Source organism: Phodopus roborovskii, unplaced genomic scaffold (genome assembly GCF_943737965.1).
Source record: "Phodopus roborovskii unplaced genomic scaffold, PHOROB, whole genome shotgun sequence".
NCBI classification, from domain to species: Eukaryota; Metazoa; Chordata; class Mammalia; order Rodentia; family Cricetidae; genus Phodopus; species Phodopus roborovskii.
This window is the reverse complement of record NW_026126516.1, coordinates 1,103,242-1,333,260: the sequence shown is the minus strand read 5'-3', so window position 1 is coordinate 1,333,260 and position 230,019 is coordinate 1,103,242. Positions and strand designations below refer to the sequence as shown.

The following is a 230,019-nucleotide window of genomic DNA, read 5'->3' as shown; positions in this document are numbered from 1 at the left end:
ATGCCATGTATTGAGACAGAAAGCAAAATGCATTTACTTCAGGAATTTTTATTTTGCTCACTATTTATCCAGTTGTTATGCCAATAAAAAAGCATTTAAAGTGATTTATAGGTCTTGAAGTCAAGAAATAAAAGGTTTACAAGTTAGCTTTTTCATAATTTCCTTGCATATAGTAAGTTGTTTCCATTTTAAAAAATCAAAGAACTGTTGTTTTTAAGGCAGACATTTTAAAAAATAGACACAGAAAAGGTCTGTTTTCTTGATTCAGACTGTGACAACCAGTTTTGAGAAGAGGCAGCATTTTGATGATTCATGAATGAGGTCTATCTCTGCACACACACACACACACACACACACACACACACACACAGTTGCTATAGTACAAAGATCTTGCATGTACTTTATGAATTTATCCTAAAGAATTATTTTTGTTCTCTCAATTGTACTGAACATAGAAATCTAACTGATGCATCTTTCATGTTTGCTGTTGTATCCTATAAACTTGCTGTGCTCATTCATTACTTGTAATGGTCCTTTAGGAGTTTCTATGTAAATAACTGTCATTTGAAGCAGAGATTTGCTTTCTTAACTTAAATTTTTTTTGTCTTATTGCAAAATGTCTAAGAAATAATAAGACACAGAAGATCTGGAAGCTGGTTATTCTTCTTGCTAAGATGTAAGAGGGAATCCTTCAGTTTATTACAGATGCTGCAAGCTGTGGGGTTGCCAAAGATTCCTCCCCACTCCCCAAGACAAGGTTTCTTTGTATAGCCATGGCTGCCCTGGAAGACCAGGCTGGACTTGAACTCAGAGACCCTACTGTCTTTGCCTCCTGAGTACTGGGATCAAAGGCCTGCACCACCACTGCCTGGCTGTAGTTGCTTTTCGAGGATGAAGACATTTCCCTTTATTTTTAGTTTTCTGTTTTGTTTTGTTTTTTTTCTTTAATTGTTGCTGAATTTTGTCACAGCTTTTCCTGTGTCTATTATAATAATCTTATAATTTTTCTTTATTCTGCTAACATGCTGTATTTCATCAATTTATTTTTAGTTAAGGATAAAAGGATGAAAATGTAAAAGTATGGCATTTTTTAGATGAATTACTTGGTTTTGCACTGCATTTTTATTTTTCTACTTCTCCTTGAGTTTGCCCAGACCCCAGCAACTTATGGTATTTGCAAGATCAATGATTTTTTTTTTAGGTCCTTACTTTTAAAAAGTATTTTAATATTTATGGGTATATGATGGGAGATGCCATTCTGTAAATGTTTCTCATATTGGTTAATGAATAAATCACTGCTGGCCAATAGGAAAGGAAGATAGGAGGGACTAGGAGATGAGGAGGAAAGAGGAAGGCGTAAGGAGGGGTCAAGATGGAGAGTCTGGAGAAGGCAGAACTGCCAGCCACCTCTTGCTGGTAAGACCACGTAAAAAATACATAGATCAGCAAAAATGGGTTAATAGTTAAGACAGAACTAGCCGATAAGAAACTAGTAACTGGCCAACAGATTATATCAAATACAGAGTCTCAGTGTGTTATTTGGGGCTGGTGCGGCGGGACAAGACCAGGCGGAGGGTGGAAAAACCATACTCCTTACAGATGTATATAATCTGTTTGAGACAAATTGATCCCCCATTCCCTTCCTTCCCTCCAATTTCTCCCCTATCCCTCCACCGTTTCCCCCTCCCAGTGTCATGTGCTCTTACACACACACACACACACACACACACACACACACACACACACACACAGTCCATTCAGTGGTGTCTGTGTGTGCATGGTGTGGGACCATGCAGTAGAGGATGGGTATCTTCAGGGACTCCATCCCTGAAGAAAAGTGGCTTTCCTTCCCTTACAGTACCAACTGTCAACAGCTGCCTGGACGGGGTGGAAGTCTATGAACCCCTTCTTCATCCATGCTGGCTTGGTCTGTGCATGTGGTTCCATGTGCTGTGAGTTCATGTATGCCATGCAGCCACCATGTTTGACAAACGCTTTTCCTAGAGACATCTTTCCCCTCTGGCTCTTATGGTCCTCCTGCCCCCCTCCTGTGATGGACTTTTCACTAACATTTCTTCTACTTTAAAGCTGAATTTTCCCATTAGTTCAATGCTACCCGAACTTATAAACACTTTGGGGGGGTGTTATATTTTCATAATCGTTTGCTAAGATATTTTTCTTCTTTGGCTTTTGAACCATATACAAATATTTTTGCTTAATTTTCATTTTGTAAAAAAAATGACTTATTTATAACCCATTTCACGTGCTGTCAGAGACTTTTTTAATGGTCTAGTCAGATGGCGTGAACACACCAAATGCTCTGGGAGGTCTGAGTCTTCTACAGCTTTAAGAGTGTAGGGCTCTGACTAGGTCAGTCTGGCAAAGGCATCTGCAAATGCTTTTTAGCTCACTTTCTTTGGTTTTATTCTAGTTAATTTTATGGACTGGTGAAATAGGGGTATTTAAAACTACCAGCTACTCTTGTGTTGTTTCAAGCATTTTGAAGTTGTAAGGAAACACAGTTTTCACTATATCCTCTCACATAGTGGTGTTTTTGTTTGTGTGAAATGTCTGCTACATTACCATCTGCTTTGCAGAGGCCTCTATGTGATACCAATCCACTCACAACAGCCGCTTTCTGCCTGACATCCACATGGTATCATTTCCAATCCACTCGCTTTTAACCTGTCTCTCTCTTTACATATTTAGATCCTCACCTCTGTCTTCTCCTTCTCCACTAACCACCTACTCACACTGTCTCTTGTCCCGTGCTGACCTCAGCAGCTTCTGAGGCTGAACCTGGGGGGCAAGACTTCCCATTAACAAAGCTGCCACTTAGGGGATCCAATGCACCTGGGTCCGCTGCCGCAGCTAAAGCTCTTGTCTACCCATTCTCCAGAAGCAAGCAGAGGTCAGTAGTCTAGAAGCAGTGCTATAGAAGAGTGCAGGTTGTGAAGCTCTAAGGGCTCTGGTGTTACAAGCAGTTTTCCCGCCAACTTGGTCCCACAGCCGCATCAGCTCCAAATAACACACAGAGACGCTGTATTAGATATAAAGCTGTTGGTCTGTTACTAGCATTTCTTATTGGCTAGTTCTGTCTTAAATATTAACCCATTTCTATCAATCTAAAGGTTTCCACGTGGTCTTATCTTACCTGAGAGAGTGTCCAGACTTCTCTCAAGTCCCTACATCTTGACTCTTCTACTACATCTCCCAGAATCCTCCTTGTCTCCTAGTCCCACCTATCTTGCTTTCTTATTGGCCAACAGGGCTTTATTCATTAACCAATAAGAGAAAAATATTTACGGAATGACATCTCCCATCACTCCAGAGGCTGCCTGGTCCAGGCTTGGTTATTGTTGTCATGGGCAGAATCCTTACAGCTTTAATGGAGTTCGTGTATCGCTCAATCCACTCATTCTTAAGATCCTCCAGGTCTTATCCGTACTTTAGAGATGCAGGCATTAGGGGACTTGTTTAAGCTCTCACAGCTTGGAGGGACAGAGCTAGACACTGCTAACCAGTCTCCAGTGCCTTGAGGCTGTCACCCCCAGGTGTCATTTCTCAAGCCTTGACCGGGATGACTGTCTATTCAGGGTGGGTGAACCAGCACACCTAGAAAGAAATGCATTTCACATGGGAATCCCCAAAAACATTCAGGTCTATAAACAAAAAACCAACCAAACCAACTACTCAGTCCATGCTATATACAAGTTTTTTGTTTTTTGTTTTTAAATCCATTTCATCCAAAAGTACTACCTCTGGGATTTCATGATTCAGCATGGGTTGTAACCCTCAGTTTGAAAAATTAGTTCTAGAATATCCAGATTATACAGGGCTCATTTATTTATGCAGCTTATTTTCCAGAAATTTGGACTTCTGAATACACTGGTGAGCTCCGGTATACTCGGGAGCAGACATAGAAAGTTTCCTTCAGCACAGTGCTAACCCTCTTCCCGGATGTTCTTGCTTGGAGTCGACACCATTTCCCACTCATCTCTGACAACCTCTCAGGCCCTTTCTCTCCCTACCACAGGTTACATGCACCTGCAGTTTACAGAAAGTACTTGTGGCTCAAGTTGGTCCAGTGGGGCACCCGGGCCTCTGGCTAGATTGGTCTGGGAAGCAATTTTTCTCTGGAGTGGCTAGCTGAAGGACCATGGGAATCTGGGGTAGTTTCAGCTCCCAGGTGGATGGAGAGAGCGCTTGTGAAAATGATGGTCAGAGTCCAGAGGGCAGGCCTGGACAGTCTTCATTGCATTGTGGATCCCCTGTCTCCAGCTCCCTTAGAGTCTTCCCTAATGCTTGCAACTAATTAACCGCCTTTCGGTAACTAAGGGAGGCTCCTGACTAAGGCAGCCTTTCATTAAAATATTGAACAAAGGTTACAGGATGGCAGATGATTATGCAGGCTTCTAAATTATAGCAAAGTCAATTATCTGAACACAATCAGCATTCAGTTGTCACGATAATTTCTAAACCCAAGAACAGGCAGCCATGCAAGACACATACCATGACATCATCCGTGTCCTTGGGCACAGAAAGGGACATGTGCTGGATTGGCCAGGGTAGACCCAGGAGCGGAGATGAAGCACAGCTCTTGTTCACTAGCTAGCAGGGTGACCTTGAGCCTTACGTGTTCCTCTCAAGCACTGAAGAGAATCTCACCTGTGCCGCAGGGTGGAGACCTGTACATACTCACCTATGATTTAACCGACCCACAACAAATGCCTTTAGGGCCACCATTCTCCTCTGCCGTTTTTCACCCTGAGCATGTCCCTACTTGTGAGTCCTGGAAAAGCAGTTTGGCCCAAATGTCTCCCACTTAATAAATAGCAAGAGCTCCTCGAAAACCTTGCTTGAACAGTAGACCTTGCCCCTAGCAACTTGTGTTAGGCTCCAATGGAATCTCTCTCTGTCTAAAGAGAAGAGCTGCTTTCACACCTTAGTTGGGTTCTGTTCTGAGGCAGACTGCTTCGAACTCTGTAAAAGGTAGGAGTGGGATTGTGCTGAGACTTAGAAAGCTTTCACTTCCATTTGCAAGTCACTGAGTTTGCTGGTACCCCGTATCTAATTTCCTGGGCTGCCTCTTGCTCTCTCCAGCATCTGACATCTGGTCTAAATTTTCCTACCTTGTACTTCGGTCTAGAAAGTCAGTAGAAACAGCAGGTGTCAGTCAGGATATAACAGAACAAACTCAACAGTGCAGCTTTCAGCCCTTCATGTACTCTAACCTGAGCTGAGCCTGCTCGCTCGGCAGGAAGCTGGGCTGGCTTAAATTATTCAACCACTCAGGCCTGCATACTAATGTGGCATTTAGTGTTTGGGTTTATGTGCTGTGAGCTGATTCTGCCATGCTAACCATAATTTGTTATTACAGTGGATGAAAGCACACGGTTTTGTATCTATAGTTACATCTCATGTAAACAAAGCCTGTCCCCGGCTGGAGCATGGAACACCACCACAATTGCTGCCTGGCCACAGAACAGGACATGGGGACGATACTGCCAGGGTTCGAATCCAGCTATGTGATTTTGGATGGATAATCTTAGTTTTTATGCCTACAAATGAGAATCAGCAAGCCTCTTGGATAGGGTCATTAGGAAGACTGGATGAGACACAGGCAACAGTTCCTAGAAGTCAGCTCAGTGCACGGCAATGCTCAGCCAGTGGGTACACCTGTGCTCATGGATGACCACTCGCTCCATGCTGGGTCACTACAGCATTTCCCAGGAGCAAATGGCTTGTGTGTGAATCTTATATGAGCAACGCATGTTAGGTGACAGAAATTGTGAGTCACAATAAAGCCTTAAAAGACAAAAAAGGCAGTATGTAATACTCTCTCACCCAAGACTATTACTTGAAACAAGCAAGCTACTACAATTTCCAAACACTTTTTTATAATTGGATCTGACCTATGCATACCACGCTTTTAGCATATAATAATCAATAGAACTCTGGATTCATCCCTGTCCTACAGTTATTATTCCTGTCAGAGAGTTCTTATGTAGACTTGTATCATTCTACAATCCTTATCAATCCATCAATTTAACTGCCGCCCTATAAATATAAAGAGTGCCCATGGACACCTTCATTTTGAGGTGTTCCTCAGTCAAAGGCAAGTGTTCACAAGTTCTTTCTTGAATTCTTAAGGAAGGAAGTATAGCTCTAATTCTTTGATAATGAGATAAAAGTCAAATGTCCTCTCCAAATCTGAACCAGGAAACATCCAGAGAGATGCTTCTGGGATTAGAAACATAACTTCTTGTAGAAGACTGGAGTTCAGTTCCCAGCAGCCACCGGGACCCCACCTCCAAGGGTTCCAGTGTTTCTTCTGACCTCCATACTCACCTGAACATGTGACTTAGATTTCCACAGACACATAAAAATAATAAATACAACACCTAGATCATTGATAAATGGTTTCATAAGAGGACTGTTAACCTAGAAAACCAACTTTTTGTGATTAAAAAAAGACATAACAAATTTACCCAAGATTCTTCTTATAAGCATATCAAGTCATATGCATAAACCATAATCACTTGAAAGTTATAAAACATTAAAATTTCTGTTCAGGGAAACTATCTAACATCTGAAGGAGAACAGGAAACCGGAGCTTGTCCTGTGCGACATGGTGCCGTGAGAAAGCATGGACATCCACGTGACAGGACTGAGTCTCAGGTCCACTGCATCATGGGGGACATCCTGCTTCAACTCCCATGAAGCTTTGCTTCCTCATCTGTAGGAAGGGGGTTGACAAAGGTTACAGTGAGTAATCACAGGGCACAGAGGGAACCTCAGGAAACACGACCTGTTTCTGTCATGTGGAAAAACAGTTCCTTGCTCGTTCCCATGTGGGAGACTCCTCTGATCAGTCTGTGTTGGCAGTTACAGAGACACAGAAGTTGGCCGTTTCACACTGTGCCGGGTCCTCAGCATGTAGAAAAAAAAGTCACCGTAGAGTACTTCTGAGAGACCTCAGATAATGAGAAGGGAGGGGGGAACAAAAGACAGACGGGGTCACTAAGCTCCATACAGGAAGAAGGGCTGCTGTGGCTGGGGAAGCCGAGCCAGAACCTGTGTTTAATGAGGCACAATTTCCCTAGAATTTCCAGTAGCATGGTGTATGGTGCATCTTAGGAGAACTTTGGGTAAATTAGCCACTTCTGTGAAAAAGAAAAAAAGGCCCATATAGGTAAAGGCGCTAAGTTTTGGTAACCCATGTGTTCTCACTTATTCTTGGGGCATTACTTCCTATGTGAGCTAGCAACTGTGTCTAGAAAGCATGTTGGGGCGATTCTACCTGGCTGGGCTGGCTCAGACCTGCTCCTTGCAGAGCCCATGTTTGTGAGAGTGGCACAGGTTTGCAGACATTTGGAGAGCAAACCTCTTGTGTGCAGATGGCCTCTGAGGTTACCACTGTAGTTTCTCCTGGGCCACTCTATAGAATCTCGATTAGGTGGGTCTTCAGGGATCCAGTGGTCTACGTGTGTGACCAGGGGACCAACCTAAGGCAAGTAGGCAAAGTGAGTCAGGAACTTGAGGGTCACCATGATGACTGGCTGCGGGTGTGGCCCCGCATCTTTCTCAGCCTGTGCATGCTGTGCATGTGTGACCACGTGCACTTTCCAGGTGCTGGTGTGGACTCCCTGCAGTAGTGCAATCGTCACTTTAGTCTTGCAGCTGGGAGACCAATGCACAGGATGTTAGGTATCTTGGATTAGGCCTGGCACCACTATGTTGGCTTCTCCTGCCAGCATAGAGGTTTCCCTAACTTCCTTCCATAGCAGGGCTCCAGGAAGATTGAAAATTGTCAGGGCGGAGGAACAAATGATCCTGCTCTTTCCCTGAGCAGGTGAAGGAGGAGCATCTCTGGACACGGCTATAGAGTGCTATTTTAAGGTGTGTGGCTTCTGTTTATGCTGCATTTGTTTAACTCTGTGAAGCCGTGATTCTTTGCCTGCCCGAAACGCCTGATGGTCCTAATGAAGAACTGCACGGCCAATAGTGAGGCAGGAGCAAGAGTAGGCGGGGCAGGCAGAGAGAATAAACAGAAGGAGAAATGGGGACAAGAAGGAGCAAGGACAAATGGAGGAGGATGCTAGGGGCCCGGCACCCAGCTACCCAGCCAGCCAAGGAGAGTGAAAGTAAGACACAGAAGCAAGGAAAGGAAGAGGCAGAGGCAAAAGGTGGACGGGCTAACAAGAAACAAGCTTGGCAACAAAGAGCCAAGCTAAGGCTGGGTGTTCCCACGTAAGACTAAGCCTCCGTGAGTGATTTATTTGTGACCGGGGTGGTGGGTGACCCCCAAAGACTAAAGAGCAAAAACAGTAAAACATCCCACTACAGGACATGGACAGTGGGAACATCCAACACAAAGTCAAGCTGGCAGCATCGCTGAACCTCGGGTTCACCGTCTGGGCTAAGCTGTGTAGCAAGTGAAACACAGGGTTCCCATCACCCACACGGGTTACAATGCACTGCCACCGTGCCTGGTTTTTGCACGCTTGCTGGGGGTTGGTAATTTCATTCCAGTCACATACACATTTTAAACACGATGGAGTTTAATGGAGTTCTTGCTTTCAAGAACTTATAAAAGTGAGTTGAGGAAGTAACACTTCTTAGTGAGAATGTTGACGGTGACCACCAGATACAAAACCAAAGCTGACTTCTGCAAAGAGTTTGGTACGGGGCAAATAGGAAGATTTCAAGGGAGGTGAACATTCACTACAAACAGGAGCATTCAGTGTCTGACACTCAAACTTCACAGCTTTTTGTCTCAGGAAGGCACCCACATGTTCCCATGTGTATCAGGTGCTTTGACATAAGGAATGTTCCAAATCCACGGCCGATCTGGGGAGAAAGCACATCACATCACGTTTATTTGGGTATCTACTGGCATCACAGCATTTGGTGCTCAGACCTCCAACTTGGGAAGAACATTTTTCTCAGTCAGCCCCTGATGACATCGCCTGCAGGCAATGGCTTCTGTAAAGGCTCACATGAGAACTGAAGGGGAGATGGGCATGGGGGACAGGCCAGGAGAAAGCTAGAGGAAGCCATGCAGCAAGTAAGGCATAGCACTCAGCAGATAACAGCAGCTACCTACCCTCCCCTGCCTTCGTGTGCATGTGCACACCCTTCCCTGTGCATGTGGAGTGCAGGGTCAGGGGTCAACTCTGGGCATCTTCACTGTTAGTTTTCACCTCATTTTTCAAGACAAGGTCTCATTGATTTTAGCTCACTACTGGGTGAGGCAGACTAGCCAGCAAACCCAGGAATCCCACTACTCACACCGGAGTTACAGCATTGTGCCATTATGGTCATTTTGTGTGTGTGTGTGTGATCTGAACTTAGGTCCTCAAGTTTGCATAGCAAACACTTCACCCCCTGAACAACTCTCCAGCTCTTTTCTTCTTTTAGGAGGGTGAAGAAAAGGACAGTGATGGCTGGCACAATTCTGCTCTTAGCTGTTCACATTTTACCGAGAGGCCTTGGGTCACATGCGTAGAATGTCTTCGTTATATTGTTATAATAAAGGTAATGATGGGCAAGACAAGAGCTTCTATTATAAATGACTCAAGGCCAATGTCACAGAAGCAACAGGCTGGGGTTTGTACCCTGGCAAGAATGCCTGTAAAGGCTCCAACCATAATGAGGTTATGTTCAGTAAATGGAGCTCCTCCGTTTTAACAAACACACACACACACACACACACCCTGAGGTTGACATTGCCAACACACTAGAATTATGGGTGGGCCACCATGTCACCTGATACTTATGTGGGCTCTGAGGACTCAAACCCCACGCCTCATACTTGAGTGCCCAGTGTGTTAACCATTAATACCCATGCATACTGATGTTTTAGACTAAAACTGACAATTTCAACAAACCACTCAGAGCACAATGCTATGGCGAGAGTCACACCATTGCAAAAGAAACAGGAGACAGGTAGGGTGCAGATGCGCCCCAGGTTCAAAGCAAGTCCCCATCACTGCCATGGTAAGCACTGCAGACTGTGGACTTCTAGGGCCACGGTGCTGATTGTAAACAGATTCATACCATTGTAAGGACTGCCAGGCAGTGACCCGGAGCTGCAAACTTGACTTTGGGAGTCTCTCCCTTCTCAGTAGATGTGATGGCAGCTCAGGGGACAGCCTGTGTGTGCTGAGCAAGCACTCCAGCAGCCACACACTGGAGGATCTGAAGGAGTTCTGAAGACAGCAACAAATTATCATTATATCCTTGTAGCTCTGGCCTTGAGAGCCCGGAACCAAACCCCTTTTTGTTAAGTCACCAGCTTGTTGGAACATGGCAACCCCCGTGCCTGGGGGCCAATGGCCTTGGGCCTGATTTCTCACTCTATCTGTGCCCTTGTTCTCTTCCACTGGAAACATCACCTTCTGTGCCTGTATCCCTTACGTACACATCTTTTCCATATCTTGCTCTGTGGGGTGACAACCGGCCCTGCCTCATTTCCAGGGCGGAGGGCACCTTGGTTCACTCCATGAGTAAGTTGCCGTGATGCTTGGTACGATACAGACTTGCTAACCCGCCAGTAACTTCAAGACCAGCACTGCATTTAGCTCTCTTCCCTCAGAACCAGGCAACCGCGGCCAGGCAGGGGTCTGGGAAGCTCCCTGTCGGTGGATCCCTTGCAGCTCAGCTTTATAAACAAACAGAACGCCAGCATCCTTGGGTGGATCATTTCCTAAGCTGGCTGACAGGTCTGCCACCACCTGGAGAGGCAGTTAGAAAAACAGCCACAGGGAGAAGAGGATAGCCATGCCACTACCGTATGTTTGTATCTATGACTTCCGGAAATCCGCACTGATACTCACTGGCTTGGAGGAAACCTGGTTTAAACAATCCCCCTAAATCCCCTAAAAACCTCTCAAAAGAGATTGCCCTGTAATCTTCTCACACGTGCATGCAGCATAGTTGTTTATTGCTGGCTAAGTGCCAGGGACTTTGCTAGGTGAACCTGATGTGCAAGCCTCATCAAGAGACCTTACAGCCCAAAGTGGGAGACAGTAAAGCAGGTGGCCATATGCAGTTGGCACTGTGTCTGCTGCTGGTTCCTAGCCTGGTTGGTAGAGTAAGATCTTTCTAGGCCCAGCCCAGAAAGTTCATCTTGGAGGGTCTGTGCTGGGGACCAGCAATGTGTATTTGGGTTGAATTCCAAAGCTGACCTCAAGGCAGTCTGCATTTAGGATCAAAGGCTGAAGGAATCATGTTTTTTTTTTTTTTGTTTTGTTTTTTTCTCTCTTCTCTTTCTCAAAATTCTAGAATATAATGCAGGGATACATGGCTGCTTATAGTTAGAGGAGAGAGACCAGGAAGATGAATAAGAAGGCAGGTCTGGGGGTGAGGAATGAGGATGCCTATGCCAAGATTTAACCCAGCTGGAAGGCTGGAGATGACAGCCCGCAGCTTCAGTGCCTTCGTTTTTCTACTTACTCTTCCTCTGGGTGGTTAGGTACCTCTCTGGTAACTCCAAACTTATCTGGAAAGGGAGTCTATGCTCATGTTAAAGGGGGTATGGAAGGGGAGCCCGTCTGCCTGTGTAACCTTGACCAAGCTAACCCAAGTGGATGGATTCCTTATTTAGAAAATGTGGGATGCACTAGAGTAGTCCCTAGGGGGTAATGAAAATATAATTAATTAATTTGTGTCACAAGCTTGCATCAACTCCTGGTATATCAGCGGTAAGTGCTGGCTGCTGTTGGAATCACATGATTTCCAACTCTCAGGGAGGAGAATTATCAGCGTCCTGTGTGCTGGGTAAGCTCTGACAGCATTTACAACAACCAGACAAGTCCACATAAGCCACACGGTGCCTCTGTCTGCCAGATGATTCCCTCTTAAGCCCTTTGTAGAATGGCCCTGGGTTAAGGGCCTAAAGCTGTTACTCACATGTATGCTTCCCACTCTCCACCATGCAGGGAGACTTAAGAACTCACTTGTAACTCTATCCTAGGTCTGAGTTCCCCAGCAGAAGCAGCCTGGGTTGTATGTGTGCGTGTGTGTGGGGGTGGGGGGTGGGTAAAGGATGAGCTAATGAGCTCCAGATTTCCAGTGACAGTCTATTTGAGCCAACCCAGAAAGTAAGGGGTAAATAAGGACAATCCAAGTTGACATACAAGGAAAGTCCTAAAATGAGGTCCTCTGCCTTAGCAAACTTAGCAGAAATGTAATTGTTTATATGGGCAGCATCACTGTTAACTGAACCCCCTCACCCCCCCCTCGTTCTGAGGGACCACTGATCTGGGAGTGTCTACAGCAGAGTAGAACAATGTCTGGTGGGATGAAGAACAACTCTACCTGCTGTTTATTTCAAGGGACTTGGGCCGATTTCATGGTTATTTCAATTCCCTGAGATCTCTCACCACAAACTCTTGGAAGTGGAGCTGGTAGTTAACATCCTGCCTTTTGCTTATGCTATCAAACAAATGAAGAATTCATTAAATGAGGAGACCAAAATTCTAAAGAGCTGGGCATCGTGACACATGCCTTTAATCCCAGAGGCAGGTGGATGCTGGTGAGTTTTAAGCCAGTCTGGTCTAAATAGCCAGTTCCAGGCTACATAGTGATTTAAACAAGCAAACAAACAAACGAACAAAGGGCCACTCTACAACTATGTTTCTAAATGCTCATTAAAACAAATCTTATTTCTCAAGATTTTTTTTTTTTGAAAAATAGGTCTTTAAAAATAAAACATACCAACTTTAAGTAACTATGCACACCCCCCCCTTTTAAAATGTATTTAGAAAGCACAACTGAAACAACCTTCCATCTCCCTCAGATAAGGACTTTATCAGTCTAGACTCCAGAATTTAGCAATAGTTATGACAGGTCTAGACTGAACCTATCCTGCTATTATCTGAACTCAAGGAACTATTTTGTGTTAATCGACAATGGCTCTACCGTCCAGGATAATCAACCATGGCTCTACCATCTAGTATCCATGGTTCTGACACTGCTTAGAGGATTATATGTACTCTGCATGTGTTGCATCTGAACTTGGCAGCTCAGGCCCCAAGGCCTTTTCTACTGAGTTTTTACACCTGTAGCTTATTAGCCTTGTCCCAGCCATGCACATTAATATATACACACATTCCATGCCTACGAGAGATTACATACAACTTAGCAGGCACCAATTTGACCACCTGATGTTAACAACAGCTGTAAAAGGACCAGTCAGCATCATGTACCTCCTGATGTGAGGCATCAAGGCGAACGCAGGATTCTTTGGCGAGTCTCCTTCTTGGCAAGAGTGCTACAGCCTGCATCTATGAGGAAGACATCCAGCCTAGGATGCTTCTCGTGGTTTACAAAGTCACTAGCCTATGCTCTGCAAAGTGTAAATGTCACAAAACACACACAGATGTGGGCCTGTCCCCCACTACTGGGGACTAAAATCAGGATGAATGATCGCAGCATATGACCTGGCCTTTCTGTTGCGCTCGAAGAAGTGTGAATGCATTCTGCACGGGGAAAGCATAGGCTCCATATGAAGTGCTAACCCTCATAATAACACCGTGCTTACGGAAGAAGATGCTTTCATCCTTAGGATCCTTACACTGAAATACTTAGGGGGACAAGGTATTATGTCCTCAGATTTCAAACAGATTAGAAATCCTGTGAGAAAGGATGCAAAGGGAACAAAGTACTGGCTCGCTGAACTCTGGGAGGGGAAGAGAGGGACGCCCGGACTCTCTTCTCCTCCCACTTTTCCGTGCATCTGCAATGATGTCAAAACTTGAAAGAAATACTACATATGGAGAGCCTTGTGCCCTTTTCTAAAACAGAGAGGGGATAGTGGAGCACAGGCGTGATGAAGGGGAGGGGGAGAAGGAAGGGCAAAGCGGAGGGGCGGGAGGGTCAGAGGGTAGTAACACTAAGGGTGCTTGGCAGGCCATAGGGAGAGACATTGGCGTACAAGCTTACTTAAAGTTACATACCTGTATAAATAATACAGTTTATATATAGTACATCACACACATACCTCTACAGTCACACACTCACACATGCGCGTGCACACACACACACTCACTCACACACACACACTCACACAATACACTCACACACACTCTCTCACACACACTCACACACTTTCACATACACACACATACACTCACACACACGCATGCACACACTCTCACATACACACACACTCACACACACTCTCTCACACACACACACTCTCACATACATACACACACACTCTCACATACACACACACGCATGCACACACACACTCTCACACACACACACTCTCACACACACACTCACACAATACACTCACACACACTCTCTCACACACACTCACACACTTTCACATACACACACATACACTCACACACATGCATGCACACACTCTCACATACACACACACTCACACACACTCTCACACACACACTCTCACATACACACACATACACTCACACACACACACACACTCTCACACACACACTCACACAATACACTCACACACACTCTCTCACACACACTCACACACTCTCACACACACACACATACACTCACACACACGCATGCACACACTCTCACATACACACACACTCACACACACTCTCTCACACACACACACTCTCACATACATACACACACACTCTCACATACACACACACGCATGCACACACACACTCTCACACACACACACTCTCACATACACACACATACACTCACACACACTCTCTCACACACACACTCTCTCACACACACACTCTCACACACACACACTCTCACATACACACACATACACTCACACACACACACACGCACACATGCACACACAGTTTAATTGGAGTTACCCGACACAGGGTGATAAAGTTCCCTCCAGGACTCACAGGCTAGCTAACAAAAACCCCAGTGCCAGGCAAGAGGCACCATCCACTGAGCTGCTGTCAGGAGGTCCGGAGGCCTCCAAAACAATACAGGCGATGGCTGTGAGAGAGGGGAGGGAAGGAGGGAGGGAGGGTCAGTTTTCTTTAGGGATGAGTTCCTGACAGGTTTCTTAATCCTAAGTGGTTATCCTTAAACATTAGATACATCAAGACTAACACTAACTAGACTGAGTAGTGTGTGTGTACGTGTGTGTGTGTGTGTGTGTGTGTGTGTGTGTGTGTAAAACTAGTAACTACAGAAGAGATCATGGATTTAGAGGGGCTGGGGCATGGGAAGAGTCGGAGGGATGGGAATGGTGTGAATACAGTGCGTTCATATATGAAATTCTCACAGAAAGCTACTATCACAATACACTGAGTGGTTTTGAAGCCCCTCATGCTTGTCTACTTCTTGAATGCACTATGTGTTTCCTCTTCCCACCAAGTTTGCTTCTCTTTCTTCTTTTCTTTGTTCTTTCCAGTGCTGAGGATCCAGCCCCAGGGTCTTGTATATATACTCTAACTTCGAGCCACATCTCTCGCTTTCGACATTTGTTAGGTCCAAGTGAGACAGGCTTTTCTCTAACCCTCCCACACTGTGCTTTTTAACATTGGATACAAAGAATGTCTGCTTTTTCAAATAAGGGAGTGCATAGCAGAGACGGTGTGGCGAGCTGTTCTGCATTCTCTTCAAACCCAAAGTCATCAACTGCACAAATGGAATTACCGTGTCTCAAGGGGCTGATGATTTTGTTCCCTAAGAGACTGTGGATTCCCTTTTACACACATCCTTGCCAGCCCTTGTTATTCTACACTGCTGGTGGGAATGTAAACTAGCTCAGGTATTATGGACTATACGGAAGTGTCTCAAAAAACTGAAAAACAGATCTACCATGTGACCCAGCTACACGACTCCTGGGTGATTTTCCCAAAGGATTCCAAAACACATCACAGAGACACTTGTACACCATGACACGGCGGCACTATTCACAGCAGCTCAGTTACGGGACCAACCTGGTGTGTAACCTCAGAGGAATGGGTACAGAGAATGTTACATTTCTATAAAACAGTCCAGCCTCAAACAAGAATGAGGTTATGCTGACTGCAGGAAAAGGGAATTATGTCAAGAGAATCAAGTCAGTCTCAGAAAGACAAATATGCTCTTTCATTTGGCTCCTAGGTTTTTACGTACTCACACAAAACCACTTATGTACACATGCAGGGAGAGACGAAGCAGTCTAGGGACTCAAAAGGGACTTAATGGGAGTTGGGAGGGGTGGGAAGGGGGAAGGAACAGGAGAATAAGTTCAACATAAAATACACACTTGGATGAAGACTTAAAAACCTCAATGGCTCAGTAGAAGGGTGCCTGCCCCACACATCCTGGCCCTGGGTTCTAACCCACGCTAGCATGGGAAGGAGGGAATAATTTTACAAACACCATTCCTATTAGTCAAATGGATTTGTCTAAACACACTTTTTAAGAGAATGACCTACACTCGATGAGGGTGAGGACTCACACTCGTCCGTCTCACCCAGAGTTCAAGCACTGTGCTTGTACACACTGGGCCCTCAATATTACGTAATTGTAGAGAACCGCAGACTACCACCGAAAGCAAGGCACCCTAGGACCTGAGTGTTAATTTTCATCACTCTCTCTGATCATTTTCTTTGTTCCAAGATAACATCTGGCTGAGCTTTCACAGTGGGATACTCCTGCATTAAGCTTTTTATGTGAACCTCTGATTAAAAAAAAAAAATGGAGTAAGACATTGTACGTGTTACTATGGTTCAAAAATCACTTTTAAGCACGAAGTGCTTTTGAAATGGTCTTAACAACTCATTTTCCTTTGCCTTAGTAAAACACCTCTGTATGGGCCACAGAGCTTTACAGAACATTGGTTGTATTTGGAAGGTAATATATGAATTACCGGCATTATTCTACACCCTGCTGAAGGAATGGAGAAGATAAAATAATACTGATAAAACACACTGTTCCAATTTCTTTTATATGTATCTTTCAGAGAAAAAGCCTAAGACACAAAAAGTTCAATAAAGCACTGTATAAAGCATTCTGCTTGCTGGTCAAATAAAAGAGACCTAGCTTTCTGTAGTCTAGGACATCGCCTACCACCGGTAAACTTCTGAGTTGTTAGGAGTTGTTTCTACTACAAGAAGGAAAGGGACTTGAGGACATTTTCTGGCTCTGTAATCTCTCCCATTCTTGTATGCCTACTCCTCTGGAGACAAGGACTACTCAATAGGGCATGGCTAGGGAAGGTAAGGAGCAGAGTCAGATCCCAGGAGGCAAGACCCAAAGCAACCATGCCAAGTCATTCTTCTCTAGAACCTGACTTAAAAGAGAATGAATCTGAAGAACAGAGAAAGACAGGAAAGACAGAAATATAGCACAAAGCCAGAGGCAAAAGGGACTTACCCATGAAAGCTATAGACTCAAAGGTCACTGTTCAGTAAGGACAGTGGGTGGGATCACACTAATTCACTGTCCAGTGTGCATGGGACTGCACTAAACCTTGTAATAAGGACAGCTATGATAAACCCAGCCAGCGTTACTGGACTGCTAAGCACTTGATGAACTTCATCTCAGTTAGTCTTCTCAGGAGCCCCGTAGGAGGCGCTGGCATTCCCCATTTTTCCTTCAGACACACAGGCCTAAATATCAACTGCCCAAGGTCATGCAGTAAGCTGGACAGATGGCACACAAGAAGTTATTTTGAATGGTGGAGGCTAAGGTGGCTATGTTCTGTGGAGTCCTGGTAAGATCCATGCAACCTTGCTGCTAGAATGGATGTGTAAGGCATACGGACTCTGAAAGCGCATACGGAAAGCGTGTTCCTAGACAGCTAGAGAGAGGTGATGTCACCTGCAGGCTGCAGGACGGCATGATGACAGCAGCACACAAGTCTTTGTCCCTACATATCAACACAATCTTGAGAAATGGGTCCACCAGATGGGGTGTTTTGGTTCACCAAAAGAGTCCCAAAGGGAGGTTGAGGGCAGGAAGTTTGCCAGATTCAGTTAGCTCCACTGTGGGAAGTCAGGCAGCACCGACTCCATTGAGGAATCGAACACTGTGGACTATTAATGGAGTGATGTCATTAAAAAAGTACTCTCTGTTCAGACTTAGCACGTTTGCACATTCTAACTTGGCCACTCACAGAGATACCTATTTTCTAGAGAATGTCTGTTATGACTTGTAGTAAGCGCTTGACATTTGAAATCAGAAGTGTTTCCTGATTGTACATTTCTACCACCCTGAACCCACAACAGAGATGGACATTCTTGGGGCAATAAAAGCTGCCCAGCAGCCTATGACGACGGTCACCCGGGGATGATGCCTGGCCTGGAGGAGGCTGGCCCACCGTGTAGACCAGTGGTTCTCAACCTTCCTAATACTGCGGCCCTTTTAGTCCCTCATGTTGTGGTGATTCCAACCATAGTTCGTTGCTACTTCACAACTGTAATTCTGCTACTGTTATGAATCGTAGTGCAAACATCTGATATGCAGGATATCTGATATGGGTCAGGACCCACAGGATGAGAGCCACTGCTGTGGACAGTCCCATGGCTTTCCTGTTGGGAAGTATACTTGGTCACGGCCTCTAGGAAAGTCAGAGTCCGGTGCAGCAGGTTTCAGAGTGTGGCCTGGTGACCTCTCTTGGGGTGTGTCTGTGAATCAACTTCATTTCCTAGTGACATAATGCCATCATGTTACCCTCACTTTTACACGAGTGTGTAGAGGTGACATCCCACCAGACTGAGTGACAGCAGCTGAGAGGGTTCAATAATCAGCTTCTAAGCTGCACAATAGAGACGCTTTTGAAAACATGAAGTGACAGCACCTCCCTCACTAATTTTGTCCTTTAGTTTTGGGACTGGCCACAAGACATAATACAGTGGTTTATTATTTCAACAGATTAACACATATTTAAACGTTTTCCAGGTTTGCTTCTGTTATAGCACTGAGTGGGAATGGGTTCTAAGAATGAGCGGCTTGAGAACAACGTGGCCCCAGAGAGGAGACTAAGAGCCCTCTGCAAGTCTGAACGTCTGATGGCTCCCAGGAGCCAGGCTCACATGGACACCAGGGGCACATCCCAGGTGGCTTACAACCAGTATGGTCCCTGTCCCTTCATCTGTGTCTCACCTTTATTCCCGTAGAGCTCTGGGGGAAGGTCATAGGGCACAGGAAAGGAGGCTGTTGGCCCGCAGCTGCTGGAGAAGAATTTCTGCTTCACTCGGAAGGAGTCCAGGCCCTGCAGATACACAGAGGAGGCCATGACTGAATCTAGAAGATCCCAAGAAGTACTTATCTTTACGATACCCACAAGAACATTAAGTGATTTCAGAGCTATTTTCAACACTGGCAAGGCAAGGATGCTCCATAACCCCTTCCCCCAAATTATTTTCTCCTATAAAATTAAGAGAGGCTGCGTGTAAGAATGCCGTTAAAGGCTGTGAGTTTAACGAGGCACACGGAGGAAACAAGATGAACAGTAATGAATGTGAGCCCGTCTCTACCAAGTGCCGCTCACACACAGTTGTCAGGGTTCTCTGGATGAAAACATCCCAGAATACTTTCAATATTGCTATAGTAACAGGCTGCCTGCTCTGGAGTAAGAAGCAGAAGCATATACATATGCTTTTGCATATAATCAAAGTGTGTCAACATAATAAGATAGGAATACAAAAGGGAAAACTCTTCAAGCCCTACCAAAATGGAAGGTTCATTCTGAGAACACTAGAAGAGTTTGTCTCCACCTGATGAAGGGGGCTTCTCCTTCCCAGCTTCTGTGCACACAGCTTCGTCTTTCTCACAGGCCTGTGCAGTGTGGGTGCCTGACACATTAGAGCCGCCTCTCAGGAGACCCCTGGGTCATCCTGCTTTTTTCTTCCACTGTCCCTTACTCCTACTGTCTACCAACCCAAACACATCCATATATGCACGGCAAACAGTGTTAATGTTCTAGAAGGTGCCTAAAGAACAATGGCAGGCTCTCAGGACCCAGCTGCAGGGAGGGGTAGTCACAGACACTGTGTGGGAAGGCGTGGCAGTCACACAGTGGCTTCAGACATTCTTGAGTTCTGGCCTTTGCTCTGGGCATCCACTAAGCCACGTGAATGGCTGATATAAACATTCATCGGGCCAGCCTCTTTAAACATAAAGCTAGAGCTGTATCCACCAGAACATGGGACACATGTCCCAGAACACATGTTAACATACATTAAGCTCTGCTCCAAAGCCTGTCCCTTGACCCTTGCCCTTTTCTTGGAAGTTCCCTTCCTCTATGGGGTCCCAAGATCCTGGATAAGCTAATAATCCTTTGTCCTCAAGGAACTTGGGAACTTTTGGTTATGAGACTGTCTAGGTCCTTTCTTTCTGATGTGAGCCTCACTTGGCGTCCCTGTTGGCAAACATTAGTGGCTCTTCCCTTCTGGGTTAGGCATGGTACCAGGCTCTGGGTATACGTCAATCAACAGACATCATCATTCCTGTCCTTTCGGAATGCACAGTGTGGAGGAGAGGTGCTTAACATATACACTTGTGTAGAAGTCTACAGGACTGCAGAGCTGTAGAGAAGGGTCTTGGAGTACTCTAGGAGGAAGTGACCTGCTCTACATTTAGTGGCGATGGACAGCGGATGCCTCCCTCTAAAGGTGGTACTGTGATCTAACTGGAAGATGAGTAAGGTTTGCAGTAAGGAAAGAATAAGGAAGAGTAAGGAAAGAATAACATTGTGGGCATGGGGACAGCAGCCAGAGGCCCAGAGTGGCTAAGGCCTGCCATGTCCTTGGAACTAAGAAAGATGATCAGTGTTGACATTATCTCAATTTCTTCATTTGTCAAAGGAGGTGGCCATTCTTCATGTTCATGTTTGTGCTAGTTTGGTTTCTATTTCCTATAAAGACCAGGTAACTTTGGTAAGAAAGGGTTTATTTCACCCAATAGCTTACAGCTCATCATGAGGTGAGTCAGGACAGGAATTCAAGGCAGGAACTGAAGTAGAGACCATGAGTGAACACTGCTCACTGACTTGTTTCCGGTGGCTTCTTACCCTGTTTTCTTATACACCCCAGGACCACTTGCCTAAGGGTTGCATCACCCACAGTGGGCTGGGCCCTACCTCATCAATCATTAACTAAGATGATGCCAACTCAGGCTACACTGTGGAGGCTTTTTCTCAATTGAGGTTCCTCTTCCCAGATGACTCTAGCTTGTGTCAGGGAGACAAGCAGCCATCCTGTGCAATGTTTCAACCTTCAGCCTCCAGGACAAGTCCCGCTGCACGGTCGGTCGGTATGCAAGAAATACTGAGCTGCAGGCATGAGATTAAAGTGTCTGTCCTGTCTGCTTTACTGGCTTCTGCATGAACAGCAGCTGTGGTAACACATGGTTAAGTGTGGCTGGATGCAGCCTGGTGGTAGAGAACTTTCCTAACATTCACAGTGCCCTGGGTTCAATCGCCAGCGCCACAAGAAGACAAAACCGTAAGGGTCAGTAGGCAGGTATGAGTATAGTGGTGGCAGAGATGCTGACTGACAGTGAGAGGCAGTGTGTGACACAGGCCTGGCAGAAACGTGTGACACAGGCCTGGCAGAAACGCTCCACAACAAAGGGGAACGACTCACTTCTGAGGTAGGCTAAGGAGAGGCTTTGTAGAAAATAGTGTCTTAGCTGGATTTTGCAGACTTGGTGTAATTCTGACAAACAGCAATGGCAGAAAAGCATACCAGGGGAGAGAGTAATACAGACTAGGGTAGGTTGGAAAAGCTTGGGAGGAGGCACATTTCAGGGTGCTGAGTGTAGGAATGTACGTGTGTGTGTGTGTACGTGTGTGTGTGTGTGTGTGTGTGTGTGTGTGTGTGTGTGTGTACTCCTCTACATGAGCAGAGATGTGGCCATCTATGCTTTGTACCAAGCCAGGTAATGTTATCTTGTTATTAGTGACTCAGGCATGAGTCAACCTGGAGGTGTTGGGGGAGATGGAGATGTCTTGTTGCTGGGAGCCCTCATGTCCATCAACTGGAGATGTTGGAACACTGAAGATGTTTGCTTTGAAGCAAAGAGCTTACCATATATACTTATCTTGTTACTTATACTTGTTTGAGCTGACTGCCCATGACTCACACCTCACAGTAGCTCAGAGGTCCAGTTAGAGTCTGACTTTTTCATCAACCGATACTAAGGAGCTGCCTAGGGTCTGAAGGAGACACCTCATTGGCGAGGCAACTGGAAGAGCTTGGGTAGTAGGCTGGACTGGAGATTGCTCAGCCAGGTGATCAGGAGTTCTCCCAAAAGAAGCAGGAAGTGGACATCGTGAGGGGAGGCAGTATCAGAACTGCATTAGAATAACACAGGGCCCTGGAAGGAGTGCGTCTAACTGTGATACTAAGGGTGTGCTCTGTGACAGTGATGGCTTGCACAGTTGTCCACAGTCCCCCTGTCTTTGGGATTTGTGGTCCTATGCTCTTTCTACCAAGCAAGTACTTGATGATCTCCTATTTGCCACCGAGAACCAGAACAATGGAAGACCTTGTAACTGTAAGAGTCTTTAGCTCCTAGACTCATCATCTTCGACAGCCATGAAGCCATGGGAGAGTCTTTATGGCCTTAACACAGTCTTGATGCCCTACATATTCCCAGCCTGGCTTCCCTCTTATGATGTCTGACCTCAGGCACAAGGGTGTTTGAACCATCCATGTCTGACAAGAACCAATACGCTTTTTTCTTGAATGCCATTTCTGATCCAAATTCTAGGGTATTAAAGAAAAGAAAAAGTACCACTTTTCCCTTCAATCTACATGTCAAATTATTTGAGGCTGTCTTCTAATTATCATTATTTATATATCACAGTGGTATTGCTTGGCATTTTACAAAACAGAGGAAGGCACCCTCCCAGGCACAGATACTTAAGACAGTTACGACAATGCATTTATAAAACACCAGGTGAGAGGGTGGACATGAATCACACGACAAATTGCTGCCTCCCCCCCCCAACTAGGAGAGTGAATGCACTAGTTATTGCCAGGATCATTTAGGCTCAGCCGCTTGATTCAATCAGAAAGAAGTCTGCTTAGCTTGCAGTCGAAGATGTGGTTTATTTTGTTACCAACTTTGGTGTAAAGCTATATGATGTAATGTTTTGTTTTTTGTTTGTTTTTTAGACAGGGTCTCACTGTGTAGTCCTGGCTGACCTGGGATTTTTACGTAGACCCGGTTGGCCTTGAATGCACAGAGACCTAAGGTACTGGGTTTTCCTGGGTGTACCTGGGACAGCAGTTGAGTTTGCCAGAAGGAGCCAGAAGGAGTAAGCCTACTTTAACAGATGGGCCAGTTGGTAAGGAAGGACAGAAAGGTGGTGGCCTGTCTTCCTCGGATGCTTGCAGCTAGGGCTTGGGGAAAGCTCACAGAGTGGGCATACCAACAGGGCTTTGGAGAATGGGGGCTGTCTGTGAGGAGTAGCTTCGGGATGAAGTGAGGTGTTGGTGCAACATTATGGGGGGGGGCATCAAGACTGATCTGGCTGGAAGCCTAGAGGACTAGCCTCTGCTCTCAACTCTGTAGTTTGTGCTGTTCCCATCTCCAGCAGCAGCCTGGGGAACAACCAGGATTGTTTCAAACCCTTCGCAGGTTCAGGCTTTTAATTCTCATGTGACTCTATAAATTTGCTACTAGTTAGTCCCCATAATAGGACAGGCTTATCTGAGTAAATGACTGGATTAGTGTAGTCCAGGTGACAAACTGGGCCTCATTCTGATATTATTGTCAGTCCTCTCTCCATGTGTCATTTTGGCTCCCTAGATCTAGGTCCCTCAGTCTTCCACCTTGGTGCACTGGAGAGTTCTTTTCTTGGTTCTTGGGCATTTCTCCAATGCATTTCCCTAGTGTGTCTCCTCCACATGATTTCAGTGGGAGTAATTGGTGTGGTAGAACTTAAAAGGTTATGAGAAATGCTACATGGAGCCCTTGCCCAGCTGGCCTCCTGGGAAACTGTGGGAGCCCAAGCAATGGCTGGGCAGAAGCAGGTGGGCAGGGCTAGTGTGCGGAGAGGCAATGTATAGGGCGCAGGCACAGCACTTGTAAATTTCATTAGATCTTCCAGCCAACCAGTCTTAGCAGAGTCTATCAGTAAGATCATCATTGGCAATTGGTATGTGCCATCTTTGAGAACAGCAGCAGCAGCAGCAGCAGCAGCAACAACAATAATTTAACCACCACTACCAACAACAATAATTTAACCACCACCAACAGCAGCAATAACAATAATTTAACCAAAACAGAGAAGGGAGAAAGTAGACTTGATGATGGAGGTCAAGGCTTTCTGGTTTTATTCGTTTTGTTTGTTTGTTTTTAATCCTGACTGTGGAAAAAGGGGGAACCCATTGGCTCAGAAGAGGCTGGGATGGTTGGTTTTCTGTTCTGTCAAGGGAAGAAACACGTTATCTTCATCTAGACCAGCGGTTCCCAACTTTTCTAATGCTAGGACCCTTTAATATGGTTCCTCAACCACACAATTATTTTATTGCTACTCCATATCTGTAATTTTGCTACTGTTAGGAATTGTCGTGTAAATATCTGACATTTGACACCTATGAAAGGATCATTTGACCCCCCCCCAACAAGGGGTTATGACCCACAGGTTAAGAACAGCTGTTCTAGATCAATTTTAAAGTTTCTAATGAGGTTGGAAAGATGGTTCAGTAGATAAGAGCATTGACTCCTCTTTCAGAGGACCCGGGTTCAATTCCCTGCACCCAGATGGCAGCTCACAACTCTGTAACTCCAGTTCCAGGGGACCTGACACCCTCACACACATGTACAAGCAAGCAAAACACCAATGCACATGGAATAAAATAAATAAGTTTAAAGTTACCAATGGCATTTTTACTGCACATAAAGCATGCTGGCTCTCCACCCACTGCATTTTTGGGGTCCTAGGAGTGCTGATTCACATGGCCAGTTATTGACTGCTGAATGACAGACCTTGTCAAGCTGTGGGAAAGTGGAGAACCTCTAGATATAGTCTCTGCCTGTTGGATGCTACATGTTCCTGTAGGTAATGCTGGTCTCAAGTCAGCATGCAGGATGCAACGACAGCTCACTGGTGAAGGACAAAAGTAGAACCTTTGGTGCTGATGACTCAGAAACCTGGGCCATGTCTCTGGAGCTCTGCCCAGGAGGTACACAGGAGACTGATGGGGAAGGTGGATCTGGCTGGTGTCCAGCCAGCAGGCAGACTGTCGGACTCTGGATGAGATGAGTGAGGTGTGTGTGTCTCACTAGCACCATGGGGGACACTAAGATGTAACTTCTGACCTCATTTCACAACAGCTGTGGTCTTGTCAGTGAACTCTGTAAAGTTAGTATCAACACAGAAATCCTTAAGGCATTCATGAGATGAGTACACAGGGATTGATACCATATTGCAGTTTGCATTGATAATTGTTATTGCTGAAGTTGTGGACATACATACTTTGGTGTGTGTGTGTGTGTGTGTGTGTGTGTGTGTGTGTGACTTCAATAGGACTGCTCGCTTCAGGTGAGCTCTCCCACAGTTCAAACTGCTGACAACACACTTGGTGGTGACTGAAGTACACACTAGGCTTAGTGCCACTACACTAAGCCTAGTCTCCACAGACACTGCTGCCCATGCTGCTCAGGGAAGAGTGCCAACTCCAGGGACTTGAAAGGTATCAACATCAACTAGTGGCCGTTTTCTCAGAGCCCCCACAAGCTCACAGCCTAGCATGGGAGTGATGGCATCGACGATCCCAAGCATGGGATACGCAAGGGGCCCAGAGTCCCAGGAGCTGTGGGATGCAGAGAGAAGAGCGTCTACAGGGCACTACAGCACTAGAGCTAGTGCTGGAGGCATAACGCTGCCTTCTGATATGGATTAGGCCTGGCTAGAGGGGAAAGCCTACAAAGAGCCATGGGTTCTGCATGGTGGGAACTAGTGCCAGGAGGGCCTGGAGACATGGATCAGAAGTGAAGAGCACTGCTGTTCTTCCAGGGGACCTGTTTGATTTCCAGCAACCACATGAAGACTTACAACCATCTGCAATTCCAGTTCCAGGGTAACTGACACCCTCTCCTGGCCTCCATGAGCACCATGCAAACACGCGGTGCACAGACATGCATTCAGGCAAACACGCATACACGTAAAATAACAAAGTAACTAAATGAATAAAAGTGCCAGCAATGAGAGGGAAGGGGTGTGGCTTGGGCAGTCAGGAGTCATGGCCTGGAGGAAGAAAGGAGGTCTGCTAAGGAGACAGCACCAGCAGGCTTGTGGCCAATGAAACCATCTGGTGGCAGGGTGAAGCGAAGCTCGCAGATGGCCTCTGGGACCCTTAGGGAAGGAAGCAGAGGCTGTACACAGCTGGCATTCCCTGGCCACGGTGGCCACAGGGGTGACCAGAGGTGACATTAACGAGCAGCCCTGGGTAGTTAGGAATGACAAGAACCAGTGATTAAAAGATATGGAGAGGGAGTTGCCATGGGTATCTCTCATTCTTCAAAGCAGGGAAGTGGGGTGACCAGTAACAGTAGTTCATTAGCAATCAGACCGTCTGGCTAGTGTCCTTTAAATGATTAAGCTGATTTTGATGACATTTGCAAATGCCACATATCCTCAAGTACCTTCTGAATAATGTACGTGGTAATCTATAATTTAAAAATTATGTTTTATAAGATTCAGAGGCTCAGACAACTGGCTTGTGACGCAGATTTGTCTTTCCACTGTCCAGGTGGGACACAGTCCACCCCAGCAAGTCCTGCCCGGCAACCCTACATCAGGAGTCCAGTCTGCTAGACCATGCCACATCCTCACCCTGCAGTCCCAGCACACAGAAAACAGCATTTTTCCTTGACTATAATGTCTTATTTCTCTACAAGCGTGTGCCCCAAACTGGGTTGAGCACTTGCTTCTCAAGGACTAAACTGAAGAACCTCCTCACAAAGCCTTTCCCAGGCCCCTAGCAGAGCCCACGCTCCCCAGCGGCCAGGACTCCTATCTGGAAATGTCCCTGAGCACCCACCTTATCATGTGCTGTGTGTACCGTGTGTATCTATGTATCTCAATGCACCCTGGAGATTCCTGAGAACGAGGGCCATAGCCTATTCTCACTCTTCCCCAGGGGCCCCCACAGGGGAAGCCTCAGGAGTTTGTGGACCTGAGCAGCTCCGGGCCACTGACTGTTCAGCTCTGAGCTTGCAATGTGCTTAGAGGAGGGACCTGAGCAGTTCGGCAGCAACCCTCTCTTTTAAAGATGGTGGATAATTCCTGAGCTTGTGTGATAGCTGGCTTCCCTCAAAGTCAACGCCATGGCCAGCATTTCTGCTGTCTTTTCAGAAGCTTCCCATAACAGCGGGTTACACAGGAGCTCTGATTCAGTCCCTTCCTCTATTAAGAAACCAAACACCCATATCCCATAAGCCTACAAGGCCCATGGCAGCTGTTTGGTGAGGCACTCTGGGAATCCATCTCTGGAGATAGGCCCACTACTGGGGGCTGCGCCAGGAGAGCCTGGATGTAGAAGGTACTCCAGAAGTCCAAGAGCAGAAAGTCAAGCAGAGTGGCCTCCACCGAGTAGGAGCCCACTATGGCAGCAACCAGAGAGAGCTACACAGAGTTGGGCTGGCTCCTTCTTACCCCCAAGTCTGAATTACCAGTAATACCTTTGATCCCACGGCTTGCTTCGGCATCTTTTTGCCTGCCTCCTTTTGTGAGATTAACCTTATTTTATAGAATGTAAGGAAAGAACACTAAAGCCCCTGGATTTCAGCTTACTCAGGCTGCATGCCCCCCTCATGGTTTGACCCTCAGCTCATACCTGGGACATGTATCTTACTGACTACACACAGAGTGTCTGACTATGACCATGAACTCCCTGAGAATGCAAGGTCAAAACACTTCTGTGTAGTCCTCGCAATGTCTCCCTGTGACTTTGTGCCCCGCCATTTATGGCTCACTGAAGGATACAGATAACTAATTGGATGAGAGGGTGCTGGGACAGGGCTGTGGCTGGCTAGTCCTTACCCACTCCATAAAGGAAGCCACTGCTAAGTACTGTCCTAGGCTCTAGAGATACGCCAATAAACTGCCAGAGATCTGCGACCTTCTTAGTATTATTTTTCCCCTCAAAAATACCTTTTATTTGATGCGTGTAAGAACAGCAAAAACAGTGAATTAGATTAGTCCACACATGGAAAGGCCATGGGAACAGCACCTTGTTCACATGATTAGAGTAGTCTCAAAGTTCAAGTAACTACGTTTCCTTTCTTTCCCTGTTATTCTCTTCCTCCTGCTTATCCCCCATTCTTCTGCTTTCCAGACATACACAAACAATAAGAACAACAAAAACAGAACATGTATAAACAGCTATAGACCTTCTGTTAATCTTTCCCCGGCCAGGGCTGTAATGCTTCAATAACTGTGCTCATGGTTTGGAAAGCTAAGGTCAATGTCAAGCTCACCTGTAGTCAGTATGTGAGATATACCGTCATCGTGCCTGGGACCTAGCTCCACAAGGGGCGGCATCCATCTTTTATGTTTGCTAGACAGTCGTCATAAATAATGCAGTATGTATTCTTACCTCAAATGTGCTATATGTGCCTTGCCTTGTTCTTAATAAGGTCAATTTGGGGCTTTTAAATGGTTATTCCCATTTTTTCCTCTATGGCCTTCATCTAAAATACAGGAAAAGAGTGTCTGCATTGAGGGGGGCCTGGAGGGCATGGGTGACATTTCCCATGGTCTGGGGTCATCTCAGAGCAGACTTTACAAATGCCAACATTTGATAAAAGTAAAAGATAGAGGTAACAGACAGAAGACAGTGGCCTCAGGGCTGGACCCCACTCTAGCTGTGGGACCTCAGGAGTATCACATTCTTGTCCTTCAACAAGGTCACCATCTACCTTTCCAGGCTGTGACACTGTAATCTAGCTGTACACAGCAAGCAGATGCTTGCTCTGTAAGAAACAGAAGGAGCTGAAACCTCAGGAGAGCAGCTTAGGGTGGGCCAGTTAGTCACACCCTGAAAGCCCCTGGGGTGGAGAAGGACGGGTAAGGGGGGCGGGGAGAGGGGAGAGCTGCTCCCCAGAGCATGGGAGACGGAGGAGAGAGAGTCCTGCTGGGCATGCTACGAGAGTGCTATGCAGTGCCCTGTAAGAGTGAGTCCATCGCTGCCCATGCGCTGCCTGAAGTCTGCGGCCCAGCTAATGGTACCCTTTAGCTAGACCTAGTCCAGCCAGAGCATCTCACGATGGAACTATCCTAAAACTTCAGCAAGCGGTAAAAAAGAGGAGATGGTGGGTGGCATTAGCCATCTCCCTGTGTAGGCAACCCTGACCCCTGACTGTCTCCCATGATCAGGAGTGTACTCTGTGTGTGTGTGTGTGTGTGTGTGTGTGTGTGTGTGTGTGTGTGTGTGTGGTGTCCTGGGGCCTCTGGAACTTAGAGGAATGAATCTCTGGAAGTATGCTTCTATTGTAGTGAAACATGGCATAGGCCACCTGGTCCCCACAGGCACAGCAGACACTTCATCTGGCGTTTGGCTATGGAGTCTGTTAGCTATTTCAAAGCTGCCGAGGGGCTGATGTACTGGACATCTTGAGAGACCGCTTCCAACATGGTGCATTTCTGGGTGCTCACTGTCAAATGTGTCCTCAGCCAAACCCAGAACTCTTTACTGCCCAGCTTTGCTACTGCCGATTCCTTTCCAGGTGTGATGTCTCCCTGTACTAAACCCTCGCCACCTCTCACCTCCCTACCACCCGCCTCCAAAGTCCTGTACTTGGCTGGGCTACTCCTTTGATAACTTGTCATTTCCCACTGTAGAAGCCTTTGCGTCATACATTACAGTAGTTTTTTAAATATGGTTATTAACCTCACCTTTGAATCTCTAGCCTGGTACATCCCAAGTTAAAAGCATGGGTTTTGGATTAAAATCCGGGTCCCACTACCAGGTGACGTTGGGCCTGCACTGTGACTAGTGGGAGAGAACACAGAAGTCCCATTCATAGCACGTGTGACCAAGTGGGTATGTGAGACTTACGAATGCAGACGGGAGGAAAAGGACTCCAAGCTCGTAGGAGCGTATCATCAGCTGGGTGCCATTCTTCTCCAACGCCCCCCAGGCAGCCTTGGACAGATTCGCACTGTGGACACAAAGACACAGAAGAGGCTGTCTCAGTGTGGGTCAGATGTACACAGCTGTGAGAGCACTGGTCAAAAAATACATAGCCGCAATCACACAGACACATACACGCAACACACAAATCCACACAGACACACAATTACAAATAATGAAAATAAATTCTAAAAAGCAAAAACCTTTCAAAGAAAAACTGTTAATAGTACCATATACATTTAGCTACTTTCCGTCTTTCTGGGGGGAGGGACAACTAAAGCTAATTGCTACTTTCGCTGAAGGTAATGCTGAAGAAGAAATGACACTAAATGCTAAATGTATTTGAAAACGCTATAGGGAAACCTTTTCTTTTGTAAGATATATATAATCTCCCCATACAAAAATGAGGTTCCATAAGAACCATAGACTATATAACAAAAACTTCAGTGGCCAGGAAGGGGAAATTTTATGTTGTTGGTCAGAAGGGTCCACAATACCTCCCAAAATATAGGCTATTGCTACTGCCCTTGGTCACCTCCCAGAAATTAAGATTCTGTTGCTGAAGACACTACACACTTAAGTCGCAGGACTCAGAGGGATCCTGTTGGCTCTGACCTGGAAGCCCCCTCTTGAAGGCCAGCACCTACCAGCACTTAAGAGTGTCTGAGGGTGCTCTGCAAGTTGCCAAGCGAAAAGCAGTCAACAGCCCTACCCAGCTCTAAATCCTGAGAACTTCTTACACATTTTCAAAAGGAATAAATGACAGGAGTTGAAGAGACATGAAGAGATGAACGCTTACAGAGATAGAAATGGTTTTTATTTTGACTTGGTCACTGTACATTGTATACAGTATTCTCCATAAATGTGTGCATGTCTAGGAAAATGGCTCTGCTAATTAGTAAGAGTAGACCTACTGCATTGCCTTAAAAAAAAAAATCACCTAGGTTTGCCCAAATTCTATTTCTCTGTAAAGATGAATATTAGGAGCTGGGTGTGATGGTACAAGTGTGCAATCACAGAGCTCTAGGTGGAGGTGGGCAGATTAGGAGTCCAAGGCCAGCCTGGGCTACGTAAGACCCTGCCTCAAAGAACATTACAGACCTACCTGCCTTCTCAAGCAGCTGGACCACATTGGATATAGGGAACCTTTCTACGATGCCAAGGTCACAGAGACGCATGACACAGATAGAAAGCCAGGTATCACTTTAGGAGAACATGTTCTTAGAAAGACAGCTGGCCTTTAGGTTCCTCACCTGTCAGTGACCAATGGCATGGTCCCTGTGCTAAGGCAAATGTCTAATGGTAAAATCAACCAGCAGGCTCAGGGAGAGGCTGTCTTCTCAAAGTTTTTCTCACTTCCTGGTTCTCCACCTTCTGGGTAACTCCCTTGAATGTCAACAACATGATACCCAAGCCAAACATGCCCCCGGGAGGGTTCTCAGTCTTCCCCGTTAACTGTGTTCCCTCAGATCTCCTTGGGTGGAGGGCTTATCCACACGAGGATAAATGGAGATCATGGGGACACTCTCGCAGATGGCTTCCTCCTACCCTGCTTTTGTATTTGCCTTCTAGCAGAATTCCAAGAATCTGCAGCCTTCAAAATTCTACCCTGAACACCGGGAGTCTTGAAAGACACCCGTAGGTTGTCTGGGTGACAAATCAACATTTCTTGAAATGTCATCTTTAATAATTTCTTCTGTTATGAGTAATGCTTTGAATCCCTGGCACCCAGGCAGCCATGGAAGACTGGGATATATTTCCAAACTCTCAGGCTGTCTGCTCTGGGTGTGGGCGGTAGAGAAGCCAACAGTGTCTTCTACAGGGCAAAATGACACCCTGAGGCTCATGCAAAGTTCTTGTGTTCCTGGACCTTCAAAGGCATTCCAGCTGCTCTTTTGCACACAGACCCACTCACTGTCCACCACCTCCATCTGTCAGCTTCCTCCCGCCTCCCTCTGCACCCAGCAGCCTTCTTCAGTGCAAGGTGCATGCATTTCCTTGCTTTCGCTTGAGCATTAAAAAGGGAAGGGTCACTTCGTTCTCTGAGGGACATGATTCTTTCCACCATGGGAGGGTATGCAGAGAAGCAAGCTATCTGAAACCTTGGAGAAGACTCGATCTCATCGCTACCTGTTACCTGACGCTCCAGCCTCCGGGACTGGAATGGGAGAAATACATTCTGCTGATAAAAGCCACACATAGTACTTACACAGCAGCCAGAACTGATCAACACACCAAGTCAACATTGCTAATGTGACCAAGGGTAGTATCTACAAGGAGCATGGATAGTGACAATTGCTGTCACAGCTCCTCAGGTGTGCCTGCTCACCACAGGCTTGGTCTCCTGCACATAATATGATAAATTTGTATCAACTCTTGAAGAATAAATATAAACCATCTACTATAAGAATTTCTAAATGAGTTCCCAGGAGACTGTATGTAAGGTACATATGGAATACACAAGACACATATGGGATAGCATGTTAGGTACCTAGAGAGGAAAGCAAAGCAAACATTGAGAAAAGGACCCCGTAGCCAGAGCAGACGGTTTTACCCCTTTTTCCCTAACAGTGAGTCCCTAAGCACTTCCTATTCTTTGTTTTAGGCTCTTGTCTTGAGAGGGGGTGGGGGTAGGCCAGACTCTGCATATCTACCTGGAGGGCTCCCCTGTCACCCCAAAGAGAAACTCCTAGTTTCCAATGGGAGCCTTTACCAAGAGCACTTATTTGAAAGCTCTTGGTAATTAATCTTTTGGAAATAGCTAATTGAGAGAAGGGACCCAATGAGGATGGCCTCAAGGTCACACCTTGCTCTGTGCATCTTTCAGAGTCCAAACACTGCTGATGGAGGTGGCTATCATGGCCAGAGCTGGCTTGAGCATCATTAGAGCTGCTGAGTGCGTTCATCATTAAGTTGTTGTTAAAGGTGTACGTGTCCTCCAGGGTGGCTGCTGTTACAGGACACATGTTGGCTGATGAATCATTTCCTTGCCTCCTAATTACTCAACAGTCTAGGCAGCAGCTGCACAAAGAGAAGATATGGTCTACAGAATGAAGCCTGGGCCACCACAGCTCTGGAGTGTCTGAGGTAGAGGACCCACACAGGAACTGACAAATGTCCCTTAGTGATAGCAGTAGCAGTGACTGCTGAAGAAGACCGTACTGAGCAGCTGCAGTGAGGGGAGAATGACAGGCTACTGTCCCTGCTGCTGTCACCCCCTGAATGCCCCCAGGAGCATGCCTTCTGCAAACACACACAGGCAGGACATGGTGCCTTTCTTCTGCACTGGCTCTAGGCTTCTCTGTATCTCCCCATTCCCTTGGGCTCTTTTTCTCTCTAGAGACTCCAATAACGTGTCACAAAAGAGGAAAAAATAGTCTCACTGTAAAGGAAAAGAAAGTCTCACACTCTAAATGATTCATGTATTTCAGTACACACAAGAAGCTAGAATTCTGAGATTGTCAAATCCCTCTAAAACATCTTTCCCTGCATAGATTACCACTCAAAGAATACAATAGCACTCTTTTCTTGGGCCACTGAGAACACTGGATAGATATCTAGGACAATTCTGCATTCTAGTAGTTACAATACATCTTTAACTATGATTGCTCTGATTAGAAGTGGTATTCAGCATTTCTAATCACATCTACATTTAATTCTGTGAAATTGTGTTTTAAAATTATGCCTTTCTTCTTTTGGCTATTTTAAATTTAAAGTGTCTTTTACAATGAGGCCTATCTCCTGGGCTGGTGGTATTATTTTGGAGGCAATAGAAACTTGAGGAGGTGAGGCTTGGCTGGAAGAAATTGGCCTTTAGGAGCAGGTCCTCAGGGACACCCTGTCCCTTTCTTCTGTCTCTTTCTATGCTGGGCCCTCCCTGTGCTAAGAAGCCTCTGCCATGCATTCCCACCACGATGTTCTGCCTCACCGTGGCCCTGGAGCCAGCAGAGCCTAGGACCATGGAGAGGACACCTCTGATACTGTGAACCAAAACACAATCCCTCCCATGAGTTGCCTTTCTCAGGTATCTGTTAGAGCGACTGAAGGCCTGGCTAATGCATGTCGCGTGCTTTGGTTTAATCCTGCTCTAACGGATGGTATAAGGTCCATCCCTTTAAATAACAGTTTTACTATCGTGTGTTCCTGGTGATGAGGAGTTCAAAATGGGTCATGCTAGACTACAATCTGGGTATTTTAGGGCTTTAAAATTTCCCCTGCAGGTTCCAGGGAATTATAGACATTTCCCTCAGTGCTTAGTGTTGGGGGATGTTCTTCTGTATACAAATTTCTCTTATTGGTTGATGAATAAAACACTGGTTGGCCAGTAGCCAGGCAGGAAGTATAGGCAGGGCTACAGGACGAGGAGAATTCTGGGAAGAAGGAGGAAGGCAGAGAGAAGTAGCCAGGGTGATGCCATGTAGCTGCTGAGGCAGCAAGAGGTCTGTGTATTACCAGGTAAGCCAAGAGCTCGTGGAGATGCACAGATTACTAGAAATGGGTTAATAATTAAGAGAGAGATAGCCAATAAGAACCCTGAGCCATCGGCCAAACAGCTTATAATTAATAGAAGACTTTGTGTATTTATTTGGGACTAAAGGGCTGTAGGACCTGGTGGGACAGGAACCCCCACCCACAGCTTAGGAGATTATTTTATAAAGACAGGGTTTCACTATGTATTACTGACTGGCCTGGAACTCACAGAGATCCTCCTGCCTCTGCTCTCTGAGCATTGGGATTAAAGGCCTATACCAGCATGCCTGGCTTCCCCCAGTATTTAATGGCTAGTTGCCTCTCTGTTCCTTCATCTTTAAGGCCAATTCCTTTCTGTCCAGTCTCATTTAGTCAGGCCCAAATATCTCATGCATTACGGACTTGTTGGCTTTACTGATTGATACTTTCAGTCAGTTTTCTAATGTAGACAGTTAACACGTTTTCAGTAAGGGCCCCAGTTCAGATCCCTTTACCCTAGAACAGAGCTCCAAATAGCTTGTCCCTGACTCAGGTTTTCATTCCATATTGATCTCCTATGGCTCTCAGAAAGTCTCTTTTCAACTAAAGCCTCAAATAAATGCCACAGCCTGGCATCTAAGACATGCAGACAGGACTCAGTCCATGCTTTTCAATCTTAGTTCCTGCCACTGCCTTCCATGACTCTCCTGTGTCTGACTGTATGCTACCCTCACCCCCACAGATCTGCAAGCATCCTTCTTTAGTCCAGGATATCTCCCACTCTGCCCATTCTTCGGAAGCCCAAGCCCTCTCCTCCCTCGCAAGCCTGTCTCTTTCAGAAGCTGTAGGCTGCTACTCCAGCCCCCAGATCTTTTCCTAACACTGAATCCTGGAGATGTTAGGAAGGCGAGAAGCATCTCCTTTATTCAGGAAAGGCGGCTGGCTGATTCACTCAGCTTAGAAGATGTGTGGTCAGAGAACAAACACTTTTGTTAGAGGACTAAAACACTTTAAGTCATAATTTGGAGAAAAAGTCTGCTGAGAGTAATGTGCAAAATGCAAAGAAAGACGGGATTTGTACACACAGGACCCGAATCACATGTGTTCTGACCACAATTCCTGCTATCCTGTCAATCGTCAGCTTCCCTAACAGTAAATATGGTGCCATCTGTCTCATAACACCAAATGAGGGTCTACCACATAAGGTGTGTAAAGTCTCTAGCACATGGATGGTGCTTGATAAACATTTGCTCTTGCCAACATCAGTGCTGTGCTAAGTTTATGGAGGGTGACTCTGACCCTGTGATTCATTAAGTGACAGAATGCTCTGGAAGGCAGATGTTCCCAGCTTCCTAGTCATACAGTTTTGGTATAGGCAGGTCTAAACATCATTCAACAGAATGCATCACTGATGGTACGACCATAACATGAGTCCCTAGGGTGGAAACAGAACCAAGTTCCAAGGCATACACACATGTAAGTCCTCCGTTGTTACTACAGAAGGTGAGAAAGTGCCAGACACAACAGCACGGTGAAGACTCAATCAAATTTGTACTTGCTGAACAGTCTTATGAGATTAACTACTGAAGAGGATCTGCAGTGGCAACTGTGCTTTGAAGGGACCATCTGATGTAGTAACAAAGGAACTCCAGCAGGAAAGGAAGAATGAAGACCAGCCTTATCTGTTTCCAGATAGACATATGAGCAGACTGCTGCAGGAACACCACACTCAGTGTGGGCTTTTGCAAGTCTATATTCTCACAAATTGCCAAGTGGATTTTCATCAATCTACTTGATCCCCAGGCACAGGCAAACCACGAACTGGCACCTCCCCCCCCCCCCAAGCAAAGCCTCTCATATACATAGTGAACTCCAACTGGAGGCTCTGGTATCCCACAGCACAGTCCATCCTTGTCTACTTAAATGCAATCATCTGTCCTTGATCCCACAGATGCAATTATAAGGACTTCAGAAGCCATCCTATCAGCATCAAGAACTCAAAATTCATAGAATTATGGTCGAAATTCCTCCTGAGGATATAGTTCAGTGAGGGAGTGCTTGCCTAGCAAGTACAGACCCTAAATTTTATACAACTAGATTTAATCCAACAAACCAACCAACCAACCAACCAACCTACCTACCTACCTATCTACCTAAAAACAAAAGGCTAAATTAATAAAACAAAAACAAAAGCCACAATTGGGGCTAGTGAGATGGCTCAGTGGGTCAAGGCACTTGCCAAGGAAGCCTGAGTTTGATCCCCAGGAGCAACATGGTAGAAGGAGAGAACCAACTTCCCTAAATTATCCTTTGGCCGCACACGTGTGTACGTAAGTAAGTAAGAAGTGTAATAAAAAAGACAACTGACCTCCCCAGACAAATGTCATGGCTTCCTTTAAAAAACTGTTTTCAAATTCTAGTCAAAACTGGTATTAAGGCACCAACCGATTCAAAGAATTTTAATAGGCATGGATTCATGACCAATGTGATAACCAAATATTTCTTAGTGTTTTGTCAGTCAGCTGCTGAAATGGCCTGTTGCTTTGGTGGACATCTTGCAGCAGGGTAAGCTATAAATATGAGAAGTTATAAAGAGCATACCATCTGCTCGTTGGTTAAGATGTTGGACGGATGAAACTGCCTAGGCAAAGGTGACTGGGAAACTGTAAAGTAAAGCAGGACACAGAGCGAAGACTGTAAGGTTTCGTTCCTCTACAGAACTATGGGGTTTTGTTAGGACGGGTCCTGGGAAGTGAATTGTTTTAGTCATACTTCCAAAGTTTCTTTCCTTCTAGGAGAATTCTTTGTTCAAAAGAAACATTTCAACAGACAAAAGACTAGTATCTCCAGGAGAAGCAGGACGCGCTTGGGCTCATCTCCCTCTGTCTGTGTGTGACCTTGGGGAGGAGTTTCCAGAACTTACAGGGCTCCAAGGACAGTAGAACAGCACAGATTGAGCCCAACCCTTGGTATAGACAGATGTAAACAGGCAGAGAGCAGCAGGGGCTATCTCTCTGCCGTTGATGGCAGGCTGTTTATTTAGCCAGGGAAGACCAAAAGGACCAATGTGTGGCCAGCGTAGGGTTAATTTACCTCACAGGCCTTTACCTTGGATGACCCTGAGTTTACAAAGCCTGGTTCCTTGACTACATTTCCTTGGGTTCCATTGTGGCACAGTCCGCTGGGAGCCTTCCTTAGACCTTTGGAGTCTTACAAGCACTAAGAATTTCTGCTCCAGAGAGAATACTCGATTGCCACTGATACCTACTGAGACAGCATGAGGACAGTCTTCTTGGTGCTTGTAACTGCTCACAGAGCCCGGCATCTGTAACTGCTCACAGAGCCCGGCATCTGTAACTGCTCACAGAGCCCGGCATCTGTAACTGCTCACAGAGCCCGGCATCTGTAACTGCTCACAGAGCCCGGCATCTGTAACTGCTCACAGAACTGTGGCCACCTCAAGGGCAGTGACTTCTTCCTTCCTGCTCTCTGTCTGTTACCACTCTGACCCTTCTGCCCTAGCCTGGTTGAATGACTTCCTCTTTTCCCACCTTCCATTGTCACACATGGTTCGAGGCTTAGCAGTCTTCCTGCCTCTGGGTGCTATTTTCCTTACTCCATCCACAGGTGGACTCCAGGAAAAAAAAAAAAAAAAAAAAAAAAAGATGTATGATGTGGAGGAAACATAGACAGATAAGAGATCCAGTTCAACCATTTTTTAAGATGAGCAGCCTAAACCCGGCACCTGTTTCTACACCCACAGATGGAGTCACATCACCTAGGCCATTTAGATCTCAGAAAGCTGACAGTGCTACTTACCATGAATGCTGTGACACTTACAGTAGAGCTGAACACTCTCAGTGATACTAACAGCACTGTGGATCATCTGACCATTGGCCTCACAGCCTTCTGTGATGCCTAACCAGAAAGTCTAAAATCTCTTGCCTGTCCCCAAAACTGGCCTCACAACTTTCTATCTGCTTTCCTATTCCTCCCTATAATACACTCCATGCCTACTCATGGTTCTTTCCCTCTTAACATGACCCAGGGCCTTCATGATTTCCTGTACCTAAAGCATCCTGAAGCCTATTGTTAGCCACATTCAGGTTAACAAAAGACTTGGGACAATTAATTTACAAAGAGAAACAATCTATTTTGGCTCCAAGTTTTGGGGTCTTACTCACCGGCTGCTGCCCTTCAGGTTTCCTGTGTCCTATCTCTGTACATTCATTCAACAAATTGTCTTCTGGGTATATTCTGTGCCAGGCTTTGCTGGGGAATGATGCCAAGAACTTCAGAGTTCTCTGAAAACACTTTAGCATGCTCACTCAATGTCCATTTTCTAGCCACATCCTGGCAGCTGACAAAATTTCTTAGGTATCAAAGTTCCTTGGCTTCTAACCATCCAGTCTGTTCATACCAAACTCAGCCACACCGTGCAAAAGCAAATGCCACCTACAGCCTGAGTCATCTGGCTGGTTCTCTTGCCCAACCCTGTTTGTTAAATGTCCTATGATTGTTCAGTCCTTTTCATTTCTTCTGCCATTTGCAAGCACACTTTCCAAACCTACTAGGGACATCATGCTGGGCGTGTGGGCCTTGGGATGACATATTGATAGCTGATCTGTGACTACTGATAGTTTGATCAGACTGTGGGGGGGGGGTTTCAGGGTGTGTGCTTATGCTGTGGCAGCTAGGGGCATCTACAGGGATGCTGATAGCAGCAGGGAGGACGGTTAGTGGAGAAGACGATCACTCCCACAGGGAAAAACTGCATGAAGCTTCAGGAAGCAGTATCTTTTGTTTAGCAGAAAAGATCTGTTAAATGTGCTCCTAATGTCTATGTGTTGTGTGCAAAGATTTGGGAGGTGGGCATTACATGGGGCCTTTAGGTCACTGGATGCAGGCCCTGGAGGGAGATTCTGGGGCTCTGGTTTCTCTTCTTCCCCGCTCTGCTTCCTGCATATGAAGGAATTGGTCTGGCTGCTCTAAGCACTCACTATCCAGCTATTTCACAGCTGGCCCAAAGACTACATTGCGCTGCCACCTGATGCTAACAAAGGCCATGAGCTACAGCCATGGCGGAAACATTTGGGGGTGGTACTGGAGACTGACCCTAGGGCTGCACATACATAAGGCGCTGAACTGTATCCCCAGTCCTCTCTTCGGTTTTCATTTTGATACAGGGTTTCGCTAAGGTTGTCCAGATTGTCCTTGAGCCTGTAAACCTTCCCACTTCAGCCTCTTAAGTAGCTGGGATGACAGGCCTGTCTGGGTGGGCCAGAAATGAAAATCAAGCTAGGCGGGAAGCCAGGGCACACTGGGCAGTGGGCTGGAGAGGGGTCAGTGAGGAATGTGTACCTATCAGCCGGGAGGAGGGAAACAGGGCACTGTGGCTCAGAGAGCAAGGGGCCGCGAAGGGTCTAGGAGCCATGCTTGTCCCAGTGCTTCAGGCAGCAGGTGCCACTCTCAAGGCAGAGGTCAACAGGATGCTACCCACTAGATCTCAAGTTCCCGGGTGCACACCTGCCCTACTTTTCATCCATAACCGAAGCTTAGGCTCAAATGTTTACGATGGATTATCAGGACCTGAGTTTCAGGTCTCCCCACCTTACACACTGGGTTATTTGACACCACACTACTTAAGTTCTCTATGCCTTTTTTTTTTTTTAATCCCAAAGCCCTAGAATGAGGATAAGACTAGTACCCAGCTCCTGAGAGGTTTAGAGTTAGTAAAAGAAGAAGAAAAAGAAGAAAGAGAAGGAGGAGAAGAAGAAGGGGCTTAACAAGCATATAGTAAACTCTATAGCAGGCAGAGCTAATAAATACAGGGGCTTTCTCTGGAGGCCAGTCCTGAGAGGGGGAGTACATACAGCATCTCATCTCAAGCCACAGGTACGCCTCATGACTACGAATGCCAGCACACAAAGGGCTCTCAGGCCCTAGCGGGAGGGCCTCAAACATTTTCCCACCAGGGACCATGTTTCTGGAGGCTGGCTTTCATGGACATGAACAAAGACATCCTGTCTTTGTTCTGCTTGTAGCAGAATATAAGAAAGCGAAGGTGGTCAGTGGCCTCAGATCATCTCTAAGGTACAAAAGAAATGGTTTGCAGACTGCAGGGTGGGGCTGATAACACATTTGTAACAAAGTACACAAGACACACCAAAGAACCCTGGTTATCTTGGGGGGGGGGCACCAGGCAACCAAGTCTACTCAATAACGTCTGTAAGTATTCTTTTGTGTGATCCGATTTGATTTCCTCCGAAAATCACAGACAAAGGAAGGAGGAAAAAAAAAAACCACCACTTCACACTCTGAGGAACAGACAGCAGGGAAGGAGAATTACAGAGTGATACAGCAATGCAGAGGAGGAAAATGTCTTTTATGTTCCTCCAAAAAGCCAACAGCGATTTTGTAGTCAAGCACTTGTCTCGCTGTCTCTGAGTGGCAGCACCAACATTTCTGCTCATCTCTATCAAACGGTGCCTGCCAGTTGCTAGGCAACCATAACAGTGCTCCAGCTAGTGTTAGTAACCACCTCATTTCTTGCCTCCCACAATACATAGCTTCCATAATTGTTCTCATCGGGTTTGCTAGCTACACCTAGGCCCAATCTTCTTAGCCAAGGGTTCTTCCTAAAGCTCGGCTTCTGCTTACTTGATGCTGCAGTAAAAATTTGATGACCGTATTTGTTGTCATGCACTGGTAATTTCTGTAACAACAGAACAGTTATTCAACAAGGGATGATTTCATGGTAGGATCACAACAGATGGAAAGAAAAGTTCTTATTAAAACCATAAAGAAACAAACAGCCAGACAAAGGAGAAAACAGCCAACCTAATGTCAGATTAGCTAATTCCAGCCCTAAGTTTCTGACATACAGGTGTCTGTTTGGTTAGAAGTACTTTGTTTTTTGAGACAGGGTTTCTCTGTGTAGCCCTGGCTGTCCTGGAACTCACTCTGTAGACCAGGCTGGCCTCCATCTCAGAGAGATCAACCTGCCTCTGTCTCCCAAGTGCTGGGATTAAAGGAGTTTGGTAGGAAAGTGCTCATCTTCAAGCTGGATAATTCTCATCAATTATCAAATTAGCCTCAAATTGAGTTGTTTAAAAAAAAAAAAAAGCCTAAAATCTACAGACAAGTCTTTTTTAAAAAAAAAACAAGGATTTGTGTGTGCATGTGTATGTGTGCATGCGTGTGTACTCATGTGTATTCAATGCTTATGCAAAAACCCATGGGACACCAGAAGAGGGTGTTAGATCCCCTGGAACTGGATTCCTGATACTTGTGAACCACCTGAGTAGGCACTGGGAATTGAACTCTGGTCCTCTGCAACAGCAGCAAGCTCTCTTTACCACTGAGCTCTCTCTTCTGCCCCCACAGATGAGTCTTTTAGCCACGTGCTGTATGTTAATGTCTTATATATGCAAATCAGATAAAGGTTTTAGACAATGATTTCATGAATCAACAGAGGCCTAACTGACTAATGTGAAATATGTTACATGGCTTAATGGGCAACATCCTCATATATTTTCTATCATTAGCCTCAGAACATTCCATTAAATCAGATAAAAACCCCACATTATAAACGGGGTTTTCCAACATTTAAATGGCAAGGCTAGTAAATGATAATCCAGGTTGGGACTTGGATCCTTGGATCTTGTTTCTGGTTATTTCTTCAAATAATATGGTCAGCTAACATCACATTCAGAGGGTACTAGGCTTGGCCAGAATCTTGGGGTCGCTGAAGCTACTAAACACCTTGGCCAACTAATGGTAATGGTTTCAAGTTGAAGAATATAGTGGCTAGTGTGTAGGAATAGGAATGCAGGGCAGTCTACTACACCAGCTTTTACTGTGTGCATAATTACCAGTGTGAAAAAGGAAAGTTTGTAAAAAGTTCCTATTCAAATTGTGACACACTGAACAATGACATTTGAGTAAACATAGACATCATGTATGAGAGTGGACCATAATAAAGCCATATAAAGTTTCCAGTACATATAATCATATATTGTAGACAATACCTGACAACAGTAACAAGTGACTGTGTTATTGGTCTATGCATTTACAGCACTATACATTTTACCCATGGAGGAACAGCAGCCTACATCAAGAGGCCAACCAGGTTGAACCTGGGCATGGTGGTACATGCCTTTACTCCTAGCTATTTAAGAGGCCGAGAAGAGAGCACTGCAAATTCAAGTCCAGAAACTTAGTGAGACCCTATCTCAGAAGCATCAGCAGCAGCAGCAGCATCAGCATCAGCATCAGCAGCAGCAGCAGCAGCATCAGCAGCAGGAGAGATGGCTTAGCAGTAAAGCACATTGGCTGCTTCCAGAAAACCCAGGGTGAACCTAGCACCCATGGGGTAGCTCAGAACCCTCTAATATCAGTTCTGGGAAATCTGATGCCCTCACCTGGCCTGCAAAGGTACTACATGCAAGTGGTACACAAACATACATTCAGGCAAATTTCTGTACATATAAAATAATACTTTTTAAAGGGAGGAAGGGAATATGTAGCTTGATTCTAAAACCCTTTGTTTTATAGAAAACAAAATCCTCAAGGCCAGGAAGCCAATGTCCTCACTTATAGTTGGTTGGGAAACAACATGCAGTAAGATGTGGGTTAGTAAGTACCATGTGCAAAGCACACCTCTAAGGTGATAGACTTTTGTAGATTAGAAATTCAGACTTTTGAATTCCTGCTCATATTTTATAAGACTATCATTTTTATCAACTCTACACACCTTAACGAATACTTTGAGTAACTGCCAATAGTGCTCTGTTGAGAAACACCATTTTTACATATGCTCAAACCTTACTCCAGAAAGTTCTGGATAAAGTGTTTTCCAAAAATTAAAGTTGTAGTTTGAATTGTGTGTGTGGTGGGGGTGGGTGGGAGAGAATTATGTGCACATAAGTGCAGGTGCCCACAGAGTCCAGAAGAGGGCGTGTGATTCCCTGGAGCTGGAGTTGCGAGCCACCCAACATGGGTGCTAAGAACCTAACTTGGGTCTTCTGCCAAGAGCAGTACATGCTGTTAGCCACTGACTCATCTCTGCTGCCCGAATAAACCTTCTAAAAGCATGTATGGATCCCAGCCAATTCAAATGATACAATTTACTGATGTATATATAACTCCTTCCCATGGTCCTGTGCTGTGAAACAATGTGTGTACATTATAAATATGTATTACTCTCATTGGTTAATAAAGAGCTGACTGGTCTATAGCTGGGCAGGAAGAGACTGGGTGGGAGAACCAGACTAGGAGGATGCTGGGAGGATAAAGGGCAGAGTCTAAGGAGTCGACACCCAGACTTGGAAGAAGCAACATGTAAGTACATGGATGAGGTAAACAAGCCTTGGGGCAGCACACAGATGAATAGAAATGGGTTAATTTCTCCTTAAGTTATAAGAGCTAGTTAAAAACAAGCCTAAGCTACTGGACGGACATTTATAATTAATATTAAGTCTCTGTGTGGTTACCCGGGAACTGGCTGGCGGGACAGAAAGGTTCATCTACAGGTCTGTGACTAATAAAAGCCTCAGGAACTCTAGATTTCCCTGGCAATCCCATCCCTAACACAGAAAAAGGCTGGCCTCAAGCTATTCTCTGACCCTTTCCTTTTCCCTGACCCTCCCTCCCATTTAAGAAGCAGCACCTACCTGGTCCACACCATCCTATATGCAGTGGTTCAGAATGTGGCTGATGGAGTCACACTGTTTGGCCTTCCAAAGTCCCTCATTTAACCCCTCTGTGCTTACTGACTGCCTGTAAGGACTACAACCTAGCTTAAATTTACAAGCAATTTAAGCCAACTAGCAAGAAAAGCCTTTTCCTCATTCATTTAATCTGGCAGCAAATGCTGAAGGGACTCTAGCCAGCTTGAGCATGGCGAGCATGGCTCTGGCAGACCTTATCCTTCTCCCCCATTCCTCTGCCTTGCCAAAAACCAATTACATTCCCAACGTTAGCCACCAAGGTCTATTTCCTTATTTACCACTCCCACCCCATAAGGCCGACTACCAAAGTCCAGCAATCAAAAGCCCCCTTTGGTTCATCTAATTAACATGTCCAGTTAACATTAAACACCTCATCCTAACACAGGGTTTCCTCCTTTACCTTTATAAACCATCATTTGCCTGTCTGTCTTCCCTCTATCCTTTGTCCCCCTAGGACTAATACCCCTTCCCCTTCTCCATTGTTCCCTTCCCTTCTCCCTTGTCCCCTATCTCCTTTACCACCCTATCCTAGCCCACTCAAACACAGATCTCCCTTTTTCCTCCTCTTAAAATCACACCTGCAAGGTCATTTGCTGCTATTTCTCTGCCTGAGTCAGAAAGCAGCCGCTTTAACTTTTCTTCCCTGCTTAATAAAAGATCTCTCTGTGAAAGCAGGTGTTTGAGTGTGGTTTGTGCCTAATCTGGATTCTGGGAGGAAGCCCCCACTGTTTGGAGGTGGTCTCCTTCAATAGCTGCCACCCCCAAAACAATCACCACAGGATCCTGGGCCAGATGCCATCAGGGAAGTTAATGGACTGCACGTGGATTATGTGATCTTCCTGAACTTCAAATGAAGGTCAGTGCATATAAATTACCATTCTACTTTGTTTTTCTCTGTCCTACTCACCCCCGCTTGACTATGAATACACTTGTTTGCTTTTTTATGTGATTCCCATCACCAGAACCAGGCCAATGGTTGTCCATTACCATATCCCCAGCATTTAGCAAAGGGCTTGGTCAGTAAGTGCTCAATACAGCAACAGATACACTGAATGACTAAGAACAATGTAATGTCCAGAATGAATGGATGATTAGTCCTCTTAATGTAGAAGGAAGACTATTATACATTGCTTCATTGGCGATAGAACATATTAAAAACCTCACCTCCGATTTGAGACAGGGTCTTGCCTTCATGTCCAGGCTGGCCCTGAACTCACAGTGATCCTCCTGCTTCAGGCCCCAGAGGATTGGAATTACAAGTATGTGCCACTGTACCAGAATGTTCCTCAGCACCAGGCAGCAGCCTGCTCTGCTCGCTCCCAGAAAAGTCACAAAACCTTATGCTATCAGTGATGAGCATGAGAGAAACCACACCAAAACCTCATCAAAAATAACAACAACCACAACAACAGAACTTCAAACCTCTGTGGTCTCACTACGCTAAGTATGCAATTAGGTTTATTTCTGTATGTGCTTGGGATGGAACTGCAGTCAAATTTGCCACCCTCCGGCAGCCATCTCCTCACTTCTACAGTGAAGTCAACAATGAACTCCATCAACCTTCCAGCCATACTCCCCGCTCAGGGGTCATCCCTACAGCTTTTCTCCTAATGTACCATGCACCAAGTCTAGGCAGATTCTCCACCATTACCACCTCAATTCTGCCTTCATTAGTTAACCGTGGTAAGGAATCTGTACTGGGCATCTCCTGCATGCCAGGCTCCCTGCCAGCTGCTGGCCTATGCTAAACAAGAGAGACACAGGCTGGTGTCAGGGCCTACAGGGGAAGCCAGTAATCACAATTGTTAATGATGATGTTGATGATGTCCAAGTCCAGGAGACCGAATCCAACCAGGTGAGGAAGCCACGTGTCAGTCAAGCCCTGGATAGCTGCAAGTTCAGGCTCTACTAGGGAAGAACAACATACCTGTGCAGAACAGTCAGAAAAGCATCAGGGGATCAAATAAAATACACGTGGCATGACCGGCTTTGGCCATCTCCTTCATTTAACTGTAAATTCCACAGGGGCAAGAAGCTCGGCCTAGCTTTCCTCTGTCCCCATGGCACTGTGTGGGTATGCGTATTTGCAGAGTGGTTGGTGGAGCTGCCTCAACTCTACAGCTTTCCTTTCTGCCTGGGAGGGGCCCATGCCGTCTCACAAAACTCTGAGATGACCAAAAGAGCAAGCACAGCTGCTTAGAGGATGCCAGTTCTCTCTAGTTCCTTTCCTTCATACACCTGTTTCTTCCATCCTGGTTAGGGCCTGCCATGCTGATAGTGATCACCTGGGTGACCAAGGGGCTGGATCGAGGATCTGGCGATGGATTCTGAGGCTCCACGGTTCTTGCCATCATTGTGAATTTACAGGCTGAGTGGCTAATGCACAGGGTGATTATTATAGTCTGACTAATAGCAGCTGCTCTTTTCCATGCTTACAATGGGATATTTATCCTAAGCACTGTTAGCTAAGTCATGGCTGCTACTCAGACTCCAGCTTCCCTAGGGAGGTGTCATTTGTTCAGCCACTGGTGGCACGTGCTTGTGGGACTTGTCTCTCCACCAAACCGCCAGCACACTTTTGTACCTTGCCTTTGTGTTTCAGGAGAGGCTCAGCCACTCGCGGATTCAAAGAGGTTGAATTGAAGTCTGGGCTTGGTTCTGCTTAGCTCCTTGACTGTGTGTATCCCACCGCTTCAAACTGTCCCATTGACGGAGGTTTAAAGTATAAACTACGCCATCTTCCCCACCCTGGGGGAAGCTTGTTTCTACCAGCTCTTGCCCATAAACAGCACGAGCTCTGTGACTGGCAGACAACCTCTGCTGCCCACGTCCACTCCCTCCTAACCACCCACTCTCCATTCAGCAGCCTGACCTAGCTTTCAACACACTTAGCGATGATGTCACTGCACTTCAGGGCCCCCTGGAGTTATCTGGCTCAGTTCTGCATATCAGCACAGGAAGAGCTCAACCTTCTACACTTTCTCCTGCATGAGAGAGTGGCTTTGAGCTGGCCCCTCTGACCAGTGTGTTCTGCCCTCAATCAGCTTAAACCCTGCCTCCTAGGGCCACCTTCTCTGATCCCTCAAACGTGCTCCAAACATTTCTGCATTTGCTACAGGCCTGATCTGAACCCCCTCACAATAGATCCTGGCCTTGCCTACCATCTTATACCCTAACTGAAAACTCATACTGGAGTAGGTGCTTTGTTTCTTGCCTTCTATGACACACAATAGTGCCTGAGACGGAGAAAACAATTCAGCATCCAATGATCATGAGATCTTGATGCACACTTCATTCACCCTCTCAACAAGCAGGAAGTAAAAGTATAGAAAGAACAGGGCATCACTTAGTGCCTTTTATGAACAGCAGGGACCACGCTTTCTTTGATTATCCATCATAGCCACTCACATAGATCCTACAAGCAGAGCTCACGAGACTTCCTGAATGATGTGGTCTGTATCTTATCTGGAATACGTGTTGGACTGGATGTGGTAGCCCATGTCTTTAATCTCAGCAGTCAGGAGACAGGGGTAAGTGGATCTGTGAGTCTGAGGTCAATCTGGTTCACACAGCTAGATCCAGACCAGCCAGAGGTACACAGCCAGACCTTGTCTAATATATATGTGTGCACAACATGCACACATGCACAAACGCACATGAGCACTGAGCCAGGCCTGATGGCTCATGCCTGTAATCCCAGAACTGAGGAAGATGAAGCAGGATTACCATGGGTTTAAGGTCAGCCTGAGCTGCTCTATGAGGTCTTTTTCAACAAAATAACTACATAAAAGAAAAGAAACACATGTATACTATGTGGCTTGGCCTCGGCATAAACTCAGAGTTATTGAAGGTGAGGATACCTCACAAAGGTAGAAAGCTGCTCAATGATGGCCAATTATTAGGAGGGAGATAGGATGATCTTTAATGAAAATGTTAATGTCTGTGCGCATCCTGCCTGCATGTGTGTCTGCTCACTGTACACAACCACTTCCATCATGCACAACGTCTGACACCACAGGCTGCGGACCTGTTCCATTCCAGGTACCCAGTTCTGACAACTCATGTAACGCTCACAGTAACCCCGAATGTAGCCATCACCTCTTCCTTTTCCCAGGCTAGGAAAGAAACACAGATGAAATAAACGCCCCAAGTTTATACAGCTCCTACATGACAGAAAAGCATCCTGGATGTTTATTTTTAGTCTGTCTTTCTGTTACGCTCTGAGGCTGCAAAAAGCCTTTAGGATGCACCTCTGTCATCATGTTTATCAACTGTCTCTTTGGGTCAGTATTTCTTACCTGGACCAGGCGCAAATGTTAGCCACAAAAAGTTAAAGGTTTTTAGGTTTAGAAGTAGGTTCTTGCGCACCATTTCAGTCTTAAAGCAGTAATTCCGCCCGGTGATAGTGTAATTAGCTGTGACTGACATCAATTAGGCTACTGAATCACAAAGAGATGCCCAGTGCTTGAGTTCTGACTAGGCGCGAGGTACTAATGTTTTAGTCACAGCTATTTTCCAAAGGGCAAAGCAATTTATCTTAAAAAAAAAAAAAAAAAAAAAAAGAAAGAAAGAAAGAAAAAAGAAACAAAAATGTCAGTGGGTAGAGAGTTCCTTTTAGGGGTGATTAAAATATTCTAAAATTAGATTATGGGGATGGTTGTACAATTCTGAAAACATGTTAGACTGTTAAATTGCAGACCTTAATGCACAGATTTTATGGTATGTGAATTATATCATGATAAAGACGTTTTTAAAGTGGCATGTGAGAGATTTGATTGCTCAAGTTTTAATTATCTAAAGAGATGCTAGTAGAAAAAAAAAGGAATCATTTTAATATTTTCTGCTTCTTCTGTATTTATCCTAAATGTCAGTTTGCTTAACCATCATTATTACAGCATACAAGAAGAAATAAATCCAAAGTTTATGCAAATTTTATAAACATGATCTTATAGCCATGAACAATCAGGCAATGATCACACATTCAATAAGACATTAGTCACAGGCCTCCTTTGAGTTATAATAACTTATGATGCTTCACCTTTTAGGCCTCCACTCATCTGCAGAGCAGAAGCTACAAAACTGCCCCCCCCAAGACATATAAGGCCCCTTTACCTTGTAACAAGAAACCAAGCCAGTTTACTGAAGTCTGATGAGGGCCTCATGTATGTCTTAATATGTGGCATGGCGTTGCTTCGGCCAGATGTCTCTGCTGACCACTTGCTAGTGACAGGAGAGACGTAAGCCACCAATTAGAAAAGAATCCAAGACAGACAAAACTCTTATACTAACTGACTACACAAAAAGCAACGTCCTATCTAAACAGACAGCAGGAACGTGGTCTGTGACCTGGTGACTGATGACGCTGTTCAGAGAACAGAAGAACACGCAATCATTCTGCAAAATAAGGATGTCAAACAAGGAAACTCAGTGTGGGCCACAAGGGCATCAAAGCCCCTGGACATGGGGCATCTTATCCTTTCCTTTATCACATATGCACACGTGTACACACGCATGCAAGCACACGTGCACTACACGGTTCCATTGTGCTTTCTGCACGTGTGTACACTTGTCTCTGGCTGGACTGTGAGATCTGGGAAGCAGGAAGCTTACAGTGCCCTTTAGTGCACACTACTGAGTAGTGGCTCCCATGGAAGCTTCCCCAAAGAAGCAAAGGGAGTGGAATGCTAAAACAGCAGGGGATAACTCAGAAATGCTTTAGTTTGGGCTTTGAGTATTACGCCCACATTTCCAATATTTCAAGGTTAGGGTTCCGAGGAGGCATGAGGCCATGATTCTATCTTAGAAGAGGGTTACTCCCCAAGCTAACTGGCAGTTTGCCAGCATAGGGTCGGGGTTAAGAAGGCCACTGTTGTCTTTCCTAGAGTGAACCCAGGAATCTGAAACTGACAGGGACACAGCACGTAAGTTCTCAGTAAGGAACTCTCCGTTTAGAGCGGATATGACGGAAATGCCTCTGGCCAACAGGAATTTCAGCACAAAGCTATGGAGATGGACTCCTTCTCTCGTTTCTGGCTGCCCAGCTGCAAAGCCACTACTGAAGTGAGTTCTAGACCCTGGGGCTTGGTCTAGAACATCTGGGATGGGCAAGTGCTGTAGCTTGAAAAGGACAAGCCTTCCTTTCCCTTCTCATCCATCACCTGTTTCCTGAGCTCTGCCGGCACAACAAACACAGTCTTTATCCTGGAGACAGCGGCACGGACTCTACCCTTGGAGAGTGTGGCATGTGGCCTACATACTACAGTCTGGGTGGTTATTCTTCACGCTTCAGCTAAGTGAACTGAATGCTGCTTATGTAAACCACAGACTACCCGGCAGAATCTCTTACTTATCTGTTTCCTTGCCTGCTAATATTTAAATAGAAACTTCACAGAGTTATAAATTTTACTCTGGTATTAAAAACCTATTCCAAAAATTTTTCAAAACCTTGCTTTAAATTATTTCTATCACTAGCATATGTAGATGAAAGAATATAGCTGCATTATATAAGGTACTTTTTTAAAGAGCAGACTGACACAACATTCTTGGTCCTAACGAAGTAAGAGCAGCATTGAGAAGCAGTTACTTACTGAAAGTAGGAATGTAGCCACTTCTGCCTTTCAGCTGTCTGGATGCTATAGGGTAAAGAACCCCCAGCTTTTAAAAGAAGGAAAAGAAAACAAATAAACATAATGAAATATGAGGCATCTTCACTAAGAAGAAAATCTCTGTAAACAGTGAGGAGGGAAATGATAGACAAGTGCCTCCGCTGCATCATCCCAAGTCAAAGCTCACAGAAAGAAAATGCCCATGCTTACATCAGGCACGCCACCTTCTCTCTCTTTCTGTGTCTGTGCTTGTTTTGGTGCTCACACAGGCCAGGCCACTGAGCTATATTTTTACTCTTTACTTATGGTCTCACGAGATTGCCCAGGCTAGCCTGGGTTTCACTCTGTAGACCAGACTGGCCTTGAATTTGTGACCCTCCTGCCTCAGCCTCCAGAGAAGCTGGAATCAACGATCTACACTACCAGAACTCAAATTAGGTACATCTTTTTTATGAACTTCCTTTCTCTGGGAGAAGAGGCATATAAACAGTTTACTATCTGAAAAGAAAAGGGATCACTTAATCACTCAGTGGGGAGAATATTCATATAGATTTGAAGTACTAGAAAAGACCCCAGAGAGAATCTGGGCCTGTTTTACAACCATAGTGGGTATGAAACACATCACTAGGTTTTGGTCCTGGGCAGGGAATCTGGGAAGGCAGTAACCAAACCCAATCCTGCTGACTTTGCCCTTATACTCTGCCATTTCCAAACAGGCAGGCAGAGGAGATTCTCACAGAACCGGAAGATACGAAAACATGCAACAAACACTTCTGCCTTCTTCTTCTTCTTCTTTTTTTTTTTTTTTTTTTTTTTTGGTAAGAAAAATCCATTTGTAGATTCATCAGGAACTTCCCCACAGTAATCTATGTGCAGAGAGCTTTAGACAACTCCAGGACCCAGTAAGATATGTCCCGTCTCCTACTGCAAATAGCTAAAAACATATTCTGTTGTAGAACCACTTGTAAAACTACTTCATTGAGAATGTCATGCTCTCCCTCATTAAAACTGCACTTGGAATAGATCTAGGCTATTAGAAGTACAGAAAGAAAAACTACCCATATCCTAGAGCCAAGGTGAAGTAATTTTATTTTGTTCTTAAAGAGCAACAAATGGCAAATATACTCTGAACTTTATTGAGATTCTTTTGGCAAGGTCACATCTAATTTCATAAGCAACAAATGGGCAAAATTAGGTTTAATTTAGTGCATTCTGCTACCAGCAAGTCATGAATGCCAATCAGACTTAGATTCTCCCAAAGGCGTACTCTCTGGGGCTTTTGTTAATAACCGGATGGCATTAGAAAGGATGCTTCTGTTTAAAAGTTCAATGCTCAGTAGTGAATAAAGAGAAGAATGAAGGGTTTTTTTTTTTTTTTTTTTTTTTTTAATGAAAATAAGACCAGGAGGAAAAGTTTGTTGGTATGTAAAATAAATGGAAAAAAAAATGTTATTTAAAAGAAAGAAACAAAAGAAGGCTAGGCATTTGGTTAAGTGCCTCAAGTGCATCTGTATGTGGATGTAAATCTGGAAGGGCTATGTAGAACCATGGACATGGGCAGAGGGAAGGATGCTAGCCAAACCGTCAGGGTAGTGAGTGCAGGGGAACTTACTTTAGTTGGACATCTTGTCTTGACAATCAACACGTTGGATTATTAGTAAATAAGTTTTAGTAAAACTGAGGTAAACTGCCCTGCATGGAGTCACTATGATGGCGAAGGAAGTGTGTCTAAACTGCCCTTCTCTGAACCCTGCACAGCCCAACAATACCCGATCCATTAGCTTTATCTGGGCAAGGGGAAACTGTTTCTACATTTCTAACCAACTCTGATGAAAAATAAATAAAACAAAATATGCCCCAAGGCATTTCGGGAATATACAGAGAAACCACAACCGAGTTACCAGGATATCCTTCTAAGCTGGTCCGAACATTTTCCACAGAAGGATAGATCTAAAAATAAGCAAGAAAGAAGAAAACCAATAAAGCTGGCATGAATCATGTTGAAAGAAAGGAATGTTGACTTGTTTTTAAGAAAATAGAAATGTTAATAAAAAATGTTTAACAAAAACTTAGAAATTATATCTTAAATTAAAAGAAAACCCCACCTTACTGTATAGCTAGACTTCCAATAACTAATCTACAGGAAGCATGCATATAACTAATGAAAAATTATACTTTAAATGTTTTCCCCTCTGACATGCCAAATTAATATTAACTTGGATATTAATTAATGATGAACTAGTTAATTTACCATGGACTCACAAATCACTACATAATGAGCACAGCACATACTTCTTCAGCAGCGGCATACTTGGCATTTCCCCCCTTGGACTGACAACTTGAAAGAAGAATGGAGAGAGCAGGCAGGTTCGTGGCTACACCGTAGCTCCTGACCACACCGGAAGCCCTTGGCTGGGTGGCACCAGGACCACAAAACAGTGTTCTCTCCACACCCCACAGGGTGAAGCGCTATTGTAAGGAAGGCTGTGTCTTAATTCTTCTGGACTACAGCGTAGTGAGTCAGGCGGCAAGAGGGCTCACCAGATGAAGAGGAACTGCACTTTTTGCTGGCGTTCTGCCACCCTCTCTCAGTGCCAGCAAGCTCTCTTTAAACTCTGAGCACAGCCACTTCGACTCATCAGGCCCCAGGGAACCAATGCTTGAAAACTGACCCACGATGGGCCAGCACTCGTCTTCAGGTACAGATGGGGCATGTGCCCGCAGAAGCTGCTCCGAAATAAAGGTGAGTGCATTAGTCACAGTAGTAACAATAGTAACTGAAATGCCCTAATGCCTAAAAACATGGACTGTGTCTTTGAAATACCCTTTATTTACTTACAAGGAAAAACATCAGCCATCAACATAATGCTCATGGATACTTTCTTCTTTGGAAATTATAATACTAAAAGCATGTGCTCCCTCCCAACCCATTATGCTGTGGTACTTTGAATGTAATTGGCCTCCATAATCTCATAGGGAGTGATACTATTAGGAGGTGTGGCTTTGTTGGGAGTGGATATGGCCCTGTTGGAGGAACAGTGTGTCCCTGTAGGGGGCAGGCTTTGAGGTTTCCTGTGCTCAGGATACTGTCCAGTGTGTCAGTCAATTTCATGTTGCCTGTAAGATGTAGGACTCTCTGCATACCCCTTATGCTCCCCACCTCTGAAACTGTAAGCAATCCATCCCAATTAAATGTTTTACTTTATAAGAGTTGGCATGTCAAGGTGTCTCCTCACAGCAACAGAAACCCTAAGACATATGTGGACAGAAAGTCTCTTTCCAAATTTCTTTGATTTGCATTAGAAACAAAAGCAGAATAAAACATTTTCAAAGACCCATCTTAGCAGAACTACCAAGATGAACCACCCTGAAATCACAATTGTCTAATATACCTAAACTAAACTGACAGGATTAAACCATTGGACATTCGGGTCCATTCCCTTTGAAAAGAGCTTCCAGCTCTCACCTTAGATCTGTGCTCCAGGGCGGGGACACAGCTGTGCGTGCAGTGGTAGGCATTAGCCTAGCATAAGCAAGGGCCTTGGGTGGGGGATGGTGGGGAAGCACAGACAAAATCCTTGGCCTCCAGTGTGGCTGCCTAATATGAAAGGGATATTTGCAAAGCCCCGTTAGGACTCCTATCTCAATGCATATGTTCTAATCTGCTTGCTTGTCCTGGAACTAAGCTACGACGCAGCATGAGGTAGGAGGAGAAGTGGCTTGAAAACTCCAGATGCTACTCAACCTGCAGGATTTGTGACCACACTAATGCATTCTATTTCTAGGCCGGACACCTAGTTCCAGTCCACAAGTTCCCCTGCTGACAGAACAATCTATTTTACATTCATTGCTTGGCATAATCCTGTCCATTTCATAGCCGGCAAGAGGCAGGCTGAGGAATAAGTCAAGACCAGGCTTGTATACCACAGGTTTGGGATTTGAACCTGGGACTAGATGTCCATCATAAACGAAAAAGAAGAAAGGATTCACATTATGTTATTTTAAATGTTAAAACAGTAAAAGTTTCATTACCTTCCTGAGCCTAAAATGTCCCCAGTTGTCTTTGTGACTTCCTTGAAAGCGTCCAGGGGTTGAACCAACAAGGTAAACACTAAATAAAGTAAAATACAATAAAGTTAACATGCAATTGTGTTGTGACACCCTAAACCCACAAAATACACATAAAAACCTATGTAATGGAAGAGTTCAAGGAGCCAATTAATCCAAGGCCATGCCTCCTTAAGGGTAACTGCTACTCCGAGTTCATTTTTAGTTACTGCAGGACAAAGAACTCAGGCAAAGAACTCAGGAACTCTACGATCACCCCAGTGGGAGGCTTAAGAGCCACCACCACCCCAATGCCCATGAACCATTGAGATGTGGAGTGATCAAATCTGCTCTCACCGCCCCCCACCCTCTCATGCAGCACAGTCAAATAGCACTCACTCCTTCCTGAGGTCCCTGCCTTCCAGACTTGTGTGGCTTGCAGCTCAGGAGTTCCTTTTCAGCACCCACCGCCCCATATTGGTGAGGGGACACGTACTTGGTTTCAGAGAGATCATGCTCTTGGATGGTGTCTATCCACTCCTGGAGAGAGGGAGCGTTGTATGCCATCAAGTAACTGATAAGGTCAGCTTTAAAATGGGTGCTTGACTCTCCAGATGTGTGCTTTCCCTGGTTAAGTCGTGGGTATAAAGGGCTCAACCATATTCTAGAATGGAAAAGAAAAAAAGAAATAACCTTTAACACCTGGGAGCTCTCGTTTTAACAATACCAAATAATGGTTATGTATTCGCCTGAAGCAAGAGGTGAATTCTTGCCACCATCTTTACATGGTGACTGAGTGATTTCTGGCAGGAGGAAACAGATCTGATCACATTGATCCAATGACTCCCCATCACAGGATTATTTCTGAATGCTATCTCTTTATGTAAAACCATGTTCTTACCAGTATAGCTCTTTACCCAAATTAAGAATCAAGAGCTATCTATACCAATAAAAAATATATATGCAAGCTTATATTCAGTAAGAAAACTGTTTTTAATAATATACACATTCTGTAGTGGTTTGAGATATTTTCATGTCCTGTATTTTCTGGTGCCTGGAATGAGTATGTAACACATTTAACATTAGCTTCAAACTGCTAAGCACTCAACAGTGATAAAAAATTAGACAACTTTCATCTCAATTCCTTTCCCCCCAAACTTCGTCTTTGCCCTAACTTCTACAACATTCTACAATATACCTAACCACGGGAAATAACTGTATCTAAACCAACAGACACAATACGATATGATACAGGTAGATCGCAAAAACAGTCCAGCTCTGAGCCTCTAGGACTAGATGATCTTCTAGGAGTTCTGCTGTTGCAAGGAGCCGTAAGAGGCAATGAATGGTTTGGTCAGACCCCAGACTGTATTTGCTGTCACTTTCTTTTCCGTTTGTGGCCATTTCCCCTGTATTTCTACTCGCCAAACCCAAACAGAAATGGCCCAATTCCTGTTTTACACAGCTGTTCCCCAAGGAAGCAGGTGGGCTACCAGCTAACAGGATGGGAAGTAGGGCTGGATGAGAACTCTGGGCTGCATGTCTTAAGTCTGTGCCATCCCAGAAGAGTGACATGTCACTTACTCCCTGCTTACCTCGGGGGGAAACTTAGCATAGAAGGGGCAGGGCTGACTAAGGCTGTAGCCCACATCTGGACCACATCTGCTTCCTGATGTCTTTGCCATTATAGGCAGGTCCTATGACTTCTCTGGGGCTTTCTTTGCCTCTGGGTGTCAAGGGACCAGCTAGGCTAGATAGATGTGTGAGGTAGCCTCCCACCGATGCCTGTGAGCATAAGCACAAGAGGTTCACAGACAGGCATATTCTGGATGAGGACCATGACAGGAAATAGCTTTCTAATCTAGGGTACTGAGAAAGGAGGTGTTCTTAAAACTTTGTGAAACAATATAAGAGCATCACGGGTGGGGGGCAAAGAATTTGGAATTTTCATGCATTTGTTTCAAATGTGCATGCACAGGTGTAGGTGTATGCACCACATGCTTGCAGGGGCTCACAGAAGCCAGAAGAGGATACCGGATCCTTTGGAACTGGAGTTTTGAGAGAGAGCGAGCTATGAGCTGCATGATGGGCGGCTAGGAATCTACTCGGATCTTCAGCAAGGGCAAAAAGTGCTCTCAACTGCTGAGCCAACTCTCGACCCAACGAATGATCTGAACTGTGCGGCCTGAGCAGGTGCAAGCAGCAGCTGAGAAGGGCGGCTGGGACATCTGCACGGCAGGGAAGAAGCCAGGCCAGGGAAGGCGACCCACCAGGGGAGACAGCACGTCAAGAGTGCCTTTAAAGGTTTCGGTGTTCTAAAAGATTCTTAAAATTACACTTGTATGAGCACGTCTGTGCTGGTGCCTGGGAAGGTCAGAGGAGGCGTTGCATCCCCTGGAACTGGAGAATGAATCCAGATGCTTGTGAGACGTCATGTGTGAGCCGGGAACTGAACCGACGGCAAGTGCTCTTAGCCGCTCAGCCATCTCTCTGGTCCCCTTTGGAGGGTATGTTCTTGTGTTGTTGTTGGTTTTCTAATCACAACATGGAACTGCAAAGTATCAGAGAGAACCAAGAGCAGACTAAGCAGAGGGCAACAGGCCCTGTAGCAGCGTGGCTGGCTGGTAGAGAGGCAAGTCGGAGAAACAGTTCATACCTGCTTGCTCTGAGTCTGACCTAAATACACTATACAACCTACTTAATATGCTTTTTAGATTTTCATTTTAAAAGAAAAGAATAAAAGGCCTGGTGGTGGTGGTTCACAGCTTAATTCTAGGACTTGGGAGACAGAGGCAGGTGGCTCTCTGTGAGTTACAGGCCATCCATCATCTATAGAGCGAGTTCCAGGACAGCCAGGGCTATACAGAGAAACCCTGTCTCAGAAAAGAGAGAGAGAGAGAAAAAAAAAAAGAAAGAGAGAGAGAGAGAGAGAGAGAGAAGAAAGGAATCAAAGCACCAGCCACACCCCTACTTCTCATGGCAGTCACTTGAGAAGCCTCAGGAAGCAGTGCTGCCCGTAAGTTCAAGTTCACAACTCCAGACGGAACTGAACTAGAGGCACTGGTGGGACTCCGAGAGCCACCAGGACTGGGGGTCGCTGTCGTGACTCTGTCTAGTCTCAAAATCCCTGTTTCCCTAGGAAGGAGCCTATCTAAATCTCTCTCCCTTTCCTGATGGGACTGTGTGTGTGTCCCCAGCTCCCCAGTGGACAAAGTACTCAGCACATCCAGACAGCCCTGTTAGCCAGCGCTTGGAAGGCGAAACAGGAAGATGGAGAGTTCAAGGCCAGCTGGGCTACATAGCTACACAGAGATTTCACCGACAACGTAAAAGAGGTGTGTGTATGTATGTGTGTATGTGCGTGTGATTGCGCATGTGTGCGTGCGTGCGTGTGTGTTGAGAAGGATGGGATGACAGAGAAGAGCGAGTCTTACGACTAACACTTTTCAGAGCCTGGCAGAGACCCCTTGATCCTGCAGTAGCTACAATAACACTACTCTGAGACCACACTAAGGTCAAAGCAGGCCCAGAGGTTGAGCTGGAAGACTCCTTATTTCAGTTCAACCCATGGGTCACCGGGGCTGAGGTAAGGTTGTCGGAGGTTAGCCCAGGCTAGGCAACATACTGGAGATGTGAGCAGGGGAGGGCAGTAGCAGAGCGGACCGGGATCCTGAAACGAAGCTATACAAATGCCTGCACTGTCTTCCCACAGAGAAGGCTATTTGCCAGCTCTCTCCCGAGAAGGCAGGGAGGTACAGAAATAACTTCAGAGGAATAAAAGGAATTAAAGCCATTCTCTGAGGAGGAAAGAAGTAGTCGAACTTCAGTTGAACATACCTATAAAAATCCCTCTTAAAAACAAACCCTCTGGCTGGACGGTGGTGGCACACACCTTTAGTCCCAGCACTCGGAGGCAGAGGCAGGCAGATCTCTGTGAGTTCCAGACCAGCCTGGTCTACAGAGTGAGTTCCAGGACAGCCTCCGAAGCCACAGAGAGACTCTGTCTTGAAAAACCAAAACCAAACACCAATGGCACAGTGTTTAAAGAACTTGCTTAGATCTTCCGAATCCACGCAACACCAGGCGTGGTAACTCACACCCACAATCCCAGTGTGCCTATAGCAAGATGGGAGTTGGGGACAGCAGCATCCCCGGAAGCTGCAGCCAGCTAGCCCGGTGTACATAGCAGCAAGAGATCCCACCTCAACCAAGGCTGAGGCTGGGGAATGTCATCTGACCTCCACATGTGTGTGCTGGCTGGCACACATGTGCCGTCCTCACACTCACACACAAACCTGCACACAATGATTAAACAGAGCAAAACAAAACAAACCCCGCTTCTCTTCGCTGCCTTCCCATTCCAGTAGATGGCCCTACTCTCGTGTGGCACTAAGTGGAACCCGCAGGCTCAATAAGCAAATAAACAAACAGAGCACATGACGTTGAGAGGAGATGGTCAGAGTACACAGGGGAGGAATAAAGGGGTAGATTTGATTTAAAAAAATGATGTGCATGTGAGAAACTCTCAAACAATAAGAAGATTATAATAAATGTTACAAATCATGGGCATGTGAATATTCCTATACACCAGTGACGGTCATAGATGAGTCTACGCCAAGCTGTTAACACTAGCTACCTCAAGAGGGGGGATGGAGAGCAAGGAGGAGTAGAGTGTTGTGGGGATGGAGGTGTGGCTTTTACAATGCAAAAGAAAATCCCGCGACCACTTCTGGTATGCCCCTTTCCTATGCACATGTGCATTACTTACACAAGTAGAAAAGCGGAAAGAAAAAGAGGAATGCAAATAACATTTGTCTTTGTCCTTTGCCAGGAAAAATAACTGCCATGCACTGCATGGTCCTACCAACCCTTGGGTTTTCTGGTGCCAGTCTTCCCGGATGAGGTTGGAGGTGTGGATGACGACTCGGAGGCCTTCTTCATAGAGCAAGAGCATCATTTTCCTTCAAAGAGAAGGAGGTGGACAAAAGCATGAACAGAATTTTCCAAATACACAGGTTTCTAATGAGAATGCAAGAAACAGCTGGAGGAACTCTTAACCTCTTATATTACCCAAACTCTAAATATTATAAACTCTCCAACAAGGATCAGAATATCTGGGGGTCATGAACTCACATCCCTTCACTGGTACCTTAGTATCCATGGCTATCATTTCCCTATGAGGGACCACAGGGCATCCTACCAGCAAGGTAGGAGCAGAGCCTCCTGCTGTGTAACAGGCTAGCACACTAGCAACAACTGAAGCATATACAGCGCATGTTTAAAGCCCATTTCAGGCCGTGGTTGCATGCACACATGCAGTGTATTGAAAACGTAAAATGTATTTTCTACTAATGGTTGCAGTTTGAAGATTGTGAGATGCCCTGTCCTGATCAGACATGTCCATGCGCTATACATGTCACCACTGTGTACCTGGGCTTGAAGTAAGTCTTCTCTTTCCTCCTCCATGAATGAGCCCTCTTTCCACTGCGGCCTCTTGCACCACTAAGCATATTTCCTTAACTTTATTTGCAGCAAGAGAGGAGGGAATGTATATGTAAGAGCTCTCAAGGTGAAGTCTAAAGACAGTAGTCTGCCCTTGAGAAGCCACATGAGCTTTAGTAAACCATTCAGTATGCCTGGACCTCCTCTTTTCATGCGAATCACCAAGGATAAACCCCAACTTGGGCCTGATGACGACGGAATTAAAGTCCACAGTGTAAAGGTTAAACAGACACGTGGGATTCATTCCCATGAGGTGCCCTGCTTTATTTTCTAACTTAGTGCTGGGTGACTTGTATCTACAGATTGTTTCCAGTCATGAAAGCACTTAAGTCTTCTCTCCAGAACCACATAGTCATTTCTCAAGGCCGTAAGGCTTGTCTTGTCTTATTTTATCACTTCTGCTGAGGCCAGAATGCTACTTATTACTTGCTGGACACATGACAACAACGAGCCTCTGTCTCTCCCTAGATGAACAACCCCATGAGCTGAAGCTGGGCTGGAGGAGGTATGTAAAGGAGAAGGGAAAGGCCAGGCACGGTGACATGTGCCTGTAACCCTAGCAACTTGGGAGGCTGAGGCAGGATTGTGCATGAGATCGGGGCTAGGCAGGTAGGTTTCGGGTTACTGTGCTCTGGTGTGACTAAGGTCCTGCCTCTTGGAAAATAAATGAATAAATAAATAAGGGAAAAGACAGGACCAGAAAAGAGGATGAGATGTCTGATTCTTGCCAGAAAGAGAAAGAAATTCAAGCTGGCAGACAATAAATTAATGCCACGTTCAAGAAGTGACAGCTGCTGAGCTATCTTCTCTGTAGTTATGAAATGCAGTCCCTGAAACCTGGGCAAATTGACACACACAGTTGTCACATTAGCAGCTGATTACAATTAAGGATAAGCTAGCCAGGGATTCAAGATAGAAGCTTTACAAATATTTCCATTAATCAAGGCATCAATTACGAGGAAATCATGTATCAATGTCAGTGAATCCTATCAAACAGAATTAAGAATTGATTTAAGGGGAGACACATTAATCTTTTCATAGACAACATTCTGTGTGTTAATAAGGTCACAATTGAAATATAGGAAGATAAGGAATGAAGAAGTCTCCCTGCAAAAACGGTAGACCCACAGTACTGTCCCTAAAGTGGGGCTGACAAAAGGGCTACTTCCTAAATGTAAGGGTGGCCTATGAAGAAACAAGGAAATGCATGGCAGGCACCTCCACACCAGGCACCGTTTTTGGATGCTCTAGGATGTGGCAAGACACTCCCAAGAAGAAGTAATCCCCACTTTACAACTGCAGACTCTGTGGTTGGAGGAAAGGGGATTATTATCTAGGTCACCAAACAAGCCTGTAGAAGATGGCTGAACTCACACATGCCCATACGCCAGGGCACCGTGTGTAGGGCTCATGGTTAGAGGTGGGGCAGTGAACATTTTATGCTACTAGAAAATGAGTGGGGGCTGAGGGCTTGGTGAGCAAAGGGCCAGCTGGGGAAGATGGTGGGAAGAAATGTGTCCCAGCAGGCGGCGGCTGGCTCCTGCTTAGATGAGGACATTGTCCGTTCAGCTGCTTGGACTATGTTTCTCCACATTAATGCTTAGAGCCATCAGGGGCGACCATGCCCAATTCTGGGGAAAAGCAAAGAGCTTTCCATTCTGAAGAACCAAGGGACACTCTGTGCCTGGACTGCTGTGTACCATGTCCCCTGCACAAGGTACCTGGGCCAATTGCCTGCTCAGTGTACCCTTCTTCAGGCTGCATCATAATCACTGTTGTTAGCTCCAGGCTGGGGAGACAGTGTTTACTTCATCACCACAAAGCTGGGACTTTCTCCTTTTCCACCTTACATCTAATCTAAACTCTCACCAAAAGATGAAAAGCTATGGTAACAAAAATGACTTCCTCCAGACTTGAGACTCAATAGCATTATAGTATTAGATGAATAACTTTTGTTGTTTTTTTAGGTGGTACGGGGATCTCATGTAGACTGGCCTTGAACTCCTGATTTCCCTTCTCAGCCTCCCAAGAACTAGGATTACAGGCATGTGTGTGTTGTCATCCCTGGATTAACAAACAATTCTTAAAATAATAAACAACCCACCCAAATTTTCAGACATGAGTTCAATCCTTTACAAGACACTGCCATTTCAGCAAAATGTAAGCCATGGATGCTCTCTAGCTGGGACCAGTTCTACTCCAGTATTGTCTCTGAATTGAGAACTATTGGACTTAATCTACAGAATGTGCATGTGTAAGCTACTATGAAGAGCAAGGGAGGAAAGAGGCAAAGGAACCAGTAAAGTCAATTGTAGCAGTGAGCAAACAAGAACAAATTAACAACTAAAGTCAAAGGTGAGTTCTCTCCCTATTTACACCCCCAAGGAAAATCCATTTATTCTAGGTCTTAGTTTTCTGGTCTGTGAGGTTAGTAATCTGACATTTTCAAATGAAGGATAGCTTCCGTGTGTTCCCTCTCTGCCCCATTCACAGCGAAGCATCATCACGCCAGCTTTGGAGCAGGCTCTCTGAGCGCTCGAGTCCCTCCCAGGAGTGACAGCATAACTAACCCATGGCAGCACAAGCTCTCACATTGCTTGCTAGTCACCTGTAAGGCTCACTGCAGAGCGCAGACCTCATGGTCAGCACAGGAAGCCAGCACTGGTGGCCTAACAAATCATGCCAGAGCCCTCACGGTGACAGGGCTGGCGGAAGGCATTCTAGAATCAAGGGTGTATTTCTCCCGGGTTTCAGCTAAGGGTGGGAGACAAGGACTTCCTGCCTGCCTTACGGCTAAGCCGCCCCCACTGATGACACTGTGAGCTGAAACTGGCATCCTGTGAGCTCAGTGCTGGAAAATGAGTATTTTATGCATGAGTCAGGTGCTTGAGATCACTCTCAGTCCTCAAACCCTGCCCCCTAGTGGACAGAAGCTACCAATTAGGGGCGGTCTGTAGATGTGACCATATGTACTCAGTGAATTAAAGTCAGAGGATGGGCCTACAGCTTCACGGAGAGGCTTAAGTGCTTCTGCTCTGGCCCCCTTTCACAATGGATTGGCAAAAATACTGTTTTACATACACAGAGAAAAGCAGCCACGATACTGTCATTTCAGGGCATTGCTTCAGCAGGAAGAATGTCACAGCCAGACAGATGACCCACACTCCCGCTAGCAGGTGGCTTCCGACCTGGGGACAGCCAGCCCCACACTCCCACCCTTGGCTCCGTCACAGTCTTTTGACAAACCCTTTCCAGAGAAATGGTTTCGAATATTAAAATAAGGACAGCCACGTTTTGCTTTTTCGCACCTGTAAAGCCGCACTGCTCTGCAAAAGAATTCAGTGACACTCCTGTAAAACTAAGAAGGTGGAGCACACTGTCATTTGGCACAGTGTGTCAGACAGGCAGGAGTGGGCCAGGGTTGCCTGTCTGCCACTTATATCTCAGGAGCTCACTTGAGCTGGGGCAGAACTTGCAAATTGGCAACGTTTGGTAAAATTCGTGATGGGGCTGACTAAAAATAGACTAGTCAATATAACTCGTTCTTGCCAACCTCTGTGTGTCAGGGACCCCGCACGCACTGGTTGTGTACATAGAATCGTCTATGACCCACAAGGACCACGCTTGGAGTTCTGTGCTTCCGAGCAGCCATGCCTGCCTGATGTCCGGAGCAATGGGCAGGGACCCCTGAGTCACAGACTCATGCTTTCCTGCTGACGGGCTGAGTCTTGGGGTCAGGTCTTAAAGCTCCTTGCTCGTATCCTTTGGCCAATTAAAGTCACACCCCCCCCCATTTAGTAAACATTGCTTACGTGTGATGTGTTCCAAATGCAATTTCCAGCTTTGCCTAGGACAGAAAAGAAATAATTTATTTTAAAAGTCTCAATATTTACTCTTCCTAGCTACTGAAAATTAAGAGGAAAGAGACCAAGTCAACTTTTAAAAAACTGTCTTACTGCCCTCTATTGGACAAATACAAAATGGCTTTTTTTAGATAAAGTTTCTCTGTGTAGCCCTGGCTGTACTGGAACTCGCTCTGTAGACCAAGCTGATCTTGAACTCAGAGATCCACCTGCCTGTGCCTCCCCAGTCCTGGGATTGAAGGTGTGCACCTCCGCCACCACCACCCAGCAGAAAACAGCTTTTATTATAGCACCCACTAAGGCTCATTTAAAACTTTTTGTTTATTTTGTTATCCAACATGATTTAATACATACTGTAATTTTAATTACAGTAATTATAAGTGAGAAGCCTAATTTCTTCAGTTTCCAAAAGCCTAATAAAATGAGTGTGAGTCTAAACAGAGTTTTAAATGAGATATTTGGCTTCCACTGAAGAATTAAGATGAACAAAGTTTCAAGAACATATTTAAAATAGCATCGGGTGCGGTGGCATCATCAAACCATCATGATGCTAAACTAAAAGAGAGTGTTTCATACAAAGACAGCAAAAACTGGAAGTAAACGCTGTCAAAGCCACCCTGTACTCCATCCAGACCGGCATCTTCACAAGCAAGTGCATGCATGCTGAGGGCAAAACATTTTACCTAACTCTAGCACTGCAAGACCCTGGTCAGGCAGGGTGTGCCAGAAAGAACAGGTTATGGGGCAAACAAGCAGCAGAGGGACCAGGTTAGGAAGACACTGCCTGGGCTCGAATCCCTCCTCACAATTTGCCTGACTTTGGGAAAGACCTACACTCTCTGCTTCTTGTGCCTTTTTAACATAGGTGATTGTTGTGAGCCTCAGAGTTGCTTGGAGAGGATGAGAAAGTATGTGTAAACCCTTAGGAAAGAGGCCGGTTTGCTGTGAGCCACACAGACGTATGAACATCACAGCGCCCTCTCCCCATCACACGAGGAAGGACAGGACTGGCTGGTAGGGGCAGAATGGACAACCGGAATACGCATGTAGGTATCACACAGTTTGCAGGTCCTCCTGAAGGTCCGTGCAGCTTGGGGGAAACGGGCAGACCAGCATGCATTTGTGTTTTTTGGCCAGAGAAGAAAGCTATGAACTGTACTTCATGTCTTTAAAATTACAAAATCACTTATCGGCTGATTTTTAACTGAGAAAGAACAGTGGTTAAGAGAACCGGCTTCTAAACTTAGCTTGGCTACACGTTACACGCTTTCAGGTACAAACAACGAAGCTGAAGGGAACTTCAATAGGCCCTCTTTAATGCATGCCTTTTTGGGGGCTAATGCATCGCCTCTTTGAAACCCTGTAATGAATGCCATTAGCAGTCCATTTGATACATGGACAAATTAGACTTAAACAAATGGGAAGTGGCGAGGCCAGCATGAGCATCGTGGAATGAACCTTCATGCCATGCCTATCCTCCAACTCACGTGTCAAAGCCGAAGCCCAAGCGTGTCCGTATGTGGTGAGGGGGACTTGGTGGTGGCAAATAAAATCAAACAAAGTCATGGGAAAGTGGGGGATGGCACCCGATGTAGTCAGTGTCCTCACAGGTGCCACAGTGCTACCACACCCCTCACCTGTCTCTGCCATGTGAAGACAGCGTGAGAACTCAGCCACCTACAAGGCAGCAGCAACCTCCGTCAGGAACCGGAGACCTGCGCTAGGATAGGAATTCTTAGCTTCCTAGATGGCTGTCATTAAGCTGACCAGTCTCAAAATAAAAATACTCTCCATCCAGAAATGTCACTACAGTAGCCCAGGCATATTCATATCCACAGGCACAGAGCTGAGGCAGAACTCAGGCAAAAGCGACCCTTCGGCACCACCGTCGCCTCAGTTTCCAGCCCCATGCACTAAATACACACACAACTCATTTCTTGATGAATGTTATTACCAGAAAAAGTCAAGATGAGATGGGGCCATGATTCTCCTGCATCTCCCACTAGAAAGAGACTCTCCAGTAAGGTTCCTTGCAAAGGTTTGCCAGAAGTGTGTCTTTGCGCCCTCTAGCGGCCTTCCTGCCCTCGGGCATCAGGCTCTCCTAAACCTGGTATTTAGGTGGCTGCTGTCTGAAGACTATAATCGTGGGCTTTCAGGGTCCCTGTGTCGGTTTACTTTTAGTTTTCTTCCCACCTCTTCTGTTGGTGGAAATCAAAACAAACAGCAGAATGTTAGGGAACTGCTAAACAAAGGCATAAAGATATCTCTGTGCATAAGATGAACCGCAAACCTTTTTCCTGGGAGAGGATTTTCTTAGTGAGACTGAGGACAGAACCCAGGGCCTTGTGGATACCAGGCAAGCACGCTAGCACAGAGCTACATCCACAGTCCAGAAGAGGATGTGGTTGGAAGCCACAGTGACACAATGTGCAATGGGTCACACCAGAAAAACTGCTGTGAGTGTTTAAAAGTGACCTAATGTTTTCTGCTTAAAACAGAAACACAGATACCAATTTAGAGCTGGAAGGAGCATAATCAAATGTGAGTTGAAATTCTCACATCACGAGTGAGAGAGACCCTAGAAGGAAAACTACAAAGAAAGGGACCCAGATGTCATGTCTCTGAGAACAGAAACCTTGGTGTGTACATGTGTGTGTATGGTACATGGCAGTATGCTGCACACCCATGTGTGTGCTTGACGGCCAGAGGAGGACTTTTGGTGCTGCCTTTTCGGATTCTCTTGAGAAAGTCTCCCATTGAGCCTGAAGCCAGGCAGGCAGCCAACAAGCCCAGAGGTCCTCCTTTCTCCACTACCCAGTGGCCTGGGGTTACAGACACGCATGCAGCCTCCTGACTGCACCCCACACAGTACCGGGGTTACAGGCATGCATGCATACCCCCTGGCTCTTTCCACCTCACACAGTTCTGGGGTTACAGACACGCATGCAGCCTCCTGACTGCACCCCACACAGTACCGGGGTTACAGGCGTGCATGCAGCCTCCTGGCTCTCTCCACCCCACACAGTACTTATAAGAGTTATCCTTCTGTGTGTCTGTTTCTCTTATTAGTTGATGAATAAAACACTGCTTGGCCAGTAGCCAGGCAGGAAGTATAGGCAGAGCTACCAGACCAGGAGAAGCTGGGGAGAGGAGGCAGAGAAAAGCCATGAGAGGGAACAGGGAAACAGGACACGCTAGGTGTTCTCTGGTAAAGCCATGTAGAAATACATAGATTAATAGTCACGAGTTAATAATTCAGAGAGAGCTGGCCAGTAAGAAGCCTGAGTGATTGGCCAAACAGTTTAATAATTAAATATGTCTCTGTGTGTTTATTTGGGGCTACATGACTGTGAGACCAGAAAGAAACTCCAGCTAGACAGTAGCAGGGTTACAGGGTGCATGCAGCCCCCTGGCTTGTAAAGTGGGTGCAGGGATTCCACTTGGGACCTCATGCTTATACAGGAAGTTACTTTTTACCCAGTGAGCCATCTCCACAGTCCAAGAACAGAAACCTTGAGCCCGCTATACTACAGTGAGGACAAGGAGAGAAAGCTGTAGCCGTGGCTCACTACAGTTCCCCAGGGACAGAGGTAACCATGCTGACAGAGGCAGGAAATGGTGATGTTTCCACCGGCTACTTCAGTTACCATTTCCACAGGAAGGAATGCTTTTTGGGAAAAAAATCCCCTACACTCTTTTTCTTCCCATTTTTGCCTGCTTGTTGCTCAAAATAACACACGGAATAAAGAGATCTTTTTAGAGATGGTGTATAGAGTAACTGCTGTAACAAAAGCCCAAGATTTATCAGTCACACCACAGGATGACTACCGAGCATAGGGCAAAATCTGGAACATGGAGAGCAAGTGGACAATGGCTTTTTGTTGTCCCATCTTCCTGTCTGCTCTGGCTCCAGCATATGATCACTGGGTGTCCCTTCACTGGGCTGGGGCCTCGTGCCATGTAGGACACCCTTCAGTTCCTAACACGCTTTTAATCTATGGGTCTCTCTACTTCTGTGGCTCATGTGAAAAAAGGACTTAGGACAGTTAAAGTCCCAGTGGTAGCTAACAGAGGTCAGACATATCACAGCTGCATCCAAAGAGATCCAAAGCCACTGGGCTGCATCCGGGAGACTGATGCTGAAATCCAAGTTACAAGAAGCACAGGACAAACTAAGCACAGGCAAGTGTTAGCTGGCCAGAGCAGAGATGCACACTACACTGAACACAAACACAGAGAAAGAAAGCTCAGCCCGAGCCAGACTCTGGGAAGAGGGAGCCGACCTCAAATACAGGAATCTCTGCACGAGCCAGGCGGACATAAGTTGAACTGTGTGGTTCCAGAGAGCAGGCAATCTGGACCAACGTATAGTAGACACTAGGAGGGAGACTTCAAGTAAAGAAAAAAGTCTTCCTGACTACAGAGTCCGGGCTAGCAGAGTGCGTTACTTCGGGAGTGAGACAAGTTAAGTATCTGCTGGTAAAGCTAAAGCAGGGGTTGCTGCCCAAATGGGGCGGGTGGACTCAGCCAACTGGCAGACTTGAGCATGAGGTCAAGGTAAGGGCAGCTTACCTGGCAGAGGGAAATGTTTGCATAGGGCTTTGCCTGGGTTTGCAAGTGTGCCTTGTCCTCTCTCTTATCGCCGTGCACAAGCAGGATTGGTTTATTCCTGAAAAGAGATCGGAAATGTTTCAAATGCATTGTTCACAAAGCTTCTGCCCTTTGTGGCTAACACCGTGTGACTGTCAGTACCCATTCATTAGTTCCCAAGTCTGGTCAACTGTGACTGAGTTACAGCTCTATGGAATTCCTGAGTATTGCTTTTCCTTGGTTCAAAAGAACGCACAGAGGTTGTGTGCTCTCGTTTCAGATGGAGTCGACTAAAGATATGGACTGGTGAGATGGATAAAGACACGGGCTTGGAGGGCAAAGGTGCGTGCCGACAGGGCTGATGACCTCAGTTTGATGCCGGGAACCCATACGATAGGAGAGAACCGACTTCGACAACTTCCTCTAACCACAAGTGTATCTTGGCATGTACAGACGTACACTTACATGTCCACACACACAAAATAAATGAGAATTAGTATAAAAAAATTGGTTTAAAAAAGGGCAATTTGGCTTCCTTTCCTCCTTGTCTTAAACCATTAATAGTTTTATATTTCACCCTGCACCTGTTTACCAGGCATTTATTACATGCTTTATGTACTGTGCAGGATCCAGGATATAACAGTAGACAGTCCCAAGCCCCTAACAAAGTACAGACTTGCTAACTGCTAGTTAGCACACTGCACATTTTTCAAATTTAAAGACTATACAAATGTCCTTTAGGAACACATTAAAGGCCTTTTCTGATTACCTATTTTGAGACAGGGTCTTGATACACAGCGCAGGCTGGCCTTAACTCGACGTGCTGGCCAGACTAGCCCCAAACTCTGCAATCCTCTGCCACAGCTCCCCCAGTGCTGGGACACAAGCACAAACCACCATGCCTGGCTTTAAAAAGACTTTTAAGAAACACTTCATCTTCTTCAGCTAATCCTTAGAAATCAATGTATCTTTACCAACTCTCCCCAAACAAGAAAAAAATGGAGCTTTCTCCAATAAGCACCCAAGCAAGGTTAACGGATGCAGCTGTGCTTGTTATGCCGCAGAAGGCACGACAGGCAACAATGGGCCGGGACGCAGCACAGGGCACACCCATTCAGAGGGACCGTCTGACGGCCTCGTGTGCACGCTAGCTTTGCTCTGGCAGGACTTGCATATAGACTGGTAACACAGGTAAAGACACAGGCATTTCTAACGCTCCCCTACGTAGGGAGAGATAGCACAGCCAGCAAACCACATGGGGAGAAATGTAAGAAACGCTGGCGTTCTCCGGTCACATGTGATTCAGATATCAGAATGCTAAGCATTAAGGACGGATGCTGGAGCGCTCCTTCACGCCTTCAGATTGGCGCAGTGAGATGCAGACCTTCACCACCTGCAGTGCTCCATGACCCAATTCTGCGTGGGTTTTTGAAGACGCCATTCAGGTCATTCTTGAGCCTTGTAGTATGTTCACGACTCTCCCAAGATGCACCTGCTAACAAGGGGGTAGAGAGAAGGAGGACTGTATCCTTTGACTTTGCTGGGGTGCTGTAACAAAGTGTCACAAAAGTCTGGAGTGCCACAGTTCTGGAAGCAGTAAGCCTGAGAGCTGGTGCTAGCAGCCTGGTGCCAGCAGACTGGCACCGCAGGGGATGGAGGTAGAACCCGGGCCAGGCTCTCTGGCTTCCGGGGGCCTCAAGCATTGCTTGGCTCACAGATGGCATTCTCCTTGTGTCTTCTGTCTTCTTTGTCGCCATGTCCAACTTCTTCCTTTTTAGAAGGGTGTCAGCATGTTGGGTTAGTGCTCCCAGTGAGCACTCCCAGTGAGTGCTCCCAGTGTAACACACGCAGAGGTGCTGAGGTGTAGAAATCCAAACAATCAATTCATCCCAGAAGAGCCACTGAAGGAATTATAGCCCACACCAGGACAATACTGTGGAAAGGTGACATCTGTTTTCAAGGTCCTTGAGAAGTAATGGGGAGAGACCAAACAGCAACAGTGTAACACTCAGGGACACACTGTTAAGAAGAGCTGGAGGCAAGTGCCAAATCATTCCCCACACAGCCAGCCTCGCATTTCTTAGCAAAAACCTGATTTCATGTAGGACGGACGAGGTGGCCTCAGTTAGAAGACCACATATCTAGCCTTGAGGAGGTGGCCTCAGTTAGAAGACCACATATCTAGCCTTGGAGATGGCTAGTGTCATGAGACTGAGCTCTGTTCCACAAAACACAAGAGACTCGGGACCAGTCAGAACTGCTCAGAGTGGCATCGATGGAATGAGTTCTCTCTCCTCCTCCTCCTTTCTGCTAGCTGGAAAACAGACAGGTGGTCTGGACCTTAGGTTGTGCCATCCTGGACCATGAGGTAACTCTGAAGACTGAAGTCAAACCCCAGGATGGTAGGACAGAATGAATGACTGAAATAGTGGGTAGCTAAGTCACAGAAGAAAACTCTGGCACTCTATCTAAACCACAGACAGCTACCATTAGGAGTTCAGGCTGCTAAGTTGTACTTAATTTCATTTTTTTTTTTTCATTTAAGCTGTTATTTTGAGTTTTCTGTTAATATGCAACTACAGCAAATGTTCTTTTAATCAACCAAATACAAGCCCTCGCATGGTAAAGCTGCTGAAGAAATCTCCACATTTTACACTAATGCCATGAGTTTCCAGAATGATGCCTTAAAATGCGCCGAGGCCTTGATGACGTCAGCATTCTTCTTGTTGCACCCTACTTACTGTAGGGGTTTCTGCACAACTCTGTGTTATGAACACAAATGGTCCTGTGTCACATGCATGGCTGCACTGACTTGGTCTGTATGGCCTCACAGGAGGCTGAAGCATTGGCAGAGGCAGCACCTCAGCTTGGGTGAAGGACAGTCATGATCCCCTTTCTTAACTTCAGATACAGTTTTGGAAGAATCATTTGGGTTGGCGCATAAAGGGCATTAGAAAAAAACAGCTCTGATGTGCTGAACCGAGCATGGCGCGGTGGCTGTGTCTGGACACACACACACACATCCAGACACCACACAGAGATGGCTGTTTCCTTCACACTAACACTGCCCATGAAATCCTGTTACTTGACTTGGAGTCTGTCCTCTACTTCTGGAAAGGACAGAGTGGAAAATACTAAGTCTGTGAAAAGAATGTGTGTGACTAAATAGGTAAAAAGTGTTCTCAAGTGTTCTCATTTGTAAGTGTTTGCAATTGTAAACATGAAGATTTGAGTTGGATTTCCAGAATCCGTGTAAAAGATGCTAGGCATGGTGGCGAGGTGGATATAGGTAGATCCCTGGGGCTGGGCCAGCAAAAGAACCTGTCTCAAAAAACAGAATAAAATAAAATATAAAAGAAGAGAGGAGATGGCTGCTAAAGATAAATACTCAAGCCTATACACACACACACACACCAAAAACTAAATGAATAAAATGCTGTCCTCCCAAAACAAATGTTATCTGTTTACAATGATGTCAAGTGAAATATGGAGAGATGGGTGTCTATTCTGAGAAGTGCAAGGCTCGCATTCTACCATGCTATTTGCACTCTGGCATCAGGGACTCACCTGAATTCTGGGGGATACTGCTTTATGAGCCAGTCCACGTCAAAGCAGTAGTTAAACTAGACAGGGGGAGAAAGCAAAGTAAGTAAGCCACAGTTACGCCCGTAAGAACTGTTACTAAACTGACACGATTCCCAAAGCGACCACATGCTACAGTGTTCACAAACCTAGTGAGTTATGCTGCAGTATATAAAAGTGACCCCAGATTTCCTCCTGAAGGACACTCAGTTAAAGGAATCTGCATAAATGGAGCCAAATGCCCAAGATAGGTTCTGAGGATAGCATCTACACATACTTTAGCAACATTTCTATTGTTGATGGTGTGTTACTACATTACTTCCAGTAGTCCCGGCTCACAAAGTTCCCTGAGGTGTCAGAGACAAAGATCCCAGGACATTTAGGAGAGGCCATTTCCTGTCAGCACAACTGATCAGTTAGCCTGGTACACTCTAACTTGTTTGTAATTACTTCCTGCTGACCACAAGTTCCATAGCGCTTTATCTATGGCCAACCCTGGGCACAGGAGCTCAAGTCTAGCTGAGAGAGGATGCACAGACACACCCCATTTGCTTTCTATCTAGACATCAGGACCACATCACACAGGAGGGTGGCGCCTCTGCTTGATTCAGGAACAAGACCCCCCTGCCCTTTTCTTCTGACTAGTCTTGAGCTTCTGGACCGTCCATTATGATGACTTGTCAGCATGGAGGGAACAGCCCAGGGCAGTCAGAGCCTGGCACATGCAGTAGTCACAAATTCCACTCCCTTCTGCTCACTGCAGAGCATCCATTTTTTCTGAAGCAACTCAAACTTGACTTGGTCTTCACCATGCCACCACCCATCCCCAGGGGGCTGCACCAGCATCCCATGAGGCTGGCGGTATCTACCAAACTCTTCCATGTAGGAATATGAAGTGACTTCTCAGCTAGGCCTTGTGGCCTGAGCAAGAATCAGGTGTTTTTCTGTTAGTGGCCCCCATGCTCTATGCTGATGGGGGCCAAGCGGGGGACTGCTGTTCATGGATCCCACAATATGGCCAGGCTCTAGGCAGATGCCAGCTGAGGGGACACTGCATAGGGCCCGTCTCATACCTCTCCTCACCCAAGGAAAGGACAACTTCCCATAAACTCACCTGAGCTGAAGAGACAAGTGTCCCAAACAGAGGGGATAAAATATCTACAAAGACAAAAACAAATGGATTCTCAGATTAAAATCCCTCTATAACAACTACCCTTTTCAGTGGCAGTGACAATCAGGAAAAGCTACCAGGCTAGACTGTAATATTCTGCAAAAGCAATAAAACCATTTCCTTATATAACTTAATATTTATCTCATTCTTGACAAAGTAGAATGTAAAATAAAATCTAAAACTGAAGTCCCGGATGACTGTTTAATTTGCATCATTCATGAGGTCCGTTCTTAGACCTCTTTACCTCCTGCACCATCCAAGTCTGCAATGGTTCTCCTCTGTAGCCACAGACCATCTGCTTCCTCAACAGTACACTCACATCCTTGGGACTCTAGGTCACCTCTGAGGACATCCCACTTGGTTCCCCTCAAGGCTGACTTTGGATAGTTAGAAAGGGCACTGTTCATTAACTACACCATGATCACCACCATCTTGCATCTGTGTAGGACTTCTTAGGAGATAGACAACGTTCTTAGCACTTTGGACGAATGAACTCAATACTCCTGGGGGTTTTTTGAGGTAAGGTGTTACTCTTCCTTTTGGGTAAGTGGCATCTCTGAAGGAGGCTGTGTGTGACCATACAGCTGGAAGGGTCAGAGAGTTAAGGTTTGACCCAGGATGTCTGGTACTGACTGAGTTGCCTCTGAGAAAGAAGTGGGCTAGTTCACTTATTTTACTGGGCGCCTCCTGTCCTCTAGACAGTGGGTGAGATGTGGGTACAAACAGTTGTAAAGAACAAAACGACTAGTAGGAAAGCTCCTCCTCATTCTGAGACCAGCAGAGTTGGGAGATAAGCTGCAATACAGTCTTCCAGCTAGCCCCCATCTACACCTCTTGCTTTTTAAACTTTGTCCATCTTCCAGGGCCCACTGGAAAGCCACTGTCTTCCACGAGATCTAGAGAACCTACAATTAAAGCTAGTGTTGGCAGGATACATCAAACAGCATGGACTTAGATACAAGAAGAACTGGATTTAAGTGAGGGTCTACCACTTAACAGCTCTGTGACCTTGGGTAAGTGATTTAACTTTTCTTAACTTCAGATCAGTCACATGTCTAAGGACACTGGATCATCTTATTAGGCTGCTCTGAGACAATTAAAATGTATGTGGAACCCTCATGATGTCATCTCCCCCTCTTTAAATCTTGGTGCTCACAGCAAGTTGTTACTGTTTTATCACATAGAGCAGTCTTTCCATACTCCACTGTTCCCTACATCAGTCTCTCCCAGAGAAAGCAGAATCACCAGCAACTATCTTACACATCTTCAGGGTACCTACATAAAAGATGCTCAACAATTTGTAGAGCTGGCCTTACTACTACAGAATTAAACCCACCAACATTTGCACATTATACAGGAAAATATAGGGTACAATCATATATTTGATAGGGAAAAACTACATTGAGAATAAACATAATTTATACTGTGAATATGAACCAGGAAAACAAAGCCATCAAAGTGAGAGAATGCGTATTGTGTCTGCTATCCAAATATGTGTGCTGCTCACTTCACATATCTGCTGTTCTGAATCCTCATCCCATGCTGTGTGGTCTCAACCACAGAGGGAATGAGTGGCAAAAAGGAAATCTGGGTCCACTGAGCCCACATGATTCTGTTTCTCCACGGAACACAGAGGACCGTAGGGACCATTCTCTGCCTCATACCCGGAGCATCCACATGCTCACAACAATACTCATTCTTCTTTCTTTGTCCTGGGAACCAAAGCAGGCTTTCAAGGCTCTCAGAGGCCACTAGGCATTGTTTTCCCTGGAGGCTTAGAAAAAGCACAGGTGACAGTTCCTAACCTTCCCCCCCTCCCCCCAATAGTTTGATTGGATGAATCTAAGATAGAGCTGAACAGTGGCATTTCCAAGGTCCGGGTGATTCTGATGCTGCCGGCCCAGGGACCATACAGAGCCACTATGAAGCGTATGACACTTAATAGTGCTACCAGCCAGGTTTAGCCTTCACTTGAACAGTTAAACAATTCTAAGTACTTTGCCAATCGTTACCAGGGGCTGAGCCACAGGGGCCTTGAGAAGGACCCTTGGAATGCCCCCCCCCCCCCCGTCTGCCACACGCACTCAGGGTAAACAACCCTCCCACCAGTAGTTAAGACGGGGCTCTTAAAGGCCATTCTAAGCTGCGCCCTTCTTTACCAAGCTCACCAGTTCCTAAGAGCCCTTGTCCTTACCCCTGATGTGGAGGGCTTTGGAGTTGTACTTTGCCTTAATCCCTGAGACTCTAGTGAGGTAAAATTGGAAGGGGTTCCCTTTATCCAGCATGTCCCAGATGTCCTGGCCTTCCCCTGAGGTCTCGTAGTCCTCATCATCTGCCTTTTGGGGCCTTTGGCTGGCAGGAGGGCTGAGATCTACAACTTTCTGAGCACTAGTCACACTGGGTGAGGAGACATGTTTTTTCTCTTGAGCCACCATGTACTTAGGCTGTTCCTGCTTTGTCTCTGGCTGCTGTTCATCATCACTGCTGGACAGACACCAGCCAAGAGCTTCTGTGGAATCACTTTTCTGCCTTTTGGGGGGTAACAATGAGTCTGTGGTGCCGAACTTCACAGGTGAGAGCTGCCTCTTGTGCGCAGCCTTGCGGGCCTCTGAGCAGGTGTACACCGGCTCCTTCGCTGCTCCCTGCCCAGCCTGGGGGAGAGAGGATGTTGACGGCTTGTCAGGCCTGGGCTTTTCATCCTCACTGTCATCACTACTGGATATTGTCCACCTCCCATAGCTGCTTTCCTGGGACATTATACTCCTGAAAAGGAACGGTAGAGACATTATTTTCTACTCAATAGGCAACTGGCAGCGTAACTTTACTGCTCTCAAATTCCAGGTCAGATGAGAGACTGCAATACACGAAGGATGTCTGTGCTCAGGGTCTGAATCACTTACCTAGCACCAGAATCTCTTGTGTGGGGCTGACAGGCTAAAGGAAGCATCCTAGCCACCTTCTTCCTGCTGTCTTTCTAGCTAGACCTTGGTCTTAGAAGCCCTAGGAAGGGAGTTAAGGTTAAGACCATCTTAGGAAACTTTTAAGAATAATTCTGACCATGCTCATTTTTCATTTTCTTTGGGGGGGGGGGGACTTGACTTGGGGCCTTGTGCTGCTAGGCAAGCTCACCATTAATTAAAAACATTACTACACTTGCTATTGTATGCTGGGGGAGTGGTGTACATGTGACATGATGTGGAGATCAGAGGACAACTTGCAGGAGTCCGTTCTCTCCTACCACATGGGACCCAGGGATTGGACTTAGGCTTGGGGACAAGCACCTTGACCCGCTGAGCCACTTCATGGGCTCAAATATTTGCTTATCAGGGGAGGGGTACAAACGGAGGTCAGCAAACAACTTGAGGGAATTGCTTCTCTCCCTCCCTCTCTCTCTCTCCCTCTCTCTCTCTCTTCCCCACCCCCACGGGTCCCAGAGATTGAGAGATTGAATGCAGTAAGTCAAGCTTGGCAGCAAGCACCTTTACAACAGCTAAGTCTACATTTCCGAAGCCAGGGGCCCACACTGGCTTAGGCAGGCCTCTTCAAGGGACACCGAATGACCGCTTCTGTGTGTACAATTTATAAGCACAGCGTGAGGACCTAGCTCGTTTCAGATAGTTACCTCACTGTTCACGCCACGACTCAAGGGGCTGAAACCTGCAGGCCAGGGCTTGAACCGAAGCCAACCATTTTCAGGTTCTAAGTCACACAGTCCATCTAATTCATACTCTCTTGCTCTCAGAGGAGCAAAATATAGAATATAGGTACTTGTGGTGTTAGCTACAAAAAGCATTCACGCTAAACAGTAAAGGGCCAAGAGGGTTTTCTAGCAGTTCCATCATGCAATGCCAGGTTAGTACAGAATTCTAAAGAAAACTAAAATAAATATTCAGAAAAACGTGCTCCTATAGTCTGAGTATCTGCAAGGTTTGTTTCACACCTGAAGAGGATGTATTATGAGTGGGGGAAACAAAGTCAAAAAGCAGTACTCCAAAGAACCTGCAACCCGCATCAACTAAAAGAACCCAAAAATCAAAACCAAACTCCCCAAATCTCAGAAGAACTGATCTTACATCAGTTTTTCAAATGAATTACACAGAGAGAGGGGGGGAGGGGGAGAGGGAGGGAGGGAGGGAGAGAGAGAGAGAGAGAGAGAGAGAGAGAGAGAGAGAGAGAGAGTTTTAAGGTATTGGTCACTTTTCACAATTCCTCCCTTACCCAACTTCAATTAATTCTAGTTGGTTCACACTTTTCAAGGAGCCCTTACATAGAGAGCATGAGACATCTTCACAGTTACAGTTAACTTCAACTGGCCTGGACAAGTAGAACAGCCAATGTGTGGGGCCTCAGAGTGGGTGGGGTCACTGGCTTCTGCAATAACAGATGACCCCAGGCTCTGTATGTATTTTGAACTTGAATCTGCTTCCTAAAAGATTTGTGTTAATTTCTATGGTGTCCAACTCGCTGTGAGAACTCAGTTTAGGCTATTTTCCTAAACAGCTTCTGATCTATGTGGGTTAAGAAACCAGCTTGTAACAGCTAACCAAGCTGTAACAGGTGTACCCTGCACAGGAGGGCAGTTTAAAACAGACTTTACTTAAGAGCTCAGATGCAGGTTTTTTTTTTTTTTTTTTTTATCTTGCTTATATCTTTTTATTTTAACTCACACCCTTATTCTAGACTTCAGAGCAGAACTACTTAAGTGGACTGACTAAGGAACTGCTTAATCTTATGAGTTAAGATTTCTCAGGCTGGGTGTGGTGGCTCACACTTACAATCTCAAGGCTGAGGCCAAAGGATCTCGAGTTTGTGGCTAGCTTGGAAAATATAGTAAGTTTGAGACAAGCCTGAGCTACATAGCAAGACTGTTTCAAAACTAAGTCAATAAAATTTTTAAAAACTTATGTGAATGCCTGTGTCTATAATGAGTATAGGTAACCCAGGTAGATAGAAGAAACCCTAGCTGGTTGTAAGCTACCTTCACATGGATGATGGGACCGAGTTCAGATGTCTAAGGAGCAGTACATACTCAACTGCTGAGCAATCTCTCTAGATCCCCCCCCCACTTTAATCTGGGTGGGTTGTCAGATACATCTATTTTAGTTGCAGAGACTAGAGATTGCAAGGGATAGGTGGTCACTCGGGGTCATCGCTAGCCAGTTTAGCTAGCTTCCCTGGTGAGTTCCAAGGTAGCAAAACCAACCAGTCAAAAAAAAAAAAAAAAAAAAAAAAAAAACAAGAACCATAAACCAAAACCACCTGTATCCACTGTTCTACAGATGACAGACAGGGAACGGAACCAGCTTAGACACCCATTGGTAGGTGACTGGAGAATGAAGGTGTGACACACATACTCACTGAAATTTTACTCAGCTGTGAAGAAAAATGAAATTACAAAAATTTGAGGAAAATGGACAGATCTGGTCAACATTATATTAAACGAGGTGCCTCAAACTCAGAAAGTCAAAAGCCACGTGTTCTCTCTCATATGAGGTAGGGTTTCTTTGTGTGTATGAGCATAAATGGATGCTGTGAACACCCACCCTTCCTACTCAGGGCTGCGATTATAGGTGTGCCATGAACCCTCAGTCTTCTTTCCCTTTCCAATGCGTGGATAAATTCACAAATGTGTGCCATCCCTGCAGACACCATGCTCATCAATGTCTTCCCCAGGGGGATACAAACACCACGGCCTGTTTCAATAAATCCAAATCCTAGACCTTGAGAACTCTGAGTAAAGCAACTCTAGTGACTTTAAACTCTTTGGACAATTTCTCAGGTTTTTAGTGTTAACTACATCTTCTAGAACCACACTGGGGGGTGGGGGTGGGGTTGACATCCCTGCCAATTACATAGAACAAGTTGGTAAAAATAAAACAAACAAGTGTTTGAAAAAAGACATTTCTCAGAAAACAAAACCCTTCGAGTGGTCCAGGCTTTACATACAGTTGAAGTTTGGAGATTGCTGACATTCAGTTCTTTGCTGGAGGGCTGTTTACCACTGACAGCAATACTAATGAAATTGTACTTTGTCATTCTGTCCATCAGGTTACCAACCTCATTATGAAAACAAGGTCCTTGGCCTGCTGAACAGGGACTGCTGTGATGTAAATGTCACCATCACCCAGGAAATGACTTCTAATTTGGAGGACTGTATCTGGTCAGCCTCACACTTTACTGTTCCCCCACACAGAACCTTTAGAAACCTTTCAAAAGCTCCCAAGGCCCAGCGTGGCAAGGACAGACTCCCAGTGACTTTCAGTGATTTGCCAGGCGGTGCCCAGGATAGCGGAAGTGTAAAGTCACAGCTGCAATAAGTGATGATAAAAAAAAAAGACTGGCAAGACAGGTACTCCCCCCTCTACCCACCCAAGTCCCAGCCCTGATTCCTACAGTGGAGGCAGCTGGGACCTGCCCATCACTGACCACATGGGATAGCCCCTCCCTTCCCATCCCAAGTCAGTCTCTGCTTAAATCAGGGAGAAAGCTGTCCTGTTGAAAAGATGCTTTGCATTTTTGCTTTTGAATGACAGTGGTGGACCCTGGACTTTTCTACAAACACCTGTAACCCTTGTTTCCCCGTCAGCAGAATGCAGCTTGGGGCTCCATGATAGCTACAAGGGCAAAATAAAGTCTGCTTTGTAAAAGACAGTATCTACATAGGAGTGGAGCCAATTAAATATAGAGAGAATAAATAAAAGCTAGGGAGGCAGGTGAGGCAATGCAACTTGGCACACACTGAACCAAGATGAAAAAAAAACTTAGGAAATTCACTCACTACACAGCAACTCAGACTGTTTTCAGAGGTTTTTATTAAGTACTTAAAAAAAAAAAAAATTCCATGAGATTTTAGCTCAGTGGATAAGAGGGGCTGCAATTCCCATCAAGCCCAGAATGACTCCTATACCTGTTAACCCAATATTGTGACAGAGACAAGCACTTCTCAAGAATTCAATGGCCAGCTACCCTGGAAGAAACTGTCATCTTCGGGTTCAGTAAGAGACCCTGATTCACCAGAATAGGTCAGAGAGCAAGAGGGAGGCACAACTGCATACTCATTCATTCATACACACACATACACACACACACACACACACACACACACACACACACACACACACACACACGAGAGAGAGCGAGCGAGCGAGCGAGAGACAGCGAGAGACAGAGAGAGACAGAGCTGATGCACTGTATTTAGAACTTTGCTTCCTCTACCCCCAGCTGAGCAGACCTATAAGGTATTTCCGCTACCCTTACACTGCTCCTCAGACCTTTGAGACCTAGCCAGACACCAAGCTCCTCCATAGAGGTCCTTCCTCTGAGCCAGTAGCAAGCAAAATTAAGTACCGAGAATGAAGAGTTAAGAGCATACAGCTTCTATCCTAGGCAAGTTTAATTTCAGGGAGAAGGGAACAAATTAACACATTAAAAAAAAATCTAAAAGTCAAGATGATTAGATGCTCATTACATTTTACATGGATAACCTTTCTTTGGAATCTCTGGAGCAGCAAGTGAGACCCGAGGAGGAGAAGGAATCAACGGGCTAAAAGACAGGTGAACAGCATGCCAGACAGATGGAACCCAACTTGCAAAGGGCCAGGAGGTGGTAATAGGGTTATAACTGTAATATAGGGTTGGCCCAGAAAGAAAGGGGCGGAGAAGTAAGGTAAAGCCGACAAAAGCCGAATTTTAGTCTAAAAACACTCCGTGTTTTAGAAGGAGGAGTGCCTTGGCCCAATTAACCTTTTAAAATGCATATATCCGGCACAACTCTGGACACGTGGCAATAAAGACGCGTCCGAAGAGCAGGGGTACGGGGTGCTTAAGAAGACTGCGGTGGAGAAATAGGTAAAAATCGTGAAGCTGTCAACTTTCCCGGACGCTCAGCTCTGCCCAGACACAGAGGCAAGGGCGCAGACTCCTTTCACCCTCAAGACCGCCCGCCTTTCACAGTCGTCCCCAGAAGTGGAAACTGAGCGGAGACGCTCAGAGCCGGCCGCGTGGGGAGCCCCTCGCCCTTGCAGAGCGCCCCGCGGGGCGAAGGCTACAGGATCCCTGGCTCCGGGAGGCGGAGGGGGCCGTGCCCAGGGTCCCCGGCCTCGACGCTCTCCTCGCAGTCCACACCGAGCCCTGCAGGCCTTCCCACTACCCCACCGGATCGCAGCGGCCAGCGAGCCGCCATCAGGAGGGCGGGCGCCGCCAGAGACCGCCCCGAGACGGCGCCCGCAGCCGCAGACACCTACCTGAGCCGCCAGCGCTCCGCCGCCGAGACCACGCCCCCGCCGCCGCCGCCGCCGCGCATGCGCGTGGTTCAAACCCGCTGGCGCCGATGTCCTGCGGGCCGGCCGCATCCACCTCCGGAAGCCCGCCCCTGGGTCCTAAAGACCGCCCCGTTCGCGTGAGACCCAGCAAAGGGATGAGAGCCAGCGTCGGGAAACCTAGCTCCTTGCTCTCCCTCCGCAAGACAGAAAGCTAAAATGAATCCCCATAAACTTCAAAGTCTCGAGCGAGTCTCCTTTGAAACTCGTCAACCTCACTGATCTGCCAGAAGGGTGGAGGAGTCTGGCGTAAGCCGGCCTGGGAAACGACGCTCCTGTGCCCAGTCCTCACCTTGTGTAACGATGCCTGCTGTGGGATCCCTGTGCAGTTCCTTGAGTCAGCCTCATTGCTGCCCCCCCCCCCCGCCCGGGGGTTGAAAATTCTGTGCAAACACTCTTAACGGGTCATTTCGTTTAATTGTCCTAGGCAGAGTTAAGTGCTGGGGTTACCAAGAGGGAGGAAATAAATATAGTGGCTGCCCTAAGAACGCCGTGCAGTGACTTGATTTTAAAATGAACCTTGGAGTTCAGTGTGTGTGTGTGTGTGTGTGTGTTGTGTGTGTGTGTGTTTTCTTCGAATTTTCTTGTGTCTCCTACAAAGTCTAGAAAAGACGTGGGTCAAAATAACCAAAGGGAGTTATTGCAAGTTTGGTGGAAAGCCTGAAAGCAATCAGAAGATGTTTAAACAAAATCTGGGGTCAAGGCGTGGCGTTCTAGGAAATAAGAAAACTGAGAAGGGACCCCATTAAGCACTGGGGGGCGGGGCGCGGGTCTTGGTAGCCTCCGTTGTTAAACAGCGCCATCGACCAATGACACTACGACATCAACACCGGAGAGTAGCCAATGGGAGGGGACCTTGGAGTTGCGCGGCGAGGTTGAGTCCCAGCGGTGGTGGGCGTGGCCGCGGCGCGCTGTTGGTGCTCTCCCTGCAGAAGTCGAGCTACCTTGTGTTGCTCTCGGTGTTCTCGGTGTCGTTGGTGGCGATGTTCCCGTCAGTGGCAGGAGCCAGGCCGCGGGCATCCGAAGCCAGCGCCTCGGAACGCAGGAAATGGGTGGAAGTAGGTGTAGGGGCGCTACCTGAGTTCGGACTCAGTTTGACCAGGGCCACTTCTGTCACCTATCTTGGGTCTCCCTCAACCAGGTTCTAATCGGCTCTGAAAACCGAGTCATAGCTGCAGGACTCTGATCACTTCCGTGCCCGCCGCACCTCCAGCAGCATTAACTTCCCGCCCCTTTTGCATCCCCTTCGGAATCCCAGGACTGAGCTTTTGCATAGTTTATTTCAGTGGCCTAGAGGAATTGATTTGTCAGCGTAGAGATGAAGCCTCTTTGGGGATGGGGGCCAGAGAGACGATCTTATCTCAGCGTTTATATTGCCTGAGCAGTTAAACTAGGGTAATGAAAGCGCATTTTAAAAGTTCCACAGCCAGACTGAGTTTTAGATTCTGGTTCCTGGCTAATTGTAGATGTCTAATATTCCTTAGGTATTTAAAGAATGCGACGAAGACAACAAAGGCTACTTGAGCCGAGAGGACTTTAAGGTTGCTATTGTAATGCTGTTTGGATACAAACCCTCCAAGGTTAGAATTTCGCCTCTACCCCCTTCTTTTCCTTCTCTCTCATCTTCTTTCCTCTTTTATCCCTTTTTTTGGATGAGGGTATAGGAACGCATCCTAAGAAAATTGCTCAGGGCTTCTTTCTGATATCTGAAGAGCAAATCGCTCATTTATAAGCTGTTCCTAAGATGTCTCTGGTGCTGAATATCCACAACCCCACAAGTCCCAACTCAGGCATGAATTAGATATTTCTGCCAGTGGACCCGACAGAACATCACAAGTCTCCCACATTTTATAAGAAATATGGGATGGCAGAGGATAGGCTGGGAGGTGGAGTGATGTTTTAATAAGAGGAGTTCTACTAGCTTATATGTGTAGTAGAGTTTCTGGGCGGTTCTTCAATTGTTAAAAATAATACATTCATACAGTTTACAAAATCCCTTCTCTTTCCACTAGACTAGGGTCCGGCTTACCAGGAGATAACCAGTTTCTTCTGTAGTCATAGTTCTCTGTTGAAAATTAGTTGCATACTTGTTTTATTTTAACATGCATTTAACATATCACATTTGCAACAACTCCAAAGCACACACCATTGATGGGAGATGTCATTCTGTATATGTTTCACCCTTTAAAAAATAGTTGTATAGTATTCTCTTTAGCCAGTTTACCTTTTGTTGTTGTTTGAATTAATTGCAGTTCCTGCAAACATTGTTGAAGTGAGTACCCTTTTACTTCTAAACACGCACGCACACACACACACACACACACATCTTTGTGGAATATATATATATATATATATATATATATATATATATATATAATATTGTAGTGCTTGGGAGCATGAGGCATAGAGATCAGGAGTTCAAAGCCAGTGTGTACTACATGACTAGATAGCATTTTAGGACAAAGACAAACAAAAATACCAAAATTCCCAGAAATCTAATTGGTAAGGTAAGTTTCATGATATATACATTTGATTTTTTTCATTACCTTTCTTTTTTCTGAGGCGGGGGAAGAGAGACAGTGGCCCAGTGAGCTTCATTAGGGTTGTTCATGGGAACATTGGCTAAGAGTTTGTGTACAAGGATGTGGGCACCTTACCACCTTACACCACTGAAGAAAATGTCTCTCTTTCCCCCACCAACTGTTAACTCTGTATAAATAAATCGTCAGGGAGGGCGGGGCCCTATGAGCCTCTCCCCCTTCCCTGGCAGAGTGTTGACAGGCCCAGTCTTGCACAGGTGATCACAGTGGTGGTGAATTCGAGAGTGCAGAGACGGTGTCTTGCTCAGAAATCAGCGTGGCATCTCACCACCCCACTCCCTCTGGTTCTTACCTTCTTTCTACACCACCTTTTCCACCGCGGAGGGTGCATTTGAAACACTGTGGCCGTTATATTCCAGAAAGAGCTGCACACCTCCCAATGGTCAGACCACAGCTGACCCCCAATGAACCTCCTATTTCCTTACATAGTTTCCTGCTTACCCCTGTCTTTGTGCCATTCTGCTTGCCTGGTATAAGCAGTCAAGACACAGATCCCTTCTTGTTAAGCTGATGAACAGGAACTAAGTAGAGTTGAGACACTGTCCAAATTCAGAAGAGTAAACTGTAGCCACCAAGGGGAGCCGGCACTCCTCTGCCTAGAATGCTCTCCCTTCCCCCAGAACTGACAGCTCGGCTCTCCTGTTCCCCGGGAGTCAGTGCAGCCACTGACTCTATAATATCCACTTGCTACCCTTCCATGCGCTTGAATGCACTACAACTCCACAGTAAATATATTCTTCCCCCCACCCCACCCCAACACACACATACACGTAAGTATTGCAGACAGCTTGTGGGGATTCGAAGACTAGAGATGCTGAGCTTGTGAACTGCCAGTTAGGAGTTCAGAGTGCTAGCCTGGAAGGGCTCTGAAATTGCAGCTGCCCCGCTTAGCTTAACCTGCAGTCATTGCACACTGGAGTTCCAGGGCAGCTGACCTGGAAAGGCTGAGTGTTTTAAAGCATTGCATTTAACCTGGGTCACTTGGAAAGATAACTTACCTCATTTTGCTTTTTATCCCCCTCGAGTCTATTGTAACTGTAGACGATGTGAAGAATTAAATGACAGGTGCAGGGGTGTGGTCGTGTACATACACTTGATGAAATTTAACAACTTCTACTTTGCGTACTCTGCATTGAGAGTTTATGGGTTTTACCTTTTTAAAAACTTATCTGTGTGAGTGGGTATATATGGGGGAGTGTGTGGAGGTCAGAGGACAACTTATGGGAGTCTGTTCTTTCAACGGTGTGAGTCCCAGGGATAACTCAGGTCACCAGGCCATGATAGAAAGTGTTTTTACCTGCTGAGACTCGTTACTGGCCCTCACGTTTATATTTTAGGCAAATGACATATATAGCTGGTTATAGGTCAGTAACAATCAAGCAGGATCATAGCAAATCACCTATATATCTGTCAGACATTTGTACATTAAGCTTTTATCAGAAAGGAAATGTTCACTATATAGCTTCTTTTAAAAAATTATTTTTATTTCAGGTACATTGGTGTTTTGCTATACATATGTCTATATGAGGGTGTCGGATCCCCTGGAACTGGAGTTATAGTTATGAGCTGTCACGTGGGTGCTTCAAATTGAACTCAGGTCCTCTGGAAGAGCAGCCCATGCTCTTAACCACTGAGCCATCTCTCCAGTCTCCAATGATTACCATCTTGTAATTTAAATTTTATACTAAATTGAGTGCTAGAGTTTAATTTTTAATACCGTGTTCGAACAAATAAAATACTGATTGTAAGTCAGCAAATTAAATGAGACATAAAAAAAATTCCTATCACAGAGAATGTGATTTTGAAGAATTAACTGTGAGTTAACCATCTCACTACACTGACATTTCATAAAGAACTTATATAGTAAGTCATTTATACATTGATGTTTGTAGAATGAAATTTTTTAAGCCTGTTTAATATGAGTACTTGGTAATTGCTGGGGATGTGTAAAGATGTAAACACACTTCTGCTGTGAAGCAATTTTATTTTTGTGTGGAGCTTAGAAAGCAGACATGAAGATAGAGGAGATATTTTATAAATAGGAAGAGGGGCAAGGTGGGGGACAGCTATAATAGGTGTCATTTAGATTAGACAGGCTTGACTAGTGTTCTAGGAAGCATCTAGGAGCCCTTTGTGGCAGTAAGACAAGCTGTGGTCTGGTGCTTGCCCAGATACGCTGCCAGGCAGTAAAAGAGTGGGGGCATCGCCAAGCAGGGGGGGATTCACATGGACATGGGTTCAAAGTAGTCAGCTAAGATTGAGGTGTTGCTTGTTCATTTGATTGTTAGATACTGTATGGGATTTTGTGGTTTTACCTCTTAAGTATAGGAACCGCTTTTGGGTAGAAAGATGGGGGCGGGGGAGGGTAGATTTGAGGCTCAGTTTATAAAGGGTAGCTCAAATCGTAGGCATTCTGGAGGAAGTTTCTGCGGGGTGTGAATCCCACCACACCAAGGAAAGAGCTTTGGGGAAGCCTGCATTTAAAGATAGGCAGAGAGTTCATGACAATGATGGACTGGGAATCATTGGGGAGGGACACAAGGAGGCCAGGGGAATGCGAGGACTCAAGGTTAAGGGAGATTCAAGACTGGCACCAGAAAAATAAAAAAACAAAACAAAACAAACAAACAAACAAAAAAACCAAATGTCAATTACCATTAAGTCTCAGTTTACTTAGTTTTACAAATAAAGCCCCTATCACCAATGGGGGGGGGGATTCTTCTTTGATAATATTTACTTAAAGCAGGCCTCAGAACTTTACATGTAGTGTGTTCTCAGATGTTTTATGTTTAGGCAAAAACAAGCAAAAGTGCAGACTAGACTACACTGTTGGCAGTGGTATCCACTGGGTTTTAAAATGTCTTCTTTGTAGTTTATACTCTTTATGTTTCTGCACTGATCATGTATTACTGTTTTATTATACCACCTTCTTTTCCTGATAGGCTTTTACTGTGTAGCCTGTGCAGGCTCAGTCTCTCTCTTCCTGCCTCAGTCTCACAAGTGCTGGGATTGTAGGTGTGAACACTACACCTGGCTTGGGGTACTTTTGGCATCAGGAAAATAGAAGAATAGAGCTCTTGTAACAACTACTTTTTTTTCTTTTTTAAATAAAGCAGAAATGCTATATTTTAGGTTAGAATTTGCATAAAACAACCAATTTGATTTCATATATTTAAGCTATTTGTCAGTGGAGTGACGTTTGGGGGTGCATTATGGCAGATTAGCATCTGTTGTGGATGTTAATGAATGAGAAAAATGACCATCATGGGTCAAGTGAGGTTATTGTCTAATGGGTTCAGTAAAGCTGGCTTCCCATAAAATATACATCTTACTATACCCCGGGGATTCAGAACTTCAAGTGTGAGACATCTGATAAAATTTCATGTCCTCTCAATCTTTGTCTTTTCTAGATAGAAGCGGATTCTGTGATGTCTTCAGTAAATCCCAACACGTCTGGTAATGTCAAAGTTACTATTTCTAGTAGACATTCACAAAAACTAAAATTAAGAACAATGTAACTAAGACAGATTGTGCATTGTATCTAAACATGTCTTTGCTTCTCAATATTCAAAAGAAAAGCTTTAAAAATTTAAAAGTATTTAGTGTACAGAGTAATGGGTTACATTCTAGGATTTTCATGCACATTTTGCCCTTACTCCTCATCCTCCCCTGCGCCCTCTTGTTGGCTCCCTTCCTCCCCTCACAAACCCCATCTGCTTCTGTGTTACTGTCTTCTTTAACTTTCTCTTTTTTTCCTCCTCTCCTCTGTGCTTGAGATGACTGCATTCCCTCTCATGGATCCATTTCCAGTCTGTAGGACCTGCCTGTAGCCCCCGCCCTCACATTAAAAATCCGAGCTCTGTATTTGAGAGAATTTGTTTGCTCTGAGTTAGTCACATTTCACTTAGCATGCAGTTCTGTTCGTTTCCTGCAAAAGCCATGGTTTCATTTTTCTTTATGGCTGAATAAAATTCCATCGTGTGTTAAATTTTCTTTATGCATTCATCTTGTGGTGGACATCTAGGCTGGTTCCATTTCTTAAGTGTTGTCAATAGTGAGCAGTAAACACGGATGTGCAAGCATCTCTGGGGATGTGCAAGCATCTCTGGGAGCTATGTAGTGCAGTCACATGGTAATTCTAGTTTCCGGTTTGAAGCAATCTATACTTCTTTCTGTGGTGTCTGCCCCAGTTTGCATTCTCTCCAGGAACAAAGGCTTCCTCTTCCCTCGCATCCTTGCTACCACTGTGGTGGCTTTATTTCTTCTTTTTTCTTGACTCATTGTGCTGGGTTTCATAAAGATAATTTCTTTCTAGTGAATTATGTGCTTTGACCATATTTACTGTCTTTCCCTTTCCTTTTCTATAGCTTCACTGTCCATCTCACCTTCATCCCCTTCCTTCTCTTAATATTCTTTTTGCTTTTACGCTGCATGCACACACTTGTTCACTGTGTGTGTGGGAAGGTTATGTATCTATAAAGAATTCTAAGACCTTCAAATAAGAGAAATTAGCCTTTCTGTGTCTGGCTTTTTTCATGTAATGGAATGGTTTCCAGTTGCACCCATTTCCCTGCTGACAACATAATTTTATTCTTCCACGGCAGAATAAAACTATTATAGAAGCTGAGCATCATGTCCTGTACTAAGGGTCATTTGTTTATCATATCCACAGCAAGCATTTTTCATGAGCTTTGCCTACTGTTCTAAATTTGTGTGGCTATGTGTGGTTGTTTATTCCTTGGTTTGACAAACAAGTCAAATGCTCTTAAGACTTTGGGGTGGGGGGAGTGTTGTGTATTTACCAGTAACATATGCTATAAGTATTTTTCTTTCTTTTCTCTCTCTCTTTTTTAATCTTTTCTTGGTGGACATGAAGGACAGTGGCTTAACTCTGTGGTTGTTAATAGTGCTGCAAGAAACATTGCTCTTAGTGTGTTAGTCAGAGTAACAATTTATAGAATGAATGGCTCTCCTCTGTATGTATAGAAAGGGGATTTATAAGAATGATTTACTGACGGTGGTCCAGCTAATCCAACAGTGGTTAACTGTGAATGGAAAGTCTTAAGAATCTAGAAGTTGCTCAGTCCACAAGGATGAATGTCTCAGCTGGTCTTCAGTAGATACCGGAATCCTGAAGAAGTAAGCTCTAATGCCAGCCAAGGAATGAACTTGCTAGCAAGGGAGGGCAGGCAGGCAAAGAACAAAGGCTTCCTTCTTCCGTGTCCTCATAGAGGCTTCCAGCAGAAGGTGTGGCCCAGATGAAAGGTGTGTCTTCCCACCTCAAAGCCAGATTAAAGGTGTGTGTACCCAATTTAAGATCTGGATTAGAAGTAGATCTTTCTACTTCCAGTTTTACAGAAATCCCTCACAGGTGTGCCCTCCATGGCTTATTTTGTTATGTAGTCAAGTTGACAACCAAGAATAGCCATTGCATGCAGGTATTTCTGTGGTGTGTTGATTTAGAGACCTTTAGGTATATACCCAAAAGATGTGTAGTCACTTTGTCTACTCTTATTCAGTGTGGTCATTTAAATCTTAAAGGAGTAATAAAAGAGAAAGAACTGAAAGGGATACAAGGAAGAAACAAGTCAAATTATGTTAATTCATAGACCATAAGAGACCTTAAAGACTCCATCAGAATACTCTTAGAAATGACAATCATTCAGCAACGTGGCAGGATATAAAATCAAAAGACAAGAATCAGTAGCTCCCTCTTTATAAATAGTGAACATGGTCAGAAAGAAATCAGGAATACAGCCCCAGTCATACTAACTTCCAAACCAAAGAACTAATCAAAACCCAGATGAATCTTACCAGGAAAACAAAAGACTTCTACAGCACAAATTCTAAAATACCAAAGAAATTGAAGATGAAGCTAAAAGATAGAAACATCTCACATACTCATGGGTTGGCAGAATCAACATAGTGGAAATGGGTGTACTAGCACAGGCAATCTACAGATTTACTGCAAACCCACGTAAATATCTCTATTGGACTGGAGGTATCGTCAGTAGTTAAGACCAGTAGGTGTTCAGGGTAGAATACTGTCTTCAGAAACAACCACAACCGATGGAGATGGAAAGGTCCAGTATAGAAATACAGTAATAGCCAATTTTAAAAGTCACTCCTTAAACAAAGTGGGAGTGAAGGATCACACACAGTGCTGTGTACACTAAGATATTAGTTACTTAAGGTATGGATATAAGCAAGCAGTAACAGAGAGAACAATTTGGCAGGACTCTTAACTTGCTTCAGAAACAGGCTCACTGGAGAACTGTTTGAGAACTAGGTTAATTGTTAATAGTGCTTAATATTTTAAGCTAAACTATTAGTAATTAAGTGGCAAAATGAGAGTTGGGAAAGGGGGAATGAGAGAATAAAGTATAAATAGAGGGAAAGTGTTAATGTATGGGCTAAAGGTGGGAGAGTGTTAATGTTTGGGTAGAAGTGTAATAAATAGTAGAGGAAATAAGGAATGGGTACAGACTAGGAAAGGGTATTCAGAAAAGCCAAGTGATGGATGAGCCATGGAAGTTATCTTCAGACAAACAGAACACGTATGATGGTTTTAATCTTCTACCCGACACAGTCTGGAGCCTCCTGGGAAGAGACTCTCAATGAGGGGTTGTCTAAGTCAGATTGGCATGTGGCCTGTGTGGGGGGATTGTCGTGATTGCACTGAGGTGAGAAGACCTGGCCCACTGTGGTGGCACCGTTCCCTGAGTTTGGGAATCCGGAACTGTGTAAGTGGATGGTGAGCTGAGCACAGGGGACACGGGCTTTCATTTGTTCTGCGCTTGACTACGGCTGAGGCTGGTTGCTTCACGTTCTTGCCTTGCCTTTTCCCCACACTGATGGACCATGACCTGAATAAACCCCCTTTTCCCCTAGTGTTCTTTCTGTCAGGACAGAAAACTAGAGTAAGTGAAGCAGAAAAGAAGCAATAAAACTAAAATAAAGGATAAGATGCAGTAGGAGATACTGTAACGTCAGTTAGTACACCTTCCAACTTAGATGTGGTTTCTCCTCCTCGTGTGTGTGTGTGTGTGTGTGTGTGTGTGTGTGTGTGTGTGTGTGTGTGTGTGTGTGTGTGTGTGCCTGCCTCTGCTGATGTGGGAGGGCTGTTAATTTTCAGTTATTCAGACAGCTTAAGTCATTGTGTTCTTCCTGCTGTGTGGGACTCATGATCCTTCCAGAATTCCCTAGCCTGAACCCCACACCCCTCATTGTCAGTCACTGACTCATGTACGGTATTTTGCGGGTCATACTTCCCATGTGGAATTCTGTGTGCCTGGGGCTCTGAAGGGTGTGGAAGGCCTAGCTAGCTGGATTTACCTCTGTGACTAGGTGCCTTTTCCTAGCGCTAGATAACTCATGCTTGCTGGAACAACTGTTCAGTACACTTCCTATGTTCTCTGATTCTGGCTGCGGCAATGGTAGAGCTGGTTGTTTGTCTAGTCTCTCCATGGCACAGGTGTAGACTAGCATATTCAGGTTCCTGTACCACTTCAGCCTCCATTTATGGAGTTCTCGTAGTTCCAGCCATATTTTCATTTGTGGTATATCCAGTCCCTGGTTGCATCTCTGCAACCTGCCCAGGCTATCTCCAGCTCACTGCTAATTATAGTGCCTGTATTCAGAAGAGGATAGCACCTCCTGCAAGCTACCTGTGACTCGAACACACACGAGCATCATGGTATAGCTGGGCACCTGTTAATGCCATTCTTGACTACTTCTCTGTGAATCTCACATTGGCTTAGGCTTACTTATTTTTTTCCTCAGCTCTTTTCCTTTTAACAGTACTTCACCAGGTTGTCCAGAGGCATTCTCTCATTCACAGCAGTGGTTGAGTTTAATTGTCAGCTTGACACAACCAAGAACCACCTGGAAAGAGGTCCCAGTGACAGTGGCCGAGATCTGGCTGGCTCCTGTGGGCATGCCTATGAGGAATCTTTCTTAGTTGGGTTAATGGAGATGGGGAAACCCGCCCTGACTATGGACAATGCCGTTGTGCTCTGAACTGTATGAGGAGAGCGAGCTAGCTGAGGCCCAAGCAAGCATGCATTCATTTCTTTGTGTTCTCGACAGCGGCTGAACAAGCGGCCTGCAACTTCCCCACAGTGATGGACAGTGACCTAGAATTGTGAGCCTCAACAACCCTTTTCTCCCCCCAGATTGCTTGTTGTCAGGGTGTTTTATCATAACAGCAAGAAGTTCTTTTCATTTTGATTTAGTTAATTTACAAGCATGATGAATGTATACTAAATTTTAAACCATTCAAAAACATGAAGGCAAAAATGTCACTTATAATTTAATATCCATAAGACAATTTTGTTGTACTTTTCTGTATGTGTGTGTGTGTGTGTGTGTGTGTGTGTGTGTGTTTGTGTGTGTGTTTTGAGGCAGTCACTTCTCTTGTTATTGTGATGAAATACCCAACAAAAGCAACTTAAGGAGGAACGGGTTTGTTTTGGACCGTATTTCCAGGGTACTGTCCTTCATAGCAGAAAGTCAGGTGGAAGGAGTTTGAGATGATTGGTCACATTTCCTCCACAGCCAGGAGGGAGAGATCAATGAATGCTTTTACTAAGCTTCCTCTCTCCTTTATTCAGCCCACACCCAAACCTACGAATATTACCTCCCACATTTAGGCTAGCTTTTCCACCTTAATTAAGCTAATCTACGCCCAAGCCAGTGAATGTTACCTCCTACATTTAGGATGGGCCTCCACCTCAACTAAGTTCATGTCAATGCTCCCTCAGACATGGTGAGTTTCTGTGACTTTAAGTCCCTCTGAATTAACAATCAGATTAACTGTCACAGACCAGGTCTTGTCATGTAGCCAACAGCGACTACATAATTTTGATCTCCTGTCTCAGCCTCCTGCATGCCGGGAACACAGGCATGCCCTGCCCCACCATGTCTGGCTTTGATGCCGTTGTCTTAGCTGAGCAGCTGGAGCACTAAGAGTAACCCTGAAGTAGGAGGAATGGGAATGATGGACTGTTTGAGGCTGGGGGAGGGATGCTACATTTCAGAAGAATTAACCCATGTGTCAGCTCAATGAAGTGTTTGCATATGGAACTCTGGAGAGCTCTGGGGTAAAGAAATGAAATTGGGAATATTAGCATGTGAAGGAGTTTTTAAAATCATGAGTGCGATGGAAATACCTGGACAGAGATAGGTGGACTGAGAACACAGGAACTACACTTAATGGGGTCAGGTGAAGGATGTGGAGAGGGCACAGGAGACTTGGGGATGACAGAAGGAAAAACATGAATGTTGGTTGAAAAGCCAGAGGAAGTAGAGAGTGGCCTGCACTTCCAGCTGCTCACAGACAAGGTGACAGAGTGAGGAGTGGCCACTGGAGGTGGCTACCTGGGAGCATGAGGGACTCTAGCAAGCGGAATTACAGTGTGTCTTCATGTCACCAGCCAGGCTAGAGCAGGCTGGAGAAAACGGGGGAGTGATAAAGTAAGTATGATAGTGTGAGTGGATGAGGTTTTCAGTTAAGTCTCCGTGGCCATGGGTCGGGAGTTGTGTTGATTTTTAAAAGATGGAAGGACATGTTCCTGTGCTTGACAGAATGGTCTGACGAAGAAGGAGAAAGGACTGGGGAGGCAGATAGAGCCGGCTAGCGGGTGGGCAAACACCCTTTTGTCTGAGGGGCTAGGATCCAGATCACGCTGGGTTGATTTCTCAAAACTGCACCTTTCTTTGGGAAGTAATTTAAAAGGTACAAAAGCTACAAAACAAAAGTAGTAAGAAAACAGCTTTATACCCTTTATCCAAATTCCTTTATTGTTAATAGCTTCCCATTTGCCTTATCATCTGCTCCCTTAAACTGTATTTTTCTTCCCCTAGTACTCTGCTTTTTATCTAACTTACCATCTATGTTCTGTTTTTACCATTTGATCTAATAATGTCCTTAATAGCTACCCCCCCCACTACAGAAACTATTTTTTGATGTTAGGACTCTATAATCCGAATGTTTCTGCAACACTTTGATAATATTGATAACTTCAATGAATATAGATTTTTCCTCACTCTTTGTTTTATTTTTAAAAGAACAGTTCACTTTACATATAAAGTCATGGTAAGAGCATGAAAAACTGCACGGTACTGATAAAGAAACCTGGATAAAGTAGAGCGCATTAACCTGACTTGAGAAGAAGGAATAACGCAGGATAAGCACAATCATTCCAGAGATACAGGAGTCTTTCCATCAAGAATGCTAAGCAGTTTTGAACATCTGTACCACTATTCAAAGTTCTGGATACACAAATGGCAAGACAGATGAAACGGAGGAGAAAAACAGTAAGTCTTCAGTGGTGGTCGGCATTTCTGCATTCCTGTGGATGATAGAGCAGGTCCAGTCATTGAAGCTGTAGGAGACCCAGAGCACCATCAACCACCAGCTTGACTCAGCTGTCAGCTGTAGAGTTCTCCCCTCCAGAACTCCTGGGCAAGTTCTTCACTGGTCTTCACAACACATTCATAGAGCAGATTACATCTTACAGTGTATTTGTTCTTCGTGGTTGAATTATAATATAATCAAAAGCAGGGGGTGTCCAGGAACTTCCCAGCTGTTTGGAAACTAAGCAGCACGTTTCTAAATAACTGATAGGTCAAATGAAATCAAAGGGAAAAGATAGAAATTATTTTTTGACTTAAAATGTAACATTCAACATCTTGATGAGATGCATTGAGGAAGTAATGCTAAGTTTCTGGTCTTAAATTGGTGACCTTAGCCTCCACTTTTAACTCCGGAAAGAACAGCTAGTCTGGGTATAGGTTCACGTATTTATACATTCAATGCAGGCGAGGCCCCGAATAAATGGAAGAAAGAAATGACAAAGATTCAAGTGGAAATCAATGAGACTGAGAAGAGAAAGACAAGAAAATTAAGAGATGCTTTATTTATTTTATTAGTGAATCTGTCATGAATGACAGAGGTGGTCCCCATAGTTATTTAAAGGATAATTAGGATAAACAACTTTATGTCAACAGTTTATCAACTTGGACCAAGTCACTAGATTTCTTGAAAGACAACCTACTAGAAAGCCAAGAAGAAAGAGATAATGGGAACAGTCTTGTCTCTATTACGGCCATTGAACTTTTAGTGAAAGCCCTTTCTGTAAAGAAAGGTCCAGGCCGGGATGATTTCAGTGGTGAAGTGTACCAAAGAAAGGATAGTAAGTAGTGGGAGTTACAGCTTGCACTCTTTCTTCTAAACATTTAGTAAATCACAGACCTGTTTCTCTGGGCATTCGGTGTATCTTTCCATCTCTACTTTTATACATTATGAAATTTTACACTTAAAATTTTTGAAAATGTGAAGAAAAACAAATAAATATTTTCTGTATGAACTTGTGGTATCTAATGAGTAGCACCCAATAGTTTGATTCAGTTACTTGGCTTCGTTTGCACTTGCAAGTCTTATTCCTACAAACCTTGTATACATATATTAGTTTCACAGACACCATTCCTTATGGAGAGACTACTACCGAAAACTCACCACCAGCCTTGGCTCTTCATGCAATGACCTTTTCACTGACTAAGCTTACACCCATCTTTACTGTTTGTGATGATAGGGGCTGAACCTAGAGCCTCATGCACCCTAGTCAGGTGCTGACCAGTGAGCTACAGCCCTAGCCTTCCAATACCATTTTTATATTGCAGGAAGCACAGAGCCATATTTTTAATTGTTTATTATATTTTCATATACTGTATCATATGGTAAGATGTCTTTGAAAGAGTTATTTATTTTGTGAGTGTGGGTGTGTTGTTAGACATGTAGGTATACACACCACAGTGCCTGGGATCCGTGGCGATCAGAAGAGGAGTTTGGATCCCATGAAACCAGTGTTACATATGGTTGTGCATCACCACGGGGGTGCTGAGAGCCAAACTCAAGCTCAACAAGTACTCTTAGCTGCAGAGCCACCTTTCCAGGGCTATTGTAAGGTATCTTCATGATACTTAGATGAAAAACGCATTTATTCATATTTTTATTGTAAGCATATGTGTCTGCTTTTCTGTATGTGCACCATATGTGTACAGATACCTGTAAAGGCCAGACGTGGGCATTGGATTTGGAGTAGCAGGCATGTATGAGCTGCCCAGTGGGGGGGATGGGATCCAAACTCAGGTCCTTTGCAAAAATGACAAGTGTTCTTAACCACTGAACACTCTATCACACACACACACACACACACACACACACACACACACACAAGGTTAGATACCCTGTATGAAGTATGGATTTTAGAACAATATTTTCATAAGAACAGGTATTTTACCTAATCCCTAACTTAATATAGTTTCCCTAGGCTTTTAATTTCCCATTGAAATCTTTTTCACACTTTCAAAAATACTATTTCTTTGATGCTCAGTGAGTTGTAATGTCTTGGTGAAACCTTTCCTGCAGGTTTTTTTCTTAGGGTCTCTGTGTTTCTGTTCTTGTCTACAAAGAGTTCTTTCTGTCTTTTAGCGGGAGGCTCTCTGGCTTCTTCAGTGCTGATTGGATTTCCCTGCCCCAAGAGTCTCCTGATAGACAATAGTCCCAACAACCAGTGGTCTGTTCTTCCTGGACAAGGGTCTTCCCCTCTCTCCTTGCTTTTATGTGCTATCTCTCCATCCTGTGACTTTTATGCTATGTTAAGTCTGACTGTGGCTAAAGGCACCTCAACAGTCACTCTTTGCATGGGTCTCTGTCTTACGTGTGTTTTCTGGTTCCCAGTTAAAGCTCCAACTTCATGAAGCACTTTTAGTTGTGGCTGGATTGTACTTGTTTGCTTGTTTGCCCTCCCCTGAGATAGAGTCCCATGCAGCTCAGCTTGTTCTGAAATCCTAAGCTGCATAACATTCTCCACCCCCCCCCCCACTTCCGGGACGTCAGACATTGCCTACCACACCTGGTTTAGCTCAGAGCTGAGATTTGAACTTAGAGCCTCTTGTATGCTTGGCAAGCACTCTAGCTATTGAGTTACTTCTCTAGCCCCACACTGAAGAATTTCTTTCCTTAACTGAAGGGATTAACTGGGAGATTAACTTGACTTTCTATAGTTCTCTGAGGGATACAGAGAGGTGTGGATTCTGACAGGTGGATTTCCTAATTCTCTGCTGTTTAGTTAGTTCTGTGACATAAATGTTGTTTTTCAGGGTAACTCCCTACACTCAGTGTTTTCTTAGGTTTCCCCTTAATAAATGCTCTCTCATATTTACAAAGATATGACTACATGAAAAGCTGTTCCCTTATAAGTTAAATTCATAGAGTTTCATCCCAGTGCAAAACGTGGGGTGTTATTGAAGGATAAATTCTGGCATAAGGTTTTCTTCCTTCATTGCAGATGCATTTCCCGTGTGTATGAATGCTATGTAGTGAAAAAAAAAAAAATGGCTGGTCTGTAGTATGCCATCTATACTTCCCTCTTTGTTTGCTTAGTTCTGATGTCTTAGTGAGGTTTGACTTGTGGCAGAAGATAACTTATGATCATGAACTCCCCATCCTTGGAAACATTCTAGTGGTTGCATACTGCCTTCATTCAGAGTGCTTGTCATTTGCAGTAGTCAGGGAGGTTTATTTGAACAGTTTTAATGTGTAGGCACAAGTATTCCACATTCAGTACCTTGGCATGGTCTCTCCTATGCCTGAGTTCTGTGTATAATGAAGACTACCTTATTCTGGCACATTTTTTCAGATTCATTATGGCCAAAGGCTTGCTTCACCTTGAGCTTTCCAGAACTGAAAGCAGACTTGCGTTCTCTAGCTAACTTTGATAACGTGCTTGGGGACCTTCTCCAGTATATGCTTCCTTACATTTGAAAGCCAAGAATGACTCACGTCCATTTCTCAACCATACCATCAGGGTGCTTCTTTCCATAATTTAATTTTAAAGTGTATTTCAAAAGGTCACTAAGTAAATTAGACATTGGAGAAATTCAGGGGGTAGCCACAGAAGGATTTGTTTGGAAGGCTGAGATCAAACATAGGTGTTTAGTGTCTTGTTCCAAAATTGACTGAAGATATCTGCTTTCGTCGCCAAGCTTCTAGTATTTTCCTTCTCCCCGTCTTGAGATCAATATCAAATTATCTTCCTCGGAGCATCTCTTCGAGATTAAAGGAATAGATTTATAACTAGGGTACCAACTCTCCCCATCCAGCTTCAGTTCTGTTTACTTGACCGGTGTGACTCCAGGCCACAAACATCTAAGAGAAACAGTTAAATAGCTATTCCACAATAAGTAACCATCGAACTCCGCTGCTAACATGAATCCACTCTATTAGAGCTGCCGATCCTAAACCAATTTCACACCATCAACTCCTTTTCTTCCCAGCAGATCACAAGGGTCACATTTACCACATGGCATTTTTTCTTGAAAGAAGTGGATTATGTGGAGATTAAATGTCTTCAAGTATGTTGTCTCTCTCCACAGTGTGTTTTTCACATTTATTTTATTCTTTGCCCGCATGTGTGTGTGTGTGTGTGTGTGTGTGTGTGTGTGTGTGTGTGTGTGCGTGCGTGCCTGTTGGTGGTAGTGAGCCACCATGTGGATGAAGAGAACTGAACCTGTGTCCTCTGCAAGGACAGCAAGAGCTGTCAACCTCTCAACCATCTTCAGGCCCCCTCCATAGTGATTTTGACATTGAAGGGGTTAAGTATTGGTCTTACCTTCCTGGGATGCACCTATTTTGATAATCCATTTCCCAAAGTTTTTTGGGAGTATTTGTGATTGGGAATCCTCTTTCTGCTACCCATAAGTTTGTTTGTTTTTGTTTTTAAAGACAGAATCTCATGTAGCTCAGCCTAGCTTCAAATTTCTACGTAGTCAAGGATAACCCTGATGCTCCTGCCTGCACCTCCCAAGTGTTGGCATTACAGACATTTATCACCATACCTGGCTCCACAGCTGTTCTTCAAGTCAAGGCCATGGCAGGTGTCTATGCAGGGTTCTTTGGCTGTAGAGCTTCCTAGATGAGGTCTGGACACATGCCCTGGCTTCACCTTGACCCGGTTACTCCTAAGTAAGGACAGTGTTCTGAAGACACACCTCACTTCCAGTTTGGGACAGCACCTGGATGTCCAGGTCCTGTCTTCCAAGGGCTTGTAGTCCCCTTAGGAAATGGGTCATGTCTGTTAGAAGTGTCTTGTGAAAAATTCAAAGTTGAATCAAAGCTATAAAAATAGGTATAGGATAGTAAGAAGTAAAGTACATGCTGGGAGAATATGGGGGTGGGATTCCCAAATGAGTAGCATTTCTACTTCTGTCACTCAACAAGAATGTGGGTCTAAGTATCAACCATGTAGGGTAGCCAAGACAATGGGATTGAGAAAAAAGAAGTCAAGCCATCTGTTTAAGAAAGTGATAGATCAATGATGAGATCCATGTCAGGATACAGGCTTCTTGACTCAGGGGGCTTTGCTCATAGCTTCTCTTACATTGGTGAAAGAAACTGGAGCTAGAAGAGACCTAGAAACCCTCACCTGTGCCCTATTTTTAAGATGGACAGACTGATACAGAAAGAGGTAAGAGAACATTCACCTAGCATTTGTACAGGTATTTAGTAAAAGACTTTTGCACATTATTTGCCACATTATTTATTATTTTATAGACATTGTAGTAGATATTTAATCAACTTTATGATCTTATCAAATGCTTTCACCTTTTTATGAGCATGTTTTCCATCCAGCCTGGTCCCACTGCCATGCCAGCTCCAAATAACACACAGAGATGCTGTATTAGATGTAAAGCTGTTGGCCTGTTACTAGCATTTCTTATTCGCTAGCTCTGTCTTAAATATTAACCCATTTCTATTAATCTAAGTGTTTCCATGTGGTCTTATCTTAACAGAGAGAGGGCCTGGACCTCTGCTCTCTTGGTCTTACATGTTGACTCTCCTCCTACCTCTTCCCGAAACCTCCTTGTCTACTAGTCCCACCTATCTTGCTTTCCTATTGGCCAACAGGGCTTTATTCATTAACCAATAAAAGAAACATATTTACAGAATGACATCTTCCATCATTCCACCTTTAACACATTAGAAATATGAAGTTTAGAGTAGTTAAGTCATTTACCTAGAATGCCACAGCTGGCTAGTGAGGAGCACACTAGGGCCATCTGATCTGTGACTTGCTGTCGTGGCCACCTGATAATCCCTTCCCTTGATTTTCAGCAGTGCCATGGGTCATGTTTATGGTCACAACAGGACTGAGGGCTGCTATTCACTCCCCTAAGGAACAGGATAGTTGAAATCAGGAATGCTGTCAATTTACAAATGATAAGCAAGAGGCTCTATATCAGTAGTCACTGGTTTTAGACTTTTCCCTGAACCCTGGCATCCAGAGCAAACAGAAAACAGGTATAGGGGTCAGTGTCCACACAAATAAAACTTTCTAGACAGGCCAGGGACCCTCTTCCATGCCATCTTACGGAGGAGAGGCTACTGAGTGGGTATCTAAGTCCATAGGCAGTGCAGGACACACAGCAGCAGGTTTTGTAGCCAGTCCTTCAGCTTTCTTTAGAGTTGGTCCATGTTTAATGCCAGGACCTGTCAGCACAACTTTATGAAAGTCAGAGACCATGTGCCCCGAATACAGGACACCCAGGTGATCTGCTGCCATGGCAGAGTGACCCTTAGGGTGTCATAAGACTAGCAGCATGTAAATTCTACTGTGCTCTTGCTCACTGTAAGTGAAGTAAGCACTGCAGACAAGAACCCAGTGAGCTTGTTCCACTGAGCCTTCACACGGTTATCCTCATTTTTATCCCAATGCTTTACAGAATGTGGTTGGGGGTGGGGTGGGCACAGGCAGAGACAGGACAAAGTACCTCAGAGTGTTGCTTTTGTTTGAAGACTACATTGGGAATTTTTTGTTCCCTTACATCATGGCCTCTTTAAAAATAACCTTTTACCTTCATACTTATACCAGAAAAGGCTTTCCTGGAAGTTAATTTTAACCTTCAGATTTGAATGATGGGAAAATCAAAGGGATTGATTCATCGTCATGGTAATTATGGGCTGTTTGACTCAGTCATGCTATCCAGTGTAAGTTCAATTGAAAAATAATTTGTAGATGATTAGGTTAATGGTCAGTTGGCTTGTGTGCCTTGTCTATTACTGTCTTGTCTGATTTGTTAGCTGAGTAAATATATTTTTCTAAATTTAAATTTCCATTTTCTAGTCTTTTAGGTCCTGTACTTGGTGTGTATCTTGAGACATCAGGTTCCTATTTGAGAACAAATGTCACGATATAACAGGAGTGGTCTTTCACATTTTATTTAGCTGCACAGTTCTTTCTATAAGCAGGAAGCCACATACAGACTAAAGTTGCTATATCTTGAAATCAGAATCTGAGGACACATATACGTCCTAAGTTTATTTCATTGTTCATTAAGAGAAGGATGAATATCTTCATTGGAGAGACAGGAAAGAATTGGTAGACAGACACTGACCTAGGGGAAGTTATAGGAATGGCGTATTGTCTCCTTTGTGGCTGGATGTTGTGATAGCACTGTAGACAAGAGCACTTGAGAAGACAGGAAGTTTCCTTCCTGGAAGCAACCACTGAAGTTAGGTAGGATTTGGATAAGGGGAGGAGCCAAGGGGGGAATTCAGGAAATGAGTGTAGAGTTGCCAGCGGCTCTCCTCAAGCTCTTGTGGATCCCTCTGCTCTGCGAGGCATAACAGCATGGATTCAGACTTCCCCATACACCCCGCTCCCATAAAAGCCCCAGGTGTCGTCGTGGCTTTGCTGGGGTGTTATCACTGATGCTCTGCAGTTGCCTGTGGAGAAGGCAGGTTGGGCTGTCTGCTCTTCGGCCCCTCTTCACACCTCTCATAGGTAGACTCTTTCCCTCATGGTGTTTACTCTCAGATCTGTTTCTCTCGCGGAAGCGATGCTGTCCCAACCCTCAGCTCTTAGATCTGGGCACCGTACTCTCCTGTCTCAAGCTATTAAGAACGTATCCTTCCCAAAGGGGAGTTTGTTGGTTCCCAGCTACCTCCTGCCTCACAAGGAGCATAGCACGTGACTGGAAATGACCGTTCAGCCTCGTTCACTGACCGCACGCAGCTGAGAGGTGGGAAGGAGGTTAAGGGCAAGTTTGCAGAAAGGACGATGCTTTAGGTTGCTGAAAGAGGCAGGGCTTGGCACTCTTAGCACCAAGCTTTAGACCAGGGGACGTGCATGATGAAAAGATAACGACTCCTGTCCATGTTCCTAGGAATAAGATCCCCGTTCCGTTCGGTGTAACCTGGTTTTAACCCGTCTCTTTCCCAATGATACGGAAGAGCTTGATTTCTTCCAGTAATATAGATTTCATTCTCATCATTCTACTTTTCCACACGTGGTTGGAAGAAAGTTATCAGTCCTCTGAATTTACTTCCCCACCTTGCTCTGACAACTCAGCATGTTGATGTCACCGTTACCTTCTGTCCTTACGGTCTTTTTTATATAAACGTAGTATAGCTCCAGTCATAGCTTCCAAAATTCATAATCTGAATTTTATTCCTCAAACTAGAAAAGGCTTACATTATGCCTTTTTTTCTTTTTTAAAGGCCACTTCATCCTTTTAAGCCCCAGGCTTTAGTCATTTCAGTCCCTGGGAAAATTAATATATGGTACAGTGAGCATGAACTTCGCCTTCTTCCCTAGACCTAGGACCAGCCTCACAGCCAAGTCACCTGCCATTTTTATTGTTTTCTCCCTCACTGTCCCTGGGTTTATTGCAGTTTCTAATTTGAGCTCCCTAGGATAGCCAGACACCAGACTACTTTATTCTCAAGAGGATTTCTCTGCGTGCACTGACCCCAAAGCTTAGAACTGTGAACCGCAAAAAGATGTACATAATGGAACTTTCAAAGAAAAAAATTTGATAGTTTTATTCGATTTTTGAATACATTCACCCCTGTGGTGAAAGCTGATTACCCTCCCAGGAAACAGCCTTTCAAAAAACAGAGGGGGAAAGAAATCACCTTCGTAGTCTTCTTGCTATATGGCATATCTGTATCACACATATTAAGTAGTTCTGGAAGTAAAAATAAATTCACATCGTCATCATAGAATAGGAAAAGCATTCACTTTGCCTAGGATAGATTACAAACGGAAGGACATATTTTCCAGTCATGTAGAAAATGCCTAGAATCAGGAAGGATTTGTAAAAACGATTGGACTTTTATGACAGTCTGGACCTTAAATGTTCTTCAAAGGCCGTGTTCTCACAGCTGGGTCACTAACCTGTGCTGATCCCCTGTGGTGGTGGTGGGGGGCTTTAGGGGGCAGGCCCCAATGCAAAGAAATTAAATGTGCCCTTGAAGGGGATAGCTGGGCACCCTTATTTTTATATCTCTGATACTATCAAAGCGACAGTTTCTCCCATCATGCACTCCCTCCAGCCACGACACTAGGTCGTTGACTGAATTATCTGAAACAAGAGGCAAAAATAAACCTCTGCTTCTTTTCGGCTGTCTGTTGTACATTTGTCAGCATGGCAGGGAGCTGACAGTCACTATAAGCTGTGAGCCTTAGTGTGGCATCTTGTGGGTCCATTCCCAGTGATACTGCCGAACAAGGAAATGTGGGCGCTGTTTTGTTACTCAAAAAGATCTTGCTAACAGAAAAAAAAAGTCTACAAAGCACCAGTAGGTCTGGATACCCTGGCAGGTTGTGTCCACATCTGTAGACCTGTTACGAAACACAAATAAACAGCCAGACCCTGTAATTCTTGGTGTTATTAGTGTTGTGATCCTGATTTGTAACTCCAGTGTGTGTGTGTGTGTGTGTGTGTGTGTGTGTGTGTGTGTGTGTGTGTGTAGGTAACTGTTGAAGTGGAGCAGTGTACATAGAGAACTCAATATTATGTTTGAACTTAGAATTTAGAATTGTCTAGAACATACTCTTTTGCTCCAGGGTGGAGGGCGCAGATAATGCATTGGGTATGAAATCTGACTTGAATGGAGTTATTTAGTCCTTTTGAAGTGGTAATTTTCCATTTGAATATTGCGCCAGCAGGTGGAGCTAGTAGTGGGAATTCTATCCCTAGGCCATTTAAAAGACAGCAAGACAAACCTTGCATCACTCTGTTTGTAGCAAAGCTTTAGAATAGTAAATTATTAAGTATTAGCTTTGGAAAGCGATTGTGGCACTGCAGCAGGAAAGCTGTGCTAAATGAAAACTTAGTCTTCAGAAAACAGGCTAGCGTTTGGATGTGTGTGGCCCTGGGAAACAACCCAAAGGCCTGCTGTGGACCATATGTTTACACGGTTTAATGTGAACCTGTGCCTCTGATCCCCTCCCCCCACTAAGTTTAAAATATGAGGTATATGACCTGTGGGGGGTAATAGTATGAAAAGACATGATTTTTCATAATAGTATTGTTTGTGTTATTAGATTGTTTTTCATTTCAAGTAGTAGTAAACATACAATTTACTTTTTTTATTAAAAACTAAAGAACGTTAGTTTGTTTTTATTTTACTATGTAACTGTGAAATGATGACCTGCATACTTTATAACTCCAAATATGGATGTGTCCTCTGAATATGTAATTAACATTACAACAACATTCACATGTTCCCTTTGAGCATGCAGCTTTACTCTACCCTTATTTCTCTGAGTGAACTGTAGAGATCAGAGCAGACCTTAGGCATGTGTTTTCTCTCTCTCTCTGAATTCTGTTTTCTTTCCTAAAGTATGACTTATTTTACTGGCCGTGTAAATAAAAAATGACTCACTTTTTGCCGTTACTTTTTTGGAGTTAAAGATGATTCAAAACACCCACTTAACACTTCTTTTTTTTTTTGGCTGAGAATTAGAAATGATATCTCAGTGTTCATTCTTATTTATTCAGTTTATTCAGGACATGTTACTTACCTGGCAAGCTTGTAACAAATGCTTCTTGCGACTTGATGCTGAACACTGAAGATGAACTTTTTGGACAGCACATACTTCGTTTTCCTAGCATCTCTTAGCTAGATATGTGGTCAGGCCACATGTTGTGACCTCTGGGCTGCTGGTCACAGCAAAGGGACTCAGCCGAGAAACATCAGAGAACCTTTAAAGTGGAGATGATGCTTTAGTTGCTTCTGGAAGGAAGCATGTGATAAAAATTCACTAGGAGAAGTAAAGCAAGAGGTGCTTCAGGCAGTGTGTTCACATGCACCAGGGCCCTAGGTGAGATGAGCCTGTGGATACAGGAAGCACCAGGATGCTTGCTAGAGGAGCTGGACCACAGGCTGGGGTAGGATGCTGATGAGTCTTAGAGATTGCACAAAGAGCCTGTGAATGTGGGAAGCACCAGGATGCTTGTTAGAAGGGCTGGACCACGGGCTGGGGTGGGATGCTGAAGGGTCTTATAGATTGCACAAAGAGCCTGTAGATACAGGAAGCATCAGGATGCTTGGTAGAGGGGCTGGACCACGGACTGGGGTGGGATGCTGATGGGTCTTACAGATGGCACACCACCCATGAATAAATTATTCAGGAATCTCAACAACTCTAGATGTGATTTAATTTATTAGCTTTTGAAGTTCATGAAACTAAAGTTATGGATATGATTTTTGGGAACATGCATGGCTAGACTTCAATTTCAACCTCAGCTAGCATTTTAAAATATGTTCTCTGGTCACAGGGTGATTAGATGGGAATGGAGCTGCATCAATCTCTGTCCTTAGCAACTACAGGAAGAAAAATACTGCATATACTAAGTCAGTGCAGTCTACCCTCTGTTTCCAAAGTTGCTGCACTTCAGCCAACAACAGTGGAAAGTATTTGGGAAAAAAAATACATCAGAACGAACACGTGTGGACTTTTCTTCATCATGGTTGCCTAAACAATGCAGTCCAATTACATACATAGAGATTATGTTACATTAGCTACTACCAGTGATCTGGAGATGACTTAAAGTTTATAGGACTGTTGTGTAGGGTTATACTGAAAACACTACATCGTTTTGAATAAGGGAATTTTGCATCCTCCAGCTTTGACATCTTCCGGGTGAGCCCTGCAACCCCCATCATCCATGGACACCAATGGGCATGATGACTGTATTTATTGAATACCTGCTGGACATTGTAGCTGGGAGATAATGCTTGCTCCCTAAAGAGTAAGGCCAGCTGCCTCCTGGTCATTTTTCCTCTTAGCTGTTTCCAAAGTGTCGTACAGTTAACACATTTACACCACAGCACTTTGTCCCCTGATCTTGCTTGTCCCCCCCCCGGGCCTTTTCATCCCTTTAACTGACACCTCAGACCACTGAGTACTCAACCCAGAACCTCCGCATTGCATCTGACATCTCACCTGCTACATCTGAGTCCTCGAGTTGTATCATCTCTGTTCTAAAGCTTGGCCTCCCACCCTGTCCCCCCCCCACTGGTAGTCCCCATGGGGCTTTTGCCTCCTCCTTTCCAAAGTCTAAATCAGATCATATCACTCCTCAGCGAAAACCTTTTTACTGGCTTCCTATTGCAACTTCAGTAAAGCCCTTGTTATTTGCTTCAGTCCCCAAGGGCTGAGAGTTCAGGCCCTGTGTCCCCGGTCAACTTTGTTTTGTATTTCTTCCCCCCTCTCTCTCTGAGCGCATGGCCTTTCTTTTCCCACCCATGGCCTTGGCATATGCTGTTCCGCGGTCTGGATTTCTCCCTTCCCATTCTGTAGCCACTTGTATTCTCATGGCCTAGGTCTTAGCTCAGATATCTCCTCCCTAAGAGCCCCTTGCTCCAGCCTGTGCTACAAGGACTCCTTGCACAGCCTCCCACCCCATCATTGCCCTGCCAGTTTTCAGGGATGTGTGCACTTGCAGTCAGACTGCACGATGGCCGCCTCCCAGAGTACACTGTTTCCCCTGGAACTGGAACCATGCTCTCCTTCACCTTCCACCTCCAGCATTTACTCCAGGGGCCGGCACATAGTGGCCTTTAAAACTTGTAAAATAATCATTTAAATGCATAAGCAGCCAGGTGGTGGCGGCGGCGGCAGCGGTGGCTCACCTTTAATCCCAGCACTCGGGAGGCAGAGGCAGGCGAATCTCTGTGAGTTCGAGAGCAGCATGGTCTACAAACCCTGTCTTGAAAAACCAAAAAAACCAAAAACAAAACAAAAAATCATAAAGCTACATAGATTTTTTAAAAAGCTTATAAGTCATTAATGTCAAATAAGAAAAAATTAAAATTAAGAAAATTATTTATTTTAATGTGCATTGGTGTTTATGCCATAGATGTCAGGTTCCCTGAAACTGGCATTACAGACAGTTGTGAGCTGCTATGTGGGTGCTGGGAATTGAACTGGGGTCCTCTTGAAGAGCAGTCAGTGCTCTTAACCCCTGAGCCATCTCTCCAGTCCCAAGAAAATTGTTTTAACACTGTAAACTCTTGAAGCATATGCTTCCATATTATTAGTTATGTTGCCCAAACAGTAGAGTCACACACTTATTATATAGCTTGGGTCTATCTTTAAAGCAAAATGATAACTTTTAAATGGAAATCCCACATTATGCTCTTTGTATATATTTCAGGCTCAGTTCACTGAAATGTCTGCATTCTTGGCTCCGCTCCTTAAACCTGCTACAAAGATCACACTCGAATTCATTTTAATAGACATTGTAAGCACAGTGCCCAACCTCATATCATCACGCTGGGCTCTTTCATTACAAAAGTTGCAGGAAGCTGAGCCTGAGGCTGCCGAACACGTTGTGGGGTGTATTCGGTGCTGGGGATAGTGCCAGCTCTATTGTTTATGTAGTATTCTCTGCACCTTTATCTGTGGCGTACAATTGGCATTGACTTTTGGGAAACAACTTCTCTGACCCTGTCTCCCAGTTGGGGGTGGGGGAAACCTGCTGAAATGACATCTGGCTAGGAAAAAAAGGGCGGGGGATATTAAAGCAGCCTACTGGAACGAAGATTATACACCTTTCGTTAGTAAGAGGTCCTGTGCCTGCCTTTTGGATCCACCAGAGGGAGAGTGTTTAACTTTTTCAAGGTCATGGATCCTCCATCCCTTGAGAAGCCCAGGGAGCCTGCCTGTCTCTGGTTTCTCTGGTTTTCAGGACTGATTGCTAGGGTTGGGCTTGCTTAGCATATGAAGCACCATGAGATGTCTTTCTGACCGTGTTTATGAGTAAGTACCCTTTGTGAGAGATAAAACCCAGATTATTTGTGATATTTGTCACTGCACTGCTGTGTCTGGAATTTTCTTTTCTTTTTTTTTTTAAAGAAAGAATGTAGTCATCTTGGGCAAATTGTTTTCTCCCCCTCCCCCAAACTTGTAGGTATTTCACTTGAGGGGTTCTTAGATGTCGTCAAGAGAAAGAAGGAAGCACAGCTCTATCGGAATGAGATAAGGCACATCTTCACAGCTTTTGACACGCACTGTAAGTATCTTAAAGTGTTCTCATGTATGAATCGCTGCTGAGGAGTTGTGAATGGGGATATATCCCCAGTGGTGCAGTATATATACTTGGGAGATCACGACCACACACAGTGGCTTTGACCACAGATGTTGGTTTCCTACTTCGGGGTGCTAAGTTTCTGGGTTTGTGTGCTTGTCTGTTGTACCTGTGTTGTAGTGGTGATAGCCAAAGGACTGGCTTTACAGGGATATACGCCACAGGTCATGCATGATGTGTGGGAGACATTTCTGCAACTCTCACTTTGACCCACACCTGACTGGGGAATCAGTTTCCACACAAGCTGTGGCTTCCAAGATTCATACGCTGGCTACGGTTGTGATTTCCCCTAGATATCAATATGTTGTCGGTCTATTGCCAGGATGGAAAACGCGTTTGGAAGACTTTGATGTTTTGGCAGGTCACGAAGACTCGAAGCCCAGGGCCTCGGTACAGTCTTGTCTATGCCGTCGTTTCCCTAGGACTTAGAGACCCAGAAAGTGCAAGGCTGGCAGAGGCCTTTCAGCTTAGCTAGGACGGCACCAAAGGGAAATGTATCACTATCGCATTCTGAAATTCTTCCAGGGAGTCGCGTTCACTGGGTGTGTGATGACCTATGCAAGATCAACTACAAATTACTGCTTTTTTTTTCTAATCTTAATAATATGTTAAAATTTGACTTTCCATATCTATTATGTCTGAAGTCATAGTTCACAGGGTTTATAGGAGTAAGTGAATGCTTAATTTTTTGTTTTCATTTATAGATCGTGGATTTTTAACTCTAGAAGATTTCAAAAGGGCATTTAGTCGAGTGGCTCCCAAGCTACCGGAGAGGACAGTGCTGGAGGTGTTCAGGTACAGTGCTAAGGATTGCGGCATCCATCCATTTACCCTTGAATTTGCCATTTGCTCTCAAGTATTTTCAGTTTAACAGAGAACCCTCATTTATGCTGACTTTTCGCTTTTGGACATTTCCCTCTTACAGCCTAGTTTTATGGTCCAGGAGAGAAATCTGTAGTTAGCTGTGGGTCTAGCTGCCTCTTTGACAGGGGCTTATAAGGAGAGGAAAAGGAGAACCGTGTGAGTTTATGTGTCACCATAAAGCTTTATTGGTGTTTGATATAGTCTGCATTTGTCAGCAAGGAGACACATGGTTTTCAAGCCGGAGAGAAGAGCTGGAGGCACAGTGGTGGCCCCTCGTTCATTTGCTTCCCAAGCTGCTGCCATTCAGTGTGGTTTACACCTTAAGTGCATGTCTTCAAAACGAGCAAGTGGCCTGAAGGCAGTTTGTGTTGGGAACCTGCAGATGGTAATGCTCATGGCACTAGCATCAGCATGTGGAGGCGAGTGGCCTTTCTCTGATCCTTAACTTGAGCCCGTCATCCATTGTCACCAGGTATATTGAATAGACTTTAATCACTAGCGACATCCAGAAAAGCCCAGATACTGAGAGATCACAAAAGATATGCATGTGTTTCTCTCCAGTAAATGCAGGCAACCCAGGCCTGCACAAAAGATATGCATGTGTTTCTCTCCAGTAAACGCAGGCAACCCAGGCCTGCATGGTAACGTCATAATTAGGAGGAGCCTCGGTTTCCCATTTCTTGCTCCTTTGGTGGCTTTAACTCCTGGCCGCTTCTTTAGGGTGGATGTTGAAATTACAGCCATCTGATCTGAATATCAGCAGCTGAGAGGAAAGGACAGAAGCCCTGTCTCTGCTTTTGAGGTTCTATGTCAACCCCTCACCACCCCAGTGACCAACACTGAGGTTCAAGGCTGCTTGTATATGCCGGGGAGACAGAGGGGCTTTGGGCAGACTTGTGCCTGCTCAATAGAGGTTCTGATTCTGAAGGAGAAAGAGCGGAGGGGATGGATCTTGGGGGACATCTGGCAGACATTCCCTTTTGGGAGAAAAGAAATTGAATGGAATCTGGCTGGAAGCCAGCCCTGCTCAATAGAAATTATCAAGCAGGTTATTTGAATAAGGATTGGGCGCATTATCATCAACAGTGACATATATGAAATTCATTTGCTGCCTCACTCACAAGCAAGCCATTGAGCAGGCTGTTGAAGGAGAACATGTATCCTGATACATACAAAGTGAATGCGGAGAACGTAGATGATTTTGTCAAAGCAGGCTCTTCAATGTGTATTAGCATCTGTCTGTGTGCTTCGTGATGAGGTGAGCAGTGAAAATCAATATCTGCCTTACAGTAGTAGGTTTTGAGAGGAATTAAAAATTGGCATGTATTTCCAAATATATGGAAATATATATGCATATGCATGCATACATATATATATATATATATATATGTTGCCCAGATTTGCTGACCTTTAAGTGTTTGTTACATGGTTATAATAAATACTACCTTATAGAGAATTCTGAAGAAAAATATGTAGTTTTTTCCTGGTATTAGGCCTTAAATCTAGGGCCTCTTGCATGCTACATAGGCGCCCTGTCACTGAGTTATAACCTCAGCTCACTTAGTAGTTTTTATTGCAGGCAGGACCTCCTTACTGGCCTGAAACTCATTCTGGGTGTGGCTCAGGCAAGGTCTTAAATTTGTGTTATAGTGCCTCAGCCACTTGAGTAGCTAGGATTACATGTCTGTACCATCATACCAGGCTTGGGGAAAAGACTCTACTACAGCCCTTTAAGGCATCTTCCAGTTTTAAATTGTTGCAAGGGTAACAGTATGTATGGGCAAGGGGTATTTGAGGGCCTACCCCTTCCTGGGGAGCTGTTGACAATGAATGGTAGCTGGGGAAAGGGGCAGACATCTGTCTTCAGGAGTGTGGCCAGGGGTAATTAACCCCACACCCATGCACGTGCTTGTTCCTAGACTCGGGTCATTAAAACACATCAGGAGAGTAAGAAGGGGATGTGCTGAGAAGCCGATGGATTCCGGAGGGCATGGCAGGGGGATAAGAGAAGGGGATGGGGAATGGCTATAACCAGAATACCTATATACGTGTGTAAAATTGTCAGAGAATAAATTAAAACTTACTTTTTGTAAACCAAGGCGCAAAACCTTAATACGTTTTCAAAGCCTACCTGTGATATCAGGAAAGGTAGATGCCCATTTCTGAGTCTCAGTCAGGAGTAGCAAAACAATATTAATTAAGCACATTCAAAACTGGCTAAACCTTTTCATTCATTATCGGTGGCTGGAACTAAAAGCTGAAGGTATCAGGGCCACGATCACCTGGTCTCATTTAGAGCTGTATAATTTAATGAGGTCTCTATGACAGCTCTTTAAGCCAAGTCTCAAAACAAATTGAACTTTAAATTGCTCAGTCAGAAAGGATTAAGTGAGGATGTTCCAAAATAATAAAGTAAATTAAATCACATTATTATTAAATGCTATGAATAATTTCTAGTGATAACAGTTATTTGCCACTAATAATAAAATCTATGTATTAAATTACTTAGCTATTTTCTTTTATATTTTTATAGTTACATAATATATTAGTAGAGTAGCACATGTGTATATAGGCTGCATGTATTTCTACTGAGCATTTTGTGCTACCAAATTGTGTACTATTTACTAGTATTGTATGCCCAGAACAATTTGGAGGCCACCATAATATACAGCCCAAAGCAAGGCATTTTTGTTGGTTGAGCCTGGCTTGTTTAAGTCCATTATATTGGGCTGGGGAGATGGCTCGGTAGTGAAGGTCACTCGCTCTTCTTGCAGAGGCTGCACACACATTGGGTGGTTCACAGCCACCTGTACCTTCAGTTCCAGAGGATCTGACACTGTCCTGGCTTCTAAGGGAACCTCAACATACGTGCGCGCACACATCAACGTGAACTCTTTTAAAAATTAGTTTATTAGATTAACACCATACTTTTTACACTAGAAATAGAAGAATATAAATACAATCACTGGACTCAAAGAGGGAAGAAAAATATTTCCTCTCTGTGCAGACTGAAATAGACCAAAGGAATAGAGATGTCTGAGACACAGTTAGCAAAGGCATCTCCATATCAGCGCTACAAGTGCAGGCATAGGAAAGTAAAAATGAGTTGCTGGGGTTCTTCATGATGTCCAATGCTGTGATGTTTCCAAGGTGACAGGCCAGAGAAGCTGGAGAAATTTCAACAGGACCAGAGCTGCTTGTAGTTTGAATGACTTGGGAGGAAAATTAACCTTTTGATCTAATGGCCACAAAGTTCTTCTTGGAGAAATTTCTAGCGATCAAGAGTAGCCATTTTAGAAGTGACTGCCCTTGTTATATACTCTCACTCTGTAAACCAAATCAGACTACAATATAAAACCAAATAAGCAAATAATAGAGGCAAAAACTACTTGGACATTATGCAACAAAGAGTTACTTTACTGGCTGACTTGATAAGAACACTGGCTTGTCCATAATTAGTCCAGGGTGCTATAGGAACAAAGTATTTTTTATAATGTTGGTGAGTTGTTGGCCATTATTTCTAAAATTCATATTCTGACTGTTCTGTAGCTATTGGCTCTTCCTTTACTGTCTATGTTGGGATTTTGCCTGCCTCAGGATGCCAGATGCCCGGGAACTGGAGTTACAATTGTGAGTTGCCATGTGGGTGCTGGGAATTGAACCCAGGTCCTTTGGAAGAGCAGCCAGTGGTCTTAGCTTCTGAACCATCGCTCCAGCCCCCTTTTACTGTCTTGTAAAGATAGTAAAGCTCGCCTCTGAGTCATGTTCCATAGCTTTTACTTCTAAAGATTGCAAGGACCATACTTCCTATTGCCTTTTATATACAGAAATACTTACGTGGAACATTGTACCTGATTGAAATTATGTAGTGGGTCAATGTTAAAATTCTATAGTCAGCTTCTTTGTCTTTGAAATGCTTGTTTATTCTTAAGTTCGAAGTCCTTTTTAAAGTTTTGGGTTTTTTTTTAAATTTTACTTTTTAATTATTTGTGGGCATATGTGAGGGTTTGTGTATATGAGTGCAGTTGTCTACAGAGGCCAGAAGAAAGTGTTAGATTCCCTGGAGCTGGAGTTGCAGGCAGATATGAACTTCCTGACATTGGTGCAGGATACTGAGTTCAGGTCCTTTGCAAGATCAGTGTGTACTCTTAACAGCTGAGTCATCTGCCATGCCTCTTAGTATGTTTCCTGTAATGTCTGTTTTCATTTGTGACCTGGCCATTGTGGCTTTTTATTTTCTGATTGGGTTTGTTTCCCTCTTCTGTTTCTTTGTTGTGCTGTATCTGCTGATATTTCCTGCCCTTTTTGTTACACTGCTGTACTGTTATTTTACAGTATCTCCATGCTGTTTATGCGTATTGTCAAGCTTGTTGTAGAGATGTAATTGCCTTATTGGGGAAACAGTATTTAGAGATTTTATTGTTAGGCAGGATATGATGACACTCACCTGTAATCTCAGCATGGAGGCCAACACAGGAGGTTCAAAAGTTCAATGCTTGCCCCAGCCAGATAATGAGTTCTGGCCCAGCCTGGATAACATGAAACCATGTTTCCAAACAAACAAAAGTATGTAGGAGGAGGCGAGGATGGTGGAAATAGTGTTTTCAATATTTGAAAGCTGGCAACTTTTCTTTGGTCTTAGGGCTGATAGTCGTGATCTATGTATTTGTGTATTAAAGTCACCGAGGCTGCACCCAACACAATGTTGTATCCAGAAGTTCTAGGCTCTTTTTTGATCTCTCTCACACAGTAAAAACGACAGAAGTACAAGAGATGTTACGAGCTGACTAGCATTGTGTGTTACTGTGGAGTTGAAGTCACCTCACAGGCTGCTCCAGACATTCAGTGATCAAAACAAGCATCATGTTTCCTCTTTAACACTAATCGAACCCACTGGAAACTTCACAGTGCTGTCTTTTTTTATGTTCAAAGAAAATCTTTAGTGAGTCTACTGGGCACAGTTAAAACTCTTTAACCTAGCTCTTCAGCATCTGGCCCCCTTCCCCACATCTGGTTCCTTTCCAGGCTTATCTTTCACTTGTCTCGGATTCCTGTTCCCCTGGCATGATTGCGCTGTTGATTGTGTGATGTGCATTCTGTTTCCCTGGCCTGGCATGGACTTGCCCTACTCCTGACCTGCTCAGATTTGAATTTATGGATTTATCTCCCATCGCTTTTGGTCACTGGCACGTTGCCTTATGAATTGTGGTTAATAAATGATTGCTGGTCTTCTTGTCACTAATTTGAAATACCCAATTCCAATGAAAAAAATTTCATTTCTAGTTTTCTTCACGGCTTGTTTCTCACGAACTAGGGAAGAGAATTTTAAACTCAAGGTTGGAGCCTGATGTAGCCTTGCTTTCCACCTTCCCTTCCTGCATGCAATTTTCGTGAATTGATCTGTTAACTGCCTCTCTCCACTTCGTGGTGGGGGTGGGTTTCGTTTATGGTTTAACCTCAGCTGTTGTCAGGGAGTGGACCTTTTTCCTTTGTGTGTATATGCTTTCTTCGCCCTGTCCAGCCCTTCCCCAACTTATTGTCAGTGCTGGTATTTGCTGGTATTTGTTCGTTTCCACCACCTGCCAACTGCTAAAGAGCTCTATCTAGCAAGCCGCCTCCTCTCCACAGCTATTACGTGGAACATGTGTGTTCCAAAGGCTAGTATCCTGGCAAGGATCCTGAGTGCACGGCCAGGTCACTACAGACCAGTGTACAGTGGAAGCACTGAATCCTCAAAGTGCCCTCCAACCATGCATGGGACGCTCGAGTTATAAATGATGTTTTTGATGTAAGAATCCCCTTCATATTACTTGGAGGAAGTTCAGAGTCCATAGACCAACTAACTCTCTTTTGAGGACTACTAAAATTGTTTGATAATAAGAACATCATGACTTATTATATAATACTTGATCAATGTCCGAGTGTTGGTAGGAGGTTGAAGTTTAGGAATGCAATTTTAAAAGGAGGCGCATATATATATATATATATATATATATATATATATATATATATATATAATCAGTTAGAATTGCAAAATATGAAATCCATCTACATAAATAGTTCTATGCCAGTCATTTTTATCCCCAGTTTTTTCAAAGCCCCCATTTTCATAACTCATTTCCTTCTACTTGAAGAACATCATTCTGCCTGTACAAAGTTTAGAACTGGTGACACAGGAAATGTAATAAAGTTTGGACTGGATGAGAAGATGAATAGAGAAGAATGATAGCTTCGTCACACAGGTCTGTTGTTTTGATTTCTTTAGTTACCTAACTAATTTCCTATCCTCGGAGATACATGATTTGATAGGAATGAATACTTAATCACGTTCACATTTAGGATATCTAGATTCTTTATTTTTCTCCTTGTGCTAAAAACCACACAGATACAAATTCTGCTCATCTTTTAAGGCCCAGAGAATAAGGTATTTCCTGCCTTGAAAGCTGCTTGTTTTACCCAACACTCTGCCCATATGTTTTCCATCACCTAAAAAGGAAATTGTCTGGACTTCCTGCTTTCAACTAACCCTCCGTGCACATCTCTGTCTTTGTCCTTTACATAGTTATGTGTATACACGCATTCTTCCCTGCATTAGAACATGTACTTAGCATGATCCGGACCATACTCCATGCGGCTCACTGCTCGATTGTTTAGTACATTTGAAATGAATGGCTTATGCAGAGAATGGGTGTTTTATTGCACTTTATTGTTTGCTTACTTGCTTGCTATACTCTGCAGGTGGGACACTGGTGTCATGAAAGGGTCATGGAGGTCAGTCGAGCCCCTATTGGGGATCAGCAGACTTGAGTTCTAATCTCAGCTCTACCACTGACCTGTCTTCCCACAAATCACCAAGCCTTTTCGGTTGGACTCTCTTTGTTTCCACAGTAAGGGAGGCTGCCAGGCTTCTTCTGACTCAGAAATGCACCGTGGAGTTATTTATCATGGAGAGTAGCGTGGCAGACTTTTATTTTCTCTGTGTACCTCAGATATTCAGAAGCCTCCACAGTATGAATACAGATGTGGTCTGTCAGTGTAACAAAGGCTGTTCTCAAGAGGAAATTACTGGGCTTGACAGCCGTCCAATCCTAGGTTTGGTTTTGAGATGTCACTGTAGCGAGTGTTTTGGCCACTGTCTCTAGCTCCTCGTCTACATATGTGGCTGAATATCACAACTGTCATATAAGAGACTACTTATACATGTCATATAACTGTCATTAATTCCACTGTCATAGAAGCAACTACTGCCATGGTTTCTTCCTGTGACCAAATGTTGCTAACTCATTCGGTCATCCTTGGTGCTATTAATAGCCATACATCATGAATGTATTCATGGCTCTTTCCTTTATAGCGAAAGGAATCAATTTCTTGGTTTGTTTTTACCCTTTGTAGTAGATAGTGAACTTCAGGGTGGGAATTTTAATCATATCGTATGTTGTATTTGTCAAATAAAAAAGTGTTCATTTGCGAAAGGAAGTTCATATTTTATGAGATATTTAAAACAACATCATTTTACTTCTTTTTTTCTTCTTCAAGACAGAGCTTTATTCTGTGGTCCAAACTGGCCTGTCACATGCTGTGTAGGCCAGCCTGGCTTTTAACCCAAGCCATTCTTCTCCCTCTGCCTCAAAATTGTGTTTTAATGTTATGGAAAAATAGGCTCATAATTAAGAAATCTATCAAAATTATTATCCTAAAATCAGATTGAATGTTTATAGGACTAAATTTTTACCTGTGACATAGAAGCCTATGTGTTTGCTTCATTAAGTTCTGACATCTTTACCTTCCTCTTACCCAGCAATTCTTTTCCATTAAACTACATTGAATGAATACGCCCTTATTTTGCTCTAGAGACAAGTATCAGGGCAGGGACTTACTGGCAATGCTAATCTCAGCCCCACTATCGCTTATATTTACTTTAATGTGATCCCTTCGTGATTGATATTCATATTAAACTTTAGAAATCACTGTCTACCTTTCTAGTTAAATTTAGACTAATGAGAGTAAATCATCATTACATTTTAATGTCACTTCCTTCCTTCAATAGCTTCTCATTGCTTGCCATAGAAAACTGTAGACCCTTTAGCTTAACATGCAAGGCTGACAGACAGAAACTGGAATGTTCTTTTTTGGCATGTTCTCCTACATTTCCCAGATTAAATATCATTCCAGGCCACTCATCATATGTTGATCCTATGTCATCTGTGTTCCCACGTTTTTGCTCATGCCAGGTTCATTGCTCTTTTCTCCTCCCATAACCCTATCTACTTATCTAAATAGTATTCCTTGCTGTTCAGGCCCACAAAACATCCCTCATGTTCTCTAGAACCGCTAAGGCACAATGCTGTGCGTTAGCATAATCAGTAGCTGTAATTGCTGTTGCCTGAAGGTTTGCTCTGTTCCAGGCACTGTGTGCAAGCTCATGGGCTGTGCTGTCTCTGCCCACTCTACGAATGAGGAAATGTCTTAGAGAGGTCAACGGATTTGCTCCAGACCACCAGCTGGTTAGTAATGGAACCAAGATTCGGATTCAGGCAGGCTGAATCTACAGCTTATGCTCTCAATCACTTTCTGCTTCTTTTAGCAATATCAGCATTCTGTAGGCAGGGCTATGCCTTTGTATCCCCACAACATGAGAAAGGCAGGCATGTTGCCCAAAAAGTGTTCTTTTTAAACCGGTTGCATAATTATGTAGCTCTTCCCTGTTCCTGTGAATTGGTTTGGTTTGGTTTTGATTGTTGAGATTTCATTTGATTATCTGCAATATAAACAAAAGGCACTGTTTACAAAAATACACACAAAGGAAGCTGAAACAGCATTTTATCAAGCGAAAACCTGCAAGCATTCAAGTTCAGTTTGCTTTGATCGCAATGCGTGTGTTACCCATCTTTGCTGGGGAATTATAGCACAGTACCGAAGTGTCTGCCAAGAATATTGTACAAAAACAAGTCTATAAAACTGGTGAGTGGAGGTATATTTTTGACTGGGGTGAATATACCAACCTAACTCTATTCTCTGTCTTCATAAGGCAGGGTTGGCCTTTGATTCATTAAAAGGGACCTTTTGCTCAGTTGTAGTGAGTTCAACATTATGGCTTCTAATTTCTACCTTGCTTGCACTCTCTGTCATTTTTCTCCTTCTTGGAAACTTGCTGCTAGAGAAAACCAGAAAGAAGTAGTAATTAAATCCTTCGCAGACTTGGTGTGAAGCCCTGCCTTGCATTCGATTTCCTTTGACGTCTACTGATGGCTCCTTGAAGAGCTGAGTACTCCTAGGCCCCAAGACAACCTTCCGTGACGCAGAACAATTGCGTGGTATTCTCGGTACATTTCCTGTCTACCTCATCTTGTTTCCTCATCACTAACTTCTCACCTGGGAAACAGAATTGTACAGCCTCAGAACAGGTGTCTGGTGGCCAGACATGCATCCTTTCGCTCCCCCTCATTTTTCTCTCCCCCTCCCCATATTGTATCTTTCATACCCCCATCTCATTCTTCTCGGCAGATAATATCCCCAGAGTTGTTATTGCTCTCCCTTCCTTATTTTCACTTAGGCCCACCGTTGGTTTTAATCTCTGCTGCAGGTCCTACGCTGTAAAGTGGGCTCTGGTACATCTACCTACCTGTTTTTTTTTTTTTTTTCCCCAGTCTGAGGGCCGAGTTGGAGACCACTTTCTTTTCCCAGACATGGCCTAATGTGCGGTACCTCAGGGCAGGCTACATCATTGCCATCCAGAAGAACTTGAACTCAGCTGCCTTCAATTTCCTGCTACAGCATTGGGCAGTTGTTGACTCTTCCTATTCCACACTCCTCTGCCAAGACACAGTATTCTTGGTGTAACACTCGACGCCAAGTCACCGTGGCTCGTCTCTGATGGTTACAGTCCCTTTCCACTACAGCGCACTGAGGTCGTCCTGACTTCTGCCTTGTAGAGGACATCTCAGACCCTGTCTAGGTTCCATGGCTACCTCCTCCAGTCTTTTCTGTTGTTTTTAAAGAGGGCAGCTACCATGTACTCTTGTCTCTTCTTGCTTCTCTTCAGTTTTCCCCAACTCCCCTCTGTGCTGGTTTTCCACCCATTCTTTTGGGAGACCCATTTCTTGAGCAGCCATTCATTCCCTCCCCTGTTACAACTCCTTTCCCTGCAACAGACCCGCCACCCAGTTCCCTGCCTAAAAAGCTGCTTGCCCCGTCTCTTTCTTTCCAGTTTTCTCTGTCCTTTCACGGTTTATTGTCAGCTTCCCATGGCATTCAGCCCACAGGCCCTGCTTTTGATTCTTCCTCATCTCCAACTTCCTTAACACCATGTAGCTTCATGGGCAGTGACCACGGATCCTTTCATTCAACGCCATCTATGTATTAACTTGAGTCCTTCCTCATCAACTGTAAAATCCGCCCATTATTTAGACTCCTTTCTTGTCCGTTTAAGCCAAACTCTAGTCAGTTCTTAATTATTTTATCTTTTGGTCAAAGGAAGTAAAAGTCACAGGAAACTAATAAATAATCCAGAAATTTTATGTTATATAGCATATTGCTCTTCCAATTATGGCCGAGTGCTTTTGTCTGATAATAATGGGGAATAGACTTAACTCACAGTTAAGTATCAACACCCAATAGACATGTTAATATATAAGGGGGGAATCTCACAGGTCCACCCCTAGATTGTCTATAGGCAGCTAATGACTGCTGAGAGAGGGAGAATTCGTCTCTCCAGAATTGCTTAGGTAATACAGAAAGGTCAGCCCTGAATCATACACACACAAGCAGGCATCAGCCTTCTTTTCTTATTGCTCTCCATTTCATTGTCTGTAGAAAGGCTGTCTCTCGGAACCAGAAGTTCTCTAGTTTGGCTAGTCTGGCTGGCCAGCAATCTCCCAGGATCCATTTTTTCACCCCCAAATGTTGGGGTTATAGGCACAGGCAGCCATGCCCCTAGCTTTTTTACTTGGGTGTTGGGTGTTCAAACTCAGATCCCATGCTTGCACAAGCGAGCACTCTTACCCAGCCCCCACTTGTCCTCTTTATGGGGATTTCAAGTGTAGATTTGTACATAGAGGCTGACTACAGATTTGCAACCTTGGTTTTTCTGTCTGTCCATTGTCTAGTAGAGAAGTCTTAAGTGACAAGATTTTCCATATTGCCTTTGTTACTCATTCTTCAGAATACAAATTTGTCATGACCACAAATGACTAGATGTGCTTTATAGAAGGCAAGTATCCACAAATCTGTTGGTTTGGGGGATAAGTTGGACTTACTTCTTTGGAGATGGTTACTTTGTAGGTTGATTTACGGTGTAGAGATTGTATCTTCACCCTAAGGACTCACCTGGACTTACTTTATATTTGGCACCCATAGCCTGGCTTGTTCCCTTAACTAGGAAGGCAAGATCAATAACAGCATTTATTCACATGTTAAATCACGACTCTTGGACAAGTTCAAAATAATCTTTAAATGTGAATTATGTCCTCAGGCATTTTAACTTGCAGCTAAACTGATGTCTGCTGTACACGCAAGCTGTAGACTAGCGTGGTATGTGGTTCCATCAAATTTTCCCTTTTTTTTTAGTTTCTAATTTTTGTTGCAGCCCTCAGTCTTTGCTTTGGAGTCTGAGTTTACAGTGGAATAAAATCAAATTAGCTCTGTTAGGTAGATTTGGTTTTCTCTAATGACTTCAGCTAACCAAAATATGCCTCCTTATGTGAAAAAGCCCGTGTGAGTAATCATTAATTTGGCTGACAAAAGAGGCATTTTAAATGTTATTTGATGAGTGGAATAAATTACTTTATCAAAAATGAAATGTGAAATAAACGTGCCGTCTGTTCTCAAGGAACAAAACAAATTGAGTGCTCAGCACATGTGGCAGATGTAGTAGATCTCTTTGTCCAGCTGGTGGTGCTAAGTACTCTTATTTAAAACACACACACACACACACACACACACACACACACACACACACACACACACGAAAAGTGGTTAAAACCTGGAACTCTTCTTAACAAATGTTATTTTATTAGGTTTTGAACATTTAGCATAAAATGTGTATGCCCAAATTATGTATTTCCTAGAGTTCAGAAATGGATCACATTTCTCAGATGGCCAGCAGAGTACATTTGTAGTAAATTTCTGTGCGGATATAATTGGCCCATGTGAATGCCCACGTACTGGAAATTACAGGATTGTGTAACATCTAACTCCATCCTGCAGTAGCCGTTTGAGCCCGCTGGTCTGGAGGAGAGGGGTGTGACCAGTAGTGGATGCGGGGGAAGTAGAGTGGTGTTACTAGTCATGTTTATGTGCCAGATTTAGATTTGGCACAAATGCTGGCATGTGCTGTTACTGCTAGGATTTTGTTTTCTTCTATGGATGTATCCCTGTGACAGCAGGAACATCGCTTTGGGGGAGGGGTGTGAGGTGTATTTGTTTAACCCTTTAAGCCACTGCTTAAAGCTCTGATGAGGTCCAAGCAGAGCAATAGCATGTTGCATGGGCTGGCCCCACTTTGAATTTCCTGCCTTGCTGTCTGCCAGTCCCCACCTCCTTTACAGCCTGCCTTCCCCAGAGGTGGTATAAACATTCCTCGAGATCGGGAGCACAAGGGCTGGCTGCATATTTGCTGTTGTCCACTTTAATGGTTCCATGGCTGGATGCAAAGACTCTGTTTGTTTGGAACTACTAGCAAACCCTAAGGAATTAGCAAGGGACAGGAGGCCTTCCTTATGACTAGGGACTCCTCATGCTCCATACCTGAAAAGTGATTTTTTTATATCAAAATGTTCCATAAAACTGTTAGAGAAATTTACCCCCCAGAGACCCATAACATGGTTTCATCTTGGTTCCAGACATTTTTCTGTCCGCACAGGGATGTCTGTATGTCTGTGTAAAGCTATATAAGGTTGGAGAAATAAGTGCACATTTCTTACAAGAGACTGTTGAGGGGCGCTGAGAGTTTGTTCATCTACTCAATTATTTATTCCACAATTTTTTTTTCAGCATTGATGAGCCTTGGGCTTACAAAGATGAACTCCAGGAGAACCTGAACACAACTGAGTCTGTGGGCATAAAAAAGTGGGGTGTGGGGCTGGGGATATAGCTCTGTGGTAGAGGGCTTTGCCTGGCATGTGCGAGGACTTGGGTTCAAATCTCAGTCACCACAAAAACCTTAAAGAAGCTATAAGCTGCTTTCATCATGAGGCGATCTGTAGGTGGTTCTGTTGCCTACTTTGAAATATTTACTATAAGTTTATAAAGATAGGTTAGAGGATTATTTGTCACTTAATTGAACTGATAGTTTTAGTAAATTTGTGTGTTTTGGTTTGGAAAATTGACACAAATCCGAAGCTTGCTGTCAAATGAGAATCTCGAAACACCACCAGCTTGGCACTTTTGCCAGTAGAGACATTAACAACACAAGAGTCAGGCACACTCTCTTTAGGAATAGCGCAGCCAATGTCTTTATTGTGATAGATTCAGATCTTTGAGATTTGGCCATTACAGCACCTTGGAGTTGGATGATGGAGATGCCTAAGAGTCATATACAGCATCTTATTTCACAGCTCAGAACATGGAGGCTGAGTTAACGTTCTTGTCTACCCGAGGTCACGTAGACCTGGATCCTAACTGGGATCCATTGACTTCCAATTCCACTGTTATTTTTACACCCCGACTTCCATACGGTGAGCCATTTTCCATGTAAATAAAAACTGTATATTGTTACACCGCAGTAAACTTCCATACTAAATATGGAGTGCATTTCTGCACAATTACCACAATGCAAACTCGGACTGCTCTTGAGATGGGTAATGAGGGAGCGCCTATATTGGAGAAGCACAACTAGGGAAGGCAGGGCATACAGGGTTCCGCATGTGCCATTCTGAGCCAGAGCCAGGGAGCGGCTGGCTGTCCCCATGAAGCAGACAGGCTTTCATTTGCCGGCTGGCTTGGCTGCTTCTTGTTCTCACTATATGAATGGCATCATAAGCCGCAGGTATATTAGTAATTTCTGAGTGTGTTCCCCACTAAAAATGACCTCACTGTTTTCTGCTGTTTTTCCGTAATTATACAGTAACAGGAAAATAAACCCACTCTGAGTACAGTCCAAAGCAGAAATCTTGTGTTCTTTATGCAAGTTTGATTTATAGACGTGAACTGCAGAGCGGAGTGACTAGGAAACATTCATCTTCCCATTGCTAGTTGCCATGGAAATGGAGTACACAGAGTAGTGTCATTCCAGTCCTGGTGATGTCTGCAGTAGTTTATTCCTTTGTTGTTCTCGTCTCTTAAGCAACTGCCTAGCGTTCTTCCATCATTACAATTAATCATGCATACAAGTTTTTTATCTTTCACCGCACATAGAAAGTACTAAAAAAATGCATGACAGAAATAGGGAGAATTTAAATATTCGTGTGGCTTTAAACATGCATGTGTAATTTCCCCTCTCAGTCCCATTGGAAAAATAGGTCATGTAAAAAAGAAAAGCTTGTATTAACGCACAGACGTTTCAATAAGGCGAGCAACGCAAACCTTTGAGGGAAAAGCCAGGGGAAGCCGAAGGGATGTCACAGCTTGAGGCCCCCAGAGTTCCCACGGAAATAAGTTCACATTTTGAGTAGTGTTCCTCCCCTGCATAAAAAGCTCCTGGAGAATGGGTAAGCAGCTTTTGTTTCTCTGGGCTCTTGAGTTGTCTGAACAGCCTCAGTGTTTTCTAGGTAGACGTGGCAGACCCGAAAGAGCAGGGGTCCTTTTGCTTTAAAGGCTCTCAAAGAATCTATCACAGTGCGAGTGAAGGAATCCTGATTATCCTCCCTTCTGTGCTTTCTCATCTCACGCTTGAGACAGGGTCTCATTGTATAGCCCAGGCTTGCCCAGCGTTCCTACGATCCTCCTGCCTCCACTCACTAAGTGCTGAGAGTACAGTACTGGCACCATGCCCAGACTTTCTTACTCTTCTATAAAAAATAATTTTATTTTAGGTGCATCTCGTACAGTTCGGAGTAGACACCGCGCCTACTCACAAATGCGTGTTGGTTATCCTCTGCCTTTTGCTGGGGCTTTGGACAGTCTGTCGATTAAGAGCATGTTCTGAAGTCACTAGGTCTAAATCCCTGGTCTGTTGCTTATTAGTGGTGAGACCTTTTAAAGGAGCCTTGACTTGCCTTAGTTCCCCATCCACAGACTGAGTAGCTATAAAAGTAAGTAGTGCATTGTTGGGGATAATTCATACAAAGGGCTCAGCTCTTGTCTAGCACAGTATAAGTGCTCAGTTGGCAGGGACTGTTTTCTTGGTGGTGTGGCTACTGTTGCCATGACTACCAACAGCCAAAGCCTGAGGATTAAGATCAGTCAGTCTGCTTCGGCTCCATCCCAAAGATACAGACCTGTCCCCAGGCTCTACCTTCACAAGCCAATGATGGCCAGTGCTTTGCTTTACTTGGGCTGTCTGGACATGTTTCTTTTCAGTACTGGTTAAGATAGTGCTTACTAAACCCAGAAGAGAAGATGTGCAGGGCAATCTTTGGTGCAGAATTCTCACCCATAACCTGGGTGGAAAAAAAAGTTGTTGGATTGTTTGAAATTTGTATGCATGTATATAACATGTTCTGTTTAGGTGCACCTTCTATTACCTCCCCTTGTGGAAAATACAGTCCTCACTCCCTAATAACAAATTCAAGAGACCAGTGAAAAGAAATATACCACTCTGCAGACGGGGATGTCAGTGTAGGAAAAGGCGCAGAAATGGCTGTGGTACAGATTTGGCACAGAATAGGGCTCACACTGAAGATGAACATTGCAATTTGTCCCTTACATAGTCTGATTCTTCCTTCCCCTCCTACCATTATCCCCTCTCAGAGTCATAAGTTCCTCCTCTCTCTCTCTCTCTCTCTCTCTCTCTCTCTCTCTCTCTCTCTCTCTCTCTCCACTGAATCCACTTACTGCTGCCATTGTATGCATGGATACAGGATACAGGGCCATCTGATGGGGAATGGGCAGCCTCTCAGGGTGACATCCTGAAGAAAGCTGACTCTCCCACTCTGCACAGCCATCAATTGCCAGTAACTCCTCAGCTAAGGATGGAACTTCCTGACCACCATCCATCCCTCTTCATGCTGGAATCTTCTTGATCTTGTGCAGGCATGATTTGGATTTTGTTCTCCTTAAAAACAAAACAAAACAAAACAAAAAAAAACCAAATGTCTTTATTTTATGTGTATGGTTTTGTGTGTGTGTAAACCTGTGAACCATATGTATTACAGTGCCTGCAGAAGCCGGAAGAGGGCGTCAGATTCCCACAGAACTAGAATTAATAGGCAGTTGTAACTGCCGTGAGGTGCCGGGAGCCAAACCCAGGTCCTCTGAAAGGATAGCCAGAGTTCTTCACTGCTGGGTTGTGCTTCAGCCTCCTGGATTTGATTCTTGGAAGCTGCTGTGGCTAGACAACACTGGAGGGAGTAGTTTGTCCACGTGGGTCTTGGGGGAGGTTCTAGTGTTGTCCACAGAGCCTGAAATGACTTTGCTGCCTCTGTCCCCACACCCCCACACCACACCACCCCCTCTCTATTATTAGTGGCTGAAGGCTCACCACTTGTCTTTTTTGAGCTGGTGGCAGAGCATTCTTTGTTGAAAGTCGCGCTCCTTGGCAGCCCTCCAGGGCACATGGCAAGTCCTGTTTATTTGATTTAGCTCTTGTTTGGCTAGGCTTGTATTTTGTCTGTTTTGCTTTGTGGAATTCTTTTCTCCCCAAATTTTCATGTTTAAATCCCTTGGACTTCATTTCTATTTATTTTACAAGCTTGCTTCATAGTATTGCTAAGAGGTCGTTTGCTTTGAGCTATAACAAAATAAGGAGTCTTGGGTTAGTTTGTCCCCCCCACCACACACACACACACATCCCAGTTCTTATCTAGATGCAGTTTTGTGAATGATTAAAACAAAATAACCTGTGCTTGTAGTTTGCCCCTTACCACTTTCCAATATTGCACCATATGCTCCTGGTTTTCTTTGCTGAGAAAGATCCATTTTCTCTCTCTCTCTCTCTCTCTCTCTCTCTCTCTCTCTCTCTCTCTCTCTGAAGAGAGGGTCTCACTATGTAGTCCTGGCTATCCTAGATCTCCAAGAGATCTGCCTGCCTCAGACTCCTGAGATCTGGGAATTAAAGGGACGGGACGCCCTGGCAGGCCTGGCCTCTTCCCTGCCATCTGATTGGTAGGCCACGCCAATTCTAAACAGAGGCAGTCAGAACCCTCTTGTTCTCCCTACTTTGTCTTCGTATGCAAGATACCTCACAACTAATCCCCCAAGATAAAAATGAGCCCAGCGTGCATGTCTTCTGGTGGTTTGCAGTGTTTCAAGTAACTCCGGTACTTTACAGACGCCTGCTGTTTTGTGGCCACACAGTCAGTGACTGAAATTTAAACCCTCTGTCGGCATTTCCAAATGCTCCTAAGAGCCTTCATTGCCTGTGTGTTCTTCACTCCAGTAATGTGGCCGACATGTCCTTGGTCTTTTGTGTGTCCCTCGGGCACTATAAAGGGGGGGGGGGAATCTTCTCCCTGTGCTCCTCTGCGCTCAGGCTTTTATTTCCCTTTGTTTTGGAGACTAGTGTTCCTTAACATCTCCTCAGCTGCAGACACTGAGACTGTATGAACGGGCAGACACTGCCCTCCAGAGACTCAGATGAGGAGTGTCCAGGGCAGGTAATCCTGAAAGGTAACTGCAAACCACTGAGGATAAGGATGCTGAATGAAGGCTGGTCACAGTGGGTACCAGCAAGCCAGGTTTCTATACCCCAACCTCATCACCGTCTTCTTCTTGACGAGACTTTTAAAAGTGTGTTTCCACCCTCCATGGTCTCAGCTCCTGCAGGATCAGCTAACAAGCTGGAAATCTTTCTTCAGGAGACATATTTCTCCTCTGGCAGATAGGTTCCTCTTCTCTAAAGAGAAGATCGGGGCCTACTGTTTTTAACAGTCTGTTAGCCAAAGGAAGGGGCACAAATGTCCTGTCCAATATCCCTTCATAATATACTTCTCCCTCCCAGGCAGGCCAATTCCAGGAGATGAAGGCAAGGCTGCCTTCAGAGGAAGTTCTGGTCACTGTGAGACCTGCAGGGTAGAATTACCTGACTTGGAGGTGGATGGGCAAGCGTTCCGAGTGGAGGTCAGCAGGACCGCACTCCTGCGCGTATAACCTGGCAGAATAACCAGGTTGGGGAAATCGGCAGGGGCCAGACCATGAAGGGGCATTCAGAGTGTTGTCGAGACATTTGACCTTTATCTTGAGGACACTGGACAGCCATTTACAAGTTTTACGTGGTAAAATAAAATGATCAGACTAGAGATCAACATGATATGTGTGTTGGTGTGGAGACTGTTTTCAGATGTGGTGGATCTCAGGTGAACCTCTCTCCGGAATTCATCCTTTGTTTTTACTTACATCTGAGTTTGTCCACCTTTACCTGATTAGAATGAGAACTTGTCCCAAGTCTAGCTCCCCTTGCCTAGTTTCCTGTCTTGAAGACCAGAGCTCTTCCTGGTCAAGCTATGGGCTTGCTCTAAAGTGAATGTATTGCCGAGAGCACCCACTGGATGCTCATTTAACCATTCCAAAGAACCCCTTGTGTTGCCTTTCATCTTAGACCCACTAGGACTTTTGGTGGCAGCCTGGATCTGGCCAGAGTTCAATAATCTCTCTTGGCTTTGACATTCAGTATGATTTACACGGTTGGCCACTCCTGCTTAGGCCTGGACCTGGTGGGATTTCCCAGTCCCCTTTCTGCTACAGCTGAAAATATCCCAGTACTTTGCTCTCCGCCTGTACTGCAACAAACTTGAGAAGATGGACTGGAATAAGATGAGCTGAACTAGTTTATAGATTTTAAGCAAGTCATTTCACCTCTCCATGCCTTGGTTTCCTCCTCTATTAAACGTAGATTCTGAGAGACTCGTTTGGAAGAGTGTGAGTGAATTATATACACACACAATTCCTTGCCTGCAGTAGACAATCCCTGTTCATTGTTTTCATTAAGGTGTCTAGACTTTATCCTAGGGTAGCTCTGCGGGAGCATGTAGAAGAAAGTCCAAAGACTGAGTATTCATCTGGAAAGATCTACTTCACCCCAGGCCGAATAATGGAGAGGTGCTGGTAGCATCACGCCTTGGCATGGGGAGGAGGCTTTTTTTTTTTTTTCTGTAAGCAACTATTTGAAAATAAAGTAAATAGGTAAATAAAAAACTGATATGTATGTATCATATATATACATAATAATAATTCCTGTTTGACACTTTATTTGTATCAGGTCATTTTGTCCTCACAACAGAGTATGTGAGGTGATGCTGTGACAACTTCATATGAGGAAACTAAGGTACAGAGAGGCTAAGTGACCTGGCTAAAATCTCATTAGTTGAGAGAGTTTGTCTTTGGCCCAGCAGTCAGACTCTAGAGGGAAATTCATGGGGCACTCCATCAGGCAAGGGAGGGTCTTCACCGCCTTCCCCCAGGTATAACCTTGAGAAGGGATCTTGAATCTCTTTATCAATTGGTTCTATTACAGTCCTCAGATTTAAGGCCCCTTTCCAGTTCAATTTCAATAGAATAAAGATCTTGACAGCATATAAATTTTCCTAGCAAAAACTAGAGCTATATAATCTATGGCCAATATCCCCTTTTCACAGACTAAGGTTATGAATCTATGAGTTGAATTGTACATTCTTTCCATAAAATCTCCCAATTTCTGACAGTTTGGTCATAAAGTCTTTTGATAAAAATATCAAAACCCTCTTATCACAATACTATAAAATGGGACTGTTAATGGCAAAAAAAATCAGTATCAGACTTGTTATGATCTGTTGGAACATCATAAGGGGAAACATTTTAATAATTGAAATAATTGAAGACTTAAATAACTGCAGCCCACATTTCTCAGAGCCCACCTCCTGTTAATCAACCTTTGTTAGCCCTTCAAACAAATCACAGGATTGACTCCCTCCAGTTTCTCTGAAACGGGGCTTTGGTCAAGTCTCAAAAGCTAGGCTCTCCTAAAAGCAGGGAACTGACATAGGCAAGCCTGTTACCTCCCCACCCCCCAATTTTCACTTCCTCTTCTGAAGGACTTCCCGCTTTAAAAAGCTGAGCCTTAATTCACAGTGCCTCTGCCCTTTGCTTGTCTACATTGTAAAGAATAGTATAATTAGTTGTAGTCCTGCTTTGGAGCTATTGTGGGTTCAGTTTCAGACCACATACTCCCATAAAGCAAGAAGCAAGGTGTTTTACCAGCACACGGGAAAACTGCTCCTACTGTACCGCCCTCATCAGTTGGGCATGCAGTGGAACCTCCATTCAAAAGTACTGCATTACGTCATCTGAGTCTTCAGCAAGTCCCGATTGTCCTGCTGACCTCGATGTCAGTGGCCATCAACTAGCAAAGGTAGTGGTAGCAGCCTGAACGTTGGGCGGCTATAGCAATGCCTTAAAGTAGGACAGCATGAATTGTCTCTTCCTTACACAGAAGTAGTCTACCCATACTAGAACTTCTTCAGAATCAAGTCAGTCCTCTCAAACCCTATCGCCTAAGCTTCTGTGATAGTCGAAGCCCTGTGACGTCATCTTAGCAGTGTCCACAGTATCTGTGTCAGCAGATGCCATCTCCAGAAACCACTTTTCCTTCTTTTTTTATTATTTTTTTTCATTTATTTTACATACTGACCACAGTTTCCCCTCCCTCCTCTCCTGCTCCCCCCGACCACCTCCCATTTACTCCCCCTCCCCCCCACACACACTCCATTCACTAGGGGTCAGGCCTCCCTTGGGCATGAACAAAACATGGTTCCTCAGGTTGAGAAAGGACCAAGCTCCTCCCCTTGCACCAAGGCTGGGCCAGGTTATCCAGCATGGGGAACAGGTTCCCCAAAGCCAGCTAAGCATGCTGGGGACAGGTGGTGATCTCATTACTAGGAGCCTCACAATCAGGCCAAGCTACACAACTGTCACACATGTGTAGGTCAGTCCCATGCAGGCTCCCTAAGTCCAGAGTCCGTGAGCTCCCACAAGCTCAGGTCAGCTGTCTCTGTTTCTTTGTTCACATATGAAACTCAAGTTTTACCATAAGGTTGCAAAAAGTTATTCATTCACCTCTTCAGGCTCGGCTTCACGTTCTAGCTGCTTCTGTTCCCACCACAACTACAGTTACTTCTTCCTTCTTCCACTTGTCTTGAACCCCTCCGCATCTTCCATGAGGGTTGAAAGCAACTCCTTCCAAACTCCAATATTGGTATTTGCTCTCTTTCCAGGATTAACATTTTTTTTTTCCTCCAGTGGCTTTTAGGATGGCAACTCTCTTAGAGGGTTTCAGTTCGGTTTGTTCATCAGAGGAGTTGCTACCCAGGACAGCTGTGCTGTCTTTGCTTCTTAAATCACACAACTCGAAAATTAAAGTTATCCCTTGATCCCGGGGCGGGCTGTGTAATGGAGGTTGAATTAGCAGTGTGACAACATTAATCTCATTGTGCCCTATGAGCTTTTGGGCGACCGGGTACATTGTCGAAGGGCAGCAATATTTTGAATTTTTTTTTTCTTTTTTTTTTTTTCATTCTATTCAGATATTTTATTTATTTTTTTTATGCATATAGAGTATTTTTTATTTAATTTTATATAACAAAGTCCAATTAAATGAAAACAAACATTTATACACAATATTTGGGAATTTGGGCGTCGTTCTTTCCAAACTACTTCCTGCTGGTAAGGGGCGCTGTCTTGGGGGATTCGAAGAAGATTCAGATATCCTAGCTGTAGTCTGTAGTGCTGTTTTGTCCAGCTGTTTGGAATGTAGGATCAGCTTGTACTCTGTTTCAGGCGGTCTGGTGTGATCAAACCACATTAGTCTGGAAGGAATCCACATCTTTTCATTTTCTGTGGAAACAAAAATAGAAATACTTTTCCCCAGTAACTTGTTCTTCAACTTAAATTTTGGAGTCAAAGCGTTTTTTTTTTTTTTTTTTTATTTTACATGTCGATCCCAGTTCCCTCTCCCTCCCTCCCTCCCTCCCTCCCCCCAAGCCCTCCCTCCCTCCTTCCCTCCCTTTTGCCCTCTCTACCCTCTCCCATGCACTCTAAACACCCTCCCCTCCCAACCCCCCACCACAATACAATATGTAGGGGAATGCCATCCAGTTGGGGTCATGTAGATCTGACAGGTCCTGTGAAGTAGGGACTAGGGCTTCTCTCCTATCTCTAGAATAAGGCAGTTATCCCTCCATGGGGGATATGTTTGCAAAGTCCTTTTGTGCACCAGGGATACATCCTGGCTCCACTGTCTGAGGTCTCTTAGGCTGCTCAGACCTTCTGGCTGAGACCCATATTCAGGGGGGTCCGAGTCAGACCCCTGTTGGCTTCCCAGCTATCAGTCTAGTGGCCCTTAGCTCCTCCTTGTTCAGGTAAGCTGTCTCTATGTACTTCTACCGCATGGTCTTGTCCTCTCCATCTGCTTCTGGGTTCTAGTTTGACTCAGTGTTTATGTATGGGTGTTTGCTCCTGTTTTCAACAGGCATTAGTTGAGGACTCCATGGAGAAGTTAGTTGTTGATCTCACTCTCCAGGAAGGGCATTTATGATAGCCTTTCCACGGAAGCTGAGATTGTTAGTTGGGAGCAGTCTTGTAGTTCCCACGACCTTTCTTTGTGTTCAACTTTATCTTCAAACCAATATTGGCTCCCTCTTTTATGTTCTCTCTCTCTGTCTCTGTCTCTCTCTCTCTTTCCTATTTTCCATTCCTAACCAGGCTCAATCCTCCTGGTCGCACATGCCTTCCTCTCCTCCCTCTCATTTTCTCCTACCTCTCTCTCCATTAGCTGTCCTCCCCCACTATACCTGAGGTCTGGGGGACTTGTCCCTTCCCAGTTCTGTGAGGGACTTTATATGAATCTCTTAGAATACAACTTGTATCCTGGTTCCTCTGGTGATGTGAATTATAGGCTGGTGATCATTTGATCTAGGTCTAAAATCCATATATGAGTGAGTACATACTGTGTTCCTCTTTTTGTGACTGGGTTACCTCATTCAGGATGGTTTCTTCAAGTGCCATCCACTTGCCTGCGAATTTCAAGATACCATTATTTTTTTCTGCAGAGTAGTATTCCATTGTGTAGATGTGCCACATCTTCATTAACCATTCTTCAATTGAAGGGCATCTAGGTTGCTTCCAGGTTCTTGCTATTACAAATAGTGCTGCTATGAACATAGTTGAACAGATGTCTTTGTTGCATTGATGTGAATCCTTTGGGTATATGCCTAAGAGGGGGATTGCCGGGTCCTGTGGTAAACTAATTCCCATTTTCCTGAGGAACCGCCATACTGATCTCCAAAGTGGCTGTATGAGTTTGCACTCCCACCAGCAGTGGAGGAGTGTTCCACTTTCTCCACATCCTCTCCAACATAAGTCATCACTGGTGTTTCTAATTTTAGCCATTCTGGCAGGGGTAAGATGGTATCTCAAAGTTGTTTTGATTTGCATTTCCCTGATAGCTAAGGATGTGGAGCATTTTCTTAAGTGTCTTTCAGCCTTTTTGATTTCCTCCATTGAGAATTCTTTCTTCAGTTCTGTACCCCATTTTTAATAGGGTTATTTGGTGTTTTGTTGACTAGTTTCTTGAGTTCTTTGTATATTTTGGAGATCAGCCCTTTGTCGGATATAGGATTGGTGAAAATCTTTTCCCAGTCAGTGGGCTGCCGTTTGGTCTTGTCAACTGTGTCCTTTGCCTTACAGAAGCTTCTAAGTTTGAAGAGGTCCCATTTATTAATTGTTTCTTTCAGTGTCTGTGCCCCTGGAGTTATGTTCAAGAAGCGGTCTCCTATACCAATTTGTTCAAGGGTACCTCCTACTTTCTCTTCTAAGAGGTTCAATGTGGCTGGATTGATGTTGAGGTCTTTGATCCATTTGGACTTGAGTTTTGTGCATGGCGACAGACATGGGTCTATCTGCAGTCTTCTACATACCCTCATCCAATTGTGCCAGCACCATTTGTTGAAGATGCTGTCTTTGCCCCGTTGTATAATTTTAGCTGTTTTGTCGAAAATCAGGTGTTCATAGATGCGTGGATTAATATCAGGATTTTCAATTCGATTCCATTGGTCTACCTGCCTATTTTTATGCCAATACCAGGCTGTTTTCAGAACTATAGCTCTGTAGTAGAGCTTAAAGTCAGGAATGGTGATGCCTCCTGATGTTCTTTTATTGTATAGGGTTGTTTTGGCTATCCTGGGTCTTTTGTTTTTCCATATAAAGTTGATTATTATCCTTTCAAGGTCGGTGAAGAATTGTGGTGGGATTTTAATGGGGATTGCATTGAATCTGTAGATTGCTTTTGGTAAGATTGCCATTTTTACTATGTTTATCCTACCTATCCAAGAGCATGGGAGGTCTTTCCATTTTCTGGTATCTTCTTTAATTTCTTTCTTTAGAGTCACAAAGTTCTTATTATATAGATCTTTTACTTGTTTGGTAAGCGTTACACCAAGATACTTTATGTTGCTTGTGGCTATTGTAAAGGGTGATGTTTCTCTGATTTCTTTCTCTGCCTCTTTGTCGTCTGAAAAAAATAGGGCTACTGATTTTTTTGAGTTTATCTTGTATCCTGCTAGTTTGCTGAAGGTGTTTATCAGCTGTAGGAGTTCCCTGGTAAAGTTTATTGGGTCGCTTATGTAAACTATCATATCATCTGCAAATAGAGACAGTTTGACTTCTTCCTTTCCAATTTGGATGCCCTTGATCTCCTTTTGTTGTCTTATAGCATTAGCTAGAACTTCTAGTACGATATTGAAGAGATATGGAGAGAGAGGACAGCCTTGTCTTGTTCCTGATTTTAGAGGAATTGGCTTAAGTTTCTCTCCATTCAGTTTGATGTTGGCAGTTGGTTTGCTGTATATTGCTCTTATTATGTTTAGGTATGTTCCTGGTATCCCTGACCTCTCTAATACCTTTATCATGAAAGGGTGTTGAATTTTATCGAAGGCTTTTTCTGCATCTAGGGAGATAATCATATGGTTTTTCTTTTTCCGTTTGTTTATATGGTGGATCACGTTGATAGATTTTCGTATGTTAAACCATCCCTGCAATCCAGGTATGAAGCCTACTTGATCATGGTGGATGATTTCTCTGATGTATTTTTGAATTCGGTTTGCCATTATTTTATTGAGTATTTTTGCATCGATGTTCATCAGGGATATTGGTCTGTAGTTTTTTCTTAGTTGTGTCTTTGTGAGGTTTGGGTACCAAAGTTATTGTGGCCTCATAAAAAGAGATTGGCAATAAACCTTCTGTTTCTATCTTGTGGAACAGTTTGAGGAGTAGTGGTATTAGTTCTTCCTTGAATGTCTGGTAGAATTCTGCACTGAATCCATCTGGCCCTGGACTTTTTTTTCGTTGGAAGGCTTTCGATGACTGCTTCTATTTCATTTCGGGTTATAGGTCTATTTAAGTTGTTTGTCTGTTCTTGATTTAATTTTGGTAAGTGATAGTTATCCAGAAACTTGTCCATTTCCTTTGAATTTTCAATTTTTGTGGAATACAGATTTTCGAAGTATGACCTGAAAATTGTCTGGATTTCCTCTGTGTCTGTTGTTATGTTCCCCATTTCGTTTCTGATTTTGTTAATTTGCATGTTCTGTCTCTGCTTTTTCGTTAATTTATCAATCTTGTTGATTTTCTCAAAAAACCAACTCTTTGTTGCATTGATTTTTTTGTATTGTTTTCCTGGTTTCTATTTTGTTGATTTCAGCCCTCAAGTTGATTATTTCCTGGCGTCTGCTCCTGCGGGGTGAATTCGCTTCTCTCTGTTCTAAGGTTTTCAGTTGCGCTGTTAATTCATTTATGTGTCTATCCTCTGTTTTCTTCATATGGGCACTTAGTGCAATGAACTTCCCTCGTAGCACTGCTTTTAAGGTGTCCCATAAGTTCGGGTATGTTGTATCCTCATTCTCGTTGAATATTAGAAAGTCTTTAATTTCTTTCTTTATTTCTTTTTTTTTCTTTCTAAGCAGTAGGTCTCAACAGTAGGCTTAGGCTATTTTCTAAAGCATGCTGTAAACAGAGGAGCTGCCATGCAGCCACTGCTGCTCCATGGGAGGGGCACAGGCAGAGGAAAATGAACGCAGTTCTTAAGGACCCAGAACTTGGCAAACAGAAGTGAGCATCTGAAGTGTGAAGTTTCAACCAACTACCCCACACCCACCCTGAGAGCCGGCCTAGGTTTTAAAGCTTTGACCTCTCTGTTAGGAAAGTTCTAGATGCCATCATCTTCCAGCAGAAGGCTGTCGGTCTACACTGAGAATCTGTTATTCAGTGTAGCTCCCTTCATTAGTGAGTTCAGCTGCATGGACTGGATTCTTTGCTTCAAGGGGGTCACATGAGCACCTGCTGTGACACCCGGACTTTCATACAGAGACAGCTGCTAACAAACCCCTGCCTCAACCTTTCTGCTGCTGTCTTATTTCTCTCGGCCTTTACAGAATTGAGGCTGATCGGGCCTTGCTCTGGATTCGATTTTGGGCTTGAGGGAATATTGTGGCTGGTTTGATCTACTGTCCAGGCCTGCTTTCTCCATATCAGTAGCAAGGCTGTCTTGCTTTATTATCACCCATATGTTTACCGAAGTTACACTTTTCATTTCTTTTCAGAGCCTTCCCTTCGTATTCACAACTTGGCTGGGGTTGGCTTTTGACATACCCTTCATCACTAACCCTTAAGCATTTTTAGATTTTGATTTAAAGTGAGGCATAAGAACCATTTCCTATTTCGTAGATGCTATCGTAGGATTATTAATCTGCCTTATTCTATTACTGTCATGTCTCGAGAATAGCAAGGCCAGAGGAGAGGGACAGAGATGGAGGAATGGCTGGCTAGGCAGTGGAGCAATCAGAACACTATTAAGTTGCCACCCTGTACAGGCATAGTGTGTGCTACCCCAAAACAATTTTAATAGCACTATCAAAGATCAAAAGTCCTACATCACCATAACAGATATAAAAGTAATAACAAAGTTTGAAATACTATGACAGTTACCAAACCATGCTGTTGGGAAAATGGCACCAGGAGGCCTGCTGTGTACAAGATCACCACATTCAATTTGCAAAAAAACACAATATAGTGCTGGAGAGATGGCTTAGTAAGTAAAGCACTATTCATGTATGAATGAGGACCAGGATTGAGAACACACCGCCCCCCCCAGAACCCACGTGAATGTCTGGTAACCATGGTGATCACCTTGTAATTCTAGATTTGCAAGTTAATCCCGGAGCAACCTAGCTAACAATACTGCCATATGGACAAGTTGAGGGAAAGACCTTCCACAATGAAAAGAGATGGGAGAGTGATCAAGGATGGTTACCAGCATCAACCTTGACCTTCCACATGCTTGTGGACCGACACATCTGTACAACACACACACACACACACACACACACACACACACACACACACACACACACACGGAAATGAAACCAAAAATGGAAGACATGTGAAGCACTTAAGTAAAGTAAAACTCAGTAATTTGGTTTCATGTGTGTTAGCATTCTAAAGAAGTATTTGTTAAGCACCTACTATGTACACAGCAAACATTTGTTTTACTGCCCAGAATTATGACTAACTGCAGTGTTAAATTCTGAGACTTTCTTGGGGTTTATTTTCATTCAGATTTGTGTGTGTGTGTGTGTGTGTGTGTGTGTGTGTGTTTCTAGACAGGGTTTCTCTTTGTAATGGCCCCGACTGTCCTGAAACTCACTCTGTAGAACAGTTGGCTTCCAACTCAAAGAGATCTCCTTGCCTCTGCTTCTCAAGTGCTGGGATTAAAGGTGTTCACCACACTGCCTGGCCCAGCCTCTTTCTTGCTAATATCCATTTATTGGCTACAGTTTTACCATGAAGTTTTGTGCTCTTTAGTCTTACTTTCTTATACTCCAAACAAGCAAAACAAACCTCTCCACCTCAAAGGGAATTCTTATCATGTTGCAAATTACTATTAAATCATGCACAATACTTCGCTTTTAATTTTTCAATGTCTCAAAGTCCATGCTAGGTAATATTACTTCTTAGGCAAAAAAGGAACCATAGCCATGAAATGTTCAATTCCAATCCAGATGGGTTAGCTGACATGCTAGTTTTAATGAGTTGCAATAATGAATTTGTCATAGAGTCAGAGCCTTCCTCTGGTTATAAATTTCCCAGGCTCAAATGCTGTAGACAATTTATAAGGTCTGCCATTACAATAGACTGTTTCAAATTATCTCAGTTGTATTGAAGGAAAAGTAAACCTGATGAGGGCATATCAGGCAGTCATGATTCGAAATGACGGAAATAGAATTGTTATGCTATTTGTCAAATGATAAACTCAGTAAAGATGCTGGCAAAGTTGCCTGCCATTTTTTAAGGCTTTAATGAGTACCAAGCTTTGTTGCTTGATTTCAATTAATTCTCATTATAGCCTAATGAGTTGTACACTATTCTTGTGATTTCTGTTTCACAGATAAGAAAACTGAGCTTACCATGGCTATTCAGTCTAAAACAGGAAAGGAGGAAGTGATGTTGAAGGCATAGGAGGAATTGGAGGGTGGGTGTCTCAGAGTTTTTGTTTGTTTGTTTGTTTGTTTGTTTGCTGTGAGGAGACGCCATGACCACAGCAAGTCTTATAAAGGGAAACATTGAATTGGGGCTGGATCACAGGTTCAGAGGTTTAGCTCATTATCATAGCAAGGAGCATGTCAGTGTACAAGAGGACAAAGTGCTGGAGAAGGAAGGAGCTGAGAGTTTGACATCTGAATCTGCAGGCAGCAGGAAGAGAAAGTGAGCCAGCTGGGCCTGGCTTGATTGCCTGAAACTTCAAAGCCCACCCACAGTGACACACTTCCTCCAACAAGGCCACGCCTACTCTAACAAGGTTATATATCCCAATTCTTTCAAAGAATGCCACTCCCTGTAAACCTATGGGGGCCATTGTCATTCAAACCACATCCCACTCCCTGGCACTCATAGGCTTGTAGCCATATCACGATGCAAAAAGCATCCAGGGCCAACTTCAGAAGTCCCCATAGTCTGTCTCAGTATCCACATTGCGTGCGTCCCCATGCTTGATACCAAAATGCTCTTCAGATCTCCAACTCCTTCTCAACTTTGTTGACTGCAGCACACTTCTTTCTCATTGGCTGATTCCTCTCCCCATTAGCAGCTTTCCTCAGTAGATATCCCATGAGTCTGACATTTCCAGTATCTTGGAGTCTCCAAGGCAATCCAGGTTCCGACTTCACAGCTTCATGCAATGTCTTCTCTAGACCTCCGTGCAGAGATACTCCTGACACATGCCTGGCCTCAGCAGAGATACTCCTGACACATGCCTGGCCTCAGAAGCTTTCCTTAGTCATGGAGGGAGATTCCATGACCTCTTTTTTTTTTTTTTTTTTTTTTTGTATCCTTGACACTAAAGCCAGAACTGCGTGGCTGAAGCTGCCAAGTTCTGCTACGTTCTGGGACTGGAACACGGCTACCTCATTCAACTACATTTTCAACAGCCTTCTGATTTTGATGGTTTCCTCCACTGCCTAAGCTTGGCTGTCCTGTAACTGGATATGTGGACCAGGCTGGCCTTGAAGTCAGAGATCTGCCTGCTTGTGCCTTCTGAATGCCGGGATTAAAGGCATGTGTCACCATAGCTTATTGCCCAGCTGTGACTCTTCCCATCCTGGTCCAGATCCACTTCACTGTGACATCTCTCCTTCCATGAGGAAGTAGAAGGGAGCCCTCCACCCCCTTTAAGCTGTTTGGGCTGAGAACTGTAACAAGAAGTAACATATCACTAAACCTAGTAGTGTCTGGGGGAAGCCCCACCCCAGCCAAACCACACCTCCGAGGATCCCAAGCTAAGCCGTTTGCCCCATCTGCCCTTGAGTTTACATCTACTGGGTGCACCTAGTGGATGCAGTTTGAGGAGCTGCTTTAACCAAGATTCTAATGCATGTCAAATTTCTGTGGGCAGCTGGGCTGCTCAGAACATCTTTTTTTGTTTTTGTTTTGTTTTTTATTTAAAAGCCTGTATTTTTTTATTTACTATTTTACATGTCGATCCCAGTTCCTTCTCCCTCCCTCCCTCCGTCCCTTCCTCCCTTCCTCCCTCCCTCACTTTTACCCTCTCTGCCCTCTCACATGCACCCCCCCCCACTTCCCCTGTGCTCTGGGGACTTGTCCCTTCCCGCTTCTGTGAGGGACTTTATATGAATCTCTTAGAATACACCTTGTATCCTAGTTCCTCTGGTGATGTGAATTATAGGCTGGTGATCCTTTGATCTAGGTCTAAACTCCATATATGAGTGAGTACATACTATGTTCCTCTTTTTGTGACTGGGTTACCTCATTCACGATGGTTTCTTCAAGTGCCATCCACTTGCCTGCGAATTTCAAGATACCATTATTTTTTTCTGCAGAGTAGTATTCCATTGTGTAGATGTGCCACATCTTCATTATCCATTCTTCAATTGAGGGACATTTAGGTTGCTTCCAGGTTCTTGCTATTACAAATAGTGCTGCTATGAACATAGTTGAACAGATGTCTTTGTTGCATGGATGTGAATCCTTTGGGTATATGCCTAAGAGGGGGATTGCCAGGTCCTGTGGTAAACTAATTCCCATTTTCCTGAAGAACTGCCATACTGATCTCCCAAATGGCTGTGCAAGTTTGCACTCCCACCAGCAGTGGAGGAGTGTTCCCCTTTCTCCACATCCTCTCCAGCATGAGTTGTCATTGGTGTTTCTAATTTTAGCCGTTCTGGCAGGAGTAAGATGGTATCTCAAAGTTGTTTTGATTTGCATTTCCCTGATAGCTAAGGATGTTGAGCACTTTCTTAAGTGACTTTCAGCCTTTTTGATTTCCTCTATTGAGAATTCTTTCTTCAGTTCTGTACGCCATTTTTAAATAGGGTTATTTGGTGTTTTGTTGACTAGTTTCTTGAGTTCTTTGTATATTTTGGAGATCAGCCCTTTGTCGGATATAGGATTGGTGAAAATCTTTTCCCAGTCTGTGGACTGCCGTTTGGTCTTGTCCACTATGTCCTTTGCCTTACAGAAGCTTCTGAGTTTGAAGAGGTCCCATTTATTAATTGTTGCTCTCAGTGTCTGTGCCCCTGGAGTTATGTTCAAGAAGCGGTCTCCTATACCAATTTGTTCAAGGGTACCTCCCACTTTCTCTTCTAAGAGGTTCATGTGGCTGTATTGATGTTGAGGTCTTTGATCCATTTGTGCATGGCGACAGATATGGATCTATCTGCAGTCTTTTACACACCCTCATCCAATTGTGCCAGCACCATTTGTTGAAGCCGTTGTATAATTTTAGCTGTTTTGTTGAAAATCAGGTGTTCATAGGTGTGTGGGTTAATATCAGGATTTTCGATTCGATTCCATTGGAATACCTGTCTATTTTTGTGCCAATACCAGGCTGTTTTCAGAACTATAGCTCTGTAGTAGAGCTTAAAGTCAGGAATGGTGATGCCTCCTGAAGTTCTTTTATTGTATAGGGTTGTTTTGACTATCCTGGGTCTTTTGTTTTTCCATATAAAGTTGATTATTATCCTTTCAATGTCAGTGAAGAATTGTGGTGGAATTTTAATGGGGATTGCATTGAATCTGTAGATTGCTTTTGGCAAAATTGCCATTTTTGCTGTTTATCCTACCTATCTAAGAGCATGGGAGATCTTTCCATTTTCTGGTATCTTCTTTAATTTCTTTCTTTAGAGCCACAAAGTTCTTATAATATAGGTCTTTTACTTGTTTGGCAAGCGTTACACCAAGATACTTTATGTTGCTTGTGGCTATTGTAAAGGGTGATGTTTCTCTGATTTCTTTCTCAGACCCTTTGTAGTCTGAAAAAAGTAGGGCTACTGATTTTTTTGAGTTTATCTTGTATCCTGCTAGTTTGCTGAAGGTGTTTATCAGCTGTAGGAGTTCCCTGGTAGAGTTTATTGGGTCGCTTATGTAAACTGTCATATCATCTTCAGATAGAGACATCTTACTCCAGCAACTGCTACTGTTTGGAGAGCCTGGGGGAGGAGCCCTGAGAATCTTCTTTCAGTGGCTTCTGGAGATTTTGCGTTTTGTTTATTTCCTGAGGTTCATAAGTTTCATTCTGTTCTTGAGTCTTAAGTGACAACCCCCCTCCACAACTGTGAGGACCTGAGTTCAAATCCCTAGAATCCACATAAAAAGAACGTGAAGTATAATTGTTTGTTATGCGGTGGGCGCTCATAACAGGGAGCACTGAGATGGAGACGGAGATGGAGATGGAGGTGGAAGAATTCCCAGAGGCTCACGGTCCAGCTAACCCAGGCAGGAAACACCCCATGTTGTCCTCTGATAGCTTTCCATGTGCTCAGTGACACACATGTGCCCAAATAGTCTCTCTGTCTCTCTCTCACCAAATAAACAAATAATATACATAAAAACAAAAACCATACATCCAAATAATAAAATAAAATGTATTTAATAAAGAAAAAATCAGATTATTTGCATACCGTACTATCAGACAGTCTTGTTCTCTCACCCATAGTTTCTTGGCCATAATCCAAAGCTTACATTGACTTTTATTGGTGGTGGGGTTTTTGTTTTTTGTTTTCCCAATACAGAGTTTCTCTAACTTTGAAGCTTGTCCTGGAACTAACTCTGGTAGACCAGGCTGGCCTCAAACTCACAGAGGTCCACCTGCCTGTACCTCTGGAGTGCTGGGATAAAAGGCATGGGCCACCAATGCCTGGCCACAACTTTGTTTTTAAAACCCTGCACTTTTGAGTACTTGGAGTATGAACACCCAGACTTTCCTCCACCCTCTCTCTGGCCACTTCCTTCCTTCCTATCATTATGTGGGAAGGAGCCCCGTGTTTGTTAAATGGTAAAACAGCCTTTACATGACAGTTTACAGTTTACTTTCATGCTAATCCTTTATCCCAGACACATTTTCTTCCATGGAAAACGATCATTTCTTCCAGGAGTATATAATTTTTTCAAGTGCATGAAGTTTAAAAAATGAAACCACATATCTCACAAAATGATCTTTGGTTTTATAAGAGTGGGCTTTATATATATATATATATATATATATATATATATATATATATATATATACACATTCTGTGGCTGTTCATTATCTTAAAACCTATTAGTTATAACAGGTAAGCCTGAAGAATGAGGAGGTTTAAATTTAACCTAGACAAAATATCTCACTGTAGTTGGATTTTGGAATTGTGCCAGGAAATTTGTATTTGAATGAATCTCGAGTTCATTTTTGAAGGAATAGCTTTCCACTTTAAGTGTGTAAAACAGTTATTCAAATTCCAGTAGACGTGTGTAAGAGCCAGGCTCCGTATAGCATCATTGTGGCATTTTGGTGGCGGCTTTTTATTCCTAATGACTGGCCTGGTGTGCCATGTTTTCTTTTTGCAGCCAAGGGAAGGAGACTCATTTTATAAGAATTCCATTCAGTAATATGTGCACATTATGCTTCACTTATTACTATCTCTCCTGCAACAGGAATGCCAGGGATGTATCAGATAGTTAATATCATTGCTAAAAAGTACAAGGTAATTTGGGCAGGAAAATAATGTAATAGCTTTAGTAATAGACTATAATTACAGTAGTGCCTAGCATAAAAATAGTGAAAGGGTTTATTTTTAGTGTTTGATGGCTCAGATCAGTATGATGAAAATATACAAGCTAAATGACAGCATTCACCTCAAGTGTTCTTGGTGATGCCTGATCTCTCGTGTCCAAGTATTAAAAGTCGCCTAGTATTTTGCCTTTTCCCATTTTTGTTTTAAAAATTTGAAGATGATAAAACAGGAAAAAAAGGCATTTGTTTTAGTCTTAGAAGCCTTGAGATTAAGAGATTTGAAGTGGGGCCAATGTGTACTCACAAATTCAATCAGGAAATGGTTACGGAGTACCTGCGTTTGCCAAGTGCCTTTCTGGGAACTCTGAGACAGAATCCAAACAAACGAGGCCCCTCATCTCCAGGAGTTCCTAGTTTCCCTGTGACAAGACAGGTGACAGCTACGCACAAGAACAGTTTCTGGTAGAGTTGAAGCACTGTAAGGGGCATGCAACAAGAAATGACAGTATGGGGGGATGGGTTTAGATCTGGGAGTTAGAGAAGGCCTCTGTGACGAGCGACAGCTAAACTGAGACTTAAATGACAGAAAACCACCTGCAGTCTAGAAGAAGCCCTATTCAGAGAGAGGAAATACAGTCACAGGGCTCTGAAGTGGGCTGTGCTTGGCAGGACTGAGGGTAAAGAAAGCCAGAGTGCTTAGTAGAGAAAGTCTAAGTGAAATCGGAAAGGTAGACGTGGGCTACGTGATGAGTTATTCATGCCTGCTGCTGTCCATAATCTGTGTTATCATGTTAACTACATCACATATTGTATTGTGCTGTATCATTGTCCAACATCATATTGTATATTTCTATTGTGTTTCATCTTCCTTTGCAAAGACGGCCAACAAAAGAACATTGACAACCTCATCTGTGGAGGGTTTCTGGCATTCCTAGTAGAGCCATGTGGGTAGGTTGCAGTGCCCTCGATTTAATCCCTCGCACCTTCCAGTGCTCTTTCTGAATATCTTTTAAAGAGCTGCAAAGATGTCTCTGTTGTCATAGTACTTGCCAAAAGCAGGAAGGCCTGAGCACCTATGTAAATAGTCAGGTGTGGTGATGTGTACCTGTAGTCTCATCACTGGGAAGGATGATCCTTGGAGCTTGTTGGCCAGCAGGTCTATTTAAATGAGTGAACTCCGGGCTCATTGAGATACTCCATCTCAGGAAATTAGACAGAGAGTGATGGAGGAAACACCTGACGTGGACCTCTGACCTCCACATGCGTGTGCATACATACTCAGCCACACCTACATGTTTATACACACAGACACATACATCGCGAGAGAGACACACAAATCTGTCTAAGTTCAGTGTAATACATACTCTGTGAGTCCATACTAGCCATGAGAAGCCAATGCTGTAGACAAAGGCAACTGCTTGGACTTGTGCTCAGCTTGGGTCCTCAAGGGAATGAACACAGGACAGATTCATGAACAGGAAAGTTGGGATCAGACTGGAGTCTGCTGTCTCCAGCAAGCTGAAACCTCAGGGTGTTATTGTGTATGGGAGGGGGAGTTACCTAGTTTCAGAAGGGGGTCTCTGTAAGTGAGCAGTCTTGTAAACATGTGCTAACAGGAAGTGCAGTTGCGTGGCTTGGCACACACTGATCTCATTCCCACCGGGGCTCCTGAAGAAGGCTTTACTGTCCCTCTGAACCTTCCGTGTGCTGTTAAAGCTTTGCCGCCCCCCGTGGGGCTGAGCATTGGAGGCTGCAGTGCAGCTGCGCCCGTGTCAACGGCACACATTCCCTCAGAGCTTCTTCTGGTCTCTACAGGAAGCAGAAACTGTGATAGGCTTTTGTGTAAAGCAGATTTCCTGGACTCTATCTATAATTTCAATCACCGAGTACCTACCTTTTCTACCAGCTAATTTATCCCTAGATTACAAATCACAACATGATACTAAGGGCCAGGTTCCCTTAAGCTAGGTGTCAGTGATGCATGCTAACACATGCTAACATCTTCATCTGTTTCTCCGAATACAGAATGTGGAGAAATCCTTATGAGTCCTATATATGCATCAGGCCAAAAATTGAATTACTTGAACATTTCTTTGGGAGGAAAGAATAGGAGAAGTTTTTTTTTTTAATGTTAACAATTTAACAAAACCTATGAAAGCCTAAAATTACATATTCCTTTAGCTGAAGCCACACAGGGTTTGGACTGTTAGGATTATTGTGACTCAAGGGGGTTGAATTTTTACACTAGAGAATCAGGAAATAATAGACAGTTTCCTTAGCATGTGTCTTCAGACCATACATATGTAGTCAAAATATACTCTCCTGAAGCGGCCTACTGAATCCATCTTTGCTGTGACTTGTAAGTCACTGGACTCTGTCACCAAGAACAACCATTGACTCTTCCTGTGGAGATAATTAATAGAGACACTCAGGCTGAAGGAGAAACAGCACAGTACTTTAGGATTTATTATGGCAGAGATATGGTCAGCTGCCTTTTCTTGCTGATATTAATTCCACTGTTCTGGCTTTGCTAGTTTCTTTTTGATTCTCTGGTCCTTTGACTTGGTAGATCATTCTCCTTTCTAGAATGGAGCTGAATGAGCTAGTACCCACAATTAGTATCATTCCAGGTATGGCCAATCCCAGCCTTCCAGACGGTTCTGGAGAAAGAGCTGACAAAGCCTGCCTCTGACTGGGCAGAGGATTTTGAGCAGCTCTCAAAGCTTTTCCTCTATGCTGATTATTTCTCAGACCTGCATATGTGGACCTATCGAGCATACGTGTGTATACATGAACGATTTCAGTCACAGAACGGCCCGTGCATAGTCCTCTTATGTTTCGAAACATAACACCCATTTCTTCTGTGGCTGAGGCCCCCTGGGTAACCCTGCCTGATTTCATTTCCATCCCTCTGTCTCAGAGCCAAACTTTTTACAGTCACTCATGTGTGCCTTTATGTTTTATGACAAAACATATGTATCTTAAATAATATTTGGTTATTATGTCACTTAGTTTTAACTTAGTAAGTATACATTGATTTTTCTCCTATATTTTTACGACTCTCCTATATTTTTACGACTCTAATCTGTATCTACATATGCATCTTTGTTTTATTCTTTCTGATTGATAGTGTTGTCCTGGGACTCGAGAGGGCACAATAACCAGCCCCCTCTTTTACCATCCTCCATCAAGTAAGAAATAGACTCCAAGCGCAGGCAAGTAGCAGACGAGACACCCATTTTATTAGAGAGAGCGTTATGTTAGAGGGCTGGGCTTGCAAAAACGACGCCGCTCAAATTGAACTTCCCTCTGCAGTGGCAGGCTGTGTATACCCCGGACGCCCCACAGGAAGGCCTGCCTCGCTGGCACTGTCTGTCCCTCCATCTGCTCTAAGCAATGCTTCTAGGGAAAAGGAAGGGAGACCAATTAAGCAAGTCCCTTGTTTAGGAGGAGCGAGGCTACGTGGTAGGCAGAAATGTCTCCAAAAGACAGCCTCCTACACAGACGCGAATATAAGGCAAGGCAAGTTTTCCCGGTATACCATAATTTATATTCTTTCCCTGGTGACCGTGTCAGTCCACATTCCCACCGGTAGTGCAGCCGGTGCCCTTCTGTCATCCTCACCAGCACTTGTTTCCGAATGCTCTTACCACTCTAGTGTGTGTGAAGGGACATTCTCACTGTAATGCTGTAAGTTATGACTGGCCCCACTCACTGTTACTGCCCAGGGTGTTCCTGACCCTCCTGCATCCCATGTGCTGAGATCGTAAGGATGGACTGCCACAGGATGGACTGCCACAGCCAGCTCAGGTTCTACATTTCTATATTTTATGTTGGTTTCTAGAGGTTTCTCTGAGTATTTTGGGTGGTAATTTTTTTTTTAATTATGAGGGACATAAATCATCAGTTACTGGTGGCCTGATTCATGTTTTGAGGGAGGGAGTATATCTTTTGGTATTTATCTAGGATATGTATTTTTCTAGATGTGTTAGCGAGAACCCATGGAAGAGAGAGCAAGCACAAGACATGTTCAGACTCTAGGATTATGTGAAGTGCGTGTGTAGTGCCACTTGAATGTACCAATAGAATCCGCTTCAGGATTTTCTGCGTGTTGAAGCACTTACCTTATCTTTGAACAATTACTGATCATTAGCCCATTTGAGCAGTGCTTCTGCAAGCTTCCCACCAAGTTCATCTTCTTTTACATTATAGGATTTAAGTTTTGGGACGTAAGTGATGGTTTCTGCCTTAATGTTGTTGCGTGAAAAGACTGATTCACCGAACACTTCAACCAAAAAGCAAACCTATTTGGGCACTGTGCAACACACCTTTTCCCAGTTAACCAGTCCCATGGCAGTACTGAGCTGCGATCTGTCAGAATATGGACTGACCCATACAGGTTTGCGGGGTTGTTTAGATGGTGGGGCCTAACAAAAGCCGTTCAGAACACAGACATTGTAGTGAGATATTCACTCTGACCTTACCTGTTGCACTGACCACGCCCATTGGGGGTGGGGACAGGTGCAGATGTGATTTGGGGAAACTAGGTCTGAGATGTAGTGGACCCTAGAGGCTCTCTTGCTTGCTTGCTGGATGGAGACAGAGAGCATCTGGAGGCATCCTTGAGATGGGAATCTTCTGGCATTCATCTGTCTCTGTTGTAAGTTATTTCTCCCTGAATAAACATCTACTTGGCCTATCTGGTTTTCCTGATCCTTATTTATTCTACAATAAGCCATCACTCTCATGAAGGAGATGATGCTGTTCTTTGTACGTGGATTGGGTCACACAGATATGAATTCATTTTTGAAAGAGCAGGTTGTTTTAAAGCAAGGCCATCTGACAGGCTGACCTCTTCTGCCTGTAGCTATTACCCTTTCTGATTTGTCATGTTATAATGCAACCCTCACTAGATGCCAGAGCTGTTTGACCCTATATCCACTTGAATCCTGAACCAAATAAACCTCTTTAATGAGTTCCCTGGCCTCAAACGTTTTGTTACAGCAGCTCTAAGTGCAGTAAGGCATGCTGCATGGACACTTCATTCTCTCCTCAGATCAGAGCTTGTGGACATTATCATCTCAAAGTCCCACTGCAGTACTGAATTGCATATGATGGTACTTATAGGAGGAGATTGTATCACAGTTTTCCTAATTCTTCTTAAGACTTTAATTTTACACTCAGACTTTCACTAAAAAAAAAAAAAAAAAAAAAAAAAAAAGCTATAATATTTCTTATTTTATGTGTGGGAGATTAAATGATCCACTGGAGATCACATGTATTCTAGTTTGCTTTCTATGGCTGTGATAAAGACCATGACCAAAGGCAACTTGGGATGAGAGGGCTTATTTGGCTCACAGAATCGGATCGCAGTCCATCGTTCCGGAAAGTCAAGGCTAGACAGGAATCTGGAGGCAGGAACTGAACCAGAGCCCACAGAGGAATGCTGCTTGCTGACCTGCTCTCCATGGCTTCCTCAGCTTGTTTTTTTTTTTATACCACCCACGACTGGAGTGGATGGTCCTTTCACATCGACCATTAGTCAAGAAAATGGCTTCTTTACATGCCCTTAGGCAATCTCTTGGAGAAAATTCATTTGAGAACTCTCTTCCAGGATATGTCTAGGTTTGTGTTAAGTTGACAGAAACTAACTACAAACCATACTTTGAAGGGTTAGGACATGCGTCTCAGCTGAAGGATTAGGACAAGTGCCTCAGCCTCCAGCACACAGTGTGCTTCCCATTGTAACAGACTGCAGAATCATAGCTTAATTCTATCTCCTTAAAGTTGCGGTAAATCACTGTAGTTAGATTATGTTTTTACTGGTAGCTTTGAGTGCATTTAGCTTTGGGAATGATTTTGTTCTTAGTACTAAAGGAACTGTTTTTGATACTTTCCTAAATTAGCATCATAGAAATAATGTATACTGCTTTCCTTCTTTACATTCAACTGTATTTACATGCTAGTTGTTCCAACAGGTTGTATAAATAAGTTAAATGTTATGATAAATTATTCCAAAGTGGCACACTAACAGTTTGCATAAATTAAAACTATGGTGCAACACTTTGAATCAGATTGCAACCAAATGTAAATTTGTAAATGTGTGTGGTTAATTTTTTAAATATAATGTTCCATGCATGACTGTTTGTATTTAAGATAGTGAAGTTAACAATAAAATTATCATATTTAACACAGGAACTAAAGTAAGATCGTTAACTCGCATACACCCACATACTCCTACAGCCTCTCTGCTACCTTCCTGTGCAGGAACCACTGCCCTAACCTCAGTATTTACCATTCCTGTGATGGCAACCATATATGCACGACTGTGCATACATACCTCTGTATTTTCCTAGTGTTTAACCTTCCTGGCTTTTAAACCTCATGAAAAAATATCAGACATAAGTAGTCTTGTCAGCTGTCTCCAGTATTTATCTTTGTTTCATATATAATTTAACCATTTTAAATGTATGCAGCACCTCAACATATAAATGTATCAACATTTGTCTCATCTTGTGATGATAGGTGTTTAGTATTTTCTTCCAATTTTGTTTGCTTGTGCAAGAACCAATAATACTATATGAATATATCATCCTGGTACACACCTGCAAACATCACTCATAGATGCATACTCAGGAGGAAAACCGTTGTGCTATAAGTTATATAAATGTTTACTCAGCTAACGCCAAAGTATTACAACGGCAAATGCCATTTCCGGTCATGGACACCCAGTCTGCACTTCCACTGGTAGCTTTTGGGATTCTACAGACCCACACCTTTGCTATCTGGTGGGTGTCCAACCTGAGCAATGGCATTCTCTCTGTATCTCCTCATGCTTACAGAGCTTTCTGTGGAAGAACCTAGCCACAGCTCTTACTCGTTGGCTTTCTGTGGATATGAACATGTTGTTGGTATATATCTGTGCTACAGATTGTTTTTTACTTAACAGATACCTTCTCCTTGTTCCTGGCTTGTCTTTTTGCCATCTTAAATATCCTTTCAGAGATGCTTTTACACTCGGCCCCGCCCTCGCACAAACTCTGTCACCTTCACAGTCGCTGTGGCTTTCACATGCAGTTTTCCCTATGTGCCAGGCCACGTTTTCCTATTTTACATCCAGTCATTACAGCAAGCTAGTTGGTAGAATCCATTATTATTAGACACCACATATAGAAAGGCTGATTGGCTTGCTGAAATTCAAACCATTAGCAAGTAGTAGAGGCGGGATTTGAACCCAAGGTACCTAGGAATTGAACCCATGCTTTTAGTTATAACTCCATATTCAAGACAGGATTTTCACCCTTTTTGGGGGCTTAATTTGTACATGTTTATATTTTAGTTGCAAAATGGAAGCATTTAGAAATTAATGCTTTAAAAATTACTTGTAATTTTACATAAAAGTAAAATTGATTGTGTATATTGATCTTGTATCTAACAGCCTTGCTAGTTTGACTGTGGATTGCTAAAATTATTTTTGAAAAGATAATGTCAGTATAAAAAGTAACTATTTCCTTTTTTAAAATATTTACTTTTATTTTATGTATATGGATATGTTGCTTGCGTGTATGTCTGTACACCACATGCCTGTGGTACCCAGGGAAGCCAGAAGGGGGAGTCACATTCCCTGGAGCTGGAGTTACAGAGTATTGTGAGCTACCATGTGGGTGCTAGGAGTGTAAAACCCTTCTCTTTATTTTATACAGAAAAGAGGACATGATGGGAGATGTTATTCTGTAAATATGTTTCTCATATTGGTTAATGAATAAATCACTGTTGGCCAATAGGAAAGCAAGACAGGTGGGACTAGGAGAAAAGGAGGAGAGAGGAAGCAGTAAGGGGAGTCAGCATGGAGAGACTGGGGAGACGAGACGCCAGCCCCTCTCCGGTAAGAAGACCACGTGAAAATACTTAGATTAACAGAAATGGGTTAACACTTAAGACAGAGCTAGCCGATATTAAAGAGGTAACTGGCCAACAGTGTTATATCAAATACAGGGTCTCTGTGTGTTAACTGGGGCTGGCGCGGCAGCGGGACAAGACCGCAGAGGGCGAAAGAAACTTATTCCTTACAGGAGTGGAACCTGGCTCCTCCAGGACAAGAGCCAGTGTTTATAACTGCTGAGCCATCTCTTCAGCCCGAGTAGAAACTATTTCTGTTCTCCATTCCCAATCCTTATCTTTTACATTTCTTTTTCTTGTCTTATTACACTGTCTAGGCCAGTGTAGTTCTTAGCCTCTGGGTTGTGACGCCTTTTGGGGTCAAATATCAGATATCCTGCATATGAGATCTTTACCTTATGATTCATAACAGTAGCAAAATTACGTTTATGAGGTAGCAACCACAATATGCGAAACCGTATTAGAGAGTTGCAGCATTAGGAAGGTGGAGAACCACTGGTCTAGGCCTATCCATCATAGTAGTGTTTTATTCTGAAATGTGGGCAAGGATTCAAACAGTCTGTCACTTAATTTTATCATAGCTATAGGTATGTCAAAGAAGTTGCTATCTGTAGTCAGAAGATAAACTGTCTTTACTCAGGGGTCAAGTCAGTTTCTACTAAGTGTGACCTGAGTTCCATCCCCAGGACTCATTTGAGAAGACAAACAAGTAGTGGCACAAACACACATGCACAGAGAGTAGAGAGTTTGGGAAACTATGAGGGAAATTAGGGTTTTTTAAACAGTAGTAAATTATGCATCTTAAAAGCAAAGTCTCTGGTTTTATGTGATTACAATTCAAAAGTTAATATCAAAATAATAAAAGTGTAATCAAATAAAGAAGGGAATTCACTAACCACTATATACAAGGCCATTATAACCCTTATGCCAAAACAAACAAGAACAAAAAAAGAAAGAAAATTATGGCTCCATCTAATTGACTGGCATAGACATCCATGTACATGTGCGTGCGCGCGCGCGCGCACACACACACACACACACAAATACCCTGAGTAATCAGTAAGAGAATAAATATTGATAAATATAAAAGACTAACAGTATGACCAATTAGGCTTCTACAAAATACCCAAAAAGTGAATTTGTATTAGTGAATTGAGGTTAACAGAGTAAAGGAATGATATCTCAACAGATATAGAAAAAGCATATAATAAAATTTAATGCCTTCTCTTGGTTAAAATGCTGCTTGCTAGACTAGATGAAACTTTTTACTTTTTAATTTTTGCATCATTTTAGTAAAATGAATGACAACAGAGAGAAAGCAATGGTTTTGCGTGTGTGGCCTAGGCTGGCTTTGAACTTGGTGCTCTTCTGTGCCCGCATTCCAAGTGCTGAGAGTACAGGCCTGCAGCTTCGTCAGGCTCTGCAGTGTTTTTAAGAGAATTAAAAGTACAAAGGTTTTTACTAAAGTCTCACTTTATGGTTTCTTCATCCTTAAGGCATTTGAAGCTATTTGTTTTTTAGCGTAGAAATTCTACTTGAAGTCTGCTTTGGTCTGTTTCTTCTGGCTCTTGCTCGTGGTGACTTGTAGATGTCACATTTAATACTCACCGGCCTTGAAAAGTCACTTGTGGAGATTTCTAAGGACTCAGGGTAAGGGACTCCCTCTCAGAGTGACTTTTTCCACATGAGGAGTGGGAACACTGTCAGAACAGCACCGTGCCGGTCCCTTAGGTCTCACAAGGTCACTTGCCTCCTCTCGGGGACGGGCCATCTTCTTTTAGGGTTCTCCTACTTTTCTCAGCAACAGGAACTTTCATGTAACCCCTTAGGTTTCAGTTTAATGTAGGAAATCTGTCCTATAAAATAGTCCATCAAGGCAAGTCCTGGATCTGAACTGTTGGCCAAACCAAAGATCAGACTCATGCTACAGGCCAGTGCACACACATGCTGCAGGCCAGTACACGCATGCTACAGGCCAGTGCACACATGCTGCAGGCCAGTGCACACATGCTGCAGGCCAGTGCACACATGCTGCAGGCCAGTGCATGCATGCTACAGGCCAGTATATGCATGCTACAGTGCCTGCAGTGTAGAAGTGGACTAGCACAGAAACGCTAATCCCTTGGGCCCCATCTGTTCTGAAAATTTGGTCCCCTCATACCCGCTGTCCTTTTGACTCCCAGGGGCTTTGAAATAGTTTTTGACTGAGTATTTTTGTTTTGTCAGTGAGAAAATTTATCTGAATATCCAAAACCAGAAAGCCACACAATTTCATCCACACTTCTTTCAAAAATTCTAATTTTCAGATGCTGGTTTATTTGAGTAGATTAATATTTTTCAATTTTTATTATATCTAATAATTATATCTAAAAGATGTAGAAACTATATAAAATCAATGATGCATCCCTGAAGTTCAATAATTCTGGCTTTTACTTGAGTTGTAATTTTTATTGCCATTTGAAAGACCTAAAGAAAAGCAAATAGTTCTGGCTACTTAGTGTGCTTATATGCTGCATATTATTTAGAAGATGTAAGCTAAATATTTATTTTCATACAGTAAAAGCATAATATCAGGAAACAGTGATATAATTTAGTGACTGTGTCATTGGACTGCAACATGTGCCATTATGGAATGTTTGTGTCATCAAGTTATTACACATACACAAGGTGGTGTGACTTAGGCAACCCCTTATATAACTGCGGTTATATCCAATGCAAAGTAGTTGATTTTCTGTGACCAAGTAGATTGATGGGTTCCCCACACCACCAACTCTTGTTGATGAACTAGGAGGGTTCCTAGGCCCAGCACATGACAGCCCTCAGGCTTTACTGAAGCCCAAGGGTGCCACCCATGGCCAGTAGAGGGAAGAGCTCATGGGGTAGAGCTGCTTAGTTCCCTTCCATCAAGTTATGACAGCATTCTGGGGATGTTGCTAAGAGCAGTTCACTGAAGACTCAGTGCCTAAGGCTGTTATTGTGGGCCCCCCTGAAGGAATTGTAGGTCTAGCATGTACCAGCATTCTAGCCTCCCAGCAGAAAAGCAAGTCTTCAACACACCCTGTTTGCAGAGACAGTAAAAGGCATTGAGACCCACTGTTATGAGTAAGTGGTGGGAAACCTCCCAAAAAAAAAAAAAAAACAATTCCAGATGCCATTCGAAGCCAGTCTTGTGAGTAGGGTGGTAGTAGGGACTAATAGATGCCCTCGTACACATGGATGAGGGCTAAAACTTTTTTAAATTGAAAATAGATTTTTTTTTCGAACAACATATTCTGAATATGGTTCCCTTTCCCATCTTCTCCCAGAATTTCCCCACCCATCCAAATCCACACCCTTTCTTTTTTTTTCTCTCATTGAAAACAAATAGACAGCTAAAATAAATAATAATTATTATTATTACGAACAAAAGCAAGCAAACCAGAAAGAGGGTTCAAGTTTTCAAAGTATGGACTACATGCCAAGCACTATTCAAGCCCTTTACTTGCTGAGTCTTCAAGACAGCCACATCATAAGTGAACTGAGTCCCAGAGAGACTAAAAAACTCAGCCAAGGTCTGACAACTAACAAAAAAAAAAAAAAAAAAGTAAAACAGGATTAAAATGCAGTCTGGCTTCAGAATCCATTATTTTATCAAATGCTTTATTGGTTTTGTAAAGAATTATTTTCATGTTGTCTCACCTCATGGATAATATGCTTTATACATTTGTACAAAAAGTGATTAGAGGAAATTGACTTCCTTTAGCCTCTTTTAATCTTCGGTGTTGTTCCATGGCTATTAATTTTCAGATTTGGAAAAACCATCCTCATTATCCTATGCAAACCCTGGCTGATGTCGGGGGCTTTCTCAGCCTTTGTGTTTCTGGAGTAGAGAGTCAGCATTTGTTTTCCTACACAAGAGCTGTCTACTCGGTATTTCCTTTTGGTTTTTCCTCTGAAACGTAGCCATCGTATCTGCACAAAGATGGTGTCCCAGCACCATGATTTATCAGGAAATAAAATCTGCTACCTTTATATATTCAGGCGACTGATTCAAAAATGCCAAAAACTGGTATAAACATGTAGCCCGGCTGATAGAGTGCTTGCTCTGCGTGCACCAAGCCCCGAGTTTGATCCCCAGCACCACTGTAAAGTGGGCGCTGTGACTCATCCCCATAATGCCGCCACTCAGGAGATGGAGACAGAAAGATCTGGAGTTCAAGGCCATCCTTGGCCACACAGTGAATCGGAGGCTGTGCTGGTATATGTAAGGCCAGGTCTCAAAAATAGCCCCCCAACATTTGCCTTAAATTGAGTAGTATATCAACAACAGAAGTTGCCTTTTCACCCTCTGAAGGCTGCAGATAAGAGCAAGAGTTTGCAATTCCTTGACCCACAGAAGGCCCACCTTTCATCATAAGACCCAAATGTGTCCTTGCTCGGATGCAGGAGAGAACTCCGGCATCTGCAGTCCCTTCTGGGCACTCAGAAGCCCATTGACTTAATGGCTTCTCAAAGGCCTGCCTTCATTCAATGCTGTCGCTCCAATGGTCGGTTTTCAACATAAGGCTTTTGGAGAGACATAAACATTTAGTCCCCAGCTGGAGCATTTTCTATTTCATTTCCTTCCCTGTAATTCTAATCATTGCATTGGTTGAGTCGTCAGCTCCACTGTATAGGACAGTGACTTGAGGGACTATAATGTTTCCACATTCCCACACCATCTGGGATGTAACTTCTAAGTAGGAACTTGGTCACTCCGTGAGTGTGGGTTTGGGTCTTTTTTCCCTATTGAAATGAAAAGATCCACTATGTAGTGTATCCATTCCCGAGAAAATACTTCATGGCTTCAAGAACAGTTGGAGCGTTAACGCATGTGCTGAAGTATGATACAGATGTTTAATGTCTCGCTGTAATAATATTTTACCGAGCACAGTCACCTGCTTTTTTGATCCCGGCCTGTTTGCTGCCTTTATTCCCTAACACCTGTTCCCAAGGATATATTTACAGTCTGTTGTCTTTTCTAAATGGCTGGTACATATGTTAGAAAGACTGATTTTTTTTTTCCTTGATGTCTTTCAGTAGATTCCGTAAGAATTCCTTGCTATTTTCTTGTTTTCCTTTCTTTGTTTTTCCTCTATGTAAAGCACCTGGGTGCTGATTTTACTTAGCTACCCCACACTATGTGACCGGAAGTAGAAAAGGTTTTAACTTTTAAAAAACAATCCTCGAATGTCAAACTAGTGCAGGATGTCGAATGCCCCCCACCTGCGTAGGCTGAGAGAGCGTGTGTACATATCGTGTATTTGTAATGCACGCATTCTATGCATCTAGCTGAGACACTTGCTGCCTTTCATTTCCTCTAGAATGTTACATATGTAGTCTCCTAAGTACACAGCATGTCACCTTCCCTGCCCAGGGTCTCCACCCTGACTCCCCCACTTCTCTGCTGCTGCCCTGTTGTCTTTTGTGGGGCACACTTGCCGAATCTTAGAGATGCTCATTTCCTTTGTTATCTGCCTCTCCTTCTTGACTATAAAGATGCAAGAGAGGGGCAGACTCGTCTGCCTTCTATTGATGGCCTCCGAGTGCCCGGGTTAGCAAAACAATACTCATTTAGTTATCACTTAATGTATTAAGTTGCAGAAAAGCAGGCTGCTTGTATTAGCAAGGAGATTTGATGCTTATTCATTTGGGTGGATGCGATTTTCCTTGGATTGAGAGTAGGAGGGAGTACACTGGTCTTCACTTTAGCCTCTGGTCACTAACTAAAAAGTCAACTGTGGTCTGCTCAATTTCTAGGCTAACGTTCTCTGATTCCTCAGACTTTCTAAGTGTTGTGCATTTGCCGTAAGTCACCAAAAATGTAACAGATCATGCTGCTGCCAAATTTCAGCAGACCTCGATCTCTTGGTGTGCTTGAATACTTGAAACACAGAAAAATGTGCACAGTGACACTGCATTCTGCCATCCACGTTCATGTAGCATTTGCCACATTAACGCCGCCATCTTGAAGAAATAAAAGAGCACACACACGTTTCTAAGACTTTGTCTCCTTTTTCAACTCCTTTTCCCCTTTGCACAGGAAACTTGTGGTTCTAGCGTCATATTTGTCCATCTTGTAGATGTTTAATATTTCCATGCTGGCATTTATTCACAAACTCCATTGTCTCTTTTGGAGAGTATTCAGATGTGACGTACATGGCTATGTGTTGTATATAATGGAACCTTGGCATTTCTCAGGCAGTACTACATCAGGAGACTCTTCTGGTACGCATGTAGCTCTTACAGTCCATTCCTTGTCACTGCTGTCAACAGCTTCACTGGGTGCTAAGGCCACATTTCTTTAGTCTCCTGGGGAGGCGGATTCAGTCATTCAACACAGTGCCCCTGCTGCCCGCGGTAAGCTTCCTGTGTAGGACTTCAGCTTGGGTGGTGTTTCACAGTCTCCCACCTTGTGGCACTCACAGACAGTGGAGAGTACTTATAAGAGCACATTGCTTTAAGCTGAAGGGACAGACCCTGCCTGCCTGCGTGCATACCTGTTAGTCTGCCTCCCCATGACTCTGGAGTGCAGAGTCCAGCCACACTGTAAGGCAGCGTCAGCTCCAGTCTGGAAGCTGTGTCTGGGAATAGCGGTCTTTGTATTCCCGGGAAGGAGTCTTATACACTATGTACTTCCGTGGGTGTTTTTCCATGGATAACTAAAACTTTTCAAAGTATGTTTAAATATACTTTCAAGTTTTACGTTTATGTGGAATCCAAACTCCTTAGTGATTTAATACTCATAATTTTCGGGGGCTGGGGGAATATAGAAAGCTGTAAGAACAATTCTTCAATAACATGAAGGTTTACATTCTTAGTTGAACTCAAATTTCTGTTACTCTTCTTATATTAAATTTTATTCTACTGTAATTTTAAAAACTATTTTAGGCTTTTAGCACCATTATTATGGAATTAAGTTTATGAGGTATAATTTGCGTATGAAGGGTATCACCATTAGTAGGTGTTAAATACTGTGCAGGTTTGACAGATGGATCCAGTTGTGTAACCAGGGTCATAGTGTAGAGTATTCTGTACCTCTGCCCCCCTGTCTGGCCTTCCCACTTCTGGCATCACTGTTGAGAGTTTTGTCCCTATGCTATAGCTCTTCCCAGGATGTCCTGAGTCACATGACACAGAAGCCATCCTTTGCATCAGGCTTCTGTAGGTGTATGTGGGACTCGTCCATGTGGTCATGTGGGTCAGTTTTTAGTTACTGAGGAGCGTTGGCTGCAGGACGGATGATCTATCACAATTTACACAATAACTGATTGATGGGCATTCAGATCTTTACCAGTTTGGGTCAGTTGTGAATGATGGTGCTATCAATAATTTATTAAGTTTTTTGTATTTCTGTTGAGGTGAGTGAGATATATGTTTTAAATATGCCAGAAACTGGCAAACCGTTTTCTTATTTTAATTGAATATATGTACATACACACGATTGAATGTACTGTATAGCATACCATGTAAGTGTTTTGGAACAGGTGTACATCGCCCAGTTGCTGACTTGAACTGGTCCAGAAACATACCTCGCGTACTTGTCATTTTGTGTACAGTGTCCTGGAGAACTGTTTCTGTGGTGGCTGTCCCACTGCACTCCCGCTAACACAACTCGGCGCTGTCCCATGGTGTCCCAGGAGCGTTGGGTTTCTAAGTTCTAACAGGCAGGTACTGATGGTTCCTGGCACCTTCCGGTGTGTGCTCGGTTAACAGCTAAAGACTTCATTCAACAGTTGGTTTTTGTCCTTGTCCACATCGTGTCAAGTCTTGCTCAGTATTTGAATTTTGTTGTTGTTGTTTTAGTCCTGAATTATAAAAGATTTTTGTGTAAACCTGATAGGACTTCTAATTTATGGTTTGTCTTTTCCCTTTCTTAGTACTTTCTTTTAAAATGCAATTCAACTTACCATTTTTTTAAAAAATGATTAGTACTTTTTTTAAGTCTTATGTTAGAAATCTTTGCCTTCTAACCTTCCTTACATATCAGCTTGGCTAGGCCATGTGGCCCCAAATTTCGATTAAAAACTGGTGTAGACCTTGCTGTGAAGATATTTTAAAGACATTATTAACACTTGAATTAGTAGACTCTGGTGAAGCAGAGTGCCCTCCAAAATGGGGGGAGCTCCTCTAATGGGGTAAATGGGGCTCCTCTAGTGGGGTGATGTGGGGCTCCCCTCAAGGGGATGTGGGCTCCTCTAATTGTTGGATGCTTTAAAGAGAACAGACATCTCCCAAGAAAAAGGAATTCTGTGTGCACACTGTCTCCAGGTTGGAGCCTGTAGCACCAGCTCTTTTATGGATTCTGTTATAATTTATTGATCTGTTGATGCCGTATTCCTGATTATATAAGTAAATCTCGATATCTGATACCTTAGCAGCATTTTAACCCATTACACACTTCTTTATGAACAGTCAGTTTCTACCAAAAAAAAAAAAAAAAAAAAAAAAAAAAGATGGAACTCAAAATTTTCTGTGGTTTTGATGTTGAATTTATATTTATATTCCAGTTGGTGAGATACGTGCTTCCATTTAAAAGTTTTCTGTAGTTGTTCTTACTGTTTTGTTGTTCTTTCTTTGGTTGTTTTTTTGGTTTGGTTTGGTTTGGTTTTGGTTTTTCTAGGCAGGGTTTCTCTGTATTGCTTTGGAGCCTGTCCTGGAACTAGCTTTGTAGACCAGGCTGGCCTGGAAGTCACAGAGATCTGCCTGCCTCTGCCTCCGTGGGATTAAAGGCATGCGCCACCAACACCCGGCCTGTTTTCTTGTTTTGATGCAAGTTATTCTGTATGTTTTATTATACAAGTATATATTAATGTTTATATTGTTATAAGTTCTTTAATTTTTCTGCTAGTTTATATAATGCCTCAGCTGGGTTTTATATGCTAGTTTTATACCAGCAACCTTGCAGAGCATCCTAGTCAGCTATGGCTGCTGTAACGAGCACCTGAGGCTGGGTGGCTTCAACAGGCTGTGTGCGTCTGTGCCCGGTTCTTCCACTACAAGGTTAAGATCTGTAGCCCTAACGGTCTGGTTCTCTTCCTGCCTTCAACATGGCCGCCTTCCTGCTGAAGGCTTAGTGGCTCTTCCTTGGTTTGTGCTTCTCGGGAGAGGAGAGAGGGTCCTGTTCTTTAAAGGACATTCATCCCAGGAGACTTCACCATCAATACCTAATTACTTCCCAAAGGCCTTCCTCCAAATGCTCTCACACTGGGGCTGAGAGCAGCATCCCCAAGACGGAGACATGTAGTACATAATGCTTAATGGGCTTGCCAGTTCTAACTTTGTCTTAGTCATTGTGATAGTTCGTGCTTTTTAGGCATACATTGACGTCCTCTTTGAACAGTAGCTTTTGTCTTTACCAGTCCTCACATCATTGAGCTGCTTTTCTTGGCACACTGGCTAGAGCCTCCTATGCTGGGATGAGTAAATGTGTGACCAGGCAACTTGTTTCTTTCCTGTCTTGGCAGGGGAGGAGAAGGCTGTAGTGTTTCACGTTGATGTGATGCGTTGTGGTCTGTGCTTTCTTTCCTTTTTTCAGGGAGAGGCAGGTAGATAGTCTTCACCAGTTGAAGGGAGCTCCCATGAATACATCCTGAAGTGATGGGATGCCCCTCCTGTTCATGTTGGCATGATGGATGTAGTAGATACCAATGGCAAGACTAGAAAAAGTATTACACCATTAGCTAATGTAAGGCTTAGAAAATTTGTAATTGTTTAATGGTAATAGAATACACAGTGTAACCCTGTTAAACGTATCTGTTCATATGTAATAGGTACTCTGTAGGAATAAATCAAGGAATAGAGGAGTACTTTAAAATGACAGATAGTTTGGAAAATAAACACCTCTGTGTCTCTGTCTCTGTGTGTGTGTGTTTGTGTGTGTGTGTAGTGCAGTGTAGTGTATGTTCATGCGGGTAGAGGCCAGAGGTCAATTCTTACATATCTTCCTCCTTTACTCACCACTTTGTTTTTGCAGCAGGGTCTCTCTCCTCCCTGAACCGGAGCTCTCTGTTTCCTAGATGGGCTGGCAGTGACCCTCAGGACCCCTGCCAGGACCCACAGGACCCATCCCTCTCCCCAACCTTACTCTTCTTTGACATGGATGCTATAGAGCCAGCTGCTCATGCTTGCCCAGCAGAGGCTTTGCCAGTTAAACCATCTCTCCACTCTCTACTCTTCTTTTGACAAAGGTTAATGAAAATGTTGCTCTCGTGTCTGAACAGATTCTGAGGAAACTGTAGAACATTCATGTAATATGAGTTCCTTTTATTCAAAGGTGTTCCGACCTGCACTCATTTCATCAAGGTAACCACTGAACATTTCCCCACACCGTGTGTTAAATGTTACTGAGCTGTGGACTGAGAGAGGCGAGAATAAGACTATTTGCCAGGCCCTGTCTCATTCCTAAGAATGGTGAAAAGGCGCAGATGCCGCATTCTGAGCCACACTGATATTTTCACCAGCCCGCTTATAAGGTGATGGATGTATAGTTAGGTGGACAGATAGATGGGTCATTTGGGGAACTTCAGCGTACAGCACCCTGATAACTCATCACAGATGATTCTTCCTATGGTCTCTTTGACTTGCTTTCATTGGACTTTCTCTCAAGATTACCACATAAAAATTGCTATCATCTTGGAGGGTTTTAATTTTGTTTCTTGTTTTGCTTTTTTGTCTCATATGCTTTGGGTGTTTTTTTGTGTTTGTTTGTTTGTTTGTTTGTTTTAAACCTTACAGATCTTTTGCTTATTCATTATAGTTTCTGATTGTGTGTTTTCATGGGATTTGTGTGTGTGTGTGTGTGTGTGTGTGTGTGTGTGTGTGTGTGTGTCTAATATTTATCTTGCGCTTTTTCCTTAGCTCTTTATTGTCCTATTGTTTATTCTGGTTTGTTTCCTTATGTATTTTTTTCCTAGCTGCCTGTTTATTTTCTAATGAAGGAGAGAAAAAAGGGTGTGGATTTAGGTGGGTGGGAAGGTGGAAGGATCTGGAAGAAGTTGTGGGGAGTGGAAACTAATCAGCATATGTTGTGTGAAAAAAGAATGTTTTCGGTTAAAAAAAAAAAAAAGTCACCATCTGGGGTTGGAAAGATGGTTCAGCAGTTAAGATCACTGATTGCTCTTCCCAAAGACCCAGGTTTGATTCCCAGCACCCACACAATAGCTCACAACTATCTGTAACTCCAGTTCCAAGGGATCTGACACCCGCTTCTGGCCTCCGAGGTCACTTCATGTGATACACAACACACATGAAGACAAAACATCCATACACCTAAAATAAAAATAAAAGTTTAAAAACAAATCACTACCTTGCTAAGCATTCGTGAATTCAGAACATCTCACCATGTACCTCACAGACTCTTCTCCCTTAACAGGAAAACAAAAACAAAAAACAAACAAACAAACAAACAAAAGCAGTAAGGTGGGGTGGCTTTAACCTTTCAGTGGGCAGTTTATAGTACACCACTTCATGAATACTATGTTTTTACTGTTCCTGTGGCACTCGAGAAGTTTTTAAACACCCAGGAAACACATCCATTACAAACAAATTTGGGGAAGAAATGTGCCTGTCTTTGTAACGTAGAAGGAAGGTTCTGGGGGAGAAGAAAGCAGTGTGTTCCTTTAAAAAGAAAGTCTTAATACAAGTTGAGGCTCTTGTGGCTGACTCCATTAGTCCCCCATGCCTGTGTAAAGCTGTAATGGATGTCCTCGGGTTTAACACTGCCACTGACATGGGGTACAGGCAGTCTGAAACTGTTACATTCAAGTATGTGCATGTCTCAACCTTCGTCCTTTGACTCTTGATAAAATGTCAGTTAAGACAAGGAAAAATCCAGACAGGGTTTGTTTCCATGATATGTTAGCTCTAAGACAGACAGTAGGTCATAACTACAAATATGTGTGAAATAATTGAACACTAAGTAAGTAAAAGTAATTGAGTTAAAATTATTTTGGGTGTTGGACCCTGAATTTTGGATAGACTCTGATTTAATGTTAAGATAGGGAAAGATCATAATTCATCTTCTTGCTTACTTGTTCTTTCAACAAAGGCACCTGTTAACTTGCTTACGTTGGCAAGACTAGTGGAGATGTGAAATGAACGAGACAGACTTAAAGACAGGAAGTGACAAAACAGCAGTAATCAAGCAAACTAAGCTAATAACAACATCGCCAATCACTCCAAGCACGATGAAGGAAACTGTAGGGCGATAAGACAGCGGTGATGGGTAGTGACGTTACACAGGGCTCCGGTGGAGACCACGGGAAAGACTGGTGTTGTGTGCTACGGAGACACCATGGGACTGACCATTGAGCAAATGTGAAGAAAGGAGTTACATACTCTAAAGAAGGTACCTCTGTGGCCAAGGAGCTCAAAAGGCTCTGGAATAAAAATATAATAGATAAAATAAAAAAATTTTAAAAATATATTTTGCCTGTTTACAAAGTGGGTAAGCGAAGTGTACACATTCCAACCATGTGTAGCTTGTTGTGGAAGTGGTTAAGTAAGGATCGAACCCAGGTGGTCCAACTGGAGACCTTCCCTCACTACCGTGGTTCTCCGCCCTGCAGCCACACTAGCTTTCGTTGTAATGAAATGGCTATGGAAAGAAATAGACCGGCTCCAAAGCCTGAACTCTCGCCAGCTGAGCTTCCTCTAAGCCAAGGAGTTTGTGAGCGTGGAAGCTGGCCTGTGTGTACCATTTGTTTTCTACTTAAGTAATTCATTTTTTTTTTTTTTTGCATTTTGGTATTTAGTTTTCATTATTTTCCAACTAATTAAAAACCACCTCCAATTGGAATCAATTAGGATGGGTTTGAAAGATGATTTGAAATTCTTTAATGCGCATCAGTTCATCTGTCCCCTTTTGTCTGGCTGCACAGTCCAGCACTCAGGGGAAAGGATTCTGCCTTAGGCAGTTCCAGCTCCTAGATGAAAACACTATAGACTGCTGTGATAAAAACTGAGGTCTCCCTGTTCTAGAAGCTGCTATGCTCTTGAAGGTCAGGGTACTGGAAGTCCAGTCTGGCGAGAGAGCCTACAGCTTGGGTTCTTGCTGTTTAGGAACATGACGAAACAGCTCTCTGGGCCTCATTTACAAGGGACTGTGAGCAGGAACCCCAGCTCCTAACCCCATCACCACCACGTGGGTGTTTAGATTTCAAATATGAATGAAGGGTGCATGAATATTTGAAACAGTAGAGTCCCGTGATAAGAAAGGTTTACATGCAACATTACAAATAAATAAAAATATATTAAATGAATTTATATTGAGCCAAATTTTAATAGTCTCAATCGGAGAAGAAGATACACTACTATTAGCACTGGCAGCTGTGCACATACATAGCTGACATTTCTGATAGAACAACTTTGTCTTACAGAGTTTAGACAGTGAATTTTGCCTGGAGTTTTCTGTAAGTCTGAAACATCTTGTGTTATAATAGGAAAGGAAGCACCAGTTTTTTTCCTGTAACTAGAGAAAACCAGGACCTTAGAAGGTTATTGCAGAGTGATAGGAGCTGTCAGAGTCCTGAAGCTTAAATCCTTCCACTCCTTTCTTCTTGGAAACCTTTTTCTCCACTGATAAAAAATGGAAACAAAAGTCTATGTGCATCTGCTGTGCAAGTTAGCTGACAAATTAATTCACTCTGACAAAAGCCAAGCGTGACCTCAGTGTTCTTCAGAAATATCTGGACGCATATAAAAGACAACAACAGCCTATGTTTGTGAGCCGTTGAGCTATTTGTGTTCCGCCTTGTGGCTGGCTTTTTAGGGACATTAGGGGGTAACTTATCATGGTTTAACAAATTAAATGCCTTGTGACAGTGAAAAAAAAATACACTGTAACTCATTGAAGCATTTGAATTGAATAAAGAATGCTGTTTTTATAGGAGTCTGCCATAGTTGATGTCACTGCATAAATAAGAGGTATTAGGAGGGGAGTGAGCCCTGACCTATGGAAAGAGCTGACATCTGGATCAGCAAGTGATCAAAGGAAATTAATAGGAAGTAGCCTAAGGTCACGGCGAGGGAGGGGTCTCTTTCTAATGTGTTTAGATGTAACTGAATGAAGACACAGAAAAGGGACCAAAGAGAAAGTGGTCATGTGATATGAGTCTGTTCAGCAGAGCTTAACAAAAACAGTAAAGAATAGAAAATCTGGGTTAAATACAATAGCTACTTGTCAAAGGACTGAAAGATGGGAGAGTGTGTTTTGACCAAAACAAGGTCAAAAGAAGCCAGACATTATAGTTTAGGTCAGAAGGAGAAAGAAATAATGTCTAATAGATGATGTCCAGAGATGGATAATGCAAATCTCAATGTTATGCACATTGCTTGGCAACAAGAACAACAACAACAATTACCTTTCAAAAAATGAAAGGGGAAGTACAAAACAGAAAGGAGGAAGAGACACGTGCCTGTAAAGCAATCTGATGCTAGAGAGCCCAAGATGGAAGATGAATTGAGACCGTGGAGAAGTTAAGATAAATGATGACATTTATTATTGCCACCTAGGCAAGTTCCTTTAAAAGTTAGACATTGAATTATAATCATCATTAAAATAACTACCCAAAGTAAAGATATTGCTTGGTATGTAAAATATACTTCATATCCTTGACATAAAGCAGTAGAAACACACTTATATACTCATGTGATTTGATGTTTTTCAATACACACGTATTTCAATACAATATGTGAAAAAAAATGTAGAAATTACAAAAAGGCGGTTTAGGTGGGCATTTGGCAATGATTTTCCTCCCATATTTTGGATAGGAATCGTTGCTTTGCCTTATTTTAAATATTTGGACGGTGGTTAGTACTCAACCTGCTTGTAAAAGTTCAAAAGCACCTTTATATAAATAAAGGCTTCTAAAGGCCAGTAGATGCATTTAAAAATAAGTAAATTAACTCACCCCATGTGCAGCAGTTAAGATAGAATGCATTCCCAATGTATGGACTTAGAGTTGACCTTGTAAAAACTGAAAAGCGGTACGAACCCCGCCACATCCCACCACTACCACAGGGTTCCTCTGATAAAAGGATTGCTGTCTTAAACATTTCCCAGAGCCCTCGTTTTGTATGCTGCGTCTGCAGAGTAGAATTTTTCTTGGGAAATGTCTTCGAATAGTAAAGGCTCGACTCGCACTTGCTTCGGTAAGTAAGCAGCATTCTGCAGTGGGAGAGAAAAGGCACAGACTCAGTGACAAGCAGAAGCCGTTGAGTGACAGTAGTGATAAGTGGGCCCTCTGTGCCCACTTTGGGGGGTGAAACGTTATTACTGGCTGGGGAGATGTCTTGGTGTAAACGCACTGGCTGTGCAAGCGAGAGGAACCGAGTTCAAGTCCCCCGGATCCATATAAAGCCAGAAGTGAGAGCATAGGTGTCTGTGCCTACGGGAGGTGAGAGCTGAAGGCAGGCAGGAGCTCTCGGAGTCTCAGCTGTCTTCAGTCCCTGCTGAAAGCAAGGGACATTCTGTCTGTCGCCCCGCAAACCCCATACGTGCTCTGGATACCTTGTATTATCTTTACCTCAGACATGCTGGTCCTTTCTCCTACAACATTGGTTCTCAACCCTTCCAGAGGAGTCACCTAAGACCATCAGAAAACACAGATATTTACGATATGATTCATAACAGTAGCAAGATTGCAGTTATGAAGTAGCAACAAAAATAATTTTGTGGTTGGGGCTCGCCACAACACGAGGAACTATCTTAGAGGGTCACAGCGTTAGGGAACCACTGCCTTCCAACGTTCGTGATATGGCCTTCTACCATTCATGAGTTGTGGGAACCTTTGAAAGTTAACTTCTTTTCTTGACCACTGGTACCACCTGGTCACTGAGCTGGATCTGATCTGCCATCCCTCTGTCCCAGTTTCTGTCTGTTCCACTATCCTTGGTCCACGACATACTGGCTGCTGTGTAACGAAGGCTCGCAGGCTGGATGGTGTGAGCATTAGTGTTTGTTTTCTCCGAGTTCTTGCGTCTACAAGTCGGAGATGAGGTAAGTAAGGGTCGCTTGTTGGAAGCCAGTCCCCTTGCCTTGTAGATGACTGTCTTCTCTCTGTGTCTTCATGTGACCTTCCCTCTGGATGCCTGAGTCCTTTCCTCTCCTTAGAACTCTAGTTCAGTCCTCAGGGACTCATATGATAGAAGGAGAGAAAGGATTTCCAAAAGTTGTCGTCTGACCTCCACTCTGGCGGGCATCACACACACACACACACACACACACACACACACACACACACACACACACACACACGCACACACTTAGTCCTTTACTTTGCCATCCGCTCAGCCAGAGCACATCCGGTCTGAGTGCTTCATCTTCCCACACGCAGAGCTTCGTGCATAGCCCTCCTTACAGCCTGCTGCAAGGCCCTCTACATCCAGAGCCTGTCTGTGCTCTCTCACACCAGACACATCGTAGCAGTGCAACTTTCCCCAGCCTCTCCAACAGAAAAAAAGAGAGTGCAAATTGTCAGAAATGTGTGCAAATTGTGAGTGCTGGTACATTAATAGTGACATGGGAAATCCGAGGGAGTAGGGGAAAAGGTATAAATTGCAGGATAATATCCGGGGGAGGTCAGTGTGTTAGTAATGCAGGGAATGTGATGGACGTAAAAAAAAAAGGGTCTGAATTACAGGGTAATGGAAAGGGGAGGTTAGTGCATTAGTAACATGAGGAAACTGACCATTTGGGAGGGAAAGGTGCAAACTGTAGGACAATGAAAGTAGGGGTTCCCTGGTCAGAGCCTCCCACACACCAGGAAGACTTGCTTGCCCTACAGACACTGGCTACAACTTCCAGTGTTTTTTATAGTTTTCTCACAGCAGGCCTTTGACTTTTACAACTGTTAATTAAATTTCAAACTACTGTTACAGGGAAAAATTATTGTTCTTCCTTAATGGAACTCTGAGGCAGGAAGATCCCCGGCAAACCTCTCACTGCTGAACTTAGGTGTGTGGGGGTAATGAGCATGAGTCTGCTGGGGAACCTATATTGTACACAGACTCACATTCGTCTCACAGGCTCTGTAAATATGGCTGTTGTTTTCTGGTTCGAGAAAGAATTTTAAATAGTCACGCTATGTTTAAAGCTAATCCTTTTAAGCATAACATACTAGGGGACTAGGCTTTATGAGGCTCTTCTGTGGGACTGGCTTGGGAGTCAGGCACTGACAACACTTGGGAGTCAGGCACTGAGGATATCTTCTCAGAGATGGGTGTGTGTATACGGCCTTGGGACGTGGAGGTGTTGTCTATCTCTCCCAAAGGTGCTGTTGTTTGCCCCTCAAAGATTCATGTGTTGGAAACTGAGTCCGTAGAATAATAATGTTGAGGTGAGCTGAGCATAGGAGCTTACAGAATCTGAACCAACAACCAGGGGGACTGCAAGGGATGGCCTGGGCCTTCTCTACATATATGTGACAGTTGGGTAGCTTGGTCTACTTGTGATACTCCTAACAGTGGGAGCATAGGCTGACCTTAAAGCTTTGGATGGCTTTTGGGATCCTAATCCTCACACTGGATTGCTTTGCCCATCCTTAATACAAGAGGAGGGGCTTAGTCTTACTGAAACTTGATATGCCATGTTTTGTTGATACCCATGGGAGGCCTGCCCCTTTCTGAAGGGAAACAGAGGAGGAGTGGATCCAGTGGTGGAGGTGGGGGAATGGGGGGGGAGGGGCAGGGAAAGGGAATGGGAGAAGAGGAGGGAGGGGAAACTGGTTGGGAGTAAAATAAATAAATATTTTTTTTAAAGGTGGGCTGAGGGCTAGAGAAGTGGTTCAGCATTTAAGAGCATTGGCTGCCCTTCCAGAGGATCCAGGTCCAATTTCTAGCGCGTGATATTCACAAGTGTCTGTAACTCTAGTTCCAAAGAATCCAGTGCCTTCTTCTGAACTATGCAGAGTACCAGGCATGCACAGATACTCTTCAGCAAGCTGGATTTGCCCTTCCAAAATGTGGCAAGGAGGGAATAGATCATCAGAGATAGCTTAATGTTCCTAGCCATATTTACATTTCTTTAGCGTATGACTGGAGCGAGACCTAATGTACATATATTTGTTTCTGTAAAGAAGCAGTCAGGGTCTATCCAGGGTTTTGGTCTCTGAGAGGCTCGTGAAAGGTATGAATGACATTTTCCTCCTGGTTTATAATTGGTCCCTGCGAGGAAAGTCAATTACTTCATGTGAAATGGCTTTCAAAGGCTGGGGGTGAGGAGTATTTAGCCCTGGCTGGCAGGTTTGTCTTTGCCTGAGTACAGAAGAAAACAAACACATGGATGCTTTCATCTGGCTTTCAGAGCACTTAGAATAAGGTAAGATGCAGTGAGGAGCAACAGGAGCCAGGAGCCAGCCCACCCCCACCCCCACCACGGGATACCCAGGCTGGCAGTGCACTCTCTACTGGGGAGAGGTGGGGCTGCCAGGTCCAGTTTGTTCAAGGGAGTGGCTTCCAGAGGGCCCTCTGTGCTTTGACTGCATGGAGTGCTCTGTCGTGCTGTGCACTTGTAGGCACTGTAGCACACTTCCTGTGGGCGGCTTCAAATGTTTCGCATTGGGTAGAAACGGAAGAAGTGTAATCTCTAATAAAGAATAGATTGCTTTCCAGATGTTTGGGAGGTTGACTCTAAAATCTGAAGGCAACATCCAGTAATGCCATAAATGGTACCTAACCTTCTCAGGCTATCACACAAGGCATCTTTAAGCCCCTGTGTGGCTCACTTATCCACCTATGGATTCTGTTAGTGTGAAAGTAAAGAGAGCAAGAGGGTTCTCTTCCTGTCTGCACCAAGATCAGCCTCTTTGGGAGGTGAGGGTGGGGATCCTCCTCCAGAGGTTGCTAGCATCTTTACAGAGCATCACTGGGAAGTCACTGGCCTTTTTTCCCCCTTTTCCCCACCTATCAAGGCTCTCATTCCTCAAGGTAGCTAGTCTCGATGTTAGTAAGCAGGTATTTGGATTTAACTCTTTCATACTAACAAATAAATAATCAATTCCTCAGCCTTGCCAGAGACATGTGCATTACTGAAATACAGTTCTTAATCGCTTTCTTTTTACATCGAGGGAGCACACAATGAGCGAGTGTGAAATCAAAGAAAGTAAACTGGGACCAGGCTCCCCTGACCCCAGCGCTCAGGTGGCAGAGACAAGAGGATCACAAGTTTGAAGCCAGCTTGGGCTAGATAGTGAGACCCCCCATCTCAAAGCAGAGCGGGCCCGGCAAGGGGAGTTCTCTTGGAGCTATGACGCTACCGCTGGCCTGAAGCACTGCCTGCTCCCTCGAGAGTCCTCAAGCAGCTCCGCTGTTCGCTCCTTCTCCCTTTGTGGTGTTTATAACCTGCTCATTCCATGTCAGCTCACTCTAGCAGCAGTGGGGGCTCCTGATGGGAGCCCAGTCTCCAGAGGACTGGGTATTGCCCTGAGTTCTGTATAAGTCAGGGAGGAGCAGAGGTGGATGCTGTCTGTTGAAGGCAGACTGGCCTGAAGGAGGATGCCAAGGAAGACACCAAGTAGAGCAGACATCTAAGGATCATTCAGCAACTCAAGCCCCATAACGTGGTAATAAAAGCTAGTTGAGCTGATTCCCACTTCACCCCTAAGTTCACAGCCTGGGTGGGAAGTTGACCTGGAATAGGTAGGGATACTAAAATGAATGATTACAAATTTCTCTACCTACCAGCCTCACAAAGCAGCCGGTACCACGACTGAGCAAACCAGGAGAGCTGAGGCTGGTGGTTCTTATCTGAGGGAGCCATGGTTCCACAAAGGACTGGGCCTGGGAAGGCTGGGGACGGCTTCTCAAGAAGCATGAACCTGTGAGACCCTGGGAACAAAACCATCCTCTCTGTGCCTACAGGGAATTGCTAGTAAGACTTGAGGAGGAAACCCTGTGTACATCAGAGGGAGACCCGGAGAAGATGAACAGCCGTCCTGCAGGCCTCATAGGCCACCACAAGGGTTCTAATCCCCAAGCTGGGACTTGACCTTAAGACTCTTAAATCAGAGAGAGACAGATTATACTTTGTGGCCCTGACTATTGGAATACATGTGGTGGAGAACTGGGAAATCTCATAGTGGGGTGTACCCTATTTCAATTGTATTTCTGCTTATCCCTAAAACCACTAATGAATTCCCTCTATGACAAAAAAAAAAAAAAAAAAAAAAAAAAAAAAAAAAACAAACTCCATCTCTTTTAAAACTTTTGCCTCCTACCAACCTGGCAAGACTGCATGAATCCTGAGGAACACTTTGCAAAGCCTTCCTTTTCAAATGAAGCAGCCCTTCCCTTTCTCCATGCCTCTGTCCCGCTTCAGACTACTGGATGGCTCATCTGTCATTCTCTAACAGCTGTGTCCAATATGACCTGCATGAACTTGATGTCATTTTGAGCCAGTCTGTTGCTTCCCCGAATATAACATGTGGCCAGTTGAACTTCCCTTGCCTTGAGTGAGGAAAGGAGTTTGTTGGTGCTGTCTGCTGAGCCATCCAGACGTGGGACTCACGTTGGCTGTAATTCACAGGGCTTTGTGAGGCTTAGCCTCGCTGTGTGTCGGCTGGGATCTTAGGCTAACTCTTCTGAGGCTGTCATGGTGCCTGTAGCAGCTCCAGGCCTCCACTCGAAACCGCCCCAACCCAGGCTAAGAGTGTTGCTCTGCTCCAAGGCCAGAAGGGTCTTGTCTAATAGGAGTCACCCCTAAGTCAATACGTGGGACCAGGGGTGCCTGATAACCCGAGCAGTGGTCCTGAGTAATGCACATGGCCTCTTTGCTGAGTGGCAGAGAGAGCACGTCCCTGGAGTTCTGGGTGCCATCTACCTCCAGAGTCACAGAAATCCCTGAGGCAAGAGTAGGACAAATTCTCCAGGGTTCTAAGACTGCTCCAAATGCTGCCGGTAGCAGCAGACTTCAGTTTCAGCCTTGTAGCTCCTTATCTAATGTTATTAAAGACAAATAGGTATCATTTGGCCCAGGCCTGTGTTCCAGCCACTTGGGAGGCTGGGGTAATAAGATCAGAAGTTCAAGGTCGGCCTTGGCTATTGAGTGGGTTCAGGGTCAGCCTGGATAATTTATGACACACTGTCTCAAAGTCAAAAGCAGACTGGGCATATAGCTCAGTAGCGGAGTACTCGTCTAGTCTGAGTAAGGCATTACATTCTCTAGTCTGAGTAAGGCATTACATTCTCTAGTCTGAGTAAGGCATTACATTCTCTAGTCTGAGTAAGGCATTACATTCTCTAGTCTGAGTAAGGCATTACATTCTCTAGTCTGAGTAAGGCATTACATTCGTACCGGGCAGGGAGGACACAGACAGGAAGGGAGTTAATTTGGAGTGAATAGTGGGGCCATTCAGGAGTCTCCAAAATGTGGTCCCCACGGTCAGTCTTGTCCTTGATACTCTTAGTTGTTTTCCTCCTGGCTGTCTGCTGTGTCGTGGGGAGAGCTTTTGAAGCTGGGAGTCCAGGACACTTAAGATTGGCTTGGTGGGAGTTGGGCAGGGCTCGATGACAGAAATTCTCTCCGCACTGTTTGGAGCGAGTTACTAACAATTAAATTCAACTTTGAAGCTAGAGTTTAGCCGAAGAGGGATAATATTAAAGGTGGGTATTGGTTAAGAAAGGCTTGATGGTCTTGCTTTTCTATCTTAAGTCTAAAGAAGTTGAAAAAGCATGAAAATTTATTTTATTTGTTAAATGACACTGGTTCTATTTCCTAGTGTCTGTCTAGCAAGGCTCGGTAGGCATCTTCAGAAATATTTCCAAAGCAGGCACGGTATTTATCATTTAGAAATCTTAACCATGCGTCCTTTCTGTCAACCAGCCATACTCATTATACACTCACAGAAACAACAACTAAGCAGCAGTGTGTTGACCGTCACTCACAGACACCTGTCATGCGCAGGGCCTTTCTGGTGGCTGGGACAGAAGCACAGAAAGCACCTTCCCTTCCTCCGGGAGTGGAAAGTGGTCTGAACAGGGAGAAAAGCAGGGAAGTGGGACCCAGTCACAGGCTGGCCACTGCCTCACACACGCAGGTGAGGTACAGTGGAGGTGACCGCTGGCGCACTGGGTCCTGCACTGAGAGGTTTCACAACCCTGACAGAAATTCAGGGTTAAGCCCGAGGAAAGCCGCACTGGGCCCTGCATTGAGATGTTTCACAACCCTGACAGAAATTCAGGGTTAAGCCCGAGGAAAGCCTACTGACTAATGAAAGTGCGGGGGTTTCCAGAGTTGGCAAGGATGAGAACATTCCCGGCGCCAGAGTTTGCTTGTGGCTTTTGTTTTGTTTGATATTTTTAAACAGGGTCCCATGTGTACCAGGTTGGCCTTGAACTCACCCTGTCTCTGAGGCTGACCTTGAACTCCTGATCTTTCTGTGTCTACCTCCCAAGGGCTAGAATTACTGGTATGAGCCACCATACAGTGCTCTAAGTTTTCTTTTTAATTGCATCCTGGCCTGTTTTCTCTAGGGTTACTTTTAGGGTGTATTGCTTAAATCTAAGATTTCCCTTGTTGCATAGCAGGTCCTGTGGGAAGTTGGCCAGTGTTGAAGAAAAGTATCAGCAGAAGCAAATTGTAGGATAAAGGCATCAGCTGTCTATTTGTCTAGAAGTAAGTGTCAGGACCATCTCTGCTATGGATGCTAGATGCCGTCTCGTCTACAGTTAGCATTTGCAGTGCCCCAGTGTGCTCAGCTCAGGCACCGCTGCCACTCAGCTTGATGTACCCAATGCCCTTGTGTCTTCCTAGCAGGCTTTCCTTTTACATTGACTTATGGCTTTTCTTCCCCCTTAAATCAGACATTTAAGATTAAGCCTACAGTTTCCCATGTGTGCTATCCCTTCCCATTTTGTCATTTCCTGTCTTGGATTCTTCATTTTCCCCTCCAAGGCTCTGAACTTCTTCTGGACAGGGGTCGCTTAATCTCTGGCTCTTTGGACATGTGGAAGGAGGTCCACCGAATGCTCAAAGGATGAATGGAAATACTTCACAGTTCAAAAGAAAGCCACAATGCAGATGAAATTAGATACAAGTGCCCATGGGCATGGTTGATTTTTGCATGTGCGATTGCACAGTGCCTCAGACAGCAACTCTGCTGGCTTTACCCACCCAGCCCACCTTGGTGTGGAGAGGGAAGATTTATAAACCCAAAGAAGTGTTCTCAAGCAGCAGCTGCCACACAAGAGAGGCATGCTGTCTGTGACACCCTAATGCGTTCCCATGACACAGAGGCTCAAAGCCCTAAAAGACGTGTGTGCTCTTTTCCTGTGTAATTAAGTTCTTCCCAGAACCGCTCTCATATTGTAGATTCCATGACTGTATTTCCACAAGTCCACACAACCACAGTTTGATCACGATTACTAGCTTTTCAAAGCCTCCCTTCATTTCCCAGCAGGCAGCTTCCTGTCAGGATTCATTTCCCATTTAGAAAATATCTCTCTGACCCACAGTTTTCTGGACGCAATTCATCCTTCACATATTTGAGCCTTCCCATTGTCATCAATCCTTAGCTCCTCGGATGCCAAAAAAAACCTGTTTATATTCAGAGTGATAAGATCTATCCAAACCACTGAAGGACAGAGAACTAACAAGAATGTTTAAGCGATTTCATTCTGTGATTTTTCTAATTTAAGGGAAAATGCTTTTAGTATCCGTTTCTGTTATTACTGTTTGAGAAATCAAAGTAATAACTATTGCAGTGGAGATGAGATGTGCATTCTATTTTCCCCGCACTCTCTATATAGTTAAAATTAAACTTGGGCCAAGCAGCAGGATAATGGCGAACATTTGTGGAGATCCTCCTGAAAGTCCTCCTTCACAGTGACCTCAGTGAGAGGCAGTGTGATCCTTTGAGGAGTCACTGTGTAAGGAAGCAGGCTGGGAAGGCATTAGCCAAGAGAGAAGATCATGTTGAAACTTGGGGTATTATCTTGGCTTATAAAATGTCATTATAGACAGGAGGCACTGGACTCAGAATCATAGGTCTGTGTAAGGAAAGGATATGACCAGGCAGGTCTCCATCAGGTTGCAAGCTGCAGGATCTAGCAGGGAATGAGGAGACTGGTCAATGGATGAGGTCTTGTTGACAGGGTAAAAGATATAACATGTGGCAGGAAGAGTCAAATCTTAGACTTCCTAAAACAGAAGAGTCAGAAGTCCTATGTAGTTTACTGAATATTGGAAAACAGTGTGATGAGGACGGTCAGGGTCATTTCCAAGAATGGTACCCTAGACTAGCCAGAGAGTCTGCATGCCAAGTTAGTATAAATGGGTGGTTAGAAAGAGAAGGGTAGCAGGCAGAGCCTTTAAATGGCGTCAGTGGGAAGAGGGAGACAGACAAAGAATGGTCATAGAAGGACCAGGAACCATGGAAATATCAAAGATGGTGTTTCAGGATGACAGGGAGAACAGAATTCAAGAAATATGATGTCTGAGTTTTGTGTTGCATGAAAGATAGACAGATTGTTGACCTTTGAGGAATTTTGGAGTAGTTGAGGCCATCGGCAGGTGGGGGACTCTGGAAACAGAGAATGTATTGTAGTACTGTAATGCTAAAGCTCCAGTCACTTCAATAAGCCCCGTTGAAGGAAATTCACTCCTAGATTGACTAGCATTATGTAACAAAATGCCAGTGTATTATTAATACCTGTAGGTTTAAAATGTACTTATTTCTACATTGCAGCCCCGAAACATTATTTTTACAAACCATTTGGAAATAATATTTTGATGTTCTCTGATTTCACTCTTTCAAAATTTCACTTATCCCTCTCTGGGATTTATTTCTAGGTCATTGATTCAGATTCCAAAGCTGGTGTTTTCTGCAAGCTTATTTTATGCCTACTAGAGTTTAAACTCAGACATTTTTCCAGCGGTAGCAAGTGAAATAGCTTCAAAGCCATTTTTCATTTTTCACATCTACCTTACTTTTTCTCGGTTGATTATATCTTTTCAAAAAGCCCCAGATTGATGGTGCCTGAGTAGTAGCCTGTACTAACAACATTGCTTTTTAGAGTTGATTGAGAAATATGCTCTGGCCTCGGTCCTTCTTCTTGGAGACATGGTTTAATCCTAAGAGGAGCCAACCAAGGGAGAAAAAGAAAAGTACATTAGAGCAAGATCCTCAGGACCTTGGTTCTCTCCCCTTCCTTATTGTATGACCTTGTGGGAGGTTGACCTGAGTGTCTGAGCTGAGAAGATTGTGTTTAGGGGTCAACTGGGTCTCTCGCAAATACATCGGAAAGCTCAGACTCCCTGACTCCATCACGTGGTTCTCTTATTTACTAATAAACCCTGTTGCATCACGGGTCCCATGGTGTGAGTTGCAATTGGGGTGTCATTCACGTGCACTTTTCCCTAGAGGGATCGTAGTAACTATGGCCTGAACAGCTTCGCCTCTACATTCAGCTGGTTCGTTCCTCGTTCTTTTGGATATAGAGTGGTATCCTCACACCCAGTTCTGACCCTAGAGGTCAGGCAAATGTCCAGATGGAGTCGTTACTTACAGCCACATTGTACTATTGTCCACCCTGATGTATGTCCATGCTAGGTGAACATGGAAAGCCAAGTTCCACCCCCACCTCCCTTGGTATTTGAGCTTCTAGAACAGGTCGTTCCATATTTATTTTAAATATACCCACAGGCCATGCCTATGTGAGAAGCTCTGGCTACCCTCTAAACAACCCCAAATGCAGTTTCTGTCATCTTATTCTTAGGCTCTAGGCCATTTCTGGCAGAAATTAGATGAACTTGAAGTGTTTATAAATAAATAAATATAACTTTTGAGCAAAGCAATAAATAATAAATGAGGATAAAATGCCCTTCTATTTGAAGATATAACACCTCAGACTTTCAAAGATAAATCCATATTGTCTGCATAAAATTTTATTTAAATAAATGAAGTAAAATATGTAAATGCCCATTTACCCCTAGTTCTGGTAAAACTTAAAATCCGTCGTTGCCTAATAATTGTGGCTAGCACTGATTTGCTATTTTACCTAATTGTTACAATGTTTTTTGGTTTTTTTGTTTTGTTTTTTGTTTCTTTTTTTTTTTTTTTTTGGCTGTCACTTGCTTTTGTTATTGCTACCTTGCTGTCGGCCCTATTTTAAGCTGTTTCTTAGGAAGTCACAAGTCCACTGCTCGTTTTCTCTCCTGCAATTCTAGTATTTTATCCTGAAGGTGGGGGGACAAAGTGGGAGAATAATGTAGACTGAGCGTCAACTCCATGCCGCCTCCCACCCACACTCGGGACATTATATGTTCGTGCTAAGGGGGACGAAATTATGAGAATCACTTGTAATTGAGAAAGTCATGCTCCCCAGAATACAAAGACATCATATTGGCCTGCTTCGCATCTATTGCTGAATAACAAGATGCCCCTGACACTTTGTCTGGTCTCTGGGGGAAAGGACTCTGAGAGTGGCTGAACTGGGCCATCCTGGTGCATATGAAGCTACACTTTAAGACACTGGCCCTTTAAGGGATTAGCAGAAGCTGGGCCACTGCCCTACACAGTAGCTCCTTCAAGTATAGCCAGCCATGTTGCTTGCTGGTTGCTCTTTCTTTACCACAAGACCTCCTCAGTGGAATGCTTGAAGGCGTGGTAGGTGACTCCCTAAAGCCTGTGATCCAGCAGAGGAAGAAGCTGGGAGAAAGCTCTAGACCCCCCCTCCCCCCATTTGAGAGATGGTGGTTAGGCTCCTCCTTGAGTTTGTAGAGGTTGAGGTGCGCCCTCCTTAGTGTTCGCCAAAAGTATCGATTCACTGAGTCGCTGCCTTAGTGTTTTTCCATGAATAGAAGTCGTATGTCTGAGCTTCTTGATTTCATATGTTCCTTCTTGTTTACAAAAAAAATTAAGTGTAAAAAAATTTAAATATATTATTTGCCTTCTTGCTCACAAAAAATTGAAGTGTAAAAAATTTAAAAATGTGTTGTTTTTCTGCCTGCATTCCAGAGTATAAACTTTTTCTACCCAGAAAAAAAAAAAAAAAAAAAAAAAAACCTGCAATTCGGGACTTACCTTCCTGAGAAACTTTAGTGGAGATGAAAGGGAAAACTTGAGGAACGTCCCTTGTTCCAGCTGAGGCTGCAGCCGGAACTGTGTGGCATCCTCATACAATTCCTGGAGCAGCTTCCGGGAAGCAGGACTGTTGAAAGCAGTGGTTCTCTACCTTCCTAATGCTGTCCCCCTTCATACAGTTCCTCGTGCTGTGGTGACCCCCAACCGTAGAATTATTTTGTTGCTGCATCATAACTGTAATGTTGCAACTGTTGGGAATCGTAACGTAAATATCTGGTATGCAGAAAATCTGAAACAGCAGCCCCTGTCTGTGGAAGGGTCCTTCGAGTCCCCCAAAGGGGTCACGATCCACAGGTTGAGAACTGCTGAGCTAGTGAAACTGGAGCTTCCTGCAAAGTGGAACCCAGAACTTTTGGTGTTGCAAAATATGAACTTCTAGGAACACATGAGAAAGACCAGGTCACTAATAGCTATGAGCCTACACGGAAGGGTACACACACACACACACACACACACACACACACACACCTATCTGAAGGCAATTTTTTAGGTGAGTTTTGTAGGCATTGAGTTCTTACATGTTTTTCTCATTTTAAGCTGGTTCACTTTCCTGTACTACATGCAGTGTGTCATCACACAGATCTTGGCATTTGGTATAGTTTTTACCTGTATCAGCCAGTTAAGTCTCTGCTTCGTGGTATGTATGTATGTATGTATGTATGTATGTATTTATGCTTTGTGGGGTGTGTGTGTGTGTATGTGTTTAAATGAAAAACAATAGGCCTGTGTTTTTCAGCTGTAGAAGAATTTCTGGTGTTATCTGATGGTCTTCATTCTCTAGAAGCCATGCTAAAAATTTCTCACATGAAAAATGCTCAGGAAAACCCTTAGGGCTCTACTCTGATGGATATAGGGGTGAGTGTAGTATTGGCTTAGGAAGTAGAAGGTCAATAGATGAGACTGGCAGACCCCACGGCTGGACCACTGGCACCCCAGTCACCTCAGAGAGGTCCTATTACATGCAAAGCTGGTGTTGTCAGGTCAGAGCGACCCAAGTGAGTTTTCATGTGCGAATCCACAGGACTGTGGTAACAGGAAGTGTGGTGGAAAGACGTGGAGGGGATGAGTGAGTCTCTAGACCTCTAGCCAGTGAGTCAATGATGTCTCCGTTCAGGGTGACAGGGACATCAGATTGAGATGTGTGTTTAAGTATGTAGGGGATGAGTGGGACCTCCAGGGAAGGTATTCCTTCTAGAAATGAATGCTGAGGTCAGAAGTTTCCATAAAAGAGGGACTCTCTGGGAGATAACCAGGTCTGTGCCTTCCCAAAAGGCTTATGTTTTGAGACCTATTCCAGTCCTTGGGAGGTCACTGGATCCTGGAATCTCTGGTTTAATGGATGGACTTTCATTGGATAGTGCCTGGATGAAGGAACAGGTCGCCGTGGCTGTGACTTTGAAGTGTAGCTTGTCTGTGTTCTTCCTTTCTCTCCTGAACCTTGGCCGCCATGAGCAGAGCAGTTTGTGTCATCCTGCCTTCCCTCCTGTGATTCTCATAACTGGAACCTAGAAGTCGGACCAGCCAGCCGTAGGCTGGAACTGTGAGCCAGAAACAAGTGTCTTTCTTCCTTTTGAATTTTATTTATGTGTCAAGTATCTGCTACACTAATGAAAAGTTTGACTAGCACAGCCTGTGTCTGATGAGGTCCGTTCACAGCCAGTTGGTAGAGAGAGGGGCTGGATGACATAGTGCCAGAATGCTCTGTTGGGATTCTCTCCTGCTGTTTGTTTGTTTGTTTGTTTGTTTGTTTTCCAAGACCTGGATGAAAAGGAGGCAATGGTCCTGCTAGCAGAAAAAAAGGAAGGAAGGAAGGAAGGAAGGAAGGAGGAAGGGGGAGGGAGGGAGGGAAGGAGGGAGGGAAGGAGGAAGGGAGGAATCTACTATGTAGTCCTGTAGGATCCCTCTCTCTGTGGCTTCATTCAAGCTCTTCCGTGAAGTTGATTCCACTTGCTAATGGTTTGGCAGTCTTGATACATGCTCTTAAAAAGCATTATAGACATCATCTCTTTTGAGATATCATTCATATTTTAACAGATAACTATAAATGTGTGCTTTCTTTTCTAGGGAAAATACCTCTAATAAAACTGTGGCTTGACATTTACATATGTGTTGCCACAGATGGTTGTCATGAAACCACTCTGATTAGTCATTACTATCTAATCTGAATTGCTTTAAATGGGTTCTGCCTGTGTGTTACTCATATCCCGATATTTAACAGTTAGCTTTTATTAAGTTTTTTTTTTTTGTAACGTACTCTTTTGTGCTCATCTGAGAGCATAATTAAGATGTCTGACTTCACTTGTTCCTTACAAATATTGCCCCACTCTCCCGTCTTTAATTAGCTGAAATAATTCCTGTATAAACAAACAACAGTTGCAGACTACACTACTTGCACTCTTTGCTTCTGAGAACGCAAGAGCCTCCCTTGTTTGTTGGGTTCATCTTTTAAGAGGAAACCCTGACACGGCATATTTTGTCCTGTTGCGCGATGCCGTTAGAAAACAAAGACTCGCTTTTGTGTTTTTGTTCTCATTACATCTTTTCTTTAAATTCACTTTAGCATCCAGTGAGGCAGGAGGACAAGTTTTGGAGTCACATTGATTGCAAGTCTCAGCCTGCTTCCTTCGTCCTGGTGTGACTTCAGATAAAGAGTCTAAATACTTTTCTGTTCCCAAGGACCCTCCATGATAAAATGAGGATGACAGGCTGGGGGCCATAGCTCGTGTCTGTAATCTCAACTGCTGGGAAGGCTGAAAGTAGAAGATTGCTTGAGCCCTAGAGCTTGCGATGAGCCTGAGCAATGTAGCTAGACTTCAAGATTTTTTTTTTTAGATGATGGTAAGTAACATTTGCATCATGGGATTGTGGGCATTATGTAAATCATGTGATTAACATAGTACTTGGTAGCATAGTAAGTGCTCAGTAAGTGCTCACGACTTTTGCTAGAAGAAACTTTCTTAACCAATCCATCAGATTAAAGGAAGACTGCCCAGCTATCCATCTTGACCCTCTTTACTACTTCCTATTTCCTCCTTGTCTACTAGTCCCTCCTATCTTCCTTTCCTATTGGCCAACAGTGCTTTATTCATTAACCAGTATGAGAAACATATATACATAATGGCATCTGCCATCAGGTAAATTCTCCATTTTTGTGCTCAAGTTCATCTTTTTCTTGTGCCCTATGGCCTGTAGCTCTCTGTCTCTATGTTCTTCACTCATTTTTCTGCCATAAGTTAACTACCTCCACCTAAACCTCTCAGGCTAGCCTTTGCCTACTGTTCATATCCCATGATCCTGATGCCCAGGCTCTTCACATAAACAACAGCCAAATTTTATTTTTAGATTCCCAAGTCCTAAAACAGGAGCCCTGCTTGTATAGTTGTGTTTCTTCATTGTGAAATGCAAATGCACTTTCATTTCTATCAGATTGTTTTGCATTCGATTTTAAATGCTAAAGGGAAGCCTGAATCCCTTTGCAAGTCTGTCCATTACCACAGCGCTACAGTAACCACAATTGTTCTAATGTGTTTTTCTGGAGCATTTTAGCATGCAGTGACCTTTTGGTAGGAATGCTGTTGCCTCCTTTATACCCAGTCCTTCATTTAGCCAAGTTGTGTTGTTTCCTTGGTTTCAGATTTTATCTCTTTGTGTGAACTGGGAACCGAAGCCTTTCATTTGACTTGTGATCTTGCACTTTCTGGAAGCTTATACATTCAATCTTGAAACAAATAAAGCAGCTGGAAGAAATATTTTCTGAATAAAACCCAAGTGGGGCATTTGAGTGTGAGCCAAGATTTCAGCAGCCATACAGGGAGGTATAAAAGGCTGCCTGTATCATACGGCCGACAAATCACTTCTGGCCAGAGAGGCATGTCCTTCAGGCAAGGCTCAGAGAGTAGAGACTTTCAGAGCACCAGAAAAAGTGTTCACTGTAACCTTCTAGGTCTCTACCCCTACATTCATTTCCATTCCGTAACTACGGGTGGAGGAGCATGATGGCTCAGCAAACTAAGCAACAGATTGACATCTTGAGGCCACTCAAGCCAAAGCTAGGTCTCCCACTAAGCTGTTCTAAGGGCCTAGGCAAGAAGGTAGGGAGTCTTGCATGCTAGGGCCTGTTTTTTCTATCCCCAATTAAGAGTTATGATACATGATACAAATTCAGCTTAAGAATACCCAGGACAACTAGCTAATAATAAATGGAGTCCTGTCCAATGAAGCCCTTTTCACCAATATCCAGGGATAAGACAAGATGGCTTATTATATCTACTTTGTGTGGCTACTTGCATTTACTCATATAAAGCAAAGTTTTGAGTGGAGCTAAATGTTTTAAAACATGTGTCTAGGGTTTATAACCATTTGTTACTTCATTGATACAACACTAGCAGCTTCTAGAATGATGCTGTTTAAACTGAAGGTACCTAAGAGCTGCCTAGAGGGTTTTAAAAGCATTCTTTCTGGGCTGCATCTCTGGGAGCACTACTTTTGTAGGTATTATGGTGGGGACTAAAACCTAAGTCTTAAATGATGATACTGCTGTTGTGCAAAATGCATGGTAGGTAACACAGTCTGAGACTCTCAGAACATACAGAAGGAGAAATCCCAACCATGTCCACCAGGCAGGCAGGCTTAATCTCACCCATCAGCTGGCTGGGATATTTTGCTCTACCGAGATGGAAATGATGAGTAGGCAGAGAGAACACCTTCCAGTGCTGGTTTGGGGTAGCTTCTGTGTCCCTGTGTTTGACAGTAGCAGGCCCCCTCTAGTGTTCCCATGTTGTCCAGACCCGGTGTATTGGCATCCTCAGCTCTAGAGGAACTCTAGAGTAGGCCTGGGACGTTGGGGTCCTTGGTACTTTGACAGCAGTGGGTATAGTTTCCAGGCAAGCTCCTCATCTCTATTATGGAGGGCTAGGATTCAGGATTCTTGAGCCATTGACTACAGCTCGTATTGTAGCTTCTCAGAAGACCTAGGTATTAGGACTCTCAACTCTTGACACACCAAGCACTGTTACAACTGCCTCTCTGGGCTCAGCTGCCTGAGATCCTTGGCCCTAAAGGTTTGACAGCTCTACTGAACCCTTCCAGCAACCAGGGATGGAAGTGTCTCTCCTCTGACTCTTTGTTTTTAAATCCACCCTCAGCTCTCCCTCCTCTGTACGCCTGCTACCCCTGGCTCCTGTTTCTCCCCAGCCACTCTGTTGAACTATTCAGCTGCCTCTTCCATAGCTGTCTAGCAGCCAGCTCCCTAGCCTCTTTTGCAACCCAGCCTATATATAGGTTGCTGGTTGCTATTGTTGCTGCTGCTATCTGCAGTGGCTTTCAGCCAGCTCAGCCTCAGAGCCTGCTTATGTGGCCTGAGACGGGGTATCAGACCAGTCCCAGCACACTTCATAAATATAAACCATAGCCCTGCCTTTTTAGTACCAGCACAGTAGTCCTTCTGTTAAGCCACCAGCAGAAGCGCTGCCCGTTTGTCCTAGGTAGGCATGACTATGGGTCATCTCCAGCCCAATGGGTTATGACCCCCATATGGGGGGGGTCACATGACTGAATGTGCAGATTGTGAAATGTTGGCAATACTGAAATGATTCCGAGTGTGAAATGACCAGAAATTCATTCAGAAACTAAATGTGTAATGAATCTGAGGTGTTCCTGGCAATGATCCTTCATGTCACATTGCACGACTTCATGGCAGCCCTGGTTCTGAAGACACAACATGCATGCTTGGCACTGTGTCTGCTCTCGTACCGAGCCAGCCAACAGATGCCACCTACAACATTTCACCGCAGATCCAAGACCATTGCATGTTGCGAACTACAATGTTCTTACTGTGCATACAAAGCTTTCGGCTCGTATCAAAACATAATGATTTAATTATGGAAAACATAGACTTCTAATATTTTCTAGCTGGTCTTTTCTCAGCGTGTATCAAATTAATGTATCTTTGGATTGTACTGTAAGAATGTTTGATATTAAAATTGCTATTTGAGTTGCTTGAATTTCATTTAAAGAGTCATTAAATGATTATGATTAGGATAGAATTTTCAACAATTTTTTTTTAGTGGCTGTAAAAATACATTTTTCATTTTGTACTGCCTCTGAGTTTCTACGGCCGTCTCAGGGCAGAAGTCTCTGACAGTGGTTGACACTACTGAGTGTTAACTGTGCGCAACTATATACATTATCTCACTCATTCTGCCAAAGAGCTGCGTGAGTAGACACTAGTGATGTGACTGCCTCCGTTCTACATCAGACGCATCCGTAAGTACAGCAACGGGGTCTGGAGTGTCTGTGTGAACTCCAAGTGTGCTTTCTTTCCCTTTGTGCACAGAGGACAGTTCTGGACTCAGCAAAGACATCTGAGCTCATGGGACCCATGTGAGTCCCCTGAGTAGCTCAAGCCTTGGGTGTGTTGCCACCCTAGAAGATCCTGTAGAGCAGGCAGAGTGACGCCAGGGCCGCCGTGGGCAGGACTGAAGTTTAAAGGGCAAGGTAAAGGGGGAATCATAGCAAGCAGGTTGTGAAAGACTTCTTGAATTGGACAACGTGAAAAACATTGGTAGGCTTTAACAGAAGCAGTTTGGATAAAATACTGGAGGCAGAGAGGCCAGATTGAGCTAAAGGAAACTGATGAGGAAGTAAAAAATAACTGGTGTCAACTGTTATATGGAAGGAGAGAAGTAGCTTGAAATCCGGGGAGATATTTAAGAATGAATGTATACACACACAAACATGCACGCACGCACGTACACACATATTGGGACAAAATAGTTAAAGGTGAAGGGACAGGAATGACTGAAGGAACCAGTCCTTAAGGAGACAGGAGAGATGGGATCAAAGCCTGGTAGAATGATAGCCAGCTGGCTCTTAGGTTTGGATCACATAGGTTGATCATGAAGGCTAAGCACGATGGAGAACTAAAGCTAATTACTGCAGAACTGAGGCTGTACCCTTCCCCTCTCCTGAGCTCACTCTATAGAGTGTAATCCCAACACACCAAGCTAGACCACTTCATAGGACTAAAGGCATGGCACTGTAGGTTGAAGATGGGTAGAACCAGGAGCCCATTAACAGACCTAGAGGATGCAGAGAGGGCAGAGTGCCGGGGTCTCAAGGATGTTGATAGAGGTGATGAGTAAGTGACTAGAGTTGAGTAGGGAGTTGCGGTAGTAGCCTGACCCAGGAGTCTCCACATTAAACTGTTCATATGCAGAGAATCCTGGGTCTTGGCAAAAGCCTCGATGTCGCTTACTGAAGGTCTAGTTTAGAAGCAGATTAAAAATGGCGATTGTCATCACTAGGCCATCAAGGGACTCAAAGCATAGAACCGGGCTGAGGCCTCACACAGACATCCTTTTTAGTTTGCATCTAACAAGATAGATCTCTTTTCATGACAGTTGGTTAATAATTTATGTCTGAAGAGTTCTCTGCCAATTATTGCAAAAACATCCTTCCTTAATGACTTGTGTTTGCTTGCTTCTTGTGTAGAGGTGTGTAGCCGGAAGTCGACCTTGGGTGCCATTCCACAGGTGCAGTCCACCTTGCCTTTTTGAGACAGGATCTCTCACTGTTCTGGAACTCACCCTTAGGCCAGGCTGACTAGCTTAATGAGTTCCAGGGATATGCCTGTCTGCCTCCCCATCACTGATGATACAAACCTGTGCCGGCATACCTGTTTTCATATTTTTTAGTTAGTACCTCAGAAATCCAGTACTCTTTTGAGACAGCTCTCATGATGTAGCCCTGGCTGACCAAGAACTTGCTATATAGACCAGGCTGTCCTTGAACTGACAGAGATCCACTGCCTCTGCCTCTTGAGTGCTAGGATTAAGGAGTGAGCCACCCTGCTGTCCTGATGATACCTTTAACTTCCCCACACGATTCCCTTCCTGGGATTGGCAGGGAAACATATGGAAGGTTCATTTCTTCTCCTTCTAGGGGATGGAAGCTTACACAAACAGAAGTATGTCAGTAATAATAACTGCTGTTGGTTAAGACTTACCACATACCAGCCACCATGCTAAGCACTCATTTAGATTATCCCTTTCTAGCCTTGTGTTAACTCCCTGAGATGAGTTCCATTCTTCTCTATTTTATACATGAGAAGTCTGAAGACTTGAGAGGTCAGGTCTCGTGCCCAAGGTCACTCAGCCTATAAGTGATGAAACCAATATTGAAATCTATGCAGCATGCTTCTAGACGACAGATCCTGCCTTCAAACAACGGCATCATGTTAGAGGCCAGTGTGTTTGTGTTAGTTGACGAGGAGTAGCTCCTTTCCCGATCCCTTGCCCAGAGACTTACCTCTAGAACTGGGTTCCCATCTTCCTACTGTCATCACCAGCCCACACCCCCCAAGCAGAGTCCAAGTGACCCTGAGCCTGCTGTTACTCTGTACAACATTGCATTCCCAGAACAGTGTCCTTCACTGCTATGGCGTGGGACGCCTTCCCAAAGCTGAACACTGCAAGGCACACAGGACATTTCATTCTGTCACTGTCCCTTGGACCTTTGCGGGGGTCATTCACACACAGTCCTGTGATGGTGTTTTTCAGGCTCTTGTGGGAAGGAGTTAGACTGATGTGAAAAGCTCAATGCTAGACGTCCAGAAAAGTAACATAGGATTAGTGCTGTGTGTGTGTGTGCGCACACGCGCGCGCGCGCGCGAGAGAGAGAGAGAGACAGAGAGAGAGAGAGAGACAGAGACAGAGGTAGAGAGAGAGAGAGAGAATGCACTTTTGGATGGTAAAAATGAGTTACTGGGTAACTCATTGTGTTGCTTTGGTTCTACATTAGCCTATTTGCTGAAAACTACTCTCGGGAAACGATATTCTTCACTCATTCTGTGCCTGCCCCACTCCGCAGCAGCATGTTAACTGAGGTCCCGTTCCTGGGTGGCCTGCTGCATATGCGGAAGATGCTCGCTCGTGAAAGGAAACAGATGCACAGAGACTTAACACATGCATGGTGGGAATCTCTTTCTGTTCATGGACCAGATGAAAACTGCTTTCTAGCCTTCTCTGCAAGAGTGGAAGACTGTTGCACCTTTTCTTGCAAGATTAAGACAATGAAACAATGGCAGTTAACACTGTGTGTTATATACCCCTGAACAGTATCCCTTTATATCAAGTCCCTAACCCAGAGCCCTGCTCCTCCACTGCCTCCTCCCACTCACCTCCCACCACACCACACCCCTGCACAAGGCAGGATGCTGATTGGAAGCTCACCTGGCAGATTACCTGGCAGCCGCCAAACAAAATCCTGGGAAGGGTATAGCTTACTCCTGAGAAAGACAGAAAGACTGAGGCCACAGGGCTGATAACCAAACACAGGTCCCAAACATAATTTAAATGGAGCCAGGAAGTTGTTCTTTAACCAATTTTTCCCCCTTCTTTTAGGCCTAGGTGTTAACACCCAGGTTGAGCCAAAACTAAGTATTGTGTGCAAAGAGGGAGAGGGGGATTGGATGCAGAGGGCCTGGGGAATAGAGCATGGGTTTTTAATCTAGAAGGCTTGTTTCCCAGGCAGTGTTCTCACAGACACCCACACTCAGTTATAAGGGCCTTGTACCCATTCCTCTCCTAATGGCCTTGTGTCCATTCATGTCCTGGAACTTCTCCCCACGTGGTCCCCTGTAGCCCCAACAGGATCTGTGAGATCAAGGCTGCCTTCACACTCTAGAGCACTGCTCACCTTGCACTGATGACATTTGCACTGATGGCGCTCACCTTGCTCCCCTCTTTGACATTTGCACTGATGGCGCAAAAGCAAGGGCAGGGCATGAATTTCCTTGAGAAGCAGCACAGGGCATAGTAGCGATCGCTGCATTTTTCACCACCTTGCTGGCAGTTTGTTTCACATGAAAAATATGCTGATGAAGCAGCACATATTATTTTATTAAATCCCAATCCTCGCTGCACGTCTTTCCAATATTCTGGGAAATGTCCGTAGGTCACTTCCATTGCATACAAACTCTGATCGTTTTGCACGGTGGGTTGTGCAAGAGCTGAACTGGCCACTGTTTTAATGGAACATTGTTTTTATTCGAGAGAATGACTGACAGACAAACTACTGTTATTCCGAGTGTGGTATTTGGTCGGCATTTTCTCAGAAATGATTGAAGTGAACCTGTCATTTCAACAAAAACAACTGGCGGTGTTTGTTGCCAATGATGGAATTTGAGCCTGCAAGTGAAAATGAGAACTTGGGAACTTTGTGCATACCCTTGAGAGTCTGACAGATTCTCAATAGACTTTTGTGATGAGTTCAGTGCTGCTGTTAATAGATATGCTTTTTATATTGTATAATGGGATGCGTTAACATTTCCAAGAGCTATATGCCGGTGAATTAATATTTTTGATGACCAATGTAGCATGCTTAGGTGAAGGAGAGATTGAGAGCCCCAGACACCCCAGTGCATTTTACTGCAGTAGAAGCATGTAAGCTTAATGGCTACCGATCAAAATTCTATCACTTATTAAGCTACAGTGTACTATAAACCTGTGTGTGTGTGTCTGTGTCTCTGTGTGTGTGTCTGTGTGTGTGTGTGTCTGTGTGTGTGTGAGTGTGTGTCTGACTATGTGTCTGTGTGTGTCTCTGTGTGTGTCTGTGTGTCTGTGTGTGTCTATATGTGTGTGTCTCTGTGTGTGTGTGTGTATATGTATGTCTGTGTGTGTGTGTACAGTGTGGGGTGTGTATGTGTGTCTGTGTGTCTATGTGTGTGTGTGTGTCTGTGTGAGTATGTGTGTGTGTATGTCTGTGTGTGTGGTGTGTGTGTGCGTATGTCTGTGTGTGTGTCTGTGTGTCTCTCTGTGTGTGTGTGGTGTGTGTCTGTGTGTGTGTGTACAGTGTGGTGTGTGTCTGTGTGTCTCTGTGTGTGTCTGTGTGGTTTGTGTGTGTGTCTATGTCTGTGTGTGGTGTGTGTGTCTGTGTGTGTGTGTATATGTATGTCTGTGTGTGTGTGTACAATGTGGGGTGTGTGTGTGTGTCTATGTGTGTGTATGTCTGTGTGTGTGTACAGTGTGGTGTGTGTGTGTATGTCTGTGTATGTGTGTATGTCTATGTGTGTGTGTATGTCTGTGTCTGTGTGTGTGTCTATGTGTGTGGTGTGTGATGTATACATGTATGCACTAGGTGTCAGGTGTTCTGTTCTGTCACTCTCCACCTTATTCCTTTGAGACGGGGTCTCCCAGGGAACATGGAGTGAGTACCAATGATGCTCCTGTCTCCACACCCTCCCTGGAGTGAGTACCAATGATGCTCCTGTCTCCACACCCTCCCTGGAGTGAGTACCAATGATGCTCCTGTCTCCACACCCTCCCTGGAGTGAATACCAATGATGCTCCTGTCTCCACACCCTCCCTGGAGTGAGTGCCAATGATGCTCCTGTCTCCACACCCTCCCTGGAGTGAGTGCCAATGATGCTCCTGTCTCCACACCCTCCCTGGAGTGAGTACCAATGATGCTCCTGTCTCCACACCCTCCCTGGAGTGAGTACCAATGATGCTCCTGTCTCCACACCCTCCCTGGAGTGAGTGCCAATGATGCTCCTGTCTCCACACCCTCCCTGGAGTGAGTACCAATGATGCTCCTATCTCCACACCCTCCCTGGAGTGAGTACCAATGATACTCCTGTCTCCACACCCTCCCTCCGCCCCTGGTGTGAGGTGATGACCATGCTCAGCTGTTTCCTTGGCTGCTGGGGATCTTGAACTCATGTCCTCAGGCTTGCATGGCAAACACTTCTCCCACTTACCCATCTGCTCAGACGTACCGTACAGTGATTCTAGAAGGAATGTCTGTGATCAGCTGACTTGCCTATTGCAATTGTTCCTTGCTTTTTCACCTCCATGACAGTGGGAAGCCAAACTTTCCTTTGTGTCCCAAACCATATCTCCTGGAAGGGAATTCAAAAGGAGCTGTGCAAGCCAAACTATAACCTGTTATGTAATATATTTCAAAGACTCGCAAATGTATAAAATCACGATGGGTTTTTCACTATTGTTGTGTGGTTGAAATAAGTTTTCATAAAAGTATGGTAAAATGTGGTGGATTTACTGTTGTTATTTTAAAATGAATTAATTTTTAACATTTTTCTCAGTTTTAGTGATTGTTTCTAGCATGGTATTAATAGGCATGACCTACATCAACAAGAGCTTATTAGGTTCTCAATTTTTAAGAGTGTAAAGGAATCTCAAAGGCACAATTTGAGAAGCACTGCTCTAGAGAGTTCCCAGCATGCACTGGTGCATAGCATGGGGTATTGATCAGTTGTGGACTTTGCCCGTGCAACCAACGGTTACTTAAAATTAAACAGGGGCAGGAGAGAAGGCTCAGCGGCTCAAAGCACTTGCTACTTCCTCCTCCTGAGGACCTAGGATCAATGCTTCTAGAACTTGTGTCGGACAGCTTACAAACACCTCTAACTCTAGCCCCAGGGGATCTGACACCCTTTTCTGGCCTCCAGGGGCAGCAGCACACTTGTAGCTCATATACCAATAAGACTAAAAACAAGGGGTGAGTTTCCACAGAGTGTGAGAACCACTGAGACAGACATACAGTTGACTGCAGGGTGCCTGGGCCAAGACAGGGGAGGTTTCCAAGCAGAAATGATGGCTCTGCTGATTCTTGAAGACTTAATGAGAGTTTAATCCAGGCAGAGAGTAGAGAATTACTAGTCTGGGTCTATGGAAAACATGTGTGCCTAGTGTCCATGTGAGCCACGTTCTCTGAATACCTCTTCATCGCAGAAGTAAGAGGGAGTATAGCAGGAGCTCGGAGTGATGACAGCATAAGGAAGGGCCAAGTGAGTTCAGGAGTTAGAACCTCCTCCCTGAGGTGGGGTTACTAAGGCAAGCGGGGGCATTTGCTCTCACTTCAGATACACCTCCACAGCTGCAAAGAGTGGAAGGCACATTTGGATCCATTGCAACAAACTGATACAGAGAATAGGACTTAGACTATGCTGTGGCTAAAGGATTGGAGAGATGTGGGGTGATTCCAAAGATACTGATTTAGAGAAATGTAGAGATTCATGTCATTAGATTGAGTGTGGTTAAACAGGGAATTGTGGTCATCAGGGTTGAACCTAGACTCTAGGCTTAGCACCAGCAGTGAGTGATGTTCTGTTCAGTGACAGAAGGAGCCCAGAAGGTGCAGGCTTAGAGAACCAGAGGCAGAATGTCTCTTCCTATGGGCTGCCCAGGAGGACCTGCCCACTCATCATTTGCATGTGTGGTTCTGAAGTTAAGAAAGAACACCTGTGTTGGAGCCAGAGCCTTGCAAGTCCCCAGCATGTAAATCATAACTGAAGCCATCAGCCTTATGAGCTCTTACGGTAAGGATCTGAACAAAAAGAGCTAACTGATGGGGAAGGATGTCATGGCTGCTGCAGCATCTAAGGAATAAACAAAGAAATAATGCAGTGTTCACGCACACCGATTTAAGAAAACCCAGAGACCACGTGGCCATTGAGCGACAGTGTCCAGAAGGAAGGGAGAGAACAGTGATGAAGGGAGCTGTTGAGCCAATTCAGGAGGCAAGTGTTGGATCCTTCATTGTTTCCACATAGCGGAGTAGAGTTGACTCCAACAGTGTAGAGAGTGGGGCAGGGAGAGAGAGAGGGGAAATGGCAAGAGGGAGATGGCAAAAAGAGATGTAAGGAGGTTGGTTTAAGACTACTGTAATTCTATAGGAAGGACCAGTAGATTAGAGAGAGAGAGTGTGTGTGTGTGTGTGTGTGTGAGAGAGAGAGAGAGAGAGAGAGACAGACAGACAGACAGACAGACAGACAGACAGACAGAGAGAGAATGAGATCCTTAGGCTGAATTGTTCCAGAAAAGTCAGGTAAGAGGAAATTCAGGAGAGGTGAGGGGACGGGGTGTCTTCAACTAAGTTTCAGGAAAGGCAGGAGAACAAAGGGGCTTTAGCAGAAGCTGAGGTATCCTATAGTTTAACTAGGAAAGAAAGCATCTGGCTAGCGAGGTAGCTCAGCCAGGGATGGTTTCACCATGCCAGCCTGATGACCTGAGTTTGACTCCTGGAACCCACATCCAGAAGGCTGTCCTCTGACCTGTGGCCCATCAGAGGGACCAAACATGGTGGTATACGGGGAGACACTGGTCTGTATAGAGAACCGTATCTTTAGATACTGGTGATGTAATTACAGCATTATGACCTCTTTACAGAATGATGCGTTTCCATCAGGAACTAAAATCTATCCTCAACAACAGTGATTCTTTTTACTTATTTATTTATTTTTCTTTCAACAAAAATCCTCATTTTTTGGCCAGCGCAAATTATCCTTGTATGTTTCTATTGTTTGCTTTCCTGGTCACCAGCTTAAGTCTTCTGTTATGCCACCGCCATTAAGTTTTCTATGTAGAAAAGTCTATTCATTACGAACACATTTATTGCTTCATTGACTTGCCTGTTTAAAATGCAGAGGGCCACAAATTAAATGTAGTGCTCTTCCATTTTGAGAAAAAAGCCGGATGGCTGGGCGCCGTTTTCTTGAAGAGTTGCCTCACATGACTGACAGCCCACATTCACAGGCCAGCAGGTTCGGGTCTTGGCTTGTTTGGCACCTGTCCGTTGGTGGTCATCATCGGAAGGAATGCCTCCTGAGATTCGACACACCGTGCTCTGCATCAGAGGAAGCAGGGCAGACACAATGGAGTCCATTGCTCTGGGGAAGCAGACAAGTGTCCTCCAAAATCTGTTCCTAGGAGGGTGAATTCAACAGGTGATAGAACAAGTTCTTGTAAACGTCTCAAGTAGCTTTGTTACAAGGTTAATCCACTAGGTAATTCTGGGTTTGAATTTATAGCCTTTAATAAATATTTGTTGTGTCTAAGACTTTGGCATTTGTTTCTGACACGTATTTTAATGTCATATACATCAGCATTCATCTAGACCCCGAACTCTGATGAGTTTGAATATCCCTGTTGTACAAGTGTCGACTACAGTATAGTACAGGGTGTCAGCTATTAAAGGAGAAACCTACAGGTGGTAGATCAGCCTGCAGGTGGTGGACCATGGTTCTAATCTAGCAGTAGGCCCGGCTGTGCCTTTTGAGGCCCTGAAAACTAGCTTGGCACCTCTCACATCTTTCCCCCCTCAAACCAACCTCTTAGCTCTTGTCTTTTCTCTTCCCATTATATATCAAGGAGGACTGTGCTCCATTCCTTTTTTAATATAATTTTTTATTAATTAGTTGAGAATGGCATGCATGCAGTGAATTTTGATGTATTTACCCCCCTACTCATCCCTGTATCTCCGTTCAGTATTCTGTTTCTTAGCATATATGATAGATTCTTCTAGAAGCTTTGAGGCTTCATCCTCAGTGCAACAGATGTCGTCAGGCTCATAACCCTATTGGCTCTGTTCAGTCAAACGACAACCGGGAGAAGCCCCTGCGTTCTTTCTAGTTATCTGTCCCTCATTCCACTTTGGAATAAGCGCTGTTCTCAGGCTCTCTGAAGGCATCCCTGGGATCCCTGTGCTGTGTTAGTTCCTTCTGCATCTAGACCTGAGTGGTAAAACATTGCGCCTGCCTTCTTGCTCCAGTTGGAATTCAGCATGTCCCTGAGAGTTTTTCCCAGCTGGGTTTGTGAGACCAGGCTCAGCAAGCACAATGCTGTTTGAACACTGTCGTCTCCCCATACCCACCCCACACACACACACTCTTGTATACTCTGCTCTATAGATCAGCTGACTTATTTGGCCTCTGTGTTCCCCTGTCATCTCCAACCTCCTGGCCGTCTGTGTTACTTACTGCCTCCCTCAAAACTCCCTGCCTTCATCAAAGCTTCCTGCCATTCTAGATTCTCAGTTCTTAAACTTTCTTAATCCTAGCAGCCTCCCTCAAAACTCCCTGCCTTCATCAAAGCTTCTTGCCATTCTAGATTCTCAGTTCTTAAACTTTCTTAATCCTAGCAGTCTTCACCTTTTCTTTTTATAATCTGTTCTCTTAGATTCTAAACCATTATTAGGAAATGCACCATCTGGGAACTCTTTTATTCACATAATTCTTTCCAACAATAAACTGGAACTTTATTTTGCTGAGTTGTTATAACAACATATGTGTGTGTGTGTGTGATATACATAAATATGTATGTATATACATATATATATATACATATATATTATCACACAGGTGAAATACAGGAAAAAGACCCAGGAATGGCCATTCCCACAGTAGGCTGGACCCTTGACAAAAATTATTAATCAAGAGATTACTACGAGACTTGCCTTCAGAGTAATCTGATGGAGGCATTTTCTCAATTGAGGTTCCCTCTTCTCAGATGACTCTAGTTTGTGACTAGTTGACAAAAACCAAAAATAAAACCAAACAAACAAACAAAACAAACCTAATTATTGCAGATAGCCATCATCATTCCTAGTCCTCAATATTATATTAGAGGTCCTGACTCACTGGAAAGAATTATGTGAATTTATGTGCACAAATGGGCTTTGGGAGTCCATTCCCTATGGAGGGATGCTCTCTCAGCCCAGGTACATGGGGGAGGGCCTAGGTCCTGCCCCAAATGATGTGACAGACTTTGATGATCCCCCATGGGAGGCCTCACCCTCCCTGAGGAGTGGATTGGGGGATGGTGGGGGGAATGGGAGGGCAGGATGGAGAGGAAACTGGGATTGGTATGTGAAATAAGATTGTTTTTAATTTAAATAAAAATTAATTAAAAATTTAAAAAAGACCCTGCCTACCTCAACAATAACCCCTCCCCCTCACTCTGTGCACCCCCCAAAAAGCACTGGGAGACTTAGAGCTGAAAAGATTGCTCGTTGTTTATGAGCCCTTGCTATTCTTGCAGAGGACTCAAGCTCACTTGTAATTCTAGTTCTCGGGAATCTGACACCTTCTTCCAGTCTCCAGAAGCACCCATGCGCACGCGCGGCATAGATCCACAGAGAGACACACATACATATAAATACAGAAAATAAATCTCCAAAGAGAAAGTCTTGGCAATCTTAGTATAGAAAAGTACTTTGTTTGCATAAACATACAAGGCATCTTCATTTCTACTGAAAATTTGTGATATTGGTTGTTGTTACTGTTACTATTACTACTGTTAGTACAAGAGAGAGAGAGAGAAAGTGTGTGTGCAATGTGTGTGAGTGCAGATGTCCCTCAGGAAGAGGCCTGTACAGACGGTAAAAGAGTGGACACAGAGCTGTTTAAGAGGGTAATTCTGGAGTCCCGGGGTTCAGAATGTCACCCAAAAGGTAGGATGAACAGGATGTCGATGACCATAGGCCCTGGTCCTAGACTCTTTGCTCCACAGAGAGGGATACTGTAGCCAAACCACTAGAGTGGCTCCAAGAGTGCAGGCCCTGGCATGGTCCCCATAAACTAATTATAACACATCTCTTCAGCTTCCCACCTTCGCCACACCTCCAGTCCTTTGTCCCTGTAAACCTCTACGGGTCCCCTTTGTCTGCATAGACATGTGCTAGGATAATCATACTCATAGCAATGCCCTCGGCTTCCTGGCCATTGGACGCTCCCATCACTGTAACAGCCTGGCTCCCCATCTTCTTGCTTTTGACTTCTGGTCCCCATTTTCTTACTGCACAATTGCTTGCCGAGAGCCTGCAGTATAAAAAGTGTCAAATGCACCATCCCAGCTGGGTCTGTGTTGCTAGCATTCATTCTGTGTTCTCTCAGGCAGCTTTATCTCCGGAACCACGCTCAAACCTCGGCCACTTTTCTCAGGCTCCTGTCACACCGCCTTCTCCCTTACTCCCAGCAAGCCACCTTGCCTCCTAATTTCTTTAAGGAAATCCAGTCGTGGAAACAGCCAGGGCTTCTCCCTCCAGCGTCGCACGCTGGATGTTACTGCCTGATGCTCAGTACAGTTGAGAGTGAGGGAGGCTTTCAGCACTGACCACTGACCTGCCACTTCCCTCCCGTCACCATGGCAACAGAGCTGTCTCCCACACAGACTCCCAGTCTCAGACAAATCTTCCCTCCCTCCGGAGCTTTGTTCTGCCCCTTCCTGTCTCCTCTGGACCTAACCACGTCAATTATCTTCTCTGTCTAAAGCTAAGCATCTAAGCAGCAGTCACTTCACTACTTAGAGCCAAATCCCTTTCAATCCACTCTGGTCTTATTTCTTCTCTGGGAAACTGCAGAAGCCACTCTGACCTGGCTTGTTGATGGCTTCTTTCTGCTAAAACAATGGGCTCTCCAGGCCTCTGTCATCCTTCCCATTGTTGAGCCAGCCATCTGAACGTGGCTGTTACCCTTGACACCCCTGTCCTTCATGTTCTCCCCACCCGCTCCCAAGTCTCCTTCCTCTCAATGTCGTCTTCCCCGGAGCTCTACCCTAGGCCGCTTCTGTCTTACTCATTAAATTCTCAGTGCCTTGCCTGTGGACGGTGCTCAATCAATATCAAATTAAGTATGCAAATCCAGCTGTCGGTTTCCAATTCGAGCAATGCGCTGCGAAGTCTTTAAAAGTTTAAGCAAGAAGGAGCCAACTTTTTTGAGGGCTACACATTTCCCATTACCCGTGATATATTGCGTATTGCAACTGGAGTCCACTGGGGAGGGGGGTGGGAACCGTAAGAGCTTTATTGGAGAACTAATGTTGCTATATGTTAGCCACAGAACCGATGTAGCCATCTTATGAGAAATACAATAGAGAGATTACTTAGCAGCTGTCTCCCCACACTCTCCTTTCATCTCACTCCCTGGTTCTTGGCAGAGAGTCTGGAAAAGAAAGACACAATAATAATTAAACCGCACAGTTCTCCTAGACAAAATGATGTCTGCTGTTCCGGGAAACAAATCTTAAGAGGCAGTGTGTGTTCCATGGCTGTTGAAAACAGAACACTTTCAGAGGTTTTCCTCCTGGAGGCTTTTCATTAAGTATTACGGTCTTTCCCCCTTCCCTGTCACATAGTAAAGTTCCCCTTAGCTCCGTGTACCACATGGAGAGTGGCAGCGCTAAGCCCTGGCCATGTTGGATTTTAAAGCCCACTTTGAGAAGAAGAATTCAAAAGAGAGCTATTTAAGGCTCTTTGCATTGAGGTGAAGAGATGCCACCTGTGGTGCATTCGGTTATTTAGTCACCCTCCTCCTCCCAACAAGCGATCATGTCACCGTAGAGCAGATGCTGCCGGATGTGTGGAAAGACTCCTTGCCAAAAGAGCAACAGCAATTACCCACTATTTAATTTAATCTTGACCCGCTGGGGTTTCTTTTCCTAACCTTCAGAGTCTGTCCATCAAAAGTCCCCACTTTGCTCAGTCATGGGTTTCAAGGAACATGTTGTTCTGGTCACATCTGTCCCCGCCACAGCCACCTCACCAGCCATCTTCACGAGTGGGCAGAGTCTGGAAGGATCATCACAGTCGAGTCACAGCCCAGGCCGACTGCCTACCCATTTGTAGATTTCCCGTTTTTGACAATAGAAGAACTTAAGAGTGATCTTATAGCCACATTCACTTTTACTAGTCACCAGTAAAACAGACATAGTGAAGAGCGAACACGTGAGAATATTCTGCTTATCTTAACTTTCTGTTGTGACCTGTGCTCCCAAGACAGTCTATGGAGAGCCAGTCCCAATGCCCAGGCTGGTTGAGATTGTCAGCATGACAGGGCAGGGACTTAGCTAGTAGACAGACCTCTGGGCACACTTTGAGGTGCTGTTTACATTGGGTTAGCCTCTGGATGTGTCTGTGAAGCAATGTCCTGATTAGATTAATTGAAGTGGGAAGGTCCGCCCTAATAGTGGGCAGTACCGGTCCCTGGGCTTGGGTCCTGGGTGGAAAGGAGAATGCAGGCTGAATACAAGCATTTGTCTCTGTCTCCTTCCTAACTGGATGAAAGGTGAGCATCTGCCTCAAGCGCCCCCCCCTACTGTGAGCAACATAAGCCCTCCCTCCCATAAGTTGCAATTGTCAGGGTATATTATCACAGCAACAGAAAAGTAACAGAGACAGTACCTAAGCCAGAATGGGGATACAGGACCGTGAGGCATGTAACAGCCACTGCCGACAGCCAAGCATCGTATTGCACACCTGTAATCCCAGCACCGGAGAGGCTGAGGCAGGAGGGTCATGAGTTTGAGGTCAACATGGGCAACATAGGAAGTTCAAGGCTAGCCTGGCCAAACAATGAAAGCCTGCCTGAAAGGAAAAAAAAAGAAAAGTAACGATGAGATTCTCCATTTCCTAAAGTTATTCATGTTTAAAAGTTTAAAAACATTGAACTTGCCAAACAGAACCTAGCTAGAGATGCAGTACTTCCCTGAGACTAAGTTTCAGATCTCCAAGTTATGCCTGACTTTGCCTTGTTTCCTCAATTCGCCTTTCTGTGCACGCTGAACTCTCTCCTCTCCTCACTGCCAACTTCCCCATGTCTCTCTCTCTCTCTCTCTCTCTCTCTCTCTCTCACACACACACACACACACACACACACACACACACACACACACTACAAGCTTCAGTAAAAACCGCTGCTTCGTTTTAGAGAACCTTATTCCCTAACACACTAGTGCTTGAGAGTTTGTATATGAACCCAACGTCATTTCAAAGACTTAAAAAGATCTGAGTCCTTGTCAGTGTTTGTAGGATATATGCAAGGCCAGTTCTTTGTTTAAAACTTCCTAAGAAACAGCATCAAGATGCTGGTGATTTCCAGTATACCCTCGTCACAGACCACTCCCTGTGTTCCAGACCCATTCACCCATAGCACGTCCACTTGGGTGGCTCATAAGTGTACAGGACTCAACTTACCCATACATACTCTGCTTTTTCCAGCAAGTGGTATCACCATCCGCTTTCTGACTCAAGCTAAAAACTCTGCTATCGTCATCCTTGTAACCTCTGTTTCCTTTATTCCCCCTTGCTGTGGCTTAGATCGATCTGGAATGTCCACCCCTCAAATCCACTTATAAAGGCTTAGTCCCCAGCTGAGGACTGTTGGGGGACGAAGAAAACCCTGAGAACTCAAGACTACTGGGAAGTTTTAGGTCATGGGTTGGGGGTGTCTTCAAAAGATGCTGGAGAGCTCTGGCCTCCCTTCCCTTCTGTCCTTCACATCCCATGGATGCAGGAGGTAGCTTTGCTAACATGCTACTCACAGTGACACGCTGTATTACTGCAGACACAGAAGCAGAGGTGCCAGCATGGATCTGAAATTGTGAGCGAAAACATGCATGTCTTCTTTTACAGTTGATTGTCTCCGGTTTTTTATTATAGCAAGAGAAATCTGACTATCAGAGCACCCACATCCCCAAGGCCCCCTCAGCAAATGCTATTGATTATTAGCTATGACATCTAATATCAGTGCCATTCCAAGTACAGTCTGCAGGATGCTGTGTCCTGAACTGTGCCCATGGTACAGAGTAAGTTAGAAGTTGTCGACATTGTGGTATTAGGAACTTTTTGTAGAAATTTGACAAGCGCATGATGACCTGGTCCATAAGAGTGGATTCACTCTTCTACGGGGTGTGGACACTTAAGTGCCTAGAGCTAAAATGGTGAATTTTGGGTGGCAAAAGTTGTGTGATTAAATAAACCCATGTACCCTGGCACCATACCCAGACCTTGATAGTTTATAATCAGTCTGCCAGCTGTACACTAAAAGTAATAAAACAACATAACCTTTCATAGTTAAAATTTATACTTATACTTACAAGTTTTAACTTTAATCAATTTTTTTCTTTTCATTTTGTGGTTTAACATTGGTGATTTCAGCAATAGGTTTTACATTTTTGTTTTCACCTAAGAATTGCCAAAGAGAAAATGAGTTTCACTGGATTTGGGGGACGGGGTTGGGAGGAAAATGCTTCCGTTTCCTATGTGGAAGAGGGGTGATAGAAATAGCCCTGAAAACCAAGAGTTCACGTGGTTTCCTCAGAGGTGTGGTCCCTGACATGCTGGGCTCAGTTTATAGCTATAATGGATGTTGATGTTCTAAAAACAGTGTTTAATAATTTATGGAGACATTTGTGGGGGCCTTGAAACAGTGTAATCGTCAAAAAACAACAACACGGAAAAAAAATCACCGGCGCTGTTTACTTACGGACATTAAGTTTAAAACCACAGAATTTCTCAAAAGAAAGAATATTGGGTTAGGAAACTGATAGCAGCAGATGTTTTATGTTCCATGTGTAAACATGAAGGCTTTGCATGCTTCTTACTATGTATCATTCCAGTCTGCCAAGGCTGAGGTCCATGCACAGGCACAGTAGAGACACTCCCAGCAGAGGAGGTGGCTCTTCTCAGGCCAGATGATGAAGCGGAAGGCTGACTCATGGAGCAGTTAAAGCTGGCAGTGTATTCTTCATTTTAACATGCTAACTCCGCTTATGCCCCTATTCGTACGCCGTTTGGCATGATAGGAAGGTAGAGCTTTCAGTTTTGTTGCAAACATCACGGTGAAGGATGGCATTGTGAGCAGGGCACCTGGGGTTGAAGGCCTTTGTGGGAGGCAGTTCTGGCTGTGCCGAGAAGCATGCTGGAGCGATTACCCAGAGGAGGAGCTCGGACTAGGGTGTAAGTCAGCATGCTGTCTCTTCCGAGGAAACCCCACTAGGATACAGAACATTAGCAGAAATAAACAGTGGGCTTAGTGAGGTACTGAAAATTGGGAGTTAGGTAGAGGCTCATGTGTTCAGTTCTAGATTATTCTCTGGCGTCCTGTGATCCTATGGCAGCAGCTCATAGACAGCTGTTGTTGAATGCTGAGGTCTAATGATAACCTGGGAGCAGAGTGTTGAAGATGTCGCAAGTTCAGAAGGGTCCCCAGTGTCTCTGACTAAGAAGACCACAGCGTAGGGCCTGGGATGCCGCACAATGATAGAGCCTCATGTGTGCAAAGCCATAGGTCAGCCCCCATTGCTTCGAAAATTAAAAAATGAAAGCCCTTGAGAAAATGGTCTGGCCTCAATTTGTTGGCTATACAAACTGGGCAAGCAGGATTGCCTAGTACCTTCGTGTTTCTATTGTTGCGGAGAGACACCATGACCGAAGCAACTCTTATAAAGGAAAACATTTAATTGTGGTGGTTCATTTGCAGTTCAGAAGTTTAGTCCGTTATCATCTTGGTGGGAAGCAAGGCAGCAAGCAGGCAGGCATGGTATTAGAGGAGACTCGTTTATTTCATATTTTTATTAAAACAAAGCATGGAAACAGTTTAGATATGTGCTATCCCTCTCACAAGGAATAGTATTTGCAGTCTTACCTAGATTCAGTAAGTTGTTGAGGAAAAAGTGAGTTGATTTGTCATGTAAAAAACTGTAAATCTTACTGCGTTTGTTCAAAGCCATAGAGGCATTGACTATGAAGACTGGCTTTCCCCTTAAAATGGAAAGTACAATAAAAAGACCATATATTATTGCCTAAGTGGACAAAATAATATGTAGTTTTATATTTATATTTTTCTACATTATGCTTATCCTTAAAGTATTTTATTCCCCTTAACATATTTATTGCAATATAATTCCCTGGTTATTAAACTAATACTATAAAATCACAATTCTCAATGTATTCTCTACTTCATGTTTTTTTTCTTAGTGATTCATCTGTATTAACTTTTTTCAACGTGTCATTAATGGATGGGAATTGTCTACAAGGGATCTTCTTCCACAGTCTAAAGAGCATTGCCTGGTAGGACTCAGGATAAACTGTGACTTTTCCTCAAACACATTCATCTCCCAAGTGTCTCCCACTCTTAGACATGATGTACTGACTTCATTTCATACAGGGAAATAGCCATTGAGCCTGAAACAGCCTCAATCAATATATCTGAATGTACATACACATCATCTCATGCAGTTAGCCCCAAACAAGACTTTGAACACACATTTAGCTCTTGTACCTGGTGTTATAAATTAACCATTGAAGATTTCCCTTTGAAAGCAAAGCACAGTGGCTGGTTATACTCCAAAGGTCACATAGACACCTCAAGTTGAAATGTATTTATTGAGAAACATGCTCTCGTGTAGCCCAAACCAGCCCCAAGCTGAAGATGGCCTTAGATGTATGCTTCCCCTGCTTCCAGCCTCCAGGTTCTGGGACTACAGGTGTATGCTGCAGTTTCCAGTTTAAGAAATGATGGAAAGCAAACCTAGGTGGGGCCTCGTGCATGCTAGGCAACCACTCTATCAACAGAGCTACATCCTCGGGCGCTTGAGTTGAAGTCTTTAAAAACAGCTGTAGCGTTATACACATAGCTCTGAAGTGTCTCAGTTCCTTTTGTATTGCTATACCATGACAATGCAGACCGGGCACTATGGTTTGGAGCTTGTGGTTTGGAGCTTGTAAAGACCAATCTTAGGCAGCCAGATCTGTCCAGGGGACTCACACAGCAGCATAGATGCACACGATCAGCTAGTTCCATGCCTCACTCAGGCTATAGAACAGATCAAACTTCTTTGGCTAGAGAGGTCACAGGGAATCACCCCTGATTTGCCGAATGGAGGTGTAATTACGCCACCTTCTGAGTGTTATGTTTATGCCTGTAGACTAGCACAGCTCTCGGGCCTGACTAGAGAAGCCTTGGGGACCCATAACTAGCCAAAGTACTGGGAATAAGTGATTGAGTGCTCAGACCCCAAAGGGACATCTGTGTCACCCCTTCCTAGGCTCAGGAGAGAGAATTGAAGGACTGGAAACTGAAAAATGGGGAGGAGTGTGGTGGGTCCACCATCTTCAGGATTGGAAATGGCTGGTGCAGTCAGGAATGCATAGCAGCTACGATTGCTTGCACAGGGCCTGAAGAAAAGGAAGGCGTGAGAGGACACAGAAGATGAGAGGGAGGGAGGGAGGGAGGGAGGGAGAGAGGGAGGGAGGGAGAGAGGGAGGGAGGGAGGGAGGGAGGGAGGGAGGGAGGGAGGGAGATACAAGGGTAGAAGCAGAATGGTGAGAATGAGAAGGTAGAAGGTACCTGGGGGTAAATGTTATAACAGTGCACTGTATAAGTGTATAATATTATCAATTAAAAAATAATACTGTGATAATGAGGGCCACACTTCTCCATTTGGGAGACATACCACATTCAAGCCACAGTAGTGGCTTTTGGTAAAAGAAACAAAAAAAATTCTAGTTTCAGTCCTACACATGAAATCAAAGCCATGTGTTCCATACAACTTTAACAGATGGAAGGTGTGCTCCGTAAAGGAGTTCATGTGTCATGTGCTGATGTAATCATATAAGGGCGGTTTGTGCCAAGAGTCCGCAAGGCAACTTCAGGAAACGTGGGCGTGGAGAAAGCAGCTGGGTGGGTTATTAAGTGTCAGCTTTCAGCATCAGACCGCCCTACCATACTCAGTGAGGCTGGGGCACGCTCCCAGAATCACATCTCCTCTGCCACAGCCTTCTCATTAGGGTCCTTCTCCCTGAGGTGCAGTTCCGGGAAAGGGCAGAGGGAGACACAGTTGACCCTTCCGGTCTCTGAGGGTCACACAGTTCAATTAACCCTTGCCCTGCTCCTCTGCTGCTGGCTTCCAGTTTCTCATTTTTCTCCACTATTTTGTATTCCATTGACAACAAACAGCTTCAGCAAGCCAGGCAGTGGTGGCGCACGCCTTTGATCCCAGCACTCGGGAGGCAGAGGCAGGCGGATCTCTGTGAGTTCAAGGCCAGCCTGGTCTACAGGAGCAAGTTCCAGGACAGACTCCAAAGCTACAGAGAAACCCTGTCTTGATAAACAAAAAACAAACAAGCAAACAAACAAAACAAAGCCAGCTTCAGTTTCTTTTGCCCAAAGCTCATCTCTAGCCTTCTAGGGCCCTCTTAGAGGTCCTCAGAACATCGTTCACTTCCCTTTGTTTCTCTGGTCCTAAAAATGATGGGGGCTTCATGAATTAATAGTTACTACTTTCTTGGAAAACTAACAGCGGAGTCCACTCTCTGGCATTTTATTCACCTATTACCTGTCTCCCTTGCCCATTTCTTGCATACAATTCCTTCTCTTAATCTAGCTTTGATTCCCAGCAGACAGAATCAGCGACACCATGGTGGTCCCAGGTGGTGCCTGGGAATGGTGTCCCAAATGCCACGCTCAGCAGCGGCTCGCCAGCCCAAGATGGAATGTTAGTAATCTGTGTCACGCAGTGACATCATGATTAATCACACTGTCCCCTGTGGTTGATTGTGATGAAGTGCCAGGAGCAAGAAGCTCGCTGGACCAGGTGGCCGCTGCAGTTAACTGTTACAGTAGTAATAGTGATGTCCAAGAGAGGGCCATGACATGGCCAGTTCTAACTCTGTCCAGGTTTTGTAGAAAAAAATATATATAAGCTCAAATCTAGAAGTCAGATGTGACAAATGTCAAACGTGTCCACTCTCTATCTTCACTCCTACCATCCCCCTATCTCACATGTAACTGCAGCAACTTCCCAGGCCCAGTTTGCCCAGCTTATAATCCATTTTTACACCACGACCAAAGAACCTTAGAGCCACCGCCTGTGCTCAGAACCTCCAGTGACATCCTACTGCATTGCCAATAAAATTAACCCCTTTGACCTCGTCTCAAGCTGCTTCCCTTGTCTCCATAGCCTTGTTCGGCTAGCCGCCTCTGCCCTGGGGCTCCTTTATAATAGAATTCTCTTTCCTTAGGACTTGCTTCCTCTTCTGTGCACGACTGCTTCTCACCATTCGTGTGTGTGTGTGTGTGTGTGTGTGTGTGTGTGTGTGTGTGTGTGTGTGTATGTATATGTATATGTCCCATATACTTGTCTATCCTCACTGAACTGCACTCCATTAAGACAGGTGTGTCTTTCTCTTAGCTACTGTATTCTAAGTCCCCTGAACCAATTCCTGTCACCTTACCTCATGACTTGTGTCATATTTGGCTTCATCTGACATCGTGATGCAGACCTACGTCATCTGGGAAGAGGGACTCTCAGCTGAAGGACTCCCCAGATCAGGTTGGCCTACAGCCATGTTTGGGGAGGTGGGGGTCGTTTTCTTAGTTGCTAATTGATTGCATTCCACCGTGGGCGGTGACAGCCCTAGCAGATGGGTCTGGACTCTGTGAGGAGGAAGGTAGCTGAGCAAGCATGTTTGTCCATGGCCTCTGCCCAAGCAAGCCCCTCCCTGTCTTGAGTGCCTTCCTTCCCAGATTGATTTTGGTCAGAGTATTTATCACAGCAGCAGAGAAGCAAACTGGAGTAATGTTGAGTGAAGAACCCTGAGAAATATTTTCCCTCTCATTAACCTTCAGTTTCGACTATTAGCACTTTAAGCATACAGACGGTAAAATAACTAGATACCTGGTCAGCCTCATTTAACGTATTTTCACATTTTGCCCTATTTAAGTCACATTGCACTTCCTTTAAAAAAAAAATGAAACAGAAAAAAAAAGTCTACTTCATCCAAATTCAGCATTACTAGTATAGATCATGCATCCCCTCCTAGCGTTTTGTAAGTCTTTTAGTTTTATTTTATTATTTTATGTATATGAGTATTTTGTCTAGAGGATGGATATGCACTATGCACAATCCAGGAGCCTGAGGAGCTCGGAAGAGGGCACCAGATCCCCTTGGGACCGCAGGCACAGATGGTGATGAGCCATCACGTGGGTGCTAGGAATCAAGCCTTTGTCAACTGCAACAGCAGCAAGTGCTCTTAACCTCAGGCAACTCCCTGCCCTTCTGATACTTTTAATAACTCTAGCATCTGCCTGGCCTTCCTGCCGGGGTGACAGGCCTGTACCACCCCTCCTATCTCGTGTGGTACTGGGAACTGAACCCAGGGCTTTGTACATGCCAGGCAGGCTCTCCGCAGCCAACCTAGGTCTTCAGCCCTGCGTTACTTTCAGTCTTAGTACAGACGTGTTACTCTTTCTCCAGCTGGTGACTGGCGATTTATCAATTTTACTGTTCCTTTAGAAGACCCATCACCCTGTTTCATTTATTTTCTCTATTAGTTTTCCATTTTCTATTTCATTGATTTGTCTGTTATTATTTCTTTGTACTTATTTTCATTTGCTTGCTTCACATGTCTTTGTTTTTTTTTTTTTTTTTTTTTTTTTTTTGTCTTCTAATGGCTGTTTTAAGCATTGATTTTAATCTTTTCATTTCTCCCCATTTCTTTCAGAAGCATCCAATTTATGTATTTTTGTCTCTGTCAGTTGGCTTTTCATCACATGACAAAGGTACCTTTGAAAAATTGACTTTTTCAAAGGAGGAAAGCTTTGTTTTTGTCTCACGGCCTTCTGTCCATGGCCGTGGTCATGAAGCATCAGAACGCCAAGGCAGGGAACATGGCAAAGCCAAACACCTTAACCCCAGGATGGCAAGGATGCAGGGTAAGGTCCAAGAGACAGGATACACCATTCCTAGGCATGCTCTTCCCCCAGCCTCTTGTCCAGATGGCTCACCTCCCGATCCATTCAGTTGTAAGCAGAGGGCAATCCAGGGATGACATCAGAGCCTGATGATGCAGTCACTTCCCCAAAGTCTGGCCATAACTGTTGCTGTACTGAGCCCCAAGCTTTCTTCAGCCCCTGAGTGTTTGAGGGACATTTCAGACCCAAGCGCTGCCTGGCCCACATGCCACAGATTTTCATATATTGTCTTTTTGTTGTCATTTAATCTGTGAGACTTTATAATCCTCTGTGTGTTTTCTTCTTTGACCCACGGGTTATTGTAAAAGGCCTTGTTGAGGGCCAAGGGTGTAGTTTACCCAGCATGTCCAAAGACCCGGGTTCAGCCCCTTACCACACCTGCAATATACTTGTAATGTCTTCAACATTTTAAACAGCAAGTCTAAATGCCCACTTCATACACATGTATTTTTCTTCTACATTTGAGAACTATTAGGTTAAAATGTTTGGCTCTGATTTTTATTTCTGAACATTGTTTAGGAACACATCAGACATGGTAAGTAGCACATGCCTATAATCCAAGCTCTTGGAAGGCTTAAGGCAAGAGGATAGTGAAGTCAAGGCCATCCTGGGCTGCAAAAACTCAACACTTCTTGTTACTTTTCACACTGAGATTTTCATATGTTAAATCTTTATATTACCCATGGTCCTGCTTCTAAATCCTCAGCTTTGTCCTGTCAATCTAGAGATTTGAAGCCAGCCATGTGCTTTTCATATGGGTTGCTTTGTGACTCATTCTGGTATCTTCTATGGCGTGTTCTTTCCTGTTCTCTACATTAATCTCTGATATGAATGTCAGAGTTTACTGTGTAATACTGTTATATTACTTAAATTTTTGAGTATGTAAATTAACTTGAAAGGATATGATGTTTGAAATATTTTATTCTTTCCATAAAAATTGTTTGTAGCATCCATACCGCCAGAAAGGCTAGGAAAAAAGGAGGACCCTAAGAGAGACACACAGAGTCCCCTGGAGAAGGGGGAAGGGACAAGATCTCCCAGGCAAATTTGAGCATGGGGGGAGGAGAGAGGGAGTTAGAAGGAAGAGGAGGGGAGAGGAGGACATGAGGGAGCAGGAAGACTGAGTCAGGGAAAGAATTGAGGAGAGCAAGAGAAGAAATACCATAATAGAGGGAGCCATTATAGCTTTTAAGAGAAATCTCACACTAGGTAAATGTCCAGAGATCTACAAGGATGACCCCAACTAACAATCTAAGCAATAGTGGAGAGGCTACCTTAAATGCCATTCCCTGATAATGAGATTGATGACTACCTTATATTCCATCCTAGAGCCTTCATGTAATAGCTGATAGAAGCAGAAGCAGACTCCCATAGCTAAACACTGAGCTGAACTCCTGGAATCCAATTGCAGAGAGGGAGGAGTGATGAGCAAAGAGGTCAAGACCAGGCTGGAGAATCTGCTGACCTGAACAAGGGGGAGCTCATGGACCCCAGTCTGACAGCTGGGAAACCAGCATAGGACCGACCCAGCCCCCTTCAACATGGCTGTTAGTTAGGAGGATGGGCAGTCTATGGGGCCTCTGGTAACAGATCGGTATTTAGCCCTAGTGTACAATGGACTTTGGGAGCCCATTCCACATAGAAAGATACTTTCTCAGCCTTGACACATGGGGGAGGGCCTAGGCCGTGCTCCAAATGATATGACAGACTTTGAAGGTCCCCCATGGAAGTCTGCTCCCTGGGAGCAGGTTGGTGGGGGTAACAGGGGAGATGAGAGGTTGCAGGAACTGGGTTTGGCATGTAAAACAAGCTTGTTTCAAATTTAAATTTAAAAAATTATCAAAAAGGAAAAAGAAAGAAAGAAAGAAAGAAAGAAAGAAAGAAAGAAAGAAAGAAAGAAGGAAAGAAATATTTGTAGTTGCATTAATGCTAGGTTACCAAGCAGATAATAAGTAAAAATATGTTAAAACACTTATAGCTCATCACCACTACAAGTGAAATCTAACTTCAAAATAAAAAATTTAATAGTTGTTACAGAAACACATTTTTTTTTAACTTTTAGAATATGTTTTCTGTTTCTGAATTCTGAAGTTTCTCGAGTTCTTTGTAGACCAGTGTTTCTGGGCAGACACTCGGGCCTGCGCTACACAGCCTACACTTGGTCAGTAATCTTCCCTTCGTGTTGATTTTTCTTATTTGGTTCTCCTGCCAATCACAACGGTAAGAACTCCTAACAGTTTAGCAAATAAAACTCAGGATAAAGAGTATCTGCCATCTCAGACCCTTAGGAGGCCGAAACAGGAAGCTCAAAGGGTCATGTCCTGCCTGGGCTTTAAAACAAGTTCAAAGTCAGTGAAGGCAACCAAAGAGCCCCTATCTCAGAGTACATAGTAAAGAAGGGGCTGCAGATCTGGCTCAGAGGTAGAGTTATTAGCCTAGATTAGATGAGGCCCTGTGATTGGTCCCCAGTAGTGGATGAGGCCCTGTGATCTGTCCGCAGTAATGGGAATAAAGCGTGTTTCGTGCTTTGCTGTTACACCACTGTTTTCTACCTGCATTGAGAGTAGCATTGGCTTCTTATTTTACCAGTTGTGTTTGTCTCTCAGAAATTGAAAGTCTGGGATGTATGTTTTACTCCCTCTCTCCCTCCCTCTCAACCCCCCCCCCCTTCGCTTCCTCTCTCCCTCCCTTTCTCCCTCCCTTCCTCCCTCCCCATGTGGGAATATCTTACTCAGTCACTTCTCTACCTTGCCTCATGAGGCAGAGTCTCATGGAACCTCACAGATTCAGCCAGCCTGGCTAGCCAGCAGGCCCCCAAGATCCACCCGTTGCCATCCCACAGTCTTGGGGTCCTAGGCACCCGTGGCTTTTTAACATGGGGGCTGGGATCTGAACTCGAGTCCTTGGCAATCACTTTACCCACTGGACCATCTCTCCAGCTCAAGACTTCCTTTTAATCCTTTTTACCATGCCACGAATTATTACAAGCACTCCTAAAGCATACTAACCAACATGTGAAGAACGTGTTTCCTCTATGGCTACTTTCCATTTGGACACAGACACTTTTTTTTTTTTTTAAATCTTTTGTTCTAAACTTGGAAAGATTTCCCGTTGGACTGGATGTTGGTACCCACTGCTGGATGTTGGTACCCATTGCTGGATGTTGGTACCCATTGTGTTCTCCTGTGTCAGCTCCTTCTCAAAGCTGCTCATTCTCCTTTTGCCTGTCTTTCCTGAGCTCTGTTTTCCTAATTAAACCAGCAAATCAGTCATAGCTGTAATCTTCAGAAGGTTCCAAGAATACAGTTCATTTCCTCACCCTTGCTCCCGACTCTGATTTATAGCTGTCTGTGTAGTATTAATTAAGACAGATTTCATAATGAAATTCCTCTCATTATGATATCAGTGCTCCTGGTAAACTCGAGTCTTGCTAAGGGCTCTTTTCTTAAACAGGATTCCGCATCTGTGAGGGAAAAATATAATTAAGGCCTCTAATGGAAAGTTTTCAAATGCACACTTGCTACGTAATTTCCAAGCACTGTTTCGAAACATTTTGTGCTTGCTTTTCCCTCCCCCGGGCTATGAGACTGCTTCCCCATGAGGTGATATAGGGATCACCAAGCTCAGGGCCTGATCTTTGTGACTCACTCAGCCCAGAATTTGCATGGCTATGGAAAAAGCTTTGCAATGACTGCTCAATAAAATGATCCTAACTGCAGATTTATCCCCCATCCCCACTTCAGCTCAGAATGGCTAAGAACTTGGAAAGGGGACATGAGGATCCTCTCTTGTTTCAAGAACCACAGGCAGGCATGGACACAACTTCTAAATGGCTGGCTCTACTCTACAACCTAGCTTTTCTTCCAGTGTAAAGTGGGGCCGAAAGGCCTGAATTAGTATCTGGGAAGAACGCTAGGGCCAGGTTTCCTGTCCTAGTTGGGAAAGTAGCTTTGTGCTTCTGAGACCAGCTTCATTTGTAAACTGCAGAGTGGGTGGGGTAGTTCGCTAAGGACCTTGAAGAAGATGACTGTGAGTCATTGACTGGGGGTGGGGTGAGGTGGGGTGGGGCAGGGGGTGGGAATGGACGGACCTGGCGTTTGGAAGCACAACAGACCAGTTAGTTGGGGCCTTTCTCCCAGTATACCGCACCTTGGGGTGCTAGCAGGTGTGAAGGGGTGGACACAGCTCCCTTTGGGGGATTGGAAGGGTGGGCACAGTGAAGAGCTGGAGACAGTCTTACCTCAGGGCATGTGTACTCCAGAGAGTGCGGCCCTGAACACAGGCGCGATATTGTTTTTACTCCTGCCCTTTGATTCAGAATCTTTGCAAGTATCCCCGGTGTTTTTTCTCTCTCCCCTAGAGCCTGCCTCCAGTGAAACCTCCAGTATTTGTTACTACAGACTCCCAGTGAGTCATGTGGTCAGGCCATGCCGTCTATGGAGGAAACTGGCTCAGAAGGATGTGCCAAGACAACATTCCTCCTCTGCCAAATGTTCCTGCTAAAGTTCTGTCAAGAGCATCTTATATTTCCTCCCATCTTTGTAAACTCATATCGTGGAAGGCCTGAGTGCTAGTTGCCTTGTCCATTACCCTCGGGGAGATTTTTTTTTTTTAACCAGATTATGAATGTTCCCTCGGCTGTCACCCATAGACACTGAGCTCACAAAATGAAAGAGGTGTTAGTGTGCATATGTACTGTGGTTACAAGTGCTCCTTAGGGAATATTCTGGAACCAGGGAAAAGGCTGCCCAACCAAAGGTGATGATTGCTCACATTTTGGCTCTTTCTCCCTTTTTTTGTGTCCAAGTTTTCTATTGTTAAAATGAGCTAAAGCTTTGTGCATGGTGCCTTTCAATCACACATCAGCTTCGCTGTATAAATAGCCCTATAGTAAACATGTGTCTCTGTATTTTCTGATTATTTTCACAGACGTTTCTCGATGTTGACACACAGCGTTAGAGAGCTGGGCTTGCTTTGTCGTTGTTAGGGTTCTGACAGTTCTTGCCCAGTGGCCTGCTTTATGGATCCACCCTAGCCCTACAGCCTATGCCTCTATCCGTGCTCTCTCTTGCCAATGACTGGCCCCGATTGAGCTTTCTAGATCTTTGCTAACGTAATGGGAAAATATTACTTCACTTTTATATTCCATTTTACTGATTATGGGTAATATTAAGTTTCCACATGCCTGCCAGCTCTTTCTCTTTCCTTTTCTCTAAGTTGTCTGTTTGTACCTTCTGCCCACTTTATCTCCCTTAGCAGAGTATTTATGCTTCTACTTTTCTGTTTTTGTTAATTCTTCGAGAATTTCATACAGTGTGTCTTGATTGTATTCACGCCCCTCTCTCGCCTCCCAGATCCACACCCCCATCCCACCCCCCACTTCCCATTTTGTTGGTTTGTTTTTGTTTCTTGAGAGACTATCTTACAGGATGTATCATGGTCCTCTGACACTGACAGTCTCTCCACCCCTGAGCCTTAACCTCAGATATCACAGTCAGATGATCTCTACCTTTTGACCAGTTGTGGACATCTTTGGTAGTCTCTGCCTGCCACAAAAAGCAGCTCCTTTGGTGAGGAGTGAGGGCTACACTTACCTGTAGATAGAAGGATACGTATTAAGAAAGGGGTTAAAGGTTTTACTAGTTTAGGAAAGTGGCCGTAATATGTTCTCCTCTAAGTTCCATGGCTCACCAGGCACAGCTAATTTTACAGCGCAAGACAGACATTTCCTTGACTGGGTGGGTTTGAAGTCCAGTTAGGTAGCCATTGGTTACCCCCAGTATGCAAGTGCCTCCATTGCGCCTTTGGGAATACCTTGCCATGCTGGGTCATTATTAAGAGTTCGTAGAAGTTACAGCTCAATAGGGCTATCAGCTGCTTTTCCCCCTTGGGAGGTTGCACGCTCCTCCCAGTACTAGTGCTCGGAAGGAGGCTTCCAGGTCAGATTCAGACCGGTTCCTCTGGGTCGCGCATCCAAAGTCTGTGGTATTGTCAGCAACAGGATCTCACCTTTTTGTCTGGGAGGAAAGCACTAAGAACAACAGTAGTAGCCTAAATAGAAACCCTAAAAAGGGTTTCTTGGGCTCAAACAACTTGAAAGGTTTCCCATGGCACCGGGGTTTTTGTCAGATAGTTTTTGTTTGGGAGGAAAGAGCAGTGTGTGTGTGTGTGTGTGTGTGTGTGTGTGTGTGTGTGTGTGTTGTGTACATACACATATATGTGTAGTACATGTAATTTTAAATAAACATAATATAATGCCCTGTGGCTTTGTTACTTATTCCTCTTTCTTCTTGTTGCCCTCCCACCTCCCTCCCCACGTAAGTCTCTACTTTTTCCCATTTCTCCCTCCATAGCAACTGTGTCGGACTGGTCCCCTCTCCCTGTTTCTGTTTTCATTACAACTAGCTTTCTAGTTTATTGTTTTTTTTTTTTTTTTTTTTTTTTTTTTTTTTTTTACAGTGGCTTCTTGATGTGCAGATGTTTTACCTATTTGGTTTTATTACATTGTTGTCCACTTTATTTTTATGTAAGGGTGAGCATTCTTGCACTATAGTATGTAAGTGAATGTCAGTAGACAACTTGCGGGAATTAATTGTCTCCTTCCACCATGTGAGTCCCAGAAGCAGAACTCAGGTCATCAGGCTTGGCTTGTCAGCCATCTCATCAGGCCCATTTTAACTTACTCGTTCAAATCTGTGGTCTTTTCTTTCACAGTTTATTTTGTCACATTTACACTAGGTGAGTTTTCCTTGCCTTAAGACTAGGTTAAAATCCACTTCCCTTTTCTTGGTTGGTATGAATTTTAGCACCTCCATTTAACACTTCCACGTATTTGAAATTTATTTTGGTACAGAGTGTGGGGTAGAGAGCTAAACACCTTTCTTTCAAATAGTTGTAGCTGGCCAGTTTTCCTTGACTTGCGTACGTGTGTGCGCGCGTGCGTACATGCCATGTCTAGCTTGTGTGCTGTATTGACTTTTTTTTATTGCTTTGTTTTTTTTCTGTGTTGTTGTCTAAGAAGGTCGGCCTCTGCTTTGCATTCAGCTCTTTTACACAGGCTGTCCAGGGTGCTTTGCCCCTTGCTCCTTACTCCAGAAACATATGAATCCCCACCCCATTTCTAAAATCTAATTCTTTACTGTTTTCAAGTTGCTGTTAGCTCAGCTTGCTTACTTGTTTATTTTCCAGATGAATGGTAGAATCGTTTTGTCTGTGTGTGTACGTGTGAAGTTCCAGAACTCCTTCGGGGTTTTGAGGAGAATTACATTCAACGTACAAATTAATTGAGGAGAATGTGGCATCTTTACAGTGTTCAGCCCTCCCATCCAGGGATTTTCAAATACTCCTTTATGTGTCTCGATGGAATTTTGTAGTTTTCTTTCAGCAAATTCAACACGTTTCCTATTAAGGTATTCCCTGATTCTTTTCTTTTGAGTTCTTTTTAAAAATGGGACCTCTCCTTCTTTCCTACAGATCACTGTTTTTAATATCAGTTTGTTCTCAGTGTCTGCCAAGTCCTGGCAAGTATGTGACAGAGAAACGTCTTTCCTTCCTTCCCCAGCTCATAAGCCCTGAGCTTTAAAATGAACCAAGCCTAATATTTTCTTTTTAAAGATAATAAAACTGAGGTCGTGAAAGGTAAAATGATGTTTAAGGACCATCTAACAAGCTAGATGAGTGACTATAGATGATTATTTCCAAATGTCTGTATTTATTTTTTTTTTTTGCATCAAAGACTTGACAAACATAAAATTACCCAAAACGATATCCATTCTCTTCCTTGTCTTAGCTCACCATGTGGTTTTATCGAAGAACTGAAGGCTTGAAGCGCTGCCCGTCTGTCGTCATCTGTTGTGAATGAGTGACGGCGCTGGTGGGCCACCCAGCCCCGGTGGCGTCCACTGGCTCCGCTTTAACACTTTAACACACATCCCTGACTTGCTTTGTCATTCTGTCCGCAGCAGGCACTAGCTCTTTGTCCTGTTCCAAGTTCCATTACTAATGCCCTGACCTCCAGGCACACATTGCACTTCCCAGGGTTACTACAAGGTGGGTGGGGAAGGGCGGAGCAGTGCCGTCCCAGGGAAGGTTAGATCCTGGCCTCACAAGCCAACTGCTGGCCGAGGCGTTCAGGAGTGAGCTGTGTGGACATCAGGTGGGCAGTGGCAGCAGGAAGCACGCTGAGGATTCAGTGTTGGTCATCTCCTGAGCAAAAGCCCTGAGTGGTTCATCAGGATGCTCTACGACAAAGGAACGGTTGAGCGTTCTGCGTGGGCTGTTGTGAACACATCCTGTGTGTCTTTGGTCTGGTTTGTGGAGTTAGTGAAGTTCAATGTGTACAACATACGGTGTTGATGGTTTCTCATTTTACCGTGTTCGGCCGTGTGCGGGAAAGTGCAAGTGCTGACTTACTCCCAATGTCTGGTGGCTGCACAGTTGTACAAAGTGCGGAGTCCTTCCGTCTTGACAATGTTATCCAGGATGGAGTCACTGAGGGCACGTCACAGCCCGCCCTGTACATTCTCTGAGCATGTCTGTGAGGGGTTGTCTACACTGGGTTGACTTTCCCTGAATGTTATGGCCACTGTACCATGTGGTCTCAAAAGAGAAAGGGAACCGAGCAGCAGCAATCGTATCTGCGTCCTGACTGTGAATGCCATCTGACCAGCCACCTCAGGCTCCTGACATCACACCTGTCCCATTATGCTGGATCTTCCCTCAAAACAGGAGCCAAAATATGCCAGTCTTTGAATGGCTTTTGTCGGGGATGGCAACGGCAACATGCATGGGAAGTTACATTGTCTCTGCCATCTACAGACTCTTCTGCGCATCCGTTCATGTAGTCAACACATACTCGTTAAGCAGCACTGTAGACCAGACGAGTCCTGGGCACAGCACAGTGAGCAAGGCTTCTGTGGCCGCTGCCCATTGAGTGTTCCATTTGTAGAAAAGGAAGAACACTCACAATCACAGAGTTGGGCCAGCCCTGGTGGACTGCCCCCATATCAAAGAAGACTAGGTTCCTTTTCTCATACCACAGGATGAGAAAAACACTCTGCAGAGCAGGTTCATAGTGATTGTGGCACTAATAATACGGACATTTCCATTTCCTGTGTTCCTTAGGTTTCGAAGATTTCCTGAAATCCTCCCAGTCTTTCTCACGGTGTAGCTAGCGGGCCATATTCTCTAGAAGGAAAATGTTTGGAGACAGGGAACCCCTGGAGGCAGGCAGGTGACTATCAGAACCTGCCCAATTCAGAGTCTCCCCCAAACCTTTGAGGTTCCCCTCCCCCCCACCCCCTTGTCTAGGAAAGCAAACAAGCTGAATTTTCTCCCACACAGTCTCTGGGTTTTGTTTTCTGATACTCTCGTACTTGATTGCTATGCCTCTGTGCTTGAGCATAATGTAAATACTTAATTTGTTTAATAAATATCCTGAAATGGCCTCTCGGAGTTGTTACTAGAAGGGCACGAACCTTTTAAGTCACTTAGCCAGCACAGATCAACACTTAATGTCCTTAATGATGAGCGTGATCTTCTTTAGTGGCTGAAACGCTCCATAATCAATGGTGTGGCCCTGCCTGGAGGCAGGAGAAACTAGATAATGGGCAGAGAATGTCATGCTGGATCGGGCCGGTAATTTGAATCCCTGAAATCGGTATTAGTGTGGCAATTTATGGGAGAGCAGTTTCTTCCCAAGGCTAGGAAGAGCCCCCCAACATCTCTAATGTCCCTTTGTGATTTGCACATTATTGAAACCCCTGGTGAGCCCATGTCTGTTCTTAGCCTAAAGCCTCAGAGAGTTATCTCCTCCTCATTCTCTAAGGCAAGTATTCTGCCAGCCTCAGCAGGAAGCTCAGTGCTGGGCTGTAGGGGAAGAGGCCTGTCTGGATGGGGTGTGGGGACATCATCTGCAATCTGTGAGACTGCCCTAGGCCACTGTTCCTTTTTTTCCCTCCACCTCCACACTAGCTTTGAGAATTATATTACTGCGGGAATAGAAAAGAAGTCCATACCTGTAATCGCAGCAATTGGGAGGCTAAAGGGGGAGGATCTTGAGTTCAAGACCAGCCTGGGCTACACCAAACCCTGTGTCAAAATAGAAAGAGGGCTAGAGACACAGCTTGGTGTCATGACACTGGTTCAGCTGGAGGAGAGGAAGGGGCTTCTCTAGCTATTAAATCAAGAAGCATTTCTAGGGGCCAGTCTTCGAATGTCCCCTCTTGCACTCTGAGTGGGGGCCCTCAGTTTTGTCCTGGGATGTGATTGGCCTTATCACAGTCCCTCTATGTGTCGTAATTCTCTAAATGCTTGTAATGCCCTCTGACCTCTCACCTCTTCAGGCCGAAATCCTGTTTAAAACCGTGGTCATCCCATTTGGTGTGACGTTTTTAGTAACACGGAGCCTTCATTAATAGAATATTTCTGATAATTTGAGGGAATTATTTCATTATGAAATATGATTCCATTCCATAATGTTTATTATTGTCTGCAGGCCCAGAATTTCTAAATGCTAGGAGCATGCTCTAAATGAAACATAAACAATGTATTGTGATTATGCTGAACTAAAGCCAAATCTCCCATCAGCCCCACCGATGCACATCCTGGAGAAATGGACTGAAGTATAAAGCCTACTTTCCCAAATGGATTATTTAAAACTAAAGATTTTCATATTCCCCTTTCCTTGAGGGGGTCGGGGCAGATAAAACCTGACTTCTCATAGTTTTACAGTAAATTCTCTATAACCAAGCTGTTTGGAGCAAATGACTTGGATTTCTGCAGAGTCTTTGCTGACCCAGGATGAGAGTGTCTTTGAGAAATCTGGCCATGCCATTCCCGGCGGCTTGGTAAAATCCTGGACCCTTCTTTGAAACATGGTATTCGAGTAGCAGCCCGTTGCCAGATGTATAGGGAGGCTGGAAATGCAGCCTCACTGCCATGCTGGAGGGAGGAAAGGAGAATTTTGTGTTGGCAAGAGGACTCTACCATCATGTGAGTTTACCCATCCCAAGCTGTGCAGCCAGTTGCCAAAGCTTCCGCTCTGACAGCCATGTTCCATCCCATCGACTCCAAACAACTTGTGTGACCTTTGCTAAATCCATGTGTCACATTTCAGAATGCCCACCTTCCCTTATTGATTGCTGATTCATAATGATCAGACTTTTTTAATTACCAGGAACTCATATTTTTTTTGGTTCAATATCATTATTTGTTTAAAGTTCTCAATCTTATGGAATATTTGTTTTTCCAGATGAATTTTAGATTTGATTCATTGAATTTCTTTTAAAAAGAACAAGTAAACAAACTTCTACTATTCTTCTATGGCATCTTATTAAAAATATATTCTACTCAAAAACCGTATCCACTACCAGAGAAAATAAGCATTGTTTGACAATTGGGTCTTTTTCTGACTCCAAGGCAGTGTGGTTTTTCAGGGCAAGCCTCCCACCAGACAGCGGCCAGCAGTGTTATTAGTAAGGCATCTACAAATGGCTCAGTGTTTGCAGTTCACATTTCAACTTCAGCTCTATTTGTTGCATTAGCAAAATCAAGCTCATTAAGCTGTATTCTCTGAGCCCATCTCTGTGAGCCCCTGAACCCACTCACACTCGGCACTCTCGTCTGGCACTGTGTAATCTTTCCTGCATTACACTTGAAAGTTCAGCTCCCTCCGAAACCTCCAGTCAAGGATGTGAACTTGTTGCTTTCAGGAAGGCCGCATCTGTGCACTGAGCCATTACGCCATCTGTTAAAGTGGTCAGAGTTCATCTGATTGTCTCCTTTGTGGACAGACTCATACTGTAAGAGCGTGTGTTATTGAAAACATAATTTTCCTCATCATTATGCCTTCTTTCTAGCCAGATCGCAACCTGCTAGAAATCTATTGAACGTGGAGTGAAAAGCTCTCCAGAATAGCCGTTCTTAAGAGATTAAATGATTACCATCTCTGTCCCATTTCTTTTATCTCATAATCAAGTTCAAGATGACACTGGGTATCTCATCTGAAGTGATGATTTGGAACAGAAATGGCTTTGTCCCCTCATGCTTCCCGCTGTTGAGTGGCGTGTCTTTTTTCTTTTCATTTGCATTTTTATTTGTGGATGGCTGGGACCATCCACAGGGTCAAAGACTCTAGCTACGGTTTTTAAGTGACTAACTGAAGTTGGGTTGTTTTTTAAATGTCCTATAGTCAAAGATGCCGATTGTGTGACAGAGCTCTGGTTCAGACCCGTCACGTTTTAGAGCTAACTCGGACTTTATCATCCAGTCATTCAGACTGACGAGTAAGGAGCTAAGGAGTTGGGACTGCTAAGAGATTTCCCAGTGGTCAGAAGCCCTTCTCCAAGGTTACAAAGTCCTGAAACAGCCCAGCTCAGACTGGAGCGCCTATCTGGGCAGTTCCTTGGCATACCCAGAGGCAGCCTGGTACAGCATTAAGGATGGAGAGAGCTAGTGACCCAAGAGTATAAAGAGCCATTTTTTTTTTTTTTTTTTTTTTTTTTTTTTGTTAATGACTAGTTCAAGATGCTGTGTTTTTTCTCCTCCCTATCCTTAGGGCTGCCTGGTCTCCACTGTTTTCTTACATCACAGTTTCTCTTCCAGAGAACTGAACTGAAAGAATAAGATAGCATCAGTGTTTACTAGCAACTCTGCTAAAACACTTGCTACAGAAGAAATAGCAGACTGCCAGACGTGGGAGTTTGGGCCACATATTGATTGCATTTATCCCCAGGCCCACAAGCAATCGATAATTAGACATCTAAACTTACATTCTTTTCTCCTTTTAAAATATATCTAACTTTATGATTCCTTGTTCTTAAAACTTCATAACTGGGAAAAAGTGAGTCACTTTACCAACCAAGCTTGCCTTTTCCACCAACTTTTCCCATTGCTCAGGCTGGAGGATCTACTTTGTCACTCTCTAGGAGGGAAAGCAGCTTATTAAGAACATTACTCAGGGTCTGGGGAAATGGTTCAGCGAGTACTTGGGCAATCGTGAAGTCCCGAGTTCAAGTCCCCAGAACCTATGTGAAAAGCCGGGGATAACCCCAGCTCTGTTGGGGTAGAGATGCAGAGGGAAGAGAATGGGTGGAGCTTGCTGTGTGCCAGCCTAGCTCCAGGTTCATCAAGAAACCCAATCTCGGGACAATAAAGTGGAGAGTAATAGAATAAGATATACCCAATGCCCCCCTCTCCTCTGTGCCCACACACACATGTGTGTGCATACTACACACATATAACACACACAAACACCACAGTCCCCTCCCCCACCCCAGTTGAAGATGTAACCTAGTAAGTAAACTGCTTGCCTGGTATCACAATGCCTGGAGTTCCATGACCATCAGCACCATGTAAAATTCCAGGCATGGTAGCTCAGGACTTAGTCCCAGCACTTGGGAAGCAGATGCAGGAAGAGAAGAGGTTCAAGGTCACCCTTGGCTGCAAACTGAAGTAAAGGCCAGCCTGAACTACATGAGACTCTGGCTCAAAGAAATAAATAAAGCTGTCATAAACAGAAATCACACAATAGCTGCAACCAGCAAGTTGGTTCTTTAAATTATAGAACTAGAGGAAATAGTCAAGTGTCTTGAGATGGCATCTGAGGAGAGAATAGAGTGAAAGAATATTTCCCCTCCAAATTACGGTAGCCCCCTTACCCATGGCTTTACTTTTCTTAGCTCTAATTATTCAGACCCTTAGCCCAGGAATAAGTGGAAACTCAAGAGATAAATACTTCACAGGTTTTAGATGATGCACCACTCTAATAATGTGCCATCTTACTCAGCCCATAGTACAGTCATTTCCTTGTCCAGCGTAGCCACAGTGTGCCCTCTACCTGCCTGTAGTTGCTCACAGTCCTTGTTTGTGAGGCCTGCTTTGCTTCTGCTCACAGCTGTCCCCATCTCTTAGCTCATAGGAGGCAATAACTGTGTGCTGAATAAATGGCATTTGTGAAATAAATTAATAGTGGCCCCAGCGTGTGACAGTAATGGTGGGAGCAATTTCATCATGTTGTAGCGTTATGAATGTACCATTGTGCTACTCATTGCTGTTGTTAATCTCCCTCGCCGTGCCTAATTAAACACTTCCATAGATACTCGCATGTAGCAAAAACAGTATGCAGAGGACTAGATGCTGTTCGTGATTTCAGGCATCCACTGGGGGCCTGAGAAAATACCCACTCCGTGCAAAGGGGAGGCTACCCATATTTATTGTCTCATCTACCTAGGTTTAGAAAGGATTGAAGGCAGGATACAGGGCATATTAGGGTGACTTCTCTTGCAAATGGCAAGGAGTCTTTTTACAAAAGGTCTGAAATACCAAGGTGTTTATTGGCTCAGTCACTAAGAGCCTTCACACAGGACAAGCTTCAGGTATGTTTTGCTAAGACTATAGCTCCCTTGGCTGTTCTGAGCCTTCCCATCCATGTGGACATCTCCATTTTTTAGCCAGTAATTACCACTTGAATGTCTGTGTACAAACTGTCAGATCTGTGTACTAAGGGGTGCCGTGGCTGTGTGGAGGCTTGCACCCATATAGAAGGAAAATGCTATTCACATCCCAGATGTCCAAACTGAGAGAACCTGTCCAGCCTGCAGACAGAATCTCCAGACTTCATTACATTTGGAGCAACTCTTACCCATCACTGGTGACCAGGGAAGGAATGGCAGGTATTAATTGGCATAATTTAATCAGTTCTTGAACCAAGCACTGTGGTAAAGGTGGGTAGGATTACAGTGATAGGACTTAGGCCAGCCCAGTCCTATGTCTAGAACTTGAGGTTGGGATCTGTCCCACTTAGCTGCTATGTGGTAGAGCAGGTACTGGGGATAGGGGGAAGTAACTAATGGCAACACTTCATTATTATCCCTAAGTGTACTTGGTCGGCGCTAATGAGGCCCAGGGCTCCATGGCTTCTGAAATTCTTTATTCTTGGTCTGGTCTGGGCACTCTTTTACTGTCCATAGTTTATTCAGCAGATCCAGCTAACCCTGTTCAGCTCTCACCCATACCTCTCCCTCCCAAATCTTCCTGTGAGGATCTTATACTCAGAGTTGTTGTGTGTTGTCTTTACAATGAAGGGATACTCAAAGGCTTAATATTGCTGTTTGCAGTTGACAGAGGAAACATTATTGAAGGTTGTATATGCGACAGTGATGCGAAGTCTGCTGGTATGGCTTTCTATAACTGTCATTTCAATTGTCCACAACCTCAGACTTCAGCGGTCTTCTTAAAGGCAGTATTTAATTTGTTCTAAAAAGCGTTTTGAAGATAGCTGAAGACGGATCCGTTTCAAGTCCTCAGATCCCTTTCGACTAAATGAGAATCTGAAGTGACATGCTTGGGCTGATGGCAATCTTAATGTGCCATTCAAACAAACTGCATCTCCCAGAGAGAAACCTTCGGCTTTCCGAGCCTGGATTCCCGCTGGAAAGAGCGCTGTAAGGTTTGAGTGTGGGACAGAAGACAAGAGGGCAAACAACGTAAGTGTCTGCTGTCAAGTTCAGTACTACAGCAACAGTGGACCCATCAGTGAACCAAAACAAAGACCGTTGACTGTCCAAGAGACAAAGATCAACAATTTACCCCAGTTTATCCACTGAATCTTGCTGCACAGTTGGTCAAGGGCGGCCTTGTGGGGCCATAGAGCCATCTAGTTCTGTGTTTTATGTTTCTGCGTGCGTTTGGGCACACATGCCAGGTGTCTGAGAAATCCCAAGCAACTAGCTAAAGATGCCTGCAGCCATGCAGGGCATGGCTGACGCAGTGTTCCCAGCAAGTGTGAGCAAAAGTGGGGTGTAGAGTATAAGGTGAACACAGAGGGGCCAGGTGCACAGTGAAGACATTGCCAGTCACATAGACACCCAGGGAAGAGCAGAAATTATCCCATGTCTCTTTAACCTTCCCTGTGCATCTGCGTGGCTTTTCTTAATGTGTGTTTTTAAAAAGGTAAAATTAATAAACACATTACCAACGCAATTGCTGCAGAGCCCTGCGGGACTCTCATCAACAAAGAGGCAAGCTCACCAGTGAAGAGAAGCGCCAGGGTCCACAGGGGAGAAGGCTGCTGCGGGGGAGCTGTCATTACCGCATCTTCAGTTGGCGGGTCCTCTCTTCCCCAGCAGGGGCTCTTTGCCTGGTGGATAATTTTTACTCTTCCTGTTCTGTCAATATGACAGTTTTGTCCCTAACAGAATGGCAGCTTTGACTTCCGTTGACATTATTCCATACAGAACCAGAAAGAAAGAGACGAGACGCGCACTCTCCATTTCCTCTTTTCCAAAACTGCCCTCCATAAAAACTTTTCTCATTTAAATTTTTGCTTCCACGCTGAATTCCTCATTCATGTTTCAAGAAAATCAAATACGGTGTCAGCTTTCAAAAACCATGCTTGATGATGGCAGTGACTCACATAATTACTGACTGTCAGTGTGTTTGCTATGAACACAGAGATGTCTGGCAGCCCTGCTTCCAGCAGAAAGAGCCCCACAATGTGGGTCTTCCCTGGGCTGTTTTCCATCTGAAACCTAGCGTTGGCCAGATGCAGTATCGGGCCATTGTTTGCATCCTTCATTCAGGAAGCCCACGCCTCCGGTGACGCTCAAAGTACTTGTTGAAGAGAGGTCTGTAAGACAATTTGTGTGTGTGTGTGTGTGTGTGTGTGTGTGTGTGTGTGTGTGTATGCGCGCGTGCACATGCGCGCATGTGTCTGTGTGTCTGTCAGTGTTTGTGTGTGTGTATCTGTGTGTGTGTGTCTATGTATATATGTGCGTGTGTCTGTCTGTGTCTCTGTGTGTTAGTGTGCATGTGTGTGTGTGTGTGTGTGTGTGTGTGTGTATCATGTGTGTGAGTGTGGCACATGTATGTGATAGTCCACACATGTATAGGTCAGAGGACAACCTCCCACCTTGCTTGAGCCAGGGTTCCTTTTTGTTGCTGTTCATCATTACATGTACCAGGAGAGCTTCACATGGGTTCTGGAGATTCAGACTCAGGTCTTCCTGCCCCTATGTCAGGTGCTTTACCCTCTGAGGCATCCCCCTGCCCCAGGCAGGGTTTAACGAGAGCATTCCCAGTGGTTGCCTCAAACCATGGCGCCTTTCGCTCAGTAGTTCTGAACCAGGGGTGACTTGGTCTGTCCTCCTGCCACCACCACGCCAGGAACACTTGGCGGTTTGGGGAGACATTTTTCACTGACATCTAATGGATAGAGGCCAGGGATCCTGCTAAGCATCCGCCGTGTGTAGTCATGCCCTGTTGTAACATAGCACTCTCTGGGACACAACTCTTGGCTGAGGTTGAGAAGCCCTGCTGTAGCTCCTGAGGACTTGCACATTGGGAAGTAGGTTGTTTGGGATATTCAGACTAAAGAGGAAAATATGTCATACTAGGAAACGCTTTGGTTTCTTCGCCTTTTTGTGTCTGTGGGCATGCACATGGAAGCCAGAAGTCTTGGTATCAGTCCTCGCCTTTACCTTGTCTGAGACGGGGGCTGTTTGTATTTGCTGCTGACCCACGAGATCCCTGTACTGCTCCTGTCTCTCCCTCCCATGTCTCTGTAAGAGCTCTGTGATTACAGAGGTGTGCTACTGTGTCTGGCTTCATGCGGGTTCTGGGAATTTGAACTCTGGTTTCCAGCAGGTGCCATCTCCTTGGCCCCCCTTAAATAATACTTTAAGGCAGCATTAGCCATCACACCGTCATCTTTACTCTATTTAGCATGTAACCTCTAACTTCCACTCAAATGAAAATAGATATTTATAGGGTTGCAGTTGTAACAAAGATACTAGCTTGCATTCTTGTTCCCAGTTTAAAATGTCATTTTCACAGCCTTTATATCTTTTTTTAATAAAGAACATTGCATTGTTCTAATGTAATACAGCCTAGAAACCTCCCTTTGTTTCTTTGTTTTGTTTCTCTTTTCTCCTTAAGTAATTTTTGGAAAAGCCAGTATTCCAGTCTGAAGTCTGCCTTTGGAAACCTGCCAAGAGCTACTCTGAAATGATTTTACAACAAAAACAACTTTTCAAGGAACAAGTATTTTAAGGGCATTCTAAGAAATTGTTCAGATAGAAATGTTTTCTACAAGAAGCAGCTACTACAATAGAGAAATGCTCACTATTTACATATTTTTTTTATTAAAGTAAGCACTCTGGGGGTTGGGTAGACAGCTTAGTTAACTGCGTGCTAACCTTGTAAGCACAAGGACCTGAGTTCGATCCTCAGAACCGTCATACTTTTTTTTTTTTTAATTTAAAAAAAAAAAAAAAGCTGGGTGTGGTGGCACATATTTATAATCCAGGCACTGGGGAAAGGAGACAAGTAGATCCCTACTGCTTTGTTAGTTCGCTAGCCTAGGCTAGCAGTTTCCAGGTCAGTGAGATACCCTGCCCCGAATAAAAAGGTGGGCAGCACCTGAGGAACAACACCCAAGGCGCATCCTCTGGACTCCACACGCGCCTGCACACACATGTACACTCACATGTATATGAACACACACAAATAACCTTAGTTTCTCCTCAGAAATCAGTAGGCAGTACTGTGGCCTGTGAGAGACCACAGTGGGAAACCCTGGCTCCCTGAGGCTCAGATCTCTTAGCCTCTGATTAGGGAAGTACCTACTCTGGCTACCAAAGTCCACACAGCATTACCAAGAGACAGCTCTGATTAACCAATTGGAGGTACAGGAGAAAAAACACCGATTCTATCTAATGTTCATGAAAGTAACCGTACAGCACCTCTTCCTGTAATGCAGTGGATAGAAGAAAGTTTGTTTTAGAGGCGTGAAAACATTGGTGTTCAGCTGGGTGCTCTATCCAGTCCTGGTAAAGCCTCATTGCACGGGGTCATTGAAGGCCTTCCTGCACTCCTGAGTCCAGAGAGGATTGCCTAGAACCCCATCCCATACCCTGTAGGAACCTAAACACTTCTCAAGACTCCTGCACATTTCCAGAGAGCATCTGTCCCTCACCTCTCTCTTCTGGGACTTAATTCCATTGACGGACAACACTACCACTCCCCACTTGCCTTCCGCCTCCCTACTGCTTCCGCTCAGACGGCTCTCTCCGTGGCCCTCTCGGCCCCTGACTACAGGCACAGGCCCTCAAGCTCCTCATAGCACGCCTATCCATCACAGCCCAGGAAGAGGTTATTATTCTAAGCGCCGTGGATGTTCCCTCCTTGTGAATGGATCAGTTCACTGGAGTGCTTTTGGCCACTTCTTCTCCACCCCCCTGTGTGGTGTGCCCCCTTCCTGAACCTCTCTTTTCTTCTCATTCTTTCCTCCCCAAAGCTCCTCAGATGTTCATGGGGAGTCATACACACAGAGCAGCCAGCTCTGGAGTCCCTACTGCTAAAAGCAATTCCAGGCAGGTCTCTATTATGCATCTTAAAAACAAATCAAGTGGCCTTTAATGTCATTGGACTTGCATTTTTAGAAAGCATTTGTTGCTGTTAATAGCAATTTATGTTCCTCCCATGCATCTCTATAAGCTTGATTCCTTTCAACAGCCCATCCTAAGTCTTGAGCTTAGACATGTGACCAGATCTCTACCAGCTGTCAAACCATCAGAAAACAGTTTCTTTACCAGAAAGAAGATTCGTGCATATCCTGTTAGCATATCTAACCTTTTGATACTATGGCATAACATTGTCATCTATGAAGGTCATCCTTGAGACCCACATAATCAACTCTCTCGCTCTCTCTCTCTCTCTCTTTCTCTCTGTCACACACACACACACACATACACACACAGAGTCTCTATTTCTGTCTTTCTATCCCTCTGTGTATGTGTCCATCTCTCTTTCTTTCTCTCTCATAATATTTTCTTAGGATTTTATGTTGAACCACATTCACAGCTGCCCTTGGCTGCACATGAATGGGCCTTGTGTTGGATACATCTACCCATCATGCCTGACGGTCAAGGGATTCCTTCATCCATCACCACACTCAGCAGCCTCGTTGTCCAAAGCCCATCTCTCCTGTGGTTCTTCCCATGCTTACACCGTGTTTGCCGAATGCAGCTGAGCACACAGACAGTAGTGGGCTTCATGAATCTCTGGGTGGTATTTGGAGGTAGTTTCTTACCCGTGTTTTATTTCACTGGCTGCTTTCCTGGTTGTTGACAGTGGTAAGACAGACTCTTTATTCAATCCCAACACCTCCTGGGAGGTGATACATTGTCCATAATATTGTCACCGGTTCCCCCAGCTCCGTTTCTGCCACAGATTCATTTATGCCGCACACAGTCATTGCCTGCTGTGAGCTAAGAGGTGGAGACAACTGTGGACAAAAGTCCTTGCACTCTCGAAGATTATTCCTAGTAGTGCTGAGAGGCGATAAGATATTTTGGTGCTGAACAGTCGCCGGTGACACTAAAACTGTGTGTTCCGGTTTCAGAACCAGGGCCGAAGGCTTTACTGTAAACAGAAATGATATTCCTTCCTACTTAATGGCAGTCTTCCTCCCTCCACATCTCCAGCCCCTCCTACCCACCCGTCTGTTCCTATCGCACTGGGATTGAGTGTGGGGGGTCCCAGTCTTCCACAGAATACTTGTTTGGTAACAAAAACTGTATGTCATAGCTTTTAAACCTTTAGCCCTTAAACTTCAGGTTCCTCTTTGCTCAAGTTGAAAGGACCAGACTTGTTCATATGTGTGAAACATGAACAAGCATCAGATATTGTACCGTGTCTCATTCTAAACATAAATAGGATATATCATATCCATTTGTTATGGGAATGCAATGCCCTCTCTAAGCCAGAGAGCTGGACTTTCCCCTTTCCCATTCTTGGTGACCTTCCAGTAGAAAGCTGTTGCAAAGACAAGAATAATTAAATGTTAATACAATAACAACAGGCTATTTACAGAAAAAAAAAATGAGCAGAGGGACTCACTTTTCTACAGTCTTCTAGTATCCCATTAAGTGAGTGAAACACACTGAAAATACCACCAGCAACAGTTTATCCTAATAGTACTCTATGTTATTCACCCTGTGAGATTTATAGTTCAGACATACCAATTCAGAATAGAAATGGAGAGAAGACTGTTCATCTAATCAAATACGTAGGCACTATGAAGAATCTTCAATTATCTAATTTTATTGAAGGGGATGGTTTATATCCCGTAGTCAGTGATGTGCAATCCTGTGATTGTCCTAAATCCCTTAGAAGAGATCTGACATTGTGCTCTGCATGCTGGATAACATGAAATCACCATGTATATTTCACCAAGAGATATAACAAGAAAAATAGCCTCCATGGTATGCAGTCATTTTATCCCGACACACTGCAACATGGTTTTTGCCCAGGGGCGGAAAAGTAGAGTTGTTTTTTTTTTTTTTTTTTTTTTTTCCCTCTACTTCAAAAGAAAGAAAAATTATCATCACTCTATCCAGAACCATTACAGACTTCAGAGACTTTGGCATGAAATATTCAGAAAGTTTATTTTAGAATTCAATATTTTAAAAGCCTGCTTTAAAACTATTACAGTGATTAGTGGCTTTCTTGCTTAGGCCAGTCTTTGCTTTTAAAAGCTCTGTATCATGGTTGCTACCATTGTTTTCTGCAGAATGTCATTTGCACCAACCACAGACACTCGGAAAAAGGCATGTCCTGCATTGTTTCAGGATGTCCCTAAGAGGAACTGGGCCCATGTTCATGTGTTATCTTTTCAGACATGCTATTTAATAGACAGCTCTTATCCTGATGACAGAGCTGATGAGTTGCTGCTGGCTGTGTTTGTGCTTTGGGTGCGCCTAATCTTAACCACATAGAATGTCTGCCATGTCTCCGAGGTTCCAAGGACATCCCCCTCAGAAGCTTCCCACACCCTTAGTCAAGAGCTCACATCTCCATCACTCTTCATAGGAATTGGAAAAGCTTAGTGTTGTGTGTTGTGAGGGTTTCACAATGATTCCAAGGATATGAGTGAAGCCAGTAAGGAACCACAGAAGTGTGATTAGCCATGCATGAACTTCTCCTTGGGGAGTGTCATGGTTATATAGGGTGGCGAGAGAGGGTCAGGACTTCTGCTCCCTTGGCCCTACATGTTGAATCTCCTCACTACTACATCTCCCCAAATCCTCTTGTCTCCTAGTCCCGCCTATCTTGCTTTCCTATTGGCCAACAGCATTTATTCATTAACCAATAAGAGAAACATATTTACAGAATGGCATCTCCCATCAGATGAGGATGACCATGACCCTCTGATCCTCCTGCCTCCACCTCCCTGGTGCCGAGATTACATGTGTACACCACTGTTCCCAGTTTTATGCAGTGCTAGGGTTTAACTTAGGGCTCCATGTGTGCTAGTCTAGCGCTCTGTCAACAGCTACAGCCCTGGCCCCTTATTCCTCCCTTTCTTCTGTAGCTTATACTTTTAGGTCCATCCCTCAAATACATTCCATGTGTGTTTCTGTAGGTTTTAGTAAATACCCCTTCTTTCCTCCATACTTTAGTTGTTATCAGTGTAGAGGAGGGAAGCACAGGCACCAACCTTGGTCTTCAGATAGGGTTGGCTCCTCCCTCGTGCTGACATGCATAGAAGGCAAGATTCCAGGATGCTCTTGACGTGGAGGTGCCGACAGGAATAACGTGTGAATAACTTTCCGTGTCATTTTCCAGGGAAGCAGATCAAGACTCAGATGGTCACGTCAGCTTCCGAGACTTTGAGTATGCCATGAACTGTGGACGGGCAGAATGAAGCCGGATGCTTGTGGACTCTACTTTTGGCAATGCTGGGCAGATCAATTAATTGTAATCTAGTTGAAGGTCACACAGACCTCACTCTTTTATGGTGCTGTGTACTTGTGAGTAAACTCTTAATTATAGTTTTAGATGCTGATGTTGAATCTAGAGGTAGGACTTTCCTTCTATGTCGCTAAGAGCCCTGAGTCAGACTGCTGTGGCTGGCCCTGCCGCCCAGTGATCTCTTCCTTGTCCGCTCCTGTCAGCTGTGCATTCTTCATACTGTGGGATGGAGGCTCTGCTCATGTTCTGCCCCTCGCCCACCTGGAATCCCAGCCCTTACCAGCCCTTTCTTCTGCTAGTGGTGTCATCGTCCTTCATTTGCTCAACTTCAGATGAGTATCAAGCTTGCTGTGGCCAAGGAATGAGCAAATGCTAGGAAAACAGAGACTTCTCTTATATAAAGTCCCCGGAGTGCAGTCAGTGGCAGGACATTAGCTGTGCAAAACCCAGGGAGCAGCTCAGACCAGGCAGCCATTCTTTATACACAGAA

At 44.3% G+C, this 230,019-nt stretch overlaps 2 protein-coding genes across 2 annotated transcripts; one reads left to right on the top strand and one right to left on the bottom strand.

The window, feature by feature from the left end:
• Positions 1 to 8,585: 8,585 nt before the first annotated feature.
• On the bottom strand, positions 8,586 to 81,879 carry Tdp1 (tyrosyl-DNA phosphodiesterase 1). Its single transcript, XM_051196453.1, has 16 exons — positions 81,846 to 81,879; positions 75,797 to 76,365; positions 73,546 to 73,589; positions 72,417 to 72,472; positions 68,832 to 68,928; positions 64,209 to 64,243; positions 59,763 to 59,855; positions 55,391 to 55,558; positions 54,880 to 54,958; positions 53,389 to 53,574; positions 52,749 to 52,797; positions 50,830 to 50,896; positions 49,355 to 49,462; positions 29,988 to 30,090; positions 19,075 to 19,183; positions 8,586 to 8,853 (listed from the first exon to the last, which is right to left on the bottom strand). Exons 2-16 carry the CDS (start codon positions 76,356 to 76,358, stop codon positions 8,780 to 8,782), a joined length of 1,830 nt encoding a protein of 609 aa, XP_051052410.1. The 5' UTR covers positions 76,359 to 76,365; positions 81,846 to 81,879; the 3' UTR covers positions 8,586 to 8,779.
• A 993-nt stretch (positions 81,880 to 82,872) lies between these two features.
• Efcab11 (EF-hand calcium binding domain 11) lies at positions 82,873 to 229,636 on the top strand. Its single transcript, XM_051196410.1, has 6 exons — positions 82,873 to 82,978; positions 83,405 to 83,500; positions 87,931 to 87,976; positions 108,788 to 108,889; positions 109,669 to 109,759; positions 229,404 to 229,636. Exons 1-6 carry the CDS (start codon positions 82,904 to 82,906, stop codon positions 229,480 to 229,482), a joined length of 489 nt encoding a protein of 162 aa, XP_051052367.1. The 5' UTR covers positions 82,873 to 82,903; the 3' UTR covers positions 229,483 to 229,636.
• The last annotated feature ends 383 nt before the right edge of the window (positions 229,637 to 230,019 follow it).

Coding starts and splice junctions, on each gene's coding strand:
- Efcab11 (XM_051196410.1), top strand. CDS start 82,904: ATGTTCCCGTCAGTGGCAGGAGCCAGGCCGCGGGCATCCGAAGCCAGC. Junction 83,501..87,930: donor TTGGATACAAACCCTCCAAG/GTTAGAATTTCG, acceptor TGTCTTTTCTAG/ATAGAAGCGGATTCTGTGAT. Junction 108,890..109,668: donor CACAGCTTTTGACACGCACT/GTAAGTATCTTA, acceptor TTTCATTTATAG/ATCGTGGATTTTTAACTCTA.
- Tdp1 (XM_051196453.1), bottom strand. CDS start 76,358: ATGTCCCAGGAAAGCAGCTATGGGAGGTGGACAATATCCAGTAGTGAT. Junction 68,929..72,416: donor CAGTATCCCCCAGAATTCAG/GTGAGTCCCTGA, acceptor ATCTCTTTTCAG/GAATAAACCAATCCTGCTTG. Junction 53,575..54,879: donor GACATTTTAGGCTCAGGAAG/GTAATGAAACTT, acceptor ATTTCGGAGCAG/CTTCTGCGGGCACATGCCCC.